Source organism: Ostrinia furnacalis, unplaced genomic scaffold, assembly GCF_004193835.3.
Source record: "Ostrinia furnacalis isolate ACB-3 unplaced genomic scaffold, ASM419383v2 OfSCF5129, whole genome shotgun sequence".
NCBI classification, from domain to species: domain Eukaryota; kingdom Metazoa; phylum Arthropoda; class Insecta; order Lepidoptera; family Crambidae; genus Ostrinia; species Ostrinia furnacalis.
In genome coordinates, this window is record NW_021135368.1 from 582175 (window position 1) to 814968 (window position 232794).

Here is a 232794-nt window from a genome sequence, read left to right on the forward strand (position 1 = left end):
TCTAATCTCGGAAACTACTGCGGGGATTACGGTTTTCATGAATAGATGAGACTGGTTCACCGGGAAGAATTGTGAAGATAATTGTTTATTCTCGTAGGTTGGAGCGGTCCGCAGTCTGCTATTTATACTAAGAGGAGCTTATAAAAAGGCAATCCAATCCATGCGTATAGGATTAATCCTACTGACTAATAAGTTATATCTGCTATGACAAGTCGTAAGTAGGTAAACCTTTTAAATTCTTTAGATAAAAAATAAATCATATTTTTTTTAGATTGGATGCCCTGTACCACCGACTCATAACTTTTAATTAACGTAGTGACATTGGTCACATGGAGTGTTATCCACGCCACGTGAGGATATTATGTTACGTATATTTAGTCTTTGCGTGTCTTCTCATTTTCTCATACAGTAGGTAGGTACACCTACTCGTAGATTAGAATTTTAGTGTTTTATATTTCATACTTAGGTATGTGTATGTACGTATATTGGAAATAGTCGCGAGATAGCAATAGAAAATGCTGACCATTTCAATAAATGGCCAATTGGCAAAGTATTTTCACAATAATATGTAGAAGATACATATTACATAGAGTGCTTCTGCTTTGGCCAAAAACTTGAGACGTTTTGCGCACTTACCTCCCTAGTCCTCGCCAAGGTATTTTGTCTTTGAGGGAGAAATATGCAAATAAGTAAATATTTGCATATTTCTCCTAGGTATAGTTATACTTAAAGATCATGTACGTATTAAAACACTATTTATTCATGCATCTTCATCTTCAGTAAATTTCATTTATTTATTTAAAGATTTTATTATAGACGACAGTAAATTGGTGGGAATCACTTTTATTATAAAAAAGGTACGATAAACACTCTGTTTATAGTAGTTAAGCATTATATGTTAAGCATNGGGCTACGACGGAACGCCGCGGAGGTTTTAGTGGGTATACCCCGTCCTTTTCCCTTTTTAGGGCGCCGGGAGTCCCACACACCACCCTGTCCACTGGCAGTGGTGACGGTGCGCAAAGCATTTCCTCCGCGACAAAAAAAAGGGGGGCCCAAAACAAGCTGTGCCTAGGGGCCCCGAGATGGTTAATCCGGCCCTGCCCTCAGTAGACTCAGTACAGTAGCAGGACAGCTTAAAACCGATTTTATATGGTCATGACCATATTATTTCACTAGATTCATGGCTTCGTTTTCCTATATTAACGACGCGAAGGAGAGCCTTAACGCCATCTATGATAAACACAAGAAAACAAACCATTTTGGTCTGTATTCTCTTGCTCGACTCTTGCAAATTAAAAAAAATATTTGACAGCTAATGTTACAGTGGTGGTAACTCCGTTTCCGGTAGTTATTAGCGTTCTCCTCATAGTACGTTGACCAATAGAAAAACTGTTTGCGTCCACTATTGGCCAATAACAACAAGAATTATGACTTTGTAAAATATTCCTGTGGATTTCTGGCCAATGACTGAGCTCAAAACTTTGTTTGTGAGAGTGAGAAACTCAAGTTGAAAGCTTTCTACCAAAAGTTCCAAAAGAACAAAAAAGTTTGTTGTCTACCTGCCAAAACAACCGGTGCAGCGTGTTTTTTGGTCAAAAGAAGTGAATTTCCATATAACAGAGCTCATAGTGTTATTTAGATATTAAGAAACTACTTGTCGGACGAAAATGGGGGATGAAACTGATAATACTCAAACACAAACTCAAAATTCTCAACTACAATGGAGCCAAAATAATACTCCAGCATTTATACCAAACATTTGGGGAAGATTACACCCAACAAAACCAACCTCGAGTGGTAAATATTGTTGGAATGCTAGCAATAATCCTGAATACATAGGTAAGTTATTTAATCGTTTTGGACATTGTTTTACATCTGTTTTTCACTTGAACAAAAGTTCATCTGTAAATCTGTGTTTCAGACTTAATCCAACCGGAGTTCTCCTTAGGTAGATCTTTGAACTGCAACTTTGTGATAAAAAAGAATATTGTAAAAGACAACATCATAAAAAGTGTCAGCAAACAACAATTTATCATAAAAAGAAATCTTTCGTAAGTATTCATGAAATGATTTTTTAGTAGACAAAATTTCAATACTTAATTAAACTTAAAATTATACTGTTTATAGGGAACCACTGTGTCCAGCAATAATAACAGATTTGTCACACAATGGGACTTTTATAAATGGGGAAAATATTGGAAAAGGAAATAGCAGAGTGTTAGATGACAATGATGAAATAGCCATCACACACACATTTGTTAAAGGTAAAATATGTTCTAAGATATCTTTAGTTCCGTTGTTCAAACCACAAAGTTTATTTGAGTATTTTTTCAGTGTTCGTATTCAAGGACTTGCTAAAAAATGAACAAGATCAAGTTCCTAAGGAGATATCACAAAAATACTACATTTCAAGGACACTGGGCCAAGGAGCTTGTGGAATTGTCAAATTAGTTTACGATAAAGTAAGTTAAGTAGCAGTTTTATTTTTGTAATAATTCTTTGCTTTACTTTGCAAGCTTTACTAGATATGGACATAAAGGAGATAATATGGGAATTATGGGTAATTACTCAAAATGTTATTATGTTATAGACACGGTGCACTAAACATGCAATGAAAATAATAAAAAAGAGCAGATTGACAAATGGACAAATGAATCATTTAAATGACCCAGAAAAAATTATGAATGAAATCATAATTATGAAAGCATTACGGCATGTAAGTCATTCAATGTATAATAGTCTACATAATCAATTATTGTAAATAATTATGCCAGAATTGTCAATAATGTTATTTTTCAGCCATGTATTATTTCAACTGAAGAGGTATTTGATTCCAAAGATACAGTGTATATTGTCCTGGAGCTAATGCAAGGAGGAGAACTTTTTGACAGAATTACCAAACAAGGACACTTATCTGAATGTCTGACTCGGTTCCTCTTCCGACAAATGGTACTGGCTGTCAAGTACCTGCACTCTCAAGGCATCACTCACAGAGACCTAAAAGTAAGTCTGTTATTACTGCAATTAACATTGACAAAGAAACATAAATATCCCTAGCAATGTAATGTGATTATTATGTTAATAATTTTGAGGATGCTGAGACTCATTAATCATCCATACTACAGTAGAAATCCAATGTTTACAATCTATTATTATGAAGCTTTCATTTTTAAAACTATAATTTTTTTAGCCTGAGAATGTGCTATTGGAGAGTAAGCATGATGAGACACTAGTCAAAATAACTGACTTTGGCTTAAGCAAATTCGTTGGAGAAGATAGTTTCATGAAGACCATGTGTGGGACCCCTCTTTACTTGGCCCCAGAAGTTCTGAAAGCAAATGGCCAAAAATGCTATGGCCCTGAAGTTGATGTGTGGAGCTTGGGAGTGATATTTTTCGTGTGGTGAGTATATTATGCTTTTGGTTTGATTTTATTGGGCTTTAAGAAGACCAATGAAGACAAATTTTTAATTAATCATTCTTTTTTTTAGCCTTGTGGGTTATTTGCCATTCTCTTCAGAATACAAAGATTTATCACTGAGGGAACAGATACTGACTGGAAAGTATTGTTTCTCGCCATCACACTGGAAGAATATAAGTTTGCAGGCCAAACTTCTAATGAAAAGAATGCTCACTGTTCAAGTTGATAGAAGAATTACACTTGATCAAATTCTCAACCATGCTTGGATGCAGGTAACATATTAATCTATTCCTGTATTGGTTCATTGTAGGGTATGAATTATGTTTTTTGCTTACATGGAATTCATGGAATGGTGAACATGTTTTACAATTTTTCTGTCTTTATTCCTTTCTAGGATGCAGATGTGATAATACGAGTAGAGAAAATGCTGTCAAATGTTGCTCAAATGAAAAGTTTTAATGCACTGACAATATCATCCACATCTGATGAAGAAAATTACAGCAACAATAATGTTAACAATGTTACTGTGATAAGGCTGGTAGCAGCTAACAAACGAGCCCTGAGTGATAGCTTCAGCTCCTCTGAACCCATCCCCAAGAGATTCAGGGTAGCTATATACTCGGAGAGATGTGATGACACTAGCTCAGCCAACAGCTACTGTTCGGAATAATAATTATCTAATTCTTGTTCACAAGCATTTGAAATGACTTGATTTAATTCTACTTTGAACTTGACAGTTATAAAAGAATTGATAAATATTCTTGAATGATTAGACTGAAACTGGATCCCAATAACGAAAATACATGTTGCATTTTCGTAAACTTAACAAATGTGTACCGAATTTTAAGACCCGATACTTACAATGTCTTACAAAAATCATAGATAAAGCTTTGATTATTTTAAATTTCAGTGAAGATTGCACTATTCTTTGATTTATGTGAATTTTTTTTTTCATTAATAATTATTTTTGCTTTCTAAGGTCGAGTGTCGACATTTTGTCCATTTCAATGCTGCTAACAAAGTTATTTTAGTAGTAGATTTAAAATGTGTCTATCCCTTTATGGGTATTTTACACTGCCAGTCAGTAGAAATTACTACATAAAATGATTATTGATACTACTCTATTTTATCACAGCAGCTTACTTTGAGACTGCTTTAATTTTAAGTCTAGTTGAATCAATGTCATTATGTTAAGTCGTTAGACATGGTTACCTGATTGTTATCTTAAATTAGTTTTTAATGAATAGTTTTAGCCCAGTATTTGATGAATCTGAATTTCCACAGTGCATTTTAAAAGTTGATTATGCAAGCAATGTGATATTGTAACAATTGTGAATTTTATTAATGTTGCAGATTGAATGTTGTCATTACGTACTTCTAAGAATTACATTTTAAATATTTTTATTGTTGATTATAAATTGTAATATGAATGAGAAAACCATATTCAATTTCTTTGTTCTTGTTCAATTGTTATTATTGACTACATTCTCGTGTCTGAGAATTATTGTTTAATATTTACCTCAATTGTGAGATTTTTAATCCCACCGCTTTGAAAACTGAGTTTTTTTAGGTTTAAGTTCGAGTGTTAACTATGTCCGAATTCAATAAATGAGACAAATGCTTATTAATTAAAAATAAATTATATTTTCTTTCAATTCCTTGACACTATACACGATATTTACAAAACAAATTGTAATTTATATCATTACATAAAATAATCTAGGCAAACATTACATAATTCAGTCTTGACTCATATTCAATACAGTTTAACTACAAAATCTAGATTTTCGAATTAGCACAATTTAGATTAAGTTGCCTCTTTCAGTCAAATTCAGTAAATGAATATGTACCACCATCGAATTCGTTCATTCATTTATTAGTATTTTAGTACTGATTAACAATTTAAGTAGTAGTTACTTAGTACAATTATTTTAGACACTCATAGGAACCTTGACCGAATTGTTTATAAATATTTATTTGTTAAACTGTATGAATATTTCTTAAGAGTTATTCAAAAAGTAATCTAGGAAATTATTATAATTTGACGTTAATATTGCAATCAAAATTAATAAAAAAAAAGATAAATGATAAAATAATAAATCAACATAAATAAATCGAATTAATTAAATTTGCAGAAAAAAACAAATACTATTGGCAACAGCATACAATTCCTGAAATTTCTGTACTTCAATAATTGTTCAGAGGACCGAATGTGCCTGATATGCGTCACGCCTTCCCTACGCTAGTCATTAAAATCATGTATTACATAATTTGTAGGCACTTCTTATCTAAATAGGTAACAGTAGGACTGTGATGCCTAGTTCCTAAACCCTTACATAAAATTTAAATTAATTGTTACTTCACACAATCACCATTCATCATAACCCGCCCAACGCCGTACAATGCTTTTCAAATATCAGTCTTCGTAAATATTCACAATCAACTACATACGTAACCAGTAACTATGACTTGTTCCCGATAGGTTGATCGTTCATCAATAAATCAATAATGTTGGTAGAGAACATGTCTGTTACAGTTATGCGACTGAAACATCAGATTCTTCTCCCGCGCGTGCGTGTGCAGTTCCCACATGTCTGAACGACGAAATACTTGAAATGCTTTAGTTGCTTGCGTTTTCCTCTTGCGCTGAGCTGTGTGACGGTTCCGCTGTTTGTGCCTCGGCTTCTGCAAACAAAAACAGGCTATATGAGTACTAAACTTATAATAGTAAATCTTAGCAGAGTCCGTGCACAACAAGCTTATTGTTTTTATAAGCAACTCACCTACGGACTAAATAACTTTTGCGAACGAAACTGAAACAATGTGAATAGGCTTTCAAGTAGAGTTTATCATAATAGCCTAAATAATGTGAGTTGTTCGTGATTGAAAAAGCTGTCTAGGTGCATCATACTCGAGAAAACAAAGTTTCTAAATAGGACCTTTATGTTGTATTATAGTGTAGTTACGCTTCGATAGCTCATGCTGAGTTTGAAATATTATAAGAGAAGTAACAAAACATGCGACACAAGCTATAAACAAGCGTGATAATGTTTTGTGGTTAGATAATGTTTTCGATGAGTATTAAGTTACCTGCAATCGCTCTGTCAACTCTGCGCTTGTCCCTGACGATGTAAATAGCTGTGAGGAGGAAGAACACTCCTCCTATGACTTCGACGAAGCAGGTGGTGAACAGAGCGTATTGTAGCGCTCGGAACTGGACGCTTTCTGTGGGCGGTTCCAGGTATGTCATTGACAGAGACCGCTTTAGACTCTCCGAAATCTGCAAAAGATACAATTCGTTAGCAACAAATAAAGGAACTCAACAACCCTTTAACACAAATGTATTCACCGGCATGTGAAGTCCTGTCCATCCAGTGAAGGTAATTTAGTAACAGGGAAGGTTACTTTACTCAATTGCCAGGGAGAATTTCTTAAGAAACATTTTTGTAACATTATGTTGCCAATAGATATTACAGTTTAAATCCAAATTACTTACCACACCAACTAAGTATGGGCTGCCAGCATCACCTAACATATGCGATATTAATATCTGGAAAGCCTCCGCAGTAGACCGACGAGGCGGGATGACAACATACTGGAAAACAAATTATAAGTTTTAAAACGACTTTTTAAAGTAAAAGAGATATATTTTATATTACCCCACCATACCATACATGTAAAAACACCGTCTGATATCTGATAGTAGTACCTAGGTATTTATTGAATAAATAAAAATACCGTATCAAAAACATGATGATAGATTTGGCAAAGTTTCACTTGTTTTTAATATTTTACCTTATAGGTATTCCCAAAAAATAATGTAGAAGAAAATTAGTAGGCTAGTATTATCCTTTTCACATGCAATAGAATTTGTTGAGGACAAGGACGGGTTAAGTAAAAAAAATATTTCAAACTTTGGCGCGCTTTATTCACACTAGCGCCATCTGTACCAATATTTGCATATCATTCCCTACATTGCAAAAGCTATCAGAACTCAGACAAGTCAAACAACGTATTTAGTGGACATGCCAACAGATGTCGCTATTTTTAGAATAATTGAATTCAGTCCTCTCGGCCCGAGTTTCGCAAACTTACGAAGATCGTAATCTACAATATTCCAATGAGAACAACAGGGAGAAACTAGATTATCGGTACGGTCTCAGTACTAGGCAATAGTGAGCCATGAATATGCGCTAATGGGTGACTGAATTCAATTCATGCGAAGGAAGCGGTAACGAAAAAACACAAACTACAAAATGATCATGCTAATCATGCAACGTCCACCACAACTAAGCGAAATGCAACAAAGGAAAACGAAAAAAACAAAAAACGTTCGCCCGTCGAAACGGGGCGCGCGGTCAGCGTCTTACCAGCGACATATCGGCCACTATTGCCCAGTTGAGATTCAAAGCGACTTCGCCAATGAACATGAGGGCGAAGGGTGCGTAGAAGCTGCCGTCGGCGAGGAGCATGCCGAGCCCCATGGCGGGCGCGGACAGTAGCAGGCCGGCGCCGCAGATGACGGGGTGCGCGCGCGGGAAGCGCTTCACCAGCGACGTGCCCAGCCACGCGCCCAGCGGCACGCCCAGCAGCCCCGACAGCATCGTGATCACGCCGAAGATTAGCGACACCCTTCGTGCAACAGCAGCCGTCAGCCGGGATCGAGCGGGATGCGGGCGACTTCCATTCACAGTTGACAGCACATCACAGACTATACATTTTTTTAAACTTTCATGGTCACTAACATAATAAAATATTATTGACGGGATTGCTGCCATCTACCATGTTTGTTACTCCGTGATATGGCGCTTGCAACAGTGCCGAAATATCGGAGAGTCGAAATTAAGGTACATGGTAGCAATCTTCAATAAATTATTCTATACATTTTTGTTGCACTTAGAGCTAAGTTGAATCATCGTACTTTAACTTTAACAAACGTAATAATCTCCATACAAAAATCACCGGTTATGGTTATAGTTACTATTAAAGCAACATGGTGCAACTCAGCCTTTATTGCAACATAAGATACACAATATTTAGCCTGATGTGCTGTCGTCCGTAGCTCTAGACATGCTGTTCAGAACTGAGATAATGCGCACTATGTTTGTCACTGCTATCACAAGCTCATCTAGTCGACTGAACTCGACTGCAAACTGCTCACAAAGTATGTTCGCCAAACTGCATTTACATAATTTAATGAGAATGAAGACTATTAAAATGTTCAAGCTTCATAGATTACGTGCGAATTTCGTTTACGTAAATGAGTTATTTTAGGTCTGCGGTGTGACATAATTTTTATTCTGAACAGCTTGTCTAGTTAGAAGTATTTGGACGAAGGGAACATCAAGCCAGAGGTAAACAACAGTTTAGACTGCATACTTAACTGTTATACTGTGTACAAATTAAACAAAATCTCAAACTAAATTGACACTCGCTGGTAATGTAATAAATCGGCTCAATTGAAATCACATAGGTTATTATTATTTCTAGTACCTATTTTCTTTTTTTAATTAATAGCAATCTGTCTTCAACTCTTCACAATGTATTCAGTCAATATGTCATGTAAGTAATCATTAAATATTACACAATAGAAGTAGGTACATATTTTTTCCAATTAAGTTCTCAGACCATCTTAATTAGTTGCACCTGCTGACATGACAACCACTGGCAGGTGGCTATTATTATTGTCGCGTGCGTGACCACGGAACCAATAATTTTTATTTATTAAGACACACCCCACAGGTGTTAATTTTTGGTGTCATTTTTTAATAAGCATGTTATTTTCCATTTACTGTTGTTAATTAACTGCTTCTATGTGACTATCTATCTTTAACAGTAATAAAGCAATATTTTTTATAATTATTTGTTGCATTCTACCTCTGGCTTGTTGTCGCTTGGCTCAAACGCCACGCCCCATCCTCGCCGCTTACTTTTCGCAATCACAGTCTTAATCGCATGCATTCGCTCGCGTTATCGCGACCGAATCCATAACCTTATTATTGTTTACAGTTATTAATAACATATAATTTATCGATAGATACTCGTACATTTTCATGGGTATCGCTTCATGCTATATGCTATGATGCGGTAAAATAAAATATATAAATAAATAAATAACATTAAACATGGATGTTTCGTTCAGTAAGTATAAGCGGCATTCTCTATATGGCAGCACGGTGAGATGATTTCATGTAAATGAGACATGACACATTATGTAAATTAGCGTCTTGCATTCTCTTATTATTCTCATTGGAACACGTAATTTGCAACTCGGGCCGATGGACGATTTCTGTTCGTATGCTCACGCGAGACTCCCGTCATTCGGACTAATTTTAGCGTTTAACAAAATGCTTAGACTAATATTCATGATTCCGTTCTCTATTGTTATGTTCTGAAACAATTATGTAAATCTCGAAAGTGCTAATAGCTGGCACAAATCGAGCTGTATAACTCAAAAAATTGTGCAACTAGAACGGGAATTGGATTTCAAATTGAACATTCGTCCAGTCGGGAGTGTGACGTGAACAGCCAGCAGAAAGCGCTCACCAGCACGATGTCCGCGACGATAGACCACGTCAGGTTGAGCGTGATCATGCCGAGGAATATGAGGCAGTAGGTGAGCGCCACGTGCGCGCTGATGGCGATGAGGGCGAAGTAGACGAGCGGCGCGGACGCGAGCAGCGCGCAGCCGCAGATCACCGGGTCGCAGTCCTCGCACACGGCGCGCAGGCGCTGCGCCAGCCACGAGCCCAGCGGCACGCCCGTCGCGCCCGCCCCCATACACACCAGCCCGAACTTGTACGACACGCTGGCCGCCAAACAACTAATTAGAACTGGTCCAGGATGACGCGATATTACTCGCGCGATCGTGAGGTGATAGATTCATACATTCTGTCCACATGCAGTTGCGCGTTTTTTTTCATAGACGGAACGCGTCATCTGGACCAGCTCTTAGACACTTGAGCCGCTATTTCGACGCGTCAACTCGCATTTTGACACCGCACGCACACGTTTAATAAAATTGTAGTGAAGCTAAGTTAGCTTGAACATCTAATCTAAACTTTCCAATATGAGTGACTATAGGCCGAATAGAAAAAAATAGCAAGGAAAATTGAGGCGTCATTATTAGGCGCTTATATCTATTGTAAAATAATTCAGATAATATAAATGCAAGGACGTATTAAATGTGTTATTTATGAAATCAAGAACTGCCGGCATTAATTAGTATTAACTAGCAGTTCTAATTTAACAATTACTTACACAAACGTAATTAGGCTTACTTGTAGAAAGAAAGCTGTATCGCACGCAAGGACGCTAGAACACAGCACTTGGAACAAATAAGATATTAAGACCGTATCAAATTTTAATCACTAGAGAAACTATCCATCCGAAGTATAAATTGTTGCGCGGTATAAAATATGATTGTTTGTTCTTATTTTTACAACGTATTTTTGTTGTATTAATTGAGTGGCATGTTGCGACAAAATACGAGCATATGAACGCGCTGAAAAAACGCCCAGTCTGTATCCGCCTTCAGATATCGTTATAATATTTAAAATTTTAGTATAATACTTATAAAACCGCCATGTTCTCATTACTACATTAATCAATTATTGGGATTAATCTAAAATTCTACTGTACTAACATGAGTGGGAATCGATTCAATGCATGCGTTAGAGAATACCTGATCGTTTGTTTCAATTAATGTGTGCGTGAGTTTCATCCATCATATTAAACTATTACCTGCCCTAACAGAATAGGGACTTCTCCCTTCGATGCAAAATGTACATGTCAGAACAATATTGAATTATTATTATTATTTATAGGGGAGCTATTGTAGTTGGGATCAAGCTCACCTCTCGAGGGTTATGTCGACATCGTTCTGCATTTTGAGACCCAGGTATATGAACTGGGGGCCCCACCAGGCGAGGGCGCCGGTCACAAACGCCACGCAAGTAAAGGCCAGTGTCGACAACATGAACGATGGACTGGAAACAAAGATAGGCATGATTAACCAACTAATTCAGAACCAAAATATTATTGCAGTGTTTTCTGTGATTCATAAAGCTGCTGTCATTATGACCCCATGCATGATTCACTGAAGGTAAACCTGAGATAATTCGTAATTTGTTTTGCGGTATCCTAGATATACTGTAACAAAGATAACGTAGGCTAATCTTCACAGTGACTCAAACCGAGATTAAGAGTCTTTTCTCTTCTACTATTCCAGTGGAAGCCTATTAAATCAGTCCCATAACATTTTGGGGCTAGCAGCAAAGGAACTTAAGACTTCATAGTATCACGACATCGAGCCGGGCGGGGGCCTATTTGGAAAAATAAAAATTAAAATAAATTTAGATTATTTAGGTCAATACCCGACCGGGAATCAAACCCGGGACGCCTAGCGTAATTATAAACGAGTTTCCACGATACACGCCACTGCGCAAATCGGGATCGTCATAATTTTCTTCGTGCACTTCAACGTATGTTTGTTGCTATGCACGTGGTTGTGGCTTCCGAAGTGAACACACGAAACTAAAAAATGTTAAGAGCATAATCATTCATTGGGGCATTACTTTTATCCACAAATGTATATTTTAAAATAAATTTTAACGGGGAGACGGGTTTTTATCGCGTCTTTTCGTTCGTCTCGCTCCATTAAATTTTCACAATGTGGAGCTGTGGGTGCAGAATGTGCAGGCACCATATCTGTCTTACGCTTTATCGCTTTTCTTGATGAGTTTAGTAAAATAAAATAATAATGATCGAGTATTTGAAAGACCGATCACCAACGCGTGTTGATAACTATGTTTATTTTCTAAATACTGAACTGAAATAAAATGAAATAAAGTTTGATTTTACATTCTAGACAGGTAATCACTTGAACTGTCGGTTACTGATTTTAATTGCTTAAAATTCTTTTTGTACATGAAAATATAACAATTCATTCAGTGATATACGGTTACCTCACGCACGTGGCAATGTCATACGACCGTATAACTACACTAATAGAGTTATAACACTACCGGTCAATTGACATGCTTTTATGAGCTGTAAAAACGTGACTCTCCCATTTTCGTATGGCAAAGAAAAACTGTGATGTCACATTTTCCCCACTTACTAATTTATTGATTTCAAAGGTACTAAAACGTAGAATAGTTTGATAACTAATTGGGTTATCATCAAAGCTAGTAAAATTATGTGTTTTGCCTTGGAATTATTGGGTTAGTCTGCCAACTATTATTGATACGGTAAAGAAGAAAATTAATTCTATAGTTCGCACTAAGCGTTTCGTAACCCTTTTATAATACGAACAGCTGGGGAGTGGAATTTGTTGTCTGCTGTCTTTCCCGAACATTTATTACCCGGGCCTCTTCAAGACGAGAGTGAAAGGCACTTACGGGCAGGTATACTTAACATCCTAAACTGCATTGACGAGATGTCAAGTGGCTGTGTATAAATAAAGAAGAGTACTCACTTTCTGACAAGCGACCTTCAACAAGGGTCCTTCATAATGACCCATATGATGAGCGCGACCGCTACGGCGACCAGGAATGGGAGTGATCCCGCGAAGCCCGACGCAAGGTAATCGTTAACAGTGTCAACTCACTTTCTGACAAGCGACCGCAAGTCGTCGTTGTAGGAGCTGGGCTTCAAGTGGCTGTCCTCAGCGGCGCCGCGCTCCGGGTCCCTCACGACCCATATGATGAGCGCGACCGCTGCGGCGCCCAGGAACGGGGTCACGCGAAGCCCCACGCAAGGTAACCGTCGAGTTAGCAGTGTCAATAATTAGGGCTATGTATAAAGTACTCACTTTCTGACAAGCGACCGCAAGTCGTCGCTGTAGGAGCTGGGCTTCATGTGGCTGTCCTCAGCGGCACCGCGTTCCGGGTCCCTCATGACCCATATGATGAGCGCGACCGCCACGGCGCCCAGGAATGGGGTCACGCGAAACCCCACGCAAGGTAACCGTCGAGTTAACAATGTCAATATAAAGAAGATACTCACTTTCTGACAAGCGACCGCAAGTCGTCGCTGTAGGAGCTGGGCTTCATGTGGCTGTCCTCAGCGGCGCCGCGCTCCGGGTCCCTCATGACCCATATAATGAGCGCGACCGCTACGGCGCCCAGGAACGAGGTCGCACGAAGCCCCAAACGATGTAACCGTCGAGTTAGCAGTGTCAATAATTAGGGCTATGTATAAAGTACTCACTTTCTGACAAGCGACCGCAAGTCGTCGCTGTAGGAGCTGGGCTTCATGTGGCTGTCCTCAGCGGCGCCGCGCTCCGGGTCCCTCATGACCCATATGATGAGCGCGACCGCCACGGCGCCCAGGAACGGGGTCACGCGAAGCCCCACGCGCCAGTTGTCGGCCGCCGCGCCCGCCTCCGACCCCACGATGTAGCCCATACCACTGGAAAATCAGAAGCCTTTCAGTTGTTTCTTTTCTTCTTTTTTGTGCTGAACTGCTGATTGGCAAGCTACGGGCCTTCATTCTTGACCGAGAACAAGTTTTCCTGAATTTAATAGTTCATCTTCATTTTTTCATCTTCCCGTCTCTTTTGTTTTTAAATATTCCTTGAAAAATTGTCTAACATTTAATTATCATGTATTTCCTACTCTCACTAGACAAAATTTAAATAATCTAAGACAGAAAGAAAGTCCTTTAATTTTATTACCTTACTAAAAGTGAGAGACAGGACAATAGGTAATACAATAGTCAAATGAAACATCTCATTCGTGCACTGAAAACACTGCCAATTTATAATAATCAGACAACACAAAACTTATTCTTCTCTCAGATGGATGTATTATTGACGATTGACACTACCACTTGTGTACACTACGTGTGAAGCGTTTCTTTATGATAAAACCAATGTTAAAGGGGTATTTATTCCACCAAACGCTTAATAATAATAAAGACCTTTAAGAATGAGTGATCTGTGATAATAATGATACCTACCTGGTCATGGTCCCTAATTTATAGCTGATAATAATGTATCAAACTATTAAAACCTATTCCTAATTTTTTAATTAATAAAATTTTGTTTGTTTTACGATTTTCCTCCGTTCCAAAATGAAGGAAGGAAAATCATAAAATATTTAACCATTTTATCAACGGTATAGTTGGTATAGTACTACGGTTACTACATGACATAATGATCACACCATACTTCCTGATTAATTGGGGAAATAATATACGTACAATTTATTAATTTACCTCTTTGGTTTGTCTGGATTTGATCGATGGAATTGAAAATGCTACGGTGAATAGGTACGCGGCTAGCAATCTGTGAAAACGCTCTTATATTCAAATTAGGGCATATTGGCTTTGTCATTCATCATCATCAGTTCATTGAGACTTCACTGCAGGACTCCTGCAGTAGAGTATCCTGCAGCATGAGCAGTACAAATTACCAGAAGATTTACCTTACACTGGTACCCTGCGCTGGCCAAACAGGTTAGGGAGGTCTGATGTTTGAATATTTGTCCCTAAGTCGCCTTTATGACGACACTCCCGGGAATGGTTTATTCTACTTTATCAGAACCACACGGCAACCATAAAGTCAATCAAATATTGTAATCACCTTCCCACTGGTATGGCGAAGTAGAAAAATGCGAGCATTTTTGTGCGCACGTTTCCCACAAACAGATCGCTGATGATCGTTGGGGCGATGGTGCTGTAGGACGCCTCGCCGATGCCCACCAGACCGCGGAACACCGCGAACCACGCGTAATTCTGCAAGCAAAAACATCATTCTATTATCTCCTCAATACTAGCACATACCTAACTGTCTACGCTTGCGCAAGAGCAAAATATCTTAAACGAGCGTTCCTATCATTATTGAAAAATGCATGGTAAGTGATAAGCTGGATAAATGACTGGGAACTCTCCCTCGTAAATTACTCATTCAGTATTGTATTTTAAAGTCGCTCCTATCTTATCAGTTTTTGCATAGTTTCGTCATTATAGTTTTTCTTATCATATGCAATGGACACAAACACAAGTCACAACAAAGAATGTTGAATTGAATAGATCACAGATTAGACAGAGTCACTTGAATAGCTACTGTGATATGATTATGTGCCTAAGTAATTTAACTTTAGTTGGTCACGTAGAAGATGTAGCTGATAGCTCAAAACTAGCCAACTAGTTTAATCTGATAGACTCTCAACGTAAGATCTCATGTCTGTCATCTATCCACCGTTCCATTGCCCTCAACAAATCTAAGTAAATTGTGCTCCAGCACTAACCTTTGACCAACGATTCGGTACGTACCGGAATGAAGGAGCCCACGAAAGTGGTGAGACTCCATAACGCCACTCCGAAAGCCATGATGGCTCTCCTCGAGTAGCGGTCGCCGAGGTAGCCGAAGATCGGCGCGAACACCATGTACGCGACGACGAATACCGTCTGCAGCAGACCGGCGTAGTCATCGCCGATATTGAACTCTTTCTTCACATCGGCTAATACCCCTGCAATAAACATTAATATATAAATCACAATTCCTAATAATCAAATAAATAACATTTCAATGACAATGACATACTATTTTATTTAATGCAATATTCAATTCATATTTACAATTTAATTGATTTAATGTAATAATTTGAAGCTACCGAAACTCGTCAATCAAGAATAGGTTAGGATTTCGATTTTTCACAAGTGTAGCAGTAATTAGTAAACTAAAAGCTTATTTTCAAATACCTAGTTTACATCCTATTTAATTGGGTTTTATTTATGTATTTATGTGGCTTCAGGAGAAATCAGCACTGAGCTCATATTTAACGGTTTACAGCCCACACGGCGAAATGACCGCTATTGTCGAACGAGGACAGCTAGGCTAGGCACGAGAGGACATTATTAAATAACACTTTTTTCCTTCAAGGAATATTCACTGAAACGTTATTTTTAGCGTTTTACTACGACTACGATCTATTGACGTATTGTGTCAGAAAGTAGCATTAAAATAATTATACTTTGATCCATATTGTGGATTTTTTAAAATACAGGGAAAGATGGGTTAGATTGGGTTTGAATTATGACTGTTCTTAATCAAGTTCTAAATTAAAGTAAAGACAATTCGGCCAAATTAAATTAGCTGCCAACAAACTGACCCAACGATCATACCCGTCGCGTCGTCTACTTAGAAAAAGTTAAAACAAGACCTAAATACAAACAAACTGGAATGTTCCACACGGAAACCTTTTTGTAAAGGTAGACCACGTTATTATCATGTGAACGCAAGCAAAGGTTAAACTTCGGTCAATATACGGCAAGATAAAAATACATACAGCGAATATTGACAATATTGACGGAAGGGTGCGGTTCGCGAACACTTGCTTGCCAATGCCCGATTATACTGAGTAAACAACCTACAGGAAGAAGATAGAGGCTAAAATATTAGGTCGATTATGTTAAAGTGTTGTCCCTAAATGATATAAAGAACAGCCCAAAACACGGCAATACGATGCGATGATTATTCCTCCGAATAGGTCCGTAGTGTCCTGTGCGCTGTTGACAAACAAATTTGTTTTGAACTTGAAGTAAGAGGCACTGTTACTTATAAATATTTACCATCAGTAGCCAAGGAAGCACATGATTAAACTACAAATAAACAGTTTGGCAACGAGACTAGGCGTTGATGACGTTTATCGATACTTCCAATTCCAAAACCAGTCAATAAATTCTATTATTAGAAAATGTTTTAAGAGTTTAGATAAAAATATCAACAGAGAACATTCATTCATTCCCTAAAATCCTATTCTATGAAATTAATTCCCCATAAAAACCCATCGTATCATTTTGACACCTCAATAAATCAAATCTTTTATTACTCCGGTTGAGTTTTGTCCCTATTGTTTGCTCCCGTTTTTAATTTTGTAGGTCCCAGGCAGACAGTATTTATTTAGTTGTTTTTTGTATCTTCTTCTTTATGAACGTCCATTCTATGGTCCCTCAATACAGCATTTTTATTATAAGCAACCCTGCTTATCTAAGGTATATCTACTAAATATGTAGATATTGGAAGTATTAAATGATAATGTGAGCTCATTGTTATAATTATTAATATTAATGAAATTTGCATTTTGCATGGATTTGCTATTGCATTTTGATACGGAAGTCGGGGAAAACAACAATCTGCACTGACGTCATCTTTACGAAATACAGATGTTATTTTTGTTCCATCATCTTTATTCGTCCACGGTCAGTTCACGGTCGGGTCTTTAACCTGTACTAGAATAATAGAATTAGTAATACAATTACCTATTTGTGGCTCTACAATAAAAACGAGCTTAGTATTTTTATTCTCTTATACAGGGTTACCCATTTACCTAACACCCTGTATTTATTCGTAGTCCTAATTTATTTTTATAACTATGTTAGTTGAACCAATGCTTATCAAAGGTTTTATTTTGTGTAGCTTTTCGTTTACTTCAAACATTGTTGTTAAATCCTTAAATCTAAAAGATATGATAGGTGGGATTACTGTATTATTATTAAAAACGCCATTATCTGAAGATCTGTCTGTGTACCGCCGAGGAACGGTGACTCGGTGACCTTCAAAATCGGTAGGCGTGCGATCGCGTGGCGCGAGTTCTTGGCTACGTCATCAGCAGATTTACATTGTGTGTCGTAGCGTATCGTGGGGGCAGCACGGTCGTCGGTGCAAGAGCGGTTAGCGTAGAGCCGGCTACATCACGCCATTCCTATCGGCCAATCAGAATTGAGGTAATGCCGCGCGAAACATTACACTGTCTGCTGTTGTCTCGTGACGGTGCAGATTGTATGTAGATAGCTAACTTTTTGCTGGTATTGACGATAATGATATTCTGTATTCTCATCTTCGAGACTGCGAAGTCCAATGGGTTGGGATTACTTTCTTCTACCTAGTCTACCTTATTCTTATCTATTCTTATCATGATAACTACAATATAGCTATACTATTCAATATAATTTATCCTTTCTCCAAGTTCACGTACCCATTATTATGTCTGATTAGATAAATGTAGTTCCTATCTACTTATGTTCCTTGTAACGATATTTCTATTAATACCACAAATCCAGCTATTTCCCATTTGGAAGAGGATGTCAATCATGTTTGTAATGAGATTTCCGAAGCAGAAACATCGGTCATTACCGGTGGAAAATTAAATACACGCCCTCGTTTCCTTTGCACTTGTATTGCTAAAAGAGGGTGAATTGTTGACTAACTTCTGCGTGTGACAGATAATCTCAAGGGATGGAGATTTGGTTGAGGGTTGGGTAAAGCAACCACTTCATGGACAAAATCATAGACAAATCAAGCCCAGACTAAAAACCATTCAGCATTTGGGTGACGAAATATCGAAGGGGGATGTAATTATTACTATTGGTTAAGAAAATAAATGAGATCCCTTCCATAAGCAAATCGATTCAAGCTAAACATCATCGTGATTCGTGATTTCCAATCCTATTTTGTACTGCTGGGCTCACACGCTACTCTAGCAGACAACATAGCATAGGTTCATAAAATATTAATGATACTCTACATTAAGTTATGGACGATATCGTATTTATCCAGAGATTAAAGTTGTAATATAATAAATATAATATCCAATGATGCTTTACTTATCCATATTATATGGGATGATAATATGATGAGAAAATGTGCAATAACACCAAGAATGTTGTTAAAAACTTGGTCGCATTCGCATGTATTTTTAGTGTAGATACAGAATCAGTAGAACATCTGCCAAGTGTACAAATAGAGTTACGGTGTAGTGAAAAGACAGTAAGTGTGTCAAGATCGATACATAAGAGACACGATAATAAATCATACAACACGACAAATAAACTCTTAAGGCAATGTAGATCGTTACTTAACCACGAAAACACAGTCTCTCCACTTAGAGGTTATTAAATTAAAATTCGTAGTGAGAAGACGCAGCGTAAAATCAACCGTAGAATTAGTAATGAAATTCACAGTTTTTGTAAACAATTTGAACATGTTCAGCTAAAGAATTTTGTAAATTTCAAAAGCTTGTGAATAAAGTATCAGCCCATGCGGTTGTTGTGTAATCCGAAGAGTGACTTTTACTAGAAACGTGTAACTGGATATGCATTGTGGTGTCGCATTCCCGCAATAAGCATTTTTCTGTGGGAGTCATAACACTTCATTCAGGAATTGCAATTCATTCATTAACAGTGTGAAAATAGTACTGATACCAAAAAATATACTTACTTCCATATTTAAATGAAATCGGTTCTTAAAGAGACAATAACCTACTTGAGAACATTATTATGTCCTATAACAGAAATCTTCAGTATCGGTCAAAAACACGATCGTTTCAGATAAAGAGTTTAAATTGATTTTAATGGTAACTGGCATTTAATTTAATTGACGTACACGCGTTAACCCCTCACCCACGCGGGCCACGTTTGTTTGTTCACCACAACAGGGGTCTTGTTTTTAAACAAAGGGGCAAAGAAGAAATTGGATGATTTTTCTAACAATGACTTGTTAAGGAAATACATTTTGGTTATTTTACCTAGCCCATTGTTAACTGATAGAATGCCGTTTTGAGACACGTAAGATTCTCATTCTCTTGGGTATGTAAAAATAGATTCAAGATAGGTTATAAAAGAGTTATATCCGGGACGGTTGAATGAGAATCATCTTAGGGGTGAATATACTCTGAAGCAATGTCTTATAACCTTTTGAAGGTATTTTTAAACTGAATCGAGGTAGGTAGGTTTTTTTTAATATTACCACTGAAATGTTACATAATATAGAAAACCGTAAGCTATTGTTTTAAGGCATTGTGAAATTGAAGAAGCAAGTAATTAAGGTGACTGTAGATTGTAGGGGGTAAAAAAATTAAAAGTTCAAATAGATAGCTTGGAGTTGAACCGGATGGTCGTTATCAACGGCGCCGTCTGAGGTTGCAAAAAACGTCAAGGAATATTCGAGAATGAAGTATTGTTACTGTGCCAATGGTAAATGGATGTAATCACTGTGTAACCGCTGTTCATTTTCTCACAGCACCGCTGAGTAGCGAAAGGTGCTTTTACTTTCTCTCTGACAGTTGATAGGTAGAGTACCTACTACCTACTATCAAAAGTAATATTCGATAATTATTTGAGAAATTTGTAGATCAATATCGATTGAGTTATGCTAATACATATCTGAGACCAGTATATGTAAACGACGATTAAAAACTAGATTTAATCTAAATGGCAGATTCTTTTTGTTTCTCTGAGTATTCTTGTTTCTACAGTTAATGCTGGAAATTCGTTTAATATCTTCATTGTTTGAAGTTTTGAGTTTGACCTAGGTAATTCAGGTGTATCGCGATTCAAAAGTGTAGGTTCGTTCATGTTTATAAAATATTTTTTCAATAGTATTTACCCATGAATAAAAAGCATTGTCAATCTTGTTGGCCTCTAGGCCTCTATGCCTCTATCTAGGTAGGATCGCCGGAAGAATGTTAGTAATGTTAGGATCTCACTCACATGACTCACATAATTTTATACCGTAAGTAGGTAGATATTATCTCTTGGTAACACACAGAAGTTTCTAACAAACAATGCTAACAAACGTCGTCTTAGTTGCAGACAAAATATTGTAATACAAGGGTCAACTAACTTATCTTAAAACCATGTTAACGTTTTCGTATTATTAATATTCCATATTTATCTCCTCACTTCTCGCTTACAAACTTTTTGAACGGTTAAGGGGACTTCAAAAAGTATAAAAGACCGCATAATCTACCACCCTCGCTACCCACGGTTAATTTGGTAGTCCATTAAAGTGTTTGGTGTAAAAAAAGATGTGTCGTGAAGTAGTGAGTGAGTTGGTTGTGACTGTGAGTGTGTATTCTGGGTCAGCGACAAGTGCATCAACCTCTTTCTTTTGATGAAGCATCCGAGGCCGCGGAGTAAACTAACCATTAACCATTACCACCGCGTTGCCGCGGTTATTAGCGTTCAAATTGATACAAGTGTGTATTTATCATTATCACTGCTCACACTAATATCTAATATTGCTATCTGTTAAGGTTTACTTGAGACGACACAATTCCGTTAAATGTTGTAACCGCGCCCGTGCTTATCGCAGATACCTTTAGGTACTCGCACCTGCCAACTTATCTGAAAGTTATTTTTGCGTGAAAAATGCCTACTTGAAAACTTGGTCAATAGAAGATATTGATGTCGTTTTAACTTTAATGTCAAGAAATTAAATAAAAACTTTAATAACTGACACATTTGTTGGATCCAGAATAACGCATTGCAGCCAAATTATTTAGTTAAAAGTTCCAAATTATTATTCAAGGTATTGTATTTTATATGCATTGACAAATCTAAGAAACAGGATCCCACTGTCAGATTTTTCATCTAAAAGTAAATTGATGTTTAAGTTTAATTTATTGGTCTTTAATGGCCGTTTCTCATCGAATCAAGAAATAGCGTTGCCGGTGAATTACGAGCTTTATGACTGTGGTATAAGATGTGATATTGTTTGGCGTGCAAAAGCGTTACTAATTTGCCCCAAGTGCAGTCTTGATGGGCACTCGAGCTGCCCGATGCCGGTGCGCGGCCGCGATAAGGCGCACCTTATGCAAGCAGCTGCATTTGATCACGTCAATACGATCAAAGACAACACTGTTATAATGAGTGCATTTGACCCGTGCAAAAGCTACTAACAGCGTTCAGGAAAAGCGCTTCAAGGAATAATTAGGGTAAGTGCGTTAGTTTTCGTCCAATTATCGGAGTTGCCAACTTTGTGATGCGAAATGAATATCTTAAAATACCCTTACTCATATGTATCATATGTCATTTTAGTCCTTATATAGTCTACTTTACGTTAATATTATATAACAATAAGTAAATACCACGGGTTTTTTTATAAAAAATATTTTATGCAAAAGAGGCGATTTCACTAGTTTTCGTCCAAAAAAATCAGTTTTCGTCCTAGTGTACGCTAGTTTTCGACCACTGTTTAGAAAAAAGGGTGCAGTTGAATTATTAACTTAAAACCAATTCTACAATACAATAACTATGGATTGTGGTATATCATTTGATAGGTAATTTTGTTAGCTTTCAAATGATATCAAAAAGATTTAAATAAGTTTCTTACCTAAATTTAGGAAAATATTGCAATAGGTCGAAGGACAAATGGACGAAAACTAATCTACAGGAATAGGATGCCTTATGTCCAAAGTTATGACATTTGAAACATTTATACTTAAATTTTGTTTCAGGTCCAGTCCCATTCTTCTTCTGATGTTTATTTATATACATAGCTCCTTCTATCCTCTCAACTTGGGTATTGCCTCTCGAACTGTATTCTTCGATAATTTTCACCCTAAGTTGTTCAGGCTTTGGCAGCTCGTCTCTACTTTCAATGGCGCATCTGAAGTTCTCATAGCTTGCTGGTAAACTATACAGCAACATAATCGCTAAAAGATCATCATGGATCACGATGTCCATTTCTTCTAACTTATCGACAGCTTCAAAAAATAAATCAAGATGTTCGCATACGTTCTGATCCTCACTCATCTTGTGTAGCATGAGCCTTTTCATCAGGGTCGCTTTTTTCGCAGGTCCACGTGATACGAACAGACTCTCTAATTTCAGCCAAACCTCTCGTGCAGTCTTCAATCTTTTCACATGATGAACAACACTCGGATCCAATGACAAAATCAACTCCGATCTTGCCTTTCTGTCAGCAAAATCCCATGCTGTTGATAATGTCTCATCCGTGGGTTTTGACTTTTCTCCACTTACATATTCCCAAAAATCATTTCTGATCAATAGGGCTTCTACTTGCACTTTCCAACTATCATAGTTGTCTTTTCTCAATAACTCAATACGTACATTCGACATTCTGTTCACGTCACTTTATACGAAATTATTTTCACGACAAACTATTTTAAAATGTTACTTTGCTCTGAGGCTCTGGGGCTCTGGGGCTCTGGGCCCATAACCCTTGTTAGGGATATATTAAGTCCGCTACAGAGCAATAAACACAGTGGTTGGTAGTAACATAATAAATATATTGGTATCAAAGCACACGTAGAATATTTACAATAGAGAGTTCGGCACAGCCATTACACAGCTAAAGACAACATCACATTTGAATATAAATGACAGTTCTATCATAGCGGTTCCAGCTAGCCAGCTCTACGTTATACAGCATGAAGGTGCTCATCAACAATAACTGACACATTTGTTGGATCCAGAATAACGCATTGCAGCCAAATTATTTATAAAGTTCCAAATTATTATTCAAGGTATTGTATTTTATATGCATTGGCAAATCTAAGAATCAGGATCCCACAGTCAGATTTTTCATACTAAATGTAAATTGATGTTTAAGTTGAATTTATTGGTCTTTAATGGCCGTTTCTCATCGAATCAAGAAATAGCGTTGCCGGTGAATTACGAGCTTTATGACTGTGGTATAAGATGTGATATTGTTTGGCGTGCAAAAGCGTTACTAATTTGCCCCAAGTGCAGTCTTGATGGGCACTCGAGCTGCCCGATGCCGGTGCGCGGCCGCGATAAGGCGCACCTTATGCAAGCAGCTGCATTCGATCACGTCAATACGATCAAAGACAACACTGTTATAATGAGTGCATTTGACCTGTGCAAAAGCTACTAACAGCGTTTCAGGAAAAGCGCTTCAAGGTATAATTATAATAAATGAGTGGTAGTGTAGAGATCGTCGATTTCTTGACCTCAATAAAAAAGATTGGCAATATCGGCTCGCTAACAATGTTTGGCAATTTATTTAATTCTACTTCTACTATTTAATTTATCCATACAACACTTGTAGGTATAATAACAGCATCAACAAATAAACAAGTATCAAAAAAGTATCAATACTGTAAATCATTTAGAAAAATAATCCACACCCAAAAATACAGACCACCCATCGAAAGAATTTTATACGCCGCTTAAGCGCGGTCAATAAAGAGAAAAGTGGGACAGAATGTTCGTTTGAATCCCTGCTTAGATAAGGATGTTAAGTGCCTGGCCCCGGGTATGCGCCCTGGGAATCCATTACGTAATTTTAAACACCTGATGCACATGGGACTCAGGGATTATATCTTTACATTTATAAATCTCTCTAATCCTGCCAGCTATGAGCAATATTTGTGAACACATAAATCTACCACTGATCCAGTTTGATCCAGGCATTATTACGAGTTACGAGCGACCACGCTCCATCGATTAATAAAGGGAATAAAATGATAATTAAAAATAAACCATAGGGTCCATAGGAAGCCACGAAGGTCTTTAAATTAAGCGTTTAAATTATACAAGACGAATATGATAGTATGATAGCATGTAAATCGACGCAAGGAACCGATAAATTAAAGTTTTAAAGAATTTGTAGTTACACAATACATTAGCCATAGTAAAAATAAACTATCGTGCTATCGTCTAGTAGCTAGATTCTGACTGCGTAAGAGGTGCACGCCTTAATTCTATTTTTACCAACTTTGTATCGTCATAGAGTAGGTATTAATAAATGTTCTCCATTCACCCGGTCTGGATGTATCTAAAGAATTAGCTGTAAATAACCGTGCATAATGTCCCAGGAGGACAGGACCAATAATACTAACCAAAATATTGTTGGAAACAGGCGCGTCACCCTCGCGCCGCATATTTAACCCCTCACTGAGCGTGGCGAAGACCACGCAGTGTAAGTTTCCCATGTTTTATTCATTAAACGATGTGCACAGAGCACACGCGCTAACCCTGTGATGATTTAGTGTACAGAATGGGGATATAAAACCTTTTTTAGGGTTCCGTAGGAGGCAACAAGAATCGGTTATTATTATAACTTGTAGATTCTTGGTTTAGAGTAAGTAGGTAGGTACTTGATATAAATAGCAAACACTAGATACTAAAAAGTAAATTGTGGCATAAAATGGAGATGGTTCAAACTTCTTCATTCCATAATGTTGGGTCGGATGTCCTTGCGTGTTTCCTAAATATTGGATAGATGCCATGAATTCAGAGGTTTACACGAATAACATAATAAATAATGTATTATTAATGAAATTAAAAAACGTAGGCTATAAAGTTTAGTTTAAACAGCCTCTCTAACTAGACACGCATATTGTAACGGGTGACTGCGGAACGCGGAACCCTCTACGCGTTACACGACACGCACTTTGTCAGTTTTAACTTTAAAAAGTTTTTTTTTTAAATCTATTTGTTTAGTTAATAACTTATTATTGTTGTTAACATGGCTCATGCCCATGATGGGATTAAAAAATATATCTTGTAAATTACAAATTTTATTTATCCCGTAAAATACCTGTACAAATAAACGTCCTTTACGTTCTTAAGTAATAAAATAAGTACACACAAAGAATAAACCAATTAATTTAAACTTACATTGTTGTATTTGGATGCATTTGCATACAATTATAAACAAACTAGCTGACCCGGCGAACTTCGTACCGCCTTAGCGTAGAGATTTTCTTAATATTTTTTTCCGTAAGAACCATCCTTGGACTTCCACAAACATTTAAAAAAAAGAATTATCGAAATCGGTTCAGCCGTTCACACGTGATGCCGTGACAACGCGAAACGGGTTTCATTTTTATATATATAGATTACTAAACCAACTTTGACTTTTGAAAGTCATAAAGGCATGAATAGGCGATTTTTAGATTTAAAAAATACTCTTTCCATGATGAAAGAAAAGCAATTTACCTACTTTATGATGACGTTTTTCATTGCGATACCTACTTAATACAACTACTAAATCTGCTATCTGCTAAGCTTGTTACCAAGCAAGACTCATTAAATGTGTCTTAAATATTGTTTGTAACATAACATCTACCAGTAAAGTCGTACTTTCATCGTTTTATTTCATTGAACGTGTGAAGGTTGTACTCGACGTCATACTAGCGACTGTGTTCATAAGCAAACATTAACCTAGTAGTACGGCAGACGTCAAGATTTTTTATAACAATATTAAACACATGTAAGTATTCAGTTACGGACAATGGCAAATCAGATGTAAGCGACATGCACTTTACCTCGAAACAGCACGTATTGGCGACGAAATAATTGTACTTTTGGAGTACAGCTGTTAGTGTTGTGTACACTTGATGTGACAGCGAGAGAACTAATTTGAACAATATCGTCTCTGGCTTTTACCACTGCAACAATCTTGAAAATATTTTGGACTTGAAGGTTGGCGAATCCCCGGGGAAAGCCGATCTATCTTGGGAGTGTGTACTTATATCACAAACGTTACGTGATAGCTGATAGCCCCTCGCCAAACGAAATCCGAAGAGAAAGAGAGTAAGAGAAAAATTTACATCAGCCAGAATCGTTCGCCAGATATTGAAAAAAAAAAGAGTACGAATTAAATCATCAAGAAAATAAAAGGAATGAGACAAACGAACTCCATGAAAAAACGAAAGGCGAGGCTGATATAAAGAAACCTACAGATGAACCAGAAGAATAGAGTATTACCGAACGCTTTTCTAGAGAAACTTTATTAAGTCAGAGGGATATAATGACAACAATTTAATGACATGACAAAATAATTTTTCTTATATTCCTATTAATTCACGGTACAAAGATAATCATAAGAATCAAGGTTCAGTCATTTAGAAGCCCACATCACCCGACGATGCAATGGTACGATGATGACAAATCATTTTTTAATTTATCATACGTCATCTCGTTTACCATATCGATAGACGTTTTGTCTTGCATGAATCATAATACTCGTGTATATTCTTGTGTGTTTAACGTTATCACTCAAACGATTCAGTAAATTAGCGCAATTCGCGACCTTCCTCAACCGGTAGGCTTAATAAATAAAACAGAGATGAATCTTATAACAGATAAATTATCGTAGGTATTACTTAGTTTTAAACACTATCGTCATAATACTACGATATGATTATGTGATACAACGGCCACAGTCGACATGCATGCACAGTAATATCCTATTTTTAGCCTAGTAATTTGCTCTGTACTATTATTAGCTTGGCTAACAAATTACTATAAATAAACTACGATAAGTTACCGAATGTCATTAAACTTTATTGGGTATATTATCACCGTGTTAGTTTCAAATCAAGACCTGAGAAAAAAAAATCCTTGTTAAACTAATTATTCTAATGGCCTAAAAAATTATGCACGGGCTATCAACATCAGCATCATCAACGAACGATTAAAACCAACTTTGGGCAGCTGACAATTTTCCACTTCCTTGTAAATATTTTTTCGCTACAGCAGCTTGCTTGTAGCAAATTAGTCCTTTGATTACTTAAAGATTTTAATCAAGATAACGTCCCCGTAGTCCCCGACAACTTTAGTGCGGTGGCAACTTGTTGATCGGTCCCAAGGGAAATTAACCCCTCGACAAAAACTTCCATAAACCAATATCATTTGTTTTATGACGTGGCTAGGGATGGATAAATAAAACGCCTACTACCCTACCCTAGTCATCAGAACGATTTTTTACGAGAGCATTGCAATATGTATGCGGCTTGCACTTCTATTAGTGGAAAGCCTTACTACAAACAATCTATGAATAAATTGTTGCTAAGTAATAGAATGTTACGTAAACTAAAATCGATTAGGTACCTACATTCTTTGGATTCCCACCCAATGAATGTGGTCGATGTGAAGTCAGTGGTTTGGAAAATGTAACACGCACGTTGTATTGTAGTATTGAAGCGCGCACCGCACGTGAGCAGACATTGGAGATTAGTTCTCTGATTACGTGACATCGGCCCTTCCCAAGCGTTCAAGTCTTTCTCCGCATTGAAACAAACAACCATTTAGTAGACATTTATGGGCATAAGTAATGTAAGTGACAAAATACTAGCTTTTGACTGTGTGGCTCCTTATACATCATGATTCTGATGCGTAAGCTAAAAGCTCAGGATTTTGTAGAGTCGCGCACGCCGCCCACACAGTCGCAAGTCGCAACTTTCGGAACTGTAAATTCTCTAAAAACCTACTTGGGTGGGTACTGAGTGTTAATAGAAACTTAGTTGTTCCGGAACTTCTGGATTACCTTTTATTATCAGAGTCAATTACAATTTATAGGTAGGTAGGATCTACGTGTAGAGGTTGGTGTTACGACATTAAAAGCACTTAAAAGTTACTTGCACAAGTTGCACATTAAAAGGTAGAAAAGCCTACGATTGAATAAATTTAACGCAAAGGTTTTACGCGTTTTAAACGAACCATAAAATGTTATTCAATTTGATTTCAATTATTATGGTTCTTTTACGACGCGGCGACTCTTCGTACGATTGATAAGTCCCCTGGCCCACGCACCTTTCAATCCTATTATCGGTCGGTTCGTGCTTGAGAACAATTTAACGGCTGCCCGTGAATGCGCACCATCACGTCACATAGGCAAGTCACCCGTCAAACAATGGGCCACATACCAAGCAGTGTGGAATAGTGGACAAATACGGAACCCAGAGTTGATAAACTTAAAGGATTTTGTAGATTAAACGAAAATTTCGTAACTGTAGCTTAAACTTAGGTTAATTCCAGTTACTACAAAGATTAGATAATAAATCAAAGAGAAAAGCGAAGTTTGATAAAAGCAACTTAATCCGTTTATCAACACGATAATCGGCATAACAACATTCATTGTCTGGTACCTATGTTGCGTGCAGTTGCAATGCAACACAAGTTGTTATTTTTGTAGCGTAATGTAACAACAGAACTACTTAACTAAAAAGATAGGTAGGTAGGTGTACTTTAATGCACGGACCGGACACTGATGTTTTTCTGTCATTACAGCATGATTGGCTTGCTAAGCAAAATTTACTATCAATGGAAGCTTTAGTGTTTTATCATGATAAGATATTAAAATCAAACAATATCGCGCTAAAGTACTTACCTAAAACAGAGACTGACGCAATCTTTCCACCTATTGAATTTTGGATAATAATAATATCATAATCAGCATCGGATGTTCCACGGCGAGACGGACCCCGAGGTAGGAGGAGAATTTAGAGACACTACTGGCGAACGAAGTCCAAGTAAGGACAAAACTAGGACTTGATACGTGCGGGTTAATATTTGGGGACTATTCCAGGAAATTTTGGACATTCCATCAAAACAGGGTAGATTTTTATTACCACTGTAACTACTATATGTAGTTTGTTTTTAAGAAGCGATAGGTACTGTCTGAATTAAATATTTATAACCAACCATTATCAATGTAAGTATTTTGATATCATGGTGAGTTTTATTTAAAAATACGCACGTGCCGATTTAATAACTATGGATTAAACTGGGTCTTCATCTTCAATCTATAAACATAACATATCTAACAATAGGATACATGCCATTGTTGTCTATTAATTTAGGGTAAGAATACAAAATTTTAATTATTTTTATGTTTTGTGTTGTGTTACTTGTGCTTGACCCCATGAGAGTAGTCACGGGTTAACCAGGGTTAATAGCAGCAAGACAGAAGTTAATATCTTGTACCTACATCAGACATGACAATGATGGTGGGTGTGAGTACACTACTATCACTTATTAGCCAGTTTGAAGTAATGTATCACTAAAATCCGCGTTGGTAACGCGGTATCCTAAGTTAATGACATGACGCTACGCAACGCTACACCACGCTACACAATGTAATGTGATTAATGTACACATAGCCGTAGCCACTGTAGTCAGCCAATGAATACCGATCGTTTGGTGGCGCGGTCGCTGACGTAGCACGCCGGGATAGCACGTTCGAGCGCCAGCCGCCAACGCGCATCTATTTTGTGACGCTCGCTTTAGTTCGCCGCACATAAAAACGATACAATAACATGAACTCGAAAATGATTTTTTTTTTCGTTTTTCATTGCCAGTGTTCTTATTTATTGAAGCATAATAAACTGTTCATAATTACATAACTATTGGTTTTATACGGGGAATCATAAGATTAAAATTAATACAGACATTGAGAGCACTATTACCACTGATGTAAGGAGAAATTAGCTTTTTAACAATTTTTCTGTTACGATTTTAGAATAAGGCCAGTAAGGCTAATAATAATATTAAACAAATATAGGTAAGTACTTACATAAACATTAAATAACTCTAAACCTAATCTATATATATAAAAATGAAACCCGTTTTCCGTTGTCACGACATAACATGAAAACGGCTTGACCGATTTGGCTGATTTTTTTTTTGTAGTTTTCTAATACTCTGTACAAGGTTTTTACGGAAAAAAATATAAAGAAAATCTCTACGCTAAGGCGGTACGAAGTTCGCCGGGTCAGCTAGTTAATATAAATAATAATCAAGTCATAACACATGTAGGTAGTCATAATAAAGTGTAATTGCATGTCTGGCTGGATGCTTCCACATTCCATTTTCAAGATAGTGATTTGCACCTCTGACCTCATTGGTCATTACATACATGCCTCTAATCAGGAAGAGGTACTAGTATAACATGAAAATATCTAAATATGAAAATAGTTGGACTTGGTGAAATTGCAGCTCACTCATCCATCATAATGATATCAGTTTAAAATAATTCATTGCATGCAATCAGATAAAATTTAAAACAGAAAAACATTTAGAGTGAATATTTTACAGTTGGATCCCAATAAGAATTTTCAACTCAATATTTATTTAGAACTCAGATTCATCTTTACAAAGCTTATAAAAGTGGTGAGATTGGTAAAAAATAAACCATAAATATGTATAATGCCACAGATAGTACCTATTATGATATTATAACCATGGTTATGATGTAAAGAAGCAAACTTGTAGCATTAAAAACACTTCTATTAACACCTTTTTTTGATTAGATGAAATCTGAAATTATTGGAACCAACTAACCAGCAGCTTAGTTATATTGTGACTAATTAATGTTCCTTAATAACAACTCCATTTAAAATTGTGTACAAATTAAATGTTAGATGTTCGTAATCAAAGTAACTTCTTTTCTTGAAATTTGTTAGAAGATTAGATTCAATTAGTTGATAACTATATGATGTGTTACACTTTTTCAGCATTTAGTTTATTGACATCTCTTCAGAGCAAGTATCAAAATTAGGTCAATGTTTAGATTTTTTCTTCTAATTTACGAGTGGTTTCAACTGACTTTATTTTAGTAACTTGTGAAATACATAACTAGCTTGTTATTTGTAATGAATAAGTCAAGGTAACCAGACAATTTACGTAACCAGGTAACTAGCAGAGTAGTGCAAATAAATGAGCGGTCACTTACCTGCCAGGGTAAATCTGTCCATGTAGTTGATGAGATTGACGAAGCACAGTATTCCGACAGTCATGTATTCGACGAAGGTGACATCCCTCAAACTTTCGCTTCTCCTCGCCTGCTTCTCTTGCAGCAACGCCGTCGCCGACTCATTATCACTGTTAATAACTAGCTGCTGATTCGAAGTATTCGGAGATATGCCACTCTGGTCCATCGTGCCTACCTACACTGCACAAGGGCACACAATATTCTGTCTGTTTATTGATAGCGACTGCAACTTTCAGATTAATGAAATCGACCCCCGAAATTTTGTAAAATTGCACAGAAATAAAAAACGAATTCACTCACTGTATTATTCTACACAAACTTAAGTAAACTAGGCAATAACACGGCCTAAATGAAATTATAACAATTATATGTCCATATTTCCATAAAAATTATTCAAGAAATTTTAAAAACGAGACATGACGTTGGCACGTCGTGACAGATGACACTCGTATGTGTGAATGAATTTATGAATGACGTGGGTGAGTAGTAAAGACAACTGACGTACCACGCATGAAGCTAAAGATAAAAATGGAGGGCAAACTTGGAACAAAAACTTGAGTCAAATACCTACTTATATCTATCTCGCTCTCTGTGGCCCTACCTCTCTTTTTAGTGTGAACTGTAGTATTGCTATCTCCTGATTTAAATCTCCTAGTAAATTCTTCGAAATAGCCAATTCACTAACCAAATCATAAGTTAAACAAATAAATAATTAAATATTTGAACTACGATTACCTAGTTGAATTAAAAATCACAAAATTGTCGGCCGTTTAGGTTTAATGTGTTGGCGAATCATGGAATTACAATCCCAATTCCTGGGGAATCGGTACCATGTGGCAACATCGGCCCAATCCGGCCCATCATGGCGGTTGTTTACTATTTTGTTTATTATGCAGTTAATTTCGTTTGAGATTGTTTACAGGAAATAATCATTGTTTTATCACAAGAAATGATGCAAAATTTTGTAGTGCGTGGTTGCGGTAGTACGTGGTGTCCTGGAAGTGACATAAGATTCCACGCGTAAGTGTTTATTTCGTGATTTCCGACATTGGATCATTGTAAACATTTTTCACAGTAATTTCTTCCTAAAACGTTTTACCAGTATTTACACTTATCATTTTTAATGATACCTATGTCAAGAAATAAAGATTTTACATTGAGTTTCATTGAATTTGAGCAAATTTATATTTTTTGTTAATTTAGAAAGAGAGTCTGCCCACAGAGAGCGAGATAGTGATACATAGTTTGTGCTTCAAGTAGGTATTCGGAGTGTGGCCTCCATTTTTATCTGTAGCTTCATGGTACCACGCCACCGAATGAATGGAATTGGGAAAAGAATGAATGAATACGACTATAGTCATGCACCTTATTATCGATCGTTATACTATCGAGTTTATTTTTACCTTAATTTTGTACCTAGGCGCTAGAGGGGGGTCCCTAGACTAGACAATGCACTTTTTGATTGAGTCAAATGTCATCTGTCATAAGCTCCATACAAAAAAAGACTTTTCAACCATTTTTCGATTATAATATGCACTTTGTCTAGACCAGCGGTTCGAGAAAGGTGGTCCGCGGAACCCTGGGGTTCCGTGGAAAGGCCGCAAGGGTTCCGTAAAAAATATTATCCCACGTATCGTGACCGACGTTGTTCGCGCGCACCGACTTGTTTACGCACAAGGGAGGGGTAGGGCGTGCGGGCGGAGTAGTACGGGGGTTCCGCTAGGAAAAGTATAATCAATTAGAGTTCCTTGGCAAAAAAAAAATTGGGAAACCCTGGTCTAGACCCACCAATCCACCATTGAGTCAGTGGTTCAGTACCTACTTATCGTTTTATTCGATTCGATGTTTTTATTCAATTAGTTTGACTAAAATTGTTCTTAATAATAATATGAACTATTTTGATTTTTGAAAGATAATTAATTTTAGTTAGATGTGGCAAAACTTCATGCACCGTTGTATCCTGTTCACCGTAGGGTAAAGGTAGGGTAAAGTAGGACTAGCGGAACATTATTGACGTGTCGTCAGACACCATGGAACAGCCAGAACTGATTAGAGTGCTTACTACTCTATGTATTCTTCTGCCCACTTTATCTTTTTTTAGATTAATAATTACGTACTGATCTCCTTATACAGGGTGTTAGGTAAATGGGTATATGAGCCGACACTAGCCCATGTTAACATATGCATATAAATGGTATGGTTAAGTCAAAAATTTGATATCATCATTTTAATTATTTTAATTTTCATACAAATCTGATTTTATAAATTTTATTTTGTATGAACAATTAAAAAATTAAAATTATGATATCAAATTTCTGACTTCACCATACCATTTATATGCATATGTTAACAAGGGCTAGTGTCGGCTCATATACCCATTTACCTAACACCCTGTATATTTTTCTGGTCTTGTGAAGGATACTCGGTTTGAGCATAGCATTGACTAGTTCAAATTGAGCTACATTCTTTATTTTCTCACATAGTTACATGTACAAATGTACATGCATTTCATTATTTTTCTTCTTATCCCCAGAATTGTCATAATATTAAGACCATTTGAACGAGATTATTGTGTATTACAAAAAAACTTAGACGAAAAATACGTGTTTATAATGACATTTCCATAATAAATATCAATTTAAACAAGTGTTCAACGTCTGTTTAACTTTTTGTAATAAATCCACAATGTTTTTATTTAACAAATTTACCACCTGAGCCCCGATTACGGTAATTTTTAACGTCTCCAATCCAGACGCGCTTCATCGATTCTGCGATACGATTGGTCAAAACAGCTGACGTACGCTGGTTCTGTAACTATTGCCTGTACAGTGTGTCCGGCCTTATAGTGATTAATAGACATCGGATTATATGCATTTGCATTATTGCATATGCAAACGCATATAATGCTATTTTTATAGCGTTATTGCATATTTTGGTACTTTTTCATTGACAGTGCTTATTTTAGTATTTATACGTGTTAGACGTGTTGTACTTCGCCGCCGTCCCCACACCAAACATCAACACATCGCCCTCGCACGCACTGCGAGAGCGCATTGAGAGCGATCCGTACCAGTGTTGCCAGTCGGGTCTTGTCAGAAATTACCAGAAATATAAAAAAATGTTACCTTTTTGAATAAAAANATGAAGACCGAAAAGTGACCGGTCGTATAAAAACGTTTCCTGGATTTGCGTTTTATTATCGAAAAACATTCGCTAAAATTCATTTTTTTTAACAAACAATTAATATATAAACATATAAATCAAATTCATGTTTAAATGCAGTTAATGACATAATTTTTAAATTGTCACTATTAATATTTTTTACTATATTTATATTGTCACAAGAATTAATATATTTATATTGTCACAAGAATTACAACCAATAAGTACCTATATAATTAATTAATTATGTATTGTGAAAATAAAGTTAATTCTAATAATGTTTTTTTGATTGTGCATATTTTGTGCATATTTCGCCCTTTTTTAGTGCATATTTGCATGCATATTTTGGCATTTTGATAGTGCATATAATCCGATGTCTAGTGATTAAACTTTAACGGCGTAATCTATGGACAATTTTATCGATGAAAATACTTCAAATTTGGGGCTTGACCCATTTCTTGCAAAAATACGAGGATTTAAGTTTTTAATTTTTAGTTTTCACCTCTTCCTTCAAAAACAAGTGAAAACGTGGGTAACTTAACATTAATAAGCAAATATTTTATATCATGCGATAGCCAATAAAATTAATATAACTACCTTAAAGTTTGATCACTACATGCCCGGACACATTGTATAGTGAACAGACACTGCTAATTTCAAGATAAAGGCTATCGAGATAAATTTTATGTTGCATCACTAGAAAAAATATCCATCAATCTCATCATTCGTTCATTCATTCATTAGTTGATTTTTGTTTCGCGTAGACTTGCGGCAAACAAAATCTTATAAATTTTTATATTTCGTAAATATGGTGAATCAATTATTTATAGTAATTTTAATAGTATGTTTAAGTGGTAGCATAGCTAAGAAATATAATAATGAAGAAAAACCGGATTGGGCTAAGAAAGATATTCGTGATTTCTCTGACGCTGACATGGAACGGTAATTTTAGATAAATTTATGTAAATATTTGCCCGATAAAAGTCATAATTACATAGCTATCTGTGTACATTATCGTATTTCTTTAATTGACAGTCTCTTCGATCAGTGGGAGGAAGATGAGGAACCGCTGCCTGAGGATGAGTTACCAGAATATTTGCGGAAACCACCTTCCATAGACATGACTAAATTGGACATGAGTAGTCCAGAATCGGTTCTACAAGCCACTAAAAAAGGTCAAACGTTGATGATGTTCGTTACAGTAGCTAATAAACCATCTAAAGCTAGAACGGAAGAGTTGACCAAAATATGGCAGGCTGGTTTATGGAGTAACCATATACAGACAGATAGGTAAGGGATTATACATTGATACTTTTTTCCTTGTTCTTAGGTAGGTACCTGTTTTCTTTTGTGTATTTGATAATGAATTTGTTTTTAGGTATCTCATTGATGATGACCGAGCAATTTTCATGTTCAAAGATGGATCTCAAGCCTGGGCTGCCAAAGAGTACTTTTTGGAACAAGATGAATTGAAAGATGTTCAACTTGAGAGCCAAACGTATAATGGCAAAAACCCTGATGTTCGGAACAAAGCTGTCCGAGACGAGTTATAGATCTGTAAACATTCCTAGTCTCACATTCTCTAGTTTTAAAATGTTCGCTGATTGGTGATGCTTCCAACTCCATGATTTTATTGTCTATTTTTTATGTGTTTTGTCCATTACAGGAATACAGTGTTCTAAGTTGTAATTTAAAAATATTATGGAAATATGAAATAAAAAAAATATACTGATTTGGATTTTTTATTTTTGTTTGAAACAGTTTGAATAAAAAATAATAAGGCTTCTTTGAACATGGTTATTACAATCATTACATAACTAACAACACTGCACACGTTCATTTATAACAGTTTACACTTCATTGAATGGATTTCAAGTGTACTACTTCAGACTGCAGTATTGTTAGAAACATTGAAATCTGGTCGCAGCATACTTTTAGAAAGCATCTGTGGCACGGAAATGTTCTTCATCAATAGTAGAGTAGATATGGCCTTCGCCACACATCCATTCCAGAATATTCCTAAAATTGAAAAGGGACATTTATCATTATTTATGTATTGATATATTTTCAGAAATTCTATTCTACTGTTTAAAAATTAAGTCACTAAACAAAATCTATGAATAAATAATGTATTATGAACTTACTCAAATTCAATTTGAGCCATTCGGTCTTTCAGTGTAGCGTACATGTCTTGTTTACTGATTCCTTGCTCTAGAGTTGAGCTTCTAATTAAGTTGAAGACCATCATCTGTCGTGGATTCAATCCATTCACTGAGCCAGTGTTCTCATTTATTCCAACCATGGAGTTGGCTGGTAATCCACTTGTAAATGTTGGATTGTTAGTTGCAACTTTTTCCTGAAATTTTTGGGATTATAATTTACATTACAATTAACTTTCTTTTAATTAATATTAATTAAATACATACTTTCTTAGAATCTGCCTCCATTTTCACTTTATTGTTGATGCACTGAAGATAATGGAAAGTTATTGCATTGACATCAGTTACTGGCATAATTTTGAATGCCATCAGAACCTTTTTGCCTTTGTTTGTTTTAACATTTCCAAAAATCTGGACATAATCATTTACTTGAACCTTTGGTGTGGACTTATCCTGTAAGTACAAAGTAGGTAAAATAAACATGAATTATAAAATTGTATCAGATAGTCAAAAGCCCAACACAAGTGGGGCCACAAATAAGAGAGATACAGATTAATTGAATGAAACTGTTAAAATGTGGAATGTAAAGCTATAATAAATCAGATAGTCAAACTAAATCGTAGAGACAACAGCTTACATCTTCTTCCATTGCTTCTTGATCAATCCATAAGACTGCTCGCATTCTCCCTGTAATATCCTGAATAGTATATGTAATCTTGGAGCTCTGCATACGAATATTTCTAATACGAGCAAGTATTGACACAATTTGGATTTCAGTGCCCCAAATCTTAACTCCATCATCTCCACAGTGCAAGGCCTGTCTGATAACTATAGGTGCTGTACGTGAAACTCTTCGGCTCTGGAAAGAAGATAATAATTTATGTAAAAATTCAAGATATTCAATGTGATTGTAAACACTATACATACAGTTTTTTGGGCTTGACCAGGAGTGGTAGTGGCACCAAATTGACCTGGCGAGTTTAAAAACCCTCCTCCAACGACCGATTGATCTAGAATTAGATAAACAACTTGGTTAACATGTGGGGAACTTAACATTCTCGCATTGCGTACAAAACATTATATTTGACTAACCATTCCACATTTTGGTTAGTAACTTATTTTGTCAAGATCAAACCTAGGTCACAACACTCAGTTTTAAACAAATTGTATTGTTTTAATGCGTAATCTTGAACAAAAAAATAAGTCCGCCAAAACTTCACAAAATACCGGCTCAAATTGTCAGTCAATCATGTCATTAGTGTCAAAGTACAACTTTTTTACATAAATATTTGTCGAAGATGATATAATTTATCTAGGACCATTCTAAATTCTAATTTGAAAAATCCATTTTACAGAGAATGTTCTTTTGGGCCGTGCGTGTTTTCTTACCTAATTGAAGAAACTTCACCATTTAAAAGGTTCATTCATCCATGTGATGAAGCTATTATAAAATTATAAAAAAACTTCATGGGTTCATCGTAGTATTTATTAAATCTTTGGAACTCGTACTTAACGTATCGTATTATAATCGTATTGAACGTATCTCAAGGATAATTTTTGCCTGAAAGCACAAGAAAAAAAAAACTGTTAGTCAAACCCTGTCTCATCTGTGTTAGTCAAAGTCAAAATTGATAAACAGTCAACTGTCAAAACGGCACCAACAACAAACAAAACCCATCAGCATTTTACTTGATTTTACATAAAATAAAACAAGTTTGATTAGATTCGACAATATGTTTCATAAAGGCAAATATTATGTTACTTTTAAACGAGGTTTTGACGAACACAAAAAGGATATCATCGTTGTTGTCGATAAAGTTTTTGAAAAGGATTGTGTGGTTCGTAAGTTTCTTATTAGTGAAATGCTAACAAGTATTAATTAGATAGTTAACGAGCTTTTTATTATATTTCAGAAAATTACTCTATCAGATGAAGAAGACCCTGCATTTTTAAGCGTTCTTACGATTACTCGCAGTGATTATGAAGAGTTAAAGAAGCAACAGGGTCTTTTGATTGACTTCGATAATTTTCCATCACAACTAGTTAGATTATTACAACTAAGTGCTTCAAATAATATGTAAGTAGTCATACATTTTAATACCCATTTGACAAATTCATGGTTATCTAATCTAATAGTTTTTTTAAAGGTTTTTACAGATGCAGCAAACAAACCCGATCCAGTACTTTTTTGAGATTGTGGAGCATAATGAATTCAAACGATTAGTACACTTGTCATTACGGACGGGCCCGGCTACAGATGCGGATATCAAGCAACATATGGCTGAAACAATTAACAATTTAAAAGTTAGTTTAACTTATGATTATTTGTGACTAAGCATTGATAACTAAAATTGTATGATTAACTAATAATTTAATTAACAATCCAACTTTCAGAAATCCTTATCAGCTCACAAAAATGCAGCTACAAGTAGTGATGCACTTTGGAACGATAAATGTATAAATTTGGAACGGAAAGTTCATGACTTGTCTCATGCTTTAAATAAAATGGAGGAAGATAAAGCTAGGAAAGAAATGGAGTTTCAAGATCTAATTAAACAGGAGAAAGAAAGATTATTTCAGGTAGATTATGCACATTTTCTGAGTAACCTAACTGAATTTTAAGTAGTTTAAGAAGTCTTGTTTAAAATGTTGGTTTCCTGTTGGGTGTATAATAATCGCCATTATTTTCTAAAAGTAAATAATTGTTGGACTATACTGGTAGGCAAAGCTTAGTTTTATTTGCTCTGACTGTCAAGTCTCCTTAAAATGGAATGACTGTTATCTAGGAAAGACAGCAATGGCAAAAGAATGCTGAATTAAATTCAAACAATCAGCTTGCTGTAACCCAAGACAACTTGAACAGAAAAGATAGACAAATTGATGAATTGAACTCAATTTGCAAACAACTCAAGGAAAATATTCTACATCTGGAAAATCAGTTGAGGTTTGTAGTTATTTTCAAATGCATTACTATTTTTTGGTTTTATATCTTTTATTTTAAATTATAAAAATTATTTTATGATAATTACAGTGACAAATCTCAACGTTTGAATGTATTAGAAACTGAAGTACAGAAAACTCACATAGAAGTAGCTACGATGAAAGCAAAAAATGTATCTTTAGAAAGAGACATTTCAGATAAAGAAAAGTTGTGTGCACAATTGAGTAGTAAATGTGTCTATATGGATCAGGTAATAAAATTAAACACCCTCAAATAATAACATGTTTTCTATGTAATAAGTACTTATGTATTTACAAAGAAAAGTATTTGAGTATGTTAATATCCGTTGTCTAGTACCCATAGTACAAGCTTTGCTTAGTTTGGGACTAGAAGCACAGTGTAAAATGTCCAAGGATATTTAAATTTAAATCTATCTATTTGATAACACTATTTCTTACAGACTATAAAAGACAATGCAGACACCATAAAGGAGTTGAACACATCTCTTCAAATCATAAAGAAGGAAAAGGTTTGTAAGAGATAATATATTTAAGAAGCTTTTTGTGGTATAGTCTGCGCGGAAAGCTAGGCACCGCCCGAGGTAGGTGCGCGGTGACACGGGGGAGGGCGCGCCATTGAGAAGATTTGCGCTTTGTCAACGGCATAGTGTCTCACCGCGCACCTACCTCAGGCGGTGCCTAGCTCTTCCGCGCGGACTATACAATATCCTTACCTGCATTTTCTCAAGGGTTTCACCTAGCTCATATGACTGTGATAATTTCCCTATCTTAATAACTCGATAATTATACGAAAATGAATTAAATATTATTATTTTTATGAGTTTTATTAATCCTCGAAGATGATTTCTTCGGTACTGACGACTGACTCACGGGCCTAGGCCAAGTGAGCCGCGTTTGCTGGATTGGGGTTTTGGGAATTGTCGTCCTGCAAGAACTTCCTAACTATACGACAATTATTATTATTAATGAATATTTTCAGGCCAGCTTGGAAGAACGTTTGGCACTAAGTGAGTCATTGGCAAACAAAAACAATGAAGCTGCACATTCTACATCAGAACAGCTCTTGAAGGCCAATCAAATAATTTCAAAACAGAACTGTGACCTCATAGAAATGAAGGAAAAGGTATAAAAACAATAATCTGAAAAATAAGTAGGCTAACCTCGGCGCGCGCCTTTGGCGTGCGAAGTCAGAACTTAATATTATAATTAACAATAAACTATGTATTTGTTGTAGGGTTTTATTCATGGTTATAATGGTAAGAAGTATTTTACAAGTTATATTTTTGTCCACAGTTGCTATGTAGAACTGCCATTGCATTGGAACAAGAAAAAGTTATTGAGAAGTACACAAAAGAAATGGAAGATTTAAAATCAGAAATTGACTCCACCAATCGGACTATGCTGAAATTAAAAGAAGAACTTAATGCTCTAGTTGAAAAATATCAATCTAATGAGCAAGCCCTCAAAGATCGAGATGAAACAATAAAAAATAATAATATGGGTAAAATAATCATATAATTTATTTATTTCCACCTTTGTTTACAAAAATAATATTTACAATTTTTATTTTAGTTATTCAATGGCTGCATAAAAAAATGGAAGACAGTTGTGCGCCGGCCGATGGAATTCATCAAAAGTATAGACATGGTATACACACCGCAACTAGTTCCACCCCTTACTTTTTACCAAGAAGCAGTCAAAATAATGTGTCTGAGATGTCTGACATGTCTATAAATTTTTATGCGAATTCAAAGTAAGATTTATTTTCTAGGTAAAAGTAAATTTTAAAGTTTAGTTTTTAAGTCATTTGAAGTTTTTTATAAGTAGATAGTAGTAGGTAGATAAAATTACTTACTAGTTATCTAAAAAAAATGTAAAATAATGCAGCAAAATGTATAATTTATATAAATTTCAGATCAAATATAGAAGAAAGTCCAGGTCCCCAAGTTCAAGAAAACAGTGGAAAAGTAGGTCTCGATCCAAGATATTTGAAGCCTGCAACAGAAGACACCAATAAAAATGTTCCAAAAGGTGTTTAAACAAGTTTTGATATAATTTTAATTATTTAAATTACATTTTTTAGAAATGAATCTATTGTTAAATAAATCATGTCTTTATTTTCAGACACTACTTCCAAGCAAAAAAATACGGACATGACCGCAAATAATATTAGAGGAAAAGAAAACAAAATAGTCACTTTACCGAAAGTTGATTATAGAGAAAAGAAAACGTCTAGAGCTTCAACCTACAAAGCGACGCCAGTATCTGCTTATTTTCCTTGAGTGATTACATGATCAAGTTGTAACGTATTTGCGGACAGAAAATATTAGCCAGTTGCTGGCGTAATTTTCTACCTACTACTGTATAGGAATAGGGTGGATAAGGATGTAAAAAATGTACAGTGGACAGCAAATCAGAATTCACATTGTGGTTGCAATATCGCACCTATTGCAACTATAATAAATACCATTATGTAGGATGTTATAGGTTGCGCAACGAAAGTTGAGGCGAACACATACTCAGACTGATTTAATATAAAGAACACAAATCAGTCAGAATAATTATGCAAGATTTCAGCGCGACAAGCGTATGCAGATAGAAATCTTTGTTAGTGTTGATCGCCTCAACTTTCGCTGCGCGAACTATAGCGTGCCTATAGCTTGCTTAAAATAATATTATTATTAGACCAATATAGTATATTAAGTTACTGTCACTCTGGTTCTTATTTTTTCTACCTTTGAGACGAAATTTTAAAACGAAAAGGCAATAATCCACGTATGCTACTGGCACTGAAGGACACTACAAATTATTAGAGCCAAGAGGATGAGGAACGTAGACGCGTCTGCAACCGCTTATACAGGGTGGAATTTTGTAATGCCACCTGGAGGGAAAGTACTCTTAATACTGTAGTAGAAAATTTTACTCAAAGGAATTTAGGAAAAGAAAAAGAACTGCATTCAAAGATTTCTAAAAAATTGCTTGCCACACCCGGGAATCGAACCAACTAAAATCTGTTAAAAATTACACCTTTATTTTTATTACATCGATCGTTAGGGTTAAGTATACGGATAAAATCTCTCTAACAAACTTGATAAATCAAATGAAAGGAAAACCATGAAATCTTAAATTATTTTAGTTATGTACAGGAAATTGTGTAGTATGGTAGAGAATTTTCGAAAATTTTTTGAAAATCTTTGAATGCAGTTCTTTTTCTTTTCAAAAATAAAGGAATGTTTTCTTTCAGTAAAATTTTCTTTCTACAGTATTAAGAATTAAGAGTACTTTCCCTCCAGGTGGCATTACAAAATTCCACCCTGTTTAAACTTTTATTATAATAAAATTATGTTGTATCTTCTCCCATCACTTAAATATGAAAAAAAAAAACAAATAGAATTATTTCGTTTTTATCGTATCTCTATCGTTCTCCACAGACCAAGAATTTGATACGATGCTGTGCATGGGGTGAAAAGTATCGAATTGTAGTCAGTCACTCACATAAAAGGAATATTAACTTTATGGTCACTCACATAGAGAAAAGTAAGTAATACATGTCACTCAGTTTTATTAATCTGTGCAATGTGGTTGATGGTTGATTTTTGTTTGAGTGATTCACCTCGCAGAAAGTCAGAAATATTTTCTAAAATTTTGCATTTTGAATAAACTGAAGCAATGACAATTAGTTGAAAATGAAAGAAATTATAATTTCATACAACGTTTAAATCAAAACAATCATCGCTTTGATTGATTTTAATTATTTTCAACTGTGGATTGTGTTTGTGTTGAACAAGATGCCATTCGATTTTTTGTGTTGTGTTAGACCTGGAGTGGAAGACGTGGTTGAACTGGATTATTCACATCAGTCTCTATCAGACGTTCCTTCGGACGTGTTTGTTTACGAGAGGACCCTCGAAACTCTGTATTGTCAAAGCAACCGTATCACTGAACTACCACGCCAACTTTTCATGTGCCATGGTTTAAAGTATTTAGACCTTAGTGATAATGATCTCCAAGCCATACCAACTGCCATATCATCCCTGGTAAATCTTCAACATTTTAACGTCAGCAGAAATACTCTAACTGTTATTCCAGAAACTATGAAAGCTCTGAAGTATTTAATGTTTTTAGACCTGAGCGTGAATCCATTGGAAAAACTTCCAGATGCTATTACCAATTTGATTGCATTACAAGAACTATATCTTAATGATACCTACCTAGAGTACCTTCCAGGCAACTTTGGTCGTCTAGCCAGTTTACGCATACTTGAACTGAGAGATAATTATCTAATGATTTTGCCAAAGTCTCTTTCAAGATCAACAGAATTACTGAGATTAGATATTGGACAAAATGAAATTCAACAGTTTCCAGAAGTTATTGGAAGATTTTTAAAACTAAGAGAATTGTGGCTAGACAGTAACAGTTTGACAAGTATTCCAGCAGCTATAAAACCATTGGAATGTTTGATTCATTTGGAGGCCAGTAACAATATGATAGAAGAAATAGCCCCTGAGATTGGTTACTGCACACAGCTAGTAGATCTGAGTTTATCAATTAACAGTTTGACTCAACTTCCCGACAGCATTGGGCAATTGAGCAACTTAACAACTTTGAAACTAGACAATAACAGATTATATTGCTTACCAGACAGCCTTGGACAGTTAGCTAACTTAGAAGAACTGATGCTTATGTGTAATTATTTAGAAAAAATACCTTCTTCTATTGGTCTCCTAAGAAAATTACAATACCTGAATGTTGATGAAAATATGCTAAGAGCTATTCCTCCTGAAATTGGAAGTTGTACAAAGCTGTCAGTTTTATCAGTACGGGCAAATAAAATTAATAAAATCCCTCCAGAAATTGGCCATTTATCTTCGTTAAGAGTTTTAAACTTGGTGAGAAATTCACTGAGCTATCTTCCCCAATCTTTGTTAAATTGTGATAATTTAGTGGCCCTTTGGCTGTCTGAAAATCAAAGTAAACCTTTAGTGCCTATGCATTCTGAAGTAGACCCTCATACTTATGAGCAAGTCCTTACGTGTTTCCTCTTCCCCCAAGTGCCTTTAACTCCTATGGAAATCAAGCCTGACATTGAGAAACCTGAAAGCTCAGAAGCGCAAACATCCGCAAGACACATAAGTTTTGTAGATATGAAAGCTACAACTAAAATTCCTGAAAAGCCTGGACAATTACGAAGGGCACCTACCCCATACCCTAAGGAGCTGAGAGCCCTGGCTAAACATGCTAGAAATATTCATAAAGATGGTGCTCAAGATGTATCTCCACCCATGCAAAATACAGTGCATATCAAAGCTGCCAAAATAACCCCCACATTGCAACAAAGATTTGCATCAGACAATAAAAAGCAAACAGAAAATACAGCCAAAGATAATGTAGATGGTGCTAATCAAGATCAAATGAAAATGTCAGTGTATGATAATCTTCCTACTGAGAATGCTTATGACCGACCTTTGGATCTTGCATATGAACAAGATAAAACATATAAGAGCGTAGATCATGCTTTATATCCTGAGAATAATGGAACTGTTAAAAATGAACACAAGGGAGAAATATCAGATCACTATATTTTAAATCAAAGATATACTGCTGCAAAACCAAATGATTATATGGATAGGTCAACTGTTTCTATACCTCAAAATATATATGGAGCACATGTCGATCACAAGAATTATCAAGTTCCTAATGAGAGTAATTACCGTAGCAGTTTAGATGACTCTAGAGGGCGCTTTCAAAGATTAAGCCTTAGCTCTCAAGATAGACATTCTAATAATGATACTATGCTTCCACCACATTTTGATGATAGACCATACAATCCTAGAACTGGTATGGAAAATATTCACAAATTTGAACCCATGTATTCCAAAAAAGATCACATGGCTTGCAATCCTGTACCTGATGGAAATTATCATGAGAGTGTTTATGATGGTGATAACTATGCACAGGCAAAAGAGAAAATATATGGACAGAGGAATTATGATACATACAACTATCTTCCCCATGGCAGTTGTGAATTAAGTCCAAGAGTACACACTGTCAGTCAAGTGGTCAGCTCTACTACTATGCCAAATTTAAGCAAATATAATAACATGTATGCTATACCTGGAATGGATAGTCGTCAATACCCAACTTCTACACCAAATGCAAACATGTACAATGTATCAACGTCTAGCCCCACATATGTATCGTCTCAATCGCCAGAGCTCTACTCACCAACTGGGCATACAAATACAACTAATCCATATCGAATGACGGACACTCCGCTCATATCTGATGATGGCAGTTATAGTCATGTGCATTCTCCAACAAGTCAGAATATGTTTGACTTGTATGACGTTCTACCAGCTGCTTCCAATACCCCCAGTATTATTAGTCACAGACATAGCCCTAGTGGATTATCTGAACCAGTGTACGGCCGTGGTCAGCCCCCCCCATATCACATTGCAGCTCCATACACTAAACATGCACAATATTTTAATGGGACTGGAGGATAGTGGTGAAAACGAAAGAAAACCTTCAAGTTTTCTTCCAAGTGTACAGTCTTATGAACATTATTAGTACCTACATGATATGACATATTCACTGGAGTTTCCAATGCTAGTTTTTCCACAGTATTTATGATTTTTTTTGGAAATTTCAATGTTATACCTATTTTATCCCGAAAATTGCGGGACCATACATGAACCGGAAGTCTTGGATTGGATACTCTCTCATATACCTACTAGGCGTGTTCCAGAATGACATGTTAAAACTATTTTCTAACATAAAACTAGTTCCAAGAGACTGGTTAATCTCTTATCAAGGCAAATAATGTAATAAATTCTGGAATACTATATTACCATAGATCACATTGTTTGTGACACCATACTTTGCCTAAGTATTTTCATGTCATTACTAATATGTTTTATATTGTGCAATTTAAATGTGATATGTATAATAATAATGTTGAATGTAATTTTAAGGTGCTAAGTGATGGATTATAAAGTTGGGTTACCTATTACAATATTTTATGAAAGGGTTGAATTTATAAAAGGGATAAAATTAGGCATTCAAAATGATTAAATGACATTTAGGGGAGCAGCATGTTAAATATGCACTACTTATAATGTAAAATTTTTGTAGGTACTACTCATGTACGACTTGTAACAACCATGTTGTATTATAAAAATACTTTTTATGAAATTAGGTAAATGTTGAATAAAATATTGTGTAGTGCAAAGCTTGTTTGACAAAATATACCTACCTAATAATATATTATATTATTATTATTTAAATTTTAAATGGACATAATGTCGATCCACATTTAGTTTATTTTTAAAAAGCTTTAATTATTTTTAGTTCTTTATTATAAAGTTACATGCATGTTGACCATTAATACTATAAAATTAGATTTCCATACTAAATGTCATTTAAAACTAGTGTTCAATGTGCGTGTAACTTTTATTACAAAGGGGATTAGCATATAAATCATCTACGCTGTGTTGATCATTCATTGATCAACAAAGTGTATTATAATATTACATATTACAAACTAATTATTAAACTTATTTTTGGATGATTTTGTTATTTTTGTATTGTAAGTACCTATATCGGTACCATTTTTTTATCTTTAAAAATAAGTAAGTACTACTAATATACTGAGGGGTAGGTTCATAATATTCTGCAATAATTTTTCATAATATACCTACCTACTAAAATAGTAGGTACTAATTCTGTTCTGTGTGCTTGTTTGTGTTTCGTTTTATCCATTGTTATTTACGAATAGGTACTACGTAAAATAATGATATGATGGAAGTCACAAAGGGTTCAAAATAGCACTCGGACTTATCTATGAGTCTTTTCTATGGTCGTACCTCAATACTATTAATCTTATCGTATTAATATCATCCTATCAAGCGTCTAGTGTCACAAATATTTAATGTCTGTAGTATCAATTTTACCTATTCTAGGTACGTACCCAATTTGGAAATCGTAAATTCATGAAAGTGATAAATATTTCTAGTTTCATTTATACAATAATATAACTTAATAAAAACTTCTATAGATGACAAGTTATTAAATTCGAGTCTACTCTGGAACAGTACTTCATTTTAAATGGCATTTAGATTTAGACCCGTATTCATAAACATTACTTTGAGGTCTCATAGTGCGCGTGGACGCACATGGTCACACACGAACCAATCACATAGCTTTATTCAACGCTGTGCGTTCGATTTGCTGCTTTACTTAAGCGAGCATCGTTTGTGAATACGGGTGTTAGTATCTCAGTAGCGACTAGAACAAAGTATGACATATTTTGAATCGACGGGATAAAAAGTTTATTGGGCGCCATAACCATTCATTTAAATTCAAAAAAATTCATTTAATAGCAAACATATAAAATGAAAACGCAGTGAAAATAATTAAGTATAATGTAAAACGCCGCAATGAGTACTTTGTTTAATGAAGTAGTGTTATAAATAACTAAATTTTGTGAGGCAAAGGTACTGCCGTCCGCCGATTATACTTATCAGATCGCTTATTTCTACCATCTACTAAATTATCAATATTTGTCGTTTAAAATTGCGAATATTATAAAGTATTTAAATAAGTATAATGTGTAACTATGGATAACTACATTTTATAATGATATATTTTTGTATAATAACATTTTATTGCATTTATTTATTCTTTTTATAATATCTCATTAGAATCCACCGCTACCTATTTTTCTTTTCATACATATCTTCATAATCATTAAGGCATATAACATTTCCGTTAAGATATAAATATACTTAAATAAAAATATTTTTTTTACAATCGTCGTATAAAAACTATAATTCTGGTACTTACTTGATATGTACGTAATAAATTACTTGAAAAAATCTAGTCATATTAATAATTACTTACTATAATTATTTAAGTTAATGAGTACTTATATAATGTTTCTAACACTGGGACCACTTATATGACAAAATTGATATTTCTTCTATAAATTAAAAGAAACCTCCTGGTCACTTTTATTTAAAATATATAAATTTAAAAAAGAAAGTTGTATAATGTATAAACTTTTCGAATATTTTTTAAAGTAAATTATAAAAGAATTTAACTTTGTTGGCACTTTACTGACATCTTGTATGAGTATGATGATGTTGTTAAGTCATAATAATTGTATAAAAAGAACACTTCATAAAGTGTATGTTTGTATTTTTATTGAAATTTATGTATTTGATAAAAATATGTTACGCACTTATAACTACTCACTTAAATATTATGTATTATTACGTGTGGGTATTCAATATAACACTACCATATACGTACTTTTATTGTTTAAAACAATTAAATACATAACATACAATTTTTAATAATAATCTGTTATTAATAAGTAGTAACTTACCAAAACGCTACATTTACTTACTCAAGACTGAAACTGAAAACATATCATTTTAATTTGTATTTTCTTGTTATCATATTTTTTTGTAATTCTGTATAATATTTTAGAATTTATTAATTGAACATCACATTACTTACATTGAATATTCTTAATCTTTGTATTTCACGAATAGTTATAATTACGTACTATCTAATTAAGACATTTGTGTTATTATACAACATTTTTTTAATTCAGAATTTTAGGTTTTTGAGCAAATTGCTTATTTACGTAACCTCAAAAGATCGAACCGTCTCTCTCTTTTTTGAATTGAACTATTTTAAGTGTTTTAAGGGTCTATTCCACTTTGATCACCTGGCTTTGATCACCCAGGTGATCAAAGTGGACTTCCAGCGACAATTGAATGTCCTACAAAAATTGGATAGGTATGTGACTATTCAGAGGAGGTATGATTTATTTATAGGTGATCAAAGGACACTAAAATAATAATTTATCTGGAGTCCACTTTGATCACCCAGGACATCGTATCCGTGGGTGATCAAAGACAGGTGATCAAAGTGGAATAGACCGTTTTAAGCCGTCATAGTTTTTGTCAAAAAAAGGTGCTTACCTAACTAAAAATTAAAATGTCTTTGTGGCCCTGCTCCAACTGTTGTGTTTAAGTTAATAATTTGTATAATATTTTCATATATTTTTTACTCCAATATTGCGAAATTTTTACATTTACAAGAAGTAAACGTAAACTTCCGAAGGCAGTTTTGAATGAAAGTGGCAATCAAGCTTTACATTACTTATAAGAAGATTTAGGCAATTATAATGTTGAGATGAATCTGCCAGATCCAGTAAATCGGAATTTAATATGTAATACACCATGTGGATTACTTATTTCACTTATGTTTATTTATAAATTGAACGCAAACTTATAAGCTGTTCAACCGAAACAATAAGAAATAATAACTAATAAATTTTTAGATTATTAGATGACAAAATTTCAATTATTTGTCCGTCAGACAGATAATTAGAAAATATTACTCATATTTTTTATTTTCTTTCATAATTAAATATTAACAGTGCTACATCGAGTTGAAATGGCGCGATACGTCACGATTGAGTACAATTTNCATCTCGTCGCGACGAGGCAGGGCACCGACGCGTCTGTGCCCTGCCCCGAGCGCGTCCCCTTCATACTGTATGATACTTAGGTTACACAAAAAGTATCTTTATCTTCGAACGCAACCAGATCTGAGGCTGGTGGCCATAGTAAATGTTGTTCGTCTTGGTAAGACCTTTCAAATGACACTACAAACATTACTATTGGAGCCGGGTACCATTCTGCAAAAAAGTATGTATATCTTCGTACACAACCAGATCTGAGGCTGGTGGCCATAGTAAATGTTGTTCGTCTTGGTAAGACCTTTCAAATGACACTATAAACATTACTATTGGAGCCGGGTACCATTCTGCAAAAAAGTATGTATATCTTCGTACACAACCAGATCTGAGGCTGGTGGTCATAGTAAAAGTTGTTCATCTTGGTAAGACCTTTCAAACGATACTAGACTCATATCTATTGGAGCCGGGTACCATTTTGCCCATTGTCCTTTAAGTTTCTTAATATGAACATTCTTTTTAGATTCTCGTCTTTGTGGGGTACCCTGGCAGTGGCAAATCATTCCTGGCTAAGCAAATAGAAAAAAAGTCGAATCACCAATATGTGGCCGTATGCAGAGACGTTCTTGGTAGTTGGCAGAAGTGTGCTGCTGAAGCTACAAAACTTTTAGAGGTGGGTGTTTCATGATAATTGCGATTACTTACGTACAAACGATTGACTTTTGTTTCGATCGACAAAATGGACTGAATTTGAATAAAGTCCTCATGGTGTCTTTCTGGAAATAAATAACTTTGCACATGTCTAAACATTCTTAAGGCGCTACCTCGTAAAAGTTTTCGGCCGACTGAATGCCTCGCACACAGAGGGATAGAAATATGATTTCTCAGTGCGAGGAAAGGGACAGCAATAGCGCGCGCGGCGCGGAATAAAATAACGTAAGCGACAAAAATCGGAAATCATGTATTTATTGAAAAACCAAACACTATTTAAAGAAAATAACTCGACCAGTACTTAGAATATGTTATTACCTTACCAATATACAAAATTTGGTATTGAAATATTAGCCTATCTGCTTATAAAACAAAAAACCGAGTATACATAGAAGGGTCATCTTTGGATTTTTTTTCTCTCGAGAAAATTGTTTCCATTTATGTTTCGGCTTCTACCAGACACTAAATTTATTAGTCAACTTCAAAATAAGTACATGAGTAATAAGAAAAGTACGATTAAAACTAATTCTGCGCTTCTTTAAAACGCCCAATATTCGCAAGGCATCACCTTAAATACAATTTTCAGAGAGGAAAAAGTGTAATCGTGGACAGTACTAACCCAGATATCGAGTCGCGGTCTCGCTGGACTTCTCTCGCGAAACAAATGAAGGTGGAGTGCAGATGCGCCAAGATGGCCGCCACGAAGGCGCACGCGCAACACAACAACAAGTTCAGGGAGCTCATGAAGATCAACCACGTTCCAGTCAATGACATCGTCTTTCATACTTACAAGTGAGTATAATATTTGACTAGGTCCAAAAGTAACTTTCTCACATTGTGTGACATACAGAAAATGTGACCTTCTACAGACAAATCTGCAGTGTTTTATTGGTACATATTAGTTTACAACAGTAGCAATACAAGTCCATTAATTTCAGAACAATAATATTGTTATTTGTTACTTAATAAGCACTGTTTTGTCCTAAACAACTCTATGGATTTTTATATTTTGATTGTGGAGTCATCAATTTTTTATTCATATACATATAGACGCTTTACTTGTTTGAAATATACATGGCTAAATAAATACATATTATCATTGTTGCAGAAATAAATTCACGGATCCCACGCCAAGTGAAGGCTTCACAGAAATAATTGAAGTCAAGTTCAATCCATGTTTTGAAGATCAAGAAGCAGAAAAAATATATAGGATGTATTTATTAGAAAAATGAGGTATAGTAATTTAAACAATTGTTATATTTAATGATTCAGCATTTATTTTTATTGCAAAAAGACATGGGCTTACGACACTTGATGATTTGTAACAGCTTTATTCTAATTGTTATTAATAAATTTCTTGAATTATTAGGCCGACTTTGAATAATTCCGTTCTTTATATTACCAAAGTAGACTGATTAAAGGACCTACTTATTAACTAGCAAAGTTTTCTATTAAGGCGACTTGATAAAAATACGTAATAAGTTGTTAAAATGTAAAGCACGTAAGCGGTGCTCATATATCGCGTATGGCGGATGGACGGATACCTTAAAATATTTATTTAATGTATCACATTCACTACAACCAAAAACATTTAAATTCAAAACGTTTGGGTGGCACCAAGCTAGCAAAGTTAAAAACTGTTTAACCTCTGTTAGATATTAACTATAATATTAGTTATTACGAAATATCCAACAGCAGTAAAACAAGGCTTACCCTTACCCGGCTAAGTTTCTACATTACATCTGCCTCTCACTAATGGATATTATCACAAGATCACCACTTTTCCTTATATTTAGGTTATTTACTACGAACATCAATTGAATGTAGATCAAATTATGCCTATGTAGGTACTATTGAGCAAAACGAAAAACTATTACTGACTGATTGTTTCATCTGAATCATGTTGAATTACTATTGGTATTAGAATTTCGTTTTAGTGCATAATCTAGCACTTTAATACACTTTGCGTACTGATTCAGAACACATTCTTTCAGGTTTTGTAACATCGTTCAAACAAAATAAATGATCTTTCACATACACTACAGCTTGCATCAAACTATTATTAGAATATTTTCACTCAATTGCTGTCCTATCCTATATTGTCCATTAACTCATACGCTCGTAATCTGAAATAACGCTTAAAATTCAAGTCAAGATCAAGCGTATACTCTATTTTTATATTATGAACCATAGTCTTCTCGACTCTATTATCTTAAAACAATTCAATCAATCACATCACTACAGCACGTAGTCTTTCTTTCACAAATGATCCCTTACGCGATGATCACGATGGCCTGGGTCCCGTGTCATTCGTCATCGTACGCCTCCTCGTCATCGGCATCAATTAGATTGTCCAGACTCGAATCCGAGTCATCCTCATGTCATCTGGAAATTAATTAGGCTATTATAGACATGGAAGCTGTAAGTTTGTCACTTTACCTGTTTTCTATCTCTATAGGCCGGCTTCGTATTGGGTATTGGTTACAGCGTCCGGAAATTACCCTTCATTCGAATAAGGTGATTTTTAGGGTTCCGTATTTTTTGTTTCAAAATAAGTAGCACTTTCTACCAAATTGTTTCATGTTTAGCTTGATGTGCCATCGTCCATATTAGAAAATGCTTCAAGTTTGCCTACCTACAGATCATATGGATGAAAATAATCTACATGTAGGTATATTATTACCATGATCTAGCTTAGAGGAACAGTAACGGCAAGTGATAATANTTTTTACTCAAAAGTGACGTCACGCGACATTTCAACTCAATATAAGGGAGAGTCCGCTAATTTGGACCAGTTTTTTTCAATCCCATTTTACACATAGATTTCTTTTGTTTTTGCTAATGTTCATGGTATATAATAAAAGATACATTATTCAACTTACTATTTCATAAGTATTAATTAACATGATTGTTGTATATTTAGCACAAATCAACGAAGTACGAGTTCAGAGCTTCGGTCCAATTTAGCCAACCGGTTCGATAATTTGTACCACAGGGTTACTAAATTAGATTTCAATAAATTTCAAGCCTATAAAAAACCATGGCAAAATATTATACGATACATTCTTAACAAATTAGGAAATGAAAAGGAACAGTAGTTAATAACATAGACAATCGATATTGTTTTACACGTTATCACGATTTTAAGTACAAGTTTTGTAGTTCCAATTATCGTTACGCACATTTGTACCTAATCTACTTTGCCAGTCTTTTGCTTTCATTTATTGTTAGAAACATAACTACGCTATTATAACTTTAAAATATGATTTGCTAAAAAAAAATTCAAAATCCTTTGGTAAAGTTCCATACAACTTGATTTGGTACAATTTAGCCGACTAGGTGATAGTGCTTTTAAAAAATCGGTAAAAAATATAGCTTATAAATACCGAAAAATGTTTCAAATAATATTGTAATCCACACTAATTTACGCTTCTAAATAATATATTAGAAACACCCTGTGATTAAATTTAACAAAATTACAAACTAAACATGTATTGTCAAAAGTTACTTGAAAACAATGAAAAAATACTTTTCAAAATAAAACACACGTGTTTGTTGTCACGGCGAAAACCACATGGCTGATATTAATTGATTTTAGTTGTGTATCGCTAAGTGTTGCAATTACAGACATTCAATAAATACTTTACGAAATATGGGGGTGGTACAATTTACCCGGCGGTACAATATACCGAACTCTCCCCTAATACTGTAATTATTCGATTATGGAAAAAAATAAAAAAATATGAGTCTAATATTTTCTAATTATCTGTCTGACGGACTAAATAGAATTTCGATTTCATTACCCAGTCATCATCCCTATTATAACTTTATACTGAATTTATAATAGATATTACTTATTTTGGGTTTAAAGATACAAATTGTATTAAAATATGTAAGTGTAGGTATTAGTTTTAAAATACGACTAACTTTACAAATTGTAAAATTAATCCCCGAAATAGCTAAGATTTGACAGACATTTCATGTGCCATCAGGATAGTTTAATGTAAATATAAGTTTGCCATGGAAGTTGCATTAAACAATATTGAAATTAACAAATTATAATTTAATTATGTAGAAAATATGAATCATAGTATTGATTCATGTATGTATAATCACAAAATAGTGGTCTGGTTTTAACATGTTTTATAAGTAATGTCTTCTAAATAACGTTGTACCTATTTGAAATAAGCTTGTACATAAACGAATTAGTCAGTGAGATTTTTAAGTTATTTAATTTTATAATAAATCCCCTTAACTTGTATTTATCTAAATGTTTTGCTTAGTTACTCTCACAAATTGGTTTAATCCAAGACGTAGACGGAATATTGTTTTTTATTGGCTACTATATGTAGTTAATTTTACTTGCAAGAATAAAGATTTTTATTATTTTCATGGGGTAAATATTCTTTCATCAATATTAAATGAAGGAAGCCTATTTTAATGCAGAACTGTCCAATAATTTGATTGCGATACTTGTGTAATAAGGAATTGATTGGAGGGAATAAGTTAACTATAAATACAGAGTTTAATAAATGGTTAACAGTTAATTAGACGAGGGCTAAATTTGAACGGGGCCTAAAGTATTATTCCCAAGTTATCTTTATGTAATTTTTGTATTAACATTTGTTTTTGACAAATTATAACTCGATTTTAGTTAATTAACTTCAATTTATGATGTACTTAATATAAAGTAGCATGACAGTTTTTAATTAGGTTTTATGTATATTAATGAATGATAAAATATAGAAAATTAATAAATAAAATGTTACAAATTTATAATAATGTTTTTAATTTTATACCTAGCTTATTCCCATCTACTGATGTAAAGTGTTCATTATACCTTTGCAAAAAAACCGCGCCTACTTTTCTGTAACCACTGAAATAGTTATTTTAAAACCCTTCAACATTTTCCAACTTTTATTCCCTTCTTTAGCTCTACATCAGTGGTTACAAAATGAGTTCACTTCTTCCAGGTCAATGCGTAAACTCCTTTAATGCATCTTCCGTGTGACGAACAACAGGTTGTCGTTATAATTTTGCTAGAGTTCAGTGAGAAAAACTAAAAAATCGTACTCTTTATGTGATTGCTTTTCTAAAATGCCTATCAATAAAATAATAAATTTAATTATAATTACCTTATAGTGATAATTTAGATACCTTAATAGTCTGGATGCTGCCGTTGGCTCCATATCATAAATATTATAGCATAAGAGCGTCGGACTCGCACACGAAAGGTTCCGTACTATCATTAATTTATAACAGGGCCAACATGATTACTTCTACTGTTTACTGGCAAAACCCAGTGCGATCTAATAATTAAATTACTTCTTTTTAAATCCGTAGTCTCTTTTACGCATATTTCCTAGGTATATTTGTTTGTCTTTTCGCGATCAAAACGACTAGGTAGGTGTAGGAACATAACAGCCACGATCGACCGGTTACCCCTGATTTAATATTATGATTAACCTACGCGTTTAAATTATGTAGAGTTTTTGTTATATTTGTCGTTTTTAGTGACCTAGAATTTTTTTAAATTTCAATTTTGGTAAGTGTTATGTTCGAGCCTGCTGACAAGACTGTTAAAGATAGTAGTGGTGGACATACACATACACGTACAAGTCGGAATTTTAGCACAGTTCTATTGGCGCCATTGAATGAATATCGAACTTGGGTACAACCATCTTAAGTATGAGGTTACCCCTCTACCTACCCTACTATTTTAGAATTCTGTGGGAAAACTGATCCCATTGTAGTGGAATTTTAATTTGTTATCTCCATTTACATTTCCTGCGTGCATCTACTACCCACATAGGATGATGTAAACAAGGTTGTATGGAATCGATTAGTTGCGCGCGCAAGCTCTTCAGTCGTGTCGTGCTGCCACTGGCAGTATTGCAAAAATCGTCAGCTGGCTCATAATAACCAGGTATTTACGTATTTATTCTATGTAATTAAACTAAACTTTTTGTTGTCTTCTCTCTAAGATTATTTATGTAACTATTGTTCGGAGTAGAGATAATTACAGCACATGTATATGATTTACTACAGCTCACAGAAAGGCTCTGAAAATCGATTTTCATGAGTGTAACAGTGTTGAAAATGTTTTTGAATCGTCAAAAACTAGAGCAAATGAAGCGGTTCTTAAAATAAATCACGTGGAATATTGACAGTTTCTTTAAACACATCTTACTACTCCATGAAATAAACAAGTGAGGTTGTTGCTCGTATACATAGAGGAATTAACGACTATGCTCGTATATTCCGTTCTTTCTGGTCTTGATGATAGTTAATGTTGTTTCTTTAGAAATCAAGAATCAAAGAAATCTCTGCCTATATCAAAGGGTGGCAACAACATAGATAAAATACTTTCTAATGAAGTAGGTACCTATAAATTAATACTTACCTCTGTTTTCTAGGCAAGATGCCGGGGGCCCGACACAAAATCTTGGGGCATGTGCTCTCGGGGTTCTGCCACAAGATGAATCGCCGTAAGCCCCTGCACGGGGACTCTTTGGACACACCGCTCAACCGCTGCCTCACCACATTCGACATAACTCTTCTTGGTAAGTTCAACCTCTGTCAAGTTAATCACTGGTTAATAAAGCTTAAAAACGAACTTGCGAGACATATAATTTTGATCGAACTACGGAAAAAAATATGAACTGTATAAGTAAATCATCTGAAATGTCTGATGGATTTCAAATTTTACCCCGTTGTCATTAGCATGCATGCTTTGTCACTACTAATGATTTCTCATCTTACTAAATTCCAATAAAGTCACATCTTTACTTGCCTGGCCATACTTTACCAACTTGTTGAAGGACATCTTACACAACGTTTCTTCGATAAGTTCTGAAGCTCTATTCTACATTTTAAAGTTAGCAGACAATACTTACTTATGTTCACCAATATTGCTTATTCCATTCTAGGTGTCGGGCACATGGTGGGCGCAGGCATATACGTGCTGACGGGCACCGTCGCCCGTCACATGGCGGGCCCGGCCACTGCTCTCAGCTTCCTCCTGGCTGGCGTGACCTCCACACTGGCAGCGCTGTGCTACGCAGAGTTTGGAACCAGAATCCCGAGAGCTGGTAGCGCTTACGCGTACACCTACGTCAGCATCGGAGAGTTTTGGGCCTTCATCATTGGGTGGAACATCGTTCTGGAATATATGATAGGTAGGCGATTTTAACTACAAAAGTTAACATTTTTATCATTAGCGTAAATATGATGTTTGTTTAGATAACAACTTTGATTTTTTTCAGGTGCTGCCTCTGTTGCGAGGGCGTGGTCTGGTTATTTAGATGCAATGCTGGACGGTGCTATAAGTAATGCGACAATATCGATAACTGGAGAACTTCACGAGACACTTCTCAGCAGATACCCAGATGTTTTAGCATTTCTTATATGCATTGTAGCTTCATTGATATTAGCTGTCGGAGTCAAAACGTCGGCCTACATAAATAATGGCCTCACAATTCTCAATCTTTTAGTGATATCGCTTGTTATATTTTTAGGTTTCTATTACGCTGATATTAGCAATTGGTCTCCGAAGAACGGTGGTTTCATGCCGTATGGGTTTAGTGGAGTCTTAGCAGGAGCTGCTACTTGTTTTTACGCCTTTGTCGGTTTCGATAGTATTTCTGCTTCGAGCGAGGAGGCAAAAGATCCATCCCGATCTATTCCGATCGCCACTATTCTCTCCATGGCGGTCGTGGCGTTTGGGTACATTCTGGTTGCCATAGCTCTAACATTGATGGTACCCTATAAGAGTATCAATCCTGAGGCTGCCTTGCCAGCAGCTCTAGGGGCAGTCCACGCTGATTGGGCGAAGTATGCCGTCGCCGTCGGTGCAGTTTGTGGTATGACCACCACGTTACTGGGATCACTGTTTGCTTTACCAAGATGTTTGTATGCCATGTCAGCCGATGGGTTGCTCTTTGGATTTCTTAGTGACGTTAACAACAAGTCCCAAATTCCCATTTCTAATCTTATCATCTCTGGATTCTCATCTGCTATCATTGCTTTATTGTTCGACTTGGAGAAGTTGGTAGAGTTCATGTCAATAGGAACATTGCTGGCTTATACGATTGTTAGCGCTGCCGTCATAATATTGCGGTACCGGCCTATTCCTTCGGTAGATGACAAAAGCTTTGGCGTGCCTCAGCTGGACTCGCCAATCGATCGCGAGGATAGCTCAGCTACTGGCACCCCAGCAACCGATGGAGGATCATCATCATCTGAGGTAATAAAAAATCATAAACCTTATAACATTCGTATTAAAACGCAAGCAAACGCAAACTAAGTGGGTTGACATTTTAATAAATTAATTAAATTGAGAGGCCCTTACGACTCATAAACTAATCAATATTGTTGTTTGTTAGATTTGATATCCGATAAACATCTTATGCCAACAAACAACAATCGGTAATCGATTGGTACATTTAAAAAACAGTGATTGATTGAAATAGCATTGATATGATAACAAATCAACAAATAGTGTGGAAAAGATAACAAAAGAATTAGGTGAAGGTACTTACCTACCTTTTGGATTGACAACTGGATGTTCTTCACGTTTTAGATGTTCGAAGCGCTTACTGTGGGGCGTCTGCGGCCCCAATACGCGTGGCTCGAGCCTTTGGCCGGTGGCCGAGCCCCGGGGGCGGCGGTGTCGGGCTGCGTGTACACGTTTACAGCCGCGGCCGCCGCTCTGTGCGCCCACAACCACTTCTTGGCTGAACCCGCGGGTCTCTGGGCCCTGTTGCCAGACTTCGTGCTTTACCTGATCATTATCGCTTGTAAGTTGGGTTTTTGATTATAATATGTAGAATGAAAAGCGCATCGTGCTCGTGATATACTCCTAACGATGATTTTAGATGTCACAATGTATGAGCTTATCGCGTAAAATAGATAAAATGGCGCGCATCCCAGCAAGTTACTTTGGGCAGTTAGGCTGTTGTAGAGATCCTGAGTAGAACCAATAAAGTTGAAACTAGAAGTGTTAAAAAAACGTTACAATTACTTACCTCATCTCGTTCCCACCACTGCAACACACATATCGATATTGGTTTTGCAGCTAGATTTCGTTCTTTACTTTTGTCACTGTTAGTTACATTTTCATCAGAAGTGTTGATGACGTAGCTAGAGTTTAAGGAATCTTGAAATATGTTTTTCAGGCCTGGTAATCATCAAAGCCCACCAGCAGAGCCCGACGCGCTTGCCGTTCCGCGTGCCATGGGTGCCTTTCCTGCCGGCTGCCAGCGTTCTTCTTAACGTCGAGCTGATGGTCAACCTGGGCGCTCTGACTTGGGCGCGGTTCGCTATTTGGATGACATTCGGTTAGTGTTTCAGACACAAACACCTTTATCGTCACAATGTTTTGTGTGGTGAGGTTTCACAACTTTTTCGTCGACTTCTTCTTTGTAAGTCCTTTTGTAAACGTAATATATTGAGTTCGATAGTAGGTAATTGTTGTGTAAAATGTATCTCCACATATCTATTCGATTCTAATCAGTTCAAAATGAAATGAAGAACGATTTTTGCAATTTTAGTGGTCCTTGAACATCTTTTGAGAATTCTCAGATCGGAATTTCCACTCACGAGCCTTTCTGACCATTAAACAATCTTTCCAGGCCTGCTCTTGTATTTCCTATACGGCATCCACCACAGCAAGCTAGGCGAGGGTGTGACCGGTCTACTCTCCCGATCAGGCAGCGGCGGCGGCCACAGCGGTGGTTGGGGAGCAGTTGAGAAGACCAGCGCCCTCGCCCGTAGAGTCGGTCGCTTGGGTCGCGCTAGCAAGAGCGACGACCGCAAACCCATCATATGCGACGAGGAACTCGACAGGCGGGACCCGTGATTCTAAACCCAGGTGATAGGTGTACCGCTTTGTGTAAACTGCCTTTTGTATGACGTTTCTTTGAAGCCTGCGATACATTATGGCCAACATACTCTTGTAGGCATTTTACAAAAAAGGGTTAAAACTAACAACGAGTTTGATTATGCGTCTAGTGATGTGCATGAAACATTTGATCCTATTTAGGCATAACGAATCATATTGGATAAATCATAGCCCCTACTAGTGTATCGTAGGCTGAATGAAAACTTTTATCATTTACGTATCCAATTTATAAGGGCTGCACAGCGTTTATCCGAAAATTACTTGCGGCTATAGCTTTCGATGCGCATAAGATGAGGTTGCCAAAAACTTTTTGTAGGTTTGTCAGACGAATAAGGATAACTCCTTGTTCAGATTTAGGGAGTTTTATGTGTTCTTGTAATAACACCAGTGTGTTTTAAAAATAAACTGCCGTATGTATGTTCCTACAGTGTTCATTGCAAGTAATATTTAATCGCGTTTTAGTAAATTATTTTTAAACATCGACTCTACCGACACAGTTTGAGAAAATAATGGCAATATAAAATAACAGAGCAATAAATAGATTTATTACTTATTCGTTTGTGTATGAATTATCTATCGGAACTTAAACAAATGATAAAATAGATGCGGTAATAAATAACTGGTTTTGATTTGATTTAATCTGTTTCAAAAATAAGTCAAGTTTTAAGTATAACTTGAATAGAGCGAAAGCTGTTAACATATTTTCGCTTTATTTCTGCTAGTATTATTATTTTTATGAATTTAGTCTGTTTATTTATTCCTTCCACCAAATTATAACTAGCTATCTCCTTAAAAGTTTAGTAAAGTAGATATAGGGCGTGTACTAAAAGCGGTAGATCTACTAACTGACGAAGGCATGATCTAATTAGGTACTGGCGACTTAACGCACGTGGTAAATGAAACTTTTAATATTCGAGATCTAGTCATATTTGAATCTTTATTTTTGTAATTATAATTAAAGTCAACCCGAAAAATATGATATACTAGCTTTCCGCCCGCGGCTTCGCCCGCGTGGAATTTTGTCTGTCACAGAAAAACTTTATCGCGCGCGTCCCTGTTTCAAAAACCGGGATAAAAACTATCCTATGTTCTTTCCCAGGACTCAAACTATATCTATGCCAAATTTCATCAAAATCGGTTGCGAGGTTTAAGCGGGAAAGCGTAACAGACAGACAGACAGACAGAGTTACTTTCGCATTTATAATATTAGTTGGGATTTAAACTAATTAAAGGTATTTCAAAGTATTATTTTCAAAATAAGATTTGACTGTAATGGTTTAGTATTTAAAACTTCAGATAGTTGGTTTGGGTATACTATAAAATTGGTTATCGATTAATTTAACACATAGATTTTAATGTACCTGTTATGATACTCGTATAAAGTTTATTATTTCTGATAAGAAAACATTAATGTCATAGTTACAAGTTTATGACCAGAAAATAGAAATACTGCCTATAGCTGGGTTTTTAGACAAATATACTCGATTTTTTGGAACCTCTAAATTACTTTGTTGTTTACCTAATACTTATATTATGCTTTTTCTATTTCAATGCATTTCTCCTTTACACTTTTTATAAATTTACATTCAACTTACTATTTCAAATTGTGTAGTAAAAGAAAGGCCAAAGCTCGTTTTAGAAAATATATATTTATTTTCAACAAAACTTTTAATTCTGTTTGAAATGTCAGTTAATTTTGTAGGAAGATCAAAATAGAATCGGTAAAACATACCTACATGTTTTTATACAGAAAATTATACAGTTTTTATTTCAAACGATAAACTTGTGTGTCCGTCGTGTATTCGTATAGAGCCTAAGAATAAAGTATCAACACTAACACACTAATTACAAAAATATTTGTAGTCGACAGCACAATTTTAAGATTTCAAACGGACAACATTTGTGCACAAATTTTACTTGTGAAATTAACATTCAAATACGTTCATGTTGATGTTAGAGTAAACGATAAGTGACCTCAAATCAATAATTTCTTTATAAAAAGATGTCGTATATTATTTTATTTAAATTAAGTCTGTAAAATATGAGTTAAAAGATATTTTGAATTTTTTTTTAGATGTTTTTTGAAAACTTCCAATGTTGATCACTTATCGTTTACATAGTACTGTTATTTCTTCCAAGTTGAGCTGCAGGCAGCATTGTTTGTGTTTACTGAATGTAGTCTATACTGCTGTTAACAAATCGATTTAGATTTACTGCTTCTGTTTAGTTAATTCCAAACTTGTTGATGACGCATTATCCGATGACATGTATTGTGTGACGATTACCAAATTGTTAATAGTAACCGGATTATAGCATTGTTATAAAACTATTATACATACAGTAAGTGTTGATGTGTACATAAAGTATAATGAGTAAATTATTGCTATCTCTTTTATTTTTACCCCGACCTTTAAATTATTTTATGAAACAATAATGCTCCATAACTTGAACTTGATATAACAAATATAAACAATTGAAACTATATAAATTACATTATTATTTCCTTAATAGACTGTTAATAAATTATCACAATGACACACTTATATCTATTGGCCTTTTCTAACATTCTAGCCGGTAAGAAAACTAGTATTAGTAAGTATAGGTAAAGTGGAGATGGCAATTACACTACCATTATTGTTTACAAACCGCGACTACACAACCTGTATTCATAAGTCTGACTGGGAAGTCGTACTACCGTAGTTATCATCGAATGATACACTACTAACTCTACTACTGCTTCTGTCGCCAATTCCAGAACCTTCGGAACTTTATTTCTATCTAAATCTTTCGCATGCATTTATCATAGACAGTCTGTAACGCACATCCAAACTGACAAACTTTACCTCTTTAAAATATTTGTGTAGATAATACTAAACAATATACATGTCAAAATGCCGCCTTGATATAATTTTGTGCAAAATTCATATTGTAAAAACATCAAGACAATCAATGCTGATAAAATACCCTGTCATGATGAAAATGACAAGGCTATTTGCTTTAAAATTTGAAATACATAATTTAGTCCTACCACACTGGATTACAACAAAAACTAGAGACACGCGGCAGTGGTATCACTGCTTTACAGGCAAGCGTGAGGTGCCAATCTCCGCAAAGCGTTTACAGTTTATCCAAGTTTCACAAAATTCTAAATTAAAGCTTAACGGTGTAGTACTGTACTGGTAAAGGTAATTGGGCCCGTCTATCGCGTAATTATAGCGCGATGAATGAGGTATTTCAGTGTTTATTTTTTTGTATTTAAAATTGCATTTTTGTGTTAGTATGAAACAACAGCTCAATGTATGGCAAAACAGATGCGGTGTCAAGATTATTATTTTTATTAGCACGCGTCTCAGTTTCATTAACACCGTGTAACGATCCGACTATCAAAATTATGAAGGTTTAAGCGTCCATATTTTTGAATATTGGGACCTTTGCGAACTGTCAGTGAGCATACAAAATGTATTGCCCAGTGCCTGTAGACAATGTAACAATGTCCAAAGCGAAATTTCGCTACGCTACAAAATTTTAGCGTCACAGTATAAAACCTCTTGGTACTTTAGCAGTTACTCAAGTAAAGATAGCGGGTGGTGACGTCAAAGGCATTTTTACCCTTTGCTAAAAATAATGAATTACATCGTACTTTAAACTTTATTGCCTGGTTTTAAGCTTCTAAAGTAGTTCATTTTCTTGAACTCTTTGACCATTGGTTCGAAGTTACACTGTCCAGAGGCAGATTCAACTTTATCCTAGAACAAAAACAAATTGGAATGGTAAAGGTAAGTAGGTCAGTCTTATCTGTGGGTGCGGCCGATTTGCCAGGCGGAGGGGGGCAGCCGTTGGAGCCGGTTTATGGTGGGCCGGCCCCATTGCAGCCAGAGAAAGCCTACCACTAGGCAAAGCACCGTCTCTATGTAGAACCCGTCGATGCGGATTTTGCATTTACCGCCGCTGCTTGTGCATACCTGGAAATAAAATGATATGTTAACATTTTAGAAAACTTTACATCATAAGTCACAGAATAGATTCTCACTTTATGGTAATCGATTTTTTCAAGACATAAAAAATAATCTAAAATTTGATTACCTAATTTATGGTTTTATTACTTTTATTTGAATGAATAATTGAAACTACTAGTCGTATAAATCATAATTAATAATGATGTAAGAAAACACTAAGCAGTAAACATTACCATGTTTTATGATTATTTGAACAGTTGATTAAAATGCCACGGACTCACGAATACTCCCCTAACAACTTTTATGATACAATCACAACTTTATTTTATAGCCTAGTTGACGTTTCAAACGATTTTGAAACGGTGGCAAAAATCGGAACTAATAACACAGCTTTGATAGTAGCGCCCTCCTGTCAATCTCATAACTGGGACGGTTCAGTGTTGGACAACTATAGAGATAATGCCAATAAACACTGGCAGGTGTGATTTAATTTTTAAAAGAGACTAAACAAATGAATACTGATAAACATGAAACTGAGATACTTGTGTAAAGAAATAAAAACACAATAAAGAAATAGTTAGAATACTTATAAATTTCTGTAATTGCATATAAACAAGCATTGAATTTATAAACAAACTTACATCAGTCTCCAATTCTGTAGCGCACGTGTTATCGCTTAACTCCGGCGCAGTGCAAGTCTTGAAGGTAAGATAGTCGATGGCCCACAGCGCCAGTGTGTTGGGCCAGTTGGTTCCCAGGTTCGACACCGTGTTGAGCAGCGTCATATAAGTCCCGCCCACTGTCGGGTCTGACACTTTCGCGTAGAACGCCATTACTGCCACGAACATGCAGTAGAGACATGTCTGCGAAAGTTTATGGACTGTTGTAATGATTGATACACAAGAATACCTACTCTTATCCACAAGCGCAGGACGACATTTGCATATATTACATTATAGGGTTGTCCCTATTTAGGTCGCGGGTTCGATCCACCACACAATATAAACGTGTGCATGAATGAACATCGCATGTTTTAAGTCTGGGAGTTTTCTATTGTAATATTGATGATAGTTATTAAATGGCTCTACTATGTAAAAGTGTCCAAGAATTATTGTGTCGGAAATGGATTTGAAGTCTAAACTTATTATTATTCTGGGGGCGTAGTGTGAGTTTACCACATTAAAAAATGTAAGAAAATTTTAGTTCTTGAAAGTTTCCGCTAGGGGCGTTGTACAATCCGTCATACATTTAATGTCACTTTTTTACGCAGTCGATATCGAATGCGTTTTACGTAAATTCACAATACGCCCACTATGGTCTAAGCGAAATTAGAGCAGGAAAACAGTGTTCAATGTGAAGGAGGAAAACATAATAGTAATAGTAAGTACAATGCCGACATGATTAGTTTTTTTTTCGATATGTTTACCTAAAGACAACTTGAAAACATCTTACAGGAAATTTGATCAATAATGGTTGATTATAGCCGAGTTTCCAGGGCGTGTTTTGCCCTACACAATCAACAAAATTGCCTACAAAAATATTTTTGTTGATTGTGTAGGACAAAACACGCGATGGAGACCCGGCTTAATACACGCATATTTAGAATTCTTTTTTAACTTCTTACCTGATGAAACACGTATAGCGCCATCAGAACGAAGAGGTACGAGTAGGAAGGGCCCGAGTCTCCAAGAAGACTGGGAGTGAGCGCCACCAGAAGTGCCACTAGTGGGCCGACTAACAGCCGCAGTGGGAACGCTCGTAACCACAAGTGTAGCGGCGCAGGGCCCGTGGTGTGTTTTGCTAGGACCTGACAAATTAAAAACATTTATTAAAGTACGGCCAACTAGCAGCGACACAAAAGGTCGATACGACTGTCGAGTTGACAATATATTCTATCTCTTCCCATCTTGTGTATTTGTCGTTATGTCTCGTTCTCCCGCAAAATTATGCCAGTCAGACGGGTTCACCCATGACATTGGGTTTGTTTACATTTGGTATCGCTTCTCGTTGGCTGTAGTTTAGTTAAATATGAGCTACTCTGATATCCCAACTAATATTATAAATGCGAAAGTAACTCTGTCTGTCTGTCTGTCTGTTACGCTTTCCCGCTTAAACCTCGCAACCGATTTTGATGAAATTTGGCATAGAGATAGTTTGAGTCCCGGGAAAGAACATAGGATAGTTTTTATCCCGGTTTTTGAAACAGGGACGCGCGCGATAAAGTTTTTCTGTGACAGACAAAATTCCACGCGGGCGAAGCCGCGGGCGGAAAGCTAGTATTACGTGAACAGGCAACAGCTCATTAGACTATAATTTATGTTGCAAAATCGCCTCTATTACAACTGAATAAGATGCCAAAATGCTTGATAAGCTCCATACACATTTTAAAAGGGTACATACCACTGGCATGATGATTTGAACTGGCACTAGTGGTACAGCAAGTAATGCCAAATCTTCTCGAGGCACTCCTGCCTCAACTAATTTAAGTCCTGATACTGCATCACTTGCACAGAATCCTAGCTGAAATTATATTTTTTGTCAATCGCTGATATGGCATGACAATGATTTAAATTCTCACTTTCAATTTAATTACCTTAGCAGTAAATAGCACCAACGCCAAAGTTTGTACAGCTGGCAGTTTTACGATTGTATACAATTGTTTATATGCAGTCACAATGTCACTCATTCCTTTAACTTGGCTTTCTCTGTTGTTAGGTGCATCATTGGCCTCATGTTTAAAAACAGCGATAAATGTAGTCGTAATAAAGAATATCCATCCCCAGAAAAATAAGAAACTAGCAAGAGTGACAATGCCAGTCTCTTCAGGAGTTGAACGTAGGTATTTGTTGCAGAAATAGGGAGATTCTAGGGCCAAGAATAATACATAGCCAAGGAAATAGCCAGCTGTCTGTCCTACAGTGTTGCATGTTGAGGCATGACCAACATTACATCTGGAAATAGAAAAATAATATTATGTATGGNGTGTATGGTAAACTTAATAGATTTTCTTAGCTAAAAGTGGAACTGAATCTAAAAAAATATAACTTACCTTTTTAACATCGTAAGAGCCCAACCATCAACAGCAATATCTTGAGTGGCAGCCAAGAAGTTCAAAAACATGAATGAAGCAGTGAGGAGTGTCATTGACGGTGCTTGGCTTTTGGAGCCGAGCCACTCCGTTACGTTGCTGGACATGATCATCATAACAATTCCGATGAGGTACTGCACGGGGACTAGCCATGTTTTGCGCCGCCCAAATTTGGGCCAGAATAGAGCATCTACTATAGGTGCCCACAGTAACTTTATGCTGAATGGCCAGTACACTAAACTGAACTCAGCCTGAAAATGAAATATTTAAATAATTACAAATTTTTTGACGTTTCTGATAATAAATTACTAATAGTAAATTAAGTTTTCAATTGTTTTTCATGCAATAATGACTGTGATTTTATTATAATCATTAAAAATAAATTTGCATTTAAAAAATGGGCAGTCCAAATTAAAATAATAGCTCAAAGTACTTGTGTTTTTTTTAATATATTTTTTTAAAATGTTGTCAGAGGGAAGCATCATTAACAAGTTACTCAGTCATTATTATTAAGTAGTAATGATTAACAAAAATGGAAACTTGTAAATCAAAATAATGTGATAAAACTAATATTAAGTTCTCACCTGCTGTGTGTATGTTATGCCGCGATTTTGAAGCAGCATAGGGACTGCCGCGGCTAGTCCCAAGGGTATGCCTTGTAGAGTATATAAAAATAGTAAAACCGCTATATTCACTTCATCACCTTTAATGTTACTCGGTCCATTTTCTGCCATGGTGTCACCATTCTCAATTAATTCTTCTTTTTCCGGCGAGTTTTTACGTTTAGTTAAAGGCATGATTAATGCGCGTAAAGCCTGAAATAATAATTAGGATAATACCTATAAAACCACCTGCCAACACAACAAATACACGTCAGTAAAATAATTCTACACTTTTCTAAAACACACACCTTAATTTTTACCGCTGTGGTCTGAATTAAAGGCGTTTACTTTTTATACATTAGTTCAAACAAGTTAGTCAATTGGTGTTCCTTGGTTCAAATTCAATTTTATTCGTTTCGGCAATTCAAAAATATTAATTTTGCAACACGAAATACAACCAAACATGAGAAGAAAACGAGTAGAATTGGAATGAATGAATGAATGAATGAATGAATGAAAAACTAATGACTGACAGTGTCAACGTCACTGTGACACTACAAACTATAGACAAGATTTGTTTTTTTTTAAAGCATTCACTAGAGATGCTCTCATTTTAATATCGGTAAAATATCGACATAAATCGAGACTTAGCGGACTTCAATATCTACCGATTTACGCCTCAAAAAAGTTCAGTGAAACATTATTCAATCTATTTACGGATTTAAAGTATTTTTTTTTATCCATTGAAAATTGATTATTTGGTTTCGATTTAATCGTATTATAGATGACCCACGCTGAACTGTCCCGCGAAACTCAATGACAGGGGGGCGCTACCATCGTTCAACTATATGGTTTCCAACATGACAAAAATCTGAACCAGCGATCCGGTATTGACGGTGGCGCCCCACTGTCAATGTCATCGACAGGACAGTCCAGTATTTTGGAACTATACCGATATTATATCGTTGGCCGTTGCCTGACAACTGTCAGTGTCAGTCATTTTTTTTTACTACAGCTGTTTGTTGTTGTCCCACAGTTGTCCTATGATTTTTCAAGATTTGGATAAATCATTATTTATTTTCTAATGAAATAAAAAGGTAAAACTGAAAGTTTTCATATTAGGTGTCCAATACTGTATTTCGTTACTCAAACAATATGATGCGCCAGTGTTTTTTGAGGTGTCTTCTGGATACTCATGCACCGATCAAGCTAATACACAATGTGGAAACAGTTATAGGTCGCAGTAAAGCTACTAAAATCAAAGATTCTTCTTGCTCGAGGCAACAGGGTAAGCTATATTTTACAGTTACTTGGTTTAAAGTTACTGTTTACAACTTGTATAGGTTATGTTTATGTATCTGTTTTAAATGTAGGTACTTGTTCCTCTTTTACAGTAAGCCTCAAAGCTGATTGTATAGAATGTTCAGTTGAGCTCACGCAGTTGGGTGTAAATCCGTCAGGGTTAGATGGGTTTGCTCTGAAAAAGAATGTTCCATACAAAGTGGGTCATGGCAGCAAAGTTGAGGTCCTTCTAAATAACTATATACATATCATTGAGTTCGATCCACCTCCCGAAGACGGTGAAAAACCGAAACACAGCAGCAAAAGGAAATTAGATGATGAAGAAACAACTACTGCACAAAGTAAGAAAATGAAAGCAGAAAACTTAGACACTGGTTCAGAACATATTGAAGAAGCATTGGACGACACTTGGGATGAAATAGATAGGGGTGAACTCTACATATTCACTGCAAAGGGGGTTAAACCAAGTAAAAAGATAGCAGCTTTTGATATGGATGGCACTTTAATCAAGACAAAGTCAGGCAAAGTTCATCCAGTAGATATAAATGATTGGCAAATAGCTTTCCCTACTGTAGCACAGAAGTTAAAAGAACTATTAACACAAGACTACAAAATAGTAATCCTTAGCAATCAAGCTCCAATAGGAAATGGTAGAGTTAAAATTGAAGATTTTAAGAAGAAAATTGAGGGTATTACTACAAAACTCGATGTCCCTATTCAGGCATACATAGCAACTGGAAAAGGGTTTTATAGGAAACCTGCTACGGGAATGTGGAAAATATTAACTGAACGGGTATGGTATATTATTGTATAAATTAAATTAATTAGTATTTAAGGTATTTATTAATTATTTCTATTTAATTTTAGAAAAATGGTGGCCTAGAAATAGTTAAAGAAGATTGTTTCTACTGTGGTGATGCAGCTGGACGCACAGCAAATTGGGCACCTGGCAAGAAGAAAGACCATTCCATGGCAGATAAACTTATGGCTGAAAACCTGGGCTTAAAGTTTTATACCCCAGAGCAGTTTTTCCTAGGCCATTCTATTGCAAATGTGCCGATGAGCAAACCTGAATTTATTCCCAAAGATGTTAAATCAGAGCCATTTAATGACAATCTGATAAGCACTAAAAAGGAGGTGAGGAAAATTCACCATCTAGTTCTTTATTTTTTCATATTTATATTCATTAATGGGGCCTTAATATTTAGTCTTTTTAAAAGGCACTAAAAGTTAAAAAGTTCATACATATGTAAACACTAAATATGTCTTTTGATGTTCCAATTCTAACCTTTTATAATGGTGAGTCACTTGAAAACACAAGAATCTGAAGTAACTTTTCTGACATCAAGACTCAAAACAATTGAACACTAAAGATGTGTGTGTTATTAGCAGAGTTACAGCATAGTCATTGAAAGGTATGCCAAGTATGTTACATCATTATGTGATGGTCCATTGAGTAGAAGCTTGGAGGAGTCTTTATCATCTTCAGAAATCTTAAGTTTCTTAATTTGAACATTCTTTTTAGATTCTCGTCTTTGTGGGGTACCCTGGCAGTGGCAAATCATTCCTGGCTAAGCAAATAGAAAAAAAGTCGAATCACCAATATGTGGCCGTATGCAGAGACGTTCTTGGTAGTTGGCAGAAGTGTGCTGCTGAAGCTACAAAACTTTTAGAGGTGGGTGTTTCATGATAATTGCGATTACTTACGTATAAACGACTTGACTTTTTTTTATCGACAAAATGGACTGCTTTGAATTAAGTCCTCATGGTGTCTTTCTGGAAATAAATAACTTTACACATGTCTAAACATTCTTAAATACAATTTTCAGAGAGGAAAAAGTGTAATCGTGGACAGTACTAACCCAGATATCGAGTCGCGGTCTCGCTGGACTTCTCTCGCGAAACAAATGAAGGTGGAGTGCCGATGCGCCAAGATGGCCGCCACGAAGGCGCACGCGCAACACAACAACAAGTTCAGGGAGCTCATGAAGATCAACCACGTTCCAGTCAATGACATCGTCTTTCATACTTACAAGTGAGTATTTGTATTTTTTAGGTCCATGTACTTACTCAAATTTTGTACACCTATCCATGGAAAATGTGACACTCTACAGAAGTGAAAGTGTTTACTGGTATATGTTTAACATACTATTGATGACTAAACAACTTTATGGATTTTAATATTTAATTGTTGAAGTCTTAATTTCTATCTTACTCTAAGCATCTATGCTTTGGCTTTTAAATAACATAAATCTCATTGTTTCAGGAATAAATTCACGGATCCCACGCCAAGTGAAGGCTTCACAGAAATAATTGAAGTCAAGTTCAATCCATGTTTTGAAGATCAAGAAGCAGAAAAAATATATAGGATGTATTTATTAGAAAAGTGAGGTATAGTAATTTAAACAACTGTTATATTTAATGATTCAGCATTTATTTTTATTGCAAAAAGACATGGGCTTACGACACTTGATGATTTGTAACGGCTTTATTCTAATTGTTATTAATAAATTTCTTTAATTATTAGGCCGACTTTGAATAATTCCGTTCTTTATATTACCAAAATAGACTGATTAAAGGACCTACTTATTAACTAGCAAAGTTTTCTATTAAGGCGACTTGATAAAAATACGTAATAAGTTGTTAAAATGTAAAGCACGTAAGCGGTGCTCATATATCGCGTATGGCGGATGGACGGATACCTTAAAATATTTATTTAATGTATCACATTCACTACAACCAAAAACATTTAAATTCAAAACGTTTGGGTGGCACCAAGCTAGCAAAGTTAAAAACTGTTTAACCTCTGTTAGATATTAACTATAATATTAGTTATTACGAAATATCCAACAGCAGTAAAACAAGGCTTACCCACTAAGTTTCTACATTACATCTGCCTCTCACTAATGGATATTATCACAAGATCACCACTTTTCCTTATATTTAGGTTATTTACTACGAACATCAATTGAATATAGATCAATTTACACCTATGTAGGTACTATTGAGCAAAACGAAAAACCATTACTGACTGATTGTTTCATCTGAATCATGTTGAATTATTATTGGTATTAGAATTTTGTTTTAGTGCACAATCTAGCACTTAAATGCATTTTGCATACTGATTCGAAACACACATTCGACTATCAGGTTTTGTTCACATACCACTACTCTATCATTAGAATTATTTTCACGCAATTGCTTTCCTACATTGTCCATTACGTAAATGATATTCTGAATTTAGCTTAAAACTTTATCAAAATCAAGCATAGATTCAAATCTGTGATTGGTTCAATTTAACCGTTCTCAATCACAAGACTTGAGTCCATATTTCAGTGTCATTTCATACCACAAACCATTATATTATTGACTCTACATAACTTAAAACAATCCAATCAATCACATCACTACAGCACGTAGTCTTTCTTTCACAAATGATCCCTTACGCGATGATCACGATGGCCTGGGTCCCGTGTCATTCGTCATCGTACGCCTCTTCGTCGTCGGCATCAATTAGATTGTCCAGACTCGAATCCGAGTCATCCTCATGTCATCTGGAAATTAATTAGGCTATTATAGACATGGAAGCTGTAAGTTTGTCACTTTACCTGTTTTCTATCTCTATAGGCCGGCTTCGTATTGGGTATTGGTTACAGCGTCCGGAAATTACCCTTCATTTGAATAAGGTGATTTTTAGGGTTCCGTATTTTTTGTTTCAAAATAGCACTTTCTACATAATTGTTTCATGTTTAGCATGTTTAGCTTGATGTGCCATCGTCCATATTAGAAAATGCTTTAAGTTTACCTACAGAAAATATGGATGAAAATAATCTACATGTAATATTATTACCATGATCTAGCTTAGAGGAACAGTAACGGCAAGTGATAATACACGTAGGTACTTTTATCTCCCTATAATAACTCGAGCGAGAAGAATCATATTAGCTTTGTTTTCTATGAGATGTACCAAGATGATGATGAAGTAGTAGGTTCCTATGTTAATAATACTGGCGGAACTAATTGTTTGATAGAAAACAGTTAATATTCAATGGTACCTGACGAAATTTCTGCCATGATGTCGGTTTGGACCCGGTCAATGTAGCCCTTGTGTCTCAGGGAAAGCTAAACTGTCTTTGAACCAGGAATGAAGCTAAAGTTAAACAGGACGAAAAACAAATTTGAAAACCAAAAGAACGAAGGATTCGGTAAAATATAATTAAAACCATAAAACTAACATACACTCGGCATCAAATAAATCGCACCTCCTGCGACAAGCACTTAGCAAACGTATGCATCCCCACTTCCCACCAACATTGGTACCATTTGAAACCCTAGTTCTAAATCATTTCATTAAAGGAAAGGGTTTTACCCCAAAAATGTGTCTTTACAAGGATCCAGAGTCACTTCTTCAAAAAATGGGTAGTTACGCTATAGCCATTTTTTATGACTATAAAACTGTTAAGTTGGGATTAATCGCAATCCATCTGTTAAAGAGGACACGTGAGATCTTTATTTGGTTTTATAACCATAAAAATTGGTCTAATTGATCCCAGAGGTGACCCCAAAGTGAGGTCTATTTTCAAGTCACATTTATGGTATATGTTAATCATTTATTTAGAAATGAAATGTATTTTTCTTTAAGGATATTTATTGGGCTTTCAAATAACACCAATATTGTTGGGGTACCATGATTGTGTCAGAAGAAAATCTTTAAAGTTCGCGTCGCGGAAGGTGCGGTTTATTTGATGTTGAGTGTATTTTCTTAATTTGGTGCTTAAAGATCGAAATAGATTTTATTACTCTGAACAGCCTTTCCATTAGCTAATTAATGTATTTGAAAGGAAGACTGCACGTCTCGCTATTATTTGTGGCCATTATCTAAGAGCCTATTCACTCTACCGATAACATACTACGCTGTAACATCGCAGCTACCAAAAGTCACATCATTATGGCTTTGAGACCACAGGTTTTTGTTATTACAATCATCATCCAGGCGAGATCGAGGCCCGCTTAGCTTGCAAGCCGCGATTTCATGCACCTCTTAAAGTCCGGTCGCCGAGCAGATAGAATTTCGTCCAATGACCCCAACTTACCCCAAGCTACCTATCCTTATGGCTCGCGCGTATATTGCTGTCGCGACTGTGCGACGGGCGGCCGCAGTGCGTGTGCGACCGGACTTTAGACCTATCTCTTGTTTGAAAAGGCTCTCAGGTAAGTATTTTTTTCCACAAACGGCGTAAGATTTACCTGGCTATGTAGACAGTATCGATGTGCGCGAGCCGAGCGCCGGTGAGCGGCACGGCGGCGGTGACAGGCGACAGCTTGCGGCGCTCCAGGGCGCTACGGGCCTGCCGCACTGCCAGGTCGCCGCACCAGCGTTCGCAGCGGGCATATATCACCACACCTGGACGAAATTAGCTTTTAGTTACATATAAGTATCTACATAGATCATACGATACACCAGCTACTTTACTACAACTCTCCTGTTCAACAAAGAGACGTCCATTACTGGACCACCCAAGATTTTCCACAATCCACAACGACCGGTCCTTGATCATCACTCCTTACTTTAAGAAAAAATATTCCAGCCCGTAAACCCGAATGTGTTTTCAATCAATCGTTTTTTTTTGCTTTGAAATTAATAATTGAATAGTAGTAGACTTTGGTGGTTGCAGCCATAGAGGGTTGCAGCTATACAGGGTGTTAGGTAAATGGGTATATGAGCCGACACTAGCCCATGTTAACATGGTCATATAAATGGTATGGTGAAGTCAGAAATTTGATATCATCATTTTACTTTTTTTAATTTTCATACAAAATAAATTTTATAAAATCCGATTTGTATGAAAATTAAAATAATTAAAATGAAGATATCAATTTTCTGACTTCACCATACCATTTATATGACCTTGTTAACATGGGCTAGTGTCGGCTCACATACCCATTTACCTAACACCCTGTATACCCGGCCAAGCTAACTGCGCACCTGGCTGAAATGCGACTCCCTCGCACTCACCCGCACACCTTCCCGCGTTCGCCCCGTCCGTACCGAGCGTTGATGTGACGTCACGACGGCAGCCAGGTGCGCAGTTAACTTGGCCAGGTTGTATGTAATTAGTATAGTACGAGTATACTGGTCTTCATAATGTACCATCGGCAACAGTGTTAATATCCATTACCTGTTATGTCGTCTCGTTCTATCGCAAAGAATCACCATTTGATGAGAGCGAGAACAAAAACGGAAATGGATAGTTAACAGTGTGGCCGTGTGTACAACATTTTAAGACATAATTTATAACTTGAAATTAAAATTAGCATCTATTAAAAATACCGAATTCATTAATATTACCAGCTCCAGCAAAAAGCGTGATGGCCGGCCAGGAGTCGAGCAGGAGTGGCGTAAGGAACAGCAGCGCGATCAGCATTGCCACAGGCCCCTGAATGCTTTGAGTTTTCCTCAAGCCCAGGTTGTGAGCTGGCTGCCACGCGCTTATGAAGGTCCCACATAGCCATACTGCAAATAGAACTAAGTAAGTAGGTAGTTATTGAAGTTATGTTACGGAAGAAAGGAGCATGTGGCAAGAAACATTGTGGGTCTGTGGGTAGGTAACACTGATAGAGCTCTAGGCTGGGCAATTGGGCATACTTTGGAAAGCGAGTGTGAAGAATGAATTGACCTGAATACCTAATGAACCGACTATTCCGCTATACCTATGTATTTAAAGTGATCACATTCGTATATAGATGTAGAATCTTACAGGGTGGAAACGATAAAGTGATCTCACTGCTGGAACGAGCTGAAACATTTAATCTTCGAAAAGATACTAAAATGTTTGTTTTTATTTGTATAGAGAACAATAGTGTCTAGACAAACCTAAAGAGGATTTAGGACGCTATTTGGATCAAATATGTAATTGCTCAATAATGAATAATAAATAAATAAAATAAGATCTACTTAATTCTGTAACGTATTATTGATGACATTTGATGGAGCTCGTGAAGCACTTTCGGAATCAGTAACCGGTTTTTCGATATCTTGCATAGTTTAGAAATAACCGATTGAGATCACTGTCTTATCGTTTCCACCCTGTATAGAGGGATGTAGAGTCGAATGTACAGCTAAGGTGTGGAATCTTGTGTAAAAGATGCGATTTTGAACCGTACTGGAACAACTTACAAGGTATGCCAGTCGCAAACATAGGCACCCTGATGGCCTCATTGCAGAAGGCAGTCGCTATGAAGGCGTCTGCCAGCACTTGGACCACGGCCCCTACTGCGGACCATCGCGCTCCCCGCACGCTGGGCGGGGTGGGCATGCTGGCTTCGGGAACCGCTGTTACCACCTGGAAGGAATGGAAAACAATCAGATGGGAGTTTGAAAATCTTTTGGAGATCCTTTACCTCGTAAAAAAGATCCTTTTGTCGAGGAAAAAATATATGAAATTGCTTGGAAGTTATAGCAGAACCTTATGAGAATGATTTCGTTGAGTAAATTTATATCGAATGGTTCCTAGGTTCTCTGCTTTACATGAAAATATTCTGCAGACAGCAACAGCATGTCAACCTATCCAATGTAAAATATCTTTGAATGATCTCATAACTTATAACTTTGAACATAGGCGGTTATCACACTGCGCCGCGCTCCGCTGCGGAGCGCGTGATTTCATATAAAAAATTACGCGCGCGGACGCGTTGTCAGTGTGAAGTGCCGCGCGTGTTTTCCATACAAACTGAGGTACTTGCATACAATTATTAAATCTGTCGCCCCGCGCTCCGCGACGGAGCGCGGCGTAGTGTGATAACCGCCATAGAGTTCGCAATCACTTGAAGAATCTAACATTTTGGGTATCAGTTGCTGGCGCTGCATACAGGCCGCTACCAACCGGGCCATGTGAAATCATCCCTATGTTTAGCAGTGGAAGTCCTAGGCTGTGGCTGAAATGATGATGATTAAGAACTACGTATAGTTGAGTGGATATAAAGGTACCATTATTGTACTTACTTGAATCCTATCTCTATACTCCTTCACTACCGCATCGATATCGGTAGAGTCGTCTCCTGAAGACAGTTCACCCTCGCTAGCTTCGACGTCCGATACTACGTCTTCCACTTCAACAGTAGGCAAGTCCCTGATTCCACTGCTGCAGCTGGTTGCTTGGTCTATTTCTTCTGTTGGACATCCAGAGTACTCGTCAAGCAAAAGACACTCGCGTTCTTCTGTTTCTGTAAACATAATAGACGTGTGTAGTAGATGTGCGTTCATCAAATTCTCATGAAGCATCGGTGCAGTAGAGAATGTTAAACGGATTTTTAATCGCCAATGAGTTAGGTTTACCTTTTGCTGTCACTTTAGGCTTGATACTCTCCAATGTCTTAGTGTGCCGTATCGCTGATGGTATGAACCACAGGCCTCGTTTGGGTTTTGAGCTGCTTGACTTCATTGCTCGTGAACTACCCTCGGTGCCAAGGCGTTTGTACTCCACGTCTGGAATCAGGAATACTTACTAGTCATAAACCAATAAAAATATCATTGTCGTGGTAGGTATACTAGAGCTAAACTTGTGTTTCAAGGGCTACTATGAAAAGAAAATTAGTCAAGCTAAAGGAGTAGGTATTACTGAACCCACCTCCAGCTTCCTTCTGCTCGGCCGTGGGCACGCAGCGCATGATGATGAAGTGGAACGCCTGCACTGTGATGCCAAGCAGGTGGCTTGCATTCATCAGGGTAATCATATGCGATAGTGGACACGCAAACGCCAGGATGGCTGCCAAACTCCCTGAAACAGAAAGTTTAAAGTCTGGTGAAGACGAAGAAATTAAGGTTTAAATTTCTTCCTACAGAGTAAATTAAAATGAAATCTTACCGGCTGTAAATACAGCTAGAACTGGACTACCAGTGGTAGTGCTTTCGTATGTCATGGACCTGGTCAGCACCTTCCACTCTGGTGAAGCCAGAGCCACAAGCACAGTAAACAGCAATGGGCAGAGCTCAGTGAGAGCGAGACAGACACCAGCGACTGTGACAGCAGCCAGGACTGGGCACACCCATCCAGCTGACCTGGCTTCTAGTAACGTTGTGACTGGTAGCGCGGCGTCAATGCTATGCCTGTAAGAAAAACAAATATGTAATTATAATAAAACCTTTTACTTTATTCAGTATAGCGAAGACTTTCGACAGCAACTTCGCTTTCATTATCAACTATTCACGGTTATATTCTACGTCTTATTCATATGGGTGTAACACACTATTTAGCTAGAGGCTGACACACGAGGACGCACAGGGTGACACACGAACCAATCACAGAGCTCTATTCAGCGCTGTGCATTGGATTTGCTGCTACACTTATGCAAGCATTGTTTGTGAATACAGGCGTTATGACGTTAGGTTATGCATAATATAATCATAATATTTCACATAAGAGTCTACTTACGATTTTAACATATTGGTGTACAAAAAGCACAGACCCGCGAGAACGACCGTCGGCAAACCAATGCGAAGTATCAAGTTTTTCTTCAGAGAACCACTTTCCTTAGGAGGTAAAACTACACTAAAAGCGTAAGATATTGGCGCACCAGCAGCAAACATCTGAAAATAAGAATTAGTTGTGCAATAGAAAATATTTTACTAGGTACATACTAGAGTGTAATGCTGTAATTTTTCTTACCTCATTAATTGTGATAGGTATAGGAATATTAATATTCGCAATATCCAAATTCATAAGGCCGACAATGGCAAAGAATTGACTAAATATGTACAGAAGAATCAGCAACATAAACGTGAACATCATACTTTCCTGTAAAGAAATTAGATTAGCATTAACATTGTGTGTCACAAACGGATGATTTAATTTATTTACTGGAATATTATGACGGGGCATAATGAACTTATTTTAAAATTGACTCTGGAGCTTCCTACGGATGTTGACCTCATTCAATTTCACAAATTCGCAGCAATGCTTAAAATTTATAATAACACTAATCTGGTTTCAGTTATTGTAGGCTTTTTAATTAAAATAAGATAATTTATTTTAGGAGTGACTTAGAAAAGCAAGGTAACATATTTAAAGTTATGTATTGATAGTTATGTAAATAGTAATAACTTACCTCCAGTCCACACATGAACATAGCGCAAACCACCATCACGACGGTGACCCCCAATACATCAGGCCAGGGTTCTCCCAGGGCTCTAGTCTCGTACCCAAACAGCCATCGCCTGGTTCGACCGGCGGTCACGTGGTCAGCCGTGGCGCTCAGGATCCTGGCGCAGATAGCCACGGCCACCAGATGAGACAGAAACGTCATCCACATCGCCATGAAGTCGGCGAAAGAGCGCAGGTTGCGCTCGCGTCGGCCTCTAGACGTTTTCGGCGGTGGTAGTATTTCAGCCAGCTTCTTCAGGTCCTTGCATGTAAAAGCTGAAAAATAAAATTTATTTAATGATTTCGTAGCAGTCGTAGAAAACATTTCACCGTAGCATTAATTTTCGTAGCGTTCGTAGCGATGCATTTCTTTTCGTAGCTCTCGTAGTAGGGATTTTCTTTCGTAGCGTTACTTATATTGTGTTCTCGTAAAATCTTTCGTATTTTTTATTTATTCGGGTTATATTTGTTATGGATTTCGATTCGAAATAGTTGATTCGTTTATAAGTTACTAGAAAAACAAGAAAATCGCTCCCAGCGTCCATCGCGCGCCGCACGCTTCACCGTAGCCGAGTGAGTTCAGTGCGTTGCTTAGTGTTTATATGTTAGGTACTCACTAGCAACAGTGATGAATGCAGCTAGCAACAGTACAGCAGCCACGGCACAGTAGCTGGAGTTAGCGGCTGCCAGCGGTGCCAGCAATAGCGCGCCCAGCGTCCATCGCGCGCCGCACGCTTCACCGTATCCGAGCGAGTTCAATGCATTGCTTAATGTTTATCTTACTCACTGGCAACAGTGATGAAGGCAGCTAGCAGCAGCACCGCAGGCACGGCACAGTAGCTGGAGTTGGCGGCTGCCAGCGGTGCCAGCAATAGCGCGCCCAGCGTCCATAGCGTGCCGCATGCGTCACCGTAGCCGAGTGAGTTCAATGCGTTGCTTAGTATTTATATGTTACTCACTAGCAACAGTGATGAAGGCAGCCAGCAGCAACATGGCGGGCATGGCACAGTAGCTGGAGTTAGCGGCTTCCAGCGATGCCAGCAATAGCGCGCCCAGCATCCATCGCGCGCCGCACGCTTCGCCGTAGCCGAGCGAGTTCAATACATTGCTTATTGTTTATCTTACTCACTGGCAACAGTGATGAAAGCAGCTAGCAGCAACACGGCGGGTACGGCACAGTAGCTGGAGTTAGCGGCTGCCAGCGGTGCCAGCAATAGCGCGCCCAGCGTCCATCGCGCGCCGCACGCTTCGCCGTAGCCGAGCGAGTTCAATGCGTTGCTCATTTTGATGCAGGTGCGCTGCTCACGTCGTTCACTCGTCATCTTTATTATTCTGTTTGAAAAAAATACCAACAAAAAGTAATTTACTTTCTCTATTGCCTACTCTATCAGTATCCTCAGCATTCTAGCCTAGAGGTATACATAGGTGTAACAAGATATTTTCTACTACTTTAATATAATAAACTATTCACAACATCCAGATTTTATAAAACATTTTTTGAGAATTATAAACCAACCTATTTATAGCAGGAAGAACTGCTACCTAAAAATCCGTCTGCAAAACATCTCGTTTGATAAAAAGAAAAAGAGTCTTCAACCCGACTTTCTTATTAGCTGCTACTATTACTCAAAGGGGACAAGATTACTGTAATCACCATTTTGTAAAAGTGGTGTAATATTACAGGCTTAAAGAAACTAAACAGGCGTAGGTAAGCTTTAAAGGATGGCAGGTTTACATAAAAGGAAAAATCTTTATCGGGTATTTAAGTACCATATTATGTTTATGTTAAATACATTTATTGAACCTATAAATACCTACTTAATTTGTGTGGAAAGTAGGTGATTCAAAGCACATAATTAACACAATAAATAATTTACTCAAATATCAATCAAAATTAAATTAGGAAAATTATTAAGTACTTACCATGGTTACGAAAAAACCACAGTCACTTTCACTAGCTTACTGATGTTTCTCTCTAATCCACTATTGAATTTACTTTGTTAACACCATTATTTTGAGAGAAATGCGTCGTTTCTGTTTATTTAAGTCCCGAAATCGTAAGGGCTGTTAAAAAATTTGCCATCTTCGGTAAATAAGGTCGTGTTTCCATGTTTATGCGACAAACTCGAGGAGCGCGGCGATATATCGACGTCCTACTTGTTCAGGTCCTGATCGATACCGCTTACTCCGGGGTGACCACTTTCGAATACACTCGATAGATTGGGCGGGAAAACGGGTAAATGAAAACTTTTTCAAAGAGAGCTTTTTACAAGTGTGTATAGTTTTACGAAGCAGTTTAACTCATCAAAGGACTATATTGACTTGTTATAATTGTATCTACGAAAATGCAGTTTCATTGAACAATTTTAAGAAAACAGTTTTCAGGAATATCTTTCCTTTAAAATCTGACCAATAAGCCAGGATGAACTGATTTTGAAGATTAGGTCATCTAATAGAAAATAACAACTACTTATTAAGTAAGTAGGTTTACATGTAAGTACAACTTTGAAATAGATGGAACCAACTGTGTGTGTTTGAACCAACTGTGGACACATGGAAACAGCTATGGGATTAGGAAAATTGATGAAACTGAAGAAAATTTTAGCTGATTCGAACGAAAGCTGCTATCACCTGTACCTACATGCTGTCGCATGTCAAGCTAAACAAAACGTATAGTTAGTAAAGCATGATGTTTGAAATTATGTAATGAGCATGCGACTCTATATTGTTATTCTAAGTGCTTTAGCTAACTGTTTACTAATTCAAATGTCCAGTCTTCAGAATTTTCAATACCTGTTGTGCTCACCCTACAAACGATTGACAGTATGGCTTCCTATTAAACGGTTTGTTGACTAGTAACACCTCGAATGTCTGTGAAATATACTTACACAATCTTCATCTATCTTACATAATAATCTTAGATCCTAATTCGAACAGAAGAGGAACAAACAATTGAACAAAATGTACGAGTAGGTATACCTTATTATTTTCATGTTTGTACTTTTATTAACTTTTACTTTGTTAACGTTACGTAGTGAATTATTTTCAAAAACGTATTTATAAATACTTACCATAGATTTGTTTGTTGTTTTAGCTATAGAAATTTTTAATAAAATAATCCATTAACACCGCGCCAACTAAGTAATCTCAACAAGTCAACGGATTTTAGATCCTACTTTTTTGTACATAAGTAAAGAAAACACTTAATAATAGCCAGAGTTAATGCACCATCTGTGTCCCGTCTGCATATTAAAACGAGTGCGCAATAAAACGGTTGAGTCGTTCAAAATTGAAATTGGACTGTCTTGGGACCTGCCACCAAAATTAAAGACAAGATTCCCTAATTTAATCAACTGATTTAATCAGTAGTACCTGTACCACGACATAGCTACGTGGGCTGGTATAGCGTCTTAGACTATATTTTACTAGCTTTCCGCCCGCGGCTTCGCCCGCGTGGAATTTTGTCTGTCACAAAAAAACTTTATAGCGTAAATGTTTAAAAAACCGGGATAAAAACTATCCTATGTCCTTTCCCAGGACTCAAACTATCCCTATGCCAAATTTCATCAAAATCGGTTCAGTGGTTTAAGCGTGAAAGCAAGACAGACAGACAGACAGACAGACAGACAGACAGAGTTACTTTCGCATTTATAATATTAGTATAGATGTAGATACGTAGGCACGCAATGACTGCATAATGTCCGAGACTATATGGGTTTCAAGATTTAATCCAATTATGATCTGACTCAATGCTCTTCTCTGCAGTTCGCGGAAGAATTACTCGCGCCACTGTCACATTACACAGACAAACAAACTAATTGACGTAAGGCAGGCGTAATACGGATACTGTGCTCTGGAAATTTCTAGTTACATTCTAATTAGGTGGTTAATGTTCGACATCATTGTTTAAAAATACAACCAAATTAATTTTGAATTGATCAAATCATGGGGTAAGTTTTGGACTTTTAACTGGGTTTTGAAATATTGAGACTCCTATTTTATGCTTAAGGGTTTTTAAATAAAAGCCTTTTTGTTAAATTGCTTCATTTTCAAGTCACTTGCAATTTATTTGCAAAATCTATTTTTTCAGTCTGTAAAAACGCGTTCCAAAATATTTCCGTGGGTTTGAAAGTTATCTCTAGAACGTCGTACGGTAGTTGTTAATTTGTTATTACGTAAGTAAGTAATTACAAAATCTAGTGGGCTTTCTACACCATAAGTAAAATCCAAACAAACACGGCATTATTCAATTCATTGTCTTTATCAAAAGCCCACATAACTTTCAGCCTATCATGAAGTTCTGTAACATAACTTAGTTCCATTATCTGAGTAGGTTTTGCAATACTTAGTTCTTGTCATTCCACACAGTTGCAGTGTCTTACAGACTATTCCGATCTAGTTAGTTCTAAACTTCATGGCAAGCGTGGGGGAAGTTTTGTATTTCACAATGAACTAACTAACAAGATTGACGAGTGGGTTTTAATGCACCATACATGTTTGACATTAATATCATTTTACCGGTTAGGTATATCCTGATCTCTTTAACTTTGGCCGACGAAGGATTTATTACATTATGATGGCATGTGCTTAACTCGTGCCTACCTATAGTCCAGNTTTTGTTTATCTTACTCACTGGCAACAGTGATGAAAGCAGCCAGCAGCAACACGGCGGGTACGGCACAGTAGCTGGAGTTAGCGGCCGCTAGCGGTGCCAGCAATAGCGCGCCCAGCGTCCATCGCGCGCCGCACGCTTCGCCGTAGCCGAGCGAGTTCAATGCGTTGCTCATTTTGATGCAGGTGCGCTGCTCACGTCGTTCACTCGTCATCTTTATTATTCTGTTTGAAAAAAATACCAACAAAAAGTAATTAACTTTCTCTATTGCCTACTCTATCAGTATCCTCAGCATTCTAGCCTAGAGGTATACATAGGTGTAACAAGATATTTTCTACTACTTTAATATAATAAACTATTCACAATATCCAGATTTAAAAAAAACATATTTTGAGAATTTTCCTTATGGGATTGTATATTTAGAGGATACATTTTATAATATTACATTAACTTAAAATTTTGAGAATTATAAACAAACCTATTTATAGCAGGAAGAACTGCTACCTAAAAATCCGTCTGCAAACATCTCGTTTGATAAAAAGAAATAGAGTCTTCAACCCGACTTTCTTATTAGCTGCTACTATTACTCAAAGGGGACAAGATTACTGTAATCACCATTTTGTAAAAGTGGTGTAATATTACAGGCTTAAAGAAACTAAACAGGCGTAAGCTTTAAAGGATGGCAGGTTTACATAAAAGGAATATTCTTTATCGGGTATTTAAGTACCATATTATGTTTATGTTAAATACATTTATTGAACCTATAAATACCTACTTAATTTGTGTGGAAAGTAGGTGATTCAAAGCACATAATTAACACAATAAATAATTTACTCAAATATCAATCAAAATTAAATTAGGAAAATTATTAAGTACTTACCATGGTTACGAAAAAACTAGTCACTTTCACCACATTACTGATGTTTTTCTCTAATCCACTATTGAATTTACTTTGTTAACACCATTATTTTGAGAGAAATGCGTCGTTTCTGTTTATTTAAGACCCGAAATCGTAAGGGCTGTTAAAAAATTTGCCATCTTCGGTAAATAAGGTCGTGTTTCCATGTTTATGCGACAAACTCGAGGAGCGCGGCGATATATCGACGTCCTACTTGTTCAGGTCCTGATCGATACCGCTTACTCCGGGGTGACCACTCTCGAATACACTTGATAGATTAGGCGGGAAAACGGATAAAAGAAAACTTTTTCAAAGAGAGCTTTTTCCAAGTGTGTATAGTTTTACGAAGCAGTTTAACTCATCAAAGGACTATATTGACTTGTTATAATTCTATCTACGAAAATGCAGTTTCATTGAACAATTTTAAGAAAAGAGTTTTCAGGAATATTTTTCCTTTAAAATCTGACCAATAAGCCAGGATAAACTGATTTTGAAGATTAGGTCATCTAATAGAAAATAACTATTAAGTAAGTAGGTTTACATGTAAGTACAACTTTGAAATAGATGGAACCAACTGTGTGGATACATGGAAACAGCTATGGGATTAGGATAATTGATGAAACTGAATAAAATTTTAGCTGATTCGAACGAAAGCTGCTATCACCTGTACCTACATGCTGTCGCATGTCAAGCTAAACAAAACGTATAGTTAGCATGATGTTTGAAATTATGTAATGAGCATGCGACTCTATATTGTTATTCCAAGTGCTTTAGCTAACTGTTTACTAATTCAAATGTCCAGTCTTCAGAATTTTCAATACCTGTTGTGCTCACCCTACAAACGATTGACAGTATGGCTTCCTATTAAACGGTTTGTTGACTAGTAACACCTCGAATGTCTGTGAAATATACTTACACAATCTTCATCTATCTTACATAATAATCTAAGATCCTAATTCGAACAGAAGAGGAACAAACAATTGAACAAAATGTACGAGTATACCTGATTATTTTCATGTTTGTACTTTTACTAACTTAATTTGTTAACGCTACGTCGTGATATTATTTTCAAAAACGTATTTATAAATACTTACCATAGCTTTGTATATTTCAGCTATAGAACATTTAATAATTTTCCCTGTAACACCGCGCCAACTAAGTAATCTCAAACTAAGTAGGGAATCATCGCATAATGGGCACAAGTCTACGGATTTTAGATACTTTTTTGTAAATACATAAGTAGTTATATTAATTTAAAGAAAACACTCAATAATAGCCCGAGTAATGCACCATCTGCGTCCCGTCTGCACATTAAAACGAGTGCGCAATAAAACGGTTGAGTCGTTCAAAATTGAAATTGGACTGTCTTGGGACCTGACACCAAAATTAAAGACAAGATTCCCTAATTTAATCAACCGATTTAATCAGTATAGGTACCAGACCACGACATAGCAACGTGGGTTGGTATAGCGTCTTAGACTATATTTTATTAGCTTTCCGCCCGCGGCTTCGCCCGCGTGGTTTTTGTCTGTCACAGTAAACTTTATAGCGTCCCTGTTTCAAAAACCGGGATAAAAACTATCCTATGTCCTTTCCCGGGACTCAAACTATCCCTATGCCAAATGTGATCAAAATCGGTTCAGTGATTTAGGCGTGAAAGCAAGACAGACAGAGTTACTTTCGCATTTATAATATTAGTATAGAAGTATAGATGTAGATACGTAGACACGCAATGACTGCATAATGTCCGAGACTATATGGGTTTCAAGATTTAATCCAATTATGATCTGACTCAATGCTCTTCTCTGCAGTTCGCGGAAGTTACTCGCGCCACTGTCACATTAGACAGACAAACAAACTAATTGACGCAAGGCAGGCGTAATACGGATACTGTGCTCTGGAAATTTCTAGTTACATTCTAATTAGGTAGTTAATGTTCGACATCATTGTGTAAAAATACAACCAAATTAATTTGGAATCGATCAAATCAAGGGGTAAGTTTTGGACTTTTAACTGGGTTTTGAAATATTGAGACTCCTATTTTACCTATGCTTATGGGTTTTTAAATAAAAGCCTTTTTGTTAAATTACTTAATTTTAAAATTTAAATTGCAAACTCTATTTTTTCAGTCACGCGTTCCAAAATATTTCCGTGGGTTTGAAAGTTATCTCTAGAACGTCTTACGGTAGTGTTAATTTGTTATTACATAAGTAAGTAATTACTAAATCTAGTGGGATTTGTACACCGTAAGTAAAAAGAGAAAAATCCAAACAAAGATTGTATTATTCAATTCATTGTCTTTATCAAAAGCCCACATAACTTTCAGCCTATCATGAAGTTCTGTAACATAACTTAGTTCCATTATCTGAGTAGGTTTTGCAATACTTAGTTCTTGTCATTCCACACAGTTGCAGTGTCTTACAGACTATTCCGATCTAGTTAGTTCTAAACTTCATGGCAAGCGTGGGGGAAGTTTTGTATTTCACAATGAACTAACTAACAAGATTGACGAGTGGGTTTTAATGCATCATACATGTTTGAAATTAATATCATTTTACCGGTTAGGTATATCCTGATCTCTTTAACTTTGGCCGACGAAGGATTTATTACATTATGATGGCATGTGCTTAACTCGTGCCTACCTTGTTGGCAATTTCTTTTAAAAAATTGCAAATAATTTCAACTTTTTAATAGTATTTGACCAGACATTCTAAAATATCGGTGTAAGGTAAAGTCTACTGATTTGTTACACTATCCTATCCTACCTTATATTGATAGTCTAGGCGCTTTTAAAGACATGTTATTGTACTCGTATTAATTAATTACTTACAACTATAACTATAGCTAGAGCTAGTAAATTTATACATCTTGAAACGTTAGGTACCTAACAAAGAGAACATTTCTATGGATTAGTGTTGCTTGCAAAAGTGATATGCCCACAAAAGAAGATGTCAACGACGGGAATAACGCTGATGCTTTGTTCTGCATAGATAACAGAATGAAAGAGATTAGCTATGTTCATTCAAATAATATTAAAACGCTGTTCAACAGTTTCATTAATGCTTAATTACTCCGGCGCCGAAGGATGTCAACGTTTGTTCTGAATTGATGACTAAAAGGCCACAACGCTGAAATGTTTAATTGAAATTTTAACTTCGTTGTACTTGCATTTTTTTGAAGTTACTAATAATTTCGCTTGAAAAGCGATTTAATTAATGTTCACTATAAGTTATTTTAAGAAAGGTTTAGGCGATACTTACTTCTATACAAATACACTTTTGATATCAAACTGATAGATTTTGGAAAAAAATGAGTTTAAAAAAGCTTCTTCTTCTGACTTCAAACACAGTCAAAAAGTGGTTTTTATGTTGAAAATTGTACGATTTTTAAGCAGTCTTTTAGGTACAGGCGGTTTATTAGAGCGGAAGAACGCGATGTTAAGTGTTGCAGTTGAAAACCTAATCACTTTAATTGCCTTATTGACTAATTATCCAATTTAATTATGTCGCTATCCGCTCTGCTCCGTGTACATGACTTCATTGTCCCTTGTCTTTTGCAGCGCGGCGCGAGAAGAAAGCGCGTGGGCGCGTTCCCATATAAATGGATGGGATGACTGTCTATCCAGGCATTACTCATGAAAGCCTGCGGGAAACTCGACGTGGATAGCCGTCGGCCGGTTGTGGACACAAGTGCAACAGTCAATTGTTATTTGAACAGTGAAAATGAAGTTTCAAAGCGCGTGTTTACTTTTCGCGATCGTTTTATGTTTTGTTGTGATCTGTGAGGCTTACCCTTTTCGATCTGGCAACATAGACTACGTGAGTATTGTTTTAAAAATAATTGTGATTAATCACGATGCATCATCAAGTTTGTTTGACTGATTGAGTATTACCTAATCATAATAAACAGACAGCTCACTAAAAAGCTTTCAAAAGGTCATGTAGAGTTAAATCGAACGCCTCAAATTAATAGGCCATCAATTTAGTTTAAATTGAATAGTCACAAGCAATGAAATGCTGCCAAATATTACGTAGCTGTATTGTATTAATAATGTTTTCTACGTTTTAACAGTCAATCAATTTTATGCATTTCAGTAAGCTACATTAAAATTTTTGTAATTAGGTATATCACGAATATTGAAGAGAAATAGGTGTTTACTGGGAATATTAGATACATCATCTAGGATAGTAGTTAGCTATACTGGGCGAGACGAGATTTATTGCCTTCCAAAAGTGGTATACAAACACAAATAAAGCATCAATACAATAAAATCAATAAAACATCATTTTGTTTTTTTTTTCACCTGCAACACCCTCTTTTCTCTTGGAGGAATCGAGAAACATCCCAACATCCCTTACCTATTGTCTAAAGCGTTAAAAATATAACTTTTTGTTACCAGTTGGAGGCTCTTCGCCGAATGCAGCAGATACCCCAATGGCACTGCATGAGGTACCGGCGGCTACAGCTCCACGGCCACTGCAGCCGGTGGCTGCTGCTCCGACGGACCTGATACCCCAAGGTATTGAAGACAAGAGGATCTACTAAGGTTATACGGCTGTAACCCATTTCATACAAGTTTCAAGTTGTATAATACTTCTACAGACGTCATCTAAAAAACTCTATCGTGCATTTTTCGTAAAATTAACCTACTAGGTCTTAAAAATCAAGAGAGATAAATAAACATTTAACGAGAGTTACGTACCAAATGGTAGATTCTTTCTAAAATTTCACTTATACAAAGTATTTCTATTAGATTAGGTACCTAATTATTTTCGGAATTAATGGGTGGATTCTTTCTTGTCTATTTTAACTTCTAAATCTCACCATTTTATTATCGTTCTAAGACTAAAGTAACATCAGGATTCTGGTCTACATTTCAGTTGTTTTTTAATTATTTTGTACCTGATAGTGTAATGAACCTACCATACTACATTATACGTACCATTGTTTTTAGAAATATTGTCACTTATTTTAGATTTTATAACTTTTCCTAAAGGTAAAGTTTAAAAAATAATAGCGTATTTTCTGACTTTGTATCTAAAAGGGCTGAAAAACTCATAAACATAAGTCTTTTAAAAGCCACACACAATGTAAGCATATCAAGTTATTTCTTGGTTTTAAAAGGAATTCCAAAAACATTTTAAATCTCCTATTAGTTAACTAATGTTGATACAATGCTTACTTCAATACCAAAGTTTTTATAACCGTAGTTTGAGTAAATATTTAAACATAATATTTTAAGTAACATTACATATCCACGTAGATTTAGTTACATTACTACATTACCTACCATAAGTTGAAACGATAGAATTTGTAAGTACTTATAACATCATCATCAGTATTACTGTTAATATACGCTTTTAATTAGAGATAGACAATTATATTCATGTAATAAGTAAATGATACATATTCATAACTTGTTTTATTTTTGGTCACTAACGCATTTAGGCTTAGGTAAATAATTGATAGAGATATCAAAATAAGCTAGGTAGAGTTATATTTATTTATGTAAAATGTCGAATTAAATGTTTTTTTTTCCAATAATTCAATTTAAAAATCTTAGAACGTTGTAACAGTGTTAAAAATATCGCGAGAGATGATAAAATAGTGTTTTATAATGCGTGTAGTGTTAGCCAAACGTCCCTTTATTACTACGAGAGTAAAGGTCGAGATCAAACCGTGTTAGGAAGATAGTAAGCTTGCATCAGACTAACTGCTGGCTTCCTGCGAGAACTGGGCCGTGTCCAGCGGAGACCTCTGCCTAATCTGTGGTGGACTGGTCATTTGGTCAATGCAACGGGCCGCGCGGTCGCACCGCGGTCAACGTGAGACCACTATTTCGTAACATGACTCATGGGCGTTCTCCAACACAAGACACTCGATGACGTTGCAACAAAGCAAAGATTAACATCATAGCAACTTCAATAAGTAAATTATTGCCAATCCCAAGCATTCGCAAGAAACGAGTGTTTTTCTTTATACAACGTGTCCCAAAATTCAAGGATAAGCCGGCGCCGCAGGGTGGACCTAGTCATGACTGCTTTAGGAAAAATAAGAAAAAAAATCTATCTCAAATATTTTTTAAGTTACACAATAAATTATGAAATTCGTCGAAAATTGACACCCCTTATGATATTTTACATTACCACGACTACAATTTTTCAAATACTTCAGTTTTTTTGTTTGTATCGGCAACTTAAGTAGTGCTGCTGTCCACCCCAATTCTTAAAACCCTCAGAATCCTTGCAGTTTTTACACAAAAGTTAATCAAAATATGATATTTCCTTAAAATTTTGAACGATTTTTACTTACACTCCACTTTGACTCGTCGTTTTGTAAAAAAACAGTATGAACACTACTGCGGCAAGTTTCTTATAAAGTTGAAGCAACTATCCAAGATTCCGAAATGGTATAATACACTAAGAAAACTAGTCGCAAAAAAGATATGCGTACCATTTTTACAAGCACTTCGCTTGTTAGTTAGTATGGGATAAATCTTGCAACTGAATTTAAAACCAGTTCTCCTTAACCAATTGAGCTGAAATTTGTTATACTTGTGTAAGTACGATGACAATTCAATATTATGGTACCATTGAGCTGGATGGAGTATGGAGGTGGCCATAAGAACTCTTAACGAAACGGCGGAATTACATCTAGTTTGGGTTCGTTGGACTTGTCTTTTCGAGCACTTTAGTGCTAGATGATGTTCAGGGTCCTGATGATGAAGTCAAGAGGTGGCAGGAGCTGGCCATAGGAACTCNAAAACGTTTTATTTAACAGTGATTGTATGTTACATGGTTTGTAAATTTCATACTTTAGAAGTCCTGTAAGTTTTAGGTATGATTCCTTAAGAAAATTCGCTAAATCTCGAGTAAATGCAGCAACAGTCAGAACATAGAGGCAAAATCTCGTAACGCCCGAAACGCACACTTTTCGACTCATATTTTCGTTATCCTACATTCTAAGCTGTACAAACTTTATTATTTAAATAAAACAACTAAAAACGGACAGATTAAGGCACTAACATTATTAAAATACTATTTCAAAATACATGAAATTGTTGAATATGTGTGTACGAACGTAACACCCGAAACGATGGAATGACCCCTTAGGTACTTAATTGATAGACATATCAAAACAAGCTAGCAAGAGTTATATTTATTTAAGTAAAATGTCGAACCAAATGTTTTTTTCCAATAATTCAATTTAAAAATTTTAGAACGTTGTAACAGTGTTAAAAATATCGCGAGAGATGATAAAATAGTGTTTTATAATGCGTGTAGTGTAAGCCAAACGTCCCTTTATTACTACGAGAGTAAAGGTCGAGATCAAACCGTGTTAGGAAGATAGTGAGCTTGCATCAGACTAACTGCTGGCTTCCTGCGAGAACTGGGCCGTGTCCAGCGGAGACCTCTGCCTAATCTGTGGTGGACTGGTCATTTGGTCAATGCAACGGGCCGCGCGGTCATACCGCGGTCAACGTGAGACCACTATTTCGTAACATGACTCATGGGCGTTCTCCGACACAAGACGCTCGATGACGTTGCAAAAAAGCGAATATTAACATCATAGCAACTTCAATAAGTAAATTATTGCCAATCCCAAGCATTCGCAAGAAACGAGTGTTTTTCTTTATATGTAGAGCACTTCATTTATTATTATTTAGATTTCAGAGGTAGTAACAACCTCAAATTTCCCACTCCACTGTTTTCATAGGGGCCTTTTGGATTTCCCTCCAAAGCACTTACATCCTCAACTTTAATGTTCGTGCCAGATGCAGTATTCTGCAGTTTATTCACTGCATTTGGTTTGCGTTTTTGCCTCTCCATCCAAATGTCGTTCGCAAAACGGATTGTGAAGTAAAATATCAGCTCCACAAAACTTAGAAGGCTGGCTCCAACGAAGAGTCCTGTCGTGCCACCTATAGAAACTGAAATATTTAAATGTTAGATTCTATGTGTTACACACCTGAATTGTAGGTAAATGAGTTACCATGGCTTTACTAACCAACTAAATCTAAACGACTTCGTACTACGTTCCTCTTGAATCTTTCAGTTGGCAAATATGCTAAGGTTAGTTCTATTTCTGCTTTCTTCTTATTGCCTTTCCCGTTCCTGAAAAAGTAGGTACATTACATAAAGTGTCTATTCTTCCATTCATTGCGTTGCGAACATAGAGAGCGACTGCAAAATTCTTGGATGCTTTAGTGGTCAAATGCCTCCCATTCTTAGTTTATATTAAGCGACCCTGAAACACAAGGATGTCCTAGTTTGGTCATCAGTTCANTAAGTTAACACGATAGTTACTGTGTTTGGTCATCAGTTAACACGATAAAAATAACAATAAAGCATAGTTTTGTGACCGGTAATCAGATAAGTCAACAAGCTACAAGGTGCTACAAATTATCTTACGGAGTGTCGCCATCCTTGACGACGGTGATCTCTGTCTCATTGCAAGAGGGCAGGCAGTCACAAGTCAGGCCTGGCCGACTGGCCCAATGAGGCTTGAGTGTGGTCAGGTGGCTCGCCAAGCCATGGAGACAGGCCATACCAGATATGTTGCAGTGTTCTGCTGGCGCTGAAAGATTTTTAACGCGACATAAACGGGAGATAGTTAAGAAACTATAGATTTAGGTTTGTTTTTCCATAGACACAAATGGTGTACCTATTATTTTATAAACTGACCGGATACAAACTTAGGTAATCTTATAATTTCTATACCAACCAACTGTCCCTATGTGGATTGTAGGTACAGCGTTAAATTTAATCGCGTCCCTGTGCCATCTGGTCATCATAAAAATATGAACAAAATACGCCTCTTTTCTAAGGTGTTTTTTAAATTACCTAAGTATAAATTTTGATTTGATTACCTATAAATGTTAGGTAAGTATTCTTAGGTAAATACAAAATTTAGTGTCATTTAACACAAAAGTGGAGTTCTCGTGTTCTTTCGTTGACCTATTACCGTAATAAGCAACTACAATGTGCATCTTGTTATGTAATGTTCCCGTACTTTACGTTCGAGAAAGATCTTGTCATCTCTATTGTTTCAAGTGTGAACACAGAGATAAAAATAAAATTATGTACTTAACCTACATTTTCGCTTTTGCCCTTTTCCATTATTTGTAGGGCTCAATGAATACCTAACTATGAATTGGATTACCTAGTCAGACAAGTTAAACAATGCAAATAAAATGTGTATTATACTCGTATTAAAAAAATCTATTGGATTGCCAAGCTGGTTGTGGTTATTTTAAAACTCCAGCTTCGATTTCTAGGGTTGGTATTGTTTCTGTCGAAGTCAACATTTGTTAGAGACTGGACTCAATTAGAACTGGAGAGGAAGGATTTAAACTACAGTTTAGGAAAAGACCGGGCAGAATAAAGAGGTAGTGGCTACTGTCACTAGACCTCTGACCTCTACCTGCTGACTACTTTTAAGTTTGTATTGAAGGTTCTAATTTCTAGAAAGATGCTATAACTGGCGAACGTCAAGTTTTTCGTTATTTTAACCTTAGACCTATAGACTGGATTTAGAAGGCTCGGTTCTGTCCAAATAATAATAAGCGATGACTACAGGTATAGGTGATTTTTAAGTTCCTATACCCACTAGTGCCCAGCATGAAGTGGTCGTTGCAGTGGCATATCTCCATCTGCGCGCGCTTGCGGCAAAGCACCGTGCAGGCGCTGTAGGAGTAGTGAGGGTACAGCCCATCCTCGTTCTCGTGGTAGAACCGACAAGCCCGCTGCTTTGACGTCGTCTCCACCACCAGAGGATCGTTCTCGATGTTTCTCACAGTTACCAGGCGCCTGGAATTGATACAGAAGGTCTACAGTCTACAGAAGGACAAAGTACTTACAAATTATACGTGCTTTCGAGAGAATGGTAGATAATATTTACCGATATTTATGACCAGGATGAACTTTAAGAGTAGAATATTGAAGAGTCGTGATACTAGGAACCTCTTCGGGGCCTATGGTATACACCTAGAATATTAAATGGCCAATAAGCGAAGTTCAAAGACACACTCATTGCATCATAAAATCGTGCAGTAATGTAATAAGGAAGCTCTAAAATTTTCAAGGTGAACTGTAATTTTAATGTGTTAATAATTACTATTGACCGTGATATTTTAATTGTAAGTGCAATTTATTTACTGTGATTGCTTACCGTAGTTGGGACTAATATTTGGAATCTGATCACTCCTCGTTTATGCACCCTGTTGCTTACCATTGGAAACGGTTTTGGGTTTCTGTAATATTATGACATTGTAATTTAATAACTCTATAACAAGTCAAAGAAGGTCACAAACCATAGTTACTTACTTGACCTGAATAGAGTTCAGTATGAAACAGGGGCCTAAATCAGTGTCGAGAGGCTGAAAATATTCGCAGCAGCTGAACGGTCTGTCGTTGTAAGAACAGTTCCTGATGATTGTAGGGCAGTCACTGCGCACTAATTTCGCATAATAGCTGTAATTTGACTTTGGGCAGAGAGGGTCTGGTTCGTGCATGTTGTAACAGATTTCGATGAGGCTATAGCTGACACCACGGAAGAAAGCGATGTCTTTAAGGGCGTCTTCAAGGTCCAAAAGATGATCAGGTGGCCAGATACTAGAATACAATCAATTCAGTTGACCTTTAACTGTTTTTGATACGATTCAAAGTGCGTTGACTAATAAGTATACTTACGTGTCGGAAACATTGTAAACTTTATCATCGTTGGCCGACTCGCAGATAGCAACCGTTGGCATTTCAGTGTTCCACTCGGTGTACGTGGTCTCCACGCCAAAGCTGATGGGGTTGATGATGAAGGCATCCCAGGCTGCGATGATGAGCACTGCCGACCCGTACCATGACAGTATCACGAGCACTAACCAAACCAATCTGCCAACATTTCAACTTTACCTATATGCATTACGGCCTTATTCGTCAGGAAAGTCGTATCTACTCCTGTAGTTACTTAACTTATAATAATACTTAGGCTGAGTTGCACCACCTTACTTTAACGGTAACTATGACGATAACCGGTGCTTTTTGTATGGAGTTTGACAGATTTCAAAAATCTGCTACATTGCTAAGGGTGAGCTGCACTAAAGATAGTGCAACTCACCCTTGGGTATGTACGAGTATCATGCAAAAAACATACCCCCTTACTAATAAAAAGTTACACAGTTGTTGAACACTGTTTTAAAGTGTCATTTCGTTACAAAACGTCACTTTGTAACACTGTTCAACGAGCGTGTAAGTTTTATTAGTAAGGGAATAAAGTCTAAGTAGAGACTGTAGGAGTACCTATAGTGGTTTAGTGGTAGAGTTAGTTTAGTTTATTAATATTTTTCCTTATATTTTAAGGAATAAGGCTGATTTTACCTTTCAATCCAGTGCTTCGTATCGTCAGCAATAAAATGGACGCCAGCAAAAGTACAATTTGAACAGTAGTCCTTAATGAAATCCGAGCAGGTAGGCATTTCGTGGTCTGTAATTTTCACACTGACGAAATAAGCGTCGAATTATCAGGTAGCTCATGACTAATAGCACAAATATTACAACCTTGCTTGTACATAAAATGGATTTTAATTCGTGTGTTGTGCAAAAGTTGTGAATATTTGATACGATAATAATAAATAATTGTGCAATGTCATGATTATGCAGCCGCGAATGCCAATGGCTGAAGGTTACAAAGCATACAAAGAATTTTAGATGATAGTTTTATTGTTCATTTTAAAACTTTTTGTAGCAACAAAAATAACACGAATATTAAACTAACTATTTACATGTTTGTATTTAAATTAAGTATTTTATTTTGTAAGATGTGTTATGAAAAGTGTTTTTGTCTCTAAAGCGTTATTAAAGTAGTAGGTAAATTTATTTAATATTGCACATCAAAAGTATAGCTCGAACGTCGTAACATTTTGATAATATAATTTAAATTCTAAATATACATTTTTACATTCGTTATTGCACTACTAAATACAGGTTTAGCTTACTAGCGAACTTAACGCCCGGAGGCAACCATGTCTATCAACCGCCGATACATTATATCACCTACATAAACTTGAATATTTACATCTTTTTACTCTTTTGGTAATTCAAGAGTATTAAGTTTAGCCCTCAAATTGGCACTGGCTAAAGTAATAATCGGAGTTTTAATCTCAAATAGCGAGTAAACCTTAAATTAATACTAGAATATGACTAACTATGCGCTTGCTTATAAATGTTGCAATAGTTCAGGGTGCGCAAAATGTGGAGGTTCGAAGAAGTGATGATCCACATTTTGATAGGGGATTGGACGATTCTGCAGTCTCCCTGCTATGGGGTGATACTTTGGCTTTCTGGAGAGGAGGCCGGCGTGGGTCAGGATCTTGTAGATTTCCAGGCGGGGGACATTGTCAGCCTCTCTTTGGAATACCTAGAATCACAAAAAAGGATCACCTTTAAACTATGTAGCCTGCACTGCGGATTTAATGTGCACGTGTATACAAATAGTAACTACAGACGCTAAATGCTACTCTACTACAAGAACATTATAGTACCTCACGAATACTTAAATTTAACGCTTGTCCTGCAGTGCAGCGTAACATGCTCTATGAAAACACCTCATGCACGCCCTACAGCAGCAATTTTGTGACTTCAGATTCAGAGTTATTCTTTCGTGTAGTTAACTGATGGATTGTAGAGTCAACATATTCAACTCAATTTTCAGATATTGCTTAAAAAACCTCTTTGGCGTTAGCACATAACGACAATCTGAATTAGCTTGTTAAATAATGTGTTTTGTGACTAACCATTGTCTCCTATTTATTACATAACTCGGCATAAGTAGCTCAGTTAAAATGTTTCTGATCTACATACGTCCATCAGTCTACGTTTAAATCTTTCGGGTCAAGTCAGTATTACGTGAATGATGTACTTTTACGACAAATTGTTACTAGTGAGTAAACCAATTGTATCGAAAGATAACAAAAATATGAAGGTTCCGGATAATTAGGATTAAACCCTCAACACATTTGTCATAAAAACTACTGAGACCTTTGTTTGATTAGTTTTGCTGTAGTAAAAACTTACTAAGATTTTACAATCTCTAGTTTTAAATTTTTCTAATTCTTAAAATACTAGGTACCTACTACTAAATGTTTGATTCTTAACAACAAACGTGTCAAGAGCATTCATCAAGTACTCAAAGTTAAACTATTGACCCAATATTTCTTAGTGAAGAAGTTCAATATCATTGTGGGTTAGGACTGAATAGTGAGTTAATTTTCTTACAATCACGCTTACAAGTTTTGAAGTGTATGCCACTTTCAACTCGTACTTGATAATGGAATGTTTAATGAAATTCTTGCGCAAGTCTTCAAAGTGGTGGCCTTGGACTTTTTAGTAACACATGAATGGAAAAGGTACAGCTATAATTACCTTCGCTCCGGTAAGTGAGATGTTATGACTACACGCACGAGCCATGCTGCTTCTTTTACTGACACTAGTCACTATGATTAGATTGCGAAGGTTGGGTAAGTAAGTACACGTTTGCGTCGGTATAGGTCCTATAATAGTATAGGTATATTTAAAGACATTTTATTTAATGTTTTCAGACTATTGTCCTTAGACGAGACTCATTAAAGTGTTTTAATTACCGGATATTATAAGTGGATTGACGTAAAAATCATTTTCCGTAATAAATAAAAGCGCTAAAAGCAAAGGAAAGCGCTGGACGCAGGCCGCTACCAATCGGGTTGGGGGAGGCCAATGTTCAGCGGTGGACGTCCTATGGCTGAGATTATGATGATGAATAAATAAAAAGCTATGTATCATGCGGCAATTTGTCCTTTACATATCATTAGCCGATATGTTGTCCCAAATTGGTAGTGGTAGAGCTCTCGTATTTGTAGTACGAGTAAGTATAAGGATCTGCATTCGTTTACTATTCGTAGGCTTGATTGATTCAATTAACTTAATGAGTGGAAACATAAATCCATCACTGAGTGTGATTTTCACCATATGGCTTGACTCTAACGGAATTAACTCCTCAACGCAAAGTATAAATAAATAAATATCCTTGGACATTTTACACTGCGCTTCTAGTCCCAAACTAATCAAAGCTTGTACTATGGGTACTAGACAACGGATATAAACATACTTAAATACTTTTTTTTGTAAATACATACATATTATACATAGAAAACACCCAGTCCAATACAAATAAATATGTTCATGCACACAAATGTTTGTACTGTGCGGGAATCGAACCCGCAACCTCTGGAATAGTAGTCCGTTTCGAACCTTTACACCAAACGGCCGACAGGTAGGTACAGTATAAAACAGATAAGAAAAAACAAATAGATTACCAGTTTTTCCCCCTTATGTAACAGGCTGGTGAGCGGCAGGATCTCTTGCAAGTGGGGGTTGTGGAGCGCGTGGCTTCTCAAGTGGGGGGGCAGCGTCTCTTCCTGGTGACGAACTGCCACGACAGCTGGGTGGGGAGGGTAGCACCACGCTGGGGTTGCGATGGAGAGCAGCAGCAGGATCAATCTCATCGTTGTTTGTCTCTGGAGATGGCGACAGAAACATGCATTAGAGAACTCCTGCTAACTAAGAAAACTAGTTTGTTCTACAGCAGGACCATAAAATAAGATGTAAACGACGTTTAAAATTGTATGTAAGTGGAATTGGGTAAAGAGGAAAGTGTTGTTTAGGAGTAGGATAGGTAAAACAGGAGGCGTTTTCTCGTAGAAAAAGTGAAAAACACGAATTTTTTATTTGAATGATTCATAAAAAAAAAACAAATAATTTTGACCGTACACAGCGCTATAGTTTGTTACCTACAGATCATCGCGGTCGAAGCTACAGAAAGAAAGGTAACATTGAATAAATAAATAAATAAATAATAATTATTAACTTAAGAAAAGACATCAAGGATAAGTTCGTTTGTCGTTCGTATTATGGCTGATTTATTTGTACCTATAGAGATCTAATTGCGTCATCATATTATCAGTATTAGTTATTGATGCAGACTTTTACCGTCTATGAACTGATGTGCAAGATTAACAACTCCTAACAATCACAGATGTGTGTAGCATTAGCATATTACTAGTATTTTGACACAGTAACATTTGCGTGCCCAGTAGACACTTTCAATCGACTTTGTTTGGTATCCAACATAAATAAAACCAATTCTTCGGTGCCATTGTCTTCTAAAAGTACCTATGTATAAAGATGCTCCCACACAATAAGCCGTGTTTAGACGTTCGATTTTGAATCGAGATTGTGATCGCTATGCCCAAATTACTTTCAAAACAGTATACTCGTAATGTGCTACTTTACGTAATCGTAAATTATAAGTAGGTACTGTAATTATTGAACGTATTCTTTTGAAAATAAATACTTTTGCTGAATAGACATTTAATAAATAAACACCTATTAATCTATACTAATATTATAAAGAGGTACAATTTGTGTTTGTATATTTGTTAAATTGTAAGGGGTAATCTCGGGATCTACAGAACCGATTATAAAAATTCTTTCACCAATAGAAAGCCACATTATTGCTGAGTGTCATAGGTTAAAAAAAAAACCGAAAAATTCCACGCGGGCGAAGCCGCGGGCGGAAAGCTAGTCCTTAATATTTATTTCCCTAAGACGTTTTTCAGATTTGGTCAAGCTTCCTGTTAATAATTTCCAAGGATTTTTGTTACAGACTTTGTTTTACTGAAAATAATTATTTTTGCTTAATTGGTAATTCAATTAGGTACCTACCTTACCTACCTACGAGTAGTTTACGTTATTAAAGTTGTGGCGTAGTCTTTTTTTCATTCAAAAATTAAGTAGGTTTAGTAACTACTTGCTCATTTACTGTTGCATTAATTAAAAATACGTAGGCCTACTTATTAACGTTAATAATAGATTAAAACGGTATATTATGAGGAGTTATTTTGAAAATAAACGGTGATGATCGTGATATAATCAGTCACGATAATCATGATTACAGCAAATTGTGATGATTTTATCTGCACTGCAGGATGACGAAGCATTGACCTATTTATTTATCTTTAAGTGTTGTACCCTTCTTAGAGAACTATTTAGCCTTCTTAGAGCTTGATAAGGTAATAACATTATTAGACACTTCTCCAGTTATGGTACCTACTGATGATCATTGATAGAGACCAGGGATAAAATAATGTTATGTCAAATTCAATTTTTGAAGGCATTCGTTAAAAGGTTAATAAGTTGACTGACAAGCTATGGTATAGCTCGTGGAACCCTCCTAAGTGGTCATATGAGACCGCGATCACAAAAGGGCAGCTATGATAAAAAATACCCTGTTACCTACATCATACAGTTAAGTATTCTCAAAGAGCTTTCATAATTAGAAGTTTTAAGATTTAATACTCGTACAGTGAATTATCATAGGTCCATATTAGTCAAGTATTTCATTATCTTTAATTAATTCAGAGTTAAACGTCTTATCTAATAAAAGCTTCTCAAAGAAGCTTTCTTAAGAAGTTTTAAAATTCAAATAAAATTATCATATTTTAAAACAATAGAGGCACAAAACCGATTAGCAAACTCATCTTACACTTGACCTGATTCGCAGATGAGAAATGCGTGCGCTTAGACCGGACAATGCGCACGCGCAAGGCCAAACAAACGGACTTTCAAACTCCCGCGCGTTATTATAATAACATTGGTCAATGTTCGAGAACGTTCTTATACACTTCTTCCTCCAAGCACTTTGGATATGATAAAGAATGTAGGTATAATTAGTAAATAACATACAGTAGAGCAATTATCTATTTATTAAGCAATCTGCACTTAATTCGACTGAATTGAATGTGGATGCTAAAGTTATGGATTTGTTCCAAAACTCATTATTTATGTTATTATTTAAATTGTTTTANAATCCAATTTAGTAACCCTGTGGTACAAATTATCGAACCGGTTGGCTAAATTGGACCGAAGCTCTGAACTCGTACTTTGTTGATTTGTGATAAATATACAACAATCATGTTAATTAATACTTATGAAATAGTAAGTTGAATAATGTATCTTTTATTATATACCATGGACATTAGCAAAAACAAAAGAAAACTATGTGTAAAATGGGATTGAAAAAAACTGGTCCAAATTGGCGGACTCTCCCTTATTATGAGGAGTTATTTTGAAGATAAACGGTGATGATCGTGATATAATCAGTCACGATAATCATGATTACAGCAAATTGTGATGATTTTATCTGCACTGCAGGATGACGAAGCATTGACCTATTTATCTTTAAGTGTTGTACCCATCTCAGAGAACTATTTAGCCTTCTTAGAGCTTGATAAGGTAATAACATTATTAGACACTGCTCTAGTTATGGTACTGATGGACATTGATAAAGACGATGGATAAAATAATGTTGTCAGATACAATTTTTGAAGGACAAGCTATGGTGCTCTAGCTCGTGGAATCCTCCTAGGTAGGAGGGTTCCACGGTCTCTTGAGACCGCGATCTCAAAAGGGCAGGTGATAAGGACATACATCGTATAGTTAAGTATTCTCAAAGAGCTTTCATAATTAGAAGTTTTAAGATTTAAATAATATACTACTCGTACAGTGAATCATCATAGGTTCATATTAGTTGAGTATTTCATTATCTTTAATTAATTCAGAGTTAAACGTCTTATCTAATAAAAGCTTCTCAAAGAAGCTTTCATAAGAAGTTCTAAAATTCAAATAAAATTATCATATTTTAAAACAATAGAGGCACAAAACCGATTAGCAAACTCATCTTACACTTGACCTGATTCGCAGATGGGAAATGCTTGCGCTTAGACCGGACAATGCGCACGCGCAAGGCCAAACAAACGGACTTTCAAACTCCCGCGCGTTATTATAATAACATTGGTCAATGCTCGAGAACGTTCTTATAAACTTCTTCCTCGAGGCACTTTGGATATGATAAAATGTATGTAATTAGTAAATAACATAATGTAGAGCAAATTATCTATTTATTAAGCAATCTGCACTTAATTCGACTGAATTGAATGTGGATGCTAAAGTTATGGATTTGTTTCAAAACTCATTATTTATGTTATTAGGTATTTAATTTGTTTTAGATCTACTTAACATATAGATGAAAGCAATAAAGAGACGGTTAAATATTAGATAGGTGAAAACTTGGATTTTGCAAGCTTTTTAACTGGATATTTTACATAACTACCTGCTTATGTGCATTCAATATTACTTATAACAGCGACATCGTTTGGTAATATTATATGAATCAATATGTTAAAATCTTACACCACTTTCAAATGCATGAAATACCTATACACGATTCGTGCTAGTTATTATGATACTTAACTTAGACTTGGCATTAAGCTCGCCTTTTTGTACTGATCATTGTGTGTGCAATAAAGTCCTTAAATAAATAAATAATTTCTATTTTGGCGAGTTTATTCATAATACTATAATTACAAATTTAATTTTCAAATTACTTTAGGTCCACACGTTGAAAGATATCGAAAAAATGGTGCATAAATAAATTCTGACTATTATCGAGCCTTTAAAGAAATTCACTTCACCATACAAATAGTAACTGATCGGATTTTAAAATTAACGATGATACTGTACTGTACTTTTGGGTAGGTAGGTACTATTTAAAAACTCTATTATTATTATACCCTTACTAGCTTTTGCCTGCGGCTTCACCCGCGTGAAATTTAGTCTGTCGCAGATCGTCATAAATTATAACTTATAATATGTTATTCTGGGTTATAAACAATAACACTGTAAAGTTTTATCAAAATCTGCGTGAAAAAGTAACAAACATGTTGACATCCAGACATCCATACTTTTCGCATTTATAAAGTAAGATTAATAAAAGTAACACCCTAGTTGAACTCTGTCTTAAATTATATCATTTGGTATGGAAATGTAATTTTAATCCAGAGTTCATACTGTGTAACTTTTTATTAATAACGTGGATAGCGTTGTCATGGTCGCGGGTATGGAGCGATAATAAAATTTATTGTATAAGAATACAACTGCATATTCGTAACAAGAAAATGTAACTTACCGTTTATTTTAGAACACAAGGAAATCCGTAACGCACTTGTTCAACCACCACAAAAAAAACACACACACCACTAAACCAAAACGTCAGTCCACACAAAAGGCAAAACGGTTGTGGTCGAATTTTTTGTTATCATTAACAAATGTGCGGCGTATCCTTGGATGCAGTTAATTTGAATTGCGTCCGCGCACGGTTTGGTGCGGATCCGAGGCGAAGAGAGCGGCGCGCGGCCACCACCACCGACAATGTTGCAAAGGCAACATCGGTTGGAGCAGTTGTTTACTATCGTCACATGAGATGCTTTTGGCAATCGTGACGATGAACTGTGCAACATAAAGTTTTGGGGTTTTGCTTAATGAGCATTTGAAGTGTTTATGTTCTACTCGCTGCTATAAAATTGTCTTCAGTAAGTACCTGGTAGGCCTAGACACGTTAAAATGTAATTTGTGACGACATATTTTTTTTTTAGAATCACTATCACTTTATAATATACTCTTGTTTTACTTCCTTAATTTCTTACATAATTCTGAAAGTTTTCAGATTTATTAGTTTATTTTTTCTGTAATTCAATAGCCACATTATACAAGATATTAAGTATGTTAAAATGATGAGAGCTTACCTAATCACTTTCATTGTGTCTATAAATAAATAATTTAGCATAATTTTTGACACTAATGTGCTGATATAAAAACCAAGGCAAATTGTAGAGCTATGTGCTTCTGACTGCATTTTATTCATAGTGGTGGCATTATCCATGAAAATACATCTAAAATATTACTTAGAATTATATTACTCTGATGACCATACCCTAAAGGTTTTCAGTCAGCAATTCCATATAGACCGACATAAACATGGTTGAGTCAGCAACGTAGCTGTCATGGCGTCCCAAGCTGACTGACTGACCATGCATGTCTGAGATAAATGCAAACGAGCTCCATAAACAGTAAAGGGACGGCCCTTGGTATCATTATTCAATGATTATGTGTACCACGCATTATTTGTTTATGTACAAATACTTATCAGCAATTTTGGAGGGTTGTAGGTAGATTATAGTCTCTTTACTCAGTCTTCTTCATTCAATAGCTTGACATGGCATCTTACAACAACAAAGGAGTGGTGTTATGAATTATGATCTAGATAATGTAGACTAATACCGATTAGTTTACGCAAATCCACGTGACTGAATAGACAGTAGTACAGTCATCGTCAATAGACACTATCGTATTTGTAAAGATTTACATAAAAAAATCTGAAATGTTACTCCATGTTACTTCGCATTCAAAATAGGTCTAATGAAGATGACTGTGACGTAAGACTCCGTTATAGGCGATTGAGCATCGCTCAAATAACAACGCTGAAATATCGAACCCCAATAGGGTATAACTCGTAATTACATAAGGGATTTTTCAGTTTGTATCCTACACGGGAATCACACCCAGGACTGTATGCCAGATCAAAAGAGTCTTTCCTTATAACGTACATACACGTCTTTTTAGACGAGTCAATGATTTGAAAATTATACATAACTTGAAAAAATCGAACTGCCTAAGGCGGGAATTGAACCCACGACCTTCCGCTTGCCGGGCGACTGCTCTTCCAACTGAGCTACTTAGACACTGGATGAACCCGTCGAAATTTTCAAGTGTAATGAGTCAATGATTGTTTGAAAGTTAGCCAATTTTTGGACGGACTGTACCAGGGGAAAGGCTGCAGCCTCTCTATCAACTGGTTCTAAGATGGGATGCGGATTATCGTCAGCCAGAAACTGCAATATTATGCGTTGCTCACGTAACAGTCTTGCACGTTCGCCATTTATAGACGGGCAGCATTAGGTCAATGATTGGACTTTGGACATTGCGATTGGAATTTGGACTTTGCACATCCCGCTCACAATGTCCAAAGTCCATTACCCAATCTAAGCCTTGTTGTATATGTAGTGTTGAAGTAAATTGTGCCTGATCATTGTGAATCGTAAAAACTTTACATCTGAAGCTCAATACTATTGTGTTGATACATAACATTAATTGAATAACTACTCATTGCAATTTGGACTTATCGTAAAGAGTGTGAACATTATTTATTGATTAGCCAATATTAATCAAAACACGGTATGTAAAATATTGCGAATGCTTTTTTTCGCTACAATATAAGCCACACATCAATTTAAGTTTTCAAAGTAATCAAATTAAGTTTTAATTATTGCACGGTCTATAAATCAATATGTGAATCATAGGTCTCACTACCTAACCAACAATGCTTAGACGTAACGTACTATGCTTTCAAATGACACAGGTAGGTATATGACACATTCCGGCGCGTGCGCGGAATTATCCACTTTTGATCACTTTTCTAATGCACGGATAAATAGATTTTTATTGCACATCACACGTAACTGTCAAATAAAAGTAAATACAGAATTGAATGGCCAAAAAAAAATTAAGGCGGTCTTATCGCTAAAAGGCGGTATCTCCAGACAAGCCAGGGAGAAGACTTTGTTTGAGATAAAGGGGGAAGGTGTAAGTTGGTATAACTCGGAATTATTTATTACTGACTGGATTGATACATTCGAGCAATTTGCTATGTGTTATTTATGTATCGACGTCTGAATCGTCTTTCGATTCGAGAAGCAAGACTAAAACTCTCACCACAATAGTCTTATCGTAATAAATCCCGTATCACAAATCTTACGAGAACACATAACTACCAAGTAGGTAGGTACGGTGTGTAACACAAGTGAATGCGAGTAGTGTCGGAGATGGTCAGAATCAGATAGTTTGGTAATGCGCGGTGTTGCAAGCGTTGCAAGCCGGCTGGTCATGTGATCTTACCTTTCCACTCCACGAGTATTCCACGTTGTTAGGCCCGGCTTACACGGAAGTTAACACAAAGGTAGAAATAAATTAGATTGGACGCATCTTTTGGCTATTGCTGAATTTTTTTGAAAATTTAATGACGACATCGTCAGTCTATATGCTATGATTTGACGCAGTAGCTGGAATTAAGATCTAAGTATAGGGCAATTTACGTTTTGTATTAAAACGTAGACATACACTCAAAATGTTTTAGAGTTATTTAAACACAGTTTATAAGTATGAACTTTCCACAATAAGTAATAGTAATACCTTCAAATTCTAATCACATCAAAAGTAAGTAGAAATGTTGTGAAAGCACAAAAGAATGAAAACAAAAGATGTTTCACAATAATGAAGAAATGTCCATAAAGTTTCCCTTTTCATTGTTTCATGATTCTTTAATAAAAAATAAGTTCGTCTAGTATTTTCAGTTTCAATTATAAACGCTAGCCAGAGTAAATAAAGCAATAGAATAAAACACGAGAAGAAACGATCAATCACAGCAATTAACCGTATGTCGATGTTTGATGCTATCACGAAATAGAATATTTAACAACAGTCATTTGTAGCTGTACGAAGGGTGCTCTTAACACTCAGATTTTGATCAGTTTGCTACAGCACTAGACTAAATAAACAGGCCAATATGGAGGGCTTTGCGTCTAACTCTCCATATTACGCGTACAGGCGCTACCAAAGGAAAAAGGAACCGTCGAAGGTTCAAATTGTAAAAGAGAGTTTTAAAACAATAAGCAAAGAGTATTGTACCGAGTCGTCCATCTGCGGTCTCAAACATCTCGTAAACGAGAACACTCCCTACATCGAAAGGTACGCAATTCTCTCACAAACTAGTTACGAGAAATTGGTCACTCGTAGAGTGAACTTGTCCAGAGGATTACTAGACTTGTTTGTTGCAATTACGCCGTAAATCAGTCCGTATTACCTAACGCTAGATGTTATATCACTCGAGCTGCAAAACAATTTGAGTGTTTTTCGCGTTCACATCAATTAATCGCGCAAGAGAAATGATTGTTGTTACGATACATTGTTACATTTCGCAGAATCATCTGGAAAATTACCCTAATTGGTGCGCTGGCTGGTTCCGTGTCTTTGGTCTGGATGACGTTCATGAAGTACCACTGGGCTCCTTTGGTGACCACCCAACTGCCTGAAGGGGTATCCGTAAATAAGATAATCTTCCCAGCAGTTGGTATTTGCTCCAACAACAGGATAAGTAAACGAGCCGTAGAAGAACTTGCAAAAAACTTGTACGTGTTCTTTCAAAAGCCTTTAAGTAGATTATTTATGAATGGTCGACAACACATCAATCTGATCACTGTGGCATGTTATGTGGTTTTAATACGAGTAATTATTGCATATGACGCTATGCCAGCGAAATATTTACACATTTTATATCCTAATTAATTTCGTATTACGAATTTATGTCACAACTTTTCTAGACTCAAGGAAGAAAGAAACAAGAACTATACGGAAAAACAAATGCTATCAATGTTGTTTGGTTTGGGCCAACTGTACGACTTCGCGATCGAGAACAAGGAATATACTCCTCTTCAATTACACGAATCTTTGGGAAATTATGACGTCAATACTTTACTTAGAAATGTGAGTTTTCAAAGTACAATTTTTTATTTGGTTTGTAAAGTTATCTAAAAATCGTCTGATATTAAAATAGAGAGGTTTTACACTAACGAGATGCGATGAGGATGGAACATTTTAATAGGTGTGTCTCTACATAACACGTAGGAGTGGTTAAATAGAGTATTAGTAAATAATAATTGATCACGAAAAGAAACTTAAGAGTAATAACTGTAACATTATAACTAGAGTAAAATAACAGGGTCAAAAGTAACATAATATTTTACGTTCACTAGTTTGAAACGTAACTAAATAAGTTATATTTTATCAGGACTACTTAGATACCTACCACAGCAAAGCTTAGATATTTTTTGACAATATTAGGGCATAAAATAAAAATGGTAGCTACTTAGTAGCTACTTTAGATATTCCTTTGGTGATTATAACTTTTTATTGTAGAGACAGAAAGCCTTTATTGTCGTGTAGGACTTTTTGACTTCGTTTTCAGTAATTACATGTTTCGTGCGGTGTAAAATAGAGTGACAGTTTTATATGTAGGTATTTATCTACAGCTAACTCCCAAGTGCGAAGATATCTTGGTCAGATGCGCCTGGAACGAGATCCCGAAGAACTGCTCGGAACTGTTCGACTTCCGCCTCACGATGAACGGCTACTGCTGCACTTTCAACTACTTGAGGCATTCTGATATATTTTTTAAAGAGTTCGGTATATTTTCATTACTTTGTAAACTTAGTCACATACACTTCTCATTATACTAAACTTACGTTACTAACCTTATTCACAAACCACTATGAGGTCTCAAAGTGCGCGTGGACGCACAGGGTGATACACGAACTAATCACAGAGCTCTATTCAACACTGTGCGTTCGATTTGCTGCTTCACTTAAGCAAGCTTCGTTTGTGAATACAGGCGAGTCTAGTACTTGGTTGCTTCGTCAGCTATATTTATATTATTTGCCTTACTGCAGTTATTTTTAAACAAGATGAAGAAAATAATTAAATAAAATAAACCTTTTAGGTTGTATGTTCACACGCACACTGTAGATTTTAGATTAGTTACACTACGTTTGACAACATTTAATTTAATAAATTACGTATTCCACATTTCAGTGCAACAAACTCTACACGAAGTATCAACATGTATCAATATGGTAATAAATCATCATTCGACTTCGATCTGGGGCTGAAGGTTCTGCTGAGACTAACCGAAAGCGATGATTTTTATTACAATATGCCTTTGCAAGGAGCTCAGGTAGAAAACATGAATTTAAAGACTGAAAATAGAGAAAAATAAGTTTTTTGAAACAAAAACCATTCAGGTTTCCTCTTTTTGCAACTTGAAACCTTTATTTTCCCTACCAATTTAGCTTAGTTAAGTTTAAAGACTAACGATACGATGACGAGGGTTCTACTGGTTCTACTTGAAATTTTCGTGCCCAACAATTTCAGTTTTCATAATAACAAATTAATTTAATTTCAGTTGCAATTTTCGGACGCCTATGACTTTCCTGATGCGCCAAGTGGTAGTTTTGCGATGCAAATCATAAATCCCAGTGTCCAGGTAATGTTTTCAGATTTCAGATCTCATACCAATATTTTTGTAATGATATTGTATTTTTTATTGCTCTTCCTCCAAATAAATCTCAATTTACCTATTACTAGCATGCGCTATGAGTTATACCTGCTTCAGATCAGACGATACTTAACAAAATAGAATACGTGTAGGTACTATAATCTATCAAGTCCTGAAATACCTACGAAGGACCCTGCTCACTAACGTGGAAAACTGCTCGTATGAGTAAACAAACACCCGCACACCGTGAAGGGTAGCCTACTCACCTAGAATCAATGTATTGTCTTATTAGATACCCTCTAAATTCAATAGACACTGTATCGGGAGACATGTTTACTGTTTAGATTTGATTAAGGTTGTCCGTCTTTACTTAGGTAGGTTTCAAAGATTTCATTGATTGCGAGGAAGGTATTGATTTATCTAAGATATACCTATGCGGGTATTTCTGTATTTAAGAGCATCATCAGATCATTTATTCAACCTAAAGATAGACTGCTACTGAGATAAGATAGATAAGGTAAGATAGATTTAGCAAGTGAAAGTAGATAGAGTTCTTTTCATCCACACCTATCAGACTTATTGAATTTTACTTTCATACAAAGAACTCCTCCTAGTATGTTCTTCTGATTAATTTCGTTGCGGCTTAATTGGTTGGGTTTTTATTAGCGGTCAAGATGAGGCTACACAGGACTCACAAGAGTTGCAACGGTGGGAACGAAGGTCATATTATTTTCATAATAACAAAACTTTATAACTACTTTAAATTACACTTACCTAATAAAATGCCTTCAGATGTGGGTGTTAGTAACAGCCAGCTTCACGGAAGCGTCCAGGGACATTCAGCACGTGCCAGTGAAGCTGCGCCAGTGTCTCTTCTACGACGAGTCTCCGTACCTTCCTTTCTACACCCATAGCGACTGCATGCTGAAGTGCCGCATGCTGTTCCTCCTGGAGAATTGTAATTGCACCCCCTTTAATATGCCCAAGATGATACATGCTCGGACCTGCGATATGAGGGATGTGGCTTGCTTGAGGATGTACTATGGTGAGTAGAGACACTAGGTAATTTTAATTTTTAAAGTGATAAGGACATCCACGCGTTGCCCACGACCTTCACCAGGTCAACCAGGTCGTTGCGTTGGTTCAACGAGTGGGAGGCCTGGGTACACTAAGTCTTCCTCTTCTTCGTGCCTAAATGCGGGCAGCGTAGGAGTGGTTGCGGTGGAAACTCTTGGTTTCCTTTGTGAAGTGAATAAAGGTTGACTGAAAGATAATGCTCTAAGGTATTAAATTCACCTTTTGTATCCTGATATATTGTTGAGTGCTAAATGGATGAGAGTCACATTTCATAATAAATTAAATCTTAAAACAAAAAGAACATGATCAGAAATGTTTAATTTTCAGCTCAGTCAATAACAGTCCGCCCAAACGTGGAAGTGGTTCCCCCAGAGCTGGAGCTGGACAATGTGGGTGGAGGGATAAACTGCCCCATGTGCTACCCAACCTGCTCGAAGACAGCCTACAATTATTACTTCAACAATATCAACATATACCCGGAGATGCTCAACAGTGTTCCAGATAGCGACAGAGACGATTGGCTGTAAGACCCTTTTTCCCTAAGCCTTTTCCTAGTTTTTGATAGGGGTTTTCTTCCTCAAACTGCCACTTCGCATTTCATCATTGAGTGATTCACGATCATGATCGACTTTCTGCGAGTACCTATTAAGACTAGATCACTCTCAACAGCAAAGTCTGTGTAAGGAAGCTAAAAAGATATGATTTTTAGGAGACATTTCATAACTTTGCAATTATTAATGTTTTTAAAGAGAATAAGATAAATAATAAGTAAACCAATTTCCTATATAGGTAAAGTTTTATATTAAATAATACATAATACAAAACTAGCGGTTTATCGCCGGATTTCGAAAGTTCTAAACGCACAGCTGTTGATAGGTCCCTCATTACGGAACGCTGCTTTCTCGATCTTCGACTTGGGACTTCCCACCTTTTGCAACCACGCCTTCATATCCTCGATAGCTCCTTGGGGTCCCTGCAGTTGCCCAATAACGGTTCCTTGAGCTGTATTCATCACCCATCCTTTCAATCCAAGTTCGGTTGCCTTCCTTTGGGTGTGTTTCCTAAAGTAAACACCTTGCACCTTGCCGAACACTTCGAAATCAGCGGTCGTAAGCCCCGCTTTCTTGTTGACGGTGGCCATGTTATAAAATACGGAAAGCTAAGCAATTNTAGCAATTTTATAAAATCCGACAGACACAATTTCACATTTTTGTCATTTTGTTTCGTATAAACAAAAGGCATCGGCTCGGTGGGCACACAAAGGTTCTACTGTAGAGGTTGTCATGGAACTAGCAAACAACTTTGTAACGAAGCAGAGTTTCCCCGCGCGTAACTTTTCCCGTTTTATTGCATTCATTGGATTGGAAGTTGGACATATTTTTCAATTTTATGGATCTAGTTATGTTATGCGTCATGCTATTAAAATTGTTTTCTTAGGGGTAGGTAGAGTTTTATAGAGTTCGATAAACGATCGTTGATTACATTAAATACCCACAGTTTTAGAGTAAATAACACTGTAGTTTATGAACTACAAAGTCGTATTACCTACATATGCTTTAGATTGGATTACGACTTGTTTTACGATACGACCATTCCAGGACAAAACTTGCTAGTTCTGAACCATGCTAACATTCTAAGTTAGAACAAAGCTGCGAGACAAAACATGGGCATAAATTGTCATGCAAAGTAACCGTATAACTGGTATAACTTAGGCAGAGTTGCACCACCTAACTTTGACAGTAAAAATAACAATAACCGGTTCTTTTTGTATGGAGGAGACAGACTTTTGACGTTTGTCAAAGTTTAAGTAAGATGGTGCAACTCAGCCTTAGTATTGTTGTGTGTATTGCAGACAAGGCGCGAACTACACCGGAACTTCGATAGTTCACGTCAAGTACGGGAGGGAAGTCGCCGACTGCTACGGCCAAAACGTTATCATGAAGTGGTTCGATTTGATCAGTATGTATTACCTACCTACTATTAATACGTACAACTAAGCAGACTTAACAATTTTCAATAGGAATCCAAAGTAATCAAAAAAAGATACAGTTTTAAATGGATACAGAAACTAGCAGAAAAGTTCTCGAGTGGCGGTTACGAATTGAAAAACAGTGCAGATTGACCTGCCACTCAGTGGGCTGTCGATGTGGTAAAGGTAGCGGGAGGCTTATGTCCAGCAGAAAACGTCTTTTTGGATCAAACGACAGAACATAATTTTCTATAGAATAATACATTTTCTAAGTTACAGAACAAAATTATTAATTACAAATTATCACCACAATATTATTTGCTTTTGCTTGTTACAGGTAATATAGGATCAACGTGTGGTTTCCTGACAGGCTTTAGTTTCGTATCGGTCCTGGAATTCATCTACTTCTTCACCGTGAAACTCTTCCGCGAAGTAGAGTCCCGTAGGAAGAAGAATCGCAAAGTTACCTTCGACAGACCCACTCCTGCTCAATTCGAAAAGAACATTAGCAGATACAGACCGATTTATTGGAACGAACTCAGAGGGACCAATGTGCAGAGTAGTAAAGACAACAGAGATTTTGGGCACATGTAATTTAGGTACTTTAGATTTCGTGTAGCACGAATTATGAACCAAAGTTGTGTTTTCTATAGTAAAATGTATTGTTCGAGGATAATAACGAAATATTAGTCGCAATAAAACACAATCGGCACAAATAATCAAAACACCTGTTCAGTTCTCATTGTGATTAGGATCTCTATTAGATTTCACTGGACATTTGTTCATTATCGTAAGCTGTTTGTAACTATTATGTATGACACGAAACCCTTCATATAAATAAAGAGCATAGCAATAATGTGGTCCGTTTTTTTTATTTACCTCATGAGTGCGTCATGTCGTCAAAGGAATCTTTTAAGAGGTCTGTAGAGATATGGTGGAATGGTATAAAAAGTTTGCCAGAAACTACGTCCATTCATGGCTTTAGGTTTGTGGCTGACACCAAAAGACATTGGACCGAAAGGTAAAAAAACAAATGACTAACAATACCTACCTATTTTACTCGAAACGAAAATTTACTACATTCATTTGTTATTTTAGGATTTTCTGGTTGCTCTTCGTAGCACTGTCTTGGTATGCGTCTTTTCTATTGATTGTGGCTCAATATGATGCGTTCCAAAACAATCCGATTTCTTTCGTGGTGGAGACCACATACAAAGATTGGAATACCGAGTTTCCATCGGTAGCCGTCTGCGAAAACGACAACACCAAACGTATCGAAGAAATATCAGATGAGTAAGTTAGTTACATAGATGTATGAGACGGATTTGTGAATTCAATCAATCGCTAATAGTTTTAAATAAGTTGATTTGAACTTAGGTTATGGGGAACAGAACACGATTTCAATATGGAGGAAGTACTGAAAGAACTGGCATATTTTAAGGGCATAACATATTATACTTCTGAATTTTGTGGACTGGAAAATCCTCTGCCGGACTGTCCTCAGAGCAATCTTATTCAATACGCTAACATGGTAAGATATTAATAATTAAGATTGTATGTTACTTTTGATAGATAGTGCTGTATAAAACTTATAAAGAATATATTTATTTGTACAAATTAAGGTCAGAAGTAAATGTGAAGACACGCTTACGAACTGCTCATGGAATGGACGCAGGTTTCGGTGTTGCGATTACTTTAGACCTATGGATACCGAACTCGGCAGGTGCTATGCTATTAATACGATTCAAGGAAGGTAATAAGTTCTATTATCGCTTATCAAAATAAGTAACTATGAGCTAAACTCCTTTTGGAGTGGTGTCTCCAGCTGCTGTTCTACTTAGAACAAATTAACTTGTGATTCTAGAGAAAAGAATCCTCCAAAACTGCCGATGATCAGTAATAGAACTACAGGACCTGGGATGATAAAATTCGACTTGATGGTGACAGCCAACATCTACGTACTCAACGAGGAGGACGTCCCTTCACTCACCACCATGAGCTCTGACGTCATGTCCATTGGCCCAGAAATGACGCAAAGGTGGTTAAAACTTCATTGCTTGTTAATAGTTCCGATTGAAAACCTCACAAAACCATATCTGAAACTGACAATGGATTGTTTCAAAGCACTGAAACTATTTAATTTATATTCTTCAAACAAAAATTTTATTTTTAGACGTCTAATCACAATACGCAACATTGACAACGACGCGAGCGCTCGCCTCATCGCTCCAGAAAAACGAAAATGTCGGTACACTGACGAGAATTCTCTTGATGTATACCGCCACTACTCATACACTGCCTGTACAGTGCAGTGCAGGAAAAATGCACAGTTACGAGTCTGTAACTGCACGAACTTTTTTATGCCTAAAGTGCCGGACCATCAGAAATGCAACGTCTCTGGTGTCATATGCCTGAATGACCAAGTCAACATTCTGTCTGTGAGTAGATTCCGTTCTAATTAACGTCTTTCATGTTTATTTACCTACTAATCTTTCGATAACTTTTATTCAAAGTTCACATTTTGTCTGGCCGTGATTAATAACTACTATCGGTCAAACGAAGAAACTGTGCCGAAATATTGTGACCTTTATGGATCAGAAAGTTAAGAGAAACCTTTTTACTGATATTGATAAATCGATAATTTTTTTTTTTCAATAAATTCAGGTTCTGAAAGCGAAATGGTCATCCCGCGCCGGTTTATACTGCAACTGCTTGCCATCTTGTACTGAGGCGGAGATAACCATCGTGAAGGACTTCAAGACCACCACTTCTGAGAACTTCGCTACAGTGGAAATAGGCCTGGCCATGTTACCAAGCGAGAAGTACAAGAGAAACGTTGTGCGCGGGGCCTTGGACTTAGTTGGTAAGGAATAGGGTGCACATTTGATCCATCATCATCTCTGTTTTTAAAAAGCTCTTTGGTTCACGCTGAAAAATAGACCAAAGAAGTATGGACTTCTAGTTTATGTGATATTGCTACGACAGACGACTACTTATTGTAGAGTTAGTTAGTTAGGACCTTTATTTTCACCTGTCCCTTATTTACTAAAGCAATTTCTTAAGACTCTGTCAAACCAATACGATATTAATTCATTTGATAGATAGGGTAATCAAAATTCTTTTTTAAACATATAGCAACAGGTCGTTAATTACATTTAAGTGTTTAAAGTTCTACTGGTTCTTATCCCAACTAATTAAACTCAAAGGGCCTTATTACAAAAAAGTTACTAAACCCGGGACGAACTCTGGTTTAAAATGACATTTCCATACTAAATGTCAATTTAAACCAGAGTTCAAACTGAGTCTAACTTTTTGTAATAAGGGGGAAATAGATTGATCAAATATAGCTCAATTCAAATATTATTTATCTCACGATATTCGATCACTCAATCAAAGGGTGCGTTTACAAATAAGAAGCCATCAAAACTGCGTAGTAAAAGAAAACATAATTTTGAAAATTTATTTGATATTTCAGTATCTACAGGAGGCACATGGGGTCTTTTCTTGGGCGCAAGTATTCTGAGCTTTGTAGAGTTATTCTACATTTTGCTGTTTAGACCGTTTTGCGATGTGTACAGCCAACGCAACGACGATCCCTGGTACAGAAAGTTTGGCACAAGGAAGCTTGAGGACAACAAATTCGTTCCGAATCTCGACTGGAGTTACAAGACAAAGACACAACAGGAGAAAATCGAGCAAATTAACACGTAAAAACATTCGTTTGTTAATGATAATTACCAAAAGTTGTTTAGATTTTAGGTTCGTGCACTATTCGTAAAACAAATAATAAACGTTTGATTCTTATCGCACGCCATGTCCTGTCATGGTTTTTCTGATTGTAGTTCTTTGTTGTGATATGAAATATTAATAAAAACATAATTTTACTTTAATCACAGTCTTTCAAACAGTATCTTTCAACTATCTCATCTAGCATCTCCGTGACCTTTTCCTTATAGTCCTGATTCGTCTCCATCATTTTCTTAATGAACGCACCTTTATCATTTGTGAGGATATCATTAAACTGAGCTGCATCAGTGAAAATTTCGGTCGTCAAATCGTCATTAATCCAAAACAGCGGCAGTAAGCAAGCATTTACGATGTTCGCCCATAGTCTTTGCTCTTCAGCTGACTCCAAAAACTGAGCTTTGGGTATAATATCTTCAAAGTCCAAGTCCGAACTTGCGAGGCATAATTTAAGTTCAATATAGTAATGATTCAGAAACAATTGCATGTTCTCTTCGCGGAGTTTTGAGTCCAAATTGCTGTATAGAAGAAGCATGACGTCACCCGCTGGGGGCTGGCATCGGACAGCTTGGAAGTCGACCAAAACGCAATCGTCGGGTATAAGACCATCTCTATCTTTCTTATATCTGAACAAAATATTATTGTTCCATAAATCACGATGGCAAATCACATTTCGATGTTTAGGAGAGAAATCGCTGAGAGATAACGCTGAGCACCATACTTTGTTCCAACGGCTTTCAATAAGTTTTATATTGTCTTCGTTTGCACTGTGTTTGGAGAAAGTTTTGAGGGCTTCTAACGCTCCAACTCGGCACTGTTGAAACCAAGTGTCATCCTCCTTATAACCACCTCTATCCAAGAACTGCTCGTACTCTTCCTGGATAACGTAAGGTCGGCCGAGTATTTTAGTTTTTTTCTCCTCCAATATTATTGAAGAAGCATGAAATCGTGCTAACGTTTCCAACGCTTGTAATGTGTGATGAATGTCGAATCTTAGAAATTTGTCTCGTGATCGATATTGTAATGCACTTAAATCTTCAAGCACAATAGCTTCGTCCAAGGAAGTTATAAATCTAGCACACCACGGCTTCAAACCTGCAATAGTAATTTTATTGCACTTCTAAGATCTTATCTTATGTACAACGGTATTAAACGATTCGCATGAAACATAAAATTATGAATTTGCTTACCCGAGACTTCCATCCTGTCTTTAAGAACGTTATAGAAAAAGGTTTCCTTCTGAAATAACTTCAACTCTCTGACCATAACGGCTTTAGCAGCATTTGTTCTCGACACAGCTTTAATAAAGAAAGACAGAGTTTCCTTGTGGCCATTTTTGAGGATTATGTTCACTTTCAGTCTCCAATAGTCGGCCAAGAAGCCCAACATGTTGTTACAAGCATTATGTGTAACGAAGTTGTCTATACAAACTTCATCAGAACTATATCCATATTTTGCAATAATCAACTTAACGTCTTCGTCCTTTATGTAATGTAGACTACCGTTTGTAACTGTTTCCATTTTAATAAAACAAAGTACACCTTGCTCTTACACTGCTAAGAGAACAATGAACTAATGACTTTTTTATTCTCACTACTTTATCTATAATTATAATCATAAATAAATATCAGTAACGTTAAGCACATACATCTCCCGTTATAAAATGAGTAAATAGACATTACCTTATCATAACTTCACTGCCGACTGCAAATAAAAGTAATAATTATATCAAACGATACTAAACAAACAATGCTCCCTATGTGGTAGGTGCAAATTACAATGATATAAATAAGAACAAAAGAGTTTTTAGTCAATGTATTTAAGTAAACTGATGTTACAGAGATAAGCGTAATATGTCACTATGTGCCTTCACTTATTTGCTCACTATTATCTCGACAGAACTGGGCTTACGTGATTCTAAGGGTACGCCAAGGAACATAATTTGAACCACTGAATTAGAATAATGGCTAATTGGTTAAGATGACAGTTTATCTGTGGTGTGGAGTTATAAGTTATAAGAAACGGGAATGAATGAGTTATTTTTAAGTTACCTGAGTAGTATTGTGCTATCTCATAAGCTAGTAACTATTTACTATATTTACACGTGTTATCAGGCATTATTCACACTAGAAATATAATTACAGTTTGTTTTAGTATCAAACATGTATCGTTCAACTATCTCATCTAATAATTCAGACACGCGTGTGAGGTAAACTTCATCAGTTTTCGCCATTTCAAGAATCTCAGAACTTCGCGACACCTCGTTGACGCGATACGCCGTTTCAGGATCACTGAAGATTTTCTCTCTCATTCTTGAGTCCATGACTGTTATAGGCACGATTATTGCAGCTTGTGTTATTCCAAAAGCAACATTTTCCTCATAACACTTCTCTAATGAGTCGCGATCCATTATTTTATCAACATCTATAGATAATTTTTTCAATTCTTTAGACAAAGTACTGTAATACAGGTCTATGATGTCCGTCAGGTATTTTTCCCGAAAATTCCTCGTAGTAGTAAAGTATATGAATGAAGACAGGTCGATCATTGGTGGGGCATACAACACCGTTTGGAAGTCTACAATTAGCGCGTGACATTTGCCATGATCTGTGTTTTTGAAGAGAATGTTGTTAGTCCACAAGTCTCGGTGGACAACGACATTCCTGTAGACAGGATGAGGGCGCATAAGAAAGGATGCCTTTTCAAACACTTTTGTTATTGCCTCTTCAATGTTTTGGAGAAAGTTTGGATATTCTTTATACTTAGAATATACCTTCAAAAATTCGATCACAGCGTCTCTACCAGCGTTTCGCCAACACTTCCCTTTTGCTGGTTCTTGAAGATAATCACAATAGTCTTCCCAAATTCTATAGGGTCTTCTCAGTTCCTTACTTTTCTTCTCTTCGTATACGTAGGATTGTGCGTGAAATATGGCAATAGTTTCAACAAAGGCTATGACTTGTTCTAATGTAAATGTATCGCGATTGTGAGGCATTTTGTAACCAAGCTGAGTGACGTCTTCAAATACGAAGAGATCTTCCTTGACGAGCAAAACAGATGGCCGCCATTTTTGCGAACCTTGAGATTTAATAAATGAAATAGTTTAGTAAGTAGGTACGAGTATATTAATTAAGGGAAATATTTATGAATCTTAACTTACCTTTATTATAATGTTTGAATAATGAGCTCAACATAACATATTCTTTGTTGAAAAATGAGGTTTCCTTCAAATATTCAGCTAGATAAACATCAAATCTCGGGATACATTTAATGAAGAACTTAAGCACTATTTTCGTTGCTCCTGATTCAACCTCTACAGTCAATGTAAGGTGTTCACCCAAGTAGCCTATTAAATGATCCGTGAAGTTATTTACTGACCATTGTAAAGCTTTTGTATAGCCAAGTTGTTGTATTATATGATTAATTTCTTTCTCACTCAGTAACTCCATCGTGTACAACGTAATACTAGTGTAAAAACACAGTCTTGAAGAAGTATTTACGAAGATATGTTTGTATAGTCAGCAACATAAATATTACAGTGTGAGCAAATAATAGTAGATACTTAGCAAATAAAAACTTTAAAATCATCTGTTAGAGATGTCTAAGACTAAGTTACCCTTTATGAAAACCTTAATCTTGTAATCTACTTATAACTATTCACTTTGAATTCGCATAACAGGCACATGTGATATTTAAATGAAAATTAAAAGAATTAAATAAAATATTAACATATTTATTAAAATAAAGTCACTTACATTAAACGCCGAACATGGCCTCTGTCGTGTGTAAATCTAAAAATGGTTCTTTCACGATTTTTTTTAGTCTCTTCTCTTTCACACCCTCATAATTTGGTGTCCACAACTGCGTGACTTTAGGGGCGTATGGTCCGTTAAGTTTGGGCGCGTCTTCGTCGTCACTCGAGTTTGACTCCACGTCCATTTTCTCGTCTTGATCCTCCGTAGATTCCTCTGGTTGTTCTTGGCCGGAAAGGCTTTGTAAGAACGATGTGCATAGTAAACTTACTGGTGGGCACATGTGCGGTGATGCTATCAGAAGCTGCAACAAACAATACTTATGTTAATTTGTAATAAGACACAATTTGATTTATACTGCTGTGATTTGGTGGCCAATGAGCCACGTCTTAGAGCTGTTACCATAAGAATGACAAACGTCAATAATTCTGGATATGTCTGGATAAGTCAAACGGAACCGCATAACGCTTGTTTTATTTGATAAGGAAATACAAATCGCATATACAATAGGCTAGTTTCCTAAAAAAATTTTTTTAGTCCGTCAATTTTAGTATCAAAAAATATTGGACACGTACATTTTTAATTGTCAATCAAACAAATAATTACAAAGTTATAGTGCGTTGAAGTTCCGCGCGATGTCACAAAGTGCTGCACTTTTACGCACTCACTGACGTCACGGGCCTTTTCTTTAGAACTTTGGCACGCTTTATCTCTTTACATTTTCATTAGTTTTAAAAAGTGAAAAATAGGTGACGACCCAAGAAACATCCCTATTACAATAGAATGTGTTTTATTTATGGAATTACGCTAATCTTTTTACCAGTTCACCACTGGAATATTGGATAGATAAAATAGATACTCTTTATTGGACATTCCCAAAAAACGGAGTACTTATAACAAGAAATGCAATATTTTTATCTCCCTCATGTCATTTTTCTGACTGTATCTGCTAAGTAAATGTAATTAATGATAAGTTCAACGACACAGTTTCTTATCACGTCTCGTCTCATAAGAAATCGTATAGAGTAGCACACAATCATCTGTACTCATATTACATGACAAAGTACTTATGTGCTTGTTTATTTATAGCTTTTTACTGCGTAAGGGCCTCCGCTAAAACTCGCGTTGCGCTGCTCATACTAATTTTTCATACAGGACCACCCGCACCCGTTTAAGGGTAGGTCTTAAACCTCTAAACTATTGCCATTTCTTTTATTCTCCTAGGGATCTCCTCATATCTGATCCGGTCACGTAGAGAAATCCCAGAACATGCTTTACCGTGGTTTTATACGTGGGCTTGCCTTTTTATGAGGACTATCGTAAAGGTAGATGCGGGTAGGCTGCGGCGCGTCATCACTTCGAGACGGCTCTCTTCCTTGTCCTCAGACTTTAGACAGCATCCAGAAGGCGCCAAGACATAGTAGCATATATGTAAAGCTAGTAATCTAATACGTAGTGTACCTGGTATAGAGCCTCGTGTCCTGTGTTAAGATCCAAGACCAGTATCGAGAAGGCGCCAAGACATAGTAGCATATATTTAAAGCTATAGTCTGGTCTGTGAGCACGTAGAATTTTGTCCAATGACCCCAAGCTACCTATCCTTATCGCTCGCGACCTGGCGACGAACGCCCGCAGTGAGTGTGCGAGCGCGACAGCAATATAATTACGCGCGAGCGATAAGGATGGGTAGCTTGGGGTCATTGGACAAAATTCTACGTGCTCACAGACCGGGCTTTAGTAATCTAATACATAGTGTACCTGGGACAGAGCCTCGTGTCCTGTGTTAAGGTCCAAGGGCTGCGAGTGGACGGGCGCGGCCGTTCGCACGTNCAGCGCGACAGCAACATAATTACGGGATCTTCTACGTGCTCACGGACCAGGCTTTAGTAGCATATATTTAAAGCTAGTAATCTAATACGTAGTGTACCTGGGACAGAGCCTCGTGTCCTGTGTTAAGGTCCAAGGGCTGCGAGTGGACGGGCGCGGCCGCTCGCACGTCGGACAGCTGTTGTTCGGCCAGCAGCGTGCTGAAGGTAGATGCGGGTAGGCTGCGGCGCGTCATCACTTCGAGACGGCTCTCTTCCTTGTCCTCAGACTTTAGACAGCATCCAGAAGGTGCCAAGACATAGTAGCATATACTTATAGCTAGTAATCTAATACATAGTGTACCTGGGACAGAGCCTCGTGTCCTGTGTTAAGATCCAAGACCAGTATCGAGAAGGCGTCAAGACATAGTAGCATATATTTAAAGTTATAGTCTGGTCTGTGAGCACGTAGAATTTTGTCCAATGACCCCAAGCTACCTATCCTTATCGCTCGCGACCTGGCGACGAACGCCCGCAGTGAGTGTGCGAGCGCGACAGCAATATAATTACGCGCGAGCGATAAGGATGGGTATCTTGGGGTCATTGGACAAAATTCTACGTGCTCACAGACCGGGCTTTAGTAATCTAATACATAGTGTACCTGGGACAGGGCTTCGTGTCCTGTGTTAAGATCCAAGGGCTGCGAGTCGACGGGCGCGGCCGCTCGCACGTCGGACAGCTGTTGTTCGGCCAGCAGCGTGCTGAAGGTAGATGCGGGTAGGCTGCGGCGCGTCATCACTTCGAGACGGCTCTCTTCTTTGTCCTCAGGCTCTAGGCAGTACACTTCCTGTAGAAATTAAAGATAGGATTAAAATACAAGAAGGAAAGGAAAGTGCAGGGAATGGCCTATAACAATTTAGAAGGCGGCAGTTTGTGCGGCTACAGAGATTTTAGGCAATGTATAAGTATCAGTCGCGAGCGAGACAGAGATAGGAGACAAAAACCTAAAGATTTCGCGTCGCGACAGAGACAAGATTTCTGTCTTCTGTCTCTGTCTTGCTCGCGAAATGATGCTTTAAATCAAGAGACGGTCGCGGTCTCCCGTCTCAGTCGTTAGTCTCGCTCGCGGTGCGAACCAATTTTAGCAGAACACTTATGACGGCTATAGTCATAAGTGTTGTGCTAAAATCTTCAAAAATTTTCTAGTTAAATTATGAGAAATAGAGAGAATCTAGATAATATTGATATACTTACAGAGTCATTTCTCATAACATAAAGTGTAATGTTATGAATTGATGTAGCTCCGAATGTACACAACTTGAACACACCGGTTTTCGGATTTAACAAGCTTTTTCTTGTTAGAATCGGCTTAGAATTGTGTGGTGTGAATACGTAAACTGAAAAGAGAAAGAAAATACTTCAGTTTGATACAAGCGTCAGTTAGCAATTATAAACGATTTATCCAGCAAATATTTCCTTACTGTCGTTACTGGACGTTGTTATTGCCATTTTGTTGGAGAATGGATCTGCAGCAAGATATGTAGGGTTCAGTTGAACCAACCATTTCACAGTTAAAGAAAGTAAACTCCATACAGCTAGGCACTTTTCAGTTGTGCACACCAACTGTAAAAAGATAAGACATTATAGGTATTTATATTTTCTAAGAGCAACACTAAACTAATGGAAAGTATAAAACTTTTGTACATACATAATGGGCTGCGTCTTGGTTTCCAAATAGCACGTGAACGCCTTTCGGCCGAAGCGCAGGATGAGACAAAGTAGTTCGCAAACTACAAAGGTGTGTGTCCCACAGAGTCAACTTGCACCCAAACCACGCCGCAATTAACGACCCATCTTGAGAAATCGCTACGCCTCCCATATCGAAATCTCCATTCTTCTTCATGTTGGAATCGAACAGTTCCGCGTCAAACAAAGACTGCTCTTTGTGCATATTGTAAAGTTTCTTTATTACATCGTTTTTAGAATTTTCCGTTAGATAAGGGAACTGTACAATTTCGCCCGGGGTGTATTCTTCTCCATTTTTGAAACTGTTGAGAACATTACTCGCGAGGAACTGAGCGATACCGGACGAATAGTAACAAGCGGTTTGGCAGCTCCACGAAGCCTTCCCTTGAGTTTCTTTTTTCCATATGCGGAATTTCTGATCAGTGCCAGCTGATATACAAAAATCCCCACTTTTGTTAAGAGCTAACGCAACCACATTGCAGCCGCCATGGGATAGATTGACGCATGTATTCAGTCTGAATGGTGAAGTAGGATTGTTTTTTTGGATGTGCCAGAATTTCAACATCTCTTCTGGGTACATGAGGCCGTCGTTCCTATATTCGGAGGTGACCAGCCACTTTCCGTCACCGCTTATGGCTGCGCAAGTCACTTCTGTCTCAAGAGGCAGTAGGTTTCGCCTCGCTGGTGGTATGCTATTCATCATTGTTATGTCTACCTGTGAAGAAATTTATTTTTAATAAGTTTCTACTACTTTCATAATATTTAGATGCACATAAGAGTTAAAATAACTTACATTATACAGGACTTTGTCAGTAGTCGTGGACAAAAGTTGCAAGTGGCCAGTGCGACCTCCCATCAGTAGGGCGCCTAGAGATCTGTGGTACAATAGGGATGTGCCTATGGCTCGTGCAAATGGTGACAGCCCGCCGCATTCTAAGATTGTCGACACTACGCGCATTTGTACGCTTGCTATTACCACAGCTGGAAATTAAGATTTATTAAGGTATTACAAATATGTTTATTGCAAAATTACCCCCTATTACAACGACATAACTTGCTACAGAGCTTAGCTTGAGATGCCGTCATCTGTCTGTACAGTCAGCGTCAAATAGTTCGTGGCACCCAAAGTTTACAAAACAACCTTGTTCCAATTGCAACAACGACGTATTGCGAACTTTTTGGCTATTTTGGATGTCACGAACTATTTGACGCCGACTCGTACACTTTTCGTGACTTACATTATTGGTCACAACACAGAGGTCAATTTTGTCTCGTTAAAAGTGAACAGCTGATTAAAAACTTCAGCATGTTGTAGGTAATAGAAAGAAAATTATGTTACTACTTACAATTATTTGTGAGAGTAATGGCTGCATGAGTGTCATTTACAGCTATGTATCTCACCATCCCTGGCAATCGAGGAATGAACATTTTCTCATTGGCTTTATTTATCAAATTTCCAATTGTCCATTTAACAAGTACTTTTTCCATTCCACCTGTATAGAGATAAGATCCTAAAACAGAAAAGGTTTTTTTTTAATGCCTTTATCCATTTAAAATAAAAAACTATTCAAATTGAGTGACTATGTAGAATTAATAGGAAAGTTATAGGATAATTAATACCAACATCATGCACATACAAATTCTTACTATGAATTTCAGCTACAAGAACACAATAACAACTATAAATACCTTGTTTGGAGAAACACACTGCCAGTGGAGGCAAGAAGTGCCAGTGCATTACTTCTCTTGCAATTTTCGTGTGATCATACAAATTGCCTCGAATGACTGTGACTCTACCAATTGTGTCCACTATGGCAACAGCATTCTCCGAGCTATGAGCTGCCACTGCTAATATTCTGAATTTGTTGTGATTCAATATTCTAAAACAAAGATTAACTTCATTATTAGATATAAAACTATAAATTTACAAATTCTCTCTCTAGCACCAGTCTCTTAATGTTTCAAAAATAAGTAGGTAATTAGTTTTACATCAAAAATATAGCTTTAAAGGTAAAAAACATTAGAAAATGCAGCATAAATCAAATAAGGTTAGCTACAGTGCTCAAACGTAAAGTTATTCATATCATTTTATGTCAATTCAATCAGTACAGTAAAAATTTATGTTTCATAAAATAAATGTAAGTTAAGTAGCTGGTAGTAAACTTGAAGTTTGCAGAATTAGCACTTACTCTGAATGAATGTGAGGCTGGCTGAGATTTTGTATGAACAGACATTTAGTCCCATTAGCAATCGCTGCAAACCGGTCTCCTTGGCACCAGCCCAGAGAAACCCTGAGTATGTCATTGTAATTAGCTTTTGTCTCTTTATATTCATGAATAAGTTCGCCAGTCTTCACGGAGTATGTTCCAAGGTAAAGAAGTTTTCTATATGAACCACCAATAGCAGTGATGAAGCATTCTTTGCTATCTAACAAGTCAAATGTAAGTACTTTAGTTCCACTAGGAAGCTCTAGTTTCTGAAATAAATAAAGAAATATTTCATCATTAGTGGCAATAATTAAACAAGTTGTAGGTTTTATTTCAATAACTTTTCAGCCCAATTTTTTATGGATAAATAATTAAGTGGCACCCAAGTAATTGACAAAATGCTACATGTGCCTATTTATATCTAAATGTATCTTATTGAAACAAGTCCCATGCGCTACAGCATTTTGTCTAATCTTCCTTCTTTACTACTAATTAAGTAAGCAATAATTACAGTTTCCCTGAGCACTGCTCCATTCTCCCACGTCCAGGTGGTGACACAGCCGCAATCCGAGCACGAGTATAAATTATAGTCTTCATCTGCTGGGAATTGAATTCCTACTAATTCATTTACAGAAGTTTCTGTTTCAAGTGTTCGCACAATGTCTCCGGTTTGGATGTTGTACACCCGTACTATATTTTCTACTATGATTGCTAAAGACCTGCAATATTAATGAGGGTTTTAATACATTTTACTATCGGGGAACCTCAGGAACGAATAATTAACACGTTTTTATTGATATAGGTTACATACTCTCCATCCGGTGAGAAAAGAGGACGGCGTTCAATTATACTTCTGCCAGCCTTTCTATGAAAGTTATATTTGGGTTCGGCATTATGGTCACTGAACGTTTTAACACCCATTTTGCTGATATTAAATTAACATTTCATAAAACTCAGTAAAACACTCCGGGACAACAGCAACAACACATGACATAACCTCAAAATTTAAACGTCAATGTCACAGATAAATAGTTCCGAAACAAACTGAGAATGACATTACGTCAACAACACTACATGGTTTGTTTCGGAACCAATGAAATTAAAAGAAATAAAAAAAATAATCAAAGATATAATAATGCGATGGAGTGGTAACAAACTTGTTGCAGCACTTGTGGATTGTTGCAGATGGAATGTTTACTGACCGCTTTAAAACCATATTTTTAAGAGTTTTATTAGCTTCAAAGCGGAAGCTGTACGTTTTAAAGCTTGACAAGCATTTTCCAAATGATTTTTAAAAACCGGTTCTCGATAAACTATTATCGATATGTGTATGACTCTATTTTAGAATTGTCAGAGTGACAGTTCATCCACAAACGTCAAAGTAAAATTGTCTGTGGTCTGTGGTATTTGGTCCATGCTTGCAGTTGGTGTTTTTAATGTTTTCCTTTTCGTAAATTAACAATTTTACAGGAATTTTAATCAGTAGTAGCGCTTAAAATGGCTGCAGATTTAGCTGAAGTTCAGCTACAAGTGCGCTTTGTAACGAAACAGGAGCAGTAAGTAATATACGTTTGTTTACCGGCGTGGTTTACAGGCTACAAACGTGTTACTAATGTTATTGTTTGTTAATTAATACAGGTATGCAGTTCCCGATAGTCCTTATGCTATACAAAGCAATGTTCAATCATCAGACCTCAATACTCTGGTTAATGCTCTCCTGAAGGAGACCAATGCTGCTCTTGAAAAGGCGGTAGAATTCGATTTCCTAGTATGTGGAGAACTCCTTTGCACGACCCTTGCGGAGCACTTGCAAGAGAAAAGTGCATCTACAGAAGAAACTTTAGAAATCGAATATTTAGAGAGGTTTCCAGCACCAGCTCCTCAAGATTGTTTGATGCACGATGACTGGGTGTCAGCTGTGCAGGCACATGGCAATTGGTAAGATATTCAAGTAGAGCAGCTTATTTACATTGCAATACTGATCATTTTATATTTTATCTGTAACTTAGTTTTAAGAAGGAATTGTGGTTAAGTAAGATAATTTTTGTTCTTGCAGGATTCTCTCAGGTAGTTATGACAACAGCATTCATATTTGGAGCAATAAAGGTCAACACAAGCTGGCCATTCCAGGCCACACCTCACCTGTCAAGGCAGTCTCTTGGGCCTCATTTGTTGGAGATAAAGCTGTATTTGTGAGGTAAGTAACATAAACTAAACATTAATTTAATTTTCGTCTACATTATAATATCAGTCAGACAAATAACTAATTTCTTACAACTAAAATGATATTTAATTCAGGGAAATTATTTTAATTATGTAGATATTAATAATTGGTACCATTTATACTTTTATTGGTACCACTTATTCTTGTGATGTTTAATTTTCTTATTATTCTAAAATTAAACAAACTTATTTTTCAGTGGTTCACATGATCAGTCTGCGATGCTGTGGGTGTGGAATGTCAGCAACAACTCGGTAGACTGTGTGGTAACATGCCGCAGCCATGATAAAGGAGTGGAGTGCCTCTCAGTATCAGCTGATGCCCTGAAGTTTGCCACTGGCAGTTGGGACACTAATATCTGTCTTTGGAGCACAAGTGAGTGCTTATTAAAATTAGCTTAGCATTTTTTGGTTCTTTGTATTTCATACTTTCAGAGATTGTGTTATGTAATGTGTATGTGTAAATTGTGACATGTTTCTTTTAATTTTTCATAAGTTCAGTACAGTTTTATTGTGGTCTAAATGATATTGAGAACATCAAATAAAGGAGTTTCATTTCCTACTAATGTATTATAAATGCGAAAGTTTGGATGTCTGAATGTTTGTTACTCTTTTACACAAAAACTACTGAACGGATTTTGATGAAACTTTACAGTATTATTGTTTAGAACCGAGTATAACATATATGCTATAATTTATGACGATCTGTGACAAACTAAATTACACGCGGGTGACACCGCTGGCAAAAGCTAGTCCTAAATATTGCTAGAATCTTTCTTTGCTACAATAAGAAAAAATAAAAAGCATACACCAGTGTAACATGTTACCTATTGGTTTCAGGTCTATCAGATGAAGATAATGCTCCAGCCAAAAAGAGAAGCAAGCCAGATCATGGGAATATAAGAGTAAGTGCTGAGTTTTCTGTTCATCAAATAATGCCTTATGTTATATTCAAAATGTATAGACAACTTCAATGCAAACACTTGCATCTTATGCAGTTGTAACAGGAGCTATTTTGCAATAAAAATGTATAGTGTGCTGTGCTGTCAACTGTACAATTATTATAATTCCCTTAAAGGTACTAAAAGATTTCTTCTCTCAGGAACCACTAAGCACACTCAAAGGGCATCGCGAGGCTGTCTCAGGTGTGCAATGGATGGACTTCAACACATTATTGTCCAGTGGCTGGGATCATTTATTGAAGCTGTGGGACTGTGAGCTTGGGGGTATAAAGCAAGAAATAGTAGGTGAGAATCAAATAACTTTTTTTGTGTTTAGATGCTTATCAAATTCAAATTCAAATTATTTATTTGCATAAAACATGGTACATTATTATCTATACTAATATTATAAAGAGTTTGTGTTTGTATATTTGTTAAATTGTAAGGGGTAATCTCGGGATCTACTGAACCGATTAAAAAATATTTCACCAATAGAAAGCCACATTATTGCTGAGTGTCATAGGTTTTATAAAAAACCGAAACATTCCACGTGCGCGAAGCCGCGGTCGGAAAGCTATACTGTATAATAATAATACTCTAAACATTTTTTTTCCATGTTTTTCAGGCAACAAAGCATTCTTTGATGTGGATTGGTCTCCCCTGAACAATAGTGTCTTGACAGCGTCAGCAGATAGACATATTCGACTATATGATCCTCGATCCACAGGTAACTATTTCTATATTTGTATAAACATTCTTTTGAAGTAAATAAATATAGAATTTATTTCTATTTAAATGTATGATGGTTATTAAATAATGCTATTATTTATTTTCTAGAGAGTATTGTGAAAACCACATTCACATCTCACACTGGTTGGGTGCAATCCGTCCGTTGGTCAAAAACTCGCGATACTTTATTCTTATCTGCTGGATATGACGGTCAGGTCAAACTTTGGGAAACCAGAAGGTAAGCTTTATGAAAAGAAAAGCTATTTTACGTTTAAATTCCTTTTTTAACCTAGAATAATTGCTTAAAAAAAGAATCTCAACTTATTTGAATATCTTTTTTCCAGTCCCCGTACACCACTATACGATCTGAGTGGACACGAAGACAAAGTGCTCTGCTGCGACTGGTCAAATCCCTCACTGCTGGTCAGCGGTTCGTGCGACAACACCCTCAGGATATTCAAGGCCAAGCATGCGGTAGGAAATGCATAAACCTTATTTTTGTAGTTGGCTGTGTCAATTCACACATCCAGGAAAATTGTATAGGTAGGAAGTAACAATATTTATAAACTTTTGGGATATTAACTTTTCTATTGAAAGTTATGAGACAAACCATTAAAATTTTTGATATGAATTAAATTTGTATCATTATACTTTGCTTACTTCCTATTAACGTAGGTAGGTACTATGTTAGGCGTACTTGACGCGACTATTAAGAGTTTCGTATTGATATGTTATGAATTCGTTTTTGCGATTCGGTTGATGTTATAATTTTATTATGAACATTCGCACATATTTTTCTTTCTCTCCTTGTTATACACACGATGTTCTTTGTTATTTAGACTTGCTGCCTTTTATTATGTAATAATAAATAGGACACTATTAAGATAAAAGTTTAAGGGTAACAATTCAGTTGATATACGTCCAAAGTATGATGTTTCTTAAAATATTTGGCGTTTGTGACGTTTTCCAAGTCGCAGAGTGATTATGATTGCTTAAAAAAACAATAACTGTATGAATGAACTGCATTTTATCTTAATCCGTGAAAATTATAAACAAATAATAGTACTTTTACAGTTTTATTTAACTATTATTGTGTGCTTATCTTTACTTCGAAATCGGTTTTGTTTGTCGATGACCTAAAATAAGTACGATATTTCAATACATATACAAGTGCTATACTTTTGTGTAGTTCGTGTGTTCAAGCAGTAGACTTATTTTGACGTATTACTAACGTTTGTAAGTGACCAATTTACGCACCTATGATGTAACTTACTGACATTCATTCATTTATATTCGGCCATTTTAATCACAGAAATTATAACCGGGTGTAACTCTTGAAAATAGGTATGCTTGTGTGCAGGTAGGATGTGGATAGGTATACACTAGACATCAAATAAATCGCACCTCTCGCGACAAGCACTTTCAAACGTATGCATCCCCACTTCCCACCAATATTGGCACCATTTGAAAGCCTAGTTCTAAGCTTCATTTCATTTAAAACTGTTAAGTTAGGATTAATCGCTATCCATCTGTTAAAGAGGACACGTGAGATCATTATTTGGTTTTATAACCACAAAAATTGGTCTAATTGATCCCAGAGGTGAGCCCCAAGTGAGGTCTTTTTTCAAGTCACATTTATGGTATATGTTAATCATTTATTAAGAAATTAAATGTGTTTTTCTTTAAGGATATTTATTAGGCTTTCAAATATCACCAATATTGTTAGAGCACCATGATTGTGTCATAAGAAAATCTTCAAAGTTCGCGTCGCGGAAGGTGCGATTTATTTGATGTTGAGTATAGATTTAATTTGATGGCACTTTCTCTATCGTTAGTATCGAGTTTTTTGTTATTATTGTTCATCACTATCTGAATATTGATTTTATTTTATCATAAAAATATGTTTGTATCAAATAGTACACTAGTTAACGAGGATGAACGTGAAAGATAATAAATAGTTTTACCTTAATTACCTTTTTATTTTGAACCAACATTCGTTCTGACAATATTCAATTTCGTTCTTATAAGAAATAGACGCGATAGCTACAACAAGTTTAGTGGTAAAAAAATATTTTTGCAGACGTAGTCGGTGGTTAGAAGAGTAACTTAAAAATAATGTGTGCTGTGTGACGTCACGTGGTTAGGTTTTCATAGTATGGTTAGTGTGAACATGAGCGAAGAAGGAAATAGGTACAATCTACTACCAATGAAATAATGTACTAGATTTGGTTTCGCTTGTTTTATTTCAATCATTTGCTCTTACAAAATATGTTCAATGCAAAGGAACATGACTTGTCACAATAAAACATGCTTCTTAGTACCATTTTGATTTATTTATATATTATTTTAGTTTCCATTCAGCATAACTATAAATAATGCGGGTCACATAAAATGCTCATAGCACAATATAGAAACTTGCAAACACTTTGTAACAAAATAGATACATAACTTTCCTCTGTCTTTTCTCTGCGAGAAATGCTTTTACACTATTATCATAGTTATGCCAAACCTCACACCATAACACAACGAAGCAACATGTCCCTTAAAAATATTCTTTCTTACCAACAATTTCATTTCTTTTTTTTTACATTTTATGAAGTTTTTATTTTTGCATTTCGTATTTCTAGACTACCTAACTAATTTTTTAACTAAACTATTCTACTGTCTAGACTAGTCTGCTGGGTAGAACACCACACTATATTAATACACATTGGACAATTACATTCGTATCGACACTTCCGACAGATTTTTTTCATTTGTTTTCTTTCTTTACACTTATTCAACTACATAACAAAAGAGGTGAAAGCAAACTTGTTCAACTGAAACTTACCAAGAATGTGTTCACTAATCCTTAGATCCTCCTTAACTAGGCGCGCGGCGCGCGGGGGCGCGGCTTCAGTCCATTCAAATTAAATTATTTAATAAACTAACAAAGGAAACTACCCTAGAGCCGGCCGCCCCGCGCGCCGCGGCGCTCCAATATATTAAACTAGGTCTCTACTCTATCTATCTTAGCGTCGAAACATTTTTTGCTATTCTAGCCTATCTATAGTTAAGCCTAGTCTAAAACTAGCCATCTTTTATCGTCTTTCCTATAGCTTCACTATTCACTGATGCAAAACAAGTCGAGCGTTCACTTATATTTAACGACTTAATTTTAAAACATTTACTTAACACTTGAATTATTTTCATCGACATGATTTTATTTGAATCATAGTTTTGGTTTTCGAGAATTGGTTCCCCAATACGCATCATTTGTGCTCATCGTGCCTGGGGCCAGGCACTAACCATCGTCCGTAATCTCAAAGTACGCTTATCACACATGTAAGAATGTTAGTGTTAACTAGGAACATCTACGGTTTTACTCTCGATTTAATTTTTTACACCATGTGTGAAAAATGCAACGATTAGACAGCCACATTATCATTTTTAGTTGTTACAAAATATTTTAAACATAGTTTTTACATTATCACTACGTTTACGAATACGGTAAGTTCTCTATTACCTGTAAAAATATTGTGTAAAGCACATGCAACTGCTATATTGTATCTGATTATTACTGAAGCTGAAGGCACTACCATCAAATTAAGTTATTGCTTTAATGGAAGGAAAGCATTTAGAAAAATAATTTGGTGCTAAAATACTTCGCTTTGTCGGTGTTACACTACACGGCCGTGCCACGCTATCTCTACTCACTTAAAACAACGTCGGTGTGTCTATTCTAATTATTTGCATTACACGTTAATTAAGGGAACAACGATTTGCATTGTGGAATGAAACTATACGTAGTCTTGGAGAACGGAACAGGGGGTTGGTGCCGCATACCGGTTACACGACGCGGGAAAGTCAAAAGAACTTTTACTGTGAAAACAATTTAATACGTTGACATCAATTTAAATGCAAGTTCAGCGGAAATATCTATCGGAAGACTGCTTTTACAGGAAGCCACAGTGTACGTCGAACACTAGACGATCATACTTAACTAAGTACCAGACGCTCGGTACTACATTGCACTTCATGGTTATTATTATTTTCACAAGAAGTAAAGGCGGTTTTTTAGTCAGTTCAATAAATTTGGCTTGATCAGAAATTATACGCGTATAATACTGATCTACGGAGTATTATGGTTCAGTACGTTACGATCGAACATTTCACTAATAAAAATCTCACTTTTCAATACGCTTTTGTGTTGAGTTTCTTCGAACCGGCATCGCGCGGCGTCGCGCCTCGGCGCGGGCAGCAGTCGTCAAATGGAAACGAGTGTTCACGAGCTAACTTATGTACATCCCAAAATTAACTCATTTACGGAACAACAGTACAATTTCAGCCTTTTACATGAACGAAAAATTTATTTAAGAAAACCAAATACAGTTCTACTTATTCATTTCAAAATCTACGTTATTCATTCAAAACCTGCCGTCAGCTAGTCTCAGTTCCTGTATAGTTTTACATAAAGTCGGTTCACAGGTTTTGAACAAAGAGGTTACCGCTTAATGTCAGTTAAAATACAGTTAATATATCAAACATTTAACTAGTCTTCAGTCCCTGAGTTGTATAAATATTTTCCTACTTCTTACTCGACTTTAATGATTTGTATACTTTGGTTCTGATGAAACTCTTGACGTGCCAAAATAGAATTAAACAGTTGCGATATAGTAGGCTTTTACTCGTACCCATCAACAATGTATATACATGTATACATATCCATGTATAATTTATATATATTCAATATAAAAATATCAAATTTCATATAAAGTCATAAAGTGTACCCAAAACCTACGTGATGGTACAAAAAGTGCTCACACACCAAAACGGTGTTACACTTTGGATTTCAAATCCATTACATTTCATAATGTGGAAATCAATCGTGGAATTTCGTTTGAAGTTTTCTAGTGGAATGTGCCGACCGCCTACAAAATAACAACTACAGTTGATTCAGTATATGATTCTCAAAAAAGGATCACTTCATTAATCACGTATTCGAACATGAGTTTTCACGTACAAAAATTTGTATAGACTCGTAAAATGTATAAATAGACTTTAAATACAACTGCTTATTGCTAATGTTGCCTTGTGCGGCACCGAGTGCCGGGCGGGCCGGGTCGGCCCGCCGCGCAAGCGAGTCGAGTCAAAACGCGGGTACAGAAATACTTTGCAGTTACAGTATACATAAATTCAGTCTGATTCGGGGTTTGGCCACGACGTTCTCAGTTATTGACGAGTTACTATTGCGATAAATACAAGAATAAATTAATTGAACTACTGAACTAATTGTGATGATTCGACGGTTCTCGTAATACAGCAGCGTAGGGCTCTCGGGTCGCGGGCGGCGCCTCAGCGGCCGCGGCGAATGGTGTTCGGGCACATGACATTTCATATCGAGTACTAATTTTGCATCCTTTACAAATTATGATATTTTAGGTACATCTGATCCATGGAAGACAGCGCCGGTATGAACTATGACTGTAATAAGGATAGATAATACTGTACAGGTAGGTATAGTACCATTTTAGAAATAAAACGACTAAAGCACCATGCCAAACACATGTTAAACATACACAAACGTCAAACAATCAACATGAACTCACGGCTCGCGCGGCCGTTGCTCCGCGTGCCAACTGTCGTAGTATTAGGGTAAGCAATGTAAATCAATACATCTGTTCAATTCATTTTTTGTATTGCTGTTCGCCTACAACATGGCAAAAAGAGTTTCTCTTTTGATCGTATTTTAAAAATACCTAATTTTAACGGAAGATTCTAAATCTTCACCGTTTTATTTATCATACAAGAGCTATTCGGTGAACCCACCCTTCCTAACCGTAACACACATTAGTCAATTCTTTACACTTTGTTAGCATATATCTTTGATTTCACATGATATGACCTTTTCCTTCACTTACACTTCTATCCTTCCCCTCAGATATTGCTTTCTTTCTCTCCATCGTTATCAAGAAATTAAAACTATCATGTAAAAATAAAACCTCAGCTTTTCAAAACCTACTCGTGATGATTCGAATGTTCACTGCACGCTTTGTTCGTGACGAGAATTTAAAACCTTTCAATAACCGATTAAAATTTTCCATTTTACTTAAAGTTTTAAATATGACACTGAATAAAAATAATTTTTTTACGAATGTATCTCGTCCAGAGGACAAGCATAAATTTGAAAATTTTCACCGTGAAATTAAACTATGCTAAAATAAATACCTAACTATCTTAAATAATCTTGTTAACATTTTGAAAACCAGCGCCTAAAAATCTTAATTTAAATTTCCATAAAACAATAATAAAATTATAATGTAAAAACACATTTTAAAATTGCAGCTATATCTATACATCAAATCCTCTCCTCGAACCGTCAAAAGACCTCATCAAAAAATCACTAGACGAGGGGTCAGCAGACCGAGACGAGCGCGGTACGGCTTGCACTAGGCAGCGGAGCTTTCGATGAAGTCTACAACGGTCGCAAATTAAAACTAAAACAAATTAACATTGTAAAAAGTCACAGTTGCTTTGATTTTTGGCTCGTGTACAGCATGGATTTTCGAAGCAGGCTTTTGGTCTACTTGGGAGGCGGGTACGTCTGGTAGGCCTCGTCGGGCGACGCCGCCGTGGAGGCGTGCTCGCTCTCCATCGGCATCTGGATGATGGGCGGGGTCGGCCCCGTGAAGTACTGGTACGGGTGCGACGCGAAATACTGGAACATCACAAATATCATATCAATCACTGAAAACTGGCACGAGCTGCCAACTGTTTGAGTTCTTTTTTCATTGACTTTAGGTACGTAAATCATTACTTCAAAACAGTTGACAACTCTCTTGGAGAACAGAAAGAAAGCTTTATTTGCGATCATGGAAATAACCCAATTAAATTACATAAAAATGTTTAAGCAAAACAGATTTCCAGTGTCGCAAATATTTAATTACACCCATGTAAGGCTACTCAGGTTAACATTTCAGACTACATGTATCACAGCCGTAAGAGCAAAGCTTCATTCACACAAGGCGATGTCACCAGATCGGTGGAAAATGCACCATATTTTCCCTATTTTTCCTAAAGCGCACATATAACATTTATAGGTCAAGCATTGGATCAGTTTTGTAAAACTCATAATGGTCTCGCGTTTGTGGTAGAGCGAGACTTGTATGAGTTTTTGTGCATGGATCGAGCGTTTAAGACAAGCGAGGAGCGTTATAGTGAGTGGGTCTAAGCACGGGAGTGGAGGGCGAGCTTTGGCTTGTACAAACAGCACTCACGTATAATTCACTATCCGGCCTTATGCTGTCCCAGTTTACCTGGAAAACGGAAAACATCAGCCATTTATTGTTTGTTTTTTTTGACTGAATGTTCTGTGTTTTTTATTCTGTTTCCATGTGTGTAGGCCGTGTTTTCGTATTTTGTTGTATGACGTAAGTTTCAAAGAATCGAAAACTTGGAACTTTTACTATAAGTTCCTATCCTAATCTTGTTGCGTTCAAATAGCTTTTCACGATGGATCGATTTTTAATTTAGCCTAGCAAATGACAATGATCCTATGACTGCTCTGCAAAACGATTGCGATGTATCCGCCTCTTGACTGTTGCGTCTCATACTGGAAGGAGCGAAAGTGTCACTCGTATTCTTACAAAATAACGCTGAACACTCGATTCAATTTCAGTTATAGTTTCTGTCTTGTAATTGGTCTTAATATTAAAATTCGGCAAATCAAAAGCCTCATCCAATTCCTGAAATTGAATCGAGTTTCGAGCTTCATTCTGTAGCACCTCAGAGCGGGTACATTGAAATCGTTTTGCGGTGCCTGAAAAAAGGGGCTTTATATCTGGTGGGTTATTAGTACTCACGTATTGGCTAGGCACGGAGTCCATGGGTATATGCGCCGGGTGTGCCGGATGAGCCGGGTGAGCCGCATGGGTGGGGTGAGCGGGCGGGATGAGCGCGGCATAGGCCGGCAGCCAGGCCGCGGGATGGGCCGCGTGGTGGTGGTGGTGCAGCTGCGGGTGGTGGTGGAAGGCGGCCATGCCGTACATCCCGCCCCCGCGGTACACCCCCGCGCACTCCCCGCCGGCGCCCGCGCCGCCTACGCCGCTCGCGTAAACGCCGCTCACGCTCATCGCCTGTACACGAAATAAGTGTCAATCGACATTCTGACAAGGGGTCATCCATAAAGTACGTCACACGTAAAGAGGGGGGGAGGGGGTTGACAAAGTGTGACATGGTGTGACAAGGGGTGGGAGGGGTCCTAAGTTTCGTGACATCACATTTCAATTGTTTTAAATATTTGATATAATGTTGATTTCATAAAAAAATTTACTTAATTTAAATGGAAATAAAACTAATTTCGGAACTGCTGTTAATTTAATAATTTTTCGATGTGAAATTGCAAAACATGTGACGTCACACTAGGGAGGGGGNGCCGCCGCGCACCAGTCGCCCAGCTCATAGTGTTGCACGAGTACTATGGTGACGCTATACAGCAGCGGGCTGCAGAAGACAGCTGCCTCTGCTGCTCGCTTCGGAATACCAGGGCTGTTGCCGTGACAACGGGCCTCCGCTGAAAATCTATTTCGAGGCAAACCCTGGTGGTCTTGATGTATGCTGACTTCGTCGCTTTGTATGTACTCATGTCTTACATACTTGTATACCTTTCTGTCAAGTGCAAAGTTTTTTTTATTTTTGACTCACCCGGCCGTGCTGGAAGATGCTAGCATTAACGTCCACGCGCACCAGTCGCCCAACTCATAGTTTTGCACGAGTACTATGGTGACGCACGAGCTATTGAAAGATGCTGTCTATAGCTGCTTCGGAATAATATCTAATACAAAACCTTGACATTGCTCGTAAACGATGGCCGCTGGGGCAGAAAAGTCCTCGAGTGGCGACCACGGGCTGGAAGACGTAGCGTGGGCAGGCCTCCTACCAGATGGACCGACGATCTGGTAAAGGTCTGGATGCGGGCAGCGCAAGTCCGTTCATTGTGAAAAACCTTGGGGGAGGCCTTTATCCAGCAGTGGACGTCATTTGGCTGAAACGAATTCTATTCCATCTATGGTAACAGTACAGTAGCAGCACTCACCCGGTCGTTCTGGAAGATGCCAGCAGTGAACAGGTGCAGTAACAGCGGCAGGCGAGCACCCAGCTCGGCTTCCCCGTCCGCCCATGTATACGCTTGAAGCCAGACGTTCAGCTCATAGTGTTACATGAGTATAGATCGTTTCATTCACAAAGACGCACCCTAACACATTTTGGTCGAATTAAGCGCTGGGTGCGGAGAGATTTATCCGAGCAATCCGAGCGTCATTATTGTAGTGTGCGTAGAGATGTGCCGCTGAGAAAGTTCTCGTTCCCGGCAATATTCCCAGTGAGAATGGGTGGAGTTGCTCAAATTGTACCGGTTCGTAAATTGTACCACTTCAAAATCAACCAAACTGTAATGTTTAGTTTTAAATTGACATCACTAAAATCTAAAGCTACCAACAAGACGCAATCGCTGCCATTTTGGATTCGATGTCACAACAGAGTGAAGTGTAGTAAATAAAAATAATTATTACGGCGACCTGATCTTATTTTAAGGTTGTTTACCTAAGGATTTCTTGTGGCAACGATAACTACACTGCAACTGTTATATATGTTTTTGGAAAGTAGGCATATCAGTGTACTTTTCAGAGAATATAGTTTTGATGTTTAACATTTTGAAGATATGGCACCTGCTCACAAAAAAATAAAACTTAGGGTTGCCTAATTTGTACCAGGTAGGATACGCCTAATATGTACCGGTACAATTTAGGTGTATGGTGGTTCTTCAACTCGATTGTTAACTATATTGAAATGTTTTCAGATGTCTGGAAGGGATAAAAAATATTATAAATCGACGCAAGATGACTTAGATTGTTTGGAAAAGAAATCCATGGGAATTAACGAGTGTTCACGTATTTTCAACTTACCTAAACCCACTTTAAAGAGACATTTATCGAATTCAAACAAATATGCAAAAAACCTAACCATTTCCAAGGGCAGGCCAACTGTTAAGATTTTATTAAGACTGATTAAGATTCAAGTAGAATAAGAGAACCCTTTAATAGTTTTCTAAAAAAGTTCAATTACATTGTGTTTTGTTGTTTATTAGATTATTTTAATTAGTTAAATTATTAATATTCAACCCGTTAAAAATAATATTTTTATAAAGATATATATTAGTAAAACTGATTTCAGTATATAAAGGGCACTTGAACCTCATTCCGGTCATGAAGTACAATTTAGGATACCTATGGTACAATTAAGGAAACCGGTTTCCTAAATTGTACTTTTTCAGACTTTTTTAAAAACTTCAATTATCTTTTTTCATATTACATTTTCTCATTTTCTTGTAATAAAAAATGAACACCAATAGAACAACCTTTAGATTTCAAGTAATAAAATGCTCTTAAGTTACATNTTCATAAAAAAATGTACTTAATTTAAATGGAAATAAAACTAATTTCGGAACTGCTGTTAATTTAATAATTTTTCGATGTGAAATTGCAAAACATGTGACGTCACACTAGGGAGGGGGGGGGGTCTCGGAAATGTGACCACCTGTGACAAGGACGGAGGGGGGGTCAAAAAATCATTAAATTCGTGTGACGTACTTTATGGATGGCCCCCAATGATGCTAGCCAACTAATTTTTACTAAACATCGAGGACAACATTAAATAGGCGCCTTCTAAGCTGGAGGATTTTGTTTTGATTTGACTCTTAATAAATTCTCGATATTAATCCATACATTCGATTCATTGTGAATATATTTAAAAGTAAGTGTTTGAGTCTAATAGAGCCGGATATATTAAATAAGTATCTTTTAGGATGTTAAAAGTGAGAGGCTACCAGGTGCTGGAGTCAAATCAAAAACTTAGCTTTTAAGGCAATAAAGCTCTCTTGTAATAAAAACCAGAAGTGCCTTTATTTAAAATAACAAACACATAACACACACATACTACACAAAAATTGAAAAAGATAAAATCACTAGAGCGGGTGTTGCTATTGAATAAACTATCATCTGTTGCATTTAATTAAATTGTACGGTAAATTTACGAGCGTAACTAATGTAGAGTCTGCATTCCATTCGCACGTTAATGCTTGTCGGTAATTGGCCCTTCGGTGAGAAGTAATTCATTTGGTCTCGTGTCGTAATTATTACTAATAGCATCTTAGTACTAAGTTCGGATTACTAGATCGGATCAAACCTTTCTCTTCGACGACTGCCGTGCAACATTCCCCAAGTCTCAGGTGGCCTTTCACTTAGACTTAATTATTAGCAACATCAAACCCAAACTCAAGTTACTTTAATAATAGGAATTCTTTAATAATGAAAACCTTACCAAGAAAGTTTCCTGGTAGCGTCAAGAAGAACAAACAATATTCCAATTCAGTGAGAGATAAACAAAATGGGTTAATTTTGTGTTATGTCAGAGAGGTGTGACAATGACAATGGTTTTAAATGAACGGGAGTTCAATTTCATAGTCTGATGGACAAATTAATTTAAAAGTGGGAGATTAACTTAAAATGACTGCTATTAATTATGATAGCAATTGGCAACTATGAGGTGTTAATTAGTAGCAAGTAGTTTAAATATTTAATAGGATTTTGCATGATTACCGAGTCAGACAAAAACCAAGTAAGCTCACTGAGTGAATAGTAAAAATGTTTGGAATGAATTTTCGGTCTTTTAGGCAAAAGCTTCTTTATTGCTCTAACAATGATATAATTCCAAGAAGATTAGATGGCACATTTTGTATAGCACATGTAGGTGTAGTATCAGAAATTAGAGAAAGAATGTTGTATTATTACGTAGAAAGACTAAAATATAAATAATTATTTTGAGAAATATATTCAATATAGAAATAAGAACGATCTCTGCCTTACATCCCACTATGAGCTTATTTAGGTTTGTGTCTGAGCATGAAATGATATAAGAGGGTGTATGTAGTTCTATGAGAGTATAATAATATACGAGTAGTCTGCAGAGCTTTGAGGATTAATTAACTTCATACCTGCGTGATTGATTCGTTATTGTCTCTCCAGATGCGTCCGTTGTTGTCCTGTTTGTTGTACAAGGACTTCTTCTTGTTGCCGCCGTCCGCGAACTTCACTAGCAGAGGCTCCTTGGCACCCGGGATCGGGTTGCCGTTGAACATCTATGGACGAAAGCATTTTATCGAGTCACTGTAAATCAATTTTGATTATGGTCAAGTTGTTGCCACTGTCTTGTCCTCCTCAGTTGCACCATCTTAACTTTAACCGTAACTATAAATATAACGTAGGTGTTTTAGCATGGAGTTTGACAGACTTTTGATATTAGTTGTAGTTAAAGTAAGATGGTGCAACCCTGAGTATTTCATAATTTGGTTAAATTTGAGATTTGTATGTTGTCATCGCCTTTTTTCGTTGCTTTTGGGTGCTTTGCTATGCCCGTCTCTATATTAATTGACTATGATAATATTCCGTTGGTGCCTGACATAGGTATGTAGACTGTACAGTAGAAGTATATTTCAACAGTTTAGAATTTAAAGCTGTAGCAATTACCTGAATGATCTGCTCGCACTTTTCCCGTGACTCCATCCGCGCGAAGCCGACCCCTTTGCTATGGCCGTGCGTGTCGCGGAGGATCCTCGTGGACACCACTTGCCCGAACTTGGCCAGGAGTTGGTCCACGTCATTCTCCTTGAAGTGCGGCGGCAGGTTCGCCATATACAAGTTGGTCGGGTCCTGCTCCTGTTGCTGTAAACGCACCAAGAAAAAGATATAACAATCAACTCTGTAAGCCAAGCACGCGTGTTCATAGACAACTCCCGGACCGGCAACGGTCATCAAACGTGAGCCAAACGACCGCCGCCCGCATCCGCAGTTCTGAACGAACACTTACTCACTCTACAAGCCTAATCCCTGACTGTGAGATCAATTTATTGTTTGTCTCTTTAAATTGATATGCATGATTTGTTATCATTCTCCCTATCAAATCATTTTGATACTATCAATTGAAGATATTGGCCGACCATGCCGTGCGCGGTTGGTAATATTTGCTATTGAGGGGGTTGGAATGTTTTATGGTTTTAATTTTACTTTTGAAACGCCCAGCGATTTCAATTCGCAGCAGCAAGGTCGCCATTTGAAGACGGAATTTAATATGTTATGTACATGAGTTTCCAGCTGGTGTATCGAAAACAGTCAGCGACAAACATGACCTCTGTATCTTGATGTGGAAAACTTTCAGCACTTTCTGAGACACTGACTGCACACCAACATGTGAGTGACGTATTGTTTGTTAATGTTAATTTCAAATGTCCTCGCCACTTGCTGATAGAAAGCGTTAACAACAGTGAATTGAAGTTGTTTCGGAGAATATTAAAATTAGCTTTAAGCCCGCATAGAATATCTAGACACTGAAGCCAGCTCTGACGTAAATCAGCAGATTTATCTAATATACTAAATAATATTAGGTAGGTGTTATCAACGAGATGGGCATATACATCAGCATAGAGATTATGAAGCTAGTTAAAGTCGCATACACACTAATTTAATATCGAAAGCATAGAATACCCGAGCCCAGTAGCGAAAATACATTATACATTGTTATAACGCTGAAGCAACGACAATAGTACAGAATTAACAGATGAACAATGTTCGAAGTATAGAGTTAACAAGCGTTATATTGCACTGACTGCGTACCATTGAGGGAATACTTACAACGCGTTAGTTACTATGAACGACATTAGCGACGTACCAAATTATCCGTATCAGTCCCAAAAAGACAGACAAATGAACGATCGGTGTCGAGTGACTGGCACCGCTCGGACCGAATGTACCGCCCATATACGTCGATGATCTAAACACAGAGCCTAATCATCTAAGAGAGTACACAACTATTGAGTAACAAACATGGGTCATGGGGTCGTAACTCCTCTAAGAACTGCACCTCAAACAATATAGGGTGGGATGTTGATGCTATGAATATGCATAAATTTCATTATCTAGCAAATGTAATAGATAGAGAACACTGCTTTACCTTTAATTGCTCAAATAGGTTACAGCATTTGATCGATAGATAATAATAGGGTAAAATACTAAAGCTATAAGTAAGGGTAGAGGGAACGCGGGATCGGATTAGTGGAGGCGGCGGTTCAAATGGAGCCGAGTCCGTGTCTTATAAAACGTATTAGAAGAATATTGCGCTCTTCTGCTGCTAGCTTTTTAATTAAGTTAGAATCGACGTCTGATGCGAAAAGGAACTTTCAATTCCATTTCTAATCGAGCTGACGACAATTAATTATTATCGAAAGGATCTAGTCAGGGATATCGATATTTCATTATTTAGCGGACTCGGTTTGTATTTGTAAATGGATGCTTTAAGGATTGAGGAAAGGAGCTTTTCCCTATCAGTTTAGTAAAGATGTCGCAATGTTCGTTAGTGGAAGAGAAGTGGATTAGAGAGCGGGTCAGGAGCAGGCGGTTAGTCATAATAGTATTACTTGCATGCACAACGTACACGGTTCAGTCTACGCAGGAACCAGATACCCACTTTAGCCATCTGGGCCTGAACACCTTTGGCTTGTAATCCTTTTACCGCAGCCTCCGCCGACGCGATCGTCTCAAAATCTACAAAACCGTAACCTGAGGAACAAAAGTGAAATACATTGTATAGTAAAGGGTCACATTGTCGAGAACACTTGGCTTTAAAAAATTAATGATACATGCTGGTTAAATAGGGTAGCTAAAATCTCAAAGGTAAAAACTATAGTACATCCGACATGGAACTAATGATGACGAATATATTGCTTACACTCAAGTAGCGTGATGGAGATGTGATAGATTGAACATTATTTGTATAGTGATAAATAGACATAAAAGTTACTGTGCATCGTCGGAATGCGATAATAACAAAGTTCATCTGTGCTTCAGTGCATATAGTGAGGATGATATCTACTCGAAAAATAACACGTCGTGTAAAATAAATATATTAATTAAATATAGATCGATCATGGAATGTCATAAATATGAATCAAAATATACGGATCTAGTGTTCGTGCATATATTGGAAAAAGTCTCACCATAGATGGGTTAGTTTAATGAAGGTATATGGTATTCTAGAAAATATTAATACTGCATTAAATAATTCAGTTACGAATAATTTACTGATGCAAAGACTATTCGAATAGGTAGATAAATTTATAGGATATTAATATACATACGTGAAATATCTATGCACAGATAAATTTACTAGAAGTAACGTATCGTATAGTATTTTAGGTCGCTATGATAGTGTAAGAGGAATGCGGCAGTGAATGTTGTTTACCTTTACATTTATTCGTATTTTTATCCAATATTGCTTTTGTTGAAATAATGTTGCCATACCTGAAATTGAGAAACAACGTTACTTAAAAGCTCTACAATTTTAGTCTTAAATTAAATAATCATAATAAATTCATAAGTGTAGGAAAACACAAAATTGTGTTTAAATAGATCGCTCATATCTGTGATACTAAAATTACAGCCTATAAATAATTGGTCTGGTTTTCGACGGAAATTATTTAACTGAAGAAATAACTTTGGTGCATTTTCAGTTTCAGTTTCAAAATGTCCATTTTATTCTCCAGGTAAAATGTATCCAAAATGTAGTTGAACGGATCACTCATATCTGTGATAATAATGCCACAGCCTATTGGGCTATTTTTGATCGGAAATTATTTAACTGAAGAATAACTTTGACACATTGACACTTTCAGTTTTTAAAATGTCCATTTTATTCTTCAGTTGAAATATATCCGAGCACAATATTCGAATCTGTGAGTAGGGTAGGTACGTAATAATGCGTATTGATGTTGAGTGTTGAATAGTCGACACTATAAAAAGAACATGTTTTACTTATCTAATAATAGCTTATAAGTATCCCAAATTTATAGCTTGTCCTACTATCACTTTTTGGGTAGCATAGCACTCTTAAGGATTTTCTTAGGAAAGTTATTTGAATTTATGAACGTACACATTACCTACTTCTCCAAAAGTTCGTGGTAATTTAATAGAAAACAAAGTCATCGACTTTGCGTCGAATTATTGATTGAAAGTTAGAATACCCAATCTACCTAAACATAACTAAATTTATTTACTTTTTCTGTTTCTGTTTACTCAATTTTTAAAAACGATACCTATGTATAAACTATTTGTGAAAACTATTTTGGCAAATGTGAAGTTTAATTGGTAACTCTATATGTGTTATAGAATGCTGTTTGTTTTCCTAACAATAAAAATAAAAATAAAATAATAAAAACCCAAAACAATGGAATTATCATAATACTCACATCTGGCACATTTGGACGAGGTCCTTATCGGTGGTGTTTTGGTTAAGGCCGCGTATGTATAGGTTAGTGCGGCTGAGCTGTTCGCCGCTGGCGCCGGTGGTGGAGGCGGAGGACGCCGGCGGCGGCGGCGCCGTGCTCAGGCTGGTCGACCGCGTGCCGCCGGCCGAGCCAGTGTTGGAAGACGACGACGACGCCGTGTTGGCCGGCGACGCCGCCGTCGGCACTCGCGTCCCGGTCGCGCCGCAACCACCGCCCATCGTCGCACCCGTGTACTGCAAAAACGCGAAACGTTTCATCTCACAGAACTGTACTGCTGATTTATACGTTCAAATGACGAATGGTAAGACTGTGACTGACTGCAAAGCGCCCCGGCCCGACGCATAGCCGATAACTGCTTAACTAATTAGTGTCATTATAACAAAATATCTCATTAAAATCTCGTTTTTCGGCTTCCGATGCATTTACTATCTTGTTTTATCTTTCCCGATGCCAAGAGGAGATAGTGTGCGAAAAAACATGATAAGCGATCTGTGAAATTAAGCCATCTAAATAATGGCATGAGAGTTTTTTCATAATAACAGGTTAAGATGTCAGTGTTTATTATGCAGTTCGAAGTCAAATGTCTTACGGCTGTTATGGTAATTCAGGTACATGTGAATGCGATTATTAATTAATGGTTTCGGAAAAACCATGTAACTTATGATTGTGAATCTGCTGGCATATTAACTTAACATTAAACAGTATTCGTTTAATTATTGTATCTATTTAAACTCGGTTCGTTTTGATAAATAAACGATATGATTATGTATTTGAGTTTAACGTTTTATGACGAGTTTCTTTAGAAAAAATCTTGATTTTGTGCGCATCACTTACACTTATCGTAACTAACGGCGATTGTCGTGTGCGTGATTAATTTTCCATACAGTTTCTCAGGTAGAAAGTTGCTTAATGTGGTAATTTTACAGTTAAACTCTCTATTAGGCCCCGAGCACACTGCAGCTTACGGGGTAAATGCGTTACCAGCGTGCGGTAAGTAAGAGCTACGATAACATAACGCTACGAGGAAAAGAAAAGTCAAAGATTGTCCTTTGAGTTTTTAAGTGTACTTTTGAGTACAGCGCATCTTTGTTAAAGACACATTTTTGAAAAGAATGTGATTAATTGTTATTTGTTTGATTAAATAATGTAGAGCAAATTCAATCACCTAAATGTAGCAATAATTTCAATGAACATGTTAACTAATTTATTTGCGGGTGATGTATAAAGTGTTAAAACACTAATCTTTAAGACTCTGATAGTTCTATAAATAATATGATTGTATTTTTACTGTTGATATAAAACGCTGATAGAGCGTAGCGTTCACGCTTGTTACACGCTCGAGAAACGCCTCGGAGCCTGTGTGATAAGGCCTTTAAAAAGCCTTGGACATTGGATACGGCTCAAGATCTGCCGAGGTACCTGCAAGGTAATTAGGAGGTGACTACACTAAGGACGCGAAACGGAAAGTGTGTAACGGAGCTTCTGTACCTCTAGTAGGAAAAACTTTCGAGTTCGTTTCGTTGCGTATTCAAAGTGTCATCGAAAAATTTTGTATGAAAAATTAAACAGCGCCCCCTATATTATAGCCGCCCTAGGGGGCGCTGTTTAATTTTTCATACAAAATTTTTCGATGACACTTTGAATACGCAACGAAACGAACTCGAAAGTTTTTCCTACTAGAGGTACTGNNNTACTGGTACTGGTGGAACTTGTTTTTCTTTAAGAATCCCATTAGAGAACATACAAAAGTATCTATAGCAATTATTAAATTATGTGGTCATACCATTAGGAAATTCAAACACGCATTCTACGAATTTTACATTACTAATGACTCTACCCAAGTAATTTTTAAATTATTTGTAGACTTTTCCTTAGCGTTGTCAGCGGCCATTTTGTTCCCTATCATTTCACAGCCGCAAGCCGCAGATAAATACTGAATGCGTTGCATCGGTATAACTTATATATTGTTTTAGAGTTGATGACACATAATCTAAACAGTCTAGCGGGCCTGTGACGACAGCTAGTCACCGCAGAATCTCTTACCGACCGCAGTGATTCAGCGGTCACTCTAAATTAATAGACTCCAGCTAGCGGTTCGAGTCATGATGACGTGGGGGTCGATAAGAACATTATATGACATCTTACTGATATGGCAACATTCATTACTAGCCATAATATCTCTCACGTAATTAAATATAATCTGGTAACATCTACGTATAGATACTTAGTATTAAAATTATGACTGCGAAAGTAACCGTCAGTTTTTTTTTGGATATTATTTTTCTCTGCTTTTTGACCCAATAAAAATCTCAAGTTACGGATATGCATACTTACCTACATCAATGCTTTTAGCATGGAACGAAACTGTTTAAATTGCAAGATGCTATAAAAAGCTTTTTTGTATTCGACATATTCACGCAGCAGAATCCAGGGGTACGAAGCTAGTTATGTATTTTATTTTGGTATTTCATAATGAAATATTTATAAATACTTTTACCGAATACTAAAGTAACATTAACAAAAGGTCATCATCGTTGAGATTGCAAGACTGGTATGAGCAGTTTGTAAATATCATCTGCAAATTCAGATTATGATTATGAGTTTGTAAGAATTTCAGAACTTTTGGCTAACTCTTTAATGTTTATTATTTGTCACCTGAAAAGTTGTGAATTTTAGTACACTTTTAGGCTTAATTTAACACGATCACCGCCAGGTACGAGGACCGTACGCTTACGCATTTAATTGAATACAAGAGGGTTATGTCATTAAGGCTTAAGTGTTAATATCAGCTCCGTCGCAATTCGCGTCGTCCGTAGTGACGTGTGGAATCGCTAATTTTGGGAGCTCCTGAGCCTGACTCGAATAGAATACTCGATGTTAGGTGCCTTAGGTATTCCGATTCTAAGGTCGTTGCCCCAAATAGACGAGAATGATTGATGTAGTTTTTGATGTATCGCCTGACTTTCAATTTGCCAACTTATTTAACTGGCTGTGTTTAAATAATCTTTCTTAATTGTTGGTAATTTGAAATGAAAATTAAACACCTAAATTACGACATTAACAAAGTACATATCATTACTTCATAATCAAAATCAATCTCATAAGCTCTACATTTGCTCTTTCATATACAAAAATTTGAGTCTTTNGGATCTCACAACTTTTTACCGTAGAACAACTGAGTTGCGAGACTTGGTTTTTTTGACAAGTATTGTTTTTGATGGGATTAGTATTTAGCCGGGTAATGAAGAGGGCGCGGCAATGCGCGCACGGCGATTCCGGGCACGCACTGATCGCTCGTATGTTCCGGGATAGGGCTGTCCGGACAGCATTACGAACTTTTTATTCCACTTTCGTGGACAGTTCGGGTCCATTTCTTTGGCTGTATGCTTTGAAATTCGCACTTGCTTGTGTACTATGTTGTTACTAATGTTTCATCTGCGTTACGAATTCAAGTTCTTTTTAGAACTCTTGATGTGTCAGACAGTCATCTGCTCATACTAGTAACTGTGTTTGAGTGATAATTTATTTTGTGCATTAGTGTATAAATCGGTAAAAGAATCGTAATCGCAGCAGCTAGATTTTCTTCTGTTAGCCCTTATCGCAAAATACTTTTAATTTTACAATCGACTCTTATAGTAAAATATTTAAAATCACTGTGAGATTCTGTGAGAGAGATAGAGTTTGCAGTCACTTTGCAAGTTGTAGTCCAACGCTGCACCAGTCATTTGTTAAACTGTGATAATTCGACTTCATATCGCGCCGAAGTTTCTTTATCAAGTGCATTATTCATAATTAACTACTTATCCTCAGATAGTACACAACAGGTGTCTGACTACAGGTGGGTTTCCTGGGATACTGCACAGTTGGCTCGTAAAAACTCTTTCGAGATAGCTAGCTTTACGTAACAATGTTTGCAATATTTGTACGAAGTTTCGGCTAATTTTAAAGTTAGACCGCAATATAAACTTAGATTAAAGTAAGTATCGCTAAAAGATACTTTCAGCAGCTCCTTTTGGGTGTTCAGAGTAGAGGTGGGCGCCGATATACAATTGGCCGGCGGCGGCGCGCCGACTTTTTGACCTCGGCGGCGGCGGCGTCGGCGGCGTGACCTTGTTTGACCTTTATTCATTGGGTATTTTTTTTTAATCTGCTTTTTTAGTATCTGTCGTCAAGACTAATCAGGTGAATTACAGTTGGTTGGGGTTTAAGCCACTAGAGCAGTGGTTTATCCTACTAAATTAGCTCTCTTGATCATAGATACTTTGATATTTGGATAGCGGGTTTGGCTGAGATCAGGTTCTCGTGTATTTCCTAAAGGCGAGCGTACCAATGTGCCCTTAACATGCATTTTTGAGCTCTTTGGAGGCACATAGTTAATGTTAGATTAGCTGACTGTTGGTGGAATATTATATTCAGTTCTGTTTTATTTATATTTATGGTCTTTCCATGTTATCCTACGGTCCAGGATTTTAATGTAGGTTGATTGCAGCAATGGGTTGAGGTCTAGATTGGCCGGAGGATAAGTTTCACGTCTTAAATGATAATAATTATGGGGAGACTTCGGGGCTTAGTTACATGCGCCACTTGGTCAGCCAATCAGCTGACTTTGCAACAGTCTAGTCACTTTAAGATCACAGTTACATTTGAGGAAGGCCGCAGCTTTCTGGTGTCTGGGCTACTTTACTAGTAGATGTTATAGAGTATCGGACCGAGTACAGAGTCCTGGGGTACTCCAGCTCTGCAGCTAAAAAGAGAAGATTTTGTAACCGAGTTTGATTTTAAACAGTCTGTCACTGAGACCTTCCCCAAATCGTCGGTCCACCTAGTGGGAGGCCTGCCCACGCTACGTCTTTCGGCTCGTGGTCGCCACTCAAGAACTTTACTGCCCCAGCGGCCATCAACTCTACGAGATATGTGCCCCACCCACTGCCACTTGATTTTAGCGATTCTGTGGGCTACGTCAGTCACTTTGTCCTCCTGCGTCTTTCGTCCTCAATTAGCGTAGTAGGAATCAATCTTCTACTTTGAACTTGAGGAAGGTAAGCGGAAACATGTCGGTCAACTCCTCAGATAGTCAAGTACAAAGATGTCCAGAAGCAGCATACGAAAAGATGCAAAATGGGCCCTCTCAAATCACAATGGGAAGGTTTGGCAGCACAGCACCTAGAATGGCGGAAGATTGTGTTGTGTAGAGGCGAGTCCGCGAATTCAAGGAGCAGCGCACAACTGAACTCGACGCAAAACGCGATGATGTAAAACTCTCAATGTGCGAGGAGTTTGCCGCGAAGTTCGGCTAGCTAAGTCATCTTCGGGCGCACCAGCGCCGCTAAGACAGCTAAGTCGAAGTGGTCAACATGACCGAAATCGGTCGGATGAATCAAAGGCAGGCATCATAGCTGCAAGTCTCGGATCAAGTTCAACCCTTGATCTTATTTTTTGATTGAATTGTGGATTTTTTGGATTATCCGTGTCAATGGGTTTAAATAAACCGGCTTGTCATGTAGCAAAGGTCATGAGATTTTTCTTGTCAGCTCATGTATTATCGGACCTAATAAGCGGAGAACACTTTGAGGGAGGTACTTTGTTGCCTTCCAAAGGTTGTGGTTCCCATTTGCATTCCGAGACATATTTGCCAAACTCTGTGTGTGTAATTCGCTTAAAGTATAGTCCAATAGTGTGGGTTGTCTGCCAGACGAAGGCGGGGATTTTTTTCTTGACAGCAAGAGGGACCGACGCCTCTCGCGTTCAATTATTTATTAGACCAAGCAGCAACTTGAATAATGTACTTCAATCAATTTATTAGTATATCAACGGCATTAAGTTGCGAAAAAATTATGCCAACCACATAATTTACATTAACTCAGACAGTCAGGCCACGCTGATGGCCTTAAACTCCAACTTAATCACCTCAAAGTTGGTAGAAAACTGCATGAGTCGACTGAATACCCTAGGAGAACGTAACAGAGTAACGCTGAAATGGGTTCCAGGTCACGCGGGAATCGTGGCAATGAAAATGCCGACGAACTGGCCAGAGCGGGAGCGGAGGGAACACAATATGGTCCAGAACCCTTTTGTGGCTTTCCCAAAAGTCTCGCTCGAATGACCCTGGAGAACATCTATTTAAACAAATCCTTTAAGGCATGGTCAGACACGCCAGGATTAACTCATTCCAAAGCTCTCATAAAAGCCTATGACCGAAAATGCTCTAAGCAGATCATAGGACTGAGTAGGATCAAAATGCGCATCTTAGTTCGAGCCCTCACTGGACACTGCAGCTTAAACAAGCACTTGTCCACTATGGGACTGTCCGAATCAAGAACGCGCAGGATGTGCCAAGAGGCAGATGAAACGCCACCACACATTCTCACGGCTGCGGACCTTTGATGCGCAAGCGGAGCTTACACCTGGGCAAACACATCCTAAGCCCACAAGATGTAAAACATATCGCCTCCCAAAAGATACTGCAATTCCTAATGGATGCAGGACTCGGAGACGAACTGTAAGGAAAATAGCGGCGATCACAATAGATCGGTACCGGTCGTAGTGATACTAGGACTTTATTGAACTAGAATAGCCGCTCAACTCAATAAAAAAAAATAGTTCTTCTGCGTTCGAAACACAAATTTTCCTGCTTCAAATTCGAATTAAAAATATCTTTATTGTAAACCACAGGTACATATTCTTTCAACACTCAATTAGCTATTAATTAATTTATAATCATTAATACTAATTGGTAACCCTAAGTCGTCTGGAACCACGGTGTGGTTATCACGTGGTCGCGTACAGCGAACAGTTAGACGAAGGCTTAACGAGCGACCGCTGCCGGGTTGACAAACGAGTCCGCGGCGTCAGGCAAATAGGTTGCAAATTAAGCCTGCCGATTGCTAATTGACTGGTTCTATGAGAATTTAGTCATGTAACGAATTGGTGGACACAATTTCTGGACTATTTCTCAACTAAATCAGAAGTCATGTTTTGTTCTTAGAAAGTGTGATAAACATTAATTACCAGAGGACTCTGATCTAGATTTCAATTTGATGGGTCACCTAGATATCTTAAAACATGATAAGAATAAAGAAGAAGATTTTTTACAAATTATGTGAAAATGTAGAGTTGTAGAGCCATGTGACTCTATCAAAATAACTAGCTTTTGCCCGCGGCTTCACCCGCATGAAATTTAGTTTGTCACAGATCGTCATAAATTATAGTCATAAAATATTCTGGGTTAAAACAATAATACTGTAAAGTTTCATCAAAATCCGTTCAGTAGTTTTTGCGTGAAAGAGTAACAGGCATCCAGACATCCAAACAAACTTTCGCATTTATAATATTAGAAGGGTAGGATAGTGAAGTAAGATTGATATGGAACGTACATAATTTCACCTACATATTCCACCTTATATGAGCCCACATTGCTTTAGTAGGATACAAATTAAGCTAGGTAATATCAAAGCCCTTTTAGTACGTCAACCGCGAAATCTTATCTCTACTACCCGTACATCACTTTAGCGTAATTACTCTACCTTGTTTCAAGCATTGAATTAGTATCGAGTGAATTTATTCGTGTCATTAGTGTGAACAGAGGCAACTGGTGCTACATGCGTAGTTATTTGCATTCTGTTAACATACAGGGTGTATGGCAGATGTTGACAGAAACTGAGTTGGAGTGGGCTAAATACTTAGTCAGTAAAAGTTGTCTATGTAAATTAATACCTATACCTAAATTTGTTAAAAGCAATAATATGATTGAACTAATTATTGAAGCTCTTACGCTCAAATCATTAACATACACACACCTGTATTGTAAAGGCTATTTTGCTCTACTTACTATAAATATCTCGCAGTAGCGGGCATCTCCCAATACAGATTTTAATCCCAATTAGTTTAATATCAATAGACCTATTAAAGGCTTCTTTCATCATCTTTCTCTTTAAAATTAGCTCTGGTTCGCCTTTAATTTCCGAGAAAAATGCTAAAAATACCGACTTCACGACATTTATCTGGGTTAACTGTAAAAGTTTCCGCAAACCTGTTATACACCCTGTATACACCGACGCGACTCATCAGAACTGTAGCTATCTATTCGTGATTGTCGCTACTATCTTGTATATTAAGGGTAACATGGTAGGGGGAATAGTTTTACACGCGTTCTCACTTTATGTCTAACTAATAGCGTATGACGTTAACGGGTTAAGTTGACACGGTAACTGCCTCACCTTTGATTAATTAATACGGTTAATATAATATTATTAAAATCAGTGTTGTAATTTACGTTATCTAGTTGGTTGGCTTTATTACTTACTGTTTGCTAATTTCTAAATACTTTCATAGTAGGTAGGTAGGTACTTTTTAAACTGCAGAAGAAGTTTAATCTAATGTTATGAATCCAACATAAGAAAACATGAAATTATAGGTACTTTTTTTATTTTATCTTTGGACATACATACAATTATATTTCTTCGCTTCATCCTTCAGATATGATATAATTACAACGTAGTCCCCCTGTTTACCAGGCAACATTCACACAGATTTTAGAGATTCAAATAAAAAAGTATTTAACTGACTACCCGCTTACTTCCGGTTTACTCAGTCTGCCGTCGCCATGTCGGCGCGCTGTTCATTCCTGTGTTGTACTCGGTAACGTTCGCACGTACACCTCAAGCCCGCTCATCATGCCCAAAAGAAGTGCGCGGGAACGTATTGAACATTACGCAAGGAAAATAAGAAAATTAGAGGAACGTGAATATCGTCGAAACATATCAATTCCTCCTTTGAATTTATCATCGGAATCGAATGATGAAGGTAAGCAAAGTTATTACTTTTTAAATTGGTCGTTATCTTTAATTAGTGAATAGTGTTTATTGAATAACTTTTTTCGCTTTGGAATGCTCTGGGATTGACTGCGGGTCAATAACTTTGACATTTACCAAAACGCAAAGTAGATAAATAACGACCTTATTTCTGCATCGGGCTAGACTGCGAGTCTTGAACGATGACAACCAAGCAGAAGAATTTTCGGTCTTTTAGGCAAAAGCTTCTTTATTGCTCTAACAATGATATAATTCCAAGAAGATTAGATGGCACATTTTGTATAGCACATGTAGGTGTAGTATCAGAAATTAGAGAAAGAATGTTGTATTATTACGTAGAAAGACTAAAATATAAATAATTATTTTGAGAAATATATTCAATATAGAAATAAGAACGATCTCTGCCTTACATCCCACTATGAGCTTATTTAGGTTTGTGTCTGAGCATGAAATGATATAAGAGGGTGTATGTAGTTCTATGAGAGTATAATAATATACGAGTAGTCTGCAGAGCTTTGAGGATTAATTAACTTCATACCTGCGTGATTGATTCGTTATTGTCTCTCCAGATGCGTCCGTTGTTGTCCTGTTTGTTGTACAAGGACTTCTTCTTGTTGCCGCCGTCCGCGAACTTCACTAGCAGAGGCTCCTTGGCACCCGGGATCGGGTTGCCGTTGAACATCTATGGACGAAAGCATTTTATCGAGTCACTGTAAATCAATTTTGATTATGGTCAAGTTGTTGCCACTGTCTTGTCCTCCTCAGTTGCACCATCTTAACTTTAACCGTAACTATAAATATAACGTAGGTGTTTTAGCATGGAGTTTGACAGACTTTTGATATTAGTTGTAGTTAAAGTAAGATGGTGCAACCCTGAGTATTTCATAATTTGGTTAAATTTGAGATTTGTATGTTGTCATCGCCTTTTTTCGTTGCTTTTGGGTGCTTTGCTATGCCCGTCTCTATATTAATTGACTATGATAATATTCCGTTGGTGCCTGACATAGGTATGTAGACTGTACAGTAGAAGTATATTTCAACAGTTTAGAATTTAAAGCTGTAGCAATTACCTGAATGATCTGCTCGCACTTTTCCCGTGACTCCATCCGCGCGAAGCCGACCCCTTTGCTATGGCCGTGCGTGTCGCGGAGGATCCTCGTGGACACCACTTGCCCGAACTTGGCCAGGAGTTGGTCCACGTCATTCTCCTTGAAGTGCGGCGGCAGGTTCGCCATATACAAGTTGGTCGGGTCCTGCTCCTGTTGCTGTAAACGCACCAAGAAAAAGATATAACAATCAACTCTGTAAGCCAAGCACGCGTGTTCATAGACAACTCCCGGACCGGCAACGGTCATCAAACGTGAGCCCAACGACCGCCGCCCGCATCCGCAGTTCTGAACGAACACTTACTCACTCTACAAGCCTAATCCCTGACTGTGAGATCAATTTATTGTTTGTCTCTTTAAATTGATATGCATGATTTGTTATCATTCTCCCTATCAAATCATTTTGATACTATCAATTGAAGATATTGGCCGACCATGCCGTGCGCGGTTGGTAATATTTGCTATTGAGGGGGTTGGAATGTTTTATGGTTTTAATTTTACTTTTGAAACGCCCAGCGATTTCAATTCGCAGCAGCAAGGTCGCCATTTGAAGACGGAATTTAATATGTTATGTACATGAGTTTCCAGCTGGTGTATCGAAAACAGTCAGCGACAAACATGACCTCTGTATCTTGATGTGGAAAACTTTCAGCACTTTCTGAGACACTGACTGCACACCAACATGTGAGTGACGTATTGTTTGTTAATGTTAATTTCAAATGTCCTCGCCACTTGCTGATAGAAAGCGTTAACAACAGTGAATTGAAGTTGTTTCGGAGAATATTAAAATTAGCTTTAAGCCCGCATAGAATATCTAGACACTGAAGCCAGCTCTGACGTAAATCAGCAGATTTATCTAATATACTAAATAATATTAGGTAGGTGTTATCAACGAGATGGGCATATACATCAGCATAGAGATTATGAAGCTAGTTAAAGTCGCATACACACTAATTTAATATCGAAAGCATAGAATACCCGAGCCCAGTAGCGAAAATACATTATACATTGTTATAACGCTGAAGCAACGACAATAGTACAGAATTAACAGATGAACAATGTTCGAAGTATAGAGTTAACAAGCGTTATATTGCACTGACTGCGTACCATTGAGGGAATACTTACAACGCGTTAGTTACTATGAACGACATTAGCGACGTACCAAATTATCCGTATCAGTCCCAAAAAGACAGACAAATGAACGATCGGTGTCGAGTGACTGGCACCGCTCGGACCGAATGTACCGCCCATATACGTCGATGATCTAAACACAGAGCCTAATCATCTAAGAGAGTACACAACTATTGAGTAACAAACATGGGTCATGGGGTCGTAACTCCTCTAAGAACTGCACCTCAAACAATATAGGGTGGGATGTTGATGCTATGAATATGCATAAATTTCATTATCTAGCAAATGTAATAGATAGAGAACACTGCTTTACCTTTAATTGCTCAAATAGNGCAACGTGCAACTCCCCAGGAGAAAGCGCGTGTCCCGGCTCAGAGTCACCACTAGCGCAGGTACATGCGGGTAGACTTACCTATTTCTTTGATTGTTGGCAAAAAATCACGAGCAACAAGGTTGTACTCGATTGGATCAAAAATGGCTATACTATACCTTTTGAATCACCTGTTAGGCAGTGCGATACTCCTCAAAATACTTTTTCATACTCCGAAAAAATAGCTATGCTAGAGGCTATAAATAATTTAAAAAAATTAGGTGCAATAATTGAATGCAAAAACACTCAGAATCAATTTGTATCCAAAATATTTCTGACCCCAAAACCTAACGGGGACAAGCGATTTATTTTAAACTTGAAACCCTTAAATAAATTTGTTCGTACCGATCATTTTAAAATGGAGGATTACCGCACTGCCTGCAAATTAATACCACACAACGGATACCTAGCCACCATCGACCTAAAGGACGCATATTTTCTAATACCTATAAATCCTTCGGATCGAAAATATTTAAAATTTCAATTTCAGCCTCATAATTCATCTAAAATCAATAACATACCAATTCTGTGCTTTGCCTTTTGGTCTTTGCGTGGCTCCTCGAGTTTTCACTAAGATTATGCGAGAAGTTATGGGTTACCTAAGATATCGAGGGCACAAATCCGTCTTTTATTTGGACGATATACTATGTATTGGCGATACCTATGAGCAGTGCGTTAATAACGTAAACGAAACGCTAAGATTACTTAACTGCCTAGGCTTCATGGTCAATTATGATAAGAGTTGTTTGTCACCACAACAAAAAAAAAAAAAAAAAAAAAGGCGCCATCTTGTTTCCGTCATTATGACCGCGGGAAACAAATGACAACGGTATGATTTTTCCCACACCCAGTGTTTTGATTTAAATGTCATTTTATTTGTTATAGGGTTCCCTATGATTTTTACAAAAATATCTAATTGTGAATAACTTGAAAAAATCGAACTGGAAAAGGCGGGAATCGATAATCGTGGGATCGATTCCCGGTTTAGGCAGTTCGTCTTTTTGTTATTTAAAATTTAGGTTGCGAAGTGACTCTAAATGCTAAGAAATTTTAATAATTATCTAAATAAGAATTTCTTTTTAAATCATAGGATATATTTTTTCAGAACTACTTCATGACGGTGACTAAAAGGGATTCTAATTGTTTTGTAAATAATAAAAAAAAAATTAAGAAGATTACAACATTTTTTCATGAATCTAATGAAAAATAGCATAATGGTGATAATAAAACTTTGTCTGAACTTTGACTGAAATCGCATTAATTAAGTGAGATGCAGTTTAGCTAGCATGATATTACATTGTTGTGCCTTAATTAATGTTTGGTAGGAATACAGATAAACATTATCTATGGCTTTATTCTTAAGACTAGTTACCTAATACTTAGTTTTCTTAATAAGGCTCATTAATATGTAAAAAATGGAAACAGAAGTGATTATAGCGGTCTAGTGGTAAGAAGACCACCTGCTTCAGACGCAGAGGTCCCGGGTTCGATTCCCAGTGGCAGATTTTTCTGTTCGGTTTGGTTGGTGGTAGGGCTTGTTCTAAGTCCGTCTGGCTAGCTACCACCATCTTACCTAAGTCTGTCGCCATAACAGCAATGTTAACAGCATTGTTGTGTTCCGGCAGTTGGAGGTAAGATAGCCAGTTCCTCCGTGGTTGAGGTTTCCGGGTAAAGCTCGCTTCCACCTTGGGCCTGATCGTCACTTACCATCAGGTGAGATACAGGCCAAGAGCTTTCTCGTTGTGGATAAAAAAATAATTTTAAAAAATACAAAAAGTTTGCCTCTACCGTCCGCCTGGCAACTCTACGTAAAACGCATTGAATTAAAACTGAACTATATTTGAACCATAAATCGCTCAGAGTTAATTGCGATAGTGAATCAGCTACTCTTTTGTCCTTTCGAATAAATTTGCAGCTTAATGAGCCCCGGGACGTGTGCATGAAATGTTTAAATCGAGTTTAAATTTTCATTGGGCAATATAAAAAAATGTCTGAATTAAAAAATTATCGGCTTTCTCATCCTGAGTTTAAGATTATAGTAGACTAGCTTTCCGTGCGCGGCTTCGCCCGCGTGGAATTTTGTCTGTCACAGAAAAACTTTATCGCGCGCGTCCCTGTTTCAAAAACCGGGATAAAAACTATCCTTTGACCTTTCTCGGGACTCAAACTATCTCTATGCCAAATTTAATCAAAATCGGTTCAGTGGTTTAGGCGTGAAAGCAAGACAGACAGACAGATCTATAGACAGAGTTACTTTCGCATTTATAATATAAGTATAGATAGTATAGATATCTACAAAAAAAAGGTTCTAGTGAAGATTCAAAGACACAACAGGCAAACGTTTACAATTTGTATAATTCCTATTACATCACAACTGAAGGTCACTGGGAAGTTCCTATGAAGTAGTGACGTCATGTAGCGGCCTGAGTTTTTTTATTACTTTTTTATAGTGCCATGAAAATCCATAGTATATTTTTTGGAGATTTGCCACTTGTAGTATCGAAACTGATATGGATCGGATCAGGTAGGTATATAAGCTTGTTTACCATAAGAACAATTGAAGCATTACTCATACATCATCTACTATACAGATTAAATGAGTAGTTACGACTCCTAACTAAGGCAAACATTTAATTATTTGCTTTCCGCCGGCGGCTTCGCCCGCGTGGAATTTTGTCTGTTACAGAAAAACTTTATCGCGCGCGTCCCTGATTCAAAAACCGTGATAAAAACTATCCTATGTCCTTTCCCGGGACTCGAACTATATTTATGCCAAATTTCATCCAAATCGGTTTAGTGGTTTAGGCGTGAAAGCAAGACAGACAGACAGACAGTTACTTTCGCATTTATAATAGAATATTAAGCTATTATGGAGCTAGTTCCACCTCTCTAGTTATCATCATAATAGTCTAGCCAAAATCAAAAGCTTGTCATCAAATGAAACCCCACCAGTGAAGTAATATTGAATCCCAGGTTATAGTTGATTGTCATGGAACCCGAAAAGAATTTAATGAAAAGATTATAGAGTTTATTATATGCTCTCCTACACTATGTGGCATCATTCCTCAGTGTAACTGCTTTTCAATACCAATTAAAAGGAATACAAAATTAAACGGTCACCCATCCCATTTTAACCACAGCATGGGTTGCTTAACTTTAACACCCTCCCCAAGTCCCAAATAACATATAGTTGAGTCAACTAATGTGGATTCTCTTTGCAACTGGCTTGAGCAAATGTAATTAAGGATAAAATCAAAGTGCGCAAGATAATTTGATAATATAATTCCACGGAATATACTGCTGTTGGTTTTAATTTAAACAGATAGCGCGTTGTGGGGCAGGGCTGTAGCGAGGCTGGTTGGGGTCCCCATAGTCTCCTCGCAAAATTGTTTCCACGCACAGATATTATTAATAATAATGAGAAAGTAAGGCTGGGTTGTAACATCTTACTTTAACTTTAACAAAAGTCAAAAATCTGTCAAACTCCATACAAAAAGCACCGGTTATCGTCAATAACCAATTTTGATAATTTTTCATACAGATTCAACGGGGCATTAGAGATATACCTGTATATCAGGGAATCGTTCGACTACTTTGCTTGTCCTGCAAAATTTCTCAATTTATTTCTTGTCCTTGTCGGACAAGACGGATCAACGTCCTCGCAGAAAATCAGTTTCAAAATACATATTTTCTTGCGTTAATTTTCTTAATTTAATTGTGTGTACTTGTTGTGTGTATTAATAATGTTTATTAAATTAATCAATTTATCTCACTTTAAGACTAAAAATACAAATCTCTATTACGTTCACGGTGCACAATAAAAGTAGAGTCCAGTAGATGACGCCGCTGAATTCATTATGAACTATGATTGGATTACAATCAGTTTAGTACAAGACCTACCTAGTGCATCCCTGGCTGCGGCAAGGGTCGAGCCAGCATTATAAATCATCAAAAACCCGCGATTAAGGGGGATAGAGGCACAAAGGCCGCGGCCCGGGCCGGCTTACACTAAGCTAGCTCTGTTTAATTGACTGTGCCTCTCTGGCAAGAACAGCCACACCATTTGTTACGTTTCTTAGGCCCGGTTTTTTTATTCGTAGTTAAAATAACCAATAGTCAAATTTGACAGATGTCAAAATGACAAGTGGTTAAATATCATAAAAAAATGTTATTCGAACAATGGTTAGCTTGACTTTTAATACATTTTTAACTATTAGTTAACATTTTGTTAATATTTAACCATTAGTAGCAAAATTTAACAATTGGTTATTTTAACTATAAATCAAAAAACTGGGCCTTAGTGTGTTGATTAGCGGCTAAATACCCCTCCTCAATTATCACAGCAATTACTTGCCTATAAAGCAAACAGATCATGTGCTAGCCCTAGTAACCCTACTGAATACAAAAATGATACTGAACAGATAAACTTGTGCCATCCGTCTTCATCAATCCCTGATTTTTAAGTGAACCCTATAGTAACACAAAAGGAATTTTGAAAACGGGCATTAGTCAATCTGTAAGCGTCCATGAATCTAGGTTCATATTCATGTTTACATTGCATTATGGTGAACCCACTCCAATTTAGCTTAGCTGGATTAGGCTCTTTATATTCTTAAAAAAATCATCAACGCAACAAGAGGGTTTGGGTAGTTTATTTATTTATTTTATTTTATTTATTAGGACAACCAACAAGACAAACACGCATACATGAAATTACTATAACTAAAAGTGCTTAAAACTAAGTGCTGTCTTAATTAAAGGCTGCCACGGCATGCAATGTGGACAGTTGCAAATATAAGAACTAAGAGATAGTAGGTAACACAGTGAAAAATTGAAATGTAATGAACATTATGAATAAATTTCTTTTACATTATTTGCTGTGGCTGTAAGGGACCTCAGCACAGAGCGCCTGAATTTCAATGGCTTATGGTGAAAGATGTCGACGTCACATGCTTTGCACAGTCTGTTGTACTCCCTTTGCAGTCTGCTCATGGTGGCGTGGTAACCCAGATTGGTTTTAGTTATGGTTAAACTATGAATATTTTATTCAGTTTCACAGAGTTACAGCGGTGGCAACGAGAGATCGGGATAGTTCTGTAACATGACGTGACATTTACACTCGAGCTGCGAATCGACAGGTTGTCAAGCTTATTATTACTTGTGTTGTGACTGTCTGCTCTCGCTGGCCTGTGTTCCCAGTGCATGTTCGGGCTCTTCTGGTAGAGACAGAGATTCTTTGTTGAGAGTGAAATAAAAAATATGGACACCACTCCAGGATTAAAATGTTTCATCCTGCAGTGGACTGGAGATCTCGTTTTTGTGATTAAAAAATCGGACGTGTTAGAAGAGTTTTTATTACCCCACTGCGCCAGAAGGAGGGTTATGTTTTTTATCTTCGAGTTGAATAGAATTTGGGACTGAAAACACTTTTTCTGTAGGTAGTTTCAAACTGAGTCACGCTTTTCTTTGAGGGAATGAATTTCGTTGCAGTTCCAATGACAGTTTAACTTTCCCGCGGGACAAACTTGACCTTCACTGGTTGGGTTTTTAATGGCGGTCAAGCTGTAGATCCTGGCTACACTGGAGTTGCAGTGGTGGGAATGAGAGGTGTGAATAGTCCTTTTTTTTGTGGGAAATAAAACTTTTCTCTAGCTCTAAAGAAGGACAAGTATAGTGACATACTCTACTAATTATTGTAAAAAAAAACTACATATTGAAGCTTCACAACAAAACGTTTTTCATAATAAAATTAACAGGTTTACCGTACAGTAAGTCAGAAGTACCTACATTACGATACAAAACATAACAATTGATAATATTATGTAGTTATTATTTTAACTGGACATTTAACTCGTTAATAATATTACAAAAACTTGCCGCTCAGTTTACTGGGAACGCTGACTCACTGTGGGTTCGTCAATTTATTGTTTGACCGTTTTTAATTACGCACGTTAATACGTAATTAAGGGGCTACAGTGTCTATTGGAGCCATCAAGCTATCTGTTTTTGCTAACTTAATTTGTTTATTGGGTAATAGATTCGTAAAAAAGGTATTTGACCCCAATCTCATCTGATATTATGTTATGAGTACAAGGACCTGACCGGGAGGTGCCTGGATGCGAGCGGCGCAGGACCGGTCTTTGTGGAAATCCTTGAGGGAGGCCTTTGTCCAGCAGTGGACGTCTTTCGGCTGAAACGAACGAACTAGGAGATACTGATAAATAGTAGGTTCCTAATCTATTTCCACTGTGAAAGTGGATAGAAAACTCGACTTCTATGCGACCTCAAATCGCGAATTTGATTTCTATACGTTAAACACACATAAATAATAAAACTTCTATTTTGGCCTAGGATGCGCGCCGCGCCGCGATAAGCGGTTATCACGGCATTTTATCGATTTTGCTCATACATTTGACGTCGATAAAGTATATCATGGCGCGCATCCTAGCCCGGCAGGTGAGATGTAAGGTAAGTCTATACTTTATCGTTATTGGCAAAAATGCATAGTTTTATATGCTGACAACTATATGAGTTAAATTTGGAACTAAATAACACAGGTTAAAATTTCTAAATCTTGTAAAATCTTTGAAAAGTGACTAAGTTTCATGCACTGCTTCTTCTCAGTACTGGCCCATATTACTGTCCCGAAGCAGTGGGGTGCCCTTTGGGAGCCTACTTGTAAGAATAAACGAATTTGATTTATTTTTTTTAAAAGCAGATATAAACAAGCTACTCATCACCTCATAGACGTAACCCCTAAACCGCATGTTTACACGGTAGCACAGAATAAGTAATAGTACAGGTACAGAAGGATTACTCCGCAAGACGATTTAAATAAATGCGAGTCTTGCTACGACGCGATACAGTGGAATTCAGCTCGCACAGCACTAAGTACCTACAATTTTATTCACCTACAAGTTTTGTCTCTTTCTATCGCGTGCCTCTGAACTCTTCTTACGCTGTTAGGGTTGCTGTCTAGTAGTGTCTAGTAAAAAAATAATTAATCTACTTATTTGTAATGAGGTACGTATGTAGGTAAGTACGCATTGATTATGGAAATTTTCTGTTATTTTAAAATGCCTTAGAAAAATAATCGATGACAGAGCAAACGGTATTTTAGTTTATCCTCACTGGCCATCACAGCCTTGGTTCCCTTTGCTGCAAAAGTTAATAGTTTCAGACGTGCTTTATTTAAACCCAAATAAATACCTTTTACAATCTCATTTCAGAGATTATCATCCGTTACACAAGAAACTTACCCTGGGTGTCGCGAGGCTCTGCGGCAGTCGTTCATCCGCCAAGGCGCCTGTACAGAGTCGGCAACACTGATGTTAGCATCGTTTTCCGACAGTACCATAAAACAGTACGGCACCTCATTAAAACTTTGGTGGCACTTTTGCATAGTTAACAACAAAGATATATTCAAACCATCAAAAAAGACAATCCTCTCTTTTTTAACAACACAATTTAATAATGGTTGTGGTTACGGTAGTTTAAACTCGCACCGCTCTGCCTTATCAGCTTTAATAGGAAATAATATCGGTTCAGATGCCTGTGTGAAGCGTCTTCTCAAGGGAGCATACAAACTAAAACCTACTAGGCCCAAGTATACCAATACATGGAATCCTCAGTTGGTCTTAAATTACATCTCAGCATGGTCCCCTAACAATGCATTATCATTAGAGAAGATCACTAAAAAACTCGCTATTCTACTTGCTATCTGTACCGCTCATAGAATGCAGACACTTTCGCTTATTAAGCTAAACAATATTTTATTTTCGGAAAGTGGAATTAAAATTAACATAACAGATATTATAAAAACATCTGCACCCGGAAGGGACCAACCAGTATTATTTTTGCCGTATTTTAATGAAAATACTAATATCTGTCCAGCTACCGCACTCTCAGACTATATTTCTATGACTAGAAACATAAGATCTGAGGATGCTAATAATCTTTTGTTAACCTACAAAAGACCACACAAACCAGCTACTACACAGACCATCAGCAGATGGGTAAAACAGGTCCTGTCGGAAAGCGGCGTCGATACCAGCGTGTTCGGCGCACACAGCACGCGCCACGCGTCCACCTCAGCCGCACGATTAACTGGCGTCAGTATAGAAACTATACGTAAAACCGCAGGTTGGACTAGTTCATCCAATTCCTTTGCTCGTTTTTACAACCGAACCATTGTTAAGGAGGGAGAGTTCGCCCGATCAGTTTGTTTATCGTCAGAACATCAATAAAAGACTGATTAGTACCCTACTCTAAGTAATAAATAATCATAAGTTTATTTAATTATAACTAAGGTTATTTAATTATGATTTGAGAAATTGTTTTTCATTAATGATAAAATATTTTCACCTAAGATTGAAAATTGCTTTAGTTGACATGATTACATTATGTTTTTCTAATGTTATGTGAATAAAAATCACATTAAGATCATAAAATGTGTTTCTTTCCAAAACTTTCTTCTCTTAACATCTACGTTGTAATTATATCATATCTGAAGGATGAAGCGAAGAAATATAATATATGATCAAACGAACTTCACAAGTGAAATTCGATCAATATTATATGATTCGCTTCATCCGAAGATATGATCACCCACCCTCCCTAAAGTTTTATCATCACCCTAATAAGGAAAGTTTTGAAATAACATACACTCTGAAAAATGAACAGCGCGCCGACATGGCGACGGCAGACTGAGTAAACCGGAAGTAAGCGGGTAGTCAGTTAAATACTTTTTTATTTGAATCTCTAAAATCTGTGTGAATGTTGCCTGGTAAACAGGGGGACTACGTTGTAATTATATCATATCTTCGGATGAAGCGAATCATATAATATTGATCGAATTTCACTTGTGAAGTTCGTTTGATCATATATAATACTTCGATCATAGAATTAGGTACTACAACGCACGCCAGCGTCCTGACGGGTGCGCGCGTGACACTCGACTGATATAATACCCGCCGGCGGGGCGCTTCGCTGTAGGTAATTATTGGATGTACCGCGCGGAGTGAGCCAGGCCTGACGGTAGCGAGCGATAACATTGTAAATCGCTGCGATTCGACCGCACGACGTGCGTGTGCGACGAATCTGCGGTTAGTCTGCGATAAGCTATATTGCAATTTATGATGCACGTAATATTAATAAGGGTTCTTCATTGGATTTGATGATTCATAGTCGATATGTATGACATTTGCCGCCTAATGTGTTACATTAATATTACCTAAACGTTTGAGTTGATATTAAAAACTTGACCATTGACATAAAAAATAGTGGAAATAGTAAAGGTGCTTCCTCACCGATAGCATTCATGTGTAAGGTAATATTAAGGATTCAACTTTGACTATTTGACGATAAAAACAGTTAGGCTGGGTTACTTACTACCATCTTACTTTAACTTTGACAAACGTCAAAATCTGTCAAACTCCATACAAAAACATTGGTTATCGTTATATGTAGTTAGGTCAAAGTTAGGTGGTGCAACCCAGCCTTAGTAATGTAATGCTCAAAGTCAAATCTGACTGACGAGCATTCGCGTTACATTATAGATTTGTTTTTTTCTTGTATTATTACAAGGTACCTACATTGTAATGCTCGGTTCTCCTATCACTGATGTATACTCGTTTTGTATTATTACTTCAGAAGGATCGCGTAGGATGTCCACCCACAAGGTGGATCGACGACATCATAAAGGTCAAAAATCATTGGGGAGGCCTATGTTCAGCAGTGGACGTCCTATGGCTGAAATGATGATGATGAGGATAGCTGTAGGTATCATAGGGAATGATCATTATCTAAAGATAGCCCATTCGATTTTTCTTTTAACTTTCAACTGCCTACCATTTATACCTACCTACTTTGCATAATCCACCATTGTCATTGTTTTCATGCAACCACGCTTAATACAAAAACAAAACAATATGAATGTATGAATGGGGAAGTCCTACTACGAATACAATGGTTTTGTCCAGTTAGTGGTTAGGTACAGACTATGGCTCATCAAGCTAAATACTGATGTCTCTTATGTCATTGTAATAGGGTTGATTTTGTAACGAAAATGTGTGGACTAATGTGCTGTTGCAGGCACATTGTGCTAACATAATGTAAAGAGGTTAACGCTTCTATTTTGATGATTCAATGTTTGTTGCTTTCGAGGGAAAATTTGTGGTTAGTGTAAAAGCCCATGAGTTTTTACAGGTAGATTTATAAAAGTTAGTCGTGGGGTGTGTAGGCCAAAACCCATTTGCCTCTGGTAAATTAGAGAGGGTCGTGTTCCTGGACTGGAGACCGATGATGATGATGAAATTAGTATTTGTCGTGCCTTAAAATTACAAATTAAGAAAGTAATTATAATTTTATAAAATGGTTTAAGCCACCTCGATCTGGAAATTTATAGACTCAACGGGACTAAGCAGTGAACTTTAAAGACAAGGGCTGCCACAATAGATCAAACCTGGTCGAGTTGGCGCAAATAAAGACCCAAAAACCAATAATAAAGCCACCTCGATATCCTCGGTGAGGTCATGTGCCCTACAGACAACAGTAGGTCATATTTCAAAAATTCAAATTCAAAATCTTTATTGCATACAGTGACAATTTGTAATGGTGGAAATTACACAGAGACATGGGCTTAAAACTTAGTTACCTAGGAGGTATTGCAACAGAGTAGGCTTAACTTTCTTATAATCATAGGGCTTAAGAATTAATCCCTAAAGTTGTAGATTATTTAGAATATTAATTTAATATACGACTAACAAAGGTGAGTTTTCAGTCCCATTTCTCATCATCATCATGAAGTAGGACTAGTAAATGACTTTGTATTTTTGTTCTTTTATTTGTACAGTGAGCTTGAATCGAATTTATTTTCAGAATTATAATTCTATGAGTTGGAATGAAGTTAAAGTCCGCTTGAGCCATGTCAGTTATGGTGAATTATGAAATCTACTATTATTATAACCCACACGGTAGAAGAATAAAAGATGCTTAAAGTGAAAATTATCCTTAACACTAAAACTTCAATCTATCAAAATAATCACTGTAGCTTTGATTGCATCTAATTAATAAATAATGAGCAGTTTATTGCGTGGTTACGGGCACGTGTAACAACGTAATAATACGTGTTTACGCCGTAATAGTTTCCAACTCGTCAACAATGGACGTACAGACCGACAGAGGTAAAGGAAAACTCACGAACTTCCTCAAATCACCAACTTGACAAAGGTAAGTTTTAATTATTGGTTTGGAATTAATCATGACGGGATTTCTACTATGAACGGTGGGTGTTATGGGGTGATATGTTTTCCAGAACAGAGCCTCAGCTTAATTAAATAAGCGTGTTTTATTTTAATTCATCGCTGTTGTAATTGCTAGGTCAAGTTATTTCAAACAAAATTAATATCATTGTCATTTCGTTTACCTTTGTAAATTAGCTATTTTATCTTATCAACCGACTTCAAAAAAAGGAGGAGGTTCTCAATTCGACCCGTATGTTTTTTTTTTTTCTATGTTTGTTACGCGATAACTCCGCCAATTATGAACCGATTTGAACAAATCTTTTTTCTGCGTATAGGTAATACCTCAAGGGTGGTCCCATTTAAATTTAATAATAGAAAAAACAACCCCCAAGGGTGGAAAATTGGGGATGAACTTTTTTATACGCAATATCTCCGCCGATTATAAATCAATTTGAACGATTATTTTTTTGTTGAATAGGTATTATCAAAAGGGTGGTTTCATGCGAATTTGAAGAAAATATTTCACCCCCAAGGGTGGAAAATTGGGGATGAACTTTTTTATACGCAATATTTTCAATTTTTAGTTTTTTTTTGTGTTCACGCATTTGAAGTCGGTTTTATTTTTTTAAAAAGTTAATTATTATTTGAAAAGTTTAATACATTTTCGTTTTCTGTATGAAAACGAAGGGAAGTCGATAAAGAATAGAATAAAATAGAAAACTATTTATTTCAAAGAAAGGTATACAAGCAGACTATCGGCAGACTAAAGGTATAAAGATGACTATCCCATATTTTTCTACTTAAATTCGTTGCGAATTTCAAGACAGCTAGCTGCCCCTTGATGATTCACGACCATCATCAGATCATTCAGTCTCCACTGCACGACTTTCTTCAATATTATACCAAAGGCTAATGGAGGATTTAACCTACAGTCGCTACTGGCAAGACAAGTTGGGGATGCCTAATCTATAAATATTATAAATGCGAAAGTAACTCTGTCTATCTGTCTGTCTTGCTTTCACGCGTAAACCACTGAAACAATTTTGATAAAATTTGGTATAGAGATAGTTTGAGTCCCGAGATAGGACATAGGATAGTTTTTATCCCAGTTTTTGAAACAGGGACGCGCGCTATAAAGTTTTTGTGACAAAAAAAAATCCACTCGGGCGAAGCCGCGGGCGGAAAGCTAGTGTTCGTATATTTCTCCTACAGTCGTTTCATACACCCACGGGAAGGGAAGATCTGTAGGAACAAACAAAATGTTGATATTCTTAACCTGTCCACGATATTTTCCTTATAGAAATCACGTTTCGTACAGTCCTAATAGCGCAGGTGGATCTCACGTTTTTACGAACCCTTTGTGTCTAATGTATAATGCTGATGACTAAACATCGTTAACCTCAATGGCTGATGTGTCACTTTGTTAGTAAATATGCTGTTAAAAACTAGTTCTGCTGCACTTGACCGGTATCTTGGAAAGCAAAAGTGTTTAATATTGATTTATTTGCTAGCGGTCGAACGCGACTTCGTACGCGTGGATTCCATTTTACCGCCTTAGGGGTGGAGTTTCGTAAAATCCTTTCTTAGCGGATGCCTACGTTATAACATCTACCTGCACGCCTTTCAGCCCAATCCGTCTAGTGCATGGTTTGGGCTGTGCGTTGATAGATCACTAAGTCAGTCAGTCAACTTTGAGTTTTTAGCTAACAGATTTTGTCTAGTTATCACTTCAATGAATTGGTGAATGATGTATCAATCAAATATTAACAATTTGTTTAGTTTAATGCCACGAGTAGAGTTAGTTTTGATTAATTAAGAAAAAGGTAAACATTTATTTGTCTTGTGAACTCGATGCAGCATGTGACGTCCAACAAGGTGGACCGAGGACCTGATAAAGGTAGCAGGAAGGCGCTGGATGCAGGCCGCTACCAACCGTGCGATGTGGAAGTCATTGGGGAGGCCCAGCAGTGGACGTCCTGTGGCTGAAATGATGATGATGAACTGGATGCTAAACCAACCTCGGTGACTTTTGGCCTTGAGTACCTACCTAACGTATAAAACTCCGAAAAAAAAGCACCCAGTTTTCTCAAAGTGAATTTTCTCAACTGCCCTTGCGCTTCATTTTTTGCCATTATAATATGAAGCTAGAAGTTGAAACCATATTTACCAAATTAACTTTATGGTCAGAAAAGTAACCAAAAACAATAAAAAAGCGCCTTAGGCGGCTCATTAAACCCAAAGTATAAATGTTGCAGAAACAAAATTGACCAAGTAACATCTAACTCCTACTCCAGAACCAGAAATTATTAATTTTTGAACTTCGCAAGATATATTCGATTCCGACTTGTTTTTCCAACAAAGCGAAAGTTTTCCTAATTACCAAGTTTAGCCGCAAATATTTTGTCCGAGTGAATTACGTTCGCGTTTTTGTTTTCACGGGGCGCCATTAAAAAGTTGTTTCATTGTCGCCGGTCGGATAAATAAGTACAAATTCGGGAATGTTCTGGACTGTTATTGTGATTTTGTTTAAGATGCGGTAACGTTTCATTTTCGTTTCAACTTTTTTTTTATGCAGAACAAGGCAGATATTTGACCGCAATCGCACCTGGTGTTAAGTTGGATGCAGTCTAGGATGGTACATATCTGCCCTGTAAGTGCCTATTCACTCTCGCCTTGTAAAGACCCGGATTATAGTCTTCACATGATTTTATTTGTTTAAACCAATCTCTTATCAAAATCATATTTGATGTGTCTATTTTTGTATTTCAGATAAGATAGTTTAAATAAGAATAATCTTGTTTTAGGTAAGTTTGAAATATACGAATATTTTAGTTACGAATATTATTCGTTGTTTGGTCCACACCAAGGCTGAGTTGCGTCACCTAACTTTGACCGTAACTATAACGATAACCGGTGTTTTTTGTATGAAGTTTGACAGATTTTTGACGTTTGACAAAATTAAAGTATGATGGTGCAACCCAGCCTTGGTACAAGTTTTGCTTAGTTTGGAACTAGCTCGCGCTTTATAAAATAAGTTGGGATCCAAGGTTATGCATTATAATTTATCTGTCAGTTACGTTGCCGTTTCGTCTTGCTTACACCAATAAATGCAATAATATTCTGACGTATACAATATTAATTAGCATAAACATAAATAAATCCTATACGTCCATCAATGACGTAAGATTTATCCGCTCCTTCCTGTATAAGTAGGTATTTATGTTATCATTGGAACTTGCTATGAGACTCATAGCTATGGTCACCATGACTCACTCGTTCTAGGAAGTTTGATCACAGTTTCTGGTACATGTCTCATTTATGAATGAATTTTAATTTTACTATACATATGACTGGTCTCGTTTTATGAATGAATTTTACTATACGATGACTCATGTTTTACTACAGAATCTGCCATTCATAAAGTAAACAACGATAAGAGCTCTTGAGATAAAAGTTCATTGACATTGGCCTTCGTTTCTTTGTCTTAAGTGTTATGTCAGATGTGACTAGTTGAAGCTCTAATTTTAGCGAAAAAATATTTCGAGTTTATAAATGAAGCATGGATGCGGGCGGCGCAGGACCGGTCGTTTGTGGAAATCCTTGGAGAGGCCTTTGTCCAGCAGTGGACGTCATTTGGCTGAAACGAACGAACGAAATGAAGCTGTTAACAAAACTTACTTTAAGTATTTAATAAAATAAAGTAGCTTGTTTTAACAATAATAGTGGTTATGCGATGGATTTAAAGAGTTTAAGGGCTGATTTTTCAATCATCGGATAACTTTTAACTGAAGAATAAGTTTGACATAATGACAGTTTTAGTATGGGAAATATGTCAAAATGACAAGGTTATTCTTCAGTTAAAAGTTATCTGACGATTGAAAAATCAGCCCTTAACAAAATACCAGTAGATATGTTACTGTAAAAGCTCGAATTGCAGTAAATCCTAAGATATTCCAGTAAAACCTAAGATCTACCAATTCCTAATGGTAAATGTCCCAAAAGGTTTGCGATTCGAACTCTTACCACCATTTCGTTGGTAAATCTTAGGCTACTATCAATGCTGGGTTATAATAATTCCGATTTTTTTCACTTCACATTTCGTCCATGCCATGGACGAAATAACAAAAATGATAATACCATGGACTCCATGGTATTATCATTTTTGTTGTAATCTTACTAATTAAAATTCTGTAAACTTTTACGAAAACAACATCGTTGGTAATGAGTCAGAAGGAATAAAAAAAGGAAACATTAACATTGTGAACACCAAAACTCAAGAAAAAGAAATGATTGCAAATAATTTAAATGAATTGGTATTAATTTGTACTTATTACTATCATATGATACCTTTATAATACTATGTACCTACCTGTTTTGTCTAATAGTTGATGAAAGTAAGTAATTAAGAATTACTCATTGTTTTATTCCTAAAACCAACATCTACCAGCTGACAGAGGTAAAACCTAGCATATACTTAATTCGAAAAAAATCGTCGTATTTTCAGAAATACTTACATATACCAACTCATATCGGTAAATCTTAAGACTTACACTTAAATCTTAAGATTAACCATAGTTCGAGCTTTTACAGTAACAGATATACAGTTATTGTTTTGCTGGATATGTGGTGATTTATAAGAACTTATGACAATGTGCTTTAAATGTACTATTTACAATAAGTACATATTATTATTTAGACTAAGTCCTGTACAAAATGATTTTATTGTATTGAGGAAGTGGCTAATATAATAAAATAAACCTAAATTACTCAATTAAGGATATACGATACTAGGACACCATTTTAACATAAAATGTACAAAAAATATTTTATTGCAAACATAAATCAAGAACTGAAACATTCATATCAATTGTAATAACACACGCAAAACTAAATAATTTACGGAAGGAAACAATGAAATCTCTGTTATAAACCACATTACACAAACGATTTTGATTATGACAAAACACAAATTAACATGTGCTCGATATAATTAAGAGTTTACACCACAGTTACACTTTGTGTTACGTGGTAGATAGCAACAGATTTTGGCGGGAGGCGTTACTTAGCACACAGATGCGATCCAGTTTAGGTAGATGAGATTTTTTCTTCAATTAACATACCAACTACCTAGTTGTAAACAAAACAGCTTGTTCTATGGCCATTGGATATAAGCATAATAAGGATCAATCACAAAAAGATATCTATCTACATCTTTGCTTTAAATTGTATGACGACTGTAGAGACAAATTGATAAAAAAATAAATAACTTTATTTCAATACTTATTATTGTTTTCTTTGAACTATAAAACTACATTTTTGGAGCTACTGTAATAATAAATAATAATAATAATAAAATATTTATTTTCATAAAAAGCTAGGTACAATACATGTATGTATGTAGTAAACACTATTCGATATGCTTTGACAGAAAAGCACGAGACTGGTTTTTACAGGGGTTGCATTTGCGTTCTATACGGAACCCGAAAACTGACACATATTTTAATATGTAGGTAGTATAAGCGAATGATTACTGTTTTTTCCATGGTTTACGATAAAAGCATTTAAACTGTAAAAATCCTTATAGTCAACTTTGTATGACACTTACTATGTTTCATCACAACGTCTTCCATTCATGCTAAAATAAATTAATACCTCCGCTTGTATCTTCATGACATCATCAAGAAATTGGACAAAACCGTATTTCTAACCTTTCCTGAAATACAACAGATCCTCGGGCACGTGGTGCGTGACCTTTCATTGACGACCTAAAAATACATTTAATGCAATAACGTCTATGTTGCAGTTATAGTAGGATATTTGCCTTTTTAAAGAGACTTCAAATACCACGCCTTTTCTTCATTTCAGTATCTCGTACGTTCTGATTTTGCATCAATAAAAATAAGGAATTTACTTCTGTTTTTTTCATGATTAGTATCATTAACCCTTCATGGTAAGTTAAATCACATATGTGACTGTGTATCTGTTTGTAAGATAAATTTAATCTGAAGTTTGAGTTAAAAGTTGTACAACAAAAATACGAGGCCCTCTGGCCTAAATGAAAATATATATTTTTGTTGAGGGAAAAATAATCAGTTAGAGTTCTTTTTTTATTGAGGTACTGATAATCCGTTTTTTGCTTCTTTCCACCACCAGTGTCACCCTTAAAACCAATTACGTAGAATCTTGTAACTTAGTAGGTGACGTAATCGGTAAAATTTTATCTTGTATTTAAGTAGGTACCTATTTATATTATGTTATTGCTATTTATCTATGAAAATAAGACAAAATATGTGTTTTATAAACACTTAAGAGTCATTTACAGTAGTAAAGTTTGAAAAAATTATTGCTGTGAAGTACAGAATCACTTTCGTGTCATCAAAAAATTCAAAACGTTAAAGCTTCCAAACGAGACTCACTATTTGACTGATTTACTGAGAATACAATCTTCACATCAAGCGCTACAATTTTTGTTTACAAAAAGTTGAAATAAGTTAGAAATAAAATTCGCCACGAAGGTGACGATGAGAACTGTGGCGATGAGAAGTACCCATCAACTGAGCTCACTGTTGTCAGATTTTATGAGCTGCTAAAGGCGTATGATATGGCTCATGGATTGCTTAATGTGCCCTTAAAAATCGTAATTTCTTTTTGGGCAGTAACGTTCAGTCAGGCCTGCAATACCCTAACCAAACTGGGGACAAAAACGTTAAGTTATTGTGTGTAGGACGAACTCACTTCTTAAAATCAATATCCTTGAATATTTTATACTGCTATCTAGTCCCAAACTAAGCAAGTATTCTGTGTAATGGAAACCAGACAGTGGATGTACTCATAGGCCTTATTAGGTACTTAGAATATTTTTTGTAAAAACTTACATAGGTAATTATTAGGTAATTGTAGGTAGCAGGGAAGCGCTGGACGCAGGCCGCTACCAATCGATCAACATGGAAAGCATTGGGGGAGGCCTATGTTCAGCAATGGGTGGACGTACTATGGCTGAAATGATGATGATGATGATAGATAGGAAATACCCCAACGAATAGGTACAAACAGATTATGCTCGTACACATTGAAGTTTGTTTGTTCTGTGCGGGAATCGAAACCGTGATCTCTGACATAGTATTCCGGTACTTGAATCACTATTTATTTATTTTTTTATTTATTTAGACTTTTGCACATAAAACTAATGTACAGTGGCGGATTTAATGCCGGGTGGCATTATCTGCCAGTCAACCACAGCGCACACTATTCCAGGTGGTCGAAAAAACTCTTAAACATTTGTACTTTCATGTTATAAAGTTATTTAGTCAATTGACTATATTCCGTAACTGCCTGTGACAGTCTATACAACATGTATCACGGAAGATCAGCCCAAGGTCGCATCCATTGTGGACTCACAATTACTTAAAATTGCCGCCCGCTCATCCAGTTTCAGTGGATATCTTGTATACCGTTAAAACAGAATGGCAGGATTTGGCTTGACTATGAGTTATTTGTTCAAACGAGTTTATGAATGACCTTAAATATTATTTACAGGATTATTTAAATGTACAATAAGGCAGGTATTTGATCGCAAAAATTCCTGTTACATGAGATTTAGTCTAGGTTGGTACATAATCTGCCCTGTAAGTACTTTTTCACTCTTCCCTGGAATAGGCCCGGATTATAATAGTGTTCGGGAAGGACAGCAGTTGCACAATAATAGTAGACAGTATTTTGTGGCAGTAGGCAGCGAATTCCTTGATTTGGGGATTTTGGGGTATTTTTTTTACGATTTCGTGGTTGAATAGTTAGAGCGTCGAATTTTAAGGGAGAAATTCTGGTTTGATTCCAAGATGGAACATAAGATCATGGTACCAAGAACTAGATGGCAGTGGGTCAAGACAAGCAAGTGAATAATTGCGACGAAGCAGCCATATTGTGTTAGGTTTGTCAAATATTTTTAGAAACTTTTGTCAGCGAATTTTCTAACAAATAATATTGAAACTATGGTCTTATTTTGCCATTTTTGTATGGGATACGATAAACCATCAACAAGTATTTTGTTGCCGGTCAAAATACCTAAAGTCAACACTTTGACGTATTTGTTATGTATTTCAGACACGTTAAAGGCTCATACATTTAAAATCAACCACATGATTCGAGTGAACCAACCTAATTTTTATTCGCCTATTCACTATTTACCTTATTAATTAATCGACGCGCTGAAAGTCACGTAAATTTTTGTGTAATATACGAGTATAAAGGATAATGTAACTGTGAATCAAGGGAAAAACTGATACCTATTGTAGTAAAGAGGTAAACAAATGAATGTGTACTACGTAATTTCATTCATAAAAGCTGGTAGGTACCTACGCAATATTAACCGAAGGTTAAGCAGTACCCAACTTTTGACCTGTTTTCAGGCAAGTAGACTATCGGAATTATGTGAAAAACGAAGCGCCCGTTTATGTAGAGGCGATAGCACATCAGACGAATATTTTTGTTGCAGTATAGTCCCTATTGTAAAACTTATAAGTCATTTATTCTTGCAAAAAGACTTTTAAAAAGCACTTTTACACGTCCCAGTGTTAACTCTACCACAGCTTCGAAAAGTTTGAAATTGATTTTCGTCCCCTTTTCAGGTAACTGGGAGATTTCTGTGCCTACTCAATTTAAAATACTTATTTGACATAATATGTGAAAATAGTTTTGTGACTACTACACGAACTAAAATTGCATTGCCTTCCACCTTTATTTGTAAAATCCCCTTGGTGTTGACTAATATTTACTAATCACTTGCTGTCCTCCTCTTATCCATACTGTGCGAAAAGGATAAAGTGTATAACCATATCGATCAATTTTATTTATTAGCCTATGTCAGGGATAAGGTGTCATTAGTGTTGTGGTGACTCTAGATCAATACTAAAGTTAAACGTGTTTTAGTGTTGACAAATTGGATGGAGCGGGCTACGCTCCGAGTTTCCCTGCGTGATCGAATTAGAAATGAGGAGATCCGCAGGAGAACCAAAGTGACCGACATAGCTCGCAAAATTGCTAAAATCAAGTGGCAGTGGGCGGGGCACATAGCTCGTAGAGACGATGGCCGTTGGGGCAGGAAAGTTCTCGAGTGGCGACCACGGGCTGGAAGACGTAGCGTGGGCAGGCCGCCTACTAGGTGGACCGACGATCTGGTGAAGGTCGCGGGAAGAGCCTGGATGCGGGCAGCGCAGGACCGTTCATTGTGGAAAACCTTGGGGGAGGCCTTTGTCCAGCAGTGGACGTCATTTGGCTGAAACGACGAGTGTTGACAAATTATGTGGTAGTGAATGTAGGGAGAGACGGCGGGAGATCATGTAGAGGTCTCTACCATCGACGTGGATGCCTTAACGTAATCACGACCGCTCTACCAAGAGCAAAACGACAAAGAAGAAGCAGTGTAGTTACAGTTGATGATAGAATTTTATTTACAACTAGCTTTCCGCCCGCGGCTTCGCCCGCGTGAAATTTTGTCTGTCACAGAAAAACAATATCGCGCGCGTATTTGCTAACCGTTTAGACCTACCCTGGACTACGACAAACATTTTAAAACCAAAATCAGCTCAATGGGCCCAGCCGTTCTCGAGTTTTAATCAGACTAACGAACATCAATTCATTTTTATTTATATAGATAGATAATCAGAACTTTTTTTAAAACTAACACAAACTTAACTCTAAAAGTTACAGTTTGACATTATTGCTTTAAACTAAAAACTAACTTGTTGACTGTTTTAAAAAAAAGTACTTGCTTGAGAAATAATGCTTATTATGGTGTGACATAAAGTGGAACACCAGTGTTGTGACTCTAGTTTTTATTTACAATATAGAAGCAGATTACGGACATGAAAGGAAACCAAAGGCTTTCAGGATGAAATCAGAAACTAGGAGATACATCAACAAACATGGTTTCCGGCTTAGAGGTTAAGCTAATGGATGTTTTCCCGATGGACGGATGATCTAATAAAGGTTCGGAAAGCCATTGAACGCATGGATTCCATTCGATTGTGTGTCACTAAATGTGAATTCTTTATCCATTCTGTTGCGTAAACAGTTAAAAGCTTTAAAAGTTCAATATTCTGAAAAAGCCATAAAAACAGGGAACAATTAGATTAGACGGTAAAAAGTTTGTCGGTGTCGAAAACGTAGCAATCGAACCCAGGACCCTTGCAGACCTTTTAGATCTATAAATAAACAGTAAGGCTATAGGGACCACAATCACGCAAGAAAAGAACAACAAAATCATCCAGACAACTTGCAGGAGGGGAAAACGACACTTCTTATTACAAAATAGCGGTTAAGCATTTTACATAATAACTTCGGGGATTTCTTATGACTTTATTTGAGGACCAGTCACCGCCTGGGGGATTTTTGAGCAAACTAAATTTAATTTTTAACCACAACTAACCATGTGTTTGTAATTTACCGCAATCAGTAAAATGCTATCAATTATCACTATTTGTTTCAGGAAATGGCTGAAACTAGATTAGGTAACAGTAGTATTTGATCTTTCGTTTCGTTAGATACTCAGCTAATCTTGAATGGTATTTTAGTACATGTATCTATACATAAAAGCGAAAGGTCACTGACTGACTCACTCATCACGAAATCTCAGAAACTGCAAGTGCTAGGAGTCTCAAATTTTGAGTGAGGGTTCTTCTTAGAACGTAGGTGCTCATTAAGACGGGATTTTGCAAAATTCAACCCCTAAGGGGGTAAAACGGATCCACGCGTACGAAGTCGCGGGCGGCCGCTTGTAATGTATATTAGTCTGACGCGAATTTTTATTTGTAAAGACCTAAAATAATCATAATTTGAGAAGTCTAGAATAGAAACTGGGACCTCTAGTTCAATCACTGTGTCACTGTGCTACCTAGTTTAGTTAGTGAGTAGCCACTATTCATTTTAGATGTTAATAGTAAACATGAGATCGACTCGAGGTCGCGGTTTACTTCCGCTTTACAAATCCTATAACGTGTAGCGAGCATAGCAAATGGTTTGGATTTGTAACGTAATATTTTTATCTGCCTCCAATTTTATACTTTGTAATTTATCCTGTAATTTGTAGGACTTTTGAGTCTAGATAAAGATTGTAAAGCTTGAAGAGATTCAGTTAGATTCAACAAATTGCCTGATTCAGGGCACGTTGTAATTGACAATAATTTAGAATGAACAAAGCATAATATGACGGAATGTTAAAACGCTATTATGTAGGATTATTTAAAGAAAATAATATCATATTTTCTAATTACCATCATCATAGTTTATTGCGAAGCAAAAAGGTGTTTTTGCAACTTTATTTTGGCTCCTTTTTGTAATGTTTTAGGAAGTCATATACTTGAATGTTTTAGTTTTAAGAACACATGTTTGTATGTAATTCATTTTCTGATAAATAAATATAATTATTATAATTATAAGATTAAATAAGTCTTATAAATAGTATTAAAGATTGAGTGATGAATTATATTTGAGAATTCTAATATTTAATATCTCGGTCGTCATTAACAATTGTTTACCTAAAAGATTCACATGCGTGTTTCCATTCAAAACAATATTATCATCTCCCTTGTTTCTTAAGCCCGTCATATTACCCCATGTACGTAATGCCATGAGTCCAGACCAACGCGGCATGAGTCATTGTGGTCATCGAACAATATAAGCCTCCGCCGCGCTTCCGATCCAATCATTACCGACTGAACGAGCCAAACGTAAACATGGCCGCGCTACAATTTATTTCCACCGTGCTCAATATCCTCCAAACCATCCTCTCGATCGCTCTTGCCTGCGTATCGATGTGGTTCTTCGTGGAACTGAAGAACATCACCGATTTGAGGAACAAGGACAGATATTTATTGGACTTCACGTTGTACTGGCCTCAAGTGCTCCCATGGGTCTTCCTCGTCATCAGCATCGCAGTCATCTTCGTCAACCTGTGCGGTTTCTACGGGATCTGCAGGAAGAACAAATCGTCCTTGTACGTGTACGTTGTGTTTCTGTCGCTGGTGACCTTGGCAGCGTTCGCCGCCGGTGTGCTCGGGTTTACATGCGCGGACGCAAAAGAGACAGATGACTTCATTTCCGGTGCTGTCAGTGATGCGTACTCAGAGATGAAGGTGCGAAAGGAAGTGATCGACGCGTTCAGCAACATTGAAAGGCGTTTGAGGTGCTGCGGGATCCAAGGATCATCGGATTACACTCAGTCGAGGATTCCGCCATCTTGCTGCGACTACCAGGATGCTGCTTTCTGTGAGAACGCTGCCAGCAGGAGGTTAGGCTGCGCTCAGGTCGCCGTGCCTTACACTCGTATGTTCATGAGATATACCTCAGTTGCATCTCTGGCCATTGCCATTTTAAGTGTGGGCAGCTTGATCGTCGCTATTTTACTGGTCAGATCGAGAAAAAGTAAATCCGATAGATTCAACTCCACACCTGAACAAGAACCATTGAAAGTACCTTTGTAATTAATTGAAAGTTAGAATAGGCTTTTGTAAATAGTGTGTGCTCGAACTGATGTGTGATATTTATATTTTTGCGGTTACGTACGTAATTTGGAATGGAGCATTTACTCGATTTTAGTGTTGCAAGTTAATTGTTTATCAAGTAAATAATAATTTTGCAATTCCGATTTACTGAATGTGTTGTACATAGTCTTAGTTATAATGCAATTGTTACCAAAAAGTATTTTTTACTATAGTAATAATAATAAATTATTGTTTAAAAACTTTGTGTTGTTCACTAAAACGACTTATTTTTTTACTTGAGTAGACCAGTAAATTATTTTGTCCAGTAACTTAGTTTTAAGCAATATACCTCATTTTTAATAAAATATTATTAAAAACAAAAACTTTTTTCATTTATTTCACAGTATCAATTTACATTCAGCTGTCATGTTTAGTAAAATTCTCATAAATAGTAAACCTTATGGTCAAAAGTTGTAACACGCGTTTCTCAGTCGATTCATAAATCAGCCAGTAGTTGTTTTGCTCGTCCCCATGGCCAAACTAATTCTTTGTCTCTAATTGATTGGACGCTTGCAATGAATAAACGACGTTAATTGATATAACGAATACCCAAAAGACTTCTACTTCGTCGGTCAATAAGTTAACTTTATCAATATTGGACAATTGACTTTTGTCAATAGAAACTAAAGAAGAAATATTTCTTCTGGTGTGATAGTTTTGATAAAAGATAGAAAATGTGTTTCTTATCAGTGATTAGAGAGAAGCCTTTGTAGTGTAGTGAGTAGTACTAAAGTCAGAGGTCATGGGTTCGATTCCCAGATGAGAATCACGAATGTAAATTTACTTTGCGAGCATCATGCCTACGAGTATATAGCATGATTAGATTAATCTAATTATATTATAAGAAAAATGATTCAGTACCTACTTCTAAGGACTCTACTCCATCGTTGAAACAACAGAGATGTAACAAGTTTAAGCTAGTAATAAACATCAGGTATTTGTATAGATTTATGCACGTAAAGAATGTTGTAGCTCTCATATTTATTTGTATAGACTGATAAATAGTACTTACAAAATATCGTCAAATATTTTGTCCTTAAAGAGCGTCTACATGTCTTATAATCTTTTTACCCTACCAGCGCTTCGAGACCAACATTCGGCAGTTCGAAAATTATTTAACGGGAACTAATGTATACTATACATAATTATATTTATTTTCTGCAAATAGCTTTTTAAAAGCACTTTGACACATCCCATAACAATTTTAACCAATACACACCAACCATACAAACAAAGAGGCTATAACAATACTTCCAAATATAGTGTTTTCCATTGATTTATAGCAAGTACTTAAGTTGAGATCATAAGCACGTCTCAAAATTAGCACCTATAGATGAATCCCCATGGTACTCACCTCTATGGGTCATTATGGTAGTATGATACATAACGTTAGATCAACTGTGACTCACAGGTATTTGTGCTGCTGATAAACTGATCAAGAATGCTGAGGATATATCGCGTTTTATCCTTTAGGTCATAATTAAGTATAATTTAAGTACGTTGACGATTTTATTTCAACCTGGCGTTTCCTAGTTAGTCATACGTTACAGGTTTTTTTTAAAGCTTTAAAAACGTTTTTGCAGAAAATAATGGTCATGCCCGTTTTCACCATCAAAACCGTATGTAAATAAAATTCCTGTTATGTGTTACCATAGGGGTCACTTAAAAATTAGGGATTGATGGTGAAAATGGGCATAATTGACTTTTATTGCAGTTAATTTTAATTTCAGTCAAAATTTTCTCTCGACTCTTGAGGTTTTATTGGGTGTTGTTAAGTTCAATTCTTAGATATGTCATGATTGTCTGAAAATAATCATGCTTAGGGCACGTCAAGCCGTCTACTTGAGCTATGTCAGACGCCAGGAAGTTAAAAATGTCTGACACTTAAATCTACATAGAAATGGACTAACTACGTACCTATATCGATGATTAATGTGCGTGGGTAATTTTTTTTTAGATTTTCACAGTTAAAAGTAAAAGATTCCCACCAAATGCTATGTTTGATGATTATGTTTTGCACGAACACTAGCTCACTATTATGTTGAACTACGTTATCACACAAGCTACTAAATTGGTCTAGATTAAAACTAGACAAGGCTAATTTTAAACTAGGAACTGCGTGGGTGGTTCCTGAGGTACATAATAACTTTTTTAATGTTATAAATTAGTATTTCAGACAGGGACAGGGAAAAAGAAATTTCATTTTATAATAACTTAACTGTCCGTAAAGCTAAACTCTACCTAGATTAAATATGTAACAGAAACATTTTACTACATAATAATTTATACTTATTTGTTTAATATATTTAAATTTTATCATTTCGACAATGTACATTAAAAGTACTATTTGAAGCGATATTTTGTATTGTATTTCCAATATTTATGTGATCCTGAAGCTTTGAACTATCACAAATGTTACTGTTTGGAACATTGCTATGAATGTTTGAACTTGGTACAACCATGTTTCTATTAAATTTCATTTCGATAAACATTTTACAAAAGGGTAGAGTTTATTAATTTAGTAATTACCTAAGATAACTTCAAAACACATTAAATAATGTCAATACTCAATAGTCAATCGTTTATTGCACTAAAACCCTTAGAATAGTTGTAAAACATTGAAATTAATCATTTATGCACGAGTTGTAACTGGGTGTTTACCTTGTAAAAGTATGCTACAGGTGTTTTGTGAGCTACGAAATAGTTTCAAGAAAATGTAAATACTTATAACTGAATATAAATATTTATTTTCCAGACGTTATTTACATTATTATGTTTGAGAGTTTTGTACATTACAACTGAATTCTAAGTAACTGCAGATCTTCGCTTCTTTTTATACGAATTTGTTCTTAAGAAACGTATTTTAAACACATTACACAAGGAAACTAGTCATTTAACATTATTTTAGTGTAATATTATCGTCATTAGCTACTTTAAAAGCATTAGTCACTTCAATAAGTTTTATTTTTATCTTAAAACCGACTACGACATTAAACTGTGACCTATATTGTCTTACTCGTATAACCAGACTCAATAAGAAGTTATTACTAATATACTAAGCATATCGCAGTATCTAAATTGAGCCACCTGTCCTCTTTTCATTATCACAATTGACACAAAATCCTAGACCGTCGCAGAATAACAATTGAGTCACTTTTAATTCAACAACAACTAATCGGAAACTTCCTAGTTCATCCCAGAAAGACGTAATTCAACCATATCACGTCGTTACTCATCGAAGGAAGTACTCCAGGACTAAGACACTAAGCCTTCGTGACATTGGCGGTCTTATAGCCGCGACCACTCGGGCGCACGCCATTTCATTGTCGGCAGCAGAACGATACACACGCGCCATGTCTAAGTCTTGCGCTTACGTCACCAACTCGGTCCACGGAGTGCTAGGGCTGGCCTTAGCCTGTGCCGCGATATGGCTCTACGTCGAAGTGAAACAAATCACCGATCTTCGGAACAGCAACCATTATTTGCTCGACTACAACCTGTACTGGCCCCAAGTGATCCCGTGGCTGTTCATCCTGGTCGGAATCCTGGTATTTTCGATTTCTTTCTGCGGAGTGTTCGGTGCCAAGAAGTCTAGCAAAGGACTCGTTTATACTCACGTGATTTTTGTCTCGATATCCATATTCGCGGCCATCACTGCAGCTATAGTGGCGTTGGTGTTCGTAGACAACAAAGTGGCGTCAGATTTCATTAAAGATACGATATGGGATGTTTACTTCCAATCGAAAACGGATCAAGAAGTGGCGACTGCGTTCGGGACCATCGAGAAGAGAATGCAGTGCTGCGGAGCTGACGGACCAAGAGACTACGTGAACTGGAAGGACAACTTCCCCCAGTCGTGCTGTGACGTGAACTATCACGGGTTTTTGGAGCCATACGCCATCGACTGTGATATCACGAACAAAAGGGCGAACGAGCGTCACGGCTGCACTGAAGTCGCAACGCAATATTCCAGCATCGCCGTCAAGGTATTATCAGCCATATCAATACTAATCGCAGTGGTGGGAATTGCAAATCTTCTGACATCTATCCAAGTATCCAAAAAATTAGGAAGAAGACCTCGAAAAGTGGAAAACGCGCAAGTAGAATTTGAGAGCAAGAAGGTGCTATTGTAAAGGATGAGTCATCCGAATCTGAGTCATTTTAGTTCGCGTTAAAGTTCCATTTGGAATAGCAGGTTACGTAATGTGGTACCTCAAGGGACAGCTCTGAGGCACGTTTTGTAATGTGTTAGTAACTTAGTTTTTCAATTCTCGTTTGTAGAAAGTGACTAACTAGGTGCAGTTTGTTAAGTTGATTTTCCATTTATGTGTCAACTGACTGATTTCTGTCTTACGCAAGTAGGAACTTCAAAAAGTAGTTTATAATCTGGTTTATTTTATTTTATATGTATTTATTTTGTGTTCTTGTTTTAGCTTGTTCGAAGCAAAACGATTTGGTACAAAGTTTTACCCAATTGTAATTTAATTATAGTTATTAATAAGAAACGGCTAACATCACAATTTATGTAAGTTTTGTGACATATTCCACCTGTCTTTAAGTTATTGTTACTTTAGGAAATATCTCATAAATAGTATTAAATGCTGATTGTGTAAATATATACAAAGTATTGTTAGTCATTTAATTTTCGTGACGGATATTACTTTTCCAATTAATCTTCAATTACTTAGCAATTATAAACTAGTTTATGTTTCAAACTAGTAACTTATTAATAAAGTTTGTCATGCTTAGGAAATTCCAGTGTGAAATGTTACCTGTTCTATCCAAATATTCTATTGTTAAGGATGAGTTTTCTAAATTATGTCAAATGGTTGAAAAATAGCGAATTTATTATACTGTAATAACTATTTAGAATTTAGTTGTAATGTTTAAGTTGAGCAAAAATTGCTACCTTGAAATGTGTCTGAGATTTTTGTTATTGTTTTCCTTATGCGCACACGCAGGTAACACAATGAACTAGTGGAAGATCTCAGAAATTATTCTATGTAATGTAAAGTAAATGAAAAATGATGTACGAAATAATGTTCTAAGATCTAAGGCTGTAATATTATAATTAAAATGTATTCTTGTTGACTGACGAAACAGATAACTATTGTAAAATAATTTATGATTGAATGCTAAGTTTTGATATACAATGAAATAATGAATGTTTTTTGTATTTATTAGGTAATTATTTCACACTCTTTTCCCATTGAACATCATAATTTATAGATGAGGATTTTTGTAGGTAGGTGCATGACCTACAAAGGGTAGTGATTCGTTAAACTTATAGGTATATAGTCAGATGATATATTAAATATCCGATTTCCATCAATACTTCTAAGAACACTGATTCATCTGCAAATTGGTTTTATGTTTCTATTAAAAATTATGAGTCACAGTACATAAATTGCTTTGGCCCGTGGAATTTGTTTAGCAAAGACACACACCTCTACCTTGCCGAGTAATAGGTGCCCCATAATAAACATCACGATTGTGAGTCACTATTGTACTATATTGAGATTATTCGACTGATTTAAGATGGTAGTTAACTATCGAAAGAATTCCACGGCAAAAGTTGTAAACAAGTTTACGAGAAATTTGCTAGTCTTCTAAACGTTTGAGATTTAGTGTGAGGCAACGGATCACACCTTCATTACGTCATCGACATAGAAAAACTAAAGTGTGTCAAAGTAGAACCGGTCGGGACCTAGCTATAGCACTACTCACTCGTGAACGTGGTTTCATAATAAGTCGTTAATAGTATGACTAATATGAAACTAAGTTCACTTTTATGATATGGGCCCTAGAACATAAAACTGCAAATTTAAATAAGCGTTTTAGGAACAAACACAAGTTCTCGTAAAAGAGACCATTTTGTCACCAAATATTTGGAATTGAAATCGAAAGCATATCAAATTCTTCAAATAACTCACACACAAGGCGTTTCCATCATCGTAAGCATTTTAGATGTAACAGAACGTAATTGATCAATAAAATAAGGTGAGTAATGTTTTTATTGAGCGATTGTTTACAAACAAATTTTAAATGTAAACAGCAGCGTTGTTATCAGTATGCAAATAGAAAAGGGTTGCCCCATCATCAATTAGGTATTGGACAGGTAAATATGTAATAAAATATGTAGATTTTAATACAAAACAAGATCACCAAAAACGTTAAAAACATAAAGATGCAAAAATAATGCGTATTATTATTACACACTTTTTTTTCCTAAAGACTTTTCCTTAAGTTATTAAAATATTGTGACTTGTATAATTTTGAGGTTTCCTTGTAAAAGTAATTAGAATCTCATTAAGGTTTATTTATTTGTGGTAAATTCTAGCGATATTGTTTATTTAATGACCGATTGTATCAACGAAAAGATGTGTATAATGTATTACTGCGCTCAAAATTCCTACGCTTGTTTTGATTATGTTATGAAATCAAAATTTTATGAAAATAAATGCATATCCAAAGCAATCTAAATTTTAATTTACCAACAATCCTAGACACAACAGACAAATTTAATTTCCCAATCCGTGACACACTTTCGAGTGATTTAATAAATCGACAAAGTGCATTCCTTTCACTGGCAATGTTTTTCGGATCTTAGATCGACATGTGGCAGCCCTAGAGCTGCGCGTGCGCACGTTAATAAAACCAGTGGCAGACCGCGCGCGCATCTCATTCCGTTGTCAGCTGCGCACGAGAACGGACGCGTCACCATGGCTAAAGAGGATATGATGAAAGCGGCGCTCTACTGCGTAAACGTGGTCTTCGCAGTGTTTGGACTTGCCACCACCGCCACCGGACTGTGGTTCTTCGTCCAGTTGACCGAGTTCGTCAGCCTGAGGAACAGCAACCACTACCTCCTGGACTACCGAGTCTACTGGCCCCAAGTCGCGCCATGGCTCTTCATCCTCCTCGGCATCCTCATCATGTTCGTGGCCTTCTGTGGATGGTGCGGTGCTCAGAAGGAAAGCCGAGGCTTACTCGGCATTTACGGTGCAGTGATTGTGCTAATAGTGCTTCTGCAGGTCATATCGGCGACCCTGATATTCGTTTTCGTCGACAGTGAATACACGGATCGGTTCATCAAAGATACAGTGTACGACGGATACTACAATTCCCAGTCGAACCCGGACTCTTTGAGGGCGTTCGGACGGATTGAGCGGAGGTTGAGGTGCTGTGGAGCTAACGATGCTCGTGACTACAGAAGCTTCAGAAACGACTTGCCGTTGACGTGCTGCGCTGACAGCTACTACCGAGCGACTTGCGACTTTACGGACAAAGAAGCGAACGAACGGTTAGGTTGTGCTAAAGTGGCTTCTGTCTACACGAAGATCATCAGCTCTTCCATCGCTGGAGCGTCTCTGTTGATAGCCATAGTCGAGATAACTGGTGCTATTATCGCGTGGAAACTGTTCCATTCTTTACGAGAAGTGGAGCACTACATCACGGAGAGGAAAGAAGGTGAGACGGAGTGCTAGTTCAGTATTATCGTCACAACGCGACCGCCATATTTCGAATTCGATTCGATTGCCTGAATAATAATTTGCTTTCGTTTGAAAGTTACCGAATCTTTCGAGGCATGCTTTTGGTTCTTGAAAGATGACTCAGACATTCCGTGTTCTTAATTAGGCATTTGATTAGGTTAGTTGAATTGACTGAGGTTTGATCCTTGCCCCGGCCGGGCGGGAGGTCAATGCGGCCCCCCGTCCCTCTGGCCGCGTAATTACAATCTCCAGCGCTCGGGTCCAAACTATCGAGTCCCCACCAAGTAGAAGTGGCATATCTCTCGACGGTAGGTTTCGTAACTCGTTTGGCCAAACGAGAAGCCTTGCGCGTCGAGTTCGTTAGATAAGTATGAGAAAAATGTGACCTCAAAATTGGTACTTAGCGCAGTACTAAATCGTGGATCGAGGTACTTTTTTGAGGTCACGTTAGGTAACTCTGTGTCAATGGTTGTTTTGTAAGCGTTTGTTGTGTTACGCCCGATTGGGCCTTCTATATGTTAATTTTTACGCAATATGTATGCTAAGTGAATTTGACATATGGTTTGCAACATTATGTAAGTGCGTGCCTGATGTACCATTATTCATGTTTACAATTTTGATTTTTAAATTAAGATCTTTTAGTGTTACTGTAAAATTTATTTCCGTCCTTTTAAAGTAAAAGCCATATTTAATAAAGTTAGATTTATAATAATAATATATTTTGAGACAGGATGTTATTAACATGCCAAAGACAAATAGAGGTACAAAATGTTCACGAGATGTTTAATATAAAAAGTATATTTTTTGCATGCAAATTATATATCCATTGTATACGTAGATTATTGTAACCATGAAATCACACTGATGTAATTATTATTTAGAATAAGGTTATTTTTATACGAATAAATTAATATTTTATATGTAAGCCGAAACTAGTCTTAAGTCGTTTCGTTTTGTAATAAAATATGTATAGAAGAAAGTTTTAATTTATTTCTCTTATTGAAATACCCATAATACTGAAATGATTATATTCAGATAATTAAAATGACCTTGACCCAATTAAATTGATTGATCAGGGCAATGAACTATTATAATTAATATTATTTTACAACATTAAATAAAATAAATTCATAAATAAAATGTATTTAATAATGAGGCATTAAGAAAAGAGGAAAATTTTTAATTAGCCAAAAAGTTTTTATTGATGAACCTTGAAGGAAAATCTTTTTATTAGAATTGTCTTTAGTTTTTGTTATTTCTTTTATTTTAGTATTTGATTTCATAATACTTAAGATCAACTTTGATACTAAGGTATATTCCAAAATCGATGTGAGTATTATAAAAAATATTAAATTCTTAATAATCTCTCAGTCAGAATTATTACACCTACAAGTTTAAGATCAGTTTTCTAATTCCCACAAAGCAGGAAAACCAGTTAGAGACGGTAGGTAGTTGTATAAATTAGCAATTATGTCAACAAGTATATAAATAATATTATATAACACTAGATGTGGGACAAACAGACATTCTTACGTAATTACGGCTGTCGGTAGATGATGAGTTTAACCTCGCTGCAGGTTCGATTACTTGTAGAGACTAATTTGACTATTATGCAAATGACTCAAATGCATTGTGATTTAATATTGTAGACAAAGAATAAAGAAAACTAAATAAGTAATGTCAAGTTTGTTTTGCTATACAGGGTGGAATTTTGTAACGCCACCTGGTGGGAAAGTACTTTTAATACCGTAGATAGAAAATTTAATTCAAAGAAAAAATTTCTTTATTTTTGAAAAGAAAGATAACTTTCCCTCCAGGTGGCATTACAAAATTCCACCCTGTATGATATTTTATAAGAGACCTCGCTCGACAATATCAAAATACAGGGTGGATTTTACTGTCTATTTGAAAAATACTTTAGTATTCAAAGTTTCATCAGGAATATCAATGTATGCCGAATGATAAACTTGATTTAAAGTCCTAGTTTAGTTCTTAACGGTGTAATTTGGGGTAAGTTTTCCGAGCAAATATATTATTGTTTTTTGTAACATAGTGAAAATATTAAAGTAAAATTATTATAAAAGATANTACAGATTTTATCGGCAAAAATTATGGAACTTGATAGGTTTTAGACCATGCCACGCACCAAAACGTCCGGAAGTTGTAATAGTATTATATAATAAACGTTAAAAGACTTATTTATTTAATTTTTCAATGCTTAAGTGTCCATTAGAATGAAAGGGTGCTTAATGTATTAAAAAAAATAGAAAATAATTATGATGGGTTAATGTTTTTGGGCGGTTTTTTAGGCGGTTTCTGACAATGTCCTTTTATAAGGGCTTGTAATACTCAAATTACATATGTATTATTTACAAACAATAAATAGGTTATACACATTTGACTAAGTGAGACATCAAAAAGAGACACGAATGTTAGTTACGTAAAGGCTCTATTTCCCGTTGTCTTTTTACCACTAAAATTGTTCTCTGATTCGAACTTAAGTGTCAAATAATTGACTCAGAGCCATGCAAAAATAAAACAATAATGATTGTTACCGTAACAGATTTTCTTTCTTTTGTAGACCGTTCCATTTCCTGTAGCGGTTTTTTAATTTAGTCGTATACTAATCGAAAGCTTTGTTTTATTATATACTGCCTGAGAAGTAATTAATTTGAATAATTTGTGACAATAATACCAATTAATATTACCGCCAACTAATTAATACCAAAAGACATCAACGCGCTAGGCTTTTGTTTCAGTATACGAGCATTAATTTCAGGATTGCGCGCTGAAATTAACGGCGCTTGAAAATCTATACTAATATTATAAATGCGAAAGTAACTCTGTCTGTCTGTCTGTCTGTCTCTCTTTCACGCCTAAACCACAGAACCGATTTAGATGAAATTTGGTATAAAGATAGTTTGAGTCCCGGGAAAGGATGTAGGATAGTTTTTATCCCGGTTTTTGAAACAGGGACGGTAAAGAGGCTTCCGGCGACTGGGACCGCAATTAACTAGGACCGCGGTCCCAGTCGCCGGATCCATAAAAAAAAAAATTTTCTTCCGGCGACTGGGACCACTCATAGATAACTTAAAAGAAAATATTATTCAATCTAAAATTGGTACAGTACTAAAATCCATGAGTGGTCCCAGTCGCCGGAAGNCGACTGGGACCACTCATAGATAACTTAAAAGAAAATATTATTCAATCTAAAATTGGTACAGTACTAAAATCCATGAGTGGTCCCAGTCGCCGGAAGAAAATTATTTAATTTTTACGCATCCGGCGACTGGGACCGCGGTCCCAGTTAATTGCGGTCCCAGTTGACGGAATCCTCCGCGCGCGATAAAGTTTTTCTGTGACAGACAAAATTCCAAGCCATTCCAGAAAGCTAGTACTTTATAATGAAAACCGGCAGACAGTGGTGACTGAGTTTGTTGCGGCGCTTCTTCTCAGGACTTGCCAAATGTTGGTCTCGAAGCGCTGGTAGGGCAAAAAAAGAATGAGACATGTATTGTATAGGCTCCTTAAGAGCATTTGACGTTTTGTAGGAACTAATTTAATTAGTCTTAAGAAATAAAGATAATTTTGATTTTGATTGAAATTAATCTGGATTAGATACAAGTTTGTGATCGGTCTAAATATCTTCTTCCAATAGACCACTAAAATCAAAAATATTTTATTCAATTTGACCACTGATGGCACTAAAGAACGTCAAATAAAGTAAAAAAGGTAGCCCTTAAGCCCTTTGGGCCCTACCAGCGCTTCGAGAGAATACACGTCTCCTTATCTTTTGGGCCATAACAGTGCTTCGAGACAAACATATGGCAAGTGCTGAGAATAAACACCGGAACAAACACGGCCTCTCACAGCCTAAAATCTATAACAGGAAATTCAGTCTTTATTCTGGACCACTTTAAAGAACCCTTTTATTTAGGTACTTATTCTCTTTGAAGTCTTGTCTCGACTTTCACTATTTCGCAAGCTTTAAAACGCGTAAAACCACACATTGTTTCTAATCTTAAGTACGCAATAAGTATGTATATTTGGTGATTTCGTTGTAACCACATAGATACCTTCATTGTTTTTTAAAAAATACAGTGTTTTATATTGCAAACTTTCTGTTTCATAGGTTCCGTACGCCAAAATGAGTACCTATACTATTGTAGTTAGACATTTTGGAACAAAATTTTTCTTTCAAAGTAGGTTATTTTAAAATCCGTTATTAATTTTTTCGAGAGCTACCTATTTTCAGATCCTTAATGTAACTAACTGGTTTTTGTTGCTGTTTTTGTCGATTGAATGAAGCCTAAAAACGATGCAAAAAGCTAACATACAGCTGCGTTAGCCAAAATGCACCGTATTCCCAAGATGTATGGACTATAATTGCCTAAAGTTACTTCTCTCTAAGCTTTGTGTCCTACGCGCAGCCTTAACAGTTACTCTATCAGTTATTTCGAGTCAGTTTCAGTGACGTCATCGGTCACGCATCACGTCACGCTTATTCAATTGGCTTTATATCTCTGTTAAACGGGACATGCCTCATTTGCCGGGCATTGAGTTAACTTAGTATGATTTGGAACGTCTGATACTTATTTTGGAATGCATTTGAATGCGCTTATGTGTTGGTCGAGTGGCGACCACTGGCTGGAAGACGTAGCGTGGGCAGGCCCCCCCTCTAGGTGGACCGACGATGAAGACGAAGAAGAAGACCGATAGTGAGGGCCGCGTGAAGTACCTGGATGGAGGTCTTTGTCCAGCAGTGGACTTTTCTCACCTCTCATTCCCACCTGCAACTGCAACTCCTGTGTAATCAGGACCTACAGTTTGACCCCCAATAAAAACCCAATCATTGAAGGTCAATATAAGCGGAAGCTATTTAGTGACGATAAGGTTTTTATCACAAGTTTATTTTCGTTTATTTTTCCAACTAAATTCTGTCCACTGCAAGACTAAAGCTTCCCCCACGGTCCCACAACACTGCGCTGCCCTCATCCAGGAGCTTTTCACGACCTTCACCAGATCGTCGGTCCACTGAGTGGCTGCTGTAAAACTGTTCTATTGTACTTATGCACATGATTTACGCCCGTATTCACAAACGATGCTTGCATAATTGAAGCAGCAAATACAACACACAGCGTTGAATAGAGTTCTGTGATTGGTTCGTGTGTCACCCTGTGCGTCCACGCGCACTGTGAGACTTCGTTCGTTTTCGTTTGTGAATACGAGCGTTAATGCTATGAATCTGGTCATCACAGTCATTGGTTCCATTCTTAGGGTCTTGGACTAGAAGGCGCAGCATATTTAATTTATTATTTATTTTTTATTAACTCTATTGAATATCTGTATCAAATTCAACTTACGATTAGTTGCCCGCAGGTAGACAAATCGTGTCAGTTAGATGTTAATAAAAGTTTGCAAAATTGTAATTAAAATCTAAGCGGTGATTAATTGATATGGCATTGGAATTAAATTAGTCTCGCAACATCATCGCATACCTAATAGAGTCAATATAAAATAACAATTTAGCAAACAAACATTATGGTCATTGTCAAGTTATGTTGATACAAGATTTATGATTTCAAAGCAAAAAAATATATTTAATATTCGGACAGATTCAATTTATTCTGTAACCTAGTATTGATACCATTTGAAAGAGCTCATGAAGCACTTTCAGGATCAGTAACCAGTTTTTCGATATCTTTTATAAAGGAAATCAACATCATAATAGCATAATAGATATTAGGATGATAGCCTGAGTTTAGTTTTCAGAGTGAAAACCTTTCGCATCCCTTCCGGCGAGAACCATCAGAAAAATCCTCAAATATTACAAAAAGATGCTTTTTTTAAACATCCTGAATGATAAATAAAAACTCTTCGACAGTCATAACTAGAATCATCTTTATTTCACACGCGAAACTAATAATCAAGAAACAACAATTTATAACGACACAGTCATCAAACAATTCTAAATTACTTCACAGCATCTTAGATCAGCATAATCGGATCCATAGATAAAATGCAGCGCCCGCGCATTTTATCGACCTTCGCGCGGCATTCTTCGCGCAGCCTTGGTCACGTGGGGCGCACGTAGTTTGGATAGATTATCGCTGCACTATTCAAGAATAGATAAGCCGCGTATTTCGTAGGATTGCGGAGATCGAAAGCTGTTTGGTTGGTTAATAATATTATAAGTTAGAAGATAGAGCGTTTTAAAGATCGCTAGTGTAACTAGCTGCGCTTCTATGAACCCGGATTGATGATTAAGCGTGTTTTTTTATGCAGCACAAACAGGTATTTAATTGCAACACACCTGATGTTAAGTGAGATGCAGTCGAGATGATACATACATGCCCTGTATACCTAATTGCCTATACACCCTCAACTTGAAGAGGCTCGGATTATATGATGCTCGAGAAAGACAGAAGCGAGCACTGAATTCCAGTTCCTAGCAGTTCGCATTACAAAAGAGTTAGCGAAACGCTTAGAGTAGGCGCACACCGTTGATTTTTAGTTGGCCGATAGTTGTGCCCAATTTTAAATTTTGTGAAGAATCGGCCAAATCGAATCGGCGTAGTGTGCGCACTCCCATACATGCCCATACTGATCAACTGCCCGACTAAACTATCGGCCGACGAAAAATCAACGGTGTGCGCCTACTCTTAGTGCGAGCTGGCGGAAACAGTACAATAGCTACAGCTAGTAAACAATTTCTAAGAATCTTAAGTGGTATCTAAAAGTGTTTAAAATATTAGTCGTTCAACATGATTTCGTTTTAGGTATGATGCTTGGGGAGCATTTTCGCTTTAAAGGAAGTGCAATATTAGGAACGAGAGGTAGAATTTAGTCCTGTTGGGTGGAAAGATATTGGTATCATACAAAGTAATTTCATAACTCGTGTCCATACATTAAAAATCACAACGTCTGCCTGATAGGTACTGCCTCATTAATTAATAATTCGATACTGTGGTAATATCTTAACAATAAAGTTAAGTATTCACTCAAAAACATAAATTAATTTGATAAGATCGTATCAAAGCCCCTCACAGTTATCTTAACAGTATCAAGCTATTGTTCTTACAAATATTTGCAATTATCCTGTCATTAAATTGAAGTTAGACGCGTGCTTTTGTTTTTATAAACCAATTGCCTTGGTGTCTCGGTAAATAGTCTTCACAAAAGTAAAAAAAAAAAAATATTTGAAACTTAATTGCACATAAAACCATTATTAATTTCGTATTGTGCGAAAATTTTATATTGCATTCTCTACCAGTCCACCTTTGGGCCTAAAAAGTTTCATTTTAGGCGGTAGTACGAGCCAGTTATTATATTTTATTTCATAGTTAAGTATGTATAAAACAAATAATTACTTTCTTTAGTTAAAGCGGAGTTGCATGATCTTTTGATAATCGTTGTTTTATGTATGGAGTTTGACAGATTTTTGACATTTGTTCAAGTTCAAGTAAGGTGGTGCATCCTAGCCCTAAAGTCATAAAAACAAACAAGTTGTAGGATTATGTAACTATTTAAGGAGCAACCAAATATTTATAAATCTTACTAGCGGCCGCCCGCGACTTCGTACGCGTGGATCCCGTTTTACCCCCTTTTCCCGAATTTTCTTTACTATAAACCTCACGGAGCCCGAGACCTTTCCAACGAATGCAAAACCGTGGAAATCGGTTCGTGCGTTCTGGAGTTATAGCGTCAGGGAGGAAAACCCGACTTATTTTTATATAGTAGATAAACCATTGATTGTCAACCTTTGATAATCTGGACACAAGCAAACCATTGTCTTACAAAAATGTAGTAACTGCCAATAAAACTCGAGTTATCTCACGACGGACACAAGCGCATACGTGAGTAAATGAATAAATCTAATTATACTTAAACGACATAGTTATCAAGTGAGTAATCGGTACCTGCGGTATTACTCATGAACGAAACGTTGTTTAGTATAACAGCATGATTTTAAAACGGACATTCCTTGGTTTGCACAATTTGTATTATTAATTAACACGGTGTCTAAATAGACAGTAGTAAATACAACTTACTAGCTTTTGCCCTCGGTTTCACCCTAGTCAAATTTTGTCGTCACAGATAAGCTTTGACGCGCGCGTCCCTGTTTAAAAAGCGGGACAAAAACTATCCTATGTCCTTTCCCAGGACTTAAACTATCTCTAAGCTTTTCATCAAAATCGGTACAGTTCAGGCGTGAAAGCGTGACAGATATACAGACAGAGTTACTTTTGAATTTATTATATTAGTAGGGATAGGGATTGATTTACATAATTTGATTGGTTATGTAACAAGTTATTTTTAATCCACATTAAGGCGATTAGAGTCCTCAATGACCTTGAGCGTTTGACCTTCACGCTTCGCACAACACCCGCGCACCCCGCACGAAAACTCCGATTTGACACCGATCAAAANGCGGCCGACTGCCGCCCGCACCCCGCGAAGGCCCCCTCAACAGCAAAACGTTCGGAATTTATCAAAAGTAAAATTTATGAATGAAAGTAATGTTCGATTGAAAAACGCAACGTGTCATTTAAAGATTAAAGAATTCTTAATCTATTCGTGCAAAAACCTTTAAAATTAACATAGCCGTTTGGGAGGAGTAGGGAATTGAAGTAAAAAATCGATGTCCCGTATTTATTTTTTTAATCCACAACAAAGAGATGTAGGAAAAATTCAAACGTGTCAAATGTAGTCCTTGAACTGTTGTATAACATATATTTTTTTCAACTATTTCTGTCCAGCAGTAAAAGAGGAGTAGGCTTTACAAAATGACCATTTTACGCGGATTGAGGACACTAATCGCCTTAAACATAATTTTACATACATAAAAAACACAGTAATAACTGTCATCTCCTAGGGTTATCTGACAGACATTGCTATCGCTTCTTAGCGCGATAAGGCCGCCTTAATTGTGCCGTTCAATCTTTTATTTCGTCAATTTTATGCTTATTTAATTTTTAAGTTCTATTCATGAAACACATATTTTTAGGATTTCATCTGGAGAGCGACGAGACTATAGTTCGTAGTCTCAAGTAATTTTTTAGCAGGGGTAATTACAAAATAACTATTATGTAGGTACCTACATAAGTTATCACTTCGCTCTACAAAATGCACGAACTCGTGTAAAAAAAATGCACCGCGATGTCATTTGCCCCAGGTAGGTATTCTTTGAAAAATAGTAGTGTAAATCAAGTGTAGGTATGTTGCGAGTCATTGTTAATTACTTCTTCACTTTAGATGAACTCTACATGCACAAAATGACGTCAATAATCAGAGTGAATTGTTCTTTTGACCTCTTGCTCGTTATTAAAATTTCTTAGTGAATAGAGTCGCTTTTCAAACTAAACAGTTGGAAGAATAGTCGCCCGGCAAGCGGAAGGTCGTGGGTTCGAATCCCGCCTTAGGCAGTTCGAATTTTTCAAGTTGTTTCATCATCATCATCATCATGTCAGCCATAGAACGTCCACTGCTGAACATAGGCCTCCCCTAATGCTTTCCACATTCAAGTTGTTTATTTTAAATCATTTTGCTCGGTTGGTAGCGGCCGTCATCCAGCACCTTCCTGCTACCTTTATCAGGTCGTCGGTCCACGTCCCACGCTGCGTTTTTCGGTACGTAGCCGCACTCCAGAACCTTGCTGCCCCATCGGCCGTCAGTTCTGCGTACTATGTGCCCTGCCCATTGCCACTTCAGCTTGCTAATCCGTCGTGTGTCGTCGATGTGGAAGTCATTAGGGGAGGCCTATGTTCAGCAGTGGACGTACGTGGCTGAAATGATGATTATGACCTCTTTTGACCAAACTTTACGAGTACAAGACCTAGTCTTTGGGCTTAGGCTTCTTTTTAATTCGGTATTTTAATATCAATAACAGTTTAGAAAATCGAGATCACAGTGTCAAATGTCATTGTTTTTACACCAATCGTTTACTAGCCCAGTTTTTTGTGCAGTTCAATTATTTCGATTCTCATCGTGATCCAGATGAGCAGCGGTGCTTGTCATGTCATGTCGACGCATTGTGCCCGTGACATAATGACAAAAGATCGATGGCGCGTGCAGCGAGAAAAAATAGCACAGAGTAGAGTTATCTTGGATAGATGATTTTTGTAGATCATACTGAAATTACAGGAGCAGTTGGAACTATTTTTGTGAAACTGAGAAAGACAGAAAATACATGCTGAAATTAAGGCCTCAAATGAAATACTAGAAAGCAGCATAGTTACTTTACTATAAAGAATGATGAAAGAGGAAGGATGACTAACAGCTAGACGAACATCAACAAGTAATGCATCTTGAATTTAATATACCTAAGAAAATACTATAGGTAAAGACGAAATTAGTTTTAATAAAACTGTGACTTTGTATAATTATGAATAGTGTACTCTGACAAACTAAAAACTCATGAAAATCCGTTCCTGGCATGACCTTCTTTATAATGACTTAATGCAGCTATATGGGATAGGTACTGTTATGTAGTTTAAAGGTACTAATTAAAACTACGACAGGTACGTAAATATAACTTAGAAATAACTGCATTTTTAGGAAACAATAATAGTTTGTCCCTTACTGCGAAAATGCGTAAGTATAGAAGTGAGTCAGAGAATACCTACTGTTGGGTCGGTATATTCGTATCTGGGGGCACGGCAGTGCCCCCACCAAGTCGAGCAAAAAAGCGGCACGGCCGTACCATCCTTTTCTCGAAGCAATTCAGGCCATTTTCGACCCCCTGTAACTTCGTTGTGGATAAAACTAGAAGACTGAATTTTCAGTAACCATGTAAGCATTGTAANTTAAAGTATTTAGTGCGATGGCCAAGTCAATAATTTATGTAAAACGTTAAAGATTTCCTGGCCTGGACTTGGTATTACATGGATCTCACAACTTTTTACCGTAGAACAACTGAGTTGCGAGACTTGGTTTTTTTGACAAGTATTGTTTTTGATGGGATAGAACTTTACAGTACCTACATAGTACTAAATACTTAAACAAACGAAAATTACCAAGATGTCACATAATTCCGTAACAATGTAACAATCGTCCTTGTAACATACCTCTCAATTTAACTAAGATGTATCTAAAAGTAGTATTTCGTAACTTACGAGTAGTTCGACAACCTGCTTAGATGCGAACAATATGCCACAAGATACTTATAATCAGAAGACCGATGTTTTTATAAAATGTTTAAACATTAAACATTAAAGGCCCTGAAACACAGTCAAAATGACATTGACAGCAGCAAGACCAGAACGTGGTGTGGCTTTTGCATAAAAATTGGTTAGCCGTAAGCCTGTGCCAGGGAAACAAAGGCATAAAATTCAAGCCTGAGATTTTTAAAGTTTGCAGCTCGGTCTTGAAGGTCTTTTTTGGTGAAATCCTATACTATAAGTATTTTGAATGCAGATACATGCTGCTGTCTTTCCCGAAGACTATAATCCAGGCGTTTTCAAGGCGAGAGTGAATAGGCACTTACAGGGCAGATATGTACCATCCTAGACTGCATCCCACTTAACATCAGGTGCGATTGTGGTCAAATAACTGCCTTGTTATGCATAAAAAAACATACTTTTGTGTCATAATTCGTACCTACTCGTAAGTATGCTTTAGGGTATAAATGCCCGTGCTCATCACACTTACATGAACTTAAATAGAGTCCTCTAAACTAATTGTTACAAACCTAATATTGTATATTTTTTACTTAGGTACACCAACAGGATTCAAACTCGCAATCCTAGCATTGAGTCTAGTCACTGTACCACAGAGCTTAGAGCTGCCATCTTTAGATTAGACCGAGTTATAAAAAGAGACTAGTTTAAAAGTAATTACCAGGAACAATGTCGATAGTTTCTTCTATGTATTTATGCATTATGGCACTCAATGACCATTACTGCCTACGAGCACAGTAGATGCTAACTGGGTCACCGAGGTGGCCTCGCCCGACCACGTTTTTGCTAAGGTACCTTCAAGAGCACATCAAACTATACATTTGTGTTCCAAAATAGCATCTATTGTAACGACATAAGATGCCATAGTGTTAGGCATGATGTGCTGTATACCTATTCTTTGTTTGGAGCAAGCATGGCGTTTTAGGTAACATACAATTTTGGAGTGCAGTTATTATTTTTGCTTATCGGTTCTTAGATAAATTTTACTACTCGTAGTATCTCTAAAAGTGTTTTCTATTCTCTAGTGTGTTTTGTATTTCTGTTTTTCTTTATTGACTGCTGCTTAATGACGATTTCCATTAGGGAAAATATTTTATTTGTACTCACACACATGCACACATTAACAGTTCATTCATGTTTTTATTTTTTGTTTTAACTGCCTTTGTATGTGTAGGTATAATAAGGATAATTGTAACATTTATTGATTGTCAACTTTATAGAGGTCTATAAAAAGTCAAAAACAACAATATTATATTTAAGCTCCTAAAAAATTAACACACGCCCTAGTGTATATTTTTAACCGACTTAAAAAAAAGGAGGAGGTTCTCTATGTCCAGTTTGGTATCTGAAAACCGCAGTGAAATCTTAATGATACTTTTTCTTGTACATTTGAAAGCTGAGTTGAACTCATAGAGTAAGAATAATCATCGAACAACTATTTAGATTTCTTTCCGGAGAGCACGGAAAACTAGTCTCTACGCGAAAAACAAGTTGTTCTGCCTTTATACTAGTTGGTCTTAGAGACCAATAAGCTTGTGTGCCATACGTAGTATTATTTAAATAAACGTGACATAATACCATACGTATTTAATCTTGTGGGGTCACGACATGAAATCAACAAACTTCGTCGGTTGGCTTGTATTCTATTAAATTATTATTTATTTAGTTTGCGTCATATCTTTTTTAACGTCTTTTGAAGAACAAGAGAGTCGCCCACTATCTTCCTTTATTTCGTTGCGGGTCCAATGACAGTTTAACTTTCCTCCGGGACAAACTTGACCTTCACTGGTTGGGTTTTTATTGGCGGTCAAGCTGTAGATCCTGGCTACACAGGAACTGCAGCGGTTGGAACGAGGGAATATTCCCGTATCTTCCTTTATTTGGCTTTTCCTTCATTTTCCATAAATCTACTTGTTATTTCATTAGCGCACGTTATAGATAGAGATCACTCTGTATTTCATTCACTCTTAGTCATAGTTCTTCCCTCTTGCTATCATCTCCACTCCAGAACTCTGTTCTACAGGGTGTTCCAGAATGGGTGAATCAAACTGCTAGGGGAGGTAGCTCTACTAATGTAATATCCCTAAAAATATGAAAAAAAAATAAAGCACATAAGGACACAAAACAATGAAATAGTGAAAATAAATCAGCTTTGCCTAAGTATCTGGCTATAATTGCTGCGTTTGGAGTTTATTTGTACTTTTTTCTTACTAATATTAATTGTACATGATCGCTTCGTTTATCTGTAAACAAACTTTTGAAAATAATGACTAGATTTCGAGTTTAGAGCACTTTATTTAAAAAAAAAATCCGAACTCAAATTTTTTTTTCATATATTTTAGTAATAGTACATTAGTAGAGTTACCTCTCCTAGCAGTTTGATTCACCCATTCTGGGACACCCTGTATACATTTTAAATTTATCCTCACATTTTTGTCAATACCTCTATTATACTACACAGATTCAAATTCATATAAACAGATTTGATACCGCGGTTAAAGTGAATGAATTATTGGTTATGTACAAGGAGTAAGGAGTGGTTTTGACTCGTAAATACATTTAGTACCTGCTAGATTAACGACTATAAAATATGGTTAAACCTAGTTTGTGTCAAACCAATGCATTCGTGAGAGGTATTCGACCTTGGTAGTAAACGGTTTTCGGCAAGGATAACTGGGTCTGTTAAACTGCAGGAAACTACGTGAATGTAACCGATTTTACATGGAATTCGTTCTTGCGAAAGCTTTCATGTTGTAAATCATTTATCATTAGCATATCAACGCTAATATCAATGATATATTAATTACTGGTCATATTATCTTAGAACTTAAACTTATTACTTCGTTGATATATTATAAGGACATTTTCTGTATTTATTTTATTTTTTACTAGCTGACCCGGCGAACTTTGTTCCGCCTTAATGGCAATAAATAAGCAGATTTTTTTTATTTTGAACGGGATAAAAAGTATCCTATGTCCTTCTCCTGGCTCTAAACTACCTCCCTGACAATTTTCAGCTAAATCGGTTCAGCCGTTCTTGAGTTATAAGCGAAGTAACTAACACGACTTTCTTTTATATATATAGATTGTAAGTTTTGACGGGAAAGTAGCTTAGGCATTGGACTGCCAATTCAAGAGGTCGCCAGTTTATGAGCTGATTCACTTCTAAAACAAGCTTATGTATATCTAAAATGTACAAAACAAAACGATTACTAAAATATATGAGTTATATTTTTCATAAAAGCTGATTTTTATTTAAAATATTAGGGCAATAATTATAAGTAATTTCCTCATCAGCCAGACAGTTTTGACAGTTCCAACTCCTTGCCAGACAGTTTTTTTAGGTTAGCTTCCAAAGCCACCATGACCCAAACTTTAAATATCACCAACATTCTATCCTATATTGGGAGCATACGCTGACAAACTTTCAGCTTTTATAAAATGACGTAGGTCTGGCGTTCACTAGCTCTTAGTCTATTATGAATAACTACAAAAATTACAAAACAATGAAAACCCACCCATTTTTTTATCCACAACGAGGAAACTCTTGGCCTGTATCTCACCTGATGGAAAATGGAAACCAATTTCCACAATCAATGTAAATCACAAGTTTTCATCAATCTAGACATGTGCAACAATAACAGTTGAAAGAAAGAAAGAAAGAAACATTTATTGCCATGGACATCACAAAAGACAAAAGATGTAAATAAAAAACAAGTTGACAGTTTGCTGACTTGTTGACCGCTCTGCCAAGCGCGAAACAAATAAGAAAAAGACTTGTTGTTATTCCTTATTTAATATAAAGCCTAACATAATATCTATATGCCTTGTTATTGTAACCGCTGCAACACAGAACCTGCATAGGAAAACGTTTTGATTATGCAATTAAAAGCTACAGGTCCACGTTGCTCGTTACAAAACCGGTTTAAGGTACTTATGGTGAGATCATATCAAACTATACATATGTATTTATTGCAATATAACACCTATATACAGCAGTATAAGAGGTCACAGTGTCAAGCTTGAAGTGCTATCTGTGTACGTGCGTGAGCGCATGGAAATATTGTAGGCTACAAAATAGCTTCAGCTTTGTATCATGAATAGGAACAAACTATAGCTCTAAAAGTGGGCAAATAATAGAGTGAATGTCCATTCATTGGAGATATAGGTGATGCTTACTCAGATGCGTGCGGTGCATGTGCATATTAGGTAGTATTTAGTCAAGGGGCGAAGTCTGAATATCTAATTACTAACTGCCTACTTAAAAACAAAACGAATGAAAGCCCCTGTACATCTATTTCACGACACTGAGTCATTTCAACTTGTCGTTTAGCCTTGTAGTTTAGAATTGATTATATTATTTTCTCACGAGGAATTTGTAGCTTTCAACGTAAAAATTAAAGGCCTATGGCTTAATGCAAATTTTACATTAAATGCGTAACTTTGTATTTTGTAGTAATAACTAGCGGCCGCCCGCGACTTCGTACGCGTGGATCCCGTTTTACCCCCTTTTCCCGAATTTTCTTTGCTATAAACCTCACGGAGCCCGAGACCTTTCCAACGAATGCAAAACCGTGGAAATCGGTTAGTGCGTTCTGGAGTTATAGCGTCAGGGAGGAAAACCCGACTTATTTTTATATAGTAGATGACAATTTACCTACTTACCATTCTAATGTGAACATTAAGTAATAGTAATAGGAATACATGGACATACCCACTTTCTGTCCTGCTCTGTCACTCATGCCAGCATCTAAATATGCGTAAAAGAGACAGACTTAGTCGAAGACGTCATAATGGTTTTGCAAATTAGGAGCCCAATTTGTTAATTACATATTTAGCGGTCTGAAGAACGGCACTTTTATTTCTATTTATATTATTGTTTACGAATATTCAAGACTCAAGTACGTATATTGTTACTGTAAAATAACTCTTAGGGCCCTTTCCTACGGTAATACAGTTTTGCGGGATCCAGTAATGCAGGATCCGTTTGCGTATTCGACAAAATTGGATACTCAACCTTTGAATTAAACGATAACGTGACAATTTTGATTGTCAAAATAAGTTTTTTTCTACCATTTCTTATACTAAGTTCACTTTACGACACGTTCACAAGGGCGCTGTTGCAGTTTTCGTACAAAATCTTTTGATGGCGATTCGAATATGCAACGATTCAAACTCGAAAGTTTTTCGTGCTAGCCGTACTGATCATAGAATCTAAAGCGAAGAAAAAGGGGCGGGGCCGGTGTCGCAGCAATATCAATATGCCCAAAAACAGAACACATTGCTCGTGAAAGCAATGATGAAAGCAGCGACGCGACGTTATAATGTAAACAGTTTACATTGCTTGCGTAGTAGGTACTAAAGATTATTCGAATGTTGAGTACTGATAACGCAGTGGATAATGAGCACATATTTTGGTTACTTTCTGTGTGTGAATTTCTAATGCGACAGCGACACTGAGTTTCGAACTCAGCACATTACTTAGTTGGCAAAAACGCGCAACTCTAAAAACGGGATGTTCATTTGAAAGTTATTATGACACGTATTCGTATACCACTAAAATCCTGCAAAAAACAGTTCCTGCTAAAAACGGGATGTCTCTGAGGAAAAGAGCATTTACTGTACGTGTGCTAAGAACGATCACGAACTAAACATGTGCCTAGTATGCAGTGTATAGTATTGTATACGTACGTGCGTGCATCAAATTATGCCTAGCTAAGGATGAATGTGTGTGAATCAGCCACAAAAAGTAATTAATTACTCATTAGCTATCGTCCCTTTGTGTTGCGTACTCGTCATCGTGACGAAATTGCTTTCAAGGTTGCGACGACCGAAGAAAACGAGAGAAACTTAGTACCATTGAGATTTGGCAATATTTAATATATTTTTGGCAATATACAGTGTGAGTCTGTATAATAGTTTATGATAAGAATGTACTAAGAGTTAGGTACATTAGAACCTACTAACACTTGACTGTACTGTGTTGCTACATCCAAAACTACCTACGCGAAAGTTTAAAATCTTGTGCTATAACTAGAGATTTTTAATGTTTCAGTTGATTTTCAGTGGAAAGTGTAGGTAGACATTGATTTTTATTTAACTTTGAAAATTGTATGCTCAAATTAATATTATTAATTATTGACCTTAATATTATACTTTTCTAATGTTGTTAGTTCGATGGATTGCTATTGTCTCATCAAATTAATATATCTTTAGTTATAGTAGAGTTTTAGTAGTCGTAGGAATCTCACAAAAGGAAACCAAAACATCTTTGCAAAATAGCGTAAAATAAAAGTTCCTAGAGACTCTACATAACACAGCAATTTAATAACTTAACATAAAACGAAGCTTTATCAACGTTTTTTAAAATAAATTCCTAAACAAGTTTAAACAAACATCGGTTAATATCTCGATATATCGTAATTTCTATTTTAAGAAGCGAAAACATTTTACTATAAGTACCTACCAAAAGATTATGTAGGTATCTCAAGGAAAACCACTCTGCCGTCGATATAGCTTATTGTAGACAGCAGCACATTAAGCTTGACACTGCAGTATCTTACGTAGTTGGAATAGGGTCGAATTTGCAACAAATTTGTATAATCATATTGTTGATGATGACGTCATTGAATGGGCTCAGCACGTGACTGCAGGGCTTTGAGACTGTGCGCAGGAGTTGTGTACTTTTATATCAGTCTCTAAAAATTCGACCTTAATACTGTAGCGTAAAGTTCAAAATCTGGTGACAGTAGTGGTTCATAAAATCAATTCACCTATGGAAAATTGTACTAATAAAAGTACATCAACCATAGCATGTTGATGTGAAAATCGTCATTATTGTTTAAAGAATAAGAGTGACTTATTTGTCATGAAGCACAATTGCATTCTTTTGTTTTTCATCCTCATCAGTGCATACGAAATTCGTTCTAGTGTGGGAGTAAGATTACATACTCGGGTATTTTTCTAAGGATATGCTCAATGAAATAAGTGCTGTACTATGTAAAATATTACGATGACATGAATGTTTTATTTGGTCTTATCTTAGTCTTGTTCAAGGCGAAAGTGAATATGCGCTTACAGGGCAAGTTTGTACCATCCCAGACAGCATCTCACTTAACATCAGCTACAATTGAGGTCAAATACCTGCCTTGTTCTGCATAAAAAGTCCACGTATCTCACTCGGCATGGATTACACGGACAACCAATTATTTTTATTTTATTTTATGGTTAGGAAAACAAACAGCATTCCAAAACATACATTTAGTTAGCAATTTAACTTCACATTTGCCAAAAGAGTTTTCAAAAGTCATTCATGACGTCTCATGCTGAATGGGTACTATTGCAATGAGTGTCACGATTGCTACAGGTCGGTCCAATTCACTTAATTTCATCGTTATTCGTGTGTTACTGTTGTCTTGTGTATTTATTTATATATCGTCTTCCAATTCAAATAAAACATAATCTTAAAGGTCACGTGTTTCGGAGCGTTAAAGCCGTAATAAGATATACAAAGACGGCCTTTTAAAAGGACATTCGCCAATTCAAGCTCGTCAAAGCAATTTTCATAAGTCGAGCTTATTCACGACACTAAGCAGGAAAGAGGGCAGGAACTCAATTAGCCAATTAGGAGCTGTTGAGTAATTTAAGAGGTCTAATTGGTCGCACGGTATGATTGTTCGGGAGAGAACATAGTGAGCGAAGAGCGATTTCAATTCAGTTTTTACTTCTAAGCGAACAGAGGTAAACGCATTGTACAATTTCCCTAGAATAATTATACACATTTTAGGATATTTCAGCATATTCAAAATACAGAGTAGTAAGTAATGTATTCTGAACTAAACTTGGTATAAAAATAAAAAATCTTACCTTATCACTACAGTTGATGGCTATCTGAAACAAAAAAGAAATATTTATTGTTAAGTAAGGATCTTTCTTTTAAATCGTTTATAACATTTTGAGGAGCTCGACATTCATTTTTGTTTATCGCTGTCTGGTTTTTGTAAATTTTTAGCATTTCTCTTCTTTTTTTTGTGCCAATGAAATTGATATTGACCTCTAAATTGCATCAGAATTCCAATACAATTTCAATGTAATAATGACAACTAAGAAACAGAACTAAAAAACTTAACTAGCAAAGTATGCCCAATGGCATTAAATTCGCCTTATGTACCAATTGTACTGAAGTGAAGTATAAATAAATAAAAACAACAATTTCACTGCATAATATATGCTAAAGTACATAAAATCGTTATTACTTTGTTACTATGTCCACATCCAAAAGCTCTCATCTCCAATCTAATGCAATAAGCTTTATTATAAACGCAATAAAGGTTACTTAGATCATACAGAGTACACTCGGGCCAAGGTTCAACTCCCGGCGCGTTACGACACGTGCACTTGTGACTTTCACTTTGGATGACTCTTTTAAAAGTACATTTACTTTTAATGTGCTAGATATAGAACAATAGCGTTGGTACTTTGTTGAGATGGAAAATTGGACCGTAATAAATAAGTATATATAAGGGCTTAAACAAGGTACGCTATAAGTAGTGTTATGTCACATGTGGCTTAAAATGTTGTAGTAGCACATAGTTTGGTAGTACTCAAGTACTTACTGCTGATGATTAGGTAATTACTCTAAAGAACGTTTCAATAGTGAAAAATCTTATATATATAAAAGAAAGTCGTGTTAGTTACAGTTACACCACTTATAACTCAAGAACGGCTGAACCGATTTAGCTGAAAATTGTCAGGGAGGTAGTTTAGAGCCAGGAGAAGGTCATATGATACTTTTTATCCCGTTCGAAATAAAAAAAAAGTCTGCTTATTTATTGCCATTAAGGCGGAACAAAGTTCGCCGGGTCAGCTAGTACTATAATAAAATAACACTTTTTGTAGACTCTATTCTATGTGCGCTACGAAATTATTAAGAACATTCAATTTGAAAACAACATCCTGTTGTTTCTTTTATCTATCATTTAATTTGTATCCTGCAAAAATGTATTCTACTTTGTTATTGAAACAATATAGGCTGTCTGTTGTAACAGTTTGGATTTTCCATTTAAGGTGAACCACTTTAAATTGGTTTACAATGTTTATCTTTTTTCTATGGACACTATAATAATTAAGATTTAACTGTGTTGTGAAATTCAACATCTAGATCTTTCTTTTGTGTAAATCCTACTGCAATGTATATGTAAAAAATGTCTAGGTACGGTTTTCTTAGAACATATTATTATGGATATTTTATTAAGTAGGTATGTATTTTTTCCATATCCGCAGAATTTGATCCGTACAAGCGACACTATTTATTGATTAATGTTATAATTTAGGCCAAGTTTATATTCGTAATACATTTTTCAAACATTTAAACGTTTCAATATTTCTAATTTTACATTTGGTCAACCATGCCTCAAAAAACATTATGTTTCCATTTACAAATCACAAACATGTTACCTCTTCATAATGTCAAGATTGTCAACAAACATAATGCCTTCTAAAATGCCAACAGTATGTAGCGTAACCTTGGTTCAGTCGAGCCTCCATTGTCCATGGCACATAAGTAAGCAAGTACAGTCAGCTTCAAACAATTCGTAACATCCAATGTAGCCAAAAAGTTACTACACAACCTTAAATTTTAACAAAGACGTGTTGTGATCTTTTTGGCTACTTCAGGTGTCATTAAATTTTTGAAGCTGACTGTACTAGTAAGATTTTCTTTCAAACTATGCATGATAATTTGCATAACTTGAATAAGTTGTATTAGTGGATTGAAGAATGGTTCGGTATTTCTGTTCTTAGTTTATACAGTTGTATTTAATAATACTTAGCTTTATTTTAATAACCTAGACTCAAATTAAACAGAGCTTGAAAGTATACTAATTAGGCCAAATAAATTAGGTTTTTTAGACCAAAAGCATACTTACTTGAGTAAACAAACTATTTACATGAAGAGTATGTTTTTATTATGTGGACCAATTATTTTATTATCATTACAAGATCAAGATAAAACAGTGCATATCACGTTTTCTCTCGCACTCACACAGTATAGGGGTGACTTCACATAAAGGCAGGCATAACGTTGTTTATAATACGTAATAATTAATAAAATATTGGCAAGTGTGCATCTCTGTTTCAAAAATTACTTATAGCCCCGCCTGCCACGAGTTTTTGCGTCGAGTATAGTAATGACAAAACTAAAATTTTGATTTACTTCTCATTCTTTGTTAAGTCAATGAATATTTAACCAAATCACTTTCTCATCTTGTCAAACATTCCTAAAAACATCCATTAAAACACTTACTTCTAGAATATACTAATTAAAACTACAATAACTGTCCCCATCTCACCAGTTGGACAAACATTTCGCCACCGTATTTGGTGCGAACACTTGCAACATTATATTCGGCCAGTTTCGACACACTTTTATAAGTTCCAAACAATGGTAAGAATAAATCTCTAGACGGTCACACATTGTACATGGTATGAAGAAAGCCCATCGCTAACTGAAGTAAAGTTTTGTTAACACGAGCTCTCAGCCTCCCATACTAGCACTTTTTTTTAACGTCGGGAAATGCTTTGCGCATATACTAGTCGATGGGGACGGCCAGTGGGTTATGTGGGACTCTCCCCGCCTGCTCACTAAAGGCGGGGTCTACCCAATAAAACCCGACGGTGTCCACCGGAGCCCAAAGAAAGGGAGCCGCGAGTTGTTGTCCTAGTTGGACATTCGTTCGCAGCTCCGCCTCAGGATACAGGTTCGCTCAAGAGTGAGTCTCTCCGGCTTCGAGGGAACCACCAATCCCCTCTCATACTAGCACTAGCTCAATCATAAGCTAGAATCCATTTGTTTTAGCCAAAGGATACTAGCACTAGCTTAACCATAAACTAGAATTCAATTGTTTCAGCCAAATGACGTCCACTGCTGGACAGAAGCCTCGTTTTAGAATTTCCGCAACAATCAGTCATTAATTTGTTCCGGTTCATTGCTTCTCGCGATCTTCACCAGATCGTAAGTCCACCTAGTGCGAGGCTTGCCTACACTACGTCTTCCGGCCTGTGGTCGCCACTCGAGAACTATTCAGCCCCAATAGCCATCAAGGTGGACCGATGACCTGATAAAGGTAGCAGGAAGGCGCTGGATGCAGGCCGCTACCAACCGTGCGATGTGGAAGTCATTGGGGGAGGCCTATGTTCAGCAGTGGACGTCCTATGGCTGAAATGATGATGGTGATGATGAATAGCCATCAGTTCTATCAGCTATGTTCCCTACCCTTTTTTGAGCAAGAGCATTGAGCCCTAAAAAGTGAGCCTACTGAATTACAGCTCTATTCTGTGCTTGCATGGCTAGAGTGACCCGGTTAGAGGTATTAACATTTAAAATTGCTCGGGAGTGTACTTTGGAATTGATCCATCATCATAATGAAAAAGTAATTTGATTACCTACTTACTGAACACTACTTACAGAAGCTTAGTTCTGTTAGCCAGTTTATGCTTTATCTTTTATTTTTTGAACAAGAAATGAAGTATTTTGTATTCCTACTTGCTGAGGATAAATTAACTTATAAGACAGTTCATAAATGATTGTATGTTATGAAGTACTAGACTAGCGGCCGCCCGCGACTTCGTACACGTCGACCCCGTTTTATCCCCTTAGGTGTGGAATTTTGCAAAATCCCGTCTTAGTAAGCACCTACGTTCTAAAAGGAACCCCCATGCAAAATTTGAGACTCCTAGCACTTGTAGTTTCTGAGATTTCGTGAAGAGTGAGTCAGTCAGTGACCTTTCGCTTTTATATAGATAGATTCAGAAGAGTAATAAGGTGAAAGGTGGATGATAAAGTACAATAATTGGAGGTAAGAATAAGGGGGTACCTTTTTCAGAAGATGGAATTTGATTTCCAACATATTATTACATACTTTTATGGAAAGATTGTAACTGCCTTTAGCAACTTCTCAAAATCAAAATTATCTTCATTTGTTTAGACTAATTAAATTAGTACTTGAAAATCGTCAAATGCTCTTAAGGAGCCTCTACATGTCTCATTCTTTTTTTGCCTTTCCAGCGCTCAAGATGCCATTGGCATTTTCTGCACTAAATACCCCAAATAGCTTCCTTCCGTCCAAGTCCACCACAAAAGGATTTTCGAGGCTACACCAGCTCATCACAGTAACGACAGCGCATTAGTTTGTCACACGTCTTAGTAGTCAAGGGCAACAAACTCTTCAACGGAAAATAATAGCGCAAAACTAGACAAACAAAAAATGGATATGTGCGAGCTGGAAATTTAGTAAGGTTCAGTATATCTCATACAGGAGCTATTTTTGATGTTAGCTTACATTAATCTATACTGTAGTGTTTGTATCTACGTACTAGATAGATACAATACGCTGTCTCACGTACACAAGTGATAGGCAGTCACGTGACGTCGTTACGAGTGGGACGAGTCAGTCGTACGGCAGACGCCGGCGAGTACGGACGTGCCGCAGTGAGACGCTTGGTGTGACGGTGAGCCAGTGTGCACATTTACAAGTGGCGACGAGGATAAATACACATTTTTTGAAAAATAAGGAAAATAAAAGGTCAGTAAAATACATATTTTTGAAATAATAATTAATTTGTAACAAACCTGCCATAATAATTAAAGTTCAGTAATGTGTCTGATTTCATCGAGTTATGGATAAAATAACGATTATTCTGCTTTGGAAAGGGCNCATATACTAATATTATAAAGCTAAAGAGTTTGTTTGTTTGTTTACTTGAACGCGCTAATCTCAGGAACTACCGGTCCGATTTGAAAAATTCTTTCAGTATCAGATAGCCCATTTATTGAGGAAGGCTATATACTATCACGCTATGAGTAATAGGTGCAGACCGAAAATGAAAAATGTTGCGAAAACGGGTTTTCACAACATTCTACTCTACTACTGGTACTCTATAATTTGAGGTCTTGATTGGGTTATAATATTCATTCTTAAAAGGCAAGTTGAGATCAGCCTTCACGTAGGATATAATTTCCAACATTACTAGTTTGCATTAATCTTTTTTCTAAGCCTACTGCGTCCCACAGCTGGACAAGGTCTCACTGAGATCCCCTGGGAGAAACTAAGCCTTTAGAGGTTGGTTTATACTGGGGGTCAAGCTGTAGTTCCTGGCTACACAGGAGTTGTAGCAGTGAGAGCAATAAATTTTTGTTTAATTTTCATAATAAAAGCATAACAACCAGAAGTGAAAGAGGGTAGAAAGAAAATCTCTGCTCAATACATTACCACTTTTTCATAGATATTTATTTTCTCAGAAAACCCTAAAATTCTTTGTTTTCATTACACTAAACAAAGCCGTGGGAACGACTCAATAATTGAAGGTTTGACCATTTACATACACTCGTGTCTGTATGACATGTAGTTGTGTATGACGTAGACACCAATTAAACAAGTTGGTAGGTAGAATAATGCTTAATCTTTTGCATGATTTGCATTGAAATTTGATTCTTAGGTATAGAAAATACCTAGGCTATACACAAATTATAAAACTAACATTCTGTTATCAGTCACTTATGTAATCTTAGCTTAAGGTAGGTATTATATTTTTAATTCACCTCGATAAAGTGATATTAGATCCTCAAACAAATAGAAAAAGCACAACCTATATTTCACAGTAGGTACTCTGTACTCTATATCTATAAAACCTCTAAATTGAATCTAGACTTTGACGTCTAAATCCCAAACATCACTCGGAAAAATCTATTACGTACCTCTACTACTAACTTGAAACCACTACCTTTCGTACAAACCTTTATGATATTATAGTAATAGCTTAGTTAAATTATTATTACCGATGGGATTGCTAGCCGTCAATAATAACAATTATGTTAGTGACCATGAAAGTTTAAAACAATATACATATAGCTCAGTTAAAAATCCAAAAATCCTATAGGTGAGTTGATCTCTGTAAAGACATTTCTTCTGCCAACAAAGGATATTAATAGCAGGTACACCCGTTACATATCCAAGGTAAAGATAAAAAGAAGTAACAAGTTATTCTTTCACATTACCCAGTCGAGTCAGGTACCGAATCTGGGCCACTTGGGCGTCAGCCAGCTCTGCGGCGCTCCCTTAAATCTTAATAGCAAGTACTTTTTCAAAACTTTTGCGAACACTTATTTTTAGAATCGAGACCAAGAAAAACTGAAACATAGTAAAACTTGGACAACAAAGAAAACTAGTAAAACTTGGCAATAATTTTGTAAAAATCCAATGAAATAGAGTTTTAGAACTACCTATCTCAACATTTGCTTTTCAATAAAATAATAACGAATCAAATGTGGTGAAACTGTAGAAATTTTTCAAATTATGGTATTTTACATTTAAATTAGGTAATTTTAGAACTCTGTTTATCGTGTAGGTTGTTAAAATTGAGGTAGAGTCAGATAGAAAATACTTTTGTACCCATCTATGATTCATATGTATAACCCCATAGTCGAGACAGTCCGATAACTAGACTGCTAAAAAGTTATTTTACTGACTCGAATTAAAGACAAGCCTCTATATAAACCAGTCAGACAGACAGTGGTTGCTATACCTACAAATAACTTTAGAAACTAGGACCTTAACCTTTTCAGCGCCACGGTCTTCTATAGAAGACAGTATCTAATAAAACTAAAACAACTCACAAAACTCTTTTATGTTTGTAAGCAGGTAGGGTTTTAAAAAGTACTTTTACATTATACATTTAAACAACTTGAAAAAATCTAACTGCCTAAGGCGGGAATCGAATCGAATCGAACGTTTGAGAAGCGACTCTAATCGCTAAGAAATTTTTAGTTAATTTATTAGTTAGTACTTTTACTGACATGTCTCAGAATAATCCTAACACTGCTTTACAACAATTATTTGTTAAAATACATAAACAAATGCTTTCTTTATTGGTGCTTATTTTATCGATTACTGTGGGTAAGCCTAACTTTACATTTACATTTTATGGGCATTTGTCTATTTACAAAACAGAAAATAAATTTTCTTACTGTTCCCGGCGCGCCATAGCTTAGAGCCTGGGACACATTTGGATACGGGTTGGCGGTTAATAGGTTAAGACATTTCTATAGAAAAGGCTTACTAAAAGTAGTGAAAAAGAGACCAACCTTTACAAGAATAGATATTCTTAAAATAGAACTGTCTGAGTTAGAGTAACAACTAGGTAATGGGACTCTTGGAAAGACAAAAATAAACCATGTGTCAAATTATATCGTATTAACTTCGATAAATTCTAAAAATACCAGATTAGACGCTCAATTGGCCCCAAAATAGATTGTTAAGAAACGCCTACAGAGTTCAAACAAGTATATTAAGCTGTTTAAAAATAATAGGCAATTTGGGATCTAAAAACGATCTATTATTTAAGGTTTAGCTAGGCTAAATAAGTTGGAATTTTACATTTTTTGTATAAAATAAACTACAACCTTTTGTGACTCTCAAGAGAATCTCGAAGGTATTAGATCAGTTATTGGAACTATTACCACAGAATAATAATAAGTACTACGTACAGAAGTTTTACTTCGCGAATGTATTTAAAAAAATGTATGCTCAATGTCATTAACAATATGGTGTAATTTAGCTTGTCTCAAGAGTCAAGCAAGTTTGTCAGAAGTTTTGTTGACAAACGTCAGTGATCGGTACTGCGCCGAAGCTATAGTTCCAAAATACTGGACTGTCCTGTCGATGACATTGACAGTGGGGCGCCACCGTCAATACCGGATCACTGGTTCAGATTTTTGCCATGTTGGAAACCATATAGTTGAACGATGGTAGCGCCCCCCTGTCATTGAGTTTGGTGGGACAGTTCAGCGTGGGTCATCTATANATGTTATTTAAATGTTCAAATATTAATTTAGAATATTTGCCTCGGTGTGGGGTAACCGGTTCACGCACTTCTTTTCCTCAGCACCATCCGGTTACTGTATGGGTGCGCGTGTGCAAACATAACCCTGTTGTGCAACAGTAGCGTACTGCAACTGTTGCAATTTTTTGAGCAGCAGCTTTATTGAACGGTGGCATGATAAACACCAAAATTATTAAGATTTCATCAGATGTTTAATATCAGTAATCCTACCTTTAGGTTTTGAGTGCCAAAACATATTAGCAGTTTCAGTTTCGGTCATCCTTATCAATAAACAGCAGCGACGACCAGCGATGGCTGCAGCAATTTCGTCCAAAACGAACAACAGTGAATTTTTTCCGCTTTCTACGCTTTATTCTGGTCTCGTGATAAGGTTTAATTTAAACCAGTATACTAGCTTCATTCCATAGTTACAAAACAGAAGCTTATACCAACAACTTATAAACATTTTCACTTTGGTCTACCTAAGAACTGCAATGTTTTTTCAATACATAGTTATACATATTATACAAAAATATTTTTTTACTTTATTCGGAAAACAAACAGTGTTAATTGACTTATTAACTATCTGAATATAAAGCTTTACACCAATTATATGTTTTCGCATACAATAACTGAAATAATGTTTACTAATATACTTAAATTATTTTATACTTTTTACGCCACAAATTACGCTGCAAACTAAACAACATACTTAAAGATAAAAAATAAAATATAAAACAGGAACATAAGAACTTCCGGTCAGGGAACCAACTCAAACCACTCTTTCGACATAGTTTTTTTAAAATCTACTGGTTTGGAGTTGAACAGGTCCAGCTCACGATCATCGACGAGCCCGTTCACCTGGGCCGCTGCTCGCACAAGGAAAGAGTTCTGTCTATAATTTGTAGAACATTGAGGAATACAGATTGCAGTAGGTCGTCTGACTGATCTGTTTGGTACTTTAAGTTTAATTGAGGAAAGAAGGTCTGGCGTATCTATTTGAGACTGTGCTATTTTCACATACAGCACAACGTCTGCGATTCTACGTCTCTCACTCAAAGGCAGTATATGATGTCTCTTACACCTGGATTCATATGAGGCATCGTATTTTTTACATTTATACTGCAAGAATCTCATCAGCTTACGTTGTATACTTTCTAATCTATTGATGTATATGTTATACTGTGGATACCAGAGGTGCGATTGTGTAAAGTTGTTCATNCCAGATCTGTGAACAATATTCCAGGGCACTACGCACAAATGAACAGTAGAGTATCTTGATGATTTTGATGCTCGAAAACTGAGAACAAGATCTCATTACGAATCCCATGAGTTTAATGGCCTTTCTAGAGATAGTGTCTACGTGTTTTTCATAAGTTAGTTTAGTGTCGTGGGACTCGTGGGTAACGCCCAGATCCTTGATTTCGTTAACACGTGTAAGTTCTTGCTTTTTTAAAATATAGTTATTTAAAATAGGTTTAGGTTTGCGGGTGAAAGTTATCGAGAAGCATTTACTAACATTTAGGTCCAGTTTGTTCCGATTGCAATAATCTTCCAACCTTACGAGATCACCCTGTAATAGACAACAATCATGAAGCGTTTCAATCTTCTTGAATATTTTCATGTCGTCTGCATACAGCAAGAATTTTGAAGACTGAAAGCATGAGTTTATGTCATTGACAAAGATGTCAAACAGTAGAGGCCCCAACAAAGATCCCTGTGGGACACCGGAAGGGACATCATGCCATGCGGATGAGTATCCGTTAACTGCAACGGCCTGAGATCTATTCTCGATATAAGATGAAAACCATCTGAGCAAATTGCCATGGATTCCAGCAGACAAAAGCTTTTCCAGCAGTATTGAGTGATCAATACGATCAAATGCCTTGCTATAATCGGTAAATATAGAATCAACCTGACGACCAGAATCCATATTTGAGGTGACAAAATCCGCAAATGAGAGGAGATTAGTTGCTGTTGACCGCTTTTTGAGGAAACCATGCTGCTCAGGGATAAAAAAGTTAGATAGGGCACTGTATACTTGGTTGTGGACTATCCTCTCAAACAATTTTGAGAAGATGCACAACTTGGATATCGGCCTATAATTTTTCACTTCACTCCTACTTCCGGATTTGTGAATGGGCGTGACAAAGGCAGATTTCCACATTTTAGGTACAATACCCTCCTTAAGGGAGCGGTCAAATAATATGGTAAGCGGTTTTGTTAATTCATCAGCACATCTAACTATGAAAAGTGGCGAAATGCGATCTGGACCGGCTCCCTTATTTAAATCAATTGACTTTAATAACTTAAGGACGTCTTCCGCTAAAACCTCTATGTCGCTAATCGAATAAGAACTATTACAGTCAGGTGTGTCCTTACAATCTCTGTTATTCAACGATGGTGATAAAAAAGTTGATTGGAAATATGTTGCAAAGAGATTACATATCCCTTCGCCAGATTCAGATGTGATACCATTATATGATAGACTAGAAGGAAGAGTATTATTACCTTTCTTAGTATTTTTTATAAATGACCAAAACAATTTAGGATTCTCAGTTATAGATACTTCCATTTTATTGAGGTAATCACGATAACATTTATTTTCGATTGATTTCGCTCTTTTACGCAGAAGAGAAAAGGTACTATAGTCAGATGTGTTACCATAAATCCGAAATTTCTTTAGGTATTTAGACTTTTCTCTCAATATTTTAATCAAGCTAGTGTTGTACCATGGCGGGTAAGTAGAAGGGTAATATTTTTTCTGCGGTATGTATTTATCTATAGCGTCATAGAGGCATTTGTAAAAGAAGTCAAGAGCGTCGTCCAGAGGATCATTATTTATTAAAGAGTATTCCCAGTCCACTGAGTTGAGGTATTCACGGATCCTCTCATAGTCTCCCCTACTATATAGGTACTTGAGCCTATGGTTTGCTTTCAGGGGTTCGAAAACGGCAGCACTTAATGAAATACTGAGTGATTTGTGGTGGGCATCTTCTGGTACTAAGGGATCATCACTACATGAGACAACCAAATCGACATTACTTAAGGTTAAGTCCAAAAGCCTATTGTTTATATTTCGACATAGATTATACTGATTCAGGTTACATTCAGTCAGAGTGTCGAAAAAGTATATTTGAGCTTCGCCTACAATTCCCATCGGTTCAATAGTATCGCCGTTTTGATACCAATCCACATTACTGAGGTTAAAATCACCCAATATGATGAATGTATCGTTTGGACAAGAATTTATTATGTGCGAGAGTTTATCTGAGAAATTTATAAGCTGAGTTTTGTAGGAATATCCAAGTCTTTCTTCACAGAGGTAGAGAGTACATATGTGTATTTTGTTTGAATTATTATTTAATTTATTTTTATAATTAATAGTAACCCAGATATCTTCGGCTGTCGAATTCCAGTCCGGTCGGTCAACAGCCGTGTGTTCACGGCGCACAGCCAAAAGCACACCCCCACCATATTTTACTTGGGTTTCAGAGTAATTCCTATCGCGTCGAAAGACGAGATACCTATCATCAAAAAGCTCCGCGTCACCTATTCCAGCAATAAGCCATGTTTCAGTCAATGAAATAACATCATAGGAATTCATAAAAACATTTCGCTTAAAAGAGTGCGTTTTTGTGCGCAGTCCCCGGGTATTCTGATAATATAAACTCAGTTCATTAGCCATCACAACTAAAAATAAATAAAAACATGTAAAACACTGTGTTAAACGAAATACAATAATTATTGTGGTAAAACAATCTGCAAATATTAATGATCATGTGAGAACAATAATAAAATGTTAAAATAGATATGTGCCAAACCATCGAATACTTCCTCCAGCCAACCATTCCCAATAAAAACAAATCATATGAAAAGCAGCCATACAGGCAAGCAAGCTCGCCAGCAACAGATAAGCCCCAAAAAGTCCCGCAAGATTCGCCGCCCAACTCCAAATAATTATAAAAATGCAGGGTATACTTAAAACAGTCGAGTCGTATCAACGTAGGCATAAAAACTAAGCATTCTTGGCTACGCGCAAGCGAACATAGGCGCAGCTTTATTAGAGCGCAGGCGATAATGACCATTAAAACCGGGCGAGCGCAGTCACGGGCGGGCGGAAACCGGCTGAGTAACAGAGAATTACTTACGTGCGTAGACCGCTCGCGCAGTGTTATAGTTGCCGCGAGCGGAACCGGTATGCAGAGAGCGGGGATGAGTGTGGTTCCCAAACTGTGTGCAGCTAGCAAATACAAAATACAAGCAATCTGTATACTAACGATTAACAAATTAATTATTAAGCGATTTTTAGTAAGTCCTTTTCGGTTTTTATAAAAAATATTGGCGTGGTGTCCGATCTTCTTGCCATAATCTTGCAATGCTTGACCCAAATGTATTGAAAGTTTTTTTCTTTAGCTAATGTCCTCGCTTTGCTCAATAGGTTTTTGTTATATTGTGTTAAATGATCATTAACGTAGAAATTCCCCTCCGCCGCGTAGCCTATATCTGACAGTTTGTTTTGTTTCTTCTTACGCGACGCCGCTACGTAGTTTTCTTTTGTGTAACGACTGTGGAATGACACTATTATTGGCTTTTCAATCTTAGGGACTCTAGTTGGGACACGTGCGATATAGTTGATATCTTCTTTCTTGATAACAAGTTTGTGGTCAGATTGTTTGTTTGTGTTGCAAATTCTTCCTTTATTTCGTTAATTTTCATGTTAAGGTTTTCATTTATTTGTTTAAGTAAAAGTTCCAATTGGGTATCCATTTTCTACCAATTAGTTAAAATTTCAGAAGCTGGTCACACTTAATGTCCAAGGCCGTGAACTTTTTGTCGTTGTCTATGGTATTTGATCTGTCACTGGCTGTCACTGTCAGCTGACGGAAGTTGTTTGGTGGTTAGGTTATGTTTATAGCTATGGAGATGTTTAACGTTAGCTTCATTTTTCACACTTTTTCACGTTTTATCCTGAATATTTTCGTAAAATTCACGTCACCTCAGATCGTCCAAGTGTTTAACTATGAAGTTCACTGATATTAGGGATGAATCGAAAAGTTTTGGTGTCGATTTACTTTAAAACTTTGGGACGCAGGTTATAACGCACTTCACTTGTCAAACGCCGTAACCGGAAGTCCCAATATAGATTTATAGTTTCTTTTTTGTATAACTACCTACTTACTTTACAAGTATACGACTATTCTGTAAGTCACACTTTGTTGTTGAAATAAATTTATTATTATTATTATTATTACTATATGTTGAACCGCAAATTATTAGTTATAGGAGATTTTAATTTGTATTTTTGCCCAGTAAATGTAACCAATTATTATGAATATTTTTGGAGTTATTGTGGATTCACTCAGAGCAATAGTGTACTCAATTGTAATGATCGTTGCTTGGATCTTGTATTGGGTACGTGGGGCGACGACGTTGTGTGCGTGAGCGAGGCGAGTCCGCTCGTGTGCCCCGACCGGTACCACCCGCCGTTCGCCGCTGTTTCGGCTCACGATTTGACCGCAATGAGCACTGTGCTGCACAAAGTACACATCTTTCGGCGCAATGGAACTTTAATAAAGCTAATTTTTTGTTACTGTATTCGTCTATAGCAACAATCGATTGGACAAATGTATATGGAATTTGGATTTAGAAAACAGTTTAAATTTTTTCTATGAAACTTTAAATGCTATTTTAGAAAAATATGTTCCTAGAAAGAAACCAAATGTAGGTAGCTCGAAATACATTTACCCGGAATGGTACACGGCTGAAATTATTCATAAAATAAAATTAAAGGCGATTTTACACAAACAATATAAAACGAGCGGATTAAAAATTAATTACGATAAGTATNCCCATTTAGACCTACCGTACCCTATGTGGTACGGTATATTATTGAAAATATTTTGAAGTAACAGTTTGTTGTTATTTTGTAAAAATGATTGTGACAGTAAGCTTAAAGTTATTATTTTACATAAAAATATTTAAAAATGCGTTTTAAAAGGTGGTTTCGGAAATATTTTTAAAATTCCTCGACAGAAAACAAAAAAATTTATTTACAATGTATTCAAGAAGGTATATTTCATATTATTCATGGTAAATTATATTATTTATCAATTTTATTTCAAGAATAAAGTACAATAGATATCATAACTACGAAAAAAATATTATTGAGATTATTTTTATACCATTTTTTCTAGTCTAAAATAGGTGTACCCTATAAGGTACAGTAGGTCTATGCATAAGTAAAATCATGCGAGAAAATGTAATTTAATTTTTATTATTTTTCATTGTTTTAGGCTATTGATGCTTCACTTGATTGCTTTCTTATCAGATGGCCGCTAATGGTGATCAGACTGACGAAGATTCAGGCGATAAAGATAGTGTCAATGTAAATAATTATCCTCAGAGTTTTCTTCGATGGATTTGCTAAATTTCCGTCATCGTATTGTTAAATGTGGTTATTGATAGCAATAAACGTAACAAGTCAGAAGAAGCCAGGTCCTCTTCAGCTATCCTCACTAACTTTGGAGAAGGTAGGAAAAAAGAACCAAATGTGATTAGTGCCATATAAAACGTCTTACAAGCTATGCCAAGAGTAATACTGGTGGTGATGTGATTTTATTTTTATTTTATATCATACAAAAATAAATAAAAACCTGCTTTGAACAACTACTATGTTTTGCATGCATATAGACCTACTGTACCCTATATGGTACGGGCTCCCCACGGCCCCCTTTTTATGGATTATTTTTTAAAATATTTTTTTCATGATTTTTATGCTTCCTTTTGTAAGTTCTTGCTGAGAAATTAATTATTATTTACAAAAATAATTATCGGTCTAAATGGGTTAAATCCTTGTAAATATGCAAGAAATGGGTCAAGCCCCAAATTTAAAGTATTTTCACCGATAAAATTGTCCATAGATTACGCCCTTAAAGTTTGATCACTACATGCCCGGACACACTGTATAGGTACTTGAGCCTATGGTTTGCTTTCAGGGGTTTGAAAACGGCAGCACTTAATGAAATACTGAGTGATTTGTGGTGGGCATCTTCTGGTACTAAGGGATCATCACTACATGAGACAACCAAATCGACATTACTTAAGGTTAAGTCCAAAAGCCTATTGTTTATATTTCGACATAGATTATACTGATTCAGGTTACATTCAGTCAGAGTGTCGAAAAAGTATATTTGAGCTTCGCCTACAACATCGGTTCAATAGTATCGCCGTTTTGATACCAATCCACATTACTGAGGTTAAAATCACCCAATATGATGAATGTATCGTTTGGACAAGAATTTATTATGTGCGAGAGTTTATCTGAGAAATTTATAAGCTGAGTTTTGTAGGAATATCCAAGTCTTTCTTCACAGAGGTAGAGAGTACATATGTGTATTTTGTTTGAATTATTATTTAATTTATTTTTATAATTAATAGTGAACCAGATATCTNGGCATGCAGGTACCTTAGTAAACTCAAAGCTTAGTTACAACAGGATATTGCAAAATTCTCACGGGAACGGGAGTTAGCGGGAAAAAACATTTGTATGAAAAAATCTAAACCGCGTAAGATAGATGAAGGGGGTAAAACGGGATCCACGCGTACGAAGTCGCGGGCGGCCGCTAGTAGATAATATTTTCTCTGAATTTTAAATAAAAATGTAAGTATAAATTCTAAAACAGATTGCTTATTATTGCATTTTCGAGCCGCCAGTGTTGTCACACATAATTATTTTTTTTGTATCATTAATTTCATCCTGTTTAAGTTTATTTTGAGACAAAGTCACATGTAGTTTTATTTAAAAAAAACAATTAAATATTGTTATTGGCATGCATACACACTAAACTTCTATATATAAGATTTTCATGTAATTACTTCGTATGTAATGTTGTTGGTATACCGTAATAAATAAATAAATATAAAAGGCTAATTTTAGACACGATCCCGTATTAATAAAAACTTAAAATATGTTATATTTACTTTAAATAGTGAATAAAATACATTTTAAGTTTTTATCAAAATATCAATATCTCGACAACGGTGCCTCGTAGATATTTTTTATTGCTCTTATAACATATCCAGCAATATTATGTGATTATTTGATCACAAAATTCTGTTATTTGTGGCAATCTATAATATACAGGGTGTTAGGTAAATGGGTATATGAGACGACACTAGCCCATGTTAACATGGGCATATAAATGGTATGGTGAAGTCAGAAATTTGATATCATCATTTTAATTTTTTTCATTGTCATACAAAATAAATTTTACGAAATCCGATTTTTATGAAAATTAATATAATTAAAATCAAGATATCAATTTTCTGACTTCACCATACCATTTATATGCCCATGGTAACATGGGCTAGTGTCGGCTCACATACCCATTTACCTAACACCGTGTAATATGTATAGTGGCATGCCGTTTTTTTAACAATCTCTTCTTTTTTGAAGGGTCAATAAAACAGGTACTTTCAAAATGAATTGAACAAATGGTACTATATGTTTAGTCGGAAACCAGTCTTTCCGTCCCGTAGCCGCGATCCATTTTTCTTTTAATATTGCATCTTGTGGGAAACTAGGAAAAAAAAGGCATATAAATACTACAAATACACATTAATTAGAATATTTATTTATAATGAGAGTTATTTTTTAATAATAATTAGTATCATTCGTCTGTCCGATATCGATAAGAATCGATTATTGATTAAAGTAGTAGAACCTCAGATCATAGAAAGAGAATAGATATGAAGTCGCGCGTAACTACAACGAGAACCAGTGTCCCCACATTTCCCCCACCACAGCTCCCCACACACACATTCAACTGTGTAAAAACAAAGCGACTGAGAGTCTACGACAACATGTGCAACCGGCTTAAAAGTGCTGTGATTGGCCAGAAGGCGTGCCTTATGGCCAATCAATGGCCTCGTGACGTGACGCACACTTTGAAAAAAGCAATTAGAGAGAAGAAAGATAAAATGGAGTCGATAAGATATCGATACTTTAAATCCTGGGGGCAAGGCTCGAAATTGGTTTAAAAAATGCTTGTATGAAAACCTTTTTATTATTATACGTTATTTTTATGTTCTTTAACGATTTTTGCATAAAGGAGTCAGTTCCATTTTGTATGGACCTGTTTTGACCGAGTTGATCACAGAGACATCATTGAATATATGCTTCTTCGTCGACAAGATGAAGTCGATCTCATTTTTTATAGCGCCATTGGGATGCAGCCATGTCCACTTTCGCTGTTTTGGCTTCCTGAAGAAGGAGTTCATCATAAAGAGGCCCTCCCTCTCCATAAAGCCAGCCAGCAGTTGGCCACGTGCGTTCCTCTCTCCATACCCAAATTGCCCCACTTTCAGCTCATTATCGCTTCGTCTACCCAGCTTCGCGTTGAAGTCCCCCATCACAACGGTAAAATGGGACCGGGAGCTATGTATGGCTCTGGAAATATCCTCATACATAGTCTCCACTTCGTCGTCGGGGTGTTCCGTGGTCGGTGCGTATACCTGTATGACCTTCAGCGAATACCGTTTGGTGATTCTGAGTATAAGGTACGCTACCCTCGCCGAAACACTCTCGATCTGGACCACGTTGTTGACAAGGGACTTGTGGACGATAAACCCGACACCACCCTGGGACTGCTGGTCGCCCTCCCGGAAATAGAGCAGGTTTCCGGATTTCAGGATTATGGTGTCCTCCCCCTCTCTTCGGACTTCGCATAATCCTACGATATCCCACCGCAACCTGCTCAGTTCTTCCTCGAGTTCGGCGAGCCTCACGTCAGTCCGCAGCGTGCGAGTGTTAAATGTTGCCAGGGCCAGAGGTCGTCGGGGTTGGTAGCCTGTCGGTACCCGGTGATTCTTAGCACCCCTCGCCCCACCGTTACCGTGACCGCTACCGTGGCCCGGGATAGTGGGGCCGCCGGGGACTAGGGGCCGTGTTTTTTTGTTCCTCTCCATGGGGGGGATTTGCCTTAATCGCCACGCTTGGCAGGCGGGTTGGCGATCGCAGTTTTTTATAAGGTTTCGCACGCAGACGCTGCTGCCCGTCCGGTGCTGGGTACTTCTCATTTACACTCAAATTTGATGGTCACACAATAATAGTTCATAAACGGTATAAGTTAGAACAATAACTTTGAAATCAGATGATAAAATATCTATTTAGCTACATACAAAATAAATTTTATCGTAACAGAAGCAAAAATAATACGAAAAAACCGGCCAAGTGCGAGTCGGGCTCGCACACCGAGGGTTCCGCCGTACAAACGTAGCGGTTTACAATTTATGACGTATTAAATCAAATTACTTACTTGATTCCGTTGCGAGTAGTGGCGAATTTCAAAATATGCGGTATGATTATTTTTTATTTATTTATTTTTCCTATATTTGCATTATATGTAGGTACCTACCTCAGCGTTTTGAATTTTTGCGTTGATTTAGAATTTCTCACAGTTTAGAGGCAATTAGATTTGTGGTGTACATCACTAGCTTCATGCAACCTACACACATCACTACGCCGCGAACTGGTCCAGGCGACAGCGGGTGGAGACGCGGCACGCGCAGGGCGCGGCAGCAAAACCCGCTCCCAGTCTGCAGCGCGCAGCTCCAGTGCGCATCGGATCGGCTTCTGCGCACGACCTGTGTTAGGCTCCGCGACGCTCCCGCGCTTTGCTATTTCGCTTTGTAATACTATACTTGCTAGCACAATATAGCTTTATTATCTTCAACCGTCTTTAACTTGCGACGACGTCCCAATAAATAGGAATAGGACCTTTATACCTATAGTGGTGACCCCCAGACCGAACACGGTTTAAAAAATATTTTTACGCGTCGTTTCGCCGTAACTCGTTACTTCGACCGTTATAACATGGACGCGGCTACGAATAGCGGACCGTCGAGTCACCGTGAAGCGGACGCGGACGTTGAACAAGAATTTAAGGACGCGACGAGTGAAGATACTTGTGCAGTGGGCCGTGTTGCTTTACGTCTACCTCAATTTTGGGCGGAAGATCCTGAAATATGGTTCGCCCAGGTAGAAGCTCAGTTTGCGTGCACGTCGACGAAGAATGATAGTACGAAATTTTTTCAAGTCATCCGTGAGTTAGATCAGCGTACCGCGAGTGAAGTCAGAGACGTTATTACGAATCCCCCAGCAACCGGCAAGTACGAAAAATTAAAACACGAATTAATTAATCGCCTTTCTGTTTCTCATGAACATCGGATGCGTCAACTTCTTACTCACGAGGAATTAGGAGACCGTAAGCCGTCGCAGTTTTTACGCCACCTCAGAGCGTTAGCCGGTGATGGAGTTAACGACGATTTTTTGCGTAGTTTGTGGTCAGGACGACTTCCTACCCACATACAAGTAATGGTTGCTATTCTCGCGGACCAAATATACGACGTCGTGCCTACCCCCGTAAATCAAGTCGCCAGTACTTCTGCGTCGTCTATCGAAGGAATGTTCCAACGATTGGAGCAAACAATTTCTTCACGAATTCAAGATGAATTGAACCGACAAATATCGCAATTGAACATAGGTCAAAATCGCGGTCGTAATACGTACCGGGGCCAAAATAATAATACTAGAAGTAGATCTAATTCTAGAAACAACAGGTCAGACGGATACGAGACTCGGGTATGTGTTGGTATCATTATAAGTTCGCCGATAAAGCTGCCAAATGTATACCGCCGTGCAATTTTAAGAAGGAAAACTGTCGAGACGGTCAGTAGAGGCGGCAGCCGACTGTCATACAACTACCCGTCGCCTTTTTATTACCGATAAAAGTAGCAAAGTACAATTTCTTATCGACACAGGCTCCGATCTATGCGTTTTACCTCGCCGATTTTTACGTGAATTTAAAACTCCTACTGATTACAGCCTTACAGCAGCCAACGGTTCCAGAATCCGCACCTACGGAATAATGAAAATGCGCCTCAACCTGGGGTTACGGCGCGACTTCACTTGGAACTTCGTGCTCGCAGATGTGGACAAGCCCATAATAGGGGCAGACTTCATCGCACATTATGGTTTGCTAGTCGATTGCAAGAATGGTCGTTTATTAGACAACCTGACTACCTTGTCCACTGCTGTTTCGATGAAGCCGGGCCAGCTGCCCAGCATAAAGGCGATTTCCGGAAAGAGTGAGTACCACACTTTGTTAGCTCAATTCCCAACATTGACTAGGCCATCAGGTATGCCCTATGAAGTGAAGCATAAGACAGTTCACTACATCCGCACAACGCCTGGACCACCTGTATTCTGTAAGCCTCGACGTTTGGCACCAGACCGTTTGAAAATTGCCAAAGACCAATTCGAGGAGATGCTGCGAGATGGTACCGTCCGCCGTTCAGATTCCCCCTGGGCTTCTGCTTTACATTTAGTCCCGAAAAAAGGAGACAGCTGGAGGCCGTGTGGAGATTATCGGGCGCTAAATGCTCGAACCATACCAGATAGGTACCCCATAAGGCACATCGAGGATTACTCACATAGGTTGGCAGGATGCAAGATATTTTCTAAAATAGATTTAGTGAAAGCTTACCATCAAATACCAGTTTTCTCTGAAAATATCCCGAAAACGGCGATAACCACGCCCTTCGGAATGTTTGAATACCCGTTTATGTCGTTCGGATTGAGAAACGCGGCTCAAACATTCCAACGATTTATCGACGAAGTACTTCGAGGGTTAGATTACTGCTATCCATATATTGATGATATCCTTATCTATTCTAGAAGTCCAGCCGAGCACCTGGAACACCTGGAGCAAGTATTTCGACGCCTGGAGGAGCATGGCATTCTCATCAATGAAGCTAAGTGCAGTTTTGGCCAAGACGAGGTAACATTTCTCGGTTACTCTATTTCTGCAGATGGTACATGCCCTATAGAAGAGAGGGTAAAAGCCATACAGGAATTTTCACCTCCAAAAACAGTTGGAGGGTTGCTGCGTTTTTTGGGGATGGTCAATTTTTATAGGCGTTTCATTCCACATGCCGCAGAAGACCAGGCGCCTTTGCATAATATGCTAGCTGGTACTAAGAATAAGAGCTCAACCCCGTTGACCTGGACCCCAGAACAGCTGTCATCATTCGATAAATGTAAGGCAAGTCTTTCAAGATCAGCTCTTTTGTCACACCCACACCTCAATTCACAGCTCGCCCTTGTGACTGACGCGTCAAATACAGCCTTGGGCGCTGTGGTTCAACAACTCGTTGGAGGCAATTGGCAACCGCTGGCCTTCTTCTCCAAGAAATTAAATCGAGCTCAGCAGCAGTATAGTGCCTATGACCGGGAACTCTTGGCGATTTATGAAAGTGTGAAGCACTTCCGATATTTGGTTGAAGGTAGACATTTTACTATTTATACCGACCACAAACCAATTACTTTCGCTTTCCAACAGAAAGATCGAAAATGTTCTCCAAGGCAATTCAATCATTTGGATTTTATTTCTCAGTTTACCACTGATATCCAACACATATCCGGTAAAGATAACATCACAGCTGATGCGCTTTCACGCATAGAAAGTATATCTGTGCCTCCTGACCTAGAAACTATTGCACAATCACAATTTGATAATGCAGAACTACAAGAAATGCTTCATCACAATTCTTCATCTTTGAAGTTAGAAAAGGTTCCAGTACCAGGTACGAATATTACTATTTACTGTGACACCTCTCTGTCGAAGCCTCGGCCTTTCATAACGAAGGAGTTGCGCCGCCAGATTTTTGATAGTGTTCACAACATGAGTCACCCTGGGGTAAGCCCTACCACCAAGCTTATTACCGAATGGTACATTTGGCCCTCCGTGCGAAGAGACTGTCGTGACTGGGTCAAGGCTTGCCAATCGTGCCAGAGATCTAAGGTACAAAGACATACCTCATCTCCGTTGATCAAATTTCCTTTGACTGCACACCGGTTCAGCCACGTTCACATTGACTTGATTGGCCCGCTTCCACCATCTTCTGACTTTAGATATTGTCTAACAGCTGTGGATAGATTTACTCGTTGGCCAGAAATTAAACCACTCATGGACATCACGGCAGAAACTGTGGCCAGAGCCTTTTATGATACGTGGATTTCACGCTTTGGATGCCCTGAAACTGTGACAACTGACCAAGGTCGTCAATTTAATTCAAATTTGTTTAAATCTTTGACAGATCTTTGTGGAATTCGTCTGCGTCACACCACCTGCTTATCATCCCGAGGCTAATGGTATGGTTGAGCGTTTTCACCGTACACTAAAAGCTGCAATTATGGCCCACAGAAGTACCCGATGGACTGATGTACTGCCGATCGTGCTGCTCGGCGTGCGCACAGCTTGGAAGCCTGACTTGAATTGCTCGGTTGCTGAAATGGTGTACGGTGAACCACTACGGATTCCTGGTGAGTTCTTTCAATGTAATAACTCCCAGATACCTCAACCATCAGACTTTGTGTCGCAGCTCCGTAATTTTATGTCACAGATAAAGCCTATCCCAGCATCTAGACATTGCCAAAAAACTGTTTTTGTGCATGAAGATTTAAAAACCGCAAATTACATTTATTTAAGAAAAGATGCTTTACGCGGTTCTTTAGAAGCCCCATACACTGGACCACATAAAGTGCTCAAACGCACAGATAAAACTTTAACTGTAGAATTAAATAGAGGACCAGTTACTGTTTCAATAGATAGAATTAAACCAGCATTCATTCTGACAGATTCAGACGATTTTAAATCGCCGCAGCCGCTGACTTGTTCTAATCAAGATTCCAAACAACTGGTTAGAACTACTCGCTCTGGGCGACAGGTCAAATTTTCAAATTATTTTTCCCCAGGACAATAATTCTGCCAAGGGGGTGATGTGGTGTACATCACTAGCTTCATGCAACCTACACACATCACTACGCCGCGAACTGGTCTAGGCGACAGCGGGTGGAGACGCGGCACGCGCAGGGCGCGGCAACAAAACCCGCTCCCAGTCTGCAGCGCGCAGCTCCAGTGCGCATCGGATCGGCTTCTGCGCACGACCTGTGTTAGGCTCCGCGACGCTCCCGCGCTTTGCTATTTCGCTTTGTAATACTATACTTGCTAGCACAATATAGCTTTATTATCTTCAACCGTCTTTAACTTGCGACGACGTCCCAATAAATAGGAATAGGACCTTTATACCTATAGATTTAAGAAGTGTTTGATATGAATTTCAACTTTAATATCTCTACGCGTTCATGTGAAAAAGGGTGGGTAGTAAGTTTATAATTATTAAAAAAATATTTTATGTCATGTAAGCAAAAATAATATTTTAAATTTTATATAACTTCAAATTTATCATTTTCGCAATTTTNGATTTAAGAAGTGTTTGATATGAATTTCAACTTTAATATCTCTACGCGTTCATGTGAAAAAGGGTGGGTAGTAAGTTTATAATTATTAAAAAAATATTTTATGTCATGTAAGCAAAAATAATATTTTAAATTTTATATAACTTCAAATTTATCATTTTCGCAATTTTTCCTTTATCTGTACTATTAACGTTGCTTCGTGCCGAATTTCAAGATTCTGAGTTCACAGGAAGTACCTTGTAGGCAGGGTTGCATGATTTAAATCAAGTTGATTTAAATCATGATTTAAATCACGATTTTTATTACATGATTTTTTTAATAAAAATCATTGATTTAAATCAATGACCTAAAATAAAATTTCTTTTGAGTATTTGTGACATATACAGTGTGTCCGGGCTTGTAG

At 36.7% G+C, this 232794-nt stretch overlaps 29 protein-coding genes across 43 annotated transcripts; 15 read left to right on the forward strand and 14 right to left on the reverse strand.

The window, feature by feature from the left end:
- The first annotated feature begins 1670 nt into the window (after positions 1 to 1670).
- On the forward strand, positions 1671 to 5424 carry Chk2 (cell cycle checkpoint kinase 2). The gene is made up of 9 exons (XM_028315444.1): positions 1671 to 1842; positions 1925 to 2054; positions 2131 to 2267; positions 2338 to 2465; positions 2594 to 2719; positions 2803 to 3006; positions 3194 to 3405; positions 3494 to 3695; positions 3818 to 5424. The coding sequence occupies exons 1-9, from the start codon at positions 1671 to 1673 to the stop codon at positions 4091 to 4093; spliced, it is 1587 nt and encodes a 528-aa protein (XP_028171245.1). The 3' UTR covers positions 4094 to 5424.
- spin (lysolipid transporter protein spinster) lies at positions 5306 to 32178 on the reverse strand. 7 transcript variants are annotated; one of them, XR_003656529.1, is made up of 12 exons: positions 31658 to 32178; positions 15703 to 15899; positions 15011 to 15162; positions 13725 to 13836; positions 13238 to 13326; positions 11280 to 11411; positions 9970 to 10231; positions 7794 to 8055; positions 6920 to 7018; positions 6514 to 6703; positions 6207 to 6236; positions 6001 to 6108 (listed from the first exon to the last, which is right to left on the reverse strand). XR_003656529.1 is itself a non-coding variant. In XM_028315450.1 (11 exons), the coding sequence occupies exons 1-10, from the start codon at positions 31860 to 31862 to the stop codon at positions 6214 to 6216; spliced, it is 1461 nt and encodes a 486-aa protein (XP_028171251.1). In that variant the 5' UTR covers positions 31863 to 32172; the 3' UTR covers positions 5971 to 6108; positions 6207 to 6213. The 7 variants fall into 7 exon arrangements, 5 of the variants coding, with proteins under 5 accessions (XP_028171246.1, XP_028171247.1, XP_028171248.1 ...); XR_003656528.1 differs by lacking the exon at positions 6207 to 6236 and having other exon boundaries at positions 5306 to 6108; XM_028315450.1 differs by lacking the exon at positions 9970 to 10231 and having other exon boundaries at positions 5971 to 6108; positions 31658 to 32172.
- A 3414-nt stretch (positions 32179 to 35592) lies between these two features.
- boca (LDLR chaperone boca) lies at positions 35593 to 36540 on the forward strand. The gene is made up of 3 exons (XM_028315498.1): positions 35593 to 35800; positions 35894 to 36148; positions 36237 to 36540. Exons 1-3 carry the CDS (start codon positions 35667 to 35669, stop codon positions 36409 to 36411), a joined length of 564 nt encoding a protein of 187 aa, XP_028171299.1. The 5' UTR covers positions 35593 to 35666; the 3' UTR covers positions 36412 to 36540.
- A 46-nt stretch (positions 36541 to 36586) lies between these two features.
- Positions 36587 to 38215, reverse strand: RPA2 (Replication protein A2). The gene is made up of 6 exons (XM_028315497.1): positions 38110 to 38215; positions 37945 to 38027; positions 37655 to 37876; positions 37285 to 37470; positions 37003 to 37214; positions 36587 to 36877 (listed from the first exon to the last, which is right to left on the reverse strand). The coding sequence occupies exons 1-6, from the start codon at positions 38117 to 38119 to the stop codon at positions 36793 to 36795; spliced, it is 798 nt and encodes a 265-aa protein (XP_028171298.1). The 5' UTR covers positions 38120 to 38215; the 3' UTR covers positions 36587 to 36792.
- A 424-nt stretch (positions 38216 to 38639) lies between these two features.
- On the forward strand, positions 38640 to 42691 carry Sas-6 (Spindle assembly abnormal 6). The gene is made up of 12 exons (XM_028315496.1): positions 38640 to 38855; positions 38931 to 39094; positions 39165 to 39321; positions 39412 to 39597; positions 39804 to 39961; positions 40049 to 40208; positions 40419 to 40487; positions 40958 to 41101; positions 41272 to 41479; positions 41551 to 41731; positions 41894 to 42009; positions 42103 to 42691. The coding sequence occupies exons 1-12, from the start codon at positions 38751 to 38753 to the stop codon at positions 42258 to 42260; spliced, it is 1806 nt and encodes a 601-aa protein (XP_028171297.1). The 5' UTR covers positions 38640 to 38750; the 3' UTR covers positions 42261 to 42691.
- Positions 42692 to 43557: 866 nt separating this feature from the next.
- Lap1 (leucine rich repeat containing protein 7 lap1) lies at positions 43558 to 47240 on the forward strand. The gene has a single exon (XM_028315504.1). The coding sequence runs from the start codon at positions 43767 to 43769 to the stop codon at positions 46482 to 46484; it is 2718 nt and encodes a 905-aa protein (XP_028171305.1). The 5' UTR covers positions 43558 to 43766; the 3' UTR covers positions 46485 to 47240.
- A 2944-nt stretch (positions 47241 to 50184) lies between these two features.
- LOC114360708 (uncharacterized protein F21D5.5-like) lies at positions 50185 to 52577 on the forward strand. The gene is made up of 4 exons (XM_028315491.1): positions 50185 to 50202; positions 50994 to 51143; positions 51768 to 51973; positions 52290 to 52577. Exons 1-4 carry the CDS (start codon positions 50185 to 50187, stop codon positions 52411 to 52413), a joined length of 498 nt encoding a protein of 165 aa, XP_028171292.1. The 3' UTR covers positions 52414 to 52577.
- Positions 52511 to 85843, reverse strand: tadr (torn and diminished rhabdomeres). Of its 5 annotated transcripts, none has more exons than XR_003656532.1 (14): positions 85662 to 85843; positions 84803 to 85005; positions 80135 to 80445; positions 79696 to 79824; positions 79462 to 79616; positions 78895 to 79136; positions 78658 to 78807; positions 78366 to 78515; positions 78033 to 78253; positions 77208 to 77373; positions 76380 to 76544; positions 75278 to 75434; positions 74086 to 74180; positions 52511 to 53566 (listed from the first exon to the last, which is right to left on the reverse strand). XR_003656532.1 is itself a non-coding variant. In XM_028315452.1 (13 exons), the coding sequence occupies exons 2-13, from the start codon at positions 84993 to 84995 to the stop codon at positions 73581 to 73583; spliced, it is 2043 nt and encodes a 680-aa protein (XP_028171253.1). In that variant the 5' UTR covers positions 84996 to 85005; positions 85662 to 85843; the 3' UTR covers positions 72540 to 73580. The 5 variants fall into 5 exon arrangements, 2 of the variants coding, with proteins under 2 accessions (XP_028171253.1, XP_028171252.1); XR_003656530.1 differs by lacking the exon at positions 52511 to 53566 and adding an exon at positions 72540 to 73584; XR_003656531.1 differs by lacking the exons at positions 52511 to 53566; positions 84803 to 85005; positions 85662 to 85843 and adding exons at positions 72540 to 73584; positions 81299 to 81501; positions 82093 to 82378.
- LOC114360684 (cationic amino acid transporter 4) lies at positions 56616 to 62023 on the forward strand. Its single transcript, XM_028315453.1, has 7 exons — positions 56616 to 57107; positions 57598 to 57744; positions 58111 to 58359; positions 58447 to 59426; positions 59763 to 59979; positions 60358 to 60519; positions 60814 to 62023. Exons 2-7 carry the CDS (start codon positions 57603 to 57605, stop codon positions 61038 to 61040), a joined length of 1977 nt encoding a protein of 658 aa, XP_028171254.1. The 5' UTR covers positions 56616 to 57107; positions 57598 to 57602; the 3' UTR covers positions 61041 to 62023.
- On the reverse strand, positions 63102 to 69212 carry LOC114360686 (acetyl-coenzyme A transporter 1). The gene is made up of 8 exons (XM_028315456.1): positions 69037 to 69212; positions 68711 to 68941; positions 68088 to 68377; positions 67632 to 67989; positions 67439 to 67558; positions 66663 to 66845; positions 65680 to 65901; positions 63102 to 65044 (listed from the first exon to the last, which is right to left on the reverse strand). Exons 2-8 carry the CDS (start codon positions 68921 to 68923, stop codon positions 64874 to 64876), a joined length of 1557 nt encoding a protein of 518 aa, XP_028171257.1. The 5' UTR covers positions 68924 to 68941; positions 69037 to 69212; the 3' UTR covers positions 63102 to 64873.
- Positions 69725 to 72650, forward strand: LOC114360685 (uncharacterized protein F21D5.5-like). Its single transcript, XM_028315454.1, has 6 exons — positions 69725 to 70016; positions 70123 to 70823; positions 70898 to 71167; positions 71556 to 71705; positions 71860 to 72065; positions 72297 to 72650. Exons 1-6 carry the CDS (start codon positions 69884 to 69886, stop codon positions 72418 to 72420), a joined length of 1584 nt encoding a protein of 527 aa, XP_028171255.1. The 5' UTR covers positions 69725 to 69883; the 3' UTR covers positions 72421 to 72650.
- A 3369-nt stretch (positions 85844 to 89212) lies between the features above and the next one.
- LOC114360722 (uncharacterized) lies at positions 89213 to 90336 on the forward strand. The gene is made up of 2 exons (XM_028315507.1): positions 89213 to 89497; positions 90079 to 90336. The coding sequence occupies exons 1-2, from the start codon at positions 89402 to 89404 to the stop codon at positions 90187 to 90189; spliced, it is 207 nt and encodes a 68-aa protein (XP_028171308.1). The 5' UTR covers positions 89213 to 89401; the 3' UTR covers positions 90190 to 90336.
- Positions 90337 to 93318: 2982 nt separating this feature from the next.
- On the reverse strand, positions 93319 to 97204 carry LOC114360721 (sodium channel protein Nach). Of its 2 annotated transcripts, none has more exons than XM_028315505.1 (9): positions 97052 to 97204; positions 96371 to 96565; positions 96005 to 96292; positions 95850 to 95931; positions 95580 to 95665; positions 95289 to 95488; positions 94091 to 94256; positions 93687 to 93793; positions 93319 to 93609 (listed from the first exon to the last, which is right to left on the reverse strand). In XM_028315505.1, exons 1-9 carry the CDS (start codon positions 97147 to 97149, stop codon positions 93338 to 93340), a joined length of 1494 nt encoding a protein of 497 aa, XP_028171306.1. In that variant the 5' UTR covers positions 97150 to 97204; the 3' UTR covers positions 93319 to 93337. The 2 variants fall into 2 exon arrangements, with proteins under 2 accessions (XP_028171306.1, XP_028171307.1); XM_028315506.1 differs by having other exon boundaries at positions 96371 to 96580; positions 97052 to 97099.
- Positions 97205 to 97504: 300 nt separating this feature from the next.
- On the reverse strand, positions 97505 to 105041 carry LOC114360723 (uncharacterized). The gene is made up of 3 exons (XM_028315508.1): positions 104733 to 105041; positions 100024 to 100224; positions 97505 to 98090 (listed from the first exon to the last, which is right to left on the reverse strand). The coding sequence occupies exons 2-3, from the start codon at positions 100210 to 100212 to the stop codon at positions 97890 to 97892; spliced, it is 390 nt and encodes a 129-aa protein (XP_028171309.1). The 5' UTR covers positions 100213 to 100224; positions 104733 to 105041; the 3' UTR covers positions 97505 to 97889.
- Positions 105042 to 108217: 3176 nt separating this feature from the next.
- Positions 108218 to 114971, forward strand: LOC114360692 (sodium channel protein Nach). Of its 2 annotated transcripts, XM_028315464.1 has the most exons (11): positions 108218 to 108406; positions 108640 to 108846; positions 109039 to 109201; positions 109747 to 109895; positions 110306 to 110447; positions 110676 to 110756; positions 111561 to 111813; positions 112173 to 112368; positions 113698 to 113804; positions 114152 to 114413; positions 114913 to 114971. In XM_028315464.1, the coding sequence occupies exons 1-10, from the start codon at positions 108225 to 108227 to the stop codon at positions 114406 to 114408; spliced, it is 1737 nt and encodes a 578-aa protein (XP_028171265.1). In that variant the 5' UTR covers positions 108218 to 108224; the 3' UTR covers positions 114409 to 114413; positions 114913 to 114971. The 2 variants fall into 2 exon arrangements, with proteins under 2 accessions (XP_028171265.1, XP_028171264.1); XM_028315463.1 differs by lacking the exon at positions 114913 to 114971 and having other exon boundaries at positions 114152 to 114434.
- LOC114360696 (acylphosphatase-1) lies at positions 112677 to 113011 on the reverse strand. Its single transcript, XM_028315469.1, has one exon. The coding sequence runs from the start codon at positions 112984 to 112986 to the stop codon at positions 112678 to 112680; it is 309 nt and encodes a 102-aa protein (XP_028171270.1). The 5' UTR covers positions 112987 to 113011; the 3' UTR covers position 112677.
- On the forward strand, positions 114836 to 117525 carry LOC114360709 (sodium channel protein Nach). Its single transcript, XM_028315493.1, has 7 exons — positions 114836 to 115107; positions 115192 to 115345; positions 115422 to 115567; positions 115679 to 115852; positions 115988 to 116252; positions 116479 to 116677; positions 117290 to 117525. Exons 1-7 carry the CDS (start codon positions 114848 to 114850, stop codon positions 117523 to 117525), a joined length of 1434 nt encoding a protein of 477 aa, XP_028171294.1. The 5' UTR covers positions 114836 to 114847.
- On the reverse strand, positions 117261 to 119136 carry LOC114360693 (uncharacterized). The gene is made up of 2 exons (XM_028315465.1): positions 118749 to 119136; positions 117261 to 118653 (listed from the first exon to the last, which is right to left on the reverse strand). Exons 1-2 carry the CDS (start codon positions 119077 to 119079, stop codon positions 117701 to 117703), a joined length of 1284 nt encoding a protein of 427 aa, XP_028171266.1. The 5' UTR covers positions 119080 to 119136; the 3' UTR covers positions 117261 to 117700.
- Positions 119117 to 121028, reverse strand: LOC114360695 (uncharacterized). Its single transcript, XM_028315468.1, has 2 exons — positions 120719 to 121028; positions 119117 to 120636 (listed from the first exon to the last, which is right to left on the reverse strand). Exons 1-2 carry the CDS (start codon positions 121005 to 121007, stop codon positions 119669 to 119671), a joined length of 1257 nt encoding a protein of 418 aa, XP_028171269.1. The 5' UTR covers positions 121008 to 121028; the 3' UTR covers positions 119117 to 119668.
- A 247-nt stretch (positions 121029 to 121275) lies between these two features.
- On the reverse strand, positions 121276 to 128080 carry l(2)05287 (WD repeat-containing protein l(2)05287). Its single transcript, XM_028315462.1, has 11 exons — positions 127880 to 128080; positions 127580 to 127787; positions 127051 to 127337; positions 126551 to 126741; positions 126208 to 126372; positions 125655 to 125842; positions 124824 to 125576; positions 124597 to 124738; positions 124370 to 124512; positions 123777 to 123962; positions 121276 to 121614 (listed from the first exon to the last, which is right to left on the reverse strand). The coding sequence occupies exons 1-11, from the start codon at positions 127987 to 127989 to the stop codon at positions 121315 to 121317; spliced, it is 2673 nt and encodes an 890-aa protein (XP_028171263.1). The 5' UTR covers positions 127990 to 128080; the 3' UTR covers positions 121276 to 121314.
- Positions 128081 to 128467: 387 nt separating this feature from the next.
- LOC114360694 (ribosome biogenesis protein WDR12 homolog) lies at positions 128468 to 131595 on the forward strand. Its single transcript, XM_028315466.1, has 9 exons — positions 128468 to 128624; positions 128707 to 129006; positions 129125 to 129265; positions 129489 to 129664; positions 130129 to 130193; positions 130391 to 130535; positions 130855 to 130956; positions 131067 to 131196; positions 131303 to 131595. Exons 1-9 carry the CDS (start codon positions 128566 to 128568, stop codon positions 131445 to 131447), a joined length of 1263 nt encoding a protein of 420 aa, XP_028171267.1. The 5' UTR covers positions 128468 to 128565; the 3' UTR covers positions 131448 to 131595.
- Positions 131596 to 133182: 1587 nt separating this feature from the next.
- shep (RNA binding motif single stranded interacting protein alan shepard) lies at positions 133183 to 147599 on the reverse strand. Of its 3 annotated transcripts, none has more exons than XM_028315511.1 (8): positions 147289 to 147599; positions 146286 to 146344; positions 145479 to 145603; positions 143519 to 143713; positions 142987 to 143130; positions 138800 to 139072; positions 138215 to 138253; positions 133183 to 137655 (listed from the first exon to the last, which is right to left on the reverse strand). In XM_028315511.1, exons 1-8 carry the CDS (start codon positions 147582 to 147584, stop codon positions 137521 to 137523), a joined length of 1266 nt encoding a protein of 421 aa, XP_028171312.1. In that variant the 5' UTR covers positions 147585 to 147599; the 3' UTR covers positions 133183 to 137520. The 3 variants fall into 3 exon arrangements, with proteins under 3 accessions (XP_028171312.1, XP_028171313.1, XP_028171314.1); XM_028315512.1 differs by having other exon boundaries at positions 145512 to 145603; positions 147289 to 147596; XM_028315513.1 differs by lacking the exon at positions 138215 to 138253 and having other exon boundaries at positions 147289 to 147595.
- A 9053-nt stretch (positions 147600 to 156652) lies between these two features.
- LOC114360727 (protein alan shepard-like) lies at positions 156653 to 158694 on the reverse strand. Its single transcript, XM_028315514.1, has 2 exons — positions 157208 to 158694; positions 156653 to 156819 (listed from the first exon to the last, which is right to left on the reverse strand). Exons 1-2 carry the CDS (start codon positions 157490 to 157492, stop codon positions 156670 to 156672), a joined length of 435 nt encoding a protein of 144 aa, XP_028171315.1. The 5' UTR covers positions 157493 to 158694; the 3' UTR covers positions 156653 to 156669.
- A 23022-nt stretch (positions 158695 to 181716) lies between these two features.
- LOC114360710 (tetraspanin-7-like) lies at positions 181717 to 182463 on the forward strand. The gene has a single exon (XM_028315494.1). The coding sequence runs from the start codon at positions 181717 to 181719 to the stop codon at positions 182461 to 182463; it is 747 nt and encodes a 248-aa protein (XP_028171295.1).
- A 3305-nt stretch (positions 182464 to 185768) lies between these two features.
- On the forward strand, positions 185769 to 188510 carry LOC114360728 (23 kDa integral membrane protein). The gene has a single exon (XM_028315516.1). The coding sequence runs from the start codon at positions 185877 to 185879 to the stop codon at positions 186654 to 186656; it is 780 nt and encodes a 259-aa protein (XP_028171317.1). The 5' UTR covers positions 185769 to 185876; the 3' UTR covers positions 186657 to 188510.
- A 617-nt stretch (positions 188511 to 189127) lies between these two features.
- On the forward strand, positions 189128 to 190909 carry LOC114360729 (CD151 antigen). The gene has a single exon (XM_028315517.1). It carries the CDS (start codon positions 189246 to 189248, stop codon positions 190008 to 190010), a length of 765 nt encoding a protein of 254 aa, XP_028171318.1. The 5' UTR covers positions 189128 to 189245; the 3' UTR covers positions 190011 to 190909.
- Positions 190910 to 217607: 26698 nt separating this feature from the next.
- LOC114360731 (uncharacterized) lies at positions 217608 to 218402 on the reverse strand. The gene is made up of 2 exons (XM_028315519.1): positions 218292 to 218402; positions 217608 to 218260 (listed from the first exon to the last, which is right to left on the reverse strand). The coding sequence occupies exons 1-2, from the start codon at positions 218397 to 218399 to the stop codon at positions 217829 to 217831; spliced, it is 540 nt and encodes a 179-aa protein (XP_028171320.1). The 5' UTR covers positions 218400 to 218402; the 3' UTR covers positions 217608 to 217828.
- A 7952-nt stretch (positions 218403 to 226354) lies between these two features.
- Positions 226355 to 227115, reverse strand: LOC114360730 (uncharacterized; the record flags this gene model as incomplete). The annotated part of the gene is made up of 1 exon (XM_028315518.1): positions 226355 to 227115. A coding segment is annotated over exon 1 (684 nt), but the record flags the coding sequence as incomplete, so codon positions are not given.
- Positions 227116 to 227945: 830 nt separating this feature from the next.
- LOC114360711 (uncharacterized) lies at positions 227946 to 228860 on the forward strand. Its single transcript, XM_028315495.1, has one exon. It carries the CDS (start codon positions 227946 to 227948, stop codon positions 228858 to 228860), a length of 915 nt encoding a protein of 304 aa, XP_028171296.1.
- Positions 228861 to 232794: the final 3934 nt, after the last annotated feature.

Excerpts from the sequence above, each read along its gene's own strand:
- Chk2 (XM_028315444.1), top strand. The coding sequence starts at position 1,671 with ATGGGGGATGAAACTGATAATACTCAAACACAAACTCAAAATTCTCAA. Across the intron at positions 2,055-2,130 it reads ATCATAAAAAGAAATCTTTC|GGAACCACTGTGTCCAGCAA; the intron begins GTAAGTATTCAT and ends TACTGTTTATAG. Across the intron at positions 2,720-2,802 it reads TTATGAAAGCATTACGGCAT|CCATGTATTATTTCAACTGA; the intron begins GTAAGTCATTCA and ends GTTATTTTTCAG.
- spin (XM_028315445.1), bottom strand. The coding sequence starts at position 31,862 with ATGGACCAGAGTGGCATATCTCCGAATACTTCGAATCAGCAGCTAGTT. Across the intron at positions 7,019-7,793 it reads TAGTGGCCGATATGTCGCTG|TATGTTGTCATCCCGCCTCG; the intron begins GTAAGACGCTGA and ends TTTGTTTTCCAG. Across the intron at positions 6,109-6,513 it reads AGTTGACAGAGCGATTGCAG|AAGCCGAGGCACAAACAGCG; the intron begins GTAACTTAATAC and ends TTTTGTTTGCAG.
- boca (XM_028315498.1), top strand. The coding sequence starts at position 35,667 with ATGGTGAATCAATTATTTATAGTAATTTTAATAGTATGTTTAAGTGGT. Across the intron at positions 35,801-35,893 it reads TCTGACGCTGACATGGAACG|TCTCTTCGATCAGTGGGAGG; the intron begins GTAATTTTAGAT and ends TTTAATTGACAG. Across the intron at positions 36,149-36,236 it reads AACCATATACAGACAGATAG|GTATCTCATTGATGATGACC; the intron begins GTAAGGGATTAT and ends ATTTGTTTTTAG.
- RPA2 (XM_028315497.1), bottom strand. Across the intron at positions 37,877-37,944 it reads CTGGTCAAGCCCAAAAAACT|AGCCGAAGAGTTTCACGTAC; the intron begins GTATGTATAGTG and ends TCTTCTTTCCAG. Across the intron at positions 36,878-37,002 it reads ATGGCTCAAATTGAATTTGA|GAATATTCTGGAATGGATGT; the intron begins GTAAGTTCATAA and ends TTTCAATTTTAG.
- Sas-6 (XM_028315496.1), top strand. The coding sequence starts at position 38,751 with ATGTTTCATAAAGGCAAATATTATGTTACTTTTAAACGAGGTTTTGAC. Across the intron at positions 39,322-39,411 it reads AAACAATTAACAATTTAAAA|AAATCCTTATCAGCTCACAA; the intron begins GTTAGTTTAACT and ends TCCAACTTTCAG. Across the intron at positions 42,010-42,102 it reads CAATAAAAATGTTCCAAAAG|ACACTACTTCCAAGCAAAAA; the intron begins GTGTTTAAACAA and ends CTTTATTTTCAG.
- Lap1 (XM_028315504.1), top strand. The coding sequence starts at position 43,767 with ATGCCATTCGATTTTTTGTGTTGTGTTAGACCTGGAGTGGAAGACGTG.
- LOC114360708 (XM_028315491.1), top strand. Across the intron at positions 51,144-51,767 it reads AAGCTACAAAACTTTTAGAG|AGAGGAAAAAGTGTAATCGT; the intron begins GTGGGTGTTTCA and ends TACAATTTTCAG. Across the intron at positions 51,974-52,289 it reads ATCGTCTTTCATACTTACAA|AAATAAATTCACGGATCCCA; the intron begins GTGAGTATAATA and ends TCATTGTTGCAG.
- LOC114360684 (XM_028315453.1), top strand. The coding sequence starts at position 57,603 with ATGCCGGGGGCCCGACACAAAATCTTGGGGCATGTGCTCTCGGGGTTC. Across the intron at positions 59,427-59,762 it reads GAGGATCATCATCATCTGAG|ATGTTCGAAGCGCTTACTGT; the intron begins GTAATAAAAAAT and ends TTCACGTTTTAG. Across the intron at positions 59,980-60,357 it reads TTACCTGATCATTATCGCTT|GCCTGGTAATCATCAAAGCC; the intron begins GTAAGTTGGGTT and ends TATGTTTTTCAG.
- LOC114360686 (XM_028315456.1), bottom strand. The coding sequence starts at position 68,923 with ATGCCTTTAACTAAACGTAAAAACTCGCCGGAAAAAGAAGAATTAATT. Across the intron at positions 65,902-66,662 it reads CGCTATACGTGTTTCATCAG|ACATGTCTCTACTGCATGTT; the intron begins GTAAGAAGTTAA and ends AAACTTTCGCAG. Across the intron at positions 65,045-65,679 it reads CTACAGAATTGGAGACTGAT|GTATGCACAAGCAGCGGCGG; the intron begins GTAAGTTTGTTT and ends TTTTATTTCCAG.
- LOC114360685 (XM_028315454.1), top strand. The coding sequence starts at position 69,884 with ATGATGCGCCAGTGTTTTTTGAGGTGTCTTCTGGATACTCATGCACCG. Across the intron at positions 70,017-70,122 it reads TTCTTGCTCGAGGCAACAGG|TAAGCCTCAAAGCTGATTGT; the intron begins GTAAGCTATATT and ends CCTCTTTTACAG. Across the intron at positions 70,824-70,897 it reads GGAAAATATTAACTGAACGG|AAAAATGGTGGCCTAGAAAT; the intron begins GTATGGTATATT and ends ATTTAATTTTAG.
- tadr (XM_028315452.1), bottom strand. The coding sequence starts at position 84,995 with ATGACGAGTGAACGACGTGAGCAGCGCACCTGCATCAAAATGAGCAAC. Across the intron at positions 78,254-78,365 it reads GCCTAAAGTGACAGCAAAAG|AAACAGAAGAACGCGAGTGT; the intron begins GTAAACCTAACT and ends TTATGTTTACAG. Across the intron at positions 76,545-77,207 it reads GTTTGCGACTGGCATACCTT|TATGGCTATGTGGGACCTTC; the intron begins GTAAGTTGTTCC and ends TTCTATTTGCAG.
- LOC114360722 (XM_028315507.1), top strand. The coding sequence starts at position 89,402 with ATGAAGTTTCAAAGCGCGTGTTTACTTTTCGCGATCGTTTTATGTTTT. Across the intron at positions 89,498-90,078 it reads GATCTGGCAACATAGACTAC|TTGGAGGCTCTTCGCCGAAT; the intron begins GTGAGTATTGTT and ends TTTTGTTACCAG.
- LOC114360721 (XM_028315505.1), bottom strand. The coding sequence starts at position 97,149 with ATGCCTACCTGCTCGGATTTCATTAAGGACTACTGTTCAAATTGTACT. Across the intron at positions 96,293-96,370 it reads GTTTACAATGTTTCCGACAC|TATCTGGCCACCTGATCATC; the intron begins GTAAGTATACTT and ends ATTGTATTCTAG. Across the intron at positions 93,610-93,686 it reads AAGTCGTTTAGATTTAGTTG|TTTCTATAGGTGGCACGACA; the intron begins GTTAGTAAAGCC and ends TAAATATTTCAG.
- LOC114360723 (XM_028315508.1), bottom strand. The coding sequence starts at position 100,212 with ATGAGATTGATCCTGCTGCTGCTCTCCATCGCAACCCCAGCGTGGTGC. Across the intron at positions 98,091-100,023 it reads TACATAAGGGGGAAAAACTG|GTATTCCAAAGAGAGGCTGA; the intron begins GTAATCTATTTG and ends TTGTGATTCTAG.
- LOC114360692 (XM_028315464.1), top strand. The coding sequence starts at position 108,225 with ATGGAGGGCTTTGCGTCTAACTCTCCATATTACGCGTACAGGCGCTAC. Across the intron at positions 110,448-110,675 it reads TGCCTTTGCAAGGAGCTCAG|TTGCAATTTTCGGACGCCTA; the intron begins GTAGAAAACATG and ends ATTTAATTTCAG. Across the intron at positions 113,805-114,151 it reads GAAGTGGTTCGATTTGATCA|GTAATATAGGATCAACGTGT; the intron begins GTATGTATTACC and ends TGCTTGTTACAG.
- LOC114360696 (XM_028315469.1), bottom strand. The coding sequence starts at position 112,986 with ATGGCCACCGTCAACAAGAAAGCGGGGCTTACGACCGCTGATTTCGAA.
- LOC114360709 (XM_028315493.1), top strand. The coding sequence starts at position 114,848 with ATGACTAACAATACCTACCTATTTTACTCGAAACGAAAATTTACTACA. Across the intron at positions 115,346-115,421 it reads TTATTCAATACGCTAACATG|TTTGTACAAATTAAGGTCAG; the intron begins GTAAGATATTAA and ends AGAATATATTTA. Across the intron at positions 116,678-117,289 it reads CGGGGCCTTGGACTTAGTTG|TATCTACAGGAGGCACATGG; the intron begins GTAAGGAATAGG and ends TTGATATTTCAG.
- LOC114360693 (XM_028315465.1), bottom strand. The coding sequence starts at position 119,079 with ATGGAAACAGTTACAAACGGTAGTCTACATTACATAAAGGACGAAGAC. Across the intron at positions 118,654-118,748 it reads AGACAGGATGGAAGTCTCGG|GTTTGAAGCCGTGGTGTGCT; the intron begins GTAAGCAAATTC and ends TTACTATTGCAG.
- LOC114360695 (XM_028315468.1), bottom strand. The coding sequence starts at position 121,007 with ATGGAGTTACTGAGTGAGAAAGAAATTAATCATATAATACAACAACTT. Across the intron at positions 120,637-120,718 it reads ATTCAAACATTATAATAAAG|GTTCGCAAAAATGGCGGCCA; the intron begins GTAAGTTAAGAT and ends TTAAATCTCAAG.
- LOC114360694 (XM_028315466.1), top strand. The coding sequence starts at position 128,566 with ATGGCTGCAGATTTAGCTGAAGTTCAGCTACAAGTGCGCTTTGTAACG. Across the intron at positions 129,007-129,124 it reads GTGCAGGCACATGGCAATTG|GATTCTCTCAGGTAGTTATG; the intron begins GTAAGATATTCA and ends TTGTTCTTGCAG. Across the intron at positions 130,536-130,854 it reads TATAAAGCAAGAAATAGTAG|GCAACAAAGCATTCTTTGAT; the intron begins GTGAGAATCAAA and ends CATGTTTTTCAG.
- shep (XM_028315511.1), bottom strand. The coding sequence starts at position 147,584 with ATGAAACGTTTCGCGTTTTTGCAGTACACGGGTGCGACGATGGGCGGT. Across the intron at positions 143,714-145,478 it reads TCCTGCGTAGACTGAACCGT|CAACAGGAGCAGGACCCGAC; the intron begins GTACGTTGTGCA and ends GTGCGTTTACAG. Across the intron at positions 139,073-142,986 it reads ATAACGAATCAATCACGCAG|GCGATGAGCGTGAGCGGCGT; the intron begins GTATGAAGTTAA and ends TTTCGTGTACAG.
- LOC114360727 (XM_028315514.1), bottom strand. The coding sequence starts at position 157,492 with ATGACCGTTGCCGGTCCGGGAGTTGTCTATGAACACGCGTGCTTGGCT. Across the intron at positions 156,820-157,207 it reads AGTGCGAGCAGATCATTCAG|ATGTTCAACGGCAACCCGAT; the intron begins GTAATTGCTACA and ends TTTCGTCCATAG.
- LOC114360710 (XM_028315494.1), top strand. The coding sequence starts at position 181,717 with ATGGCCGCGCTACAATTTATTTCCACCGTGCTCAATATCCTCCAAACC.
- LOC114360728 (XM_028315516.1), top strand. The coding sequence starts at position 185,877 with ATGTCTAAGTCTTGCGCTTACGTCACCAACTCGGTCCACGGAGTGCTA.
- LOC114360729 (XM_028315517.1), top strand. The coding sequence starts at position 189,246 with ATGGCTAAAGAGGATATGATGAAAGCGGCGCTCTACTGCGTAAACGTG.
- LOC114360731 (XM_028315519.1), bottom strand. The coding sequence starts at position 218,399 with ATGGGATTCGTAATGAGATCTTGTTCTCAGTTTTCGAGCATCAAAATC.
- LOC114360711 (XM_028315495.1), top strand. The coding sequence starts at position 227,946 with ATGGACGCGGCTACGAATAGCGGACCGTCGAGTCACCGTGAAGCGGAC.